The following is a 252,091-nucleotide window of genomic DNA, read 5'->3' as shown; positions in this document are numbered from 1 at the left end:
CATACTGGGGCTGCCTCACTGTAGTCCAAACCTAACTGTATAAGCACTTCTGCTCTTCAAAGCAAATACGTAAGTTTTGATTCCCTGGGAGATGTTACTGTGGTTTAACTCTGAGCAAATGACCAACTTGGCAATCCATAGCTTAGTCAGTTAATGACAAAGTATTGTTGGAAGTAGGAAATGTGGGTTAAGCCGCCACCATGGAACAGAGGTGAAAACCCTCTATGTTGTATATCTTATTTCTAAGTGTGTTGTGAAGAAATTACTATGGATCTCTGGAAGGACCTCATGTTTTAAAGCAAGGCTGGTCCAAAATGACTGCATGTTGCTTCTTCCATATGGAAATAAGAAAGCCTATTGTCTGGTAGTGAGAATCCATTAGCTACAGCAGATGCTGTCGGCTGCCAGCCTGACACCCACCCCATTACCTTCCACACTCTTCTTGTTCCCAAATACATACCTCCTAATGTTCTTACATCTTGGGTTTGAGACGATGTTAACTCACTCTGTCCCCAGGGTTTGATTGATAGACCGAGAAATCTCTTCTCTTGCAGGTAACTGGATTAGGCAAGGGCAGGGTGACACACTGAATGTGAGAAACAATGAGCTTTCTTGAAAGGTAGGCTCATCCTTTAGTTGTAAGAAAGAGACAGAAGCTCTTCCACCTCTGTCTCTTGCCTGCTGGTGATGCCTGGAATGGTGACAGCAGCTGCAGGATGAGAACTGGAGTTAGATGGAAGGAGTTGGAGTGACTGGAAAGGAAATCTATGATCCCTCATTTTTGAGCCTATCCAGGAGCTGCCCTGATCATTTTGGATTCTTTTATGTGAAGTAATTTCCTTGTAGTTAAAGGCAGTTGAGATGATTTTCTGTTACTTACAGCTTTAGGGGTTCTACTTGGGGGTGTGGATGAACGTGAATCCCTGGTCTTTTGGAGAGGCTTTGGACTAAAGCTTTAAAATGCCCAGTCCAATTGAGAAGCAGTCTTGGAAAAGACTAGTGCATTCCCATGGCAGCTGGCTCCTCCTTTATTCCACAGCTGATTTCTAAGAGGCCTTGGGACCACTCAGGTCTGTTCAGTGGTGCTGAATTGACCGTCCTAGAAGTGCTTTGAATTCTGAGATAATATTGTCTTCCAACCACTCTCCATTTATTGATGGTTTGTGGTTTTGTTCTGTTTTAAAAAAATTTCATTGGGGTATAGTTGACTTACAATATTGTATTAGTTTCAGGTGTACAGCAAAGTGAACTGGCCATCTATCTATCTATGTCTATGTCTATTTCCATTTTTTCCTCAGGTATGTTGTTACAAACTATTGAGTAGATTTCCCTGAGCTATGCAACAGGTTCCTGTTAATCATCTATTCTATGCAGTAGTGTGTATATATTACTCTCATCCTCCCAATTCCTCCTTCCCTCCCCCTCCCCCAGTTCGGTACAACCCCTGTGGAGGACAGTATGGATGTTCCTTAAAAAAACTAAATATAGAACTACCATATGATCCAGCAATCCCACTCCTGGATATATATCCAGGGAGAACCATAATTTGAAAAGATACATGCCCCATTATGTTCACTGCAGCACTATTTACAATAGCCAAGATACGGAAGCCACCTAGATGTCCCTTGACAGAGGAATGGATAAAGAAGATGGGGTACATATATGCAATGGACTATTACTCAGCTGTAAAAAGAATGAAATATTGCCATTTGCAGCAACATGGATGGACCTGGAGATTATCATACTGAATGAAATAAGTCAGAGAAATGTGGTTTGTATTTTCTGATTGCATGTATTTTGCATGTTAATGGTAGAGAACAACAAAAAGGATGCCAAAAGAATTACTTGTAATCTTAGCATTTAACTATTTTGGCCTATAGCTGGGTTTGTGTAAATGTGTTTCCAATTCATTTTTTTTCCCTTTCAAAAATATGCTCATTATATTGTATATGTAGTTTTATATTCCATTATTTGGGACATAAAACTGTAACATGAGGTTTTTTCCCCATATTTCATTAAATATATTTTAAAACGTGCTTAATTATTGCACATTAATTTATTGCATGAATATGTAATAAATTATAAACTGGTTATATTTTACATGAAGGATGCATTCATGACAATCTTGCATAATTTAATCTCTGCATAATTCAGGACTCGTGATTTCTCTCTGTATTAATAATGAACACCACTGACATTCAGCTCACTGGCTTTGGACCATTATTCTTGAAGAATTTAAACTTTGGAGGCAATTTATATTATTTCAAAATTTGTCAACAAATTTTGGAATACTTACTCTGTGCTGGCCACCTGTCTAGGCTTTTGGGACTCTCTGAATAGAAGTTAACCTTATAGTTGGAGACAAACAAGACAAACATTATTTTAAAGTCATCCTTAATTCCAGCTGCCACCTTAACTACTCTTTGCCACATAGCATAACACAATCACAGGCCCTGTGGAATAGGACATGGACATATGGGGAGACCATTATCCTCCCTATCACACCACTGGACTCCAACTTCCATAAGAAAAATGACTTCCCTGTTCATAGTTGGATCTCCAGGCTCTGGTATCTGGTATCAGTAAATAAGTTGTTGAAACACATTTAACTAAAATAACCCATGGGAAGTATCAGTGTCTGGCATGTAGCAGACAGTCTTAGCTTTACCTACTAATGGCCCTTCTTTCCAGCCTAGCTTCACCCAGACGAGCTGGTATGTTCTTCAAGGCTTTTACACGAAGCCACTTTATTATTATTACTATTAAAAAAATTTATTGAAGAATAGTTGATTTACAATGTGTTAAATTCTGTGTTTACAACAAAGTGATTCAGGTATATATATTTATATGTTATTTTTAATTTTCTTTTCCATTATGGTTTATCATAGAATATTGACTATAATTCCCTGTGCTATACAGTAGGGCCTTGTTTTTACCCAGCCTCTTTGTAATAGTTTGCTTCTATTAATGCCCAGACTCCCATCCTATCCCTCCCCAACTCTTGCTCTTGGCAACTGCCAAGTCTGTTCTCCATTTCTGTGAGTTTATTTCTGTTTTGTATATATGTTCATTTGTGTCATATTTTAGATTCCACATATAAGTGATATCATATGGTATTTGTCTCTCTCTTTCTAACTTTGCTTCATATAATAATCTCTAGGTCCATTCATTTTGCTGCAAGTAGCATTATTTCATTCTTTTCATGGCTGAGTAGTATTCCATAGGTGCGTGTGCATGTTTGTGTATGTGTCTGTGTGTCCATTTACATACATGTGTACCTTTACATACATACGTACATATATACAAAATACACATATATATATGCATATATAAAATCACCTCTTCTTTATCCATTCATCTGTTGATGGACTCTTAGGTTGTTGCCGTTTCTTAGCTATTGTGAATAGTGGTGCTATGAACATAGGAGTGCATGTATCTTTTTTTTTTTTTTTTGTCTTTTTGCTGTTTCTTTGGGCCGCTTCTGCGGCATATGGAGGTTCCCAGGCTAGGGGTCTAATTGGAGCTGTAGCTGCCAGCCTACACCAGAGCCACAGCAACACGGGATCCGAGTCGTGTCTGCAACCTACACCACAGCTCACCGCAACGCCGGATCGTTAACCCACTGAGCAAGGGCAGGGACCGAACCCGCAACCTCATGGTTCCTAGTCGGATTCGTTAACCACTGCGCCACGATGGGAACTCCTGCATGTATCTTTTTGAATTAGAGTTTTATGTGGATATATGCCCAGGAGTGGGACTGCTGGATCATATGGCTATTCTATTTTTAGTTTTTTGAAGAGCCTCCATACTGTTTCCCATAGTGCACAAAGCCGCATCTTATCATGCAGCAAAGTCTTCCTCCTCATTTTTAAGGACACAATTATGGGTTCCTTTTGACCCATGTTTTATTAACCTGTTTCCTTTACTAGCTTCTGGAATGCTTGGATGGTCTCATTCATTTCTGAGCTCTTTACAGTTCCTAGCATGTGGGGAGCATTTAACTAGTTAAGAGAAAGGGGAGCAACCCAGGGGAAAGATCAGAGCAAGACAGCAGTTGGGGAGTGTAAGAGCTGAGGAGAAACTCTCTCAGGGTCTTCCATTTCTTCTCACTAAAGAAGAATCTCCATCCCAAGGTAGCTACAGTGCTGATGTGGGTGAACACATTTGCAGTAAGATGTTAGAATCAGATTCTTCTTCCCTCATTCCCTTGTGGGAGCGTTTAGTTCCCATGAACGTCATCCGTTCCAGAACCTGCACCCATTGGACATCTATTTCTTTGCTGACAGTGAAAGCAGACCTTTCAGGTTTGTTCCCATGATGATGGTTCTGCTTCCAGATCTGGTCATTTACTTTGTGATCTCTCCAGTGCTTAGGCTATCTGATTCTCCCTTGTTTCCCTGTTGCCTCTACCATCTACTTGGTATATGGTGTGCTGCCCCTTGCCTGTTTTGAAGGTCATGCCTGTCAGCCTACACCTTGGCTGAATAGCTTTAGCTTTTCCTTTCCAGAAAGTGCAGAAGGTGACTTCCATGCAGTTTAAAAAAGTGGGTGTGCTTTTATTTTTCTTTTTTCTTCAAAGACACTTTAAACTCTTTGGTCAACATTTTTCATCATTTTCCTTTCAGATATCCAGGGTCAAGTACTATTTTTAGCCATTGTTCTCCGCAATGGGGTTCTCCTCAGAGCATCCTGGCTACTGGGGCTGTACTTTTATAAGCTTCTTCAAGGGATAATACATAGGTAACCACATTTCATTTCTTCCCCTGTTAAGTAGGTTAAATCTTCCACAGATCATTTGCTTCTTGCATGTCTAGTTATTTTTAAATAAGAATAGCTGGAATAGGAATAACTGATTGGAAGGATAAGAGAAACATGTAACTACCTTTGCTTTGAAAGAGTCCATTATTTGCAAGATATTCTTCTGGGAAGAGCACTGGATGTGTTTGAAAGAATTGCTTTTAAAAATCATTGGAAAGCAGGTGAGACCCCGAGGGGCCTGGGTGAGAGTAGAATAGTCTGTGAAAGAAGAGAAAGGATGTGTGAGTTGATTTGGGTTTGGAGAAGTGGAGATGGATCTGAGAAGAAAGAAAGAGGCAATAGCCAGAAAGGTGGCTGAAGGCCATATATTCCAAGACATGACCCTTTCATGTGGACTCAAACCCTTGGTAAAACGCAGCGAAATCATTAGATACTAGACATAAGTAGATTTTTTTTGTGTGTGTGAACTGCTAAAGCCAGATTGATGTGATGCAAACCTGGAACAGTTCATGCTGCCAGGTTGAAAACTTTGAGAAATATGAGGATGAAAACCACAGGAACTTAGAGATATTGTGGAGAGGGTAAAATTAAAATCAGAAATAGAACTTCTGTAGTTGGCTCCATGAGAGGGAAATATTATCCAAGGATGGTTTGGGAGTTCTTGCTGTGGCTCAGCAGAAATGAATCTGACTAGTATCCATGAGGACGCAGGTTCGATCTCTGTCCTTGCTCAGTGGGTTAAGGATCCAGCGTTGCTGTGAGCTGTGGTTTAAGGTCAAGATGCAGCTTGAATCTGGCATTGCTATGACTGTGGCATAGCCTGGCAGCTCCAGCTCCGATTTGACCTCTAGCCTGGGAAGCTCCATATATATATGGAGGTGGTTTGTGCCTCCATTGGGCAGCAAGAGTTGACTTGTACCATCCTCCTCCTGAGATCACATGTGAAGACCCAGCTCTGCCCCTACCTTCAATAAAATGCCTTTTCTCCTAAAACTCGTGTTCTCAGTGGTGTGTCTCTTTAAAATTTTACTGCCTCTATCACCCTTAGTATATTGTTTAGTGCTTGAAGTTAATGTCTTGTGGTAGTAAAAAGAAATTCAAAACTACAAGCCTTCAGTAGGAAGGCTTGTAGTTTATAGGGCAGAGATATTATGAATGGGTCAGAGGAATGCAAACAAGTGAAGATAGCAGAGAACTACCTTGGTAATAGTGCCAGAGGCAGAAAGATGAATTGTCTAGGTATAACAATGGTAACAAAACGATTAGTGTTGGAGTTCCCGTCGTGGCGCAGTGGTTAATGAATCCGACTAGGAACCATGAGGTTGCGGGTTCGGTCCCTGCCCTTGCTCAGTGGGTTGACGATCCGGCGTTGCCGTGAGCTGTGGTGTAGGTCGCAGACGCGGCTCGGATCCCGCGTTGCTGTGGCTCTGGCGTAGGCCAGTGGCTACAGCTCCGATTCGACCCCTAGCCTGGGAACCTCCATATGCCGCGAGTGCGGCCCAAGAAATAGCTAAAAAGACCAAAAAAAAAAAAAAAAAAAAAAAAACGATTAGTGTTGATCAAGGCCAGTGTAACTCACAGGGACCAAAAGCATACATGACTACCTGGGAGGTAGTCACTAGTGACTTAAATTTGAACATTATTCCAGGTTTCATAACTTCTTAGGCTTGTTCTTACCCTCCTTAGTACTTTTTTTTTAAAAAAATTGAAGTATAGTTGATTGACAACATTGTGCTAATTTTTGCTGTACAGCAAATTGACTTAGTTATACACATATATATTCTTTTTTATATTCTGTTCCATGATGATTTATCCTAGGAGATTGGATATAGTTCCCTGTGCTATACAGTAGGACCTCATTTTTATCCATTCTAAATGTAATCTTACATCTATTAACCCCAAACTCCCAGTTGATCCATTTCCCTCTTCCCCTCAGCAACCACAAGTCTGTTCTCTATGTCTGCGAGGCTGTTTCTGTTTTATAGATAGGTTCATTGGTGCAATATTTTAGATTTCACATCTAAGTGGTATCATGTGGTATTTGTCTTTCTCTTTCTGACTTACTTCATTTAGTACGATAATCCATATTGCTGCTAATGGCATTATTACCTTTTTAATGGCTTAGTAGTATTCCATTGTGTATATGTATGATAGCTTCTTTATCCATTCATCTTTCAGTGACATTTCGTTGTTTCCAAGTCTTGAAGGTTATTAATAGTGCCACTATGAACATAGAGGTGCATGTATGCCTTTCAGTCATTGTTTGCTCCTGGTATATGCCCAGAAGTGGGATTGTGAGATCATAGGGTAATTTTGTTTTAGTTTTCTGAGGAAACTCCATACTGTTTTCCATAGTGGTTGCACTAACTTACATTTCCACCAACAGTGTAGGAGGGTTCCCTTTTCTCCACCTCTCTCCAACATTTACTCTTTGTAGACTTATTCTGACTGGTGTAAAGTGGTACCTCATTGTAGTTTTGATGTTGCATTTCTCTACTAATTAGTGATGTTGCACATATTTCATGTGCCTATTGGCCATCTGTATGCCTTCTTTGGAAAAACATCTACTTAGGTTTTCTGCCCATATTTCAGTTGGTTTTTGTTGTTGTTGCATTGTATGAGTTTTCAATACATTTTGGAGATTAAGCCCTTGTCAGTTGCATTTTTCATCATGAATGGATGTTGAATTTTGTCAAATGATTATGTGTGTTTTGATTTTTTTTGGTTAACATAGTGTATTACACTGATTTTGCATATGTTGAACCATCCTTGTAAACTTGGGATGAATTATACTTGGTTGTTGCATATGATCTTTTTTAATGTGTTGTTTTTGATGTGTTGCTAGAATTTTGTTAAGATTTTTTGCATCTATATTCATCAGAGATTGACCTGCAATTTTTTTTGGGTGATATCTCTGTCTGGTTTTGGTATCAGGGTGATGATGTCTTCATAGAATGTCTTGGGGAGTATTCCCCCCTCTTCAATCTTTTGGAAGAGTTTAAGAGGGATTGGCATGTCTTTTTTTGTATGTTTGGTAGAATTCACCTGCAAAACTATCAGGACTTTTTTTTTGTAGGGAGTTTTATTTTTTTTTAATTACATATTCTCTTTCATTCAAGTGATCAATCTGTTCAAATTATCTATTTCTTCTTGATTCACTTTTGGTTGGCTGTATGTTTCTAGAAAGTTGTTCATTTCTTCTAGGTAGTCCAATTTATTGACATGTAATTGTTCATAGTATTCTCTTATGGTTTTTTGTATTTCTGTGTTATCAGCTGAGATTTCTCCTTTTTCATTTTTTATTTTGTTTATTTGAGTTCTCTCTCTCTTTTTGATGAGGCTCTCCAGAGGTTTGCCAATTTTATTTACCCTTTCAAAGAACCAGCTTTTTGTTTTATTGATTTTTTTCCTATTGTTTATTTAATCTCTATTTTATTCACTCTCTGATCTGATTTCCTTCCTTCTGCTGATCTTAGGTTTTGCTTTTTTATTGTTTTTCTGCTTCTTTTAGGTGATAGGTTAGGTTGTTTATTTGAGATTTTCCTTGTTTTTTGAGGAAGGCCTGTATTGCTATGAACTTCCCTTATGAACTACTTTTGTAACATCCCAGAGATTTTGTATGGTTGTGTTTTCATTGTCATTTGTCTCAAGGTATTCCTTAATTTCCTTTTCGATCTCCTCACTGATCCATTTGTTTTTTAGTAGCATGTTGTTTAGTCTCCATGTAGTCATTTTTTTCTCATTTCTTTTCCTGTGGTTGATTCATAGTGTCATGCCACTGTGGTCTGAAAAGATGCTTGAAATAATTTCTATACTCAAATTTGTGGAGGTTAGTTTTGTGTCCCCAGTATGTGGTCAGTCCTAGAGAATGTTCCATGTGCAATGAAAAGGATGTGGATTCTGTGGGTCTTTTTTTTTTGGATGTAATGTCCTGAAAATATCCTTGAAGTCTAACTGTTCTGTTGTATAATTTAGGATCTCTGTTGCCTTGTTGATTTTTCTGTCTAGAGGATTGTCTATTGATGTGAGTTGGGTGTAAAAATCTCCTGCTGTTACTTTATTCTCTTTGATATTTCCTTTTATGTCTGTAATAATTTGTTTTATATATTTGGGTGCCCATCATATAAGCCTCTTTTTGTATTGATCCTTTTATCATTATACACAGTGTCCTTTTCTAATCTTTCTCTCTCTTTTTTGAAATTTTATTGGAGTATTGTTGACTTACAATGTTGTTTCAGTTCCAGGTGTACAGCAAAGTGAATCAGTTATGCAGATACATAAACCCATTTTTTCCCTTATAGGTTATTACAGAATATTGAGTAGATTTCCTTGTGCTATATAGTAGGTTCTTGTTAGTTATCTATGATTATGTACTAGTGTATATACATTAATTCCATCCTCTTAATTTATTCCTCCCCCTCATGGTTTCCCCTTTGGTAACCATAAGTTTGATTTCAAAATCTATGAGTTTATTTCTGTTTTGTGAAAAAATTCTTTTGCATCATTTTAAAAACCAGATTCCAAGTATTTGTGATCTCATATGATATTTGTTTTTCTTTGTATAATTTACTTCACTTAGGATGATAATCTTTAGGTCTATCCATTTTGCTGCAAATGTCATTATTTAATTCTTTTTTATGGCTGAGTAATATTCCATTATATATATATATATATATATATATAAAATCATATCCTCTTTTTCTATTCCTCTGGATATTTAGATTGTTTCCATGTCTTGGCTTTTGTAAATAGTGCTGCAATCAACATAGGAATATATGTATTTTTTTGAATTATGGTTTTCTATGGATCTAAGCCCAAGAGTAAGTTTGCTGGATCATATCTTAATTCCATAGTTTTTTAAAGAAAGCTTCATGTTGTTCTCCATAGTGGTTGCTCCAATTTACATTCCTACCAAGAGTGTGGGAGGGTTCCCTTTTTTCCACACCCTCTCCAGCTTTTGTTATTTGTAGACTTTTCAATGATGGCCATTCTGATCACTGTGAAGTGATACCTCATTGTAGTTTTGATTTGCATTTCACTAATAATAAGTGAAATGGTCATCATGTTGGCCATCTATATGTCTTCTTTGGAGAAATGTCTGTTTATAGTCTTCTGCCTATTTTTGGTTTTTTTCTTTTTAGGCCACTCCAGTGGCATATAGAAGTTCCTGGACCAGGGATTTAATCTAAGCTGGAGCTGCAATTTGTGCTACTGAACAATGCTGGGTCCTCAACCCACTGCACTGAGCTGGGGATTGAACCAGTGCCTCCACAGAGACAAATTAGATCGCCAACCTGCACCTTTTTTGGATGAGTTGTTTTTTTTTTTTTGATATAAAATTGCATGAGATGTTTGTATTTTTTGGAGATTAACCCCTTGTTGGTCACTTCATTTGCAAATATTTTCTCCCATTCTATGAGTTGTCTTCATTTTTTAAAAAATGGTTTCCTTTGCTCTGCAAAAGATTTTAAGTTTAGTTAGGTTCCATTTGCTTATTTTTGCTTTTATTTTCATTACTCTGGGAGGTATATCCCAAAATATATTGCTGTGATTTATGTCAAAGAGTGTTCTATGTTTTCCTCTAGGAGTTTTATAGTATCTGGCCTTACATTTAGGTCTTTAATCCATTTAGAGCTTATTTTTGTGTATGGTATTAGAGAATTTCATTCTTTTATGTGTAGCTGTACAGTTTGGCCAGCATCCCTTACTGAAGTGACTGTCTTTTCTCCATTTTATAGTCTTACCTCTTTTGTCCTAGATTAGTTGACCATAGGTGCATCTATTTATCTCTGAGCTCCCTATCCTGTTTCACTGACCTAGAGCCAGTACTTTGATTACTGTAGCTTTGTAGTATAATCTGAAGTCAGGGAGCTTGATTCTACCAGTTCCATTTTTCTTTTTTCAATATTGCTGTTACCATTTGGGGTCTCTTTTGTTTGAATACAAGTTAAAATTTTTTTTGTTCTAATTCTGTTAAAAATTCCGTTGGTAATTTGATAGGGATTGCATTGAATCTGTAGATTGCCTGGGGGACTACCATCATTTTGACAATATTGATTCTTCCAATCCAAGAGTATAGTATATATTTCCATCTATTTGTGTCATCTTTGATTTCCCTCATCAGCATCTTAGAGTTTTCAGAAAACTTCATCTTTCTTTATGGCCTATATTTTACAGTCTATTTTGTCTGATAGGAGTATTGTGACTTCCATGTTCTTGTCATTTCTGTTTGCATGAAATATTTTTTTTCTATCTCCCTCAATTTCAATCTATATGTATCCTTTGTCCTAAAGTGGGTCTCTTATAGGCAGCATATTGTAGCCTCTTTTTTTTTTTTAATCCAGTCTTCTACTCTCTCTCTCTCTCTAGAGCATTCAGTCCATTGACATTTAATGTAATTATTGATACATGTATATTTATTGCCATTTTAAACTTTGTTTTCCAGTTGATTATATGTTTCTTCTTTATCCTTTCTTTTTCTTTCTGCTTTTCTTTGTGTGGTTTAATGATTTCCTTTTATTTTATGCTTACATTCTCTTCTTTTTTTTTTTTTCATTAGTTTTTTTGTGAATCTATTATATGTTTTGATTTATGGTTGCCCTGTTTTTCAAATATCTTAACCCCTTCTTATATCTGCTAAATTTAGACTGATAGTCCTATAGGCTCAAAAAATTCTGAAAAATAATCTACATTTTCCTACTTTCCTTGTCCACACTTTATGATTTTGATGCCCTTTTTTTTATATCTTCATGTTTATCCTTTTGATCTTCCTTTTTTTTTATCATTGCTTTCACATTTAAAAAAAAATCTATGTACTGGCTAATGTAAGTGATTTGCTTTCCAATTGTGATTTCATCCTTCTTATATCTTCCTGCTTCTTTTCTCTTTATAGGAGATATTTCAATATTTCTTTTAGGATAGGTTTAGTATTGCTGTATTCTTTTGGTTTTTGCTTATCTGAGAAGTTCTTTCTCCTTCTCTTCCTATTCTAAATGATAAACTTGCTGGGTAGAGTATTCTAGCTTGCATATTTTTCTCTTTCAAGACTTTGAATATATTTCGCCATTCCCTTTTGGCTTGCAGCATTTCTGTTGAGAAATCAGCTGATAACCTTATGGTGGTTTCCTTGTAATTAACTTGTTTTTCTCCTGCTACATTTAGAAGCCTATCTTTATTTTTGCAATTTTTACTGTGCTATATCTTGGTGTAGGTATGTTTAGGTTCATCTTGTTTGAGAACCTCTGTGCTTCCTGTATCCAGATATCCGTTTCCTTTAGGTTTGGGAAGTTTTCAGCCATAACTTCCTTTCCTTTCCTTTCCTTTCCTTTCCTTTCCTTTCCTTTCCTTTCCTTTCCTTTCCTTTCCTTTCCTTTCCTTTCCTTTCCTTTCCTTTCCTTCCTTCCTTCCTTCCTTCCTTCCTTCCTTCCTTCCTTCCTTCCTTCCTTCTTTCTTCATTCTCTCTTTCTTTCTCTCTCTCTCTCCCTCCCTCCCTCTTTCTCTCTTTCTTTCTTTTAGGGCAACACCTGTAGCATATGGAAGTTCTCAGGCTAGGGGTTAAGTCAGAGCTGCAAGCTGCCGGCCTATCCACAGCCACAGCAACACCAGATCTGAGCTGCATCTGCAACCTACACTGCAGCTTGTGACAATGCCAGATCCTCAACCCACTGAGTGGGGCCAGGGATCAAATCCACATCCCCATGGATACTAGTTGGGTTAGTAACTTTCTGAGCTGCAAAGGGAACTCCCTTCAGCCTTAATCTCTTCAAATATATTTTCAATCCCCTTTTCTCTTTCTTCTCCTTCTTGGATCCCTATTATATACAGATTGGCACACTTTATATTATCCTATAGGTCTCTTACATTGCTTTCATTTTTTTTTCATTTAGTTTCCTGTCTGTTCTTTATATTGGGAAATTTCCATTATTCTACCTTCCAGATCACTTATTCTTTCTTCTGCATTACTCATTCTGCTATTCAATGTCTTTAATTTAGCTTTCATCTCAGCAAATGAATTTTCTAATTTTTCTTGACTCCTTCTTATAGTTTCTACTTCCTTTTTACAATAATCTGCATTTTTCTTCATTAGCTTTTCTTAGTGCCTTTAGTATTTTCAATACCTCCTTCTTAAACTTGGTAGCTACTAATGTCTGTTTCATTGTTTGTTCCTTCAGGGGAATTCTCTTGGTCTTTTAACTGGGAGTGGTCTCTCTGCTTCTTCATTTTGCTTGTATTTCTCTTACTCTCTGAGTTTAGGAGAAAATTATCTACTGTGATCTTAAAGGGTTATTTATATGTGGGAACATCTCTGTGTAGCTTGTGTGAGTTTAATTTTTTTTTTTGGCATGAGGGCTGCTTTTGGTTTGGATGTTTGCTGTCTCTTTGCTCAGTATGTGCTGGCCATTATCCCCTGAATAGGGTGTGTGTAGGTACATAACCCATGCATGTTTACAGAAAGGTGGGGGCAGTTGTGGTGCCCAGTTGTGGGACGCTCAGGGGCCATGGCAGGCTGGACATGCTCCCAGGGAGGCAGGGGCAGTGGTTGGCACCTAGTCATAGGACCTTTGGTGGTGGCAGTTGTGCATACTCCAGGCAAGGTGGGGGCAGAGGACACTGCCAATGCATGAGTCTCTCAGAGGAGGCATTGGTCTGTGTCTGCCTCTGGAGTCTGAGATGGCAGTGGTGGCTTTCACCTGTCCCCAGAGTTCATGTAAGAGGTGCCCTGCTGCCTGAGAATCCATGCACAGAGAAAGAAGCTCCTAAGGCAGTCCTACCCCTCCTCTCTCATGCTCCCCAACAAAGGCACTGGTGATCCTAGGTTTCTTCCCACACTGCCTTAGTTGTTGTACACCACAACCTAGCCCCCTCAGGTTGTCTCCATGCAGTCAACACCCTCCCCCCAGCCTTTTCCCCAGTCTGACCTCTGAGACATAAGCCTCAGTACCCAGCCCCTGCCCACCCCAGCAGACAAGTGTTCCAGGCTAGGGCATGCTGGGTGTTGGTTCTAAATGTCTGTGCAGGTCTTTCTCTGCTTTACCTTCCACAAACTGTCTATTGAACTCTCTTCCAGGGCTCTTGAAACTCCCACTCTGCCCAGGCTGGTCTCCCCACTCATGACGGAATTTTCAGTATGTATGTGGAAACCTTTTCTCCTTCACAGCTCCCTCCCAGGGGAGCTGGTCTCATCTCCATTCCTTTCTCTCTCTTTTTTCCCCTTTGTCCTACCCAGTTATATGACATCATCTATCAGCGTTCTGCCCTTTTGAAAGTCTGATATCTTCTGTGAGTGTTCAGTAGATCTTCTGTGAGAATCATTCCGCATGTAGATGTATTTTTTTTTTTTTTTGCTATTTCTTTGGGCCACTTTACTGTTCACAGGATATTTATTTATTTTGTCTTTTTGCTATTTCTTTGGGCCCCTTCCGCGGCATATGGAGGTTCCCAGACTAGGGGTCGAATCGGAGCTGCAGCCACCAGCCTACGCCAGAGCCACAGCAACGCTGGATCCGAGCCGCGTCTGCGACCTACACCACAGCTCACGGCAACGCCGGATCGTTAACCCACTGAGCAAGGGCAGGGACCGAACCCGCAACCTCATGGTTCCTAGTCGGATTCGTTAACCACTGTGCCACCACGGGAACTCCAAGATGTATTTTTGATGTATTTGTGGGAGAAGGTGTGCTCCATGCTCTACTCCTCTGACATCTTGATCCTGGAACTCTTCCCCCTGACCCCTCACCCAGTCCAGCATTCTTTAAGCCCCTCAAAATCTCTTTAAATATGTACTTTCTCCTTAAATCAGTCAGATTTAAGTTAAAACAGATTTTGTTGTTTGCAAAGAATAATAGAGTGTATGTAACTATCATAAGATTGTTGTGATGAAAATCTCTGAGTACACACTCTCAGCCCCTATCTTTGATTATTTCCCTAGGATAAATTCTTAAATCTTTCAGTTTCTGAGTAAAGATAGACTAAGCCTCTACCTATCACTCCCAGGGAATGTGACTATAAAACATGGATAGGGTTTCTGGGGTAGCTGCTTGAGAACTTTGAAAAGTAAATAATAGCAGGCAGATTGGGGAAGAACATTAGCAACTAAAGCACCATCAACCTGGCAGGGAGTTGAATTTTCTTTTCCCCTGCAGTATCTCCAAGTTGAATTCAATGTAGCCAGAAACTCAGAACTGAGCACCATAGCACAGAAGAGCTCCAGGAAAATTCCTCCATCCTTCTGGCTTGAGATATTGAGAAGGGAACCCCTGAGGGAGAGTGAGGATGGCAGCGGAGAGAGGGAGAAACACACTCCAGAGAGCACTTGAGCAGAAATCCTTCTGGATTGAATCTTCTCTTTTCTCTTACACTCCAGCCCCCAGGCAATTCTGTAGCGTGGAGGCAGTGGTTGACCTTTGATACCTAGAGGGTAGGACCAACCCCTTTTGAGTTTTTAATATCTGTCTTGCTACCACTTGGTCTAAACATAAGTTAACTATTGTCCCATATTTCTGGCCAAAAGACTAAAAAGTGATCTAAGAAATCAGAAAGTATCTGGGAGATCACAAGAAGGAGGAGCTCAGAAAAACAATGGTTTACAAACAGTTTTCATGGTTATCCTGGTTACTGTACCAAAGATTTTGAGAGCTAAAGTAATGGATAGATTATCTCCACAACCCTGGGTTTCAGTGGTACACATCCATGGCAGACATGAAGAGCATTGCAGGGGTTTTGACAACTGAACTGACATTGGAAACATAGCCTCCAGGTTGAAAGTTTTTCAGCCTGAACCCCACCAGGTCCATTGCCTGCTAAAACAAAACTATCAATATTCTTCATAGGATTTAAACAAGATCCAGAGTTTTATAACATAATACTTAAAATGTCATGATTCAATCCAAAATTATTCAGCCCGTGAAGAAACACAAACATTTCAACTTGCATAGGAAAGACAATCAGTAGATGCCAACACAGAGAGAACACAGATGTCAGAATTATCTGACATAGATTTTAAGTCAGCCGTTATAAAAATGCTCAAATAAGCAATCAGGAACACTCTTGAAACAAATGCTAAACATAGAAATTCTCAGCAAAGAAACATAGAGAAGATAGAGAAGAAATAAGCACAAGTTTTAGAACTGAAAATTACAACCAAAAAAAAAAAAAAACAAAAAACAAAAAACCTCACTGGTTGGACTCAATAGCAGACAGAGGAAAAGGTCAGTGACTTTGATTTAGATCAATAGAATTTATCCAATCTGAAAAACTAGGGGAAAAAAGTTGGAAAATAAGTGACCAAAATCTCAGGAACCTGTGAGATAATAACAAAACATCTAATAGAAATATCAGAAATTAGTGAAACTGAGAAATAGTAGATAAAATCTATGAAACAAATGGCTGGTATTTTGAAAAGATCAATAAAATTAAACCTCTAGAAGGACAGAGAGAGCAAAGAGGAAAGAAGGCACAGATTATCAATACTGGGAATGAATGAAAAAGAGGATGTCACTGCAGACTTACCAGGCTTTTGTAAAGCCTACATTACAAACTATAGATAAACTGGAGAACTAAGATGAAATGAATTCCTCCAAATCCACAAACTATCAAAACTCACCTAAGATACATTAGAGAATCTATAGAGTCCTATAACTATTAAAGAAACTGAAGTTTTAGTTAAAATACTTCCAAAAAAGAAATCTTCAGGCCCAAATAATTTCATGGACAGGTCTACCAAATATCAATTCTGAACACTTTCTTCCGGAGAATAAAGAGAAGGAAATATTCCCAACTCATTTGATGAGTCTAGCATTACCCTAATACCAAAATCAGACAAAGCACAAAAAAAGAAAGTTCATACCACTATTGTTCAAGAACGTCAATACAAAGATCCTCAAGAAAATATTAGCAAATTTTTTTTTCAGTTTAGATTTTTTAGGCTTATTCCCCATCTCCCAGCTTTATTGAGGTATAAGTGACAAGTAAAATTATTAGATCAGCAGATTATAAAAAAACAATACATGAAAAGGATATGCTGTGACCCAGCATGGTTTATTTAGCTTGGGAATGCAAACTGATTCAATTTTCAGAAATCAATCCATGTAACTCACCGTATTAACAGTCTAAAGGGAAAAAAAAAGCCATGATTATATCAATAGATGCAGAAAAAGCATTTGACAAATTCCAACATCCATTCCTGATAAAAATTCTCAGAAACTGGGAATAGAAGGTGTGAAAATATGATTTATAATAAGAAAGATATATGTATTTGGTCTTCATCCCCATTCCTGGCAAGAAGCTTCTAAAACCCTTGAAATTTCCTGTGATGAGAGCTATGAAGGTTTCTTCTATTATGTTAATGAGGTGACTTGTGGAAAGCACCTAGGGAAAGGAGCTGGTTGCCAGGAGAACCAACCACGTGTTAGAAGGTTGAGACTTTAGAGCCCACCCCCAGACTTCTGGGGAAGGGAAAGGGAGAGGCGGTTGTAGATCGAGGTCAGTTGCCAATGGCCAATGATTTTATCAAACATGCTTTTGCAATGAAGCCTCCATAAAACACCCAAAGGGTGGGACTCAGGGAGCTTCTGGGTTGCTGAACATGTGGATACTCAGGGAGAGTGGTACGACCCCTTTCTACATACTTTGCCCTATGCATCTCTTTCATTTGGCTGTTCCTGAGTTACAGCCTTTTATAAACAAACATGTAAGTAAAATGTTTCTTGAGTTCTAGGAGCCACTCTAACAAATTAACCAATCCCAGGAGGGAGCTGCTGGAACCTCCAACCTGTATTTGGTCAGTCAGAAACAAAGATAATAACCTGGACTTGCACCTGGCATTCGAAACGGGTGGGGCAGTCTTGTATGACTGAGCCATCAACCTGTGGGGTCTGACCTATCTTCAGGTAGATTGGAATTGTGTTGATTTGTAGGATGTCAAACTGGCATTGGAGAACTGCTTGGTAGTATAGAATTGGGTGCAGAATTGTAGAAGGGAATTCCCTCAACGTGATATAGGGCACCCACGTACAAAAGAACGTAGAGCTAATGTCATACATAGTAGTGAAAAAAACAATGATTTCCCTTTAATTACAAGAAGAAGGCAGAGATAGCCACTCTCACCACCACTATTTGATGTCATACTGGAAGTCTTAGCTAGTGCAAACAGGCAAAAGGAAATGGAAAATTAAAAACAAACCAAGAAACTATAGAGATTGCAATGAATGAAATGATCTCTTTGCATAGACAACATTTTTTTTTGTGGAAAATCCCATGGAATCACTAAAAAAATCTGTTGAACTAATAAAGATAAGCAAGTTAGCAGGATACAAGGCCAACACACAAAAGTTAGTCATATTTCTATACACATGGAATGTACAATTGGAAAGAAAAAATTAAAAGAATATCATTTTATGGAGTTCCCATAGTGGCTCAGTGGAAACAAATCTGACTAGTATCCATGAGGATGCAGGTTCGATCCCTGGCCTTGCTCAGTGGGTTAAGGATCCGGTGTTGCCGCAAGCTGTGGTATAGATTGCCGATGTGGCTTGGATCTGGTATTGGCATGGTTGTGGCATAGGCCGGAAGCTACAGCTCTGATTTTACCCCTTTCGATATGTTGTGGTATGACCCTAAAAAGAAAATAAATAAATAAATACCATTTTAATAGCACCCCTTTAAAATAAAATACTTACATGTAAATCTGAAAAAATGTGCTGTATTTGTGTGCTGAAAACTATAAAAAACTGATGAAAGAAATCAGAGAAGACCTGGTGAATAGCAATATATACTGTGTTCTTGGATTGGAAAACTCAAAAAAGTAAATATGTCACTTTTGCTCAAAATGATCTGGATGTTTAATATAATATTGGTCAAAATCCTAGCAATTTTTTTTCCAACCAGAGGCCTTCACATATTTATTAAACTTCTTTGAACTTTCCACCCTCCAAATTTCCTAAATATGGATTTTTTGAAGGGTCAAAGAATATGCATCTATTTAAGTCTTTTAAAACATATTCCCTTCAGGAGTTCCCTAGTCAGTGGAAACGAATCTAACCGGGAACCATGAGGTTGCAGGTTCTATCCCTGACCTTGCCTGGTGGGTTAAGGATCTGGCACTGCCCTGAGCTGTGGTGTAGGTTGCAGATGTGGCTCAGATCCCATGTTGCTGCGGGTGTGGTGTAGGCTGGCAGCCTGGGAACCTCCATATGCCGCAAATGTGGCCCTAAAAAACAAACAACAACAATAACAAAACCAAACAAACATATTCCCTTCAGAAGAGTTGTATTTTTTACATTCTAGTCAGCAGCACCTAAGACGGCCTGTGCTCCTGGTCACTGGGATTTGCTGTTCTTTATCACTTTTCCCAATTTGATAGGTATAAATATTAGGTGAGATTTTAAGAAGTATGTGTCTGTTAAGAAGCAGTCTTCAGCTCTAGTTTGTTTTGAGATGCATGTCCATCTTAGGCCATATGGTTAAGTGCCTTTTTTTTTTCTTTTTTTCTTTTTAGGGCTGTACCTGCTGCATATAGAGGTTCCCAGGCTAGGGGGTTAAATAGGAGCTGTAGTCGCCGGCCTACACCACAGCCACAGCAATGTGGATCTGGCCATGTCTGCTATCTACACCACAGCTCACGGCAATGCCAGATCCTTAACCCACTGAGCTGGGCCAGGGATCGAACCCGCATCCTCGTGGATGCTAATTGGGTTCTTTGACCACTGAGCCACAAGGGAATCTTCAGTTAAGTGCCTTTTAATATTACAAAATGCCTGTGATTGTTCCCAACTAAGTCCAGAATAAATCTGCCACAGTGTCTTTCCAGGATTAGGTTAGATGGTTTCTGCTGATGGGTGCTTTGAACTGTGGGTGGGGAATCAAGGCCCCTATCAAAGATTCCTATACATTGCTTACTCTTTCTCTTAGGACTTAACTAGACATCTGAAATATATAACCTTGTCTATCCTTGTGGCTGCCACAGGATGCCATTTTCACCCTTGAAACCTAAGATATAACCAGTAGAAATGTCCAGGTGAAGATGAGAGTTGTTTGCTATGCAAAGGATCATATGAGTATGTGTCACAAGGTATCACTTGGGAGCTCCTGGCAAAAATTTTTGAGAAGCAGACCTTGTCAGCACTCCACTCATGTCCCCTAAGATTCATGTACCATTTTTCTGCATGTGGCCTCACAGTGTGTGTTCACTCTCAATGACCAGCACCCGTGCCTGTAGGGTAGAGGGCTGCCCGCAGGCTGCTGGACTTGCTCTGTTTGTGCACTTGGGCAGCCAGAAGTGCCAGGGGACTCTCACTCTTCTGCGGCATCCCTAAGCTTGCAAGTGCAGGGTGTGTGAGTGCTCCAGCTGTCTTGCCTATAATGGGGAGCTATACTGTCCCCAGAACTCCCCATAAGGAATGAGCTGTGGTTACCCACGTGGGGTCTTCTCTGCTATCAGATCCTTGCTTTTGGGAACTCTTCTTTTTTTATCCCAACTCCATTACCTGTTTTTCCTGGAAATATTTTCTAATAACTTCTAATTCACTGTGACATGGATTCTCATAGTTCTTTTGTGAGAAAGAGACACTTTGCTCTTTATCCGTAAAAACAGTTTGAAATTTGTAATCCTATGGCTCTCTAAGGAATTGTGTCCTTTAGAATACTGGTTTGATTGCTCTCACAAGAGCCCAGAATGACTTGCCTTACATGCGTAGAGGTTTCTTTCCGTCCGTGAAGCAGTGCGGGCAACTCCCTGATATTGAGGATGGAGTCCTTTACTGGTTTCCGTGCATTACTCAGGTGTGGTCTTCATCGACATGGCTTCCCGCCACATCCACACAGGGCGATGGGAAGGGGAGGCATGCCTCACAAGTTGTGCTCATCATTTATGTTCACACCCCATTGGCAGAAACCTAGTGGAAAGGTCATTTTTTTTTTCTTTTTTGGCTGCTCCGTGGCCTATGGAGTTCTTGGGCCAGGGATCAAATCCGAGCCACAGTCATGACCTAAGCGGCAACACCAGATCCTTAACCTTCTGTGCCAGGCTGGAGATTGAACCTGCATCCCAGCTCTCCTGAGATACCTGTGATGCCATTGTGGCACAGCAGGAATCCTAAGACCTAGTTTAACTGGACTGGAGGCTGTCTGGGTAGATGTGTATTCAGTTTATAACTGAACATATTGTGCCCCATGGCTGTGAGTGAGAAGGGAGAACAAACCTTGGATAACTAGTAGCTTCTGCTTTGGGTATGCTTCTCTGTTGCCCATAGTTCTGGAGAAAGGAAAGATGGGCACCTAACTAGGTTGTGTTCTTTGTTCTGGCTCTAGCTTATTCTCTTTCGCTCCCATCCCCATGCAGGCCCAGGTAGAAAATGGTAATTTCACCTGTGGAATAGGTGATCTTCAAGTAAGTAGATCTTTTCCAGAAGTCTAGAGGATTTACTTGAGGTTCATTATTCACCCCGAAGTATACCATATACCATCTATACTGAGATCTCAAAGCTTTGGGTACAATGGTATTAGGTGTGATGATGCAGAAGCAGTATAGTTGATTTTTTTTTAATTGAAGTATAGTTGATTTACAATGTTGTATTAGTTTCAGGTGTATAGCAAAGTGATTCAGTTATATATATATATATTCTTTTTCATATTCTTTTCTCTCTCTCTCTCTCTCTTTTTTTTTTTTTTTGTCTTTTTGCCTTTTCTTGGGCCGCTCCCGCGGTACATATGGAGGTTCCCAGGCTAGGGGTTGAATCAGAGCTGTAGCCACTGGCCTATGCCAGAGCCATAGCAACGCAGGATCCGAGCTGCATCTGTGACTTACACCACAGATGGCAACGCCGGATCCTTAACCCACTGAACAAGGCCAGGGATCAAACCTGCAACCTCATTGTTCCTAGTCGAATTTGTTAACCACTGCGCCACTACGGGAACTCCACTCTTACACGTTATGACAAAATATTGAGCATAGTTCTCTGTGCTATAGGTAGGTCCTTATTAGTTACCTTTTTTGAATATGATAGTGTGTATATGTTAATCCCAAACTACTAATTTATCCCTCCCTTCCTTTCCCTTCAGTGACCCTAAGTTTATTTTCTATGTCTCTGGGTCTATTTCTGTTTTTTTGTTTTGTTTTGTTTTGCTTTTTAGGGCCACACTAGTGGCATATGGAGGTTTCCAGGCTAGGGGTCAAATCGGAGCTACAGATGCCAGCCTACACCACAGCTCATGGCAATGCCAGATCCTTAACCCACTGAGTGAGGCCAGGGATCAAACCTGTAACCGCATGGTTCCTAGTCAAATTCGTTTCTTCTGAGGCACAACGGGCTCTGTTTTGAAAATAATTTCATTTGTATGATTTTTTTTCCTTAGATTCTACATATAAGCAATATCATATGATATTTCTCTTTCTCTGATTTTGCTGAGTATGATAATCACCCACATTGCTGCAAAAAGCATTAGTTCATTATTTTTTATGGCTGAGTAGTACTCCATATACCATATCTTCTTTATCTATTCATCTGTCAATGTTGATTCCACATATTGGCTATTATGAATGGTGCTGCTATGAACAAGCTATGAACTGTGTCTTTTTTAATTATAGTTTTGTCTGGATCTGTGTCCAAGAATGGGATTGCAGGGTCATATGGTAGCTCTATTTTTTAGTTTTTTAAAGAACCTCCATATTGTTCTGAAGTAACATTTTAAAAGAGCGAGCTCCCAGGAAAAATCAGTAGGAGAGTGGGGGAAACAGCTGACAAAAGAAGGAGAAGCTGCTTAGAAATGGGAAAGTTTAGGCAAAGTCACAGCCTTGACCTGACCCCCCAGAGGACTGCTGGAGGTAAGGGAGCTGAGCCTCGATATTCTTGCATTAAACCTGTACTGACTGAGGGTTGCCTCAGTGAGTGAACTTCCAGTGCCAGTAGACAAAACTGCACCAGTGACTCCAGTACAGTCTTTCCAAGACAATTACAGGCCCAAGTATTGAGAAGCTCCAGGAGGGATGCAAAGAACCAGTAAAAGGGATCTAAGGGGATCTGGGAAGAGCTATAACAGTGTCTGCTGCAGATGAGGTTGACAAATGAGCCTAGAAACTGCTTTTATAGGACTTCCTTCTTGGAAGAAATGGCCTTCCAACTCCATAAGGATGTTTTAAGCTTTGTGACAGCTCCTAGACTGTCATTTTAGCTCCAGATCAGGGTTTTCCCTATGAACTCCTCCTGCTCACTCGGGAGGCAGGAGTAAATCAGCATGGATTCATGAAAGCCAGAGCCCTGCAGATTATAGGGAATGGCTGACTGCATTCTCTGCATGTAGGGATGAGGCAAATGTCATGACATTGGGGCTCCCAACCCAGGCATATCCCAGCAAACAAAGCGGGTGGTTGATGCAGCTTAAGTGATTCTCCCACGTGGCTGTTTCTAGGTACGTCTTTTAAAATTAGTTGTGCTTAAATTAGCAACGCTTTACTTTTAATATTCCTCTCTCGAAGCAGCTAGCACGGTTTCAATCAGGAGCCTGATTAATATGCAAAGAATGATTTGTTTTGATTTCGGTCTAGTGGATTTTTTTTTCTTTTCCTTTGCCAGGCAACTTCTTTATCAAATTCCTCTGCTTTTAAGGCATGGGAAGAAATGTTATCTCCTTAAAGTCAGAGTGCATAGTTTCCTTGAAATTGGAAATGGAAGGCTCTCTGGGAGCTGGTCTGCAATCTTAACAGCATAACTTTGCCAACGGCAAAACATCTCTTTATAATTTCAAGCCTACCTTCTGGTACCATTAGCTCCCTGATGATGCCATGCAAAATCTTGTTCATTGGAAGTTGCAATTGACATGGTTGTTCTATCAAAGTGTATAATATTTTGTTGCTTATTGTATGACCTTGGGCAAGCTACTTAACATCTGCTTTTTTATCCTTAAAGTGAAGATAACACCTACCCCTTGGGATTTTGTACAATGTAATTTCATAAGTCCTTATCCAAAAACTTGATGAATTTCCAATTCACAATTTTTTGGTTTTTTTGGAAGATAATTCAGTTTATATATCACATTACTTAACACTCCCAGTGGCGCCTTGGGAAGCACCCTGTAATCAAACACATTAATATTTCTCTAGCCAAATTGATGAATATTCATACTGAAGTAGCATAAAAACTAAAAATAGCCTCTCATTAGTCCAGGGCAAGGTTGATAATCAAGTGAGTTACAGACAAGTATTTGTCTTTGCAAAACTCCTAGGATTTAGGGATTGAGAATCAGAGGTTGCAGTCATGTGATGAGACAATCTCTGTGTTCATCTACGCATTTTCCAGCTGGTCCCAGAAAGGATGGAGGGCACTGTGGTGATGCACATGGAAAGGCTGGCTCCCAGGATGGTTCATTTCTTCTCGGCTTGTGATGTGGGTGGACTCTTGTGAGTTTTCCTTTCTTCTTTGCCATTTTTAATTCTGATTTGCTTCTCCCAAGGGTTTGATTTCAGGCAGAATGCTACTCTTTTGAATAAAGGAGGGAAGACTTGACAAAAATTTCTAGAGAGGGAAAAGCAACAATGCAGACACTTATTTGGTAGGCTCATTAAGAAATTGAATTGCCTAAAAATTGGTAGAAAGTTCTAAGAAATTCCTCAGGTGGCAAGTTTCAGGAAGTTCAGAAGTAAATACACAGCAAGAATTTATCAGCACACACAAAGGGCTGAAAACCCATGGAAGACCCTCAAAACTACTGTGGTACTCTCTCTGCTCCCCTACCCTCAGCAAACTCTGCTTATCTGTACCATGACTATGTTTAATTTTTACTTACTATGACAGAATATGTAATATATAAGATTTATGATAATAAACCTAAAAAGATAAATCTACAAAATTTATTTTCACCATATATGCTCCTGGAATTTTTTTGTGAAATTTTAAGTTGGGGTAAAATTTTGCTGAAAGGATATTAAATCAGTGGCCTTGACTACTTTTGGGTATTTTCTTCCTTCACTACCTTTGTATTTGTCTTAGTAGAAAATATTAATAGTTTGCATTTGTTGAGCAGTAACTATATGCTAGGGACTGTTATTAGTACAGACATTTAGAGTCCACAATATCTTGTCTAAGTCCTCTGGGCCAGATGCATTTTTCAGTTTTAGAAAGGCAATGTGTGGTTACATCCCTAGGAGGGGTTTGTGGCATGTCCTCCAAATCGCACACAGTGGTATTTAGATAGGAAGATGTATGAACATTCCCACTACCTGGGATGCAAGTTTTGCCTCTACATGATCTTTTTTATAAAAATTCCAGTTTTCAGAGCTTTTGGGATTTTGGAATTGCATCCGTGGGAAGATAGACTTTTATTATCTCATTCAGTCCTCATGATGACCCCATGACACAGGAAGTGTTATCCCCTGTGTAAGGAAGAATCAACCTTACCCACAGAACCAACCTTACCCAATCTTTGCCTTGGCTCACGGAATCTGATCTTTAGGGCCTGGAGTGTCCTATTTGCCAGAGTGTCTTTATTTGCCTGGGGGCTTTGTTCACTGGACAGTCTAATAATGTGATTTATGATAGAGACTTTGGGCCATGCATTATGAGTTCTGATTTCTAGAGAAACTGGAGACTAACACTATTAGCCTGACCTTTGGGAGGTGCTGGGAACTATACAGGTAGCCACCTGGGCAGTAGTGACCAAGATCCAGTAAATATTCTGAACACCAAAGGATTGGGTGACCTTCTCTGGATGGCAGTGCTCTGTGTGTATTGTTGCACGTTGTGGCTAAGAATAGGTAATGCCATCCAGGACTTCATGTGGAGAGGACACAGGGAAGATCCACATACAGACACCCTCCAAGACTCTGTCCCATGAGACTCTTCTGTGAGCTAATTTTAACCTCTATCTTTTCCCTGTAATAAGAGTATAATAGCTTTCAGTGAGTTCTATGGGTCCTCTCAATGAATTATCAAACCTGTGGGTGGTTTGATGAACTCCCACAACTTGCAATCAGAAGTGAGAGAGGTCTTGTGTGGAAGATTCTTCCCACAAACTGTGCATAGATATCAAGGAATTTGCTGGATGAGTAATACGCTGCATTGCTCAGCCTCTCTGGGCCTCAGCTCCCTTATCTATAAAATGGGGATATTGATGGTATGTCTCTTAGAGGGACGGATGTGAAATTAGGGATGCGTGCAAATCGCCTGGCATATCACAGGTATTCAGTAAGTGATGAGTTATTTTATGGATGAGGAGAGTGAGTCAGAGATGTTAGATAGCTTCCCAAGGTCATACATTTATATGAGATGGGACCTAGACTTTGATTCAAGTCCTACAGGCTTATGAAAGATAAGGGTATAAAAGGACCTTAAAGATCATCTGGGTATAAGGTTTTCAAACTTTTATTTTAAGACTCTATATGGGAATCATGGTCAGTCCCATTCAGGTGGACCTGGTCTCCTTTCCTCTCTCAAATTGCTCAGTAATCCCTGGTAGGGCTGTGGTACCTTAGCGTTCCCTGGAACACTGCTTGGAAATCTCTGGTCTAGTGCTACCTCCACTTTACAAATGAGGTTGCTTAGGCTCAGAGAGATCATGTTACTTGCTCAAGATCAGACAGCCTTTGGCAGGGGTGTGGCATAAGCCTTGTTGGCAGAATCCAAGCTTATGTTCTCCTCTGTGACCTCATGACCTCTGTGGGGCAAAGACACCTGGCCCTAGTGAGATAGTGCCATCTGATGACATTAATGTGTATGTTCCTTTCCAGTTCAGGACTTTCTGTGGTCCCCAGCCTCATTCATATTCTCCAGTGCTCTCCTTTGCAGTCTTCACTGTGAAGGATGAAAGAGTGGAGCTGCATTTCTAGTTAATCTTGCCAATTGGGTTCCTGTCAGTCTTTGCTGATGTAAGGCATTTGCAGGAAGATAGAAAGCAGGACGGGTAAGAGTGACTCTGTTGCTGGTTCTGGTGCTGTGAATGGCTGAGAGTGACTTGGCAAATTTCAGCAGTATTCACGTTTCTAGGAGCAGCACCCATGGAAACTACTTTTTTTGTTGTCTCGTGGCAATCTCCTCATTTACCCCCTATGACACTTAAATAAATCTTTTTTAAAGTACCATATACTTCCCCTGGATAAGGAGAACCAAGAGAATATGCTACACTCTTTAACGGTTACCCAGTCAAGGAGGGAAAACACAGATATATTTCGTGTCTGCAGCCCTTCTCTCTGGCCCACTTCTGATTTCAGCACCACAGTGGCGGACAGTTCCAAACTAACTGAGGTGTCTTGCATGCTTTCTGTCACTTGAGCTACTCCTAGAGGCAGATGCTAAAGCAGGGTTAGATGAACAGGAGGTTTACTAGGAGGAATGTCTGTAAAGGCTAAAGGGGCTTGGGTGGTGGGTAGGGCAAAGTAAATGTAGGCAGGGAGAACCTCACCACAGTGTAGTTCTGAAATAGTCTTGGCCAGGCCAGTGGGGAGTCCCTAAGTAAAGTGCCCTTTAGAGGAGTCCTTCACTGGGCAGGAATGGCCTGGCTCTAGTGCCCCTGTTGTGCTCTTGTTGGTTGAGGACAACCAGGGGAAGTTAGCGCTGAGGCAGATCCAAGGGTTCAGCAGCAGAAGTTGCCTTATAGCAGGTTCTGCTGAAGGCATCCTCAGTGGCAAACATCTGTGGCTGCCATCAGTGGTCTCCATAGTTTCTCTCTGATTTTCTGCTTCAGAGCGTTCTCCAAAGCTGATAAAGACCCCTGGACTTTCATACACTCAGACCAGAAGTGCAAGCGGAGAGGGGGAACTATGGAGAATGTGGAGCTTCTCTCCTGGGCAGATTCTATATGGTTCCTACAAAGGTTGTCAGCAGGATTGAGACTAGTTACCCACAGCACTGACCTGCTCATCAATGCCCTCTTTACTGTTATTTCTTCTATTTCCCAGCGTATCTCTCTTGCTTCATGAGACCACTCTACAAATAAACTACCCTCATCTAAGCCCTCTCTCAGAATCTGCTTGGGAAGGGTGGGTGCCAGAGTAACACATTGGAGAAGCTGAGTACTCCTGGACATCAATGACAGTGCTCAGAGTGGGAGCATCCAGGGAGAGGATGACATTCCAGGGTACAGGCTGAAGTTCTGTCCAGGGTGAAAGTTAGGTGGTGCTGGATTTGTTTTTATTAGGGAGACTAGGTTGCCCAACCCACGCTAGTTTGAAGTGTCTCATCTTTTTATAATGAGGTAGCTCTCATCCACTTCCCCAGGTCCTGGTCACATAGTGTTGAGCCTCTTGGCCTTGCTCATGCCTACGTTGTTTCCCAACTTTTTAAAACCCATGCTTTTCCTTGGTAAAGACCAAACCTCCCAGAATCTGCCAGCTCTCCCAAGAGAATATTATGTAAGCTCACCAGCTTGGGAATCACGGCTGTTTTCTGGGTGTCAGGCAGTGAGAATTCCCTGTGCTTTCCTTTGTTTACTTATATTCTTAAAAAGCAGTACACTCCAGCCTCATGTGAAATTACATTACAATGTTTTCATACCAGTTGTGTTCCCCTGGAGATTACTCTTCCCTTCCTTCATCTTGAGAATTGCTGCATTAGTAATATGGTGATGAGCATGGATTTTCTCCCATCCCTCCCTTCCTTCCCTTAGTCTCACTATGGATAGGAAGCAGTCTTTGATAAGAGAATAAAGAGAAAGAGAATGCACTTAGTCTAAGGATCCCTAGGTCCCTTTACTGGTACATATACCCTCTTGCCCTTAACACCCTGCCTTCAGACTTCCGGCTGCCTGCACCTGCATTTTGTTGCCTGAGGACTCGTGGCAGCAGAGGACATTTTTTTCTAACCACAGGCATGCCAGAAGCTCCAGGGAATTAGCCCCAGGAGTGGGCTTCAACTAACGAATACCCTAGTTGTTTGAGTTGTTTGTTCTCTGCTAGCTCCCAGAGTGTCCCTGTGGGGGGCATCAAACTCCAGTGGTCTTCAGCAGTAGCTAGCTTGATAAGGACCCCTTCCTTGTTCCATTTTTCCATTCTCCAAACGATGTTTTCTAGGGTTACTTCTCAAGTAAAGTTTCTTGCCCTCAAATTCTTATCTCAGGATTTGCTTCAAACAGAACCCCAAATAAGATGTAACTCACTCAAGCTCTTCTCTGAAGGGAGTTGGTTGAGTAATGCAAAGGGAAAGGTTCTTTGATGCACAGAACCAGAACTCCAGCCATGCCAGGTTGCCTCTCTAGGTATGGCCAGGACCCAGGGGAGGAAGGAAGAGAAAACACTCTGGGGTTTGGGAATCGAGGGAGGAGGGGAGCTGGTGGAGACAGGGATGTTGAGGTGCTTCTGGACAGGCATCTGACAGGAACTGATGGAGTTGCATTAGAAAAGTAAAAAGAAAGACCCCTTCCTGCAAATGGGCTGAAACTACCCCTTCTTTGCCTAATGCGAGGTTATCTGCCATGTCTGAGTGTGGATCTCCCTCCTCATCTGTGACAGATTTGGTGGGAGGTGGGAACATACTTGGTATCGGTCTTGGAACTTCACAACTTCTAGACTCCAGGCTCTTCCCTTTCTATTGGCTTAATCTGCAATTTAGTCTAATACAAGCATCTAGGCCAGGAGGCTTCTCTTCCCTGAAGCCTCCCCCACAATCCCAAGGTGAAGGAGCAAAGCTTTGGCTTAGGTGCCTTTTGGGACAGAGCAGCCTCTCTGAGTGGTTTTGCTGGACTCTGTTATGCTGAAAGGTGATCGCTGCATCACTATGTGTCTGTCTGTCTAGTAAATATTTTCAAAAGATTTCTTTTATCATTAGCTATTTTGATGTTGATATTTTTAAATTTTTGAATCTTGATCCAAATGGAGATGACTGTATGTCAAACGAAAAGCCTGGGGAGCATGAGGTGGAATATTTCTGAGCAGAATTAACCAAGGATATGGAATGGTGGTGATGATGTTCCTCTTTTGATGTCAGGAAACTCCCAAGGACTTCTATCTACGGAACGTATACCTGCATGTCCATGCCAAATACTTCTGAGGGGTCAACCTGTATGTTTCTTCTGCTACATGTTGATGTAATAAATTTCATCTTTGGGGTATTGCATTATAGCTAGCTTGTAGACCTGGAATACCTATAAATAATCATGGATTTCAAAATACCATGTTCATGCCATAGAATAGAAATGAACAAACTGGTTCATTTGTGGGCTTTGAATCCTTGAGGTGCCCAATTCTTTGTGAAGCATTAGATTTTGCCTTTGACAGGCAAGCAGCAGCCTTCTCTGATCTACTCGATGTCTCTGGAAGCGTAGGGCAGAGGTGGGCATAGGGGTGTCCTAGGGACGCTTCTCTTTGAGAAACACTGGTTTAAAGTAACAAAAGGAGAATCCAAAGATGACCTTTATTGGAGTGACCTGTGTCCCAGCTTCAGAAAAAATCTCAAAGCCTAAAATCAGCCTCCTGGAGTGGAACTGAGGAGGCTGCCTTTCAAAAAGTGCCCCTGTTTCCTCACAATTTTCGTCTACCCTAAAAGTTGAGGCCCTCTGTTCTGCATGGGAGAGGGTGCTGTGGGTGGCAGAGGCAAACCTCTCTTTAATTTTCTGATTCAAATATTCTATCACATGTGTTCTGATTTCTTTTTTTCTGAAAACACACAAAGCAGCCTGTGGAATTAGAGGACATAAAAGCCAACAGCTTAAAGTTGAGGTGTTTCATATTAGAGGTCAGGGAATGGAACTCAGATTCCACTTGTTGGCAGGTGTGTGGTCCTATTTCTCTTTTTCTAAGATAGGGATGCCTGACGGAGCAGAGCTCAGAAGGCATGTGAATGTTTCAGCTGAAACAGATATTCAAAAGAAATGTTAAGCCTGGTGGAGGTGTGAGGGGAAGGAACAGACTTGTTCTCAGTTTACCCCTTGGGCAGCCAAGGCACATGCTTGCTCTGCTCCTAATTTCAGGTTCCAACTGCGATGGACAACATCAGTCACAGCTTAGTGAATCTGATAGTATAGTTTTATTCTTGTAGCTGAGGTAAGTTAGATTTAGGGAGCAGAAGTGTCCCTCCTGTGCAGGTGGGTCTCTCTTGAGCAGCAGAAAGTACCAAGAGCCTGGAGGGTGAGGGGAAGAAGACATCAATTGCTTAATTTTATCTGATGCCTTACCTTCTCCATGCAAGCTCTCTTTGCAGCTAGAAGGGAAATTTATTAGAGAAACTGATTTGTAAGGTAGAGTCTTTGTCACTGGTCCATGTGAAGTTCAAGAATTGGGTAGAAGATCAGCCACAGTCAGAGTTAATCCCAGATTAGAGGTCTTCTAGCTCAGGGAATATAGAGCCCCCAAATGTACAAAGTCAACCCACAGCCAGACCCCACTCTACCTCCAAATGCGCATCAGATATAACAAGGGGCAGGGGGTTGGAGGCTATGAAGGTGTTCACTGTGTTGACAGCTTTACATGCATCCTCATTCGATCTTTCCTGAACCATGAGGCGGTGTCTTAGGTTGGGTTCTCTTCAAAGCAGACCCTTAGACAAGGAACCCGGTGGTTTATTTGGGAGGTGATCCCAGGAAGTTTGGCAATGGCGGGGACATGAGGAAGAGAGGGGAGGAAATGATACAGGTACGTGAACCTGCAGGTTACATCCGGGGCACCCAGGGCTCCACCCTGATGGGAACCCCCAAGAACTTGCTGCAAACCCCTGTCCTCATTGGTTAACATCTCTGGAATGTTAACTCTCAGACACATGTGGGCTGCCCCACACCTTCAGTTGAGCTCACTGCTGTGGGCAGAGAACACTCTCAAGCAGGAAGCCGTGGACTTCCTGAAACTGTCCCTTGGCAACCTCCTGAGGGGGCCAAGTGTCTATGAGTGGAACCCCAACAGTAACTGCTCTAGGGACACATCACTTTCGCATGAAAGTTGAGAAAACAGAGACTGTGAAGGCCACTCCTAAAGGCCACTTGGATTGGCTTGGATCTGCTGGTCTAAGACACTGCTTGATGTCCTTTTTGTTAGAACATGCTCCAAGATGAAGCAGTAATTGGACCCTAGGCCCATTAAAATTTCACCTCCACCTTCATGGTGCTGTCAATGGCAATAGCAAGAAAGAGCTGACTGCAGCTGTCATGGAAACTCACTCTCACCTCTATGGCACTCCTGGTGGCAGCACGCCCAGGCAGGAACTGTCCCATAGGAGCCTCTGTCTGTCCCACAGGTTCTGGCACCTAGATGGGCACTCATTTCAGGAGGACCCCTGCTTTTGAGCTTGGACAGCAGCAACGCCTTCTCAACTCTACCTCCTGGGCCATTCCTCCCTCCTTGAGATCTTGCAACAGAATGGTAGACACTGATGATCTCCAGGGCTTGTGGTGGTTGCCAGACCAGGCCTGGTGGCAGTCAGGGGCGGGGGGATGAAGAGGCAGTAACAAGAACAGACAAAGATGTGAGACTAATAGACAAGCAGCCAGTCCTTAACACCTTCTAGCCCTACCATCACTCAAGTCAGAGCCGGCCCCTCCATGCCCCACAACACACCTCCATCTGCTCTTTTGCCTCTGTCTGCTTGGACAAGGCAGTCTCAGGTGATCATATTCCTAGCATGTTGTCTAAAAGCACATAGTCAACAGTCAGACAGATCTGGGTTCAAGTCCTAGTGACTCAGCATTGCCAGCTGCTTGTGCAGGTTACCTGACCTCAGGGACGGGGAAACTGGAGCCTCTCAACTGTAGACGGTAGATGTCAATGACCCCTTGCAGTCACTGCCAGGATCACATGAGTCAGGCACTTGTACATATTAAGTGTTCAATCAGTGTGAGCTTCTATTATTGTAACAATTATTATTGGATTACCTGGGGAAGGGGAGACGCACCATGTGATTTGCTCAGTTGGTGTTCCTCCAGGACGGTCTATACCCACCCCTCTAGTATAATGTTAACCATGACTCATTGCTAACAATGCTAATTACTAATTACACTGAACCACCATAGCTGCTGGACCTCTAACTCCCTGAAGGTCTCATGGGCACATTCAGGGTTCCTCTGAGGGCCTCAGATGTTAACATTACCAGCGCTGGGCTCTATGCTAATGGGGAAGTAAAGAAACCATTGAAGTTGTGTGGAAACTTAACCTGGCTCAGGGTCAGGGAGGCATGTGAGGTGGAAGCCGCTGGGGATGTGTCCCCTCTGATCCTTAGACGCCAACTCCTTTTGATGTTTTCCTTTGCTTCTTGGGGGTGCTCTACTGGTGGCTTGGTCCTCCCAGGCTTTCCCAAACCCTGGTTCCTCTGTGGCAGAGCTGTGAGGATGGGACCTGTGTCAGGCCTCCATAAACTTGCCCGGGGCCAATTTCTTAGCACCCTGTCTTGGAGTGGGTCACTCCAAGGGAAGCTTCTGGCATCCTAAGAGCAGCTACAGCTCACAAGTCCACCTGGGCAGATCATAGCCCTCCCCACACTCCCCTTTCAACCTTTGCAATGACTACAAATCCAACCCCCTGGAAGACTCAGGCAGGCGTTGGAGGAGAGCCCAGTCCCCTGGGCTGGTGTGGCTTTCTCTTTTCCAGGGAACTGCTGCTTGCTGTCTGATTCTTAGGGCTGTAAGGGCCTTCTCTTCTCTCTCTCTCCCTTCCCAAGGGTATTTTCTCTGTGACTTAGAATAAGTATTCGGTCATGTGGATGTTACTATGGTAACCGATGTTTTAAATAAAAATAGTCCTACACCCCCGGTAGCCTGTCAGTGTGAAATGAGCCGATAGGCAGTGAAAGGCTGTTGGCATCTGCATGCCTTCAATTCCCAGCAGCAGCCCCCTGGCACCCCCAGGCCTAGAGGGCAGAGCCTGCAGCTGTGGACATGGGGAGGGGCTCCTGGGTCATTTGGGGAGAAGGCAGGTAACTTGCACAGGCAGTTTCCTTGCCTGGCCAGGGTTGGGGGGGTGGGGGAAGGGGGTTTTGTTGGGGGGCTCTACCTAGCAATTTGTTCCCGGACCTGTGCCAGCAGCGAATGGATGCTGCTGTTCTCAAAGTCTTTCTGGCGAGAAACTTTAACTGATTCAAAATGGGCTTTGTCTGTGGTCTACTTCTGGGGGGACCAAAAAGTGAGACAAGGATTTGTGTGCAAGTAATTTCACTGGGAGAGGATCCAAGGAAACTCCAGCAGAGCAAGGAAGAGAGGCATGGGAGGGAAGCAGCCAGTAAAGGTGCATTTCCAGGAGGGACTGGTGCGGATGAGGGGAGCTTACCCGTAGAGGAACTTTGGGAGACTCGTTATCCCCCTAAGGGGCAAGGGAGCTGGTGAGTTTATCTAGCAAATCCCCTTGGTCTTTGAATGATGGCTCCTCCCAGAGGCAGGAACTCTCTACATCCCTAGCCTGACCTGTGAGAAAGAGGAGCAAAACCAAACAAAAGCCCACCAAAGTCTTGGGGCAGAGGTGCAGGTATCGGCAGGCGGCAGCCTTCAGCATGTGAAGGGGAAGGGCAGGGACAGACCATAATGCAGGGCACTGCATCACCTGCTGTGGACCTCTTGGCTGAGCTGTCACCTTTGACAGGTCAGTGAATTTCCCTCACCTCTCCAAGGTGCTTTAGGGTTCGAGTAAGGACCTTAATCTGAAAAGGTAAAGGAATATAATAGAAAGATATTATAAACAGAGCTTTGAAAGGTTGCCAAAAATTCCGAAGAACCCGGTGATGAAATTGGTATTATTAAGGCCAAGGTTGATTATCTTCCATCACAGTGGAGAGTGGGGGAGAGGTGTTACCTTGTGGGGGAGGGGGTGTTATCTTCTGGGGGAGGCAGCTTACTATATCCCAAATAAGCACCTTTGAAAAAGTTTGAGTATGTTCCTCTTGATTCCACATCTGATCTTTGGGGGGGGGGGTTCAAAAACGTCAGGATTAGGTACAATGATACTGAACCCAAGAAACTCACACACTGGGATGGAAAGGATGGTGGGATGGTGGTTTAGGCAAGGGTGAACAGGTGGAAATGCATGAGAGCATTGCTTTGTGCTCTTGGCATGAAATGGGGCAGAGCAGGCCTTTTTCCCTTTTCTTGTTAGGTTCCACTGAACCTACCAGCCATGTGGCAGATCCATTCACCTTTGAATGACAGGCACTTTGATCGTGCTTTGGATGCAGAGTCAGTGGGTCCATCAGTGGGAGAAAGGTTATTTCCCAAAGTGCCTCACTACCTCTGGGCCAATTAGGTAAATTCTCCCCGGAATATGACCCCTGAGTGGAATATTGCAAGGACTGAAATTGTCCTTGAGTTTATCAATATCAACAGTAGTGCCCTGAAGGAATAGTTTACTAGTTCCAGGAGATTGTGAGCTATTGGGGCCCTATCCTATTGGAGCCAGGATCCCAGGCTTTTCCTTAAATTCTCTGAGTTTCCCATAGCATTCCAATAAATCCTTGGACATCAACAAGGGTCTTTTTCTGTGCTTGCTATAGGAGAGCCCTGACAGATCCTGATTCCTTTGGAGGAATCCCAGTGGGATTAGTAGCCAGAAGCTCTCAGATGAAATCCTATGAAAGCCTCTCTGTTGCTGTTGCTCCATGCAAGAGGTTTATTCAGAAATAAGAAAGGAAGGGGAAAATGTTTCAGTCTCATCTTCCTGGAGGACTCAACTGAGAGGGAAATAGGAGTGAAAGAGGATTGGGAAGGAAGGACTTCTGGCTGTAAAGTAGGTCTGATGATTTCCCAGCCCGCTGAGTAGGGAGTTCCTGAGCAAAGATTTCCACTTGGAGAAGTTCTGTTTTGGTAGGAAGTGGCTGAAACTCAGTCCTGGGCTGAGCTATCACCAGCTGGGGGCTGCCAGGAAAGAGTGTTATTTCCACCTCCACAGCTAATGAAATGGAGACCAATCAAGTTATGAACTTTGAGGTTGCCCTGCTGATGGATGGCAGAACCTGGGATTTGAACCTGCTTCAAAGTTGTGTGGCAGTGGCCACTGGTATCAGCTGCCATGGTCCCTGCAAGGGACTTGGGCTCTTTATCTGCTGTGGCTGCTTATTGTCCCCCAAGCATATTTTCTATCTGGGGCGGTGTATGTGTACAGTCAGCCTTCTGTATCTTCGGGTTCTGCATCCTATCAAAAACATTCAGGCAAGGGAATTCCAGAAAGTTCCAAAAAGCAAGATATGAATTTGTCATGCACCCTGGCAACTATTTACATAGCATTTACATTGTATTTACAACTCTTTACATAGCATTTACATTGATTAGGTATATAAGTAATCTGATTTAAAATATATGGGAGGGCATGTGTAGGTTATATGTCAACACTTTTATATAAGGGACTTGAGCATGCTTGGATTTTGGTATCTGGTCGTGGGGGTGGGGGTGTGTCCTGGAACCAATCCTCTGTGGATGTTGGATGCTGAGGGATGACTATATGGGCATCTGGGACTGTCTTGGGTTCAAAACACAGTTCTCTTCCCTACATGCCTTAGTTTGAGTTCCTTCAAAGGCAGATGCTGAGAACAGTAGTTTAATAGAAGACCCCAGGAAGCAGGCTTTGAGGGGAGGAGTATGAGCCAGTAAAGGGGCCTCAGAGGATGGGTCTACAAGAGAGAGTGGGGCTTGCATCTGCTGGGGACCTCTGAGGAGCCCTGTGGAATGTTGGGGCAATCTTGACCTCCATTCCTCATTGGTGGAAGGCAGCCCAGGACACTGGCTTCCTGGCACTTCCTAGAAGGTGTGGTCTGCACAGGGGCCTGGGGGCTCCAGTGGTACTAGGAAGAGTCTCAGGGGTGGAGTTTGAGAGGGATGTGGTCAGCATGTATGAATTGTCCATTGCAGCCACAGGAAACCAGAGGCTGCCCAGATGGTGGGTGGGTGTCTGCAGCATCTACTACACCGAATACTCAAGGCTTGTGGAAACAATCTGCCTCCAGTTTTGGGGTATCTGAGTCTTGCTGCTCAGGATGCAGGCAAAGCAGCACTGATCCCCACACTTGTTGGGGGCATCTTATTAGTCAGTTCAAGCTGCCATAACAAAATTCCACAGACTGGGTGCCTTGAACAGAAAAGACTGTTTTTCTTATGTTCTGGAGGCTGGGAGTCCAGGATCAAAGTGCTGACAGGGTAGGTGTCTTCTGAGGCCTCATGCCTTGGCTTGAAGATAGCTGCCTTCTTGCTGTGTCCTCACCTGGTTTTTTCTCTGTGTGCCTGCCTTCCTGCTGTCTTTTCCACTTCTTATAAAGACCCAGTCCTATTTGATTAGGGCCCCATCCTTATTTCCTCATTTAACCTTAATTACCCCCCCAAAGGTCCTACTTTCAAACATAGTCATATTCCAAGGCACTGGGAGTTAGGGCTTTAATATCTGATTTAAGGGGAACACAATTCAGTTCATAACTTGCATGGCTGGCAAGAGGACCCGGGTCTGAGCCATACTGCATCATTTTACTGGTCCTACAGACACAGAAGTGAGAAGCTTAGGGCCCTGCAGCTTGAGGGGACCCCATGCAATGCTGAGTCAGAAGCAAACCTGTCTACCCAGGCTGACACTGCACTGCTCACACCCACAGCCTACTGAGCATCATGCCCCTGAGGTCTCTGGGCCTTTGTCCTCTCTCCTGGAGAATGCTGGCACCTGTTCCTGCCTCCCCAGGCTCTCCTGCATCCTGGTGCTTCTCCACCTGACAGGTACTCCAGGAGGTGCCATGATATGTGCCAAAGGGCCTGGCCTGAAGTTTTAAGCCTGTGTTCCAGGCTGGCCGGGCTGTGAGTCTTGTGTAAGTGCTTCCCTCTGCTCCCTGTCTGGGAACTGTGGGGGCTGGGCTCGGCTACCATTCCCATTTCCCTAATTTACCTTTTTCTCTTTAAGTGCTGGTGAAAATTTGGGGGAGAAATGTGTACATGTATTTGCCGGAGGGACTCTACATTGGAATAAGCCATCTGGGAAGGCAATTTGGTAGGATATTTCAAAAGCGCTAAAGAGGGTGCACATCCAAAGATTATTCCCTTTGATATATTCTTAGAAGGGGAACTGCTGGGCCGAATTTCAGCTACCAGGGGAGTCATTAGTGTCGGTTTCTCATTTTGCTCTCATAAATATCAAAAGACCCCCCCCAAACCAAGGGGCCAAATAAATAAATCAGGGCACCTTATTCACTGGAACACATGGACATAAAATATGACTCTGCAAAGAACATTTAATGATTTTGATTTTTTTCATCATAGCAAATGAAAAGGCTAATTACAGCACAACCCCATAGTGTGATTTCATCCATGTTAAAAAAGTATACAGATCTGGAAGGATAATAAGCCAGGAATACACAGTGATTAGTCCTGCATGATGGGACTTCAGAGATTTTGTAAATCTTTATTTTCTAAAGTAACAATGTATATTCATTGCTTTTATAATAAGAAAACCCACAAAAACAGTTATGTTAAAATAATTTACATAGTTTTGGCAGATAGCACTTGCAGGCTAACTCTATAGCTATTACTGTCTCCTCCCTTGCTGCTTCAGATTTCTATTGTTGAATTCTCATCTTGCTAGTGTCCCTGACCACTAGGGTGGTCAAGAGATGGAGTTCAGCCCTTGAGATTTAAGTAGAAGTCTGTTGGGTGGAAGTGGAGATGTCTGGGAAGGCTCTGTCTTCTGATGAAAGGAGGAGATATTACTGGTTCCTCTGCTTCACCTTTCTTCTTCCTGGAAGGTAGAGGTGATGCTTTGAACAGCAGCAGCCCTTTTGTGCCCATGAGGTCAAAAGGGTGGTGGAGCAGAAACGTAAAGGCTGGGTTTTGATGGCATCCTTGAATCAGTTCATCAGCCTCCAGGCTTCTTGTTATGGGTGATAACTTTGATACAACAGTTCTGGTTAGACTGGTTATGAGTGCTTTTGGCTGCAGGTAACAAAGTTTAGGCCTCTTCTCTAGGTTCTAAATCACTCCTATGCTACACACTGGAAAGAAATGGGGGCGTTTTGGAATTCCCGTCATGGCTTAGTGGAAAGGAATTTAACTAGTGTCCATGAAGATGGATGTTCGATCCCTGGCCTCACTCAGTGGGTTAAGGATCTGGCGTTGCTGTGAGCTGTGGTGTAGGTGGCGATGCAGCTCAGATCTGATGTTGCTGTGGCTGTGGCATAGGCTGGTGGCTACCGCTCTGATTCGATTTGACCCCCTAGCCTGGAACCTCCATATGCTGCGGATATGGCTCCCAAAAAAGAAAGAAAAAAAGAAAAAGAAAGAAGGGCATTTTCACCCAGATGTGTTCTTCCTAAGCTGGTGGTGCCATCTATTTGGCATTTGTCTCTGGGTTCATTTGGTGGCTCTGGGGAGAGAGAGGCACGGAATGTCCTCTGCAGGGTAGGGAATGCAGTAAGCACACCCATCTGCCAGAAGAGAGCAGGGCACCATATGAGCAAGAGGATCTGCTGACCCTCAAAACACCTACTATGTGCCATGCACCAGGGAGGCCAAAGAACAAAAGAGACCTTGGCCTTGTGCTTCTGAAGCTTACGGCTTGATGGAGAAACAGGATATTGCAAAGTCGCTGTTCATTCTTTGCCTAACAGGGTTTTGAAGGACAGGGAGCCGTGTGAGTAAAGACGGAGGCTGATTTGGTCTGGATCTCAGGGAAGGTAGCCTAGTAGCTGCTTGCTGTATCCTTAAGCGCACTGAGATGCCTCCAACATTCCTGGGCTTGTTTCTAATGGCCTTAGGTCCTAAGTGCCCACGGAAGGCTTCTTTGGCAAGAGCCCTCACCTGTGGGCTTTCCTGTCCACAGTTGAACTTTCGGCTTCCCAGGGCTTGAGTGACATGTGAACACAGGTTCAAGGAAGCCACTCACCAGATGGTGCAGACGCAGGGTGGGTGGCGAAGCTGGGGTTGGGAGAGGGCTGTTCACATCCCAGCCTTGCACAGGCGCAGCCTACAGTCTTTTTAAGCACATGTATGTTGAATACCTACTGCATGCTGGGCACTATGATCAAAGCAGGCAGTAATGCCTGCCCTTGGGGCGGCCTCATTGTCTAGAAGGAGGAGAAGAGATCACAAGTAAATCAAATAGGAGTCTAAGGTGATGCGTGCTGTGGAAACAAGGCAGGCAGGGCAGGGTCTGGACATGGGAGGGAGTGGGGTGCTGTGGACGCAGCTCACAGTTAACAGGAAGGTCAGGGCGGCTCTCACTGGGCCCCGGGGATGGGGGGATGGGGGTGGCGTCAAGCTGACATCTAAGGGAAGAGAAGCCCCAGAGCATGTGCGATGGCCTTGCGGGGAGACAGTGGAGAAGAGCAGAAGTGGGCCGTGACGGTCAATTGCCTTGGGATCTGATATGTATTTCAAAAGGACAGCAAGTCAGTCCTTGATTTATTCTGAGCCCCAAATCTAGAGGGTCAATGGCAGGGGGCCCTGGGCTGTAACCCAGGAGGCAAGCTGCACAGATGCTTGTGGTCTCAGAACCTGTGCCTGCCAAGAAAGCCTGAGCAATGAAGCATTCATTTACTTTCGTTGTGACGTCTCTTTAAAAGTGGACAGCTGTTGTGATCATAAAAAATGATTCAAATTGTTAAAAACGCAGTTATCTGTGGGAATGGAATGATAAGGGACCTTCACAGTCTATCATGTACATCTGTAATCCTTTGGATTTTTTGAGCAGTTTGGGCCTTGAACAGTGTTTTCTTTTTTTCCTGTTATTTGTTTTGTGGTTCGAAACATGGTGGGGCCTTCCTCCAGGCAACGTAAAAAAACCAAGTACAGAGAAGAGCCTGGACTGTGTTGCACAGTCATAAATTACATGCACACAGACCGTCGGGCACATGAGTCGGGCCCCTAGGGAACCACTTGGGAGGTTCACTCCAGGAGGGCAGAGCTCCCCCTGGCCCAGCCCAGTGCTTTCTCTCGCCAGCTCCAGATGAACAGAAAATTTTGAAGGCAGGCTCTGGCAGGTGAGGGGGCGCTGCCCAGGAAAGACGGTGGGGATGCAGCCCCTCAGCTGGGTTGGAAGCAGACATCTGGGACCCGATGGCACATCCACCAGCTGTGAGGCTTTAAGTAAGCTTCTTGGCCTGAGCCTCGTCCTCACTTGGAAAATGGGAATGGCAGCGTTCCCATCGTGGCTCAGTGGGTTAAGAAACCAACTAGTATCCATGAGGATGCGAATCTGATCCCTGGCCTTGCTCTGTGGGTTAAGGATTGGGCGTGGCTGTGAGCTGCGGTGTAGGTCAGATTCCACACTGCTGTGGCTGTGGTGTAGGCTGGCAGCTGCAGCTCTGATTTGACCTCAACTCTGGGAACTTTCATATGCCTCGGGAGTGGCCCTAAAAAGACAAAAAAAAAAAAGGAAAAAAAGAAAAATGGGAATGGCAACACTGCTTCCCTTTCCCTTCCCAGGGCTGCTATGGCCTGTGAGATGACACAGAGCGGTAAATACCAGCAGGGGAGTGGGGTCGCTGTCTGGGTTTCGGAGCACAGAGACCCAGGGCTTTAGACCTTGAGGGCCAGGCTGTGTGCCTATGGCAGGTCACTTGACATTTCTGGGCCTCTGCTCCCTTGGCTGCAAAATGGAGTTGCAATGGGACAAGGCCAAGGGAGGTATTTCTATAGTTGCAGGTGCACCTTGCAGCCAGGACAGCAGGCCCTCGGCTCCCTCAGTGCCCCCAACCCCATTCCATTCACCGGAGCCATGACTGCTGGGCTGCTGGCAGGCGCTTACTTGCTCTGCTAAGATGGCTGAGCTTCCCAGACCCAGGGCTGCTCCCAACTCTCCCCTTCCACTGGCCTCAGCCTTAGGTCTCCTGGCTTCTGGCCCTCATATCACCCCTTTGGAAATGAGGAATAGGCGCCCAAGGCCCCCACACTGCCCAGCATGTAGGAAGCTGGAGGGAATGTCAGAATTAGGTTTTACTGCTTATTTGGATTCATTTTTCTATCAAAACTCTTTCTTCTGTTATGCCTTTTTTTTTTTTGGATTTGCTTTATTTTCTTCAACAATGCGTTATATACATTACTTCCAATGACAACTTTGAAAAAAATAATTTGATGTTTTACATTTTTGAAAACTAACACGTGCATCCCCCCCATGCCTTTTAAAATAGCAATTTCAAACTTGCTCTTTGGTCTGTGTGAGGTTGAGGTTTTTTTTTTTTTTTGGAACAGAGGGAATGGTGGAATGGATTTTTATCACCCCTCCTCTCTCTAAAAATCCATCAACAATCAGGGAGTTCCCACTGTGGCTCAGTGGTAATGAACCACCACCTACTAGTATCCATGAGGACATAGGTTTGATCCCTGCTTGGCCTCAATCAGTGGGTTAAGGATCTGGTGTTACCATGAGCTGTGGCACAGATCCCATGTTGTTGTGGCATAGGACAGCAGCTGCAGCTCCAATTCTACCCCAAGCTTGAGAACTTCCATATGCCCTGCATGCAACCCTAAAAAGCAAAAAAAAAAAAAAAAAAAAAAAAAATCCGTCAACAATCAACATTAGGTTGAACACCTTCCAGCTCTGTGAAGCCAATGAACTCTTCCTAACATTTCAGCAGTGTATGTGCACCACTTTCTCAGGTAAGATATAACACATGGGAACTCTTGCTTTGTAGCAGCACAAGGGGCAGAAACCCGCAAGCAACTTTTTTTTTTTAAGAGAAGCCACATTCCTGGGGTCTCCACCAAGAAGCAGGTGTAGAGGGCTGAAAATGACCTTGGCTGTGGCTTGCACAAGGAAAGCATATAAGACCACCCATAGGGCCTAAGGTAAACATTTAGTGATGACTATAAGTGAAACAAGAAAATCTACCCTCCCTCAAAAAAGAAATGTAGCTCAAGGTAAAAATGACAAAAACATTCAAGTGAGATGACTGTCCAGTATTTAGTCACTATGGCATTGTTTTCGAGCCAATCCTAATTGGCTTTTAATTGCTCACAGACACAGGGTGAGCTGGCATGGCTGACCTTCCTGGTCCCCAGGTGTTCATTACAGAGGTAGCCAATCAAAGGCAGGTCCGAGTGTGGAACTGGGGACACCTGCATGCAGATGCCTGTCCCTCCTGAGGTCAGGTTCCTTAACTTCTCTTGGGCTCCAGTTCCTATTCTCAAAATGGGGTTGTCAACTCTGATTAAAGAAAGAAAAAGCCCCGAAAATGTGCCTGGTACTATGCTGGTAATTAAATCAATCAGGAATAAGAATCTAAGCCTTTAAACTGGTGGAAAATAATTTTTACCTTCCAGGGTCCCTGCGGTGAAGTGATAAAAGGACATTCTAGGGTTTTTGTTTTTGTTTTTTTGTTTTTTTTCCGGGGAGTGGGGTCAGGTTTCCACAGCCTAGAACACTACAGATTTTAAGAATTCAGAAGAGTAGATAAAAAAAATTATTATTCGACCTAACATTAAATGCCCCAAACTTGCCAAACTGCTTGAAATAGCCTGCAAGGGCACTCCACGACCTTGACCTTTTAACATTTGGTAATGAAGGTGGGCTTTTTCCCTTTTACTCTATTTTAGTGGTTCTCAAACTTGAGGCACTTCAGAATCCCCTGCAGGGCTTGTTAAAACACAGACTGCAGGACCGCCCCCCTGGGATTCGGATTCACCTGGAGGATGGTGGTGTCTAGCAAGTTCCCAGGTGCAGCTGGTCCAGGGACCCCACTTGGAGAACTGTTGCTGTCTTTGATGTTAAATATTAACTCCTTTCCAAACCCAGCTCTTCCCAGAAGCATTGACCTCTGAAGGTAACTGTGCAAACCTCGAATGAATTCACCAGCTTAACACCAAAATTAAGGAGGGTGGCATCTGGTTCTCAGTTTTCTCTCTCTGGACTTGACCCTATTTTATCTTTCATTAAGTTTTTAATCAGGTTCCATGATGGACTGCTTTAAACAAGATTAGACTCCATCCTTTTTTAAATTATTTTTTTTTCTTTTTAGTGCCGTACCTGCGGCATATGGAGGTTCCCCGGCTCGAGGTCTAATTGGAGCTGTAGTTGCCGGCTGACGTCTCAGCCACAGCAACGCTGGATCCAAGCCGAGTCTAAGACCTACGCCACAGCTCATGCTGCCTCCTTAACCCACTGAGCGAGGCCAGGGAAAGAACCTGCATTCTCATGGATACTACATGGATTTCATTTCTGCTGAGCCACGATGAGAACGCTGACTCTATCCTTTTAGATTAAACAGGAAGAATACTGGCTCGTCTAACAGGTTTCAGAGACCAGAAGGAGGCCCTGAGAGTGCAGAGGGCGTTGCTGGGTCCCTGGGTGCAGGCCCTGGGAACTGCCCTGCCCAATTTTTCCCCTTCAGCTCCTCAGTGCCATGGAACAGTGGCTTAGGGGCCAGACTGCCTGGGTTAGGAAGCACTAGGTACCAATAGTATGGATGGCGTGGTTCTGGGACCTGCCTGACAGGTGGTCACACAACCTGCCATTAGGAGGAAATTGAGGTCCTAGGTCAATAACTATGCAAAAGGCTTGGAGCAGTGCCTGCCCTGCTGCTTCTATTTTGTAAGTGCTTGGTGCTGTTATCAGGATGCCACTGAAAGGCAACAAAGCCGTGTCGCTCCAATGGGTGAGAGAGAGCATTTGACCTTGAAGGACACTCATAGCTCAGGCTGTGAACAAATGTATTAATGAGTCATTACTCAAGGCCAGCCACTGAGCTGGGCTGGCGGTACAGTGGTGATGCTGAAAGTCCCTGCCCTCAGGAAGTAGCTGGCTGGAGGGTAAGACATGCATTCAGCAAAAATGCCCATCAGTGAAGGCATATGACAAACAGAAATGAATGCTCTGAACATTAGCTACCTTACCTGACCTGGCCTTCCGGATTGGGGAGTCAGCATTGGCTGAAGTCTGGAGGACGGATACCAATTCTGGGGAGGACCAGGGCGGGGCGGGGGTGGTGGTGGTGGTGCTGGGAGCATTCCAGACAGGGCTGAGCCACACAAAGGCCCTGGGGCAAGAGGGAGCTTAGAAGGTGTGAGGGCCCGGAGAGGGGTGTTGGGGCAGGTGTGCCCAGGGAAGAAGGGCATGGACTGAGAGATAGGTGGTTAGAGGGTCCATGCCACGCAGGGTCTCAGTGCAATTAGGGTGAGCCCAACTGTTTAAGCAGTTTTAAGGCAGGAGGGCGTCACACGATGCAGGCATGTGTTTTGAAAAGACCATTCATTCTGGCTATAACATGCACAAGAGACAGAAGCTGGAGAGGATGTGAGGAGAACAAAAAGAGGGTGGTCATGATTCTGAAGAATCTCCTAGAAGGTCTAACACCGGGTCCCTGAGCCTAGGCTGTGCCCTGCCCGCTGCAGTGAAGCAGCAGGTATACAGTGGGGCCAGGCATGCTGCCTTCCCAACACGCTCATGCTGCTGCCACCGTGGGCCACACCAGGAATGGCACTCACCTGCACTCTGGTGGTGGTAGGGGAGCTGGTTAATGGATGGATTCTGAGAGACATTTAGGTGTTTTAAGGAGAAGGTGTGATGATCTTTGTGAAAAAATCTGGGACTCTTTTAACTTTAAAGATACTTGTCCCCAAGCAAAACTTAGTACATAGTTTAGAGATGCCTTAGCTTTTTCGGGTGAGGGGCAGGACTTCACAGAAGCAGCTGACTTACCTCCCAGAACTTCAAGGTGGCAGAGACCCACGGCTGCTTTGATTAACCCAGGCTCTGTGTAACCTTGTTACATAGTATTTGCACCAGGCTTATTTTTGTCCATCCTTCTGACTTCCTAGGAGACAGCATCACAGCACTGAAATTACACAGACAGAGCCTGGGTGAATCGCATCAGCCCTGGGTCTCTGTCCCACAGAAGCCAGAGAGATGGGTAACCTCCTTTTTCTCAGTGCCTCAGAAAGGATGCTGGCCAGCCCAGCCACTCTGTCTTTAAACTCCTTCTTGGCTCTAAAATACAGCAGCATCTCACCTAAGATTTAATTTAGGTACTTAAACAGAAAAACACTCCGACTCTGGAGACCCTGTTTTCCAACCCTGCCAGGTCCTTGGCGGTGGGGTCCCAGGGAAAGGAAGCCCACCTGTCAGCGCAGATGACAGATCACGTTACCCAGAACAGGAGTGTCTGCCAGATCGATGCCCTAGGAAGTGTCCTCTGTGTGTGGCTCTCATCCAGCATGGGGACATGTGTTGATGGAGGACGGTGGGACTCTCACACTCAAAGGCACCCAGACCATCTAGGAGATAGATGTGTCCCATCTATGTGGCCACAAAAAGTCTTCCTCGCTGGAGTGTCCCCAAAGTTGCCAGTCTTGTCACGAGGGCCCCCCTCCCCTCCCCTTTGCCCTATGCAAAGCTTCACCACCACATATCAAAATCGTGGCCCCAGATCACCGCTGTGCGTTCCTAGAAGGAAATGTTCAGTTTAGTGGCACTTAACCCTTCTGAGGGCCCATAAAGCCATTCTCACCATAGAAAGCCTGCAGCTTCATTTTCTCTGCAGGAAGCTAATGCTGCCAGGAGTGGCTGTTCCTTTAAAAGTGGAGCTGTTTGTGTTGAGGGATAAACAGCCTCCTGGTGCCTGTGTCTGTGGTGGTGTCTGTCCACACAGCATGCAGAATGAACCAGAAAGCCGCCTGCTGGGTTCTGGGGGGCCTGGCAGTGCCCCAGCGATGACCGATGGCTGAGGTGGAAGCACGATGGGGGCTGGTGCCCGGAGTGCTGCCTGTGGTGGGGTGTGACCCTGGTGTTGTGAAGTAGCCGTTCTCTGATTGGCAACGGCCTGATTCACAACACCAGCTGCCCCACCGCACCTTCTTGGGGGGCCTCTGGGGCAGCCGACAGTCGAGGTGTCCCTTCCTCAGTGCTGCCTGTGAAGCATGGAGAGGGGGGAGAGAGCAGCCGCGGGTTAGAAGTGGAATGCAAGCTGATTCGATATTTCATCTTCCCATCTATCTGCATCTCACTGACTTTTCTTTTTTTGTTGTTGTTGTGTCCTTTGCCAGCTTTCCTATTGCCCTGGCGTCAGGGGTGGGTATCAGTGGCTCCCAGGAGCCCTGCACTCATCTGTGCAATGATGCTTGTCTGGGAAAGGGGTCTATGCCTTCAACAACCCTCTGAGGGAAATACAACCCCTCATGGCTTGCGTTTTCCCCACCCTAGGAGGTTGAACAGTAACCTAATATATAAGTTTTAAAAAAAATTTTTAAACAATTTTTTACTTAATTTTTCTTTTCCTTTTTATAAGTATAGGTTTTTATTTTGTTTTCTTTTTTGGCCACCCCATGTATGGAGTTCCCAGGCCAGGGATTGAATTTGTGCCACAGTTGCGGTAGTGCTGGATCCTTAACCCACTGTGCTGGGCTGGGGATCAAACCTGTGTCCTGGTGCTCCGGGACACCACCGATCCCATTGCACCACAGTGGGAACTCCGAGAGGTATAGTTGATATAAAACATTTATAAGTTACAGGTGTGCAATATAGTGATTTGCAATTTTGAAATATATATAAAATATGTGCCATATTCCCCATATTGTACAATATATCCTTCTAGCTTATTTTTGTCTTTTTAGGGCCACATCCACGGCATATGGAAGTTCCCAGGCTAGGGGTAGAATCAGAGCTAGAGCTGCCAGCTGACACCACAGCCACAGCAGCACGGGATTGGAGCTGCATCTGTGATCTACACCTAAGCCAGATCCTTAACCCACTGAGCGAGGCCAGGGATCGAACCCGCATCCTCATGGATCCTAGTCATGTTCGTTAACTGCTGAGCCACGAAGGGAACGCCTCTTGTAGCTCATTTTATACCCAACAGTTTGTACCTCTTAATCCCCTACCTCTACCTCCCCCTCCCCCCTCCCCACTGGCAACCAAGTTCTGAGTACAGATTTTTCCTCAAGTCCTGATACTCACATGCGAGGAATGCAGGGGTTCCCATGCCTCTACTGCCAAACACAAAAACCAGAGATGGACGGTTCTTACCTTGAGTTCTGAGTGATTACTCTGCCAAGACCCCCTCCCTCAATTTGCCCAGGGTCCCAGACCTCAAAGGCCACGTGGAGTAGCTCCCGCATCTACTAAGGTGACTGGGCTCAGAATGGAATCCTCCGAGGAGGGAGAACATCTCCCTGACTCAGTCCTACAAAGAGGGGGAGCGCATCCCAAACACATCATGAGAGTTAACGCGGACGAGTCGAGCAGTCGTGCACACCAAGAAGAGCCGAGAAGAGATCAGGTGGTCATGGCGAAAACAGCGCCCCGCCCTGCCCTTCGGCTGGCAGCTGCCCTCCAGGGCTCTTCCTAAGATTCACCTGGGAGGTATAGAATGTCTCTGCTGGAGAAACGCAGCAGTAAAATTATGACTTTGGAATTTTCATTTTGGTAGCTGCCCTGGACTGTACCACCATTATGAAATTATGTAACACAAACAAACATAAAAGTAGCATTTGCAGTTTAACCTCTATCTCCAGGTGTCAGTAAACACCTTTAAATGAACATTCTCTGGCCTCAAATGGTTCCTGCCTGCTGCATGGTTCTTAGTTACCCAATCAAGAAATATTGCATTTTCCACTTTCTGCCACCTATCTTGGAACCTGTTTTATTTTGAGGATGCAAAATTGGCAAGTTCCTTAGTACTGCCTGTGGCACAGAAGTTCTGCCAAAGTTCTTGCTGGAGTTGGGGGAGATAGATAGAACTTTGAATATTTTATCATCGTGGCCATACCACATAAATCACCATGGTTTTCGAATTCAGAAGTGTCTGGACTCTTACATCTACGGTGAAAGAATCTCTACTGGGACATGGCTATAACATGGACACTGGGGCTGCTGTGGTCTGCAGTTCTGCCAAGCTGAGGGTTTCTACCACATGCAGGTTGCTTGCGTCAGGCAGGATCCCCAGGTGAACAGTTTGGTGGCAGGGGCTGCAGGATGTGGACGTCCAGGCCTCGTGCTGTCCTATGTACTTTGTATGCTCTAACTCTTTGAATCCTCATCATACCTGTGAGGTTCACGATCTATCAGAGCCAAGGTGGAGAGGGCACCCAGGTTCTGCTCTGGCTCTGCCACCAACTTCCCCGGGTGGACGTGGCTGAGCCTATGTGCTTCTCCCTTATTCAGATTCCTCACCTGTTGAGGGACAGCCCTGAGCAGGTGGCCTCGAGGGCCCCAACTCTGCAGTCCCAAGGCCTGTTCCCTGGAATACAGTATGGACTGGTAGGTGGCTGGATAGCACCATAATTGGGCCCCAGGACTTTGGAAACAGGTGGGACTGAGTGTGCATTTGGACCCTGTCCCTTCTTACCTGTGTCCCTAGGCAAGTTACTGGACCTTCAGGGCCTTCCTCGGATTCGGTATCTGCAAAAAGGGTAATAATAAGATTGGAAAACTTTGTAAACAAGGTCTTACTATTAGCACAGGGAATGATAGTTGATTGTCCTGTAATAAATCATAATGGAAAAGAATATGAAAAAGAATATACACATACATATATATATATCCACACACACACACATACATATATCCAGACAAAACTGTAATTTAAAGAGATACAAGCATTCCTATATTCATAGCAGCACTATTTACAATATCCAAGACATGGAAGCAACCTAAACGTCCACTGGCAGAGGAATGGATTACGAAAATGTGGTACAGGAGTTCCCGTCATGGTGCAGTGGTTAATGAATCCGACTAGGAACCATGAGGTTGCAGGTTCGATCCCTGCCCTTGCTCAGTGGGTTAACGATCCGGCATTGCCGTGAGCTGTGGTGTAGGTTGCAGACGTGGCTTGGATCTAGCATTGCTGTGGCTCTGGCATAGGCTGGTAGCTACAGCTCTGACTGGACCCCTAGCCTGGGAACCTCCATATGCCGTGGGAGTGGCCCAAGAAATGGCAAAAAGACAAAAAAAAAAAAAAAAAAAAAGAAAATGTGGTACAGTATACAATGGAATACTACTCAGCCATAAAAAAGAACAAAATATGCCATTAGCAGCAACATGGATGGACATAGAGATGATCATACTAAGTGAAGTCAGAAAGACAAATACCATATGATACCACGTATATGTGGAATCTAAAATAAGACACAAAATGAACCTATCTATGAAACAGAAACAGACTCACAGACATAGAGAACAGACATGTGTTTGCCAAGGGGTAGGAGTTGGGGAGGGATGGAGTGGGAGGTTGGGGTCCGCAGATGTAAGCTATTCTACATAGTGGGGATAAATAAGATCCTATTGTATAGCACAGGGAAATATATTTAATGTCATGTGATAAACCATAAGGGAAAAGAATATAAAAAAGTGTATATATGTATAATTGAATCACTTTTCTATATAGCAGAAATTAAGACAATTGTAAATCAACTATACTTCAATTAAAAGATTTTTTTAAAAAAATCAGAAAACTTTGCATACAGCAAGTGCTTGGTGTGTGTGTATCCGATGAGTGCTGGTGCTGAGTTACATGGCTGGCTTTCTGAGCATAAAGTAGAGGAAGACCTTGAAAATTTTCTTTCCCATGAGGCCGAAATTTTAATCTTGAGGGCCAATACTCACTCCCTCTGAGACGGAGCCAGTTCCAGAAAGGGGGCTTAGCTCCTTGCAAAATAAAGCAGGGGGACTGTGATTTGCTATTGCTGAGTGGCCAGAGCCTTCAGCAAAGTTACTGTGCTTTTGGGGCCAAGTTTGTGCACATGGTAAGCTTAGTACCCAGTATCAGTACCCAGTATCAGTACCCAGTAACACCTGCACAAACTCCTATAAAGTCAAAACACCATGACTCCAGGGACTGGCACTCTCCCATCCCTGCATCTGAGAGATAAAAGGTGACTCAATAAGAGGTGAGAAGCTGGGGCCACAAACATGGGTATCTGTAGCCAACTTTTCTTGCCTAAAACCCACCAGTGTCCACAGAGTCAAAGATCAAGAAATGATTGTCTCAAAAGAACAAGTGATGGTCATGTTTTATCTTCACATGTTTGCAAGGGGCTGATAACTTGCAAGGTCTAGGCCTGGCTGCTCTCTGTCCCCTCATCGCTCCCTGCTTTCCTTCTTGCTCTTTCTGCTTTTCTAACTTCTCAAATATGCCCTACTCCTTTCTACCATAGGGCCTTTGCACAAGCTGCTTCTGCCACCTAGAAAGCCGCACTCCCCATTTCACATAGTTTAATACCAACTTTTTCAGATTTCAACTCCAAAATGACTTCCTGGACACCCATCCCCCAGACCAGACCTGACTCTTCTGTAATGTGCCCTCGAGGCATCCAGTCCTCTGCATTTTCCATACAGTGTATGTGAAGCTGCTTCCAGTGAACTCTAATGTCACCACTGGGCAGCCAGCTTTGGCCACCTGGGGGATGCTTGACGACTACTGCTTGGGTGAACAAATGATTTAAACCATGACGTGCGTGGGGCAACTACTCTTCTTTTGGAATAAAAAAAATCAAAATGGCACCAAGTATCTAAGGCCATACACATACTGTTTTCAATTAGCTTTTTTTTTTGGCTGCCCCGTGACATATGGATTTCCCAGACCAGGGATCAGATCTGAGCCGTGGTTGTAACCTATGCCACAGCTGTGGCAATGCCAGACCTTTAACCTACTGTGCTGGGCTGGGGACGACACCTGCATTCCAGTGTTCCCGAGATGCTGCTGAGCCAATCTTGTTGCACCACAGTGGGAACTCCACATATGCTGCTTTGTAATGAATGATTTTACATCAACAGTGGACTGCCAGACCTCCTAACTCACCTCCCTGCCTCTAGGCAATGAGTACCTCCATGCACAGTGAAATCAGAGGGATTCTTTCAGAGGGTCCGTCTGATCTGGCTTAACCTCTCCAAGGCTCCCCAATGTGCCCACAAGAGAATCCCAGACCCTCTGGCTCCTCACTTCCTCACCTGTCCCACTCCCCTGATGGAGCAGAGCCCCCCAGTATACCACGTCCACCTGCTTCTGTGGATCTGAATGCCCCGCCCCTTTCTATCCTGTGCACTCCTGCTCATGCTGGTGAACACCAGGGTTGGTGCCAAGAAAGTCCTCCTGACCCTGCTCAGCCTGGGCTCTTGGCCAGTGTCTATGACTCTTGTACCTTTTGTGTCCTTCTGTTACTGTCCCACTCTTCTATGTGTCTTAGGAGATGGTGATGCTAAGGACAAAGGCCATCACGGAGTGCCCTGGCAGCCCAGGGCTGCACAGCAGCTGGAACAGCAGGCCCTGCAGCTTGGCTCTGCTCTCCATCCTCAAAGGAAATCCTGCAAAGTTGGGGGAGGGGGGAAAACAAAATAAATTCGTCCCGAGTGTCCCCCAGGAGTCATCAGAATGGCCAATATTTTGCCCCTGAAGTACACTGCTTCACCTCCACGGTCACCTTACACCGCCAGCCCAGCCCCACCTCTCACTGAGATGATGGCCTACGTGTCTAACGTGTTCCTCTGAGATTCATTCTTCACCCTGCCACTGGAGTGGTCCCTCTAGAACATGACTCAGAGCATGGCACTCTCCTGCTGCAACCCTTGTTCTCTTCCCATTGCACCCAGAGTAAAATCCAAAATCCCCGCAGAAGCACACAGGTCCTGGCGGTGCAGCCCTGCCTCCCTGTCCCCCCATCGCCTCCCCCTCCTCGTGCACTTAGCCACACTGTTTTTCTTTTAGATCTTGAAACACAGAGCTAGACCATATGGCACCTTCCACACTGTGAAAAATCAGGCCTTTCCTGTGCATGGAGCCTTTTGTGAGCTCAGGATGGTGCCCTTTTCACTTGGGCAGATGCAGCCCTATCACAGCGCATGTGACCTAGTGGGTGGCCCTGAGCTGGACCCTGGACCCATATGTCCCAGGGCAGGAGGCTCTTGTGTCACTGCGTCACGCAGAGTGGCCCTTTTGGAGTGACTTGGTTTCCTCCTGCCTCAGGGGCCCTTTCACCAGCCGTTGCCCCTCTAAGGACTTCAGTTACCCCAGGGGCGTTTTAAGAGAATGTCCAGATTTCTGGTGTTTCAAAATCCTGCACCAATTTTAACCAAAGCCTTTTATCTCTTTATTTCCCACTTTGGCTTGTTTATGTTAGTCCTTATTCTTCACTATTTGCTTGATAAGGTCAGGCCAGCTACTTCTGTGGTTTTTTTTTTTTTTTTTTAACGTCACATAATGATTATTTGGTGAAGGTAATCAGAAGGATGTGACATTTACCTAAGCTGTACAGCATCAGAGGTCTCAAATCAACAAACCACTTTCCTGCCTGTTACTTCTGGAAAAAGATGACAACAACAAAACAGGGTGTGTTTCCTCATCAACCAGGTCTCAGGCTGACCGTGGGTCAATGCAGATTCCCTACAGCAGCTGACAGCCCCATCTGGCTGGTTGGCTCAGGATGGGGAGAGGGGATTCAGGGCTCTGCTCCCCACTCTAAGATCTCGATTGAGTAGGTTGGGGGGCAAAGCCTGGAAATCCACTTCCCAGCCCAGGAATTCTGATAAACCAGATCTGGGGACTACTGCTGTAAATCCAGGGCCCTGTTAAAAAGGGACATTTCTTATGAACCTGGGTGCAGCGGGAGTCTGACATGGCTTTGGCATCTTCAGAAGAAAAATCTCACTCACAGGGCAGATGCTATTGGTACTCAGCATCCAGCTGCTGGTCCCATTCAGAGAGGACAGGGTGCTCTGCATGGGGGCTTCCTTGGGTCAGGAACAGGAGCAGGAGTGTGGTCAGCCTGTTGGACGAAAGGAAGTTCACATCCCTCATGAGTGATGCACAGGAGTTGGTAGACAAATACCTGCTCTCTTGTCCCCCAAGGGTTGGCAGAGGTCCCCACCACCTATCGCCCCATCGTTATTGGTTCCCTCCCCTCTCATCTGCCCAGCCTCTCACAGCACTTCCCAGCCCCATCTCCCAACACTCACCTGTGCATTCGTGACTGTGTTCGTGTATTTAAGTGCACCCCAATTTTGAATGGATAGATCGTACAATGTTCCCATGATCACTTTCAGCAGGACTGGGGAAGGGAGTGAGCACTCACTGTCAGATGCTGGTCCCATGAGGACCTCTGAAATGTTATCCTGGGTGGTACTGCTTGCTCACCCTGGTCTCACTCTGACTTTCAGGGAATCAGAAAACACAAATCAGGCAGAACCACCCCTTCCGGGTAGATATTTTCCAGAGTGTGTTGTGCTTAGCTTTCTTCATTGTTTTTCATAGACAATCACCCTGTAAATAGAGGATCCTTTGGCACCAAAACTCCGAGGTATTAGAATCATTCTGCACAGTCAGTAGGCACACATGCTGCTACAGGTATTTAAGATAGCCTGTCTATTCTAGAACGATGGCAGACAAGCCTAAAGGCAACCTGTAAAGCCTGCTTGCCTTAGCCCATCTGGACTGGTGTCTTCCAGGTGGGCTTTAACATAAAAACTCCTGGTTCAGAAAAGACTGCCAGGCCTGCCAAGCCCGGCCCAGAGTTTATTAGCACAGTTAATATCGCATGCAAATAGATTTCCCCGCTTTGGTCATGCCAGTCCATTAATTCAGCCCCTTGTCTGCTACATCTTTATCCCTGGCAGGTTAATCCTGCCAAATGCCTTTGCTGTAGCACATGTCACGCTGTGCCTATGTCCAACAATGCAATTTTGCTAATCCTGTTGTATCAGCTTTGTGGCCCTGTCTGGTCAATCCAATGGTGGAAAAAAACAGTGCATAGAAGATTTTTTCTTTTTTGTTTTCTGCTAAGATCTTTCTCCTGCTCTGGCACCCACCCCCTTTCTTTTCTTTTCTTTTTTTTTTAAATATGGTTTTAATTAAATGGTTTGAAAGTCAACCATGGGTGTCTGGACAGCTGCCAATGCCAATGCCTTTCAGACAAGGATGTCAAGGCTCTCAGCGGGCCTCCAAACTCTTTCCGGCAGCCTCACCCAGCCATCAGCTGAGCATGCTAAGTGGGAAGGGTTAAAACAAACATCCACTAAAGACTTTTTTTTCCCCCTGGGTTTGAAGATGACTGAATGGAGGGCATCTGTATCACCCCGTTATCTCTGGTACCAAAGGAATCATTCACATGAAGTTTGAGAAGAGGTACATCAAATCCTGCAGGTATCCACCTGCCCCCAGGAAAAGAAGCGGCTCTAGGCCTCACAGTGTACTGCTCTTCTTATCTGTGGCCCTGTAGCTGGATTCACCAGGTTCAAACCTCAGCTGGACCACTGCTACCTCTGCAACCTCAGGCAAGTCTTTTCCTCATCTGTAAAATGGGCATCGCCACAGCACCCATTGCCCAGGATCGCTGTAAGGGTTCAGCGACTTAATCCATGCTAGTCATTTAGAACAGTGCTGCACACCCAGGGTGGGTGCTGGGTAAATGTAATATTAGCACAGACTGTGAAACTCGCTAAAACTCTTATCATATGCAGCTTACTGCAGTACAGAAACGAAGTGCATGGTCAAATTCCATATGGGCCTGTCTTTTAGAGTCTTTAGACATAAACTCCACTCTTGTGCCTGCTAGTTAGACAAATCTGGCTCTGAGGAGCCCTTCCTCATCCATCCCACCACTGGTCTCTGTGTTACCCCTGGCAGCTTTGGTGGGTGGAAGGAGGTGTTCTAGGGGGGTAAGCATAGGGTCTGTGATTAGATTCCCAGGGATTGAGTCCTGCCCTGTTACTATGTGACTCTGAGCAAGGTACTCTTATGGTCCTGATACTAGAAATGGGGGCTACTTGGTTCTATGATGCGGGTTATGGTGAAGATTAAGAGAATACACAAGTGGTGGGGGTGTTCTTGGCACACTGCTAAGATCTCAGTAATGGCCCCATAAGTCATGGCCATTATGGTTATGGAGTCTCCTGCAAGGTTCCAGGGCTTCCCCCTTCATCCTCTATCCATCTGCCTCCTAACCTCCCTTCAGCCTTCATGGAGATGCGAGAATTACGTGGGATCATGTAGGAAAAGTAGCACAGGGTCTGGCTTCCAACACAAGCTCAGGAGATGAAGCCATAGTTCACCCTGGTTCATTTCTTAACCCACAGGCCCTCGGCTCCTCATAGCCCCTTTTGTATTAGTCTGTGCATTAGCCTTTAGCCTGAGCCCTGCTAAGAGGTGTGAGTGGTTTGTAAATGAGGGTGCATGCATGGGTAGGTTTGAAACTGCCCTGGTGTTTGGATAGAGCTGAATATGCATTCTTTTTTTAATTATTTTTAAAAAAGAATGCCTGTTTATTTATTGGCCACACCCACTGCATACAGAAGTTCCCAGGCCAGGGAATGAACCCGAGCCACAGCAGTGACCCAAGCCACTGCAGTGACTGCTGGATCCTTAACCTGCTGAGTCACATAGGAACTCCATCTCCTTTTCCTTTTTGATAGATCTTATACCTAGGTTTGGTTTTTTTTTGTTTTTTTTTGGTGGGGTGGGAGGGGGGTAGATAGAGAATATGAGCAAAAACAAACAAACAAAAAACCCCCAAATCAAGACTCCTTTTCTGCAAAAATGAGGAAACTCTTGCATTTCTCCAGTGATTAGGAAAATCCAATATATCCCAAGTTTATTTCATAGATCTTAATCCAGTTTCATTTGCCAACCTCTTGAATAGAATGGGTTTGCACTACTTCATGCTAATTAAAACATGATGGAATCAGATTATTTGCAAAAAATGAGCAGCTCTGATCCTCTGGCTCCGTGGCTCAGCAGAGTCCACTGAGGCACACCTGTGCATTGCCTTGGTGAGAATTCCTGCTGAGAAGATAGCCCACCTAGCTTGGGTCTTAAGAGAGCCCGGCTTACCTAGCAGAATGCAAACAGCTCTGAACTTTGCTTACTGGATAAAAGGCAGCCTTAGCTTCCTATTGCTTTTTGGGTGGCAGGATCAATCACACCTCCTGCTCGTGATTCATCTCTTGGAGGTGAAGCTTCCTCTTGGGATGGATTGCTGGGTCTGAGCTCGGTCTTCTGAGGGGAGGGGAATAAAGGCTGGGAACAGAATAAGCACCCAGCATCCATCTTAGAAGGCTGCTCTATGCCCTGTGCAGCCAGGAGCTTTTTTTAGTGGTAGATTCACTGTCAGAAAATTTGCTTTTGCCGTGAATGCTACTTCGGATCATGGAGGAGTTTATGATTCCTTCTTTCCCACTGTGTAAATCTGGTGCCTTCATGAGGTGTCTGTATAAGTTTGTGTTTCCTGTTCTTTTTTAGCCCACATCAAAGTTGGCTGATTCCTGACTCTGGGGGTTCTAGGGCTTGCCCTCAATATCCACATTCTATCAGAGGGATAGAAAGGGACGGAGGTTCTTTCCACTCAAAAGGATTTCATGGTGACAATTTCACACCATTGATGGAGACCTGCTTCTGACTCTGCCCTCAGGACCCTGCTTTTCTAAATTCTTCACCGAATTCGAAAACGCTTGAGGGCTATTGATTTTTTTTTTTTTTCATTGTGGTTATCTCAGTGCCTAGGTTTGTCAAGGAGTTGTGTGGGAGGGGGAGTGACAACAGTGAGGTGACCATCCCACAGGCATTCACTGCACGCACCATCACCACGGTGGGGCTAAGACTTGAGGCACTCGGGGCTTCCAAAAGGGGTTGTCAGCTCCTTGCGCTTCCTGAATAATGCTGTTTGTTACTATTTTAGGAACCAAGCAAAATACTGGGGGGAAAGAAAACCCTTGCTCTATAGAAAGCCAGCACACAGAAGCCTCTATTGACACAAAAACCACCCAAGGAGTGACTTCTTCCAAAGCTCTAGGACTCCATTAAAAAGCAAGCTTCCTTGATAACTTGAATATCACGCGTGAGACACACGCACTTCCTTCTACGGACGTGTGCCCATTGTATTAAGAGAGGCGCATCTGCCATTTATCTCTGAAAAGGGATTTCTTTTGAGACGAGCACCTCCCCTCCCTGCGAGGCCCGGAAGCCATACTGACAACTGGCAGGATTAAGGCACATTGACAATGGGAGGATTATTTCCTAACCTGGTGTGTGACAAATGCCTATTAATAAATGAACAAGACAGTCCTGTCTCCATTTTCCCCCAAAGGCCCCTCACCCACTGACCGGAGCTGAGGCATCCAGGAGGTTACTGACCTCTCCTGTCCAGCCGCCTGCCTAGAGGCCTTCTGGGCACACTGAGACCCCTCGGTGCAGACGGAGGTGGCTAAGGAGGGGCCCAGGCTTCAGCACCTGGGTCAGGAGAGCTGCTCTCCTGCTCCTGGCAATGCCCCTCTTGCTTTGTTCTTGGCGTTTCCATTGACTGAGGACAAAATGCTTCCTTGTTAGACAAAATGTACACGGGGGAAGCTTGCCCAAGCAGTTTTTCTCAGGGAAGAAAGGAAGTTGTTTGAAAACCTTGATTGGCACCGAGACCTCAGAAGCCTGACTGGGCGGCTCTGGTTCCCAGCAGACCTACTTTCTCTGTTTTGCCAAGTCTGTTTCCTCCCGCACTTCCTGGCGTGGGGCTCCGGGGATATTCCCCTGCAAGGTCACAACAGGTCTGCATTCTCCTCTCTCCAGGATTTCTCCTAAGAAATGATCTTTTTAAAAAAGGCAACCACTAATGTAGTTCTGGAGGAAAGAAACCTTTGAATGAAAGATGGCTTAACACAGTGGCAAAGGGAGGTTCAGCTGCTGAACAGAATGAGTTACTCTACGACACCAGAAAATACTCGGGAAAAGAATGAGGAATGGGCTTCTGCGAATGAATGAGTCACCCGCTTCCCCATCTCCCGCACAGCCCTGAGTTGGGGAGATGCTGGCACACACACACACGCATGCCTGGGCTTGCACACCTGCCATGACACACTGCAGTCTCTTGTTCATAGTCTGTGAGGGAGATCGCCCAGCCATCATTCAGGGAGATCAAAATTGAGGGACAAATCACAAGTCCCCAAATTTTCTGTGGCAATTAAACAGTTTCTAGGGGCTGGGAGTAGTCGCCTCTTGGAGGGTCCACTGTCCAAACTGTAGACCCAGGCTCATCACTGACAAGACTCTTGCAGGACGTCATGACTAGAGCAGCTCAAGGATCTACCTCTTTTAGCCCCTACAGGAGACTCAGGTCAGCTAGAGGTAGTGAATTCCTGGAGAACTCTGGCCCCACAAACCAAACCTCAAAGATGCCTCCGAGTCCTGGTGGTGGGGACAGCTTTCCTGCAAATGGAGGGATTTGGATGCCTGGGGCAGGGGGTTATTCAGAGGAGCAGGGGGCTGGTGTGGACCATGGCAGAGAGCAGAATTCAGGGGAGTCCATGAAGCTTCCTTGGAAACACTATTTAAAAAACTTCTTTGTATAATTATTGATAACGCTGAACAAGGACTGCTTAGAGACTCTGCTCAAAGTAAAGTACTTTGGAAACCCCAAGTATTTTAACTGAAGCATTTAAAGACAGTATGGTGAGAAGGGGCCTACGACACAGAAAAGATCAAAGACCCCTCCTCCCACAAGGATGTGGATGCCTTGGGAGTGGGGAGAGCAGTGTGGGTGTAAAGACGCTACCCTGCCCTCAGAGCTTTCACTCCATCTAACCCTGCTGCCTTGTAATGCTGTCCACATGCTTGGCTCCCCCTGTGCCTCAGCTTCCTTATTGCTAAATCGGTAATAACAACACCCTTGAACTTCAAAATCAGACATCACATGCCTTGCCCATGGCCATGGCTATAGCCAACTCAGAACCCCTGCCATAAGGCACAGAAAAAACTATTGATCTGTCAGCACTGCTGAACTGCTCCGTCCTTGTTCTGGACACAAAACAGGATGTCCCACCTCCTTCATTCTGCAAGAAATTTCCAGGAAATGGTCAACCCCATCGTCACTCTAACTGCAGACTCAGCACAGGCAGCCTGGGGCTCAGCTGAATTTCATGGGGACTATTCTGGCCCAAAGGAGGTCCACCTTATCACCGATTTGCTGTGTTACCTGGGGAACCCTGCCAGTCTGGGACTGCACTGCCCAGTTCTCTTCTGCATGTGTGTATTTTCTAAGACAAGGTGACAGAGCACAGCTAACATTATCACAGCACCCTTAAGTGCCTCTTAGCTCTTGTTTGATGCAGTGCTTCTAGTGACATGCTCTTAGGGGTCTTTTAAGCATAGGTGGCCAAGAGGACAAAATTTTCCGTTTTAGGGTTGGGGGCCTCCCATCGGCCCCACCTCCCCTCTGCCCTACTCCTCATCATTAGGGAAAAACATCCAGGCAGACCGAAGATGCAAGACTCTTAAGACAAAGGGGAAGGAGTGGGATGGATGGGCATTTGGGAGGTTTTTGGATGCAAACTGTTATATGTGGAATGGATGGGCAATGGGATCCTACTGTACACCATAGGGAAATATGTGTGATTGCGTCACTGTGTTGTACAACAGAATTTGATGAAGCACTGTAAATCTATACTTTAATAACAATAATAATAATAATAATAATAATAATAATAATACTCTGAAGACAAAATACTGAGCCTGCAACTTAGCTGATGCCATTCCTCTGTCCCCTCGTGCCCAGAGCCAACAGGTGCAGACCTGGTGGCTCTGGAGAAGGGTGGTGGTGGTTTCAAGGGTTGCTGAAGAGAAGTGGGGGAAATGAGAAGACCCTTTTCAAAGCTTGTCATCTCAAATGAAGACACACTTGACCTCTGATCCCCTTGTCCTCAACAGGTACTAAAATTGGAGATGGGAATGGGCCAAGGTTTTGTGCCCATTCTGCAGATGGGGGAAGCTGAGGCAAAGGGGCCTAAAGCAAACTTTTCTGGGGGCAGCCTACTAACCTTTATGAAAATCACAGGTTGGTGGGGGCCATATGCGTTGTGTAAATGTCTTTAACTTTCCTTTGAAGCAAATTTCATTTCATGATTAATGCTTTTTATTTTCTTTACTCCTGTAATGGGTTCAGACTAGCAAAGTTAGGAGGAGATAAAGAATGAGGCAGCTCGTCTGGCCCACGGCATTTTTTCATCATTTTTTCCATTTGCATCAGTGGGAAATTCAGGGGGCAGGCTGCCCGTCAGAAGGACTTGGAAGTAAGGCTCATCACAGTGGTACCCAGAGCGCTGACAGACGTTTCCCAACACTGCCTTTTTTAGCGTGAATTCCCTGTTAGTGGAACCCTGGGCAGCTCATGGAAGGCTGTGAGATCATGACTTGGCTTCTTCGGGGGAGCCCTGGAGTCAGAAGGCGAGAAATGCCATCACTTACCCACAGATGACCCTGGCCACTTACTCATCTCCCCCAAGTTTCATCTGCATCACGTAGAACAGGAAACTGGGATGTTATAATTGAACAAGACAATATGTCCAAGTAAGGCTTTGCTATTTTCAAAATGCTGCCCCCACCCTCTGCCAAGCACACTTAACTATAAAACATGCCCACCTTTTGTGGCTGGTTATGGGTGTCTGATCACCTTGTACTCATCAAGTAGAAGGCAATGTGGCTGGAGGTCTGGAGGGGTTGGGGATTCCCACAGAGATACCCTGGGTAACTGGGGTGAAAGGTTAAAGGCCAATGAGACAGATCAGCTGACAATTTCTTCATCTATAAAAGGGGACAATAACAACACTTTTCTTCTTTCTTTTTTTTTTTTTTTTGCTTTTTAGGGTCACACCCATGGCATACGGAGATTCTCAGGCTAGGGGTTGAATCAGAGCTGCAGCTGCCAGCCTACACCCAGCCACAGCAACGCAGGATCCAATCCATGTCTGCAACCTACACCACAGCTCATGGCAATGCCAGATCCCTAACCCACTGAGCGAGGCCAGTGATCGAACCTAAGTCCTCATGGATGCTAGTCAGATTCATTAACCACTGAGCCACGACAGGAACTTCAATAACACTTTTCTTTGAACACTGGAGGGAATAGAAGAGATAGGATTATACAAAGGATAATACCTTGGGCTTGGGCTTATTAAATATGCACAGCCATCATCGTGAACACCATTGGGAACTCCCCACTTGGTGCCCCTACCACCACAGAAATAAGCCCAAATACTGCACTGGGGAGTTCCTATAGTCAGCTCTGCTTTCACTATGCCAAAGATAACATGTTGGTAGAATCCACTGTTTTTGGAAGTGGTTTTCTCCAATATCAAAGGTTAGGAAGACAGATTAAAAAAGGATCAAGAGGCATCCAGTTGATTTATAGCCAAGACAGGCTACACAGTATTTAAGGTATTTATAGTAAAAGCAAAGAAAAACAATGCAGAACGGAAACATTATACAAGCAATGTTGGTAGGAGAGCTGGAGAGCAGTATTAAGAAAACATTTTGATTCCCATTAGATAGTGGTACCACCTTGTCCATACAACTGAGCAGGACACTATGGGGCCTTCCTGGGATAGACCCTCCCTATAGCTTCTGCTTTAACTCCTCTTTGAAGTACCCAGATAACAGTATCTGATACACATTTCCTTAGTTGTTCTGCAGATACTGAAACCCCCACCAAATGACAGAAATGAACACATCCCCTCTGGAGTCTGGCTGGGACCAGGAAATATTTGTAACAACTTACTGCCTTTACTTTACTTTTTTTTTTTTTTTTTTTTTTTTTTTTTTTTTTTTTTTTGCTTTTTAGGACCACACCGGAAGCATGTGGAGAGTCCCAGGCTAGGGGCTGAATCAGAGCTACAGCTGCCGGCCTACACCATAGCCATAGCAATTTGGGATCTGAGCCACATCTGTGACCTACACCACAGCTCACGGCAATACCAGGTCCTTAATCCACTGAGAAAGGGCACAGATGGAACCCACATCCTCATGGATCCTAGTCAGGTTTGTTAACTGCTGAGCCACGAAGGAAACTCCCTTACCTTTACTTTAACTTACTATCAATCAGTAAATTGTGTATAAGCGATTGCCTTCGCTTGCCCTGCCTTTAAAAATGCTTTGCTGACAAGACATGGAAGCAACCCAAATGTCCATCGACATAGCAATGGATAAAGAAGATGTGGTACACATATACAATGGAATACTACTCAGCCATGAAAAGAATGAAATAATGCCATTTGCGTCAACATGGATGGACCTAGAAATTATCATACCATGTGAAGTTAGTCAGATGGTGAAAGACATCTTATGATATCACTTGCATGTGGAATCTAAAAAAAAGGGACACAAATGAACCTATTTGCAGAAGAGAAACAGACTCATAGACTGAAAAACTTATGGTACCAAAGGGGACAGGTGGGGGCGGGGAGGAAGGGACGGACTGGGGGTTTGAGACTGGCATATGCACACTGAGGTATATGGAATGACTGGCCAACAGGAACCTGGTCCACAGCATAGGGACCACCACCCAGTATTCTGTGATAATATGTATGGGAAAAGAATCTGAAAGAGAATGGATGTGTACATGTATAACTGAATCTCTTTGTTGTACAGAAGAAATCATCACAACCTTGTCAATCGACTATACTTCACTTTAAAAAAAGGAAAAAAAAATTCTTTGCTGAAGCCCCTTGGAGAGTTTGGGCTTTCTGAACATTAACTGTCCCAGACTCCTTGCATGGTACCCTGTCCTAAACGCTGCACACTCCTTTACCAAAGCAGGTGTCAGGAGACAGGCTTTACCACACACAGGTGAGGGGAGCCAAGTTTTGGTTTGATAACATCGCTGTTCCTGTCTTCTCTGTGCAGTGAGCCCATCATCCCTGCCCAAACGGGAGAGCCCATTCAACAGCTGTAGCCCCCGGCGTGCCCACGCTACAGAGCTCAGCCACCATGGAGCTCTTCAGAGGGGCTGGTGCCCCTCACTAACACCTTTCTCAGAGTGCTTAGCAGAGGGGGTGTCCTCCGAGTCTGCTCTGGGGACAAGGTGAGCAAGTGGGTGTGCAGGGCACCCATGATAAATGCCCCCAACAGCAACCTTCATGCCAGGGTAGAACCTCACTGAATGTAGAACCACTGAGTCCAACTTTCAGCCAACCGACGAAGCCACCTCTTGGAGCCACGTCTGGCTGCTTGAGTGAACATTACATTCAGAATCCGTACCATCCTCCTTATTGAATTTCCTAGAATCCACTCCTACCTTCATTCCTAAAGTTTTTCCCAATATAAATGAGCGAAATCTTGTAGTTCTTCTGGAAGAATGCCCCTTATGGCCTCTCCCCCAACTTGTGCTCGGAAGGCTATGCCCTGGGGACCAGACACCACTCTATGCACCTCTGGGGATGGTCTAGGCTGAGGCAGGACTCCTGTGCCCCACATCTGTCTGCTCTTTACGGACCACCTGTGTTTCTGCCTGTGGAGATAGTTCTTGGGGAAGCAAAATTTGCTGACAGAGATGCTCAGCTCTATTCTGGTGTTTTGCCAGAGATTTTATTTTACTTTGATTTTGAAATTGAAGAATCCTTCTGGTCGGGAAAAAGGCCAAGGAGAAGAGTCTCAGGAAATGCCTGGGAGCTCTCCAACCCAATGGTCCTGCTCTTTGGAAATGCCTCTAAACCATCTTCGCAGGTCAGGGTGTGGGAGGCTCAATATTCACCTCCCCTGCCCTGTGACTCCCATCATGGTACTTCCTTCAGGTGCTGGAAGACCTGGTGGAATGGTTATCAAAGACAGATGGTGAGCTCAGGTCTACTGTGGATGATAGAGATGGCTGGACCAGCTGGGAGCTTCTGGAATGCCTCTGCTGCAGTAACACCTAAGCCCAGTGGCCCAGGTGCCCCACACATTTTCTGTCTAAGCCTCACAGTAACTCAGGGAGGGAGGTATCACCCCCTTTTATGGATGAGGAAATGGAGCCTCAGCCTTCCCCACGTGCTTCTGCGACATCCATACGTGCTCCTGATGGTCATGATGACAAGACAGGGAGGTGGGCTCGGCCTGCCTCAGGTGATGAGACAGCAAAGATGGCTGATGGAAGAGAGGAGTGAGGTGAGGTGAGAAGGCAGGGTGGGCTTCTGGGTCAGCTGAGGGGGATATGACTTATACTCTGGTTACAATCCTCCAGCCCCCTTCCTCTTCTCACAGATTGGCAGGCTGCCTACTCTCCCACTTTTTTTTTTTTTCTTTTTCTTTCTACGGCTACACCTGTGACATATGGAAGTTCCTGGGCCAGGGGTCAAATCAGAGCTGCAGCTGCCACCTAAACCACAGCTTGCTGCAATGCTGGACCCTTAACCCACTGAGTGAGGCCAGGGATCAAACCCATACTCTCGTGGTGACTATGTCAGGTCCTTAAACTGCTGAGCTACAATGAGAACTCTATACTGCCTATTCTCTTGCTTTTCCAAATTCCCTGGATGCAGAAGGGAGACCAACTCAAACCATTCCATTTTATTCCTGTTTTAGAAGCACCTCCTTAAATGTTAGTTTTGAAAAGCCTAGAACTGGCAGCAAAATGGACTTTTCAGATGATCTAAGAATTGAAAAACTCAGGCTGCTTCTGAAATGTACATGAGAAAGTGCCTGCCTTCTACACGCAAAGCAACCCTCTGTGGAAGAGATTCAGACTCAGAGCTCAGCCACCGAGTTTGATGCTTTGAGACTAATTATTGACAAAAGGATATAAAGTTGAAAATTTTAAAACAATTGGCCATCAGTGTACAAGTGTAATGAGAACTGCTTCTTTCACCAACAAGTAAGCTTAATTCTGAATTACTTGGAAATAGTTGGAAACTTTCTCAAGATAAAGTTTTGGTGGGAGAGTTGGGACTTCGGGTCAGACAGACCTGCAGACTTTATCCTTCATTCTGTGAGGTCCTGGGAAACCCACGAGAGCTCAGTTTCTTGTAAAATGGGGACGGTAACACCTTTAAAGGGCTGGGGTGGGGATCAAACCAGAAAATCACACGGTGCAAATGCTTTTAACTAACAGTGAGAACGGGTGAGCCCAAGACACCTCAGTTCTGCTTCTCCTTACCCTTCCTGGTCTCAGGAAGAGAATTTCTGCACATGTCTTAAGCATTCCTGCAAGAGTTCCTTTCTGATTCAACATCTAAAAAAAACTGAGTTGGGGCTAAAATTTTTGGTAACTGGTGATCCAAGAAACAAGTCAAAGACATGGAAGCACCGAAGTCAAGTTAACAGCCTGGTCTTTGGTACCTTGAAGAGAAAACCAATTTAACTGACTAGACTTTGAATACAGAGGCTTCTTTCCCAATGATTGCTGGACAGAAGTGTTAATTGTTACCTACACAACCGTAAAATTAGTCAGCAACTTCCAGCTAAAGCTCCCATTCCAAACAATCAGAGAATAAGTGGAAACCAAATCCTCCCAATCAAGCTTAAGAACAGGATGAGAAATAAGAACACGGCACCCGCCAGTCATGAGGAAGGTGAGGATTTAAATCCTTGGGGGACAGAATTCTGGTGCTTCTGCCTTTATCCTGCTCCTCGGATATACCCCATGCTGGGAGTTTACAATGCAAAGCTGCCAAGGCAGGGACGTGCAGGAAATGAGAAATCACAGCTGGGCCTGTGGGCTGGCGGTGTCTGATTTCTGTCAGGAGGGAACCCAGCAGGAAGAGGACAGACTCAAAAAGTACAACTATTTTTTTTTTCTGCCACGCCCGCAGTGTGCAGACAGTTCCGAGCCACAGCAGTGTTAATGCTGCATCCTTAACTGCTAGACCACCAGGGAACCCTAAAAAAGCACAACTCGTGAGACTGCTGCCAATATTCCAGCTGAACCGCAGCCTTAGACGCAGCAATGCAGCTGCCCACTTTCCTTCCACGGAAATTGCATCTGCCCTGCAATGCGACCTCAATGCACAAGTCCTCCTTGGGGTGGAGGGAGCTCTTGGCAATTGTGTTTTCTGCCTTGAGCCTCGTTCACAACGATGGGTCATCTCATTGGCATCCTGGTTTTGTTTGGGGTTCATTTGCAATTTGGGTTGTTGAGAACCGAATCAATCAGTCCGAAGGGGATTAGAGAACAATCTTCCCCATCCCTCCTCTCCACACTTGGAGGAGCCTCCCACCCCTCCCCCACGCCTCAGTCCTTGCTGCTGGGACTAAATCTACAAGCGTGCCAGTGCCATTAACTGACATTCATCAAAACACTCTCCATTGTTCGCAGACATGAGCGGCCGAGAGGTGGAAATTACTTGGCATTTCATTTTAATCTGTATTGAAGACTTGCCTGACAAAACATATTAAGTGTAAGAATTGCCGGCTGGGAATGAAGCTCTGTTTATGGAATGCCCCATATTTTCCCTTTGCTAAAGGAAAGGCACTGACATGCTCCCCCTCCTTCCCCACCTTCTACAGCTCGCCAGCCCCACCCCACCATCATCATCATGAAACCTTAACATTTCATTTCCTTTGTGAGTGCCGCTTTGGTTAGCAGTGTTGATAAAATTGTAATAGACATTCGGTGCCTCTGCACCAGCATCTAAGATTAAAAACAAGAACACCCCCCCAACAAACTCTGCCTTTCATATGGTGTTACTGGTGGCATCTCTCCCTTAGGGGGGGTACTTTGTGGCCATGTAGAGACAGACCACAAGGCTGTGTGCTTCTCCGGAGAGAGACTGTCACCAAAGGCCTCCAACAAAGAATGGCTGTCATGCTAATGGATGCGCATAATTACCAAGGGACCTGATCCTCCCTGCTGAATTCTGAGGGCTGCTGGTCGCCAGAACCAGCGACCAGTGCAATAGCACGTGCCCCACGCTGGCCATTCTAGTTCCTCTTCCGTGGATCCTCAAGTTTACCCTTTTATCTTCCAGGGTAATTTCCCATTGTATTGAAAAATAAAAGTACTTAAAGGCTCTCAGAGATGGAAGATTCTATTTTTCCTTCTTTTTCTCGTCTCTTTCTAGATGAGGAGGCTGTTTTGGGCGGGGGAGGCGCAAGGCGAGTGTTGCACACTTTCTATGCTGGCTGGTCAAGTCAGGCACAGGGACCTAGAACAAAGAGAAATGATGGCAGACCTTGGGACAGTGGTGGGGGGCTATTACAGGTCAGCAGAGACACTGGGGCTTTGCCCATTTCATGCTTTCCTTGCCTAGAAGCCTTCTGATGCTGCAAACTGGTACTGTCCTGGGGTGGATAGGGAGAGAAATCCTAGTCAGCTGTGTGCTTGTGATAAGATCTGTGCCCAGGGCCATTCCAGGGTTCTCCTTCTTGATGCACTTTCTACTTCCAAGCTCTGAAGTGCCTCAAGCCTCTGAAGGCAGGGAGTCTGACCTTCTGGCCTTGCTTTGCTGACCTTGGGGAGGGTTATGTAGACCAGGGTCTCTCCAGGGAGCCTCTGTGGTCCCTTACTGTGGCTGGAAATACCTAAAAGGTGTTCTTCTTAGCCCTTCCATTGCGCCTTTGCTGATTTCAGGGTTGGGGGAATCAGGTGATCAGAGCAGAGGGAAGGACAGGAGAGAGGCGATTTCTGTTGTCCCCCAGGTAAGGTGCAGCTATCAAAGGCCTCAGCCAGGGCTCTCCCAGAGGGGGCTTTCCCAAACCATCTAACTACAAGCCCTGGGGGGGTTCTGGCCAGGGCTGTTCGTGCATTTCTTGTGACAGGGTGAAGACCACAGGAATCCCCAGGTTTGTGGAGGGGCAGGAATTGGGGGGGGACGACACTTCAGAGTGATGGAGAGGCTGCCCACCTGGGTGAAAGCTTGTGGGCTAGATGCAGAGGTTCTGTGCCCCACCACAAGCATTAGACCTGTCTTGCCTCCTTATCCCCAAGGGAATACCTTGGGTCAGGTTTTGGTGAAAGCATTTATGGTTTTTGGAGGGTATGCGAGTGCTTTCCCGTAATAGAGGGTATAAAGCCACTCACTGATAAATTCAAAAGGCAACTATTGCAGGCTGGCACCCAAAGAGAAGAATCCATTTGTACCAGTCACGCCCTGAACAGATCCAGCCCTTCCTTCCTCTCGTGTCCCATCTAGGATACTGTGATGCACCCGAAAAATTCATACCTTTGCAGCCCAAAGACATGACCTTTTGCAATGATCTGCAAAATTAACACATACCCTGTTTGAAATCATCATTTCAGTCTGTTACCTTTTGATTTGTAAGAGAGACTTGCATATGGCCCGGTTTTAAGGGCAGATGTGTGTGAATGGTAATTACTTGCTAAGAATCACTGGAATTAATCATACAGTAAAGTTATGTCGTATCTAGAAAGCACTGGCAAGACGATTCAAATCTGTGGTCCACAGTTCTGACTCTGTCATTTAAAAATTACGTTAGAAGATAATACATGCTCTGTTAGCTTCCCCTGGAACAAATGGAAAGTCTTTGTCTTCAGGAAGTAGGTAATTTCTCAGATTATCAAATGGAGTCTCCCCCAGTTCCTTGACCCCAAGTTCTACCTGTAAGATGAGGGCATCCAGCTGAGACAGAGACTGGAGTGGGGGTGGGGGGGTGCCCTAACCATTCCCCTACTGCCCTGTCTCATCCCTACCCTTCACGTTTGTTTGACTTTCATCACAGTGCATATCGCCGCCTGGACGGATGTCTTCCTGCTTTACTTACTAGGACTTCACAGGACTCTCCACTCAAGCATAAGGTCCATGTGGGTGGGAATGTGGTCTGACCTGTTGTCTCTGTATCTCCAGCTCTGAGAGTGGTGCCTGGCAGACAGCAGATGCTCAAGGTGTGCTTGTCGGATGAATGACTGAGGAGCAGCAGCATCACCCCACAGAGCTGCCCAGCCTCCCCTTGATCTTTGCAACCCCCTGGCTTTGCACTGAGCAGAACTGAGTAAGCAGTTCAGGAGAGGCTTGTAGAAGCTGTAAGAGAGCAGGGGGAAACTAAGCACAGAATTAAGGAAGCTAAGAGCTATACATCGGGGGAAGCACTGAATATTATGATTAGAAGCTTCGAGATCCTGGTATCTCAGCCTGGGAAAATCATTGTGAGGTCTGCATTTTTAAGACTGGAAATAACTGCAGAAAAACAGGAAGGGAGGAGGAGAAGGAAAGAACTGTAGAAAGCAGTGAAGGTGAGTACAATCAAAGAGTCACACAGCAAAGTCGAGAAGAACTGTGTGGTACTGTCCAGTACTTTGAATGTGCATGTGCCTGTGGGCATGGGTGAACCTGGCTCACATCAGTGAAAACACCGAAGGCCCTGGAGGACTTAGACAGGAACCTTTTCAGCTCCAGGGACAAGAAACAGTTCTTTGACGATTTCTTCTTCCAGACCCAACCACAGGTAAACATAAATTCCCATATGCATGTCACATAGTTCCCACAGAAACGTCTCTTAGAACCTAGCCCATCATTCAAAACCTGGGCGGTAGGGGGTTGCGGGGGGAGTCTCAACTTCCAGACAAGCAGTCTATAGATTTCATTCCCTGGCCTCAATGTGAATGTCCCTTGTAGGTTCTGTTCACTAGTTTCTTTGCTGGGCCAGTGACATTGACTCATAATTCCCAGGCCTTCCATTTGTCAGGCAACCTTTTCTTGAAACAGTAAAAGGTAGTATTAGTTGAAAAACTTAACTTGCTAATAACTGATAGTAATAGAATTACATTACATAGCCTAAATATTTTTGGTAATATATCTGGCCTGTTCTTTCATGAGCTTTTACATCCCTAAAACATTAATAAAGAGGAGGGTAAAAACAGGTTTCAGGCTGAAATGGTTGCTTTTGTATTCTGGAATGAACCCCTGGATACTTTGTTGGGAAACGTCTCCTGTGTGACCTAGAGGACAGACTTGTGGTTGCCATGGGCGTGGGGGAGGGATGGATGGGGAGTTTGGGATAAGCAGGTGCAAACTATAATATATAGAATGGATAAGCAAAGTTCTACCGTGTTGCATAGGGAACTATATCCAATCTCCTGTGATACACCATAATGGAAAAGAATATGGAAAAGAATGTATATATGTATAACTGAATTACTTTGCTGTATGGCAGAAATTAATGCAACATTGTAAATCAACTATACTTCAGTGACAACAAAAGAAGAAAATGCCTACTGTGTGCGGAGTGAGGACACACTGGAGGGCTGAGGTCAAAGCCCTTGACACATGGCAGGGCTGCCAGCCATGCTCAACCATGAGCCATAACTGACCCAGTCACATTTGAGGTGACAGGGCTCTGAGGTGTGCTACCCATCTTCCACTGGGTGACCCTCTTACGAATTTAGATTATTCAAAAAGATACTGCAATGAATGATGGGAAAATATGTCCTCATCTAATCATGAGGAGACAGCGGAAAAATCCCAAATGAGGGACATTCTCTGTTCTCTTAAAATGAGTCAATGTCATAAAAGACAAGAAGACTGAAGAGCTGTTTCAGATTATGGAAGATCAAAGAGACACGGCACCCCAAAGCCACGAGCACTACTGGGCTGGATCCCGGACGCAGAGGGAAAAGAAACGGCTTTACAGGATATTATTGCCACAATGGCTAAGTCCGAATACGGACTGTGACGGTGCAGCAACGCAATCAGCCCGAGATGAATTCAGCTGTACCAGTACTCTCATATCAATGTGAAGGCTCCTGAATTGGATAACTGTATTTGATTATGTTTTCAGGAAATACAAGCTGAAAGATTTAAAGATAAACTCACTGAAATGGCTTAGGAAAAAATGTATGCGTATATAAGTATGTGTAGATATGTGTGCATGTATAAGTGTGCGTGTGTGTGCATGAGAGAGAGGGAAGGAGAAGTGATAAAGCGATTACTAATCTGGGTCCACAATATATAGAATTCCTTGTACCATTCTTACAACTCATAAGTTCTAAATTATTTTAATTTGGAGGGACTAATTTTTTTTTTTTTTTTTTTTTTTTTTTTTTACTATTTTGAAATACGTTATCAGTAAATACAGGCAACTGTGGGGCATTTTTTTTTCTTCATTTTTTTAAGGAAGCAGAAAAAAGTAATACTTAAGTAACTGACACCACACTGAATATCAATTTATTGCAGTATTTCTTTAAACTCCAACATTACATGATCGCAGTAATTACTAATTCATGCACTACACAATCTTAAACTACTTCTTAATTTTCTGTCTCACTGAAAAGCTGCTTTGGGAGGAAATATGCTACTTTACTTTTACATGGAAGTAGATAAAACAGATAGTTTACACTTTTCTTCCACTAGCATCATGTGGCTTAAATCACGCAATGCCCTTTGGCTTTTTAACTAAAGCAGAAAAATAAATTCCTAGTGTTCACTCAAAGCTTCTTCCTGCTCCTGCTCCTACTTGGCATCTCTGGGGGTGAGTGCGGCTGGAGGTCGTTGGGAAGCCTGCCTACTTCTCATGTCTGTCCAGTTATTAAGAGGTATTCACTCTTTGCAGGCAAGGTCAACACAAATGCTGCCTCTCTGACACTAAAACATCCTTTCTTCCATTCAAATGGCAGATGATCAAAAGGATCCAAGCAAGACTATTTTGCTTGGCACGTGGCCTAAAAGTTCTAAATTTATGTACTCTATTTTTTGCTTCTTTCTCAGATTGGATTAGTTACTAGGCAACTGAAGTATTTAATTTCATTTGCTAATAGTTACATTTTAATCGAGGCAGCTAGTGTACATGAAGATGCTGCCAGTACAAACACAGCCCGACTCCAGTCTCCATTCTGTGCACCTCCGGCAGTGCACACCCTTCCATTCTGATGGCAGACAAACTACTCATATACATATATTTTGCTTTTTAGGGCCACACCCATGGCATCTGGAGGTCCCCAGGCTAGGGGTCAAATTGGAGCTACAGTCGCTGGCCTACACCACAGCCAAAGCAATGCGGGATCTGAGCTGCATCTGGGACCTAAACCATAGCTCACTGCAACACCAGATCCTTAACCCACTGAGCGAGGCCAGGGATCGAACCTGCAACCTCATGGTTACTAGTGGGATTCGTTTCTGCTGCGCTACAACAGGAACTCCAAACTACTCATATTCTTGCCTTTTATCTGGGGATTGTTTGACTTTCACGTACAGGAAACGGGATGACTCTTTGAAACTATAGAAAATAATATTTTAAGTAATTTATTTGCCTCATTCAAAAAGCTACCTGGTTGTGGCATCCTAAGCCCACCTGTGGATTTCTGGATCAAGATGGCAGACCAAGCATATATGCGTTCTTCCCCTCACCAAGGAGAAAAATAAATCCTCAGGAGCATGGAAAGGACACCATCAGTGCTCCAGAAATGTTGATAGGTGGCTGAAGGTTGAAGGAAAAATAGAATGGTGAAAACTGCTAACTCCCAACAAGCCCAGCATAGCAGTAGGCTCAGCAGTCTTCTTAATGGTGTGCTGAACACCCCCACATTTGGAGAAAGGGCATACGACGGGGGCACCTACGAGGGAAATGAGTCACAAGATAAGTGGACCAACCTCTCCTGCTCCTTCCGCCAGCATGTAAGAAGGCTGGATGCAGTGTGTAGGGGTGTTAAAGAAGGCTGGGGGTAGTTCCTGTTGTGGTGAAGCGAAAATGAATCCAACTAGTATCATTGAGCATCCAGGTTTGATCCCTGGCCTCGCTCAGTGGGTTGGAGATCTGGCAATTGCTGTGAGCTGTGGTGTAGGTTACAGATGTGGCTTGGATTCTGTGCTGCTGTGGCGTAGCTCCGATTTGACCTCTAGCCTGAGAACTTCTATATGCTGTGAGTGCGGCCCTAAAATACAAAAATGGAAGGGAGGGGAGGGGAAGGGAGGAAGAAAGCTGGGAATTGGACAGGATAGGTGGTGTCCACTTGGAAGCGGAGTCTAGAACATCAGGTGAGAGGACACGGTTCCCTCAGCAGAGCTGAGGGTAAGGGAGGAAAGAAAACAAAACACTGCACATGAGTCAGCTCTGGGAAACGGCCTCACCTCAGGGCAGAGCTTCCCTGTGGGGCCCCATGAGGGTCCCGGCTGGCCTGGCTCTCCTCCCAGGTGTCCTGCAGGGAAACCTGCTGTCCTGCCCCCCACAAAGTGACATGTGGTTCTTAGCCGTCCTGCCCATTTGGGAGGAGGATCTGCAGGGAAAACGAAGCATGAAATTGCTGAGGAAACACGTGACAGTGACCAACACTTATCCACACCTTTCTGTATTTTAATACGTGAATGGACAAGCAGGAATTAGGAGACACTGGAGGAAATACTTTTCATAATAGAGAAAGATGTAAACAATCTGAACTGGGCTCCAATGAAACACACACACACACACACACACACACACACTACTGCTATCTTCAGAGGAATACTGCATTGTGAAAACCAGAATAGGATGCTATAAAAACAGAGCCATCAAAGAGCAAGAAAGAGTCCTTGGAAGTTAAAAATATGTAAAAATTTGGTAATATTTTGTCTTGTGGGAAGAGTAAGCTACAATGTCTGATTAAAATTACATTTTCCAATTAGTGGTGAGAATTAGGTGCTCTGTTTTAAACAACTAAAGAAGAATAGAATGTAGACATTAAAGTACCAAAGGAAAAATGAAGAAAAAGAAAACCCTAGGAGTACAGCAATAAAGAAAAGGGAGGCATGTCAAGTAGAAAATGAAATAAATGACAAGAATAAGTCCAAACATATCAATATTCACAATAAATAGAGTGTAATTTTTCTACTAAAAGACAGACTTTCTGATGCGAAATATTTAGAATGGAACTGTATGTTATTTACCAAAGACAAATGGCACAAAATAAAACAACTGGAAAGAAACCTTATATATATTATCAAAAAGAAAGCCAAAAAATGCAGTATTAACATTAGACAAAAATAGAATTCACGGTCAGAAGCAAGGGACTGTTTTACATGTATTATATATATATAATATACATATATATACAATATATGTATTACATTGTAAAGATACAATCCAGAAGATAATAGTTACAAAGGTTTATCACCAAACACCATGGCATGGAATTACATAACAAGTGTTAGAAATGCAAGCAACAACTATTAAATCCATGATCATGGTGGGAAAATTTAGCACATCTTTCTCAGAAATTGACAGATCATGGTAGTTCCTTGGTAGCGCAGTGTGTTAAGGATCTGGCATCATCACTGCTGTGGCTCAGGTCACTGCTCTGGAACTGGTTCAACCCCTGGCCCTAGAACTTCCACATGCCACAGGCATTGGCTAAAAAAATAGGAAGAAAGAAAAGAAATTGATAGATCAAATAGACACACACACACACACACAAAAGGTAAGGATACAGATGATTTGAATACAAAATCATCAAGCTAGATGAGTTTCATTTAAACTCAGTTCCCAACTAAAGACAACATAGGTTTAAATTTCCATTGACTGCTTAAAAAAATCTGACCAAGTATTTGGCCACAAATAAAATCTCAATAAAACCCTCTAAAGTGAAATACTACAGCCTTTTGGGTTAGTTAATTTAGAAAAGAAAATCAAAAGAAATTGGAGACCACATAGCAATGAATGATAATGAGAGCACTCAGCTCAAAATTTACAGGATGTATCAAAGAGGGATTCCACATTTCAAGTGCATTTGGAAAATAAGATAGATGAAAAATGCACTGAACAATCAACTCAAGAAGAATTTTTTAAAAAGAGCTAAACCAAGTAGAAGAAAGGAAATCAATAGACATAAAAACAGGAGCTGATGAAATAGAAAACAAACAAGCTGGTTTCATCATTAAAATCAAAAGATGTTTGAAGACCAATAAAAGAGACCAGTCTGTGAAAAAAATAAAATAAACAAAACACAGTTAGGACCAATAAAGAGGACATAACTACAGACATGGATTTCATTTCAAAATAACTGGAGATATATATGCAAATTCCAACAGATTTGAAAAAAATAAATTTAAAAGTAGAAATGAAGCGATTTTCCAGGAACATAAAAATGACTAAAATGAATCAACAAGAGGCAGGAAAACAGAAGAGACCTGTTAACTACAGGAAAAGAAAATTGAAAAGATAGTCAAAGATTCCCCTCTCTCCCACCTCCAGCCCCCACCAACCAGGTCCCAGGACCAGATGGTTTTACTACTCCCTCCTCCTTTTTTCTCACTTTTAACACCTTTAAAGTTTAAAGTACATATTAGTTCCTGTGCTAGACTGTCGTGGAACATGGAAAGTATGTATGATTCTCAATTTATTCTACAAAGCTCATATAACTCAGATACCAAAAATGGATAGGGTGACACTAATATAGCAAAGTACATACCAACAACTCAAAATGCCTATGAAAGTCAGGTGGGACATTTAATAAAAAGAAATTCAATATTCAATAGGACATTTATTATTTTTCTTCTTTTCTTCTTTTTTGGCCACCGTGTGGCATATGTCCTCAGGCCAGGGATCAGACTCAAGCCGTAGGTGCAACCTACCCAGATCCTTTAACCCACGGTGCCGGGACAGGGAGTGAACCTGTGTCCTAGTGCTACAGAGACGCCGCCAATCCCATTATGCTACAATGGATACTCCTAATAGGACATTTAGCATCAATTTAATAGAGTGACCATAAGGAGTGGTCCAGGGCAGCATGGAGAACATAGGCCCCCAACTGAAAGAGGTCATCGTTTGGTGTAAGGCAGGGATCAGAAGGACAATCTTAATAATGCATACATATGCAAAAATCCTAAATACAGTACCAAATCAAAATTAGTGGTGTCTTAAAAGAGAAATACCATGACTGCGGAGCGTTTTTCCTCCAAATGCAAAGAACACTCAACATCAAACAAATCTATCACTATAATTCTATTATTAATAGATGAGAGGAGGAAAAAAGAGCACACGATCACCTTGGTAAATTCAGCAAAGGCATTTAATAACACTGCAAATCCATGTGTAATAAAAAATCTTAATAAGCTAAGTTCAGAGGAAACACTGATAAAGGACAGAAACAAAAACCTACAAAATAATCTACTTAACATGGAAAGATGAGGAGCAAGAGAGGGACAGATACCTGCCACTGTCACTGCTGTTCCATAGGACACCAGTGGTCTTGGGAGAGGCAGTGACAGAAAGAGTGAGGTATAAATATTGGGAATTAAGAGAAGAAAACATAGTTTTTTTTTTTTTTTTTTCCCTGTCTTTTTAGGACTGCATCTATGGCATATGGAAGTTCCCAGTCTAGGGGTTGAATTGAAGCTGTAGCTGCTGGCCTACGCCACAGCCACAGCAACACCAGATCTGAGCCATGTCTGTGACCTACACCACAGCTCACTGCAATGCGGGATCCTTAACCCACTGAGTGAGGCCAGGGATCGAACCTGCGTTCTCATGGACGCTAGTCAGTTCTGCTGAGCTACAAAGGGAATTCCAAAACATAGTTCTTTTCAAAGTATGTGATTATTATCCTCCAAAATTCAAGACCATTATTTTGGAAATGATTAGAACCACTAAAATTGTTCAGTAAGGTGGCTAGATACAGGATCTATTTCTCTGTATCTATATCTTTGTATCATGGATACAATGGAGAGATAGAGAGATGAAAAGTGGAAAGAAGAAAAAAGACCTGCTAAGGAACTTGGACCCCAAAGAATGCCATGGCAGCGAGTTTCCTGGGTTGTCCTTTTGCTTCAGACACCCCAGACTTGCAGGTACAGGCTCAGACAAAAAGACCTAAGAAAAGTCTGCTCTTTGTAGCCAAAGGACCAGGAAGGAAGTTTTCTAAATACACAGGAGATGAAAAGGAAGGAACTTGGAACATCAGGATGAACAAAAATGCAAAGAGTGAAAATATGGGTAAATGCAATATATTATGCCTCTCCTCTTGAATGTTCTAAATTACATTTGATGGTTGAAACAAAATTATAACACTGTCTGATGGATTCTAAATGTAGGTAAAGGAAATATTTAAGACAATTATAAAGAGGGGAGGGTTAAAGGAGTTTTCCACTTCACTCAAACTGGTAAATGTTGACAGCACCAGACTGATAAATTACATATATACAAGTACACATATATACATACATACTTGTAATACCCAGAGGGGTAGGGAGGGAGAGAGAAGGGGGGTAGGGAGGGAGGACAATAAGAAAGGAAAAATAAAATGGCCGATATGCTCTAATGTATCAATAATTACATTAAATGTAAATTATCTAAATGTGCCAATTGAAAGTCAGAGATTGGCTGAGTGGATAAAAAACATGACCCAACTGTATGCTGTCTATAAGAAACTCACTTCAAATATAATGCTAGAGATAATTTAAAAGGATGGAAAAAGCTGTATCATGCAATCATTAATCAAAAGCTAGCAGGAATGGCTATATTGATATCAGGTAAAGTAGGCTTTGGAGCAAAGAAAATTACTAGAGATAGAGACAAATATTACATAACGTGAGAAGGTCAATCCATCAAGAAAACATAGCAAATCCTAAATGGTATGCACCAAACGACAGGGCTGCAAATATGAGAACCAAAACCAGATAGAATTGAAAGGAGAAACAGAGAAATGCACAATCAGAGTTGGAGACTTCAACATCCCCACCTCAAAAGCTGATAGAAAAACTGGATGGAAATAACCAAGGATATAGAGGAGCTCAAGAACATCATCTACCAACAGCAACTAATCACTTTTATAGAATATGCTACCTGACAAGAGAAGAATATGCATTCTTTTCAAACGCCCAGGGATGTATTCAGAGAAAAACAATATTTAGAGCCAAAGTTCAAAAAAACCGAAAGAAAGAAAAAAACTGAAACCATACAGAGTATGTTTCAGGGCACAATAGAATTAAACTACAAATAAATAACAAAAAGATAACTGAAAATTCTCCAAACATTTTAGATACTGAACAAAAGACTTTGAAGCGATCCATGGTTGAAAGAGGAAGCCTCAAGAGAAATAAAATCAAACACATAGAACTTAATTAAAATGGAAATACAACATATTAAAATCTGTGAGACACAGCTAAAGCAGTGCCAAAAGGGAAATTTTTAGCACTAAATGCTTATTTTAGAAAAGAGAAAAAGCCTCAAGTAAATCCAAGCTTCTACCTCAAGAACCTAGAAAAAGAGCAAAATAAACCCAAACTAAGCAGAAGAAAGGACATCATAAAGAGCAGAAACCAGTGAAACTGAAAATAGATTAAAAAAAAAAAATGAGAAACAAAAATCTGGTTCTTTGAAAAAGCTTAAAAAAACTGACAAATCTCTAGCAAGGTGGATGAAACAAAAAAGAACAAAACACAAACTATAGGTATCATGAAGTTACAACAGAGGCCATTACTACATACCTTGAAGATATCAAAAGAGTAAAGGTTATTATGAAGAAATCTACACACATAAATTTGACAACTTAGATAAAATAAACAGTTCCTCAAAAAAAAAAAAAAAACTACCACAAACCAAGAACCCACCATAAAACAGACAATTTTAATGGTTCTATAAGTATTAAAGAAATTAAATTTGTAATTTAAAATCTCCCCCAAAAGAAATCTGGCCAATATGGTTTCCTAGGAGAAGTCTACCAAGGAAGAATTAACAATTATATACATTCTCTTCCAGTAAAGAGAAGAGGAGCAAACATTTCTCAGCTTACAAAGTAATATTATCCTAATATCAAAACCAGGCAGGAACAGTATGAAAAAGAAAACTAGCGATCAACAGCCTTCATATAAATAGATGCAAAAACTCCTTAAAATATTAGCAAATAGCTGTGGTGCAGTGGGTTAAGAATCTGACTACAGTGGCTTGGGTTGCTGTGGAAGCACAGGTTCAGTCCCTAACCTGGTGCAGTGGGTTAAAGGATCCAGTGTTGCTATAGCTGTGGCTTAGCACATAGAATTCAGCAATATATAAGAGAAATTATACACCATGACCAAGTGGGCCTTATTCTAGAGATGCAAGCTAGTTCAATGTTCAAATATCAATCAATGCAATCCACCGTATTAACAGGATAAGAAGAAAATTACAAGATCATAACAATTCATACATTAAAAAGTACCTGACAAAATTCAACATCCATTCATGATAGAAACACTTAGAAAAATAAGAATACAGGGTAATTTCCTCAACTTGAAAAAAAGCATTTACGAATCATTGTATAGTTAACATACTTCATGATGAATGACTGAAGGCTTTTCTCATAAAATGGAACAAGGCAAGGAGGTCTACTTACAACACTCCTGTTCAACACGATACTAGAAGTTCTAGCCAGTGCAATAAGGCAAGAAAAAAGAGATTTATAAAGAATAAGAGGTAAAATATAGAATTCTCTATTTCTAGATAACATGAGATTACATAGAAAATCCCAGTGAATCTGAAAACAAAACAAAACAAAAATGAATAACTACTAGAACTCATGAGGAAGTTTAGCGAGGTCATAGAATACTAGACAAATACAATAATATACAAAAATCAATTTTATGTATGTTAGCAATGAATGTATGAACACCAAATTTAAAATATAACACCATTTATAATTGCTAAAAAAAAGAGAGAGAAATACATGTAAATCTAACAAATTTGTACAAAACTTGGATACTGAAAACCACAAAATGCTAATGAAAGAAATCAAAGATCTAAAAAAATGGAGAGACATACTGTGTTTATGGATTTGAAAATTCAACATAGTAAAGATGACAATTCTGCCCAAGTTGATTTAGGTTTAATGCAATTCTTTACAAAATCCCTCTATTTTGTAGATACAGACCACTATTGTACAATTTTTATGTAAAGGCAAAAGTACTAGAATAGCTAAAACAATTTTGAAAAAGAATAAAGAATCACTCTGCCTGATTTTAAGACTTACTATAGAGCTATCACATGGTATTGACAGAAGGAGAGATATATAGATGAGTGGAAAGAATAGAGAACCCAGAAATAATTCCATATTTCTGCCCACCTGATTTTTGACAAAAAAGCAAATTTCAGTGGAGAAAGGATGACTTTTTCAGTAAGTGATGTAGAACAACCTGACAACCATATATGAGAAAAAAACCTGGAGTTCCCGTTGTGGCTCAGTGGTTAACAAATCTGACTGGGAACTGTGAGGTTGCGGGTTCGATCCCTGGCCTTACTCAGTGGGTTAAGGATCCGGCGTTGCTGTGAGCTATGATGTGGGTCACAGATGCGGCTCAGATCCCTCGTTGCTGTGGCTCTGGCGTAGGACGGTGGCTACAGCTCCGATTAGAACCCTAGCCTGGGAACCTCCATAAGCTGCGGGTGCAGCCCTGGAAAAAGACAAAAAGACAAACAAACAAACAAACATCACCCCGATCTTCTTAACTTAAATTCACATCTTCTACAAAAATTAACTCAAGAGGGATGACAGACTTACATATAAAATGTAAAACTAAACCACTTAGAAAAAAACATAGCAGAAAATCTTTGGGATCTAGGGCTAGGCAAAGAATCCTTAGATGTGACATGACACAGTAAAAGAAAAAAAAAGTTGACCACTGGACTTTTAACAAAATAAAACACACTAGGCTAGGAGGAAATATTTGGAAGCCACATATTCCACCAAAGACTATTATCTAGAATATATACACACGGAACTCTGAACTCAATATTAAAATATCAAACAATCCAATTAGTAGGTGGGTAAAAGACATCAACAGACATTTCACTGAAAAGGCCACATGGAAGGCAAATGAGCACAGGAAGAAATGTTCAACACAACTTTCCATTAGGGAAATGCAAATGATGAACTATCAGCACACACCTATTAGTACAGATGAAATTAAAAATTGTGACAGCACAAAAAGGCTGGAGAGGACTTGGAGACGTCGCTCAGACATTGCCTATGGGAATGAAAAACGGTACAGCCGCTCCGGAAAACAGTTTGGCGGGTGCTTCAAAAAACAAACACATACTTGCTGTATGACCCAGTAATTGTACTTCTGGGCATTTGTCCCAGAAAAATGAAAACTTATGTTCACATGAAAACCTGTACGCACAATTGTTCCTAAAAGCTTTACTTATAATCATCCCAAACTGGAAACGAAAATGCTGCTACAGTGGTAAATGACTGCACAAACTGTGGCCCATCCACCCATACCAAGGAACCCTACCTGACAGTAAAAAGGAGTGAGCTACTTAAACATTTTTTATTTTTATTTAAAAAACATTTATTGGAGTAGTTGATTTATGATGTTAATTTCTGCTGTACTGCAAAGTGATTCAGTTATACACACACACATTCTTTCCCATTGAATGCAGTTCCCTGTGCTATACGGCAGGATCTTGCTATTTATCCATCCTGCACATAACGTTCTGCCTCTGCTAATTCCAAACTCCCAACCCTTACCTCTCCCACCCCACCCGTCCCTGCCCCAAAAGGAACATGCTACTGAAAACGACTTGTATAGATGTCAAGGGCTTATGTTGAGTGGGAAAAAAAAAAAGCTAACTGGAAAAGGTCACATACTGTATGATTCCATTTATACACTGTCCTCAAAATGACACAATTACAGAAGTAGAGAACAGGTTAGTGGTTTTGACATTGAGGGTAAAAGTGTGTGAGACTATATAGGGGGAAGCATGAAGAAATCTTTGTGGTGATGAACAGCTTTTCACTTTTTTCTTTGTGGCTGCACCTGCAGCAAATCCAAGTTCCCAGGCCAGGGACTGAACCCGAGCCACAGCAGTGACAACACCAGATCCTGAACCCACTGTGCCATCAGGGAACTCCAGCAGTTTTTCATCTTGATTGTGGTGACAGTTACACACATCTACAAATGTGATTTCCTGTCTTGGTTTAGATAATATGTTACAGTACTGGGGAAACTGGATAAAGAATGCATAAGACCTCTCTATACTATCTTTGCAACTTCCTATGTATCTATAGTTATTCTAGGGAAAAAAGGGGTTAAACCAGGGTCCCCGACCCTTCTTGGGTGTTGTACTTTTAGCACCTAACCAGTGCCTCGTCTATAGTAGGTGCTCAATTAATATTTGGGAACTGGGTGATACTCACGTGTTAGAGTTCCACTTTGGGGTTTTTGTTTTTAAAGGCACATGATATAAATGGTGAACGATGGTCATTTCCAAGGAGGGGACAGAGATGGGGAGAGATAAAACTGGGAGGAGGTGAGGAGAGGGGGATCTTAAAAACAAAGAGAAATACACTGAGTAGAAGGGTATGTTTTCCATTCATTTCTACCTCCATCATTCTAAAAGATCTTCCTCATCCTAATGATTTTTTTTTAAAAAAACTGCCATGTGCTTATCCTAAAAAAAGCAAATAAATACATATATATAAGGAAATGCCCACCTCGCCCCCGTGTCTTCTTTCTACTGTCCTAAAAGATGGCAAGTGGGGGAATCTTGTGTCATAAACACAGGACAGTGAGTTAGGGCAGCAACGAGGCCTTGGGGCACTAGAGTGTTTTCCAGCGACGACGGTATCTCCCTGCTTCCCAGGCTGTCTCTGAATGCACACTGGTCAACCTCAGGCTGGAAAATGCATGCTGCCTATGAAGCAAGTCCAGGTGATTTAAGAAATGCATACATTCATAAAAGAGAAAAATTATATTATGTAAATAACATCTACCTATTTGAAAATCCTCTCTTCCCAGCACCACTTGCCTTTCTGTTTTGAAGCACCCTGCAAGGCATTTTTAAAGCACCGACTTGAATGATAGTGGTCTTTCAACCAATTAATTGCCCTCTGCAGGTGGTGATGTAAATTCCCTTTGCCATCAGGGAAGAAGCACTAAAAAGTTCCCCGTTATAGTATTAATTTCCCTTTTAACTTCAGTTCTCCTGCTAGATCATGGCTTCGATGTGCCTGTTTTAGGGCAGCCTTGTACCCAAGTACAAAAAGGACACTGAATCCTTAAATTAATAATATTTTAATTCTACATTATATCATATAGGGTTTCAGGCTTTAGGGCATGTATTCACATACATCTCTTTGAAACCACATAATAGCCTTGTGAGTTAGGCAGTGTGAAACAATTTTAAGAAATGAAATATTATACCTAACATTTCACGTTCAGACAGCAGATGAGTCAGAACCAGAACCAGAGATTTCTGTCTCCCATTATCCCATGCTTTCATGTGTTGTAGAAGGCGTACTGGTGGGTAAATAAACACATTATTTGTTATAGTCTTATCAAAAAGGAACGTCTAATTGCAATGACGGCTGTTTCACTTTGTTCCTCCTGCTTTACATAATACCTCGACTTTCCACCTGCTCTTCTCTCCGAAGATGTAAGTTTTAAAAATTGGAAGATATTTGCTAAAGTCCTAGTGCAATAATTTAGAGATCCATCAGCCTAATGGTGGAAGGTCTTAACTTACTTTCTGAGGAAATACTGCTTGGAGAATTCCAGAATAAAGAAATCTTCTCCCTCTGCCCCTAAAGCATCCTTAATTAATTTTTCTTTTTCTTTTTTTGTCTTTTTAGGGCCACACTTGAAGCATACAGAAGTTCCCAGGCTAGGGGTCCAATCAAAGCTGTAGCCACTGGCCTATGCCACAGCCACAGCAACACGGGATCCGTGTTGTGCCTGTAACCTATACCATAGCTCATGGCAAGGCCGGATCCTTAACCCAGTGAGCGAGGCCAGAGACCAAACCCACATCCTGATGGCTACCAGTACTGCTGAGCCACAACGGGGACTACAATTTTAAAAACTTAGAGTCTTTTAAAAAACAAAGCCAGGAATTCTTTGGTGACACAGAGGGTAATGAACAAGTGTTGTCACTGCTGCAGCTTGGGTTGCTGCTGTGGCTTAGGTCAGTCCCTGGCCTGGGAACTTTCACATGCTGCAGGTAGGGCAAAAAAGAAAAAAAAGAAAAAGAGCAAAGCCAAAACCCATCTTTGCTTTTACAAAAAAAAAATCTGGTAAAGTACAACAAAATAACTACAATGGAATTGTGAAGTCCAAGTGACTACTGCTAAAAGCCAGCAGATTTACTAAGTTGGCAAAGGGTATAAGGTCACCTAGTGCTTAAAACTTTAAGCCATCTTCTTGGTGAGAAACATGACTATTAGGGATTGTATGGGCCGTGAAGGGGAAATGGAGCTGCAAAATGAAATGTGTCAAAAAAAAAAAAAAAAAAAAGTCAGTAGAAAAGTATAGAGACCCTGGAGATTCTACTAAATAAGTGGGACTAGGATGCAGGCAGGGTTATTCTGAATGAAACCTCCCCCCAAGCTGTCTCGGGAGATGTCCGGAGATCAGTGGCTCTCAGATTGGGCTGCATAGTGGATTGCAGTGGGCTGTGTGAAAAAGCACAGATGCCCGTGTCCCTTCCCCAGAGACTCAGTTTAATTGGTGTGGAGCTAATCTGGGAAGTAGGTTTCTAAAAGCCCCCACCTCTAAATACTACAGATTGGGGGTCTTTTCCATACCCCTCCACCCTGTGCCTGGCCCTGTGGTTACTACAAACCTGGGGCCCCCGAGAGCTAACAACATGGGAGCTGGAGAGCCATCCTTCCCAGGATGGGCAAAGTGCATCATGTAGCATCCTGGGGAGCCCTGCACATTCCCTGGGGCTCAGCCTGCCTCTTATAGCTCTGGGTTATAACTCAGCAATCCAGAAGCAAAGCGGAAAACAGGAAGGGTCCACTATGTCTTGTGGGGAGCACCTGCAGGATAAGAAATGTGCTAAAAGTAGGATCCTATAGTCTCTTTTCAATTTTGAGAGACTCCCTTTCATTTTCTTTAAAAAAATTTTTGGCTGTGGCATGCAGAAGTTCCCCGGGCAGAGATCCAACCCACGCTACCCAGTGACCCCAGCCACTGCAGTGAGAATGCTGGATCCTTAACCTGCTGAGCCACCAGGGAACTCCCCTTTTTATTTTCTTTCAAGGGTGGGGGGAAAGAACATGACAGTTGACAAAGGTTAGCCATTCCTCACTACCCAGTCTGGATTTGGGAAAATCGGCCTTATATTTAATTGGCCAAGAATCACATTTTCCCACATTGACCCGTGAGAACATTTCCAACATCATGGCTTAAATATTTTTCTCTCTTTTCTTCCTTCCTTTCTTCCTTCTTTTAAAGTAAGTAGGTCAGGATTAAGGAAGAAATCACTCCTTTCTCCTCCTACCACTGTGAGTGAATTCTGACACTTGGGGACAAAAAAGACAAACACTGCACACCCCCCAAAGTAAATGAGGTACAGTTTGCTGAATAGAAAGACGTGGGGGAAGGCAGTAAAACCATCACAAAAGGCTGTTGGAAAAAGCTGCCTCAGAAGTGGGGGAAACCTCAAACTTTTTAGGTCTGGCCCCAGGGGAGCAGAAGATGAAGCCCACGGACCAAGTGAAGCGAGAGCACAGCGAGTCCCCTGAGATGAGCATCTTCTTGCTTTAATTATGGAAGAAAGAAAAATTAAGGTTTTGATTAGGACTTTCAAATACAAAGGCAGGAATCACCAAAGCTTTTCTCTCTCCCATGTTTTCCCCCCTCCTCTCTATTTGAGCAGTTATTAAGAGACAGACAAACAGAGATCGGGCGGTGGCAGTCCACGATCACACCATTCTGGCCCGCGACTCCAGTCGGGAGCTGCCCTGGTGTCTGTCTGATTGGTGGGAGACCCAGGGAGCCCTCTAGAACTTGCTCTGCATCCAGAAAGTGATGGGAGTGCTTCACCACAGTTGATTTTACCTCTTCCAATTAAGTATTACTGTTGTAGTTCTTTCCCCGATGCATTATTCATTGAGCATTAATCCCCTTAAAATTGGTCTTTGCAGGGAAACTTGGCTTTTTAAAAATCAGTATGTGTTTAATCAAGGGAGTGGGTCCCAGCTTTGCTGATGGGCAAGCAGCTCCATAAAGGCGAGCCGTGGGCTTCCCTGCTTTTCTCCGCTTGCGCTGCCAGCCCCCCCACCCCATCCCTGCCACTCGGTGAAATACGTTTCCTGCCTCCCTCAGCTAATAGACTCTCCTCAGAAATGGAAGTTAATCCTTGGGCGAAGCAATGTTAAACCGCCCGAGGAAGAATTAAATATTTCAGAAGAGAACATGGTAAAAAATGGCAACTGCTATTTTAGATTCTTTGAAAATTTAAGTAGGAGAGCAAAAAATAGAAAGCAGCTTGTCTGTGGCACAATGGATCTAAGTTCACTTTCGTGAGATTCTTAATAATGCAGTGGGGAGACCAGAAAAACAGCAACGTGCTTAGACACAAAGAGGGGACCCAGCCACTCCAGTCAGAGCCCTGGCCCCCCCATCACATTATTAAGAATCTCACAAAAGTGAACTTAGATCCACTCTATCAAGTGGATAGACTGTTCCAGTCCCTCAGGTGGGAAGGAACATGCAATATGAAAAATGGAAATTGACCCACTTCCCGACCTCTGCAGTAATGTAATGAAAAGCAAAACTTGCACCTTTGCAGGGGGAGTGGGCTCTGAGGTTTGATATCTTGGGTTGGGGTCCTGGCTCCACGATTACCAGCCCTTTGGCCTGGAACCCTGCTTGGCCTCTCAGAGCCTCAGCTAACTCCTCCGAAAAGCAGAAGCGCAGGGGAGGGCCTGCGGGTGGGGTAGGTGTGAGGATGACATGTAATGGTGCAGAGTGTCTTGGTGAGTGGTGAGTAATCGATACTGGCTGGATTGTGATGATATAATAATGAAACAGACTTAACCTGGATACAGGTTTTTTTTTTTTTTTTTTTATCACACAGTACAAAGAAAAAAGCACTCTTGCTTCTGCAGACTGAGGAAAACCAGGTAATTGTTAAAATGCTGCAATCATTTTTCTATCCTGCACTTTTACAATCCAATTTATTGCTCTGCTCTTCACAGCTGCTTTCCAGAGCCCACAGACTGCGGTTAAAACATATTAGCTGGAGTCAGAATAGCAGGCTCGAGTATTTATGTATTTATGGGTGGCTCTAAGAGGCACAAGTGATGTGACTTCAATTGTTTTAATTTGCTGGGCCTTCTCTCCCTCTGCCTCAGGGTGGGAGGAGGTGGATCTGAAGGACCAGGAGCTCCCTGGCGCCTGGGGCCCTGCACACATGTGCAGCACTTGGCAGGGAAAGAGTGGGCTGGCTGAGTGTGCCACTGGCCACGCTGTGGCTGTCCTGCCCCAGAGGCTCACGCCACCCAGGAGGGGCCTGTGCAGGTCCTGAAAGCACCTCTGCCGCCAATACCACTCAGGTGTGGGTTCAGCACCTGATCAGGCCTGAAGATGCCTCGGTTCTCATATGGTGAGGGTCCCTCTGAGTGCTTCCAGCCTCCCAGTTTTGTGACTGGTTTTGGGTCCCTGGGAGAGGGATCAAAGCTCAGGTAGGGGCTCTCAAGGTGCCTGCGGGACTTTTCACTCTTTACTTGGCCTTGAGCCATTCCTTAGCTTCTCTGGGCCTGTTTCTGAATCCAGGAAATGGAGATAATAAAACCTACCTCTGAGGGTGAGGAGAGGAACTGAGCGAGGACACCTCCAAAGCACTTGGTGGTTTAAGACTCTAGATGATGGCTCTGACATTAGAGGATTTAGATGTCTGGTCTGCTCCCAGGTCATGCGGCCACACAGCTGCAGGCCCTTGGAGGCCCCTGCTTGACTAGACCTCTTCAAAATCCTGCAGGGGGACTCCTGCTTCTGCCTACAACTCCATCCCTTGGGGTCTTTGCCTGAGTGCTACTGCCTTATTCCAGTCTCATCTCAAATGACACCTCCTCCCTGATGCCTCCCCAGCTGACTGCCAGCCAGCTCTCTCACCCCCTTCTTTCCCTGGCCTCCCAGCACACGTTACAAAGCTGCGTGGTGTGTATTATGGATGTACACATGTCATCACAGGCCCTGGAGTAGTGTCTTATTAATCTCTCTGTCTGGTCTTTCCCCTTCACCCCACCCATGGCTTTCATTTAACAGGTATTCCCCCTACGCTTTGGCTGAACTGTTAGGTTTGCTCACCGGCTTCCCAACCTCCTTGGAAAGGGTCTGGCAGTTTATTAGATGCCCAGCTCATGCAGACATGAATAAATGCTCCAGATCCGGCCCCTCCCAGAATCTGACATGAGCCTGATGCTGAGGGTACCAGGAAGGATGCGTGACTGAGGATCCCTCAGGGTCTCTGCAAAGGTGTGCAGTGGCCTGGGGCAGGGATGGGACCTTTCACCGGAAGCTATCCAACAGAGAAGGACAACCCAGACTCCATACTGAATCTATTCCTTTAGCTCTCACCTTTGTGCTCTGCTGCCTATGCTTAGTCATGCTGGCTCTGCATCTTTTGTTAAAGAATGTTGCCTATAGCCTGAAATAAACAGGAGAGCCCTTTCTCAAGGCTCTGACCTTTAAAGGAAAACACTTTCCATTCATACAGACAGAAAACATTGCAGAAAAGAACATTTATAGCAAGGCCCTTCTGTACAGCATGCAAAATCTACACAATATTCATTAATAACCTATATGGGAACCGGATCTGAAAAAGAATGGATATACGTATATGTACATATACAACTGATTCACTTTGCTGCATACCTGAAACTAACACAACATTGTAAGTCAACTATATCCCAATAAAATTAAAAAAAAGAGAAAATAACATTTATCTTATTGGAGGTTTATAGGAATATTATGATCTACGTGGACAGCTGTTAGAACAAAGGATTCTAACGCCAAGAAGTTTACAACAACCAACCACACCCCCTCCCCTTTTAGTATAAAAGAAGCCTGAATTCTAACCTGGGCAAGATGCTTCTTTGGGACATGAGTCCACCATCTTCTCAACCTACCAGCTTTCTGAGTAAAGTCGCTATTCCTTGCCCCAACAACTGGTCTCTTGATTTACTGACCTTCCGTATGGTGAGCAGTAGAAGCTTGATGGGACTCAGTAATAGCTAGACAAAAGCCCTGAATGTAGATGTTTGTGAAACACTCAGGGGAGGGCACATAATACCTAGTTCCACATCAGCACATTGCAGACATTGTTAGCGTGCAGTGTTCTGATTAAGGGGAAGTTCAAATGTGGGTCCCCTGAACTTTCAAGAGTACCTCCTAACTTCCCTAAGCATATCTAGGAGGGTGAAAGCTGCTCAAGCTGCCTCTGACACTAGACAACAGGTTAGGTTCTGGCGCCTGGGCAGGCCTAATACTGCTGCTCCTAACTGAGTGCCCTGATGAGAGGTCCTGATCCATGTACGTCCTGGGCGCTTTCTCTGTGAGGAGGGAAAGTGATGTACCCCATCTCCCGGAGGTGTTAGGCACAGCAATGAGCTACTGCATGGAAAGCCTTGGTACAGTCCCTGGCATACAGTAAGTGCTCAATAACAGTCACTACTATTGGAATCCTGCTGCAGTGAGGGGTGATTCTACTTGGAGTAAATTAAGTCTCTATCATCCAGTGGGAACCAGAGATTATGGGTGAACCTGTTTAGCTTGGTAAGTCTGAGCAAGTACGATGAAATCAGGAACGAGAAAAGAAAATGATGACTAGACCCAGGTATATCTGGACCATGACTGTTGACAAATGCTACAATCTGCTTTTAAAAAAAGAAAGTTCAGGAAGATGCTGTGGAATGGGGTGGGGGTGGGGAAGAGGGCTGGAGGGAGGAATGTGAATGGTTTTTCTACCTCACAGACCTTAATTTTCAAAATACACAGGCTCATGACAAGAAACACACCTCACTCTCAGCTCATCACCCCATATTTAGAACTAAATAACAGACAACAAGTGAAAGGTGGGTCCCAGCTTGTAATTCTTGGGAGCTGAGAAGCCAGAAGGATACTGGTTGAACCTGGATGGGCTTACTCTCAGCCAGGGAGGGTCTTAAGTGAGGGTCTGAGAAATCTCCATCCTCAAATGCCCTGGGCTTTTCAACTCCAGCAGAACTAAAACAGCCCTCTTCAGTTAATGAGTGAAATGGACTCTGGGAAACTGCCTTTTCTGAGGTTTACTGGTACAGTCAGAGGGGCAGGAGGCAGCCTTGCAGAGCGCAGTGTTAAGCAGGCGTTTAAAGGAGTCGGTGAACTCTATGCCTCCCACCATTGATTCAAATCAGCTAAAGAAGCAGAAGAAAACCACTGTTAGTGTGTGCAGGGGACCAGCGAGAGAGGAGTGATGGTGAAAAATCATCTAGCATAGAGACTAGAGAACCACTTCAAGAAGAAGGAAATGAGCAAACCACTCTGGCCAATTTATTTAAGGTGTCACTGCAATTAACAGGAATTTACAACATGTACTAGTGGTTCTGCCTCCAGAAGCATCTACTTTTAGGCAGCACACAGTGTGTACCAGCAGAGGAGAGGCAGGGCTTTGTGGGTTCAGAAAGACAGCAGAGGGTGATGTGCTGGGGTATAGGTGAGCTCGCTACTTTGAAATGCTTTTTCTTTCTTTCTTTTTTTTTTTTTTTGGTGTGGATGTTTATCATCTGGTTCTCAGAGCTGCTGCTGCTTCCCGCCCCACCTCAATCAGGACCTCAGTGCTCACAGCAGCTCCAGAGGCGCCTCACTGAGGAGACGGTACACATGCAGATGCTTGGGCCCACCCCTGACTTGCTGGATTGAAACTTGCACTTAACAAGATCCCTGAGTGAGCACAGGAAAGCACAGCAGCCCTGCTTGAGGGCAGACTCTGATGAAGTGGGAACAGGCTGCTTCCTTAATAGTTTGCTCCAGAATATTATTCTTAAGCCAACAGTTGGGTCAGACTTTCGGGGAAAGGAAATTAAGGGCAGGGAGAAGTTGGAAATTCTGCTTTCTGCTAATTTCATAAAAGCAACTCAAAGGCTAGAAAGGTTCATCAGTTGCTGGGAGCTCACTGCATATCCTTCATCACCACTACTCAGACTTCATGGGTTACAAATCCATTTCTTCTTTTCCTTTTAATTATACTTTTTCTGAAAGAAGGACCAACTGGGACGTATTCCTGTGCCTGGTTACTGGACTCCAACCCGCCCTTTTCTCAATTTGGTCATTTTCCACTCCTCCCCTGCTCACAGGGGCGCACAGCTCAGCTCCTGACCAACAACCAGCACCAGCTCAGGCTCCCCAGGGCCGGCTCCCTTTGGCTCTCATCACCTCTGCTAACCTGCTTGTGTCACCTCCTGGTCGTCTTCTTCCCGCCACTTGGCTGTGGGCATGCCATGTCCTTGGCTTGTCCCTCTGGATCCCCTCTCCTCCCTCTGTCACTCAGCTCTGGGATCTGGGAGGCTGACACATAGCCAGCCTGTGTGGCTCCCTTCCCTCCTGGCAGGGAGGTGAGGGAAGTCGAGATACTGCTGCCCTGGGCTCACCCTCGGCCGGCCCCTCTCCACACTGCCCTTTGTCTCACCGTCTGACAGCAGCTCCCCACTCTAGTCCCTGCAGACTGGCTGCCACTGCTACTAGTCCTGGGTTTGTGCCATCTCTGAGGCTCCCTTCCTCCCCTCCCACACCTTTGCACACCATCTCTGGATAAAACTCCTCTCAAATTAACCAGCTTGAGCGGCCATCTACCTCCTCCTGGGCCCCTGACCACTGATACACAGCTCTGCTGCCCTTCTCACCTTGCACCCTTGAAGGTCCTTGTGTCCTTCTGAAAGATGAAGGCAAGGGCAGTTTCTTTTATCTTCATCTTCTTTGTGCTGCATCTGATAGACAGTTCCCCCTGGACCACCCCCCACCCGACACCCATACATTACATTCAGAATATCTCAAGTAACTCATTTTGCTCCCCCAACGGCTTCCCTCCACCCCCTTCCAGGCACATCATCACCTGCCCCACTCAGGTTTCCACCCTGCCATTACTTCCACCACCCCTCCCTACCCAGTGCTGTCAGAGAGTTTCAGCCTCAGCAAGCCAGGGGATGCCTGAGACTTCCTGGTCCAACCCATGGGGATGCCGAAGCTCCGTGAGCAGGCTGCCCAAGGGTTTGACCTGGGTGTTTAAGGATGTGGATCCTCAGAGGAAAAGTTCAGGCTCTGTCCATGTCCCTACCTTCCCTTTCCTGACCTGGGTGCTTCATTCAGAGGGGTGGGCACGGCTGCCCCGTCCCATGTTCTTCATTCTCCTGAAACATCTTCCATCAGCTCCTTGACAGTTTCTCCATCCCAGTCTCTCTCATGCTATTTCATTCCACCCACTAGCACAATTAAGTCATCTGAAAAACACCCACCAGCTCCAAACTGCTCTTGGCTTCCCAGTTTGTATAAGCCCCTTGCCCGGGCACACAATATGGGGTCCCAGCACCTTTCCTGTGCTAGGACGACACACAGCCGTCTCCCACCTGGCAAATACGGCCTCCACCAAGGTCCAGGGCATGCACGCTGCTGCCCAGCCCACCACCCCATCTGATCCCGTTTCTGATCACGCTGTTGCCCATGTTGAAGAAACATCCCAAGCTGGCATCCTTCTGGAGTTCAGATCGGGCTCAGGAAACCCTGGGGCCGGGGGTGCAGGTTGGGGTGGGGGACTCTCCCTTACTCTCATTTCCTACAGTCCCTCATTTTCTGTCCCATTTATCATTAAACAATTAGTCATGTCCTACTTCTGGCTGCCTTGATCGGCTCTGAAAGATAGGTTAACTCTTTAGCTGCCGCTGTCTAACTATTCCACCTAGATCCAGGCTGCTCTGGAGATGCGACTACTTACTGTAGGTACCTCTACATCCCTCTCAGCATCTAGCAGAGTGGGATACAAACAGAAGGTGCCAGAAAGACAGCATATATGAATGAAAGATAAGACAGGCCTTTGGGAGCCCCTGGGTGCTCGGGGAACCAGAGGAGGTGGAGTGACAGTCATTCAACCTCTGCTGCCCTCCAAACTGCCTAAAATGAGGTCTCCACTTGCTGCTTTCTGTGTTTTTTATATAAATCTGGCCTCATTACAGCTGATGAAATATATTGCGAATTCTATTTAAATAGAGGTTAATGACATCCAAATGTTTTTCTCCAAAGATGCTCAAAGGTTTCTATATTCTGACCCTCACGTGAGACCCTCCTGTGAGACCGGTAATGCCACCCCTGCTCAGGTGCAAGCTCCCCCCACCCCCATCACATGCTGCCTCTCCTCATTGTCACCCAGTCTCACTGGAGATTTTATAAAAGCAACTGCGTCATTCTCTGTAACCTTGACCCTTCAGCTCTTCAAGGCCACTGCCCCCCAACCCCGTCCCTTGTCTCTCCTCCCCCAACCCCCACTCAGCCCCCCTCCACCTAGCAGCCTCATTCACGCACCCTTTTTGGCTTTTGCTTAAATGTCACTTGGTACCTGTCTACACGCTGTCCTGTTCACAAGACCTAAACTAAGGGGCTGAGATTTTGGTGTATTTTTCTCAGCCTCTGGTAGTTCCTGCACACAATAGGTCCTCAACCTGTTGGTTTTACCTTCCTCAAGATAAAACGGTAACATGGCAGAATCCAGAGTGAGGTAAGTCACTTGACGTGCAGGAAAGTTCATTCTTATCTCAAATTTATCTGAGTTATAACACAGGAAAACCTGCTCTGTCCCTGCTGTGGAAACCTCAGCTGGCGAGGAGGTGACAGGCTGAGGGAAGGCACCTGGCACCTGCACTGGCAGCAGACACCTCTCCTAGGGCTCTTTATTGACCTCACTGGGGGATGGAAAACCACTGAGCAGCCTTGGAGAAGTTACCCAGACATTGGCCTTGGATTTCCTCCTTTTAAAAAAATTGTCAAATTGTAGTAAAATACACATAACATGAAATTTACCATTTGAATCATGTCTTTCTTTTCTTTGATTTTTTTTTTTTTTTTTTTGGTCTTTTCTAGGGCCGTTCCTGCGGCATATGGAGGTTCCCAGGCCAGGGGTCAAATCAGAGCTGTAGCCGCCAGCCTACGCCAGAGCCACAGCAATGCAGGATCCGAGCCTTGTCTGCAACCCACACCACAGCTCACGGCAACGCCGGATCCTTAACCTACTGAGCAAGGCCAGGGGTTGAACCCGCAACCTTATGGTTCCTAGTCGTATTCGTTAACCACTGCGCCACGACGGGAACTCCTTGAATCATTTCTAAATGCACAGTTCTGTGGCTCCACATCATTGTGAAACCACCACCAACATGCACCTTCAGAGTTTTTTCATCTCCCCACACTGAAACTCTGTACCATTACACCCCAATTCCCTCTTGTCCCCCCAGTTCCTGGCAAGCACCAGGAACTTTCTATGATTTTGTCTGTTCTAGCACCTCATACGAGAGGAATCATACACTATTTTTCCTTCAGTGACAGGCTTATTTCACTTAGCAGAACACCTTCAAGGGTCATCCATGTGTTAGCATATTCCTTCTTTTTTAGGGCTGAATAGTACTCCATGGTACAGACATCCCCCTTTTGCCTATTCATTCATCTGTCCATGGACACTTGGGTTGCTTAAACCTTTCTCCCAGGAAAATGTATCAGGTACTGCTGCTATTCTGCCCATATATCCCTGGTGCTTGCCAGTGCCATCCAAGGCTTTTTGCTCTGGATTTTCTGCCTGAGGCTGTAGAGGGAGGCTGGATGTGCTGGTACCTTAACACCCCCAGGAGCAGCCCTGAATGGCCCTGGGAGTTGGTGGGTGCGTGTCCTGGTTCCAACTCGAATGAATACCCGCTGTCCTGGTTCCCTCCCCTCCCCAAATCCTTTCTCCCTCCTAAGCAGCCATGCCTGGGCTCACCTCCCAGATAATCCAATTGCTCTTGAACCTTCCCTCAGTATTTGGCTCTGGGGGAATCCAAACTAAAGTATACACTAGGCTCATTCACGCAAGGTGGCCACGGTGGAGGAGAAGTTGAGACACAATGTGTACCCTGCAGATGGAGAGCCCCATTTTCACCCACAGGGACAATGATCCCTGCCCAGCTTCCCAGCAGCATCTCAGTACAGGGGTCCTGACCGAGATGACCCTGGAAAGCCTCTTGGGAAACGAGTGAGAGGGACCATTTCTACCTGCTTCAGGCTCAGGATGAGACCAGCCACCCAACATGCCAAGTAGTGTCCCTCCACCCCCGCCCCACATGCGCACGGGGGGTGTGGGGAGTAGGGGGGTGGTGGGGGTAGAGACAGACTCAGGGGCAGTCAGGTACAAAGCACATCTCACACTGTAGTCGGGAGCCCACCTTACTTGTTGGGGGGGGCGGTGGCGCTCATCACACCCTCTGTGCCAAGGTCAGATGTGTTGAGTCTCACCTTGTCTAGCAGCCAGGGGAGGCCAGAGGTGTGGGTCCACACCAAACACAAGGCCTCCTCCACCGCAGGGGTGGAGGACCAGGTTTGACTCTGGGTCATTTAAGCCCTCAGCTGTCTTTCTTTCTCTTCCTCGGAGCCAGGCTCCTTCTGCCAGGCTAACCCTTTCCTGCAAGATGCACAGAATTCAGTGACAAGGCCGCCGGGCTCTGGTGACACCAGAAAGGCAAGAGCCAGGGCAAGGGACTTTTAAAGCAGTGGCTGTCTCTCCCACACCCATCCGCAGTTGCTGTTATAATTGTATGTGGGCGTCCTGTCATTACTGAGGTTACGGATCACGTTCCCCTCCATCCTGACTCATTGTCTGGCATTGGGAGCAGCACCGCTTTTCATGGGTTCAGCCAGGGTGGACACGAGTGGTTGTGGGACTGTTTCATTTAAGAAACCACCACTGACAATAAAATGGAAATGACTCAATTCCCCAAGCCAATGTGTTTCTCTCCTTTATCCTCTGACAACTTATTCCAACCTGCCCCCAACGCCGGGAGTCATCCCCATTTACTCAACAGGTATTTATAAAAACCCTTCCCCTAACACACGGTGCTGGGTCTGGGAGCATCCAGGGAAGCCCCGAGGGGGGTGGGGGGGAGGGGCTTGCCTCCAGAGCCTCCACTCCAGTGAAGGGCAGCCCAGCCCTGACCTACAGCAATGAGTGCAGACAATGTGTCATGGCTATTCCAGATGCTTCTATCTGTAAGCTTGTTCCACTCTCCATCAGCCCTCTGAGGAAGGATTTAACTGTTCTTTGCACATCACAGAGTGAGGAAGCGATGGGGCCCTGCTGCCTTGGTTCACCCAGGGTCACCTGGATATCAAGGGTCAAGCTAGGGTCCCACCACCACATTCTTAATCCCTGGGCTACACACCTCCCCAGAAGCCCAGCCGAGGGGTGATCTTTGTATTTCACATAATTACTGTCTCTCTTTGGAACAGAGCTAGATGTCTGCTCACCTTTTTGAACATGCCAGGCTCTTCTGACCCATGTTTAGAGCAGCTTTGCATGAACAACGGCTGAGGTCAGGGTTTTGATGGAGAAACAAACCACTGACGTCTATGAAACGTAAATCAGGATATCAGGGCTCTGAGTTTTGATGGAGGCCTTCCTGGCTGCTAAGGGCAGTTCTTGGACAAGGCCCTGCCCTCTTGCTTTCATGAGTCACTGCAGCAGCCTTAGCCCCATCTCCTTTGCCAAGTGACAAATGTTTTAGAGTGCAATGATCATGACAGAATATGGCACAACAGAATATGTGTAGAGAAATACCCATGCAGGCATGCAAGCCCTGCACACATGCCTTGCACTTGGATTGTTTCAGCACAAAGAATCCATACATCTTCATCAATAGCAAAAAAAACTGGGACCATTCGTACTAGGTGCAAGGAAGAATGCAATGGTCTCCGACTTAAGGTTCTTAGAATCTAATGAGAAAGACCACCAGAGAATTCCCTGTGAGGTGCTATGATAAGAGCATTGGTTACATAAGCAAAGAGGCCACTGATCCTGCCAGGAGTGGGGTGGGGGTGGGGGGGAACTTGGGAGTCAGGGAAGGGGCCAGAAGAGAGGCCTGATGGCAGGGTCCTGAACACCAAATAGCAAAAATTGATTGTTAATAAAAAAAAAATATGTGAGGCAGTGGGTTAAAGAGGAAGGGGCATTTCCTAGTCAGGGGCGTATAGGCAGGAACACAGGGTGTGAGCTAAGGGGCTCAGAAGCCTAGATTTGGAGCCTTATGCCCACTTGCTGGGTATGGGACCTTGAGCATTCTCTCCATGGGTCTCCTCGACTGTACAAGTGTAACTGCACACACCATCTCATTCAGTCCTCACAACAAAGAGCTCAGCCCGCCCAGTACCTATTCAATCACCTGTTTATTAAAATGGTCCTTAAACAGAGAAGTCACTGTTTATTTTCTACCATGACGATGTCACCTTGGTCTGGCGAAGATTGGGAAGTACCCCTCGTCCTATGTCTGCAAGCTCAGCAGCATCCTTGGCTCCTGAACTAGGCCTTGAGACATGAATAAAAGATGACCCTTTGGTGTTTATGTACCGTGCATCCTGGCAGAATAATAAATGAGAAGTCATAATAGCTGACATGCTACCACGAAGAGGAAGGACAATTCAGCAGGCTCCGACTTTAAATGGTCATATCCTTTGCGGGAGGCACTGTGCAGTGGACTGGGATGGTGAGCTTGGCTTGAGAGAAAAGGAAATTTCCACCAACCCGACAGTTACTTGTAGCGAACTGCAGAAAACCAGGCAGAGAAGCCCCCGTTTCAGAAACAATCCACAAATAAATTGCCAATCAACAGAGATCCAAGTCTGCAGCAAACCTCTCTTCAAAACAGCACAGGAAAGGAGCAAGGGAAATTTATAATCTCTTTTCTTGGGCATATATCAGCCTATATTTCTGACAAGCAGTAATGGAAAATAGGCTTCCTGCATGTTTCTATTCTCCTGGCTGTTGGTTCTCTAACTTGCTTTCTGCCTCTCCCTGCTCTGCTAACATTCAATCTATTTTGTGATGCTGACATGTCTGGTGACCCAGACTTGTGTGAGGCTTGCTTAGAATTTTAACTACAGTTCTCTCCTTGACTTTTCATGGCTTATCCATTTCTCCTGTGTTCCTGGCCTCTGATCCTTGGCACAAAAGAACCCAGAAGTGGTAACTGTGAATGAGTAGTGGCCTTGACTTTGGCAGGACCAGGGACTAGACCTGTCTTCAAGACAGGCTTTCACAAAAGGAAATGGAGGGAGAATGACAGAAAAAATGCAGAAAGATAGTAGTGGTTTCAAAGGAAGCAAATTCGAGGCTTCTGGAAGATACTATTAATAAAACCTACAGAAAAATGCTGATGGAAGAGAGCATAGCCCCTCTATTCCCCGAGACAAGATCAACAATTAGATAGGCTGTCATGAACAAAAATCAGCTCTGGGGTAGCCCAGAGTCCACCTAAAAATTTTAGCAACACGGTGCACCAAAAACCCTGAGCATTATAACCACACAAGAGAAGAAGGAAGATAGCTTCATTTTGGCTGTGTCATACCATTCCCCATACCACATCATTCAGCCTCAGGAAGGCATATCCCAGCCAGAAAGAGCTCCTTCGCTCACCAGGAAAGAAAGAGCAGAGTGAGCAGCTAGCTTCTCCAGCTTTGGGGAAGGGGGTACCATGCAAAGGTCCTGCTTTGGTTTCACCTTAGTAGATACCTTCTAGAACCATGCTTCTCAAAATTAACTGTGCACATGGATTACCTGCAGATTCTGACTCAGCAGGTCTGGAGTGGAGTCTCAAGTTCTGTGTTTCTAACATGCCCCCATGGAGCCCACTTTGCAAGGCTAGATAACCTAGTTCAACATTCTCATATTCAGATGAAGACACTGAGGTCCAGAGTGGGGCAATGACTTGGAGAAAGACGGTTAGACTAAGAAATGTGCGGAGTCTAGAATCTGGGCCCATGATTCCTGCCCCTGCGCCCTTGCAAAGGAATCCCTTAAGCAGGCACAGGAACAACTGGGGTGAGGAGCTTGCCCTCCCCTCACATTCAGTCTTAGGGAGCATTCTGCTTGGACATGTTGCTTGGTTTTTGAATTCTAGTAAGTGAAAGTCTAAAGTGGGAAATGTCAAGGAACCAAAGAGGACTGATTTTTTTGTCAAGTACAGCACTCTTAGGGGAAGAGAGCTGTCTCCTGTGCCCTGAGGGCATGCAGTGACAAGAAGTTCTCAGATTCTGCAGAAGTGCCAGCCTCCTTCCTGCCTTAATGAGAAGAAGACATTTGATAACACTCTACACACCCCTTAATGCCACCTTCCTGACCTGGTCACAGATCATCAGAGGGTCCACAAGCATCAGCACCTGGAATGGTTGGAGTGTCAGGATGGGAGGTGAAGTGACTGAGACCACTGGTTCCCAAATGAGCCGCCTCCAGCTCCGCCCCCGGCCACCTTGGTCTGGAGAAAGTGGGGGCAACTCCCTCGATAAGTCCAATGCCTGACCAGTTTGGGGGACCAGATTAACTGATCTCTCGCACTGCCTTTCAGCCTGGACGGTGCAACTACCTCAGACAAGAGCCGAGACCAGGTGGCTCATGCGTCACCTGGTGATGAGGAGGGGATGAGGGCTCATTGTGGGAGGGGGAAGCCAAGGCTCCTTCCCATTATTAACAAGGGGGTGGCAGGGGTGGCTGGGGCCCCGCCCTCTGCCTCTGTTTGAAAAGGACCAAAGCCGCCCAAGGTGAGGAAGGGCCGCTGATGAGCTGTCATCATTGTGAGAAGGGCCATTTGGATAGTTCTGAATTTATCGGAAAAGAAAGGGAACAACACCGAGGATGTGATCTCAAATTGTGCAGGACGGCATTTCTAGAGAAAAAAAAAAAGTTCCTTGGAAAAGCTTTTGAGAATAGAATGAAAAACATTTGACATGAAGACAGATTTTTCTGTGAAACTGGGAGCAGCTTGCTGAGCGAATTCTGTGCTGTGTGAGTGCACGGTCCTGGGGAAGGCATGTTGGGGGAGGGGTGGTCCTCCAGCCTCCCCTGCTGCCTGCGAGGAGGAGGAGAGGGCAGGGGAAGAAGGTTCTACCAGATGAGCATCCAGGGAAGGGTAGGGGACATCATGGGCCTGGGTCTGAGCCTCCCTTCCTGCCCTTTGTCAAGTGAATTTGCAATTCCTCCCCATGAAGTGGGGAGAGGAGCATGGCCCTGTAACTTGCTTTGGCCAGTTGACCCAGGAGGAGTGATGGAGCAGTCTGGAGCCTTGATCACAAGGGGTCTGCTATGTTCCTGCTTGCTCTCTTGTGCCTCTGCCCCTGCCATGAGCAGAGCCTGCCTGGCTACCCCAAAGGTCCACGGAGAACAAGAGACATGTAGAGAACAGCCACTCAACTGCCCCATCCTGAAGCATGGGGTGGGTAGAGGGATAGGCACTGAGTCAATCTTGCCTCAGCTAAAGCCCAGCAGCCCTGCAGATGTGGGATAACATGAGTGTTGCCAAGCGACAGGGTTCTAGGGTGGTTCCTCGTGCAGCCCAGACAACCACGGAGACCTGTCAATGGCATCAGAAATCATCTTGTCAAGTCACTGTTCTGCTCAACTCCTTACTCCGGAGGACAAAACACCAAGTTGCTAATTGAGGGTTCAGGACAACGCACTAACAGTCATCATCGCTCACTCCAATTTCATGATCCCTTCTGAATTTCAGCCCTGCTCACACCCCTAACACATACTCAAAAGAGAAATGGGACTTTTAATCACGGTGATGGGCTGGAAAGTGTGACATTTTTGCTAATAATAAACACGCAATCATTACTGCTTTGCTGTGTCTCATGCCTCCCGCCCAGGTGGCCTGATGCTCAGGAATATTTACTCATTCAGCATTTGGAGGCCTGAGGCTTCTGCTCACTCCTGCATCAAGGAGAGGCAGCTCACTCCTGGCCTGAGGGGAACGTTTCCAGGCTCCTGAGTTAATAGGTTTTTCAGACGGAAGAAGGTCCAGGAATTACTCAAGGCCTTGTCAGAGAAACAAGGCATTGACTGTACATAATTTCCTCTCCATTCAACTGCTTGCAACATCAGAGCCTGACCTGGGTCTTAATCCGGCTTACCTTTTTTCTGACTGTGGTAACTTAGGAAAATCAAATTTTCTGAGCTTCAGTTTCCTCAGCATCAAACCTTAAGAGCTGCTGTCAGGGTTCTAGATAATAACTATGTAAGAAAAAATGCCTGGCCCTATGATTACACAAGTAGGTACCCAAGAGTAGCTATTTTCTTTGTCAGAGCACGGAGTAAGTATGGTTGACATGTGCGAATGTGTAGGTTGTTAACTGCACAAATATTCCAGGCCAAGGAGGGACATGGGGCTGAAATGATCCTGGGCTCTGCAGGCCAAGCCTTGTCTCCTGTGTGGCCTGTAGCTGTCAGGAGCAAAGGGTCTCTGCTTGTAATCTGCACAGCCTTGAGAGCAAGCCCCAGTGTACTTGAATTTAAAGATATGTTCAAGCTGAAACTTCTCTGAAAGAAAGAAAAAAAGTGATCACTTAACTGGGTAGCAAAACAGGTGGCTTTGCCCTCACCCCGGAGATGCTGATTCAGTGGGTCTGGGGAGAGGCCTTGGAATCTGCGTTTTTCGTCAAGGTCCCAGGTGTTTGCCCTCAACCAAGATTCGAGAACCACCGTGAGGTTTCTGGTCTCCAGGAGCCAAGAGCAGTTCAAACAAACAAACAAACAAACAAACAGGAAATAACCCCCAGCAGTTAAATCCAAGAGTTAAAAATCCAGAAATAACCGCTGTGTCTTGCTAACGAGAGTCTGAGTCAGCCAGAACTCCCAGAGGTGGATGCAGAGAGGCTGGGACATGGAAGGGGATGTACGGTGAAGGGGGAAGCTTGGGAGGTGGCCAGGTCTGTGACAAGTTGCTTCTGATGCACATTAATGATAGGAAGGAGCCTGGCCACCAAAGGCAATTACAGAGGATGCGACATCTCACAAGCCCACGAGTCAGGGGAGTGTGGGGGGTGGGGTGGGGGTATCTTATTATCTCGCTGTCTTAGTAGGACTTAATAGTTGGAAGGGAATAAAAGAATAGTGTGCAAAGTTTAGTGCCAATACAGTCTAATATGCATGCTATGTTTTTATTTCAAAGAGGATAAAGGCCCAAATTTTATACTGAAAACAAATGTTAAAAATTAATTATAAAGAAGACACCAGAGGGCCTCGAGCATGTTCCCTGGGTGACTGATTAAATGCCTGCCTCATTTAGACTGGTATAAACCCAATCTCTTGGAAGAAGGCCAAAACTATTTGCCAACGTCCACAGAGACTCTCCAAGAAAATGATCCCGGTGCCAGGAAAGAGAAAAACATACTCACCACTGCTGCCCGGAGCCAGCCACCGCCACGGGGTGGCATCCAGTCACAGGCAGGAGGGCTGAATGATTCTGCAAGGTCAATGTGGGTCAAGGGCATCCTTCATCACCTGACACTGACCATCAGTGAACCAAACCGATGCTGCTGCTGGGGCCTGTGACAAAGTGGCCTGAAGACTTCCCTCTCTGTGCAGGCTTGGAGGGGATGGGGCTTTTTTTAACCCCTAGATTTTGTTTGGTTTCAGGAGCTATCTTCCTGAATTCTTCCTGATTCTCAGAAATACACAAGCTCTAACTGAAAATTTCAGAGCTCAGAAGTAAGCCAATGACTCCATTATCTTTTGAATTTAAAAATTACATTTTAATGGCAAGAGAACTGTTTCCCCATGAGAATAAAACTGAAAGATTACCCCAAATGCTTATATCCCCCTTCAACACTCCCCCACCTCCAAACCCCAGTTCTTTCTTTTCGCCCTAAAGGTGAGCGCTGTCAGCCATGTGGGGTGGGTCCTCAGACCCACAGAGAAGACCAGTACCCAGAGTTGTTTTGTGCAGTATTTTTCCACTGGTGATAGCACACTAGGCATATTTTTCTGCAGCTTGCATTTTTTCATTAAACAACAGGTCTTGGAAATCAACTCATGTTGGTACATATGCTAACTGCAGCATAATACCCCAAAATATGGATACAATTATTCCATGTTCAACAGAAAAAATAGCTATGTTTCGTAGGCTGATCTGTAGTGCTGTACTTAAGGTCCCAAACTACATTTTCTACTTTATTTCCCACAAGTCCCTCTGCCACTTCCTGGGAAACTGTACTCAAACCAGAGGAACCATGTGCAGTTTCCTACAAGGGAGGGGCGGCCTCTCAATGAAGTATTATCTGCACCATCAGCGCCCAGAGGGCAGTCATCCCACCTCCTTTAGGTGCCTCTTGCCCAGGCTCTTACCACTTCTGCTGGGCATCTGAGTAAATAACGGGTTATTTTCACTGTCCTTTTTCAGTAGCAAGCTCGGCAGAAGTATGGGCCAGGGATGTAGCAGGTGCTCAAAAAACTTTTCTTTTTTTAAAAAAGGAAAAAAGTCTTACGGATTCTCTATAATGCTATGAGGGGAGGAACAAAAGCTCAAATAGAAGTTGGACTGTGGATACATTTTCCTTCCTTCCATCTATCCATCCACAGTCCATCCATCTATCCATCTGCCCATCTGCTCATTATCCACCCATCACCCATTCATCCATCATTCATCCATCCTTCTTTGCTTCCATCTTTCCTTTTATGCCTCGTACCCCCCATTTTTCCTCTTTGATGACAGCTATAAAATATGTGCCTTTCTGATCTCTGGGTGTAGTGAGCATGTTGATTAGCTTGCATTCATTGTGAAACTGGGGTGGGTTGATTCATGAGAAGCATGAGACAGTGCCTGCTATGTAGGTGTTTGGCACCCCCTTGTCCCTTAGGAGGGGAGACAGAGCGGTAACAATGGCTAATGTCTGCTGGGGCTCCACTCAGGGCCATGTCCCAAGGATGCAGCGTTCCTGGAGTTCCCGCACAATGGTAGAGGGCCTTCCATGTTTTATCCTACTGTGACTGAAGATATGGCCATTCCCACTTCACAGTTAAAGGAAGCAAGTCCATGCAGAGACCCACAATTTGCCTGAGGGGCCGCAGTTGGTATCCATGTGACCCCAGATGCTCAGACCTCCATGAGCTCCTCCAGCCTGAGGCAGGAGAGGCCAAATGACAGCTGAAGAGTTGACAGAACAAAACTGGTTTCCTGATTCCCCGCAACTCCATCTGGCTGCCTCTTGTCTAGGAACAGAGAGCAAGCCGGGTATATACTGAAAATAAGTTGATTTTTTTTTTTTAAACCCGACTAGGCCATTCAGCAAAGATGGGCTCCTACTCTCCTTAGAATCTTTTAGATTCTGAGATTCCAAAACCTCCTTGATGACACACTTTCAGTTCTAGACAAGCGTTTATGGCCTCAAGTTCTATCTCCCAGTCTAAAAGCTCTCACTGCAGCTCCTGCTCCCCCTTTCAAAGTATCAGCTTGAACAGCAGTTTCCCATCTTGAAGGCTGGGTCCAAGCCTCTGCCTCCCTTACTGCGGAAGCACTCATCACTCACATACTGAGGCAGCCATGGCTGTCCTGATTCCCTGGAGGAAAGTGAGTGCCGGGGGAGGGGGTGACGGCAAGGTCACAGTGGGGGCTCGAGACGGTGTGCAGGGTAACCTTTCAGAGGCCAAGATGCAGGCATTCTGTTCATCAGCCAAAAAAAAGCATATCCATTGTACACATATATACAATGGACTACTACTCAGACACAAAAAAGAACAAAACAATGCCATTTGCAGCAACATGGATGAGAGTAGAGATTACCATACCAAGTGAAATAAGTCAAATAGAGCAACAATTTTTTTTTTTTGTCTTTTCAGGGCCGTACCCACAGCATATGGAGGTTCCCAGGCTAGGGGTCGAATGGAACTATAGCCACTGGCCTACACCACAGGCACAGCAATGCCAGATCCGAGCCACATCTGCAACCTACACCACAGCTCACAGCAACCTCGGATCTTTAACCCACTGAGCGAGGCCAGGGATCAAACCTGCGTCCTCACAGATGTTACTCAGATTTTGTTTCAGCTGAGCTATGATGGGAACTCCCGAGAGAGACAAATATTATATGTGGAATCTAAAATATGATACATATAAACTTATTTACAAAACAGAAACAGACTCACAGACATACAAACAAACTTATAGTTACCAGAGGGGGAAGGAGAGGGAGGGATAAATTGGGATGAACAGACACACGCTATTATATATAAAAGAGATAAACAACAAGGACCTATATTCAGTATCTCATAATAACCTATGATGGAAAAAAATCTTAAAAAAATATGTATGTGTATATATACTCAGGTGTACAGCAAAGTGATATATGTGTGTGTATATATATATATATCTGAAACTAACACAACACTGAAACTAACACAACACGGTAAACCAACCATACTTCAATAAAGCTAAAAAAAAGTTTTAACAAATGGAATCCAACAATACAAGATAATGTATCATTAAAAAGGCACATTCATGTAAAGGAATGACCAGCCCTCTCTGGGCTGTCACCCCCTAGTCTGTTCTGTTCACCTCATCCCTCTTAGTTTCCCAAGCCTTCCAGGACTGACCCTCCCTCTCAGACAACAGCAGCTGCCTCCTGTGTCTGTCGATGTTTCCAGGCTGCTGCAGGGAAATGTCTGGTGTTCCCATTTCTCGGTTTCCCCCACATTCACTTTTCGGAAACAAGCTTTTAAAAACACTCCTGCTTATCAGATTCTACCAGCCATTTTTCTGGCCAGTTTCTGGTTTTCTATATTTCTACTTGTGTTCTGGATGTCAGGGACCACCACTGCTCACACGCTCTGCCCTCCTGGGTTCTCCACTTCTGCTCCTTCTAGTTCTCTCTCTGCCTCCTCTGCACACTTGCCCTGTCTCAGAATTCCGTTCCCATCTCCAGAGACTCCTGTGTCCAGGCGGCAGCCCCGCCGTGATCCCGTCTGTGACAACCTGGCCCCAGATCCAGCTGAGCCTCTAGGCAGTTCTTAATGGCATCAATTTTCAGGGATGCAGTCAGCATATTTTGGCAAACAAGTGCCGGAGAGCCAGCCTGGCAGTTATTGGGCAGGAACCAGCAGTTTGAAAGGATTGAAACAGACACAAACAAGACCTACCCGAAGTGCTTCAGCTGATGGAACTGGAGAAGAAGGAGGGTAGGTCTAGATATGGAGAGCAAAACTAATTCTCATCAATTTTGTTTTTTACACCCCAATAAATGAGCCATGGGTGCTGGCAATGGTAATAATAATACAAAAAGAATGAAGGTTAAACCAGTACCTTTCATTTTTAAAAGTCATATGAATATTAACTATATTCCTGGTTTTTTCTTTTTTTTTTTTTTTTCCTTTTTTTTTTTAAATGTCTGCACTTGCAATTAGAGGTGAATCGGAGCTGCAGCTGCCAGCCTACACCACAGACACAGCAATATCGGATCCGAGTCACAGTTTCATCCTACAGTGCAGCTTGCAGCAACACAGGATCCTCCTTAACCCTCTGAGCAAGGCCACGGATCAAACCCACATCCTCACAGGGACAGCACTGGGTTCTTAGCCCACTGAACCACAGTCGGAACTCCTATATTCCTACCTTAATGGTTGGAAGATAAATTAGAATCAAGGAGATAAAGTAAATAGTCATTTGTGGTACTTTCCAAAGGCAATGGTCCACAAAGTACATTTAAAAAAATTAAAACTCCCCAATAGGGTTGATTTATTAACTATTTCATTTTTTATCTCAAGTGTACCAAAATACAAAAAAGTTACTCTGATCTTGATGCGGAAAAAAATTATTTCCAGGTGATGTTGCCTTTCAGATGGTTGCAAAAGCCCCTAGACGATCTGTAGGGTGGCATCTCCCCCCTCAAGTCTAACACCCAGGAAAAGTCCTGCCCCCGCCTTTGGACTGGCTTCATCTTTGAGGAGACTAAGACATCACACATTTCCCAGAGGACGAGGTGACAGCTCCGTTTTGCCCTCGCCCCACTATCATTATTGTTCCAAAATGACTGCGCTTTAAACATGGCTTTCTCTTCCAGTTGAATGAGAATGGCCACTCTCTCCACCGAGAGATGAGGCAACCCAAAGCATCACCAAAATGTGTTCCAGAAGCATCTGCTAGCATCACGAATTAGCAGCCCGTGGTCCCGCACTGGAGTGGGAGGCCACAGGAACCAGCCCTTTCCCTTCACAGAAAAAACCAAACTAGCCATCCTTTAAAAATGTCAAGAAGCATCATCTTAGACTCGGGCGCTTGCCTCTTGGTGGCACTGATTTTTGCTATTCTTCTCTTTTCTTTCCAATAACTTCTCACAGTGACCCTCTGTCAAAGGGCTGGCATTGTACTAGTGTGTTTCTTGAAGAAAGTATATCCCCCACCCACTTCTAAAACAGCATCCTGTGAAACTGCAGGCAAAGGCTTTCTAGGACTGTGTGTTCCCACCAGGGAAGGTTGACTGGTGCGGACTCACATCCTTCAACCTGTACACGTTTTTTTTTTTTAATGGCTGAAAGGCAAACCATCACTGTAGTCACAAAGGGGCATCGATGCTATCCCTGTTGTCCTATTAACCATATTTAATGCAATGCGTCTAATAGTGTTATCTTTGCTCCCAGTTCCAGGAGCCTCTAATTCAACCTGAGCACTTTCCCCCAAAGTGTGAATCAGGTTCATATACTATCTCTCTCCACTTCCTTTGTGCTTTTAAATTAGAAAACCCAGATGTCACTTTCCTCAGATAGGAAAAACTCTCAAGGTCAACGTAAAAGAATAAGGCAATTAACTTCCTGGGTAAATTGCAGTATGGTGGGAAAAACACCATACCTGAAAAAGTGGTGAGAAAAGAAAACCTCTTTACAAACGACATCCCTTGTTTAAGACCCAAATGATGAATGCAGGTCGCCGAGGCTCCTGTCAAATGAACAAGGTAGAGAAAGCCTGCACCTCCCTCTGTTGCCAGCTGCGGCCACAGCAAATGTGCTGTTTTTATGCTGCTGGGCACACTGATGGGCTGTTTGATGAGGCAGATCTGTGGCTAGTTTCTTTGCTTGCCTTTCTTTGCCTCTCTTTTTGGATACCTTCTTGGCAACTTCCTAATAAAACAAGTTCCATTTCTGAATTTCCAGTGGGGCCATTGTGGGCTCACAAATAATGGGCACTCTGCGCACTGACTAAATCCACTGCCTTCTGTTAGTGAGTCTAGTAATTATGAAGAAACAGACCTACACAGAAACAAAAAGACAGGGGCAAGATTCCAACTAGTTGCTCAAATTGAGGAGTTCTCTTCCAGGTTTGATTGCAATTGGGGTTTACAATTTGCCGTCTCCTGCTTCTGCATAAATGAAAATGAAAACAGTTTTATTTGCACATTTCTTTACAACAGTCTCATTGTGCTTCTGGGGAGGGGGGTGGTCAAAGGACCTGCTTACGGTATTTGACTGCATTTCCAAACCACAGTCTGGCCCAGAGTCCTGGGGTTCCATAACCACAGAGGTCAACAGTCTGTCCGTGACTGAACTTCTAACACCTGGCCCAAGGCACCAGTAGTTCTCCAAAAGAGCTTGACCTCAGAATACAGAACAGCATTCGGAGCACAGCTGTACCTGGCACACCCAGGTGTCCCAAACCCAGGCAGGAGGCACCCCCAGAGCAGTTTCACATTAAGGCGTGGCCTGGTCCTATCACCTTAACTCTGCAGAGCTCCCTTCAGTCACAGGAGAGGGGCACCCTAAACCCAAGGTCTATGCCAGCATCATCTCTTCTCAGGTGCCTGGATAGGCATAGGTGTGTCATTAGACTCTGGGGAAGGGCAAGCCTGTGGCTCAGAGTCCCCCTGCAAGTGAAGGCTCTGGAAGAACTGACCATGGGTTCTAAAGAGATGCAGAACACACAATCAATAGGCTTGGGCAGCAGCTCTCTCAGGCACATTTGGCCGTTTCCAGAACTCTCCCCAGTTGTTCCAACCCCCAGTTCCCCACGAAGTCGCTTATTTTCACTATTCCCAAAATCCATCTTCCATCAAATGTCTAAGTACTCTCCCCGCCCATCAATGATGGTCTCCATCTCCTTCCAATCTCCCTGGTGAATCCCCCAGTTCCAAAACCACTTTGAGTATGACTTGAACAGACCTCAGCAAGCAGCAGGCTCTGCAAAAGTCGCCAGCTTCTGTCACAGGGCTCCCTTAGTCTCCAACTCCACAAAAGACTGTGCTCAAGCCTCCTCTCCGCTCCTCCAGGGAGCAATGCTCCCAGAAGACAAGCGATGCTGAAAGCAAGGAGAGTGCAGCTGGAGGAGGCGGCCTCGGTGCCAAGGACCGGAAGGGCTGCATGGGGACAACAAAGAGGACAGGTGCTGCCTGCTGGGCAGCACTTTGAGCCCGCTTTCCCCTGTGATCCTCAGTTGCAAATTTTCTCAGCTGTCGGGCAGGCACTTTCCTAATCTCTCCAGCCTCAGCGGGGCCACGCCCTCCGGCTGCTTCCCAGTGCTATGATGAAAGATGCAGAGGGACAAACAGACTCTCAGCTCAAAGGCAGTTCAGGGCAAAGGCAGCCCATAACTGGTTCCTGCAGCCCTAGCCAGCAAATGAAACCTTTAGGACTTCGATGAGCCCAGCAGGGTGTGCAGTGGGCCACGGTGCCCAGTGTGTACTGGTGGCAGCGGGGGTTGGGGGGGGTCGCTGAGGGAGGGAGATGATCACACCTACCCATGGGCCCCTGCTTTATAGGAGCAAACAAATGGGAGCGGAGCTTTGCAACCCGCTGCTCTACAAGGCTCTGGCAGGCTCGCCTTCCTCATGACTCATCCTGCTTCACTCTTAGGACTTCATGCCTTTTACCTGCCATGAATGTTCTTGTCAGGGAGCTAGTAGGTGTTAGATGTTCAAGCCAGACTCAGGGGTGCGAGTGTGCACGCACGCACGCACACGTACACACACACACACACACACACACACACACGCCATCTTTTGAAAAGCACATTTGCCTCACTTAAAAACAAACAAAAACACTCCTGCCTGCCATAAAGTATTTCTCTGGGAACGGAGAGCTTGCCTCTGACTTCTGAGTCCCCATTTCACTGCCTCTAAATGGACCAGACCTTTCTCCTCAGAAGGAAAGGGAGATCTTAGGCCTGGACCCACATCCCACTGGAGCAGGCACACCAGCAGCAGAGAAGGCAAGGCGGGGAGGGAAGAGATGAGAACAGGACGGCAGCCGTCCTATCTAAAGCTCAGACATCCCAGTGGGCCTGACGCAGGGCTGCTGGAGTGGTCGTGGGAGGGAGGGACAAGTGGAACCTTCTTCAGAAATGGGGACAGGAGACGGAGAATGTTAGTGCAAGTGAAATGTGATCAATAAGCAACATTATTCTCGCCCTTGCCTTTACGAACATTACGACTGTTGCCCAAGTGTTCAAGGCCCATTAAAGATACTCAGAGAAGCCACTCTCATCTAAAATGCCCAAAGAAATGCTGTAAAATTGGGTAGTGATGATCGTTGTGCAACTAAAAATATAATAAAATGTATTGAGTTTAAATAAATTTGTCAATGAAAAAAAAAAAAAAAAAAAAATCGGATTTGTGGCAGTGGTTAAGAATAAAATATTGTTTCTTGTCAGTTAACGACCGGGAGTGGGTAGGAGATCGGTCGGATAGCGTGGTGGCGGAGGGGTGCAGTCGACAATAGTGGAATTCATAGCGGAGCCCAAAAATAGCAAAAAAAAAAAAAAAAACAAAACAAAAACCAAGTCCGAAGTTATTCACCTTCTAGGCACAGAGGTGGGACTCCAACCTGACCCAAAGGATTCAACTCCACTCAACAAACCGTCTGAGAGGAATAAGGAACAGCCCTTGGGAAGCTGACGGTTTAGGGAGAGATGGAGGAAGGCAGTCAGGCAGGTGAGCACAGATCTCCCTCAGCTGGGACTGTAGGGTTACATCCCTACAAACCCACTGTAAGCTGAAAACGTTGTAAGGTGAAAATGCACCAAATACACCTAACCCACCAAACATCACAGCTTAGCTGGGCCTCCCTTACCTGCGCTCAGAACACTTTCATCAGCCTACAGTTAGGCAAAATCATCCAACACAAAGCCTGTTTTATAAGAAAGGGTTGACTATCCCAAGCAATTGACTAACTGCTGTACTGAATGTGAAAGACAGAATGATTTAGTACAGAAGGGCTGTGAGTGCATCGGCTGTTGACTCTCACGACTGCTTGGCTGCCAGGGGCTCCATGTCCCTGCCGAGCATCAGGAGAGAAGATCATACCGCCTCTTGGTAGCCCGGCAAAGACTGAGATTTAAAATGTAAAGTTCAATTACTACCGAAGGCAGATTGCTCTCGAACCATGTAAAGCTGAAAACCCTTAAGTCTAATCATCCCCATCTAAGCTGGGGACCCCCTGGTATATGACACTGGAGAATATGATGACAGATGGAAGAATGGTGCCCGGAAACATGATGCACACGGAGCAGGAACTCTGTGTGACAGCAGAACCAGGGAGAGCCTGTGCTGGGGCCTCACGGAAGGGCGGGGCAGGGGGAGGCAGAGGGGAGCATCGGGGAGGGCATCCAGGGTCTCAGACCACTAGCGGCCGGAGACAGACAGGCACGGAGTGGTCACACAAGACTGGGAATGGAGCCCGTGTGCCTCCCCGAGACCCCCCTGGGAGCAAACGGTTGTCAGTTGCTCCCTAGACTGAGGGGATTGCTCTAGTGTGGGAGGTGATTGTGGGGTGGGGAGAGTGAGGACAGAGGGGGTGGAAGGGCAGAGTCGGAGCTGAGACACATTTTGGAGGCAGATTCACAGAATAGGGGCTTGAGGGGGGAAGGAGACAAAAAGATGCGTCTGCCTGTGAGAGGTGGGGGCAGGTGGCTGGGGTTCAGGGTACTACAGACTGTAGGGACATGGGAGGAGCCAGGCCAGGAAACAGAGAAAAGAGGACCATCTTGGTGCAGAATTGTGTCTTCCCACTTTTGGGTCCCCAGGGAGCTGACGGCTGCCTTCCTCTTTCCCCCACACCTCTGTGGGGAGAAGGTCAAGTATAGTGAGGGTTCAATGCCAGCCATCACAAACAGCACAGCATCGTACAATGCTGAGGGGCTAGAAATTACAGGCCAGAAGTGAGCTTGGAACAGGGACCTGCATGGCGAGGAAAATGACATGGGGGGACAAGGGACCACCATCGAAGCAAAAGAAAACCAGGAGCCCCACCAGCTTCCTGACTCGGATGGAAGGACAGTTCAGAGGTGTGGGAAAGCCCGTTTTCTCCTCTGCAGGCGGAAGAATGGCTGTGTTCCTCTGGTCCTAGAAAGACCAAGGAGGATCAAAGAAATGGGGCCTGTCTCCAGGAAGAATCAGGCATTTTACAAGCCTTATTTTTAGATTAATGTGCGGATGCTATTACTAGCGCCGATTCCCAGCAGGACGGGGCTGTAGAAGCAGGCATGCTCCCCGTCTGTTCTTTCTCTCACCCCTGCCACCTCCCACAGATGGTCCTCACGCCTCCATCTTAAAGCCACAGCTCCATGAGGCATCCCCGGGCCTCTAAGCCCAGTGCCCCCACTCTTCCCCCTCTTAGTCCACAGATCCCACACACTGGACCCCAAGGCATACAATCTTCTCAAAGGAACCCCACGGACATGATGTTAGGCGATTAACAAGAGAAAATGACCAAGCTTTGAACCTTGCATTACAAGTTGTACTTAAAAGGGAGAAAATGCAAGACACATTGCAAACGTGTTCTTTCTGGCACCGGCTGAGCTCCTGGCTAATTCACTCTGCCTGTCTTCTCTTCCACGGGGGTGGGGGTGGGCAAAGGGAGCAAAGACCACAACTGCACTGCACAAGGAGACATGGGTTTCTTACATAAACACGTACGTCTGAGTGGAACATTTAGCCCATCTCATCAATTCCACGACTGCAGGGTATTATTTTATCTTAGGTTACGGCAATTAGGTAAATCCCACTTGTTTTAAGAAATGAAATGGATAGCTGAAAGAGTGCAGACAGATATTCTGTCCCCAAGGTTATGGTACAGAGAATCCTGCTGTTTCAAAACAATCCTGAGGTGCAGAAAAAATAACCCATGTATCCTATGGGTCTATTTGAAAGCTCTGCTAAAAGTGTATATACTTGGCTTAATCTGGTGACCCAACTGGGACTTTTCTCTACCTTCTTCTATTACCCAAAACATGACTTTTTGCTTTTTTCTTGAGGGAAAAGATTTATCTGCTTACCAAACACAAAACAAAACAAATAATACTTACTAAAGTGCTCACCAGGCAAACAAGTATCTACAACACGGAGCAACTCAATGCCAGGCTTGTTTCATTTTGGGGTGTCTTATAGTACAATTAGTGGCTACCTGTACTGTAATCAACTATATTTCATGTTCTCTCTCTGGAATTGGATGTTAAGCGATTTGAAATTGCGAGTGAGTCTCTTTCAGCATTCTCCAACATACTGGCCTTGTGGACCATGGAATGACTTTTTGAATGAACAACACACCACTGAATGAATGGCTGAGTCAGTTTCCTGCAGCTTTGTTAGGACCAGCCATGCCCTCCCTGTTTTGCATTAATGAAAATCTTCTCAGGTTGGGCAGGGGGAACAGATAGGGGATCTGGAAATGACTGATCAAGAAAGATGGCCAACTCATGACACTTGAGCCAATCCTCCTCCTCGTGCCCTTGGCAGACACTAATAATCAATTACAGGACTCTCTGTTGAGCATTGATTAGATCTCAGATTTCATCTCAGATGCCAAACCCAATCAATGGCAGTAACCACCCCAAGTGTTATGGAGAGAAGGATCCATTTGCCTTCTCTTTGTTAGATCCAGATTTTTAAAAGCATCACTTTACTGGAGAAAAAAAAAAAAAAAAAAAAAAAGCAGGGTTACTTCTCTGGTTTGAACGTTACCTTTTTTATTTTTAAACCCCTTCTTCCTTCCTGTGCTATTCTTTTTTCTTCGATAGTCTACCTCATGCTGTTTAAACAACTGTGTGTGCCCACCCAGTTGACTTTGCTTGCGATACTCTTTGCTACTGATCTCCTAGATCAAATGGCCAAATGGCCTGGATGTGGGGGATACACTGGCCACCTAAGAGCTAAGCCATCCTTACAAGGGGAAGACTAGAAAGTGACAGTCAGTGAGGTTGATGGGAGACTCTTGGGCTAAAAGGGTCCTCCTACAATAATGTGCTATGTGCTGGTGGGACTGTCCCACCGAGGGAGAGAGGACGAGGTCAGCCTGGTACAGGTAACTTTGGAGTTTTTTGGAGGGGTCTGTGATTTCCTGCCTCCAGAGCCAGGTGCAGGGTGAGGACAAGAAGGGCTGGCAGGCCCTTGGGCCGGGGGAAGCTTGTGGCTCCAGAGACTGGTTTCTGCAGATGGGGAAGAAAGGAATATAGACATCCTCCGCCTTTTGGGAGCAGGTGCCTGTAGGTGCCCAGTGGGTGGTGCCTGTGCCTATTTGGTGTTCGCTGTTCCTTTTCTCGGTTATGAGTCTCTGAACTCATGACCTGGCTTTTGCTGTGGCCGGCTGACTGCAGCTGTGGCCGGCTGACTGCAGCTGTGGTCAGGGAAAGGGATCTTAATGAGAGGAGGAGCAGGGCCACCCAGTGGCAACAACAGTGCCAGGGAGGCCGGTGGTCCTGGCCTTGCAAGGAGCTGGGGACAGACAAGGACCCTCGGGGCAGCAGGAGTCAGTGCAGAGATCAGCACCAGGCTCAGGCAGAATGGGTCTGCAAAATCCTGCCTGGTGTGGTCCCATGCTCGCCACCAGGGAAGCTGGTCAAGTGGCCTGGGGTGGGTGGTACTAGAAAGGCTGAGGTCGCAGTTTTCCCCCCAGATTCGCAGTTGCTCCACACACTGTGTATCTGCCTCCAGAACCCGTGGGCGAGGAGAACGCTTCCTTGCTGGGCAAATGCTGCCCTGGTCATGGGAACTATGGACAAGGGGTAGAGAGAGGAAGGGCTGCTGCTTGGAGCCCACCCTAAACCAGGGGCTCTCCCTGGGCCCCAAGCACCCTGGACCACAATGCAAATGTTTCTAGCCTGGGAGCATTTAATCGCAGACTAAACTCATTTGGATAAACAGAGGTCTCCAGTTTCTCCCTCTGTGGGTGTCCTGTGGTCACCATTTCCTCTGCTCTCCTTGGGGGATTAGGAACCCACGGATAAATTAACCCCAAGGGTTCCCATCAGTGGAACTGAGAACTAAGTGGTGGGGGAAGGGAGCCCTTACCATTTTTCCCTGTGTGAGCTTCTCTCCAACCCCTGCTCCTCCAGTCCTGTCTTCACCCCACGAGGCTTCTCCTGGGACCTGTGCTGGGGGCCCGAGACCCTCAGCTTCCCTGCCCCCAACATGGCCTGACATCTCCCTAGACCTGAAGGCTCCCCTGCCCTCTCTTATTCCCCAAAGCAAGGAAGAGCCCAATAAACGGCTTTAGAATGTGTTATCTAGGAAGCCAGGTTGCATTTGCTTGATTTCTTTGAAACTCAGAAAACACAGTCTTTACCCTTTAAAGAAAAATCCAATTTCATTTTGGATCACACTTCTGTCTGCCTCTCTGTAAAGTAAGATCCAGGCAAGTCTATGAGATACCCTATAGTCCTAAAATTGATTTCATACCCCAAACGCTGCAGAAGCTTATGAAAGAAAAAAAATAAAACTGACCCAAAGCTCGAGACTAAACAGGCTTCCGCAGCCGCAGATGCACAGGCCTCTTTGCATCAGCAGCACAGCGCAGCAGACACTGGGGGTTTGTTGAGGAAAGTTATATCAGATTCCAACCGGGTCCCATCTCCCTCCCCCTGGCCCCCAACCCAGCTCTGTCCTTTGTGCCAGCGACCCTGCAGATGTGCTGACTGGTGAGGGGTGGGGAGAGCAGCCATGTCAGTGCCTGAGACCGTCTGAGGGTGCGCTGAGGACTGATTCAGAGCCGTCAATGGCTCGATGGAAAGCCCTTTGTGATGGGCCCCTCCCCAGGGGTAGGGATATAAGGACCAGGCATGAAGGACCCATTTCAATTCAACAAGAATGTATTGAGGTCCCACCAGGTGCAAGGCACTGCGCTCAGTCTGGGCGGAGGCCGGGCGGCCGAGAGGGACAGAAGACAGACAGTGGTATCAGGGCTGCAGTCAGCCGAGCCCCTGGCATCGCGCTGCACCGATTCAACAGTGGGGATCTTTGCTCCCATTGTCCCCCCACGTCAAGCCACTCACCCGAGCCGGAGGAGCCATGGATGCTGAAAGCCGAAGAGGAATAAACAGGCACACTTTTGCTTTCTGCTGAGCCCTGTCCATTCCACAGCATCTCGAGGTGTCCAGCTGGCCCTCTGCAGGTGTCCCCCAAAGGGTGCCAACACCTCCGCCCAACGCTCCCCTCCCGCCACTCCCGTAATCCCCCTCAGCTGGTCCACAGAGCGCCACGGAATACTCTCATCACTTGCCCTTGTATTTCACACGTGAATCTCAGTGGCTTAACGATATGCTGATTTCTGAGTGGAACTGAAGTTGATTTTTGAAATTGGATTAAGCCTTTCAACCCTTGAGAGTTAAATCGTCCTTGAAATGTGAAGACTAAAAAATAATACCTAATGGATTTGGAGATCAAATTCCCTTAAAAGTAGGAAGAATCTTTCCATCATGAGCCAAAAGAGCCTTTGCACAAGGATGTTTGAAGATCAAATTCCCTTAAAAGTAGGAAAAATCTTCCTGTCATGAGCTAAAAACGGCCTTTACACAGGATGTATAAAAACATCTGTGGCCAAAGAAGTCAATAAAAATATCTACCCTGTTACTCGAGTTTTTCAGCATTTTATGCAAAGGCATGAGTGGGCCAAAATCATAAATAAAATTGTATCCCCAAATCAAATCCTCTTACAAAAACTATTACAAGATCTCTGTTGAACACTGCTAAGCCCCAGTCGATATTTTGATATGTTCTAGCATAAGCAACAAACCTAGACAATCTCCAGGAGTTTGGAGCTGTGGGGTTTAATCGGTATTAAAAGTTCTTATCTCTGATAGAGAGATTTGTGGGGGAAGTCCTGATCAAACTAGACAGGTCTGCCTACAGAATAGCAATCAACTCAGATGCCAGTATCTGAAGATCCTTCACAGAACCAGAGTCTGCTCCTGCAAAACTTTAAAAATGCAGCATGAACAGACCATCTGGTAGAAAAGCTACCCTTCCTTTGCGAGAGGAGAGATCCCACTGTCAGATGTGGCTGAGTTCAGAGGCTGACTCCTGGCGTTCTCAGGGGAGTCCCTTAGGAACAGGACCGCTCACCTAGGTGTTGTGAAACCCCCCGTGGCTGGCTTCAGGTGTTGTTGGAGTAGGACCTGATTCTGTTGCTGCCTCTGGGGTGACAGACTGACAGCAGGTTATCACCCATGCAAGACATTACTAGTCGATCTCATACAACCTCATACCTGAACACCAACTCAGGCAGCAAGCAACTTACTTCCGTAGGGCCCCCTACTGTGACAAGGAAAATACCCTAGTCCAAACCAGGAAAGCAATTTCCTTGTCTATAGCTTTCGGACCACAAGCTCAGGGTAGAGCCGTTAAGGAAAGAGATTACAAAAGCTTTATGCTTAAAGAGAGCGTTCAGATGGCTACCAGCAGTCATGTTTAGAATTCCAAGAATAGACTGGTATAAAGAAGGCTGGCTCAACGAACTTGGTAAAAATACCAACTAAACCCAATACACTGGGCCCTTTGTTTATCTGGGCTGTTCATAGAGAAATGTCCTAATTCAGAAGTATTTACAAAGAGCTGAAATGACCATTCACCAAAGACCTCTTGGGTTGCTCAGAACTGATTAGCAATGGAGGCTGGGCCACTAGACAGGACTGATAAAAAGTGAACTACTTGGAAGCCAGAACCTGTCAAACTACATTCCAAAGATAACGAAGGAAGTCACACAGGCTGTAAAACTGCTTCTGTGTTGGCTGGGTCTCCTGCTCAACCCTCATCACAAACCTCTCTTGGTTCATAAAGATGGAACCCACAGATCACTTTAGAGATGGAAGAAAATCCTCCTGCCTTTTTAATCCTGGGAAGTGGATGCTTAACAGAGGGATAGGAATCCATGGCTTTTCTACAAACGTGTCTACACTATTAACTCAACAGTGAACAAGAAATGTGAATGGACCCTGACTGAGTTTCAAAAATCCAATGGCAGTTCCTAAGCCCTCCCTTTTGGAGGTGGAGGAGGTTCGCTGGCTAGAGATAATGAGCAGTGAAGACTAGTGATCAGAAGGGGATAATCCAGAGCCAAACTTCCAGGGCGGGGTACTGTATCAGGCAATGCCTTGAAACTAGTAAGAATTAATAAAAGTACTAAAATTTCAAGATTAAGACTTGCTTTTATTTTATTTTATTTTTTTATTTTTTTTTTTGGTTGTTGTTGTTGCTATTTCTTGGGCCGCTCCCGCGGCATATGGAGATTCCCAGGCTAGGGGTTGAATCGGAGCTGTAGCCACCAGCCTACGCCAGAGCCACAGCAACTCAGGATCCGAGCCGCGTCTGCAACCTACACCACAGCTCACGGCAACGCCGGATGGTTAACCCACTGAGCAAGGGCAGGGACCGAACCCGCAACCTCATGGTTCCTAGTCGGATTCGTTAACCACTGCGCCACGACAGGAACTCCAAGACTTGCTTTTAAAGATAGCATTATCAAGCAATGGGGACCTGTTGTATAGCACAGGGAACTATATCCAGTCACTGGTGACAGAACATGATGGAAGATAATATGAGAAAAGAGGGTGTGTGGGTGTGTACACACATGTACATGGCTGGGTCACTCTGCTGTACAGCAGAAATTGACAGAACACTGTAAATCAACTGTAATAATAAAAAAATAAAACTTAAAAAAAAGGATAGCGTTATCAGGAGTTCCCTGGTGGCCTACTGGGTTAAGGATCTGGCACTGTCATTGCTGTGGCTCGGGTCACCGCTGTGGTATGGGGTTTGATCTCGGGCCCAGGAACTTCTGCAAGCCTCAGGCACAGGCAAAAAAAAAAAAAAAAAAAAAAAAAAAAGAAAAAAAAAATTAGCATTGTCTGGATCTATCCGCATAATCACATTCCTTGCATTCCAATGAGGTGCTGGAGTGGGAGAGAGGGGGTGACTTTTGGTGACTGCCAGTGAACTGCTCAGAGCTGGCAGCCTGCTCTGTCCATGCCACTGCCCTCAGTGAGCACCCATGAATCTTGTCCTGTTACTAGTGATGGCAATTATGAAGTGCCTTTGTGCTTGACTCCCCTGTTGGAGATGTTACGTCTTAGTGTTGCTGGAATCTAAGAGTACCCTTGGAAGCATACCTCACTTGTCAACATTACTGTGCCCTTGATGAGGGTGGGGTGGGGAATAAGAATTTCCTCTGAAGCAGTCAGAAATATTTCGATGGAGAACTTGGAACTGGACAGAAGAGGCTGATGCTTGGAGCAGCTGGTTAAAGCTCAGCCTGGGAGGCTAATGTCCCACCCAGCTGGGAGGGATTCCAGCTTCAGTCAAGTCTATGCATCTTCCAAAGGCTTCTCATCTCAATATGGCTTTCTAAGGTGTTTTTAGTGCTGGAAAGAAAAGGCATTCCCTGGTCTATCATGGTGTGTGGAGGCTGTTATTTCTCACTGCAAAGGACTAGATGAGCTTTTGGATTTACAAGGAAATGTGAGCAACAAGGGTATAGTTTCCAGGGTCTGATTCTCAGAACCAAGAAGCCAAACCACCAGCAATGGTCTTCGTGATCATTCCCCTGTCCCCATTATCTTATCATCACCTTTCTGAGGAGGGAAAACACAAAAGAAGTGGAAAAATTAGGGTTAGCGTACGTTGTTCAATATACCATTAGCTTAGTAAACTTCAAATGATGCATATACTTAAAGAAAAAAATACTGAAACATGCAGTCAGGTATTAGTGGTGGTCCCTCTTACCACCCACCTCTGAAGTTTTATATCATATAGAATGACAGCACTGTGTTGTACACCCTCTAGGAAGTTCTTCATTCTACTATGCACTTTATTCTATAGAGGCTAACAATAGAGTATATAAAATATGACAACTTGCACTTTTAGATTTTTGCAGAAAATAACCCAAGTGCTGTTAAGGGCACACCGGCATGCCACACGATGCTGTGAGAGAAGTCACCATACTTGATTTATATATTTAATGCTTAGTTTGAAGTCTCATTATTTTCATCTGCTCATATGAAAACTGGCCCTCTGTGCTAGGTTAACAGCAATCAGCTAACACAGCAGCCTCCCAACTTTTCTGAGTGCACAACCCCATTAGTAAAAGAAAACCTGTGATAATGCCACTGACGTATGCGTATGTATCTATAACATAGGTGCATGCACTGCTGTACTGACATACTGGGTCCATGATCAAGTGTATGAGGATAGAGCAGTTCTGGTCTATTGATCTGCATTTTTCCTGCACCAGAATAGGTTATGGAGATCTCAAGTTTAGACAATGAGAAGAAAGTCGTCAGCAGGACATGGCTGATGTTCAATCCCCACCACTCAGCGCTCTCAAATGCAGTGCCAGCCACACACTGGAAACTCCCAGACAGATGAGCAAAGTGGCCTTGACCACCTGCACCTGGAGGGTCACCAGCAGGAACTCATTTTTCCCGGGGCTGAAAGTCCCTTCCCACAGCGCTGCTCACAGTAGCTCTGCCCAGGGACCTCAAAGCAGCTGGCTAAGGTCCAAGGGGCTTCTGAGAATGAAGCACTTCCCTATTTCTTCAGATGGCTTGTCTAGAAAATGACAAAGTAAAAAAGCTTCAGTGATTCTTTTTCTGCTCAGAAATCTATAAATCTAAATAGACAGCTGTCAGAGTGGTCGTTATCAGAGGTTTCTGAACTTTTTTTTTTTTTTTTACAAAAATCTGATGTTAATTAGCACATTAAAGAAAGTCAAAGCACCTTGGTGCAATGCTGCACCCAGATCTGTCTTTAAAATAGTTACTAAGAAATGCTGAGAATGTGCATGGTTCTCTATTTCCTCCAAACAAGGTCTGAGTGACGTGGGAGAGCTCTTTCAAGTTGGAATCTTGGGGGGTGCGGTGGGAGGTGGGGGTGGAGATTAGAAGTTAAAACAAAATCAACCCCAAAGTCTCATAAAATGTTTGCTAACCTCAATTCCATCTTTGCTAGGTGGAGGCTCTGAAAAGTATCTAGGATTCGAACAACTGGCCTAACATCCAAGAATTAGCAGAAAGCAGGAATGCAATATCTCTGCTGAAAAATATATGAATGAATAAACCATGAATAGATGACCAATCTCCCTGCCTCATTCTGAAGTCCATCACTGAGGTGTAGGTATCAGCCTGCATGCTCCAGTGATTTGTTTTACAGATACTATGGCCTTCCCAATACCAGATTTTTTTTTTTTTTTTTTTTTTTTTTACGACATACTGGGGACAAAGGTGAAGTGAAAGACTGCTGGGCGCCTCCAAGAGCTCACAGACCAGTAAAGAAGAAAGACCATCAGCACAGAAGCTCAATTTACGGTGCTCTCATGAGAGTGTGAATATACTGCAAGAGGTTGTGGGTGAGCAGAAAGGCTTGGGCATGAAGCTGGCCCTTGGGTGGGTGATGCTAGGTGAGTGCGAGCTGGTCATCCTGGAAGGAGGTGGGGAAGGGGCATTCCCAGCACAGGAAGCAGCTTTTGAGGATGCACAGAGCGAGGCTGGGCAGAGGGGGTATGAGACCAGGGAATGGTGCCAAGTTCAAGATGCTCAGGCCTGGAGGAGGCGGACTGCCTGGAAAACACCTGGCAGGTGAAGGCATTTTCATTTTATACTGCAGGCAATGAGGAAACAAGTTGATTTTAAGTAGGACACAGGCTTCTCCTTCAGTATTTTTTGAAAACATGACTGAATTTGGAAAAAAAAAAAAGGGGAGGGTGAGCTCTAACAATGTGAAAATAGGAAATATCCAAAAATAATTCATGAGCTCAGATATGTGAAAATACCACTTTTCTTCTTCCACATTATGATCCCCAAGTCCAAATGATTAATAATGGGGCAGAGTACCTTTTGATTGATCAGAAGGGGGCCTGCTTCATGGAGCAGAGCTGAGCAGAGCAATCTGCGTGTGTTCTTATGTTGAACAATATGAGCAAGCAATGAGGTCCTGTCATACAACACAGGGAACTATATCCATTCTCTTGGGAGAGAACATGATGGAAGAGAGTATGAGAAATAGAATGTGTATCTGTGACTGGGTCACTGTGCTGTACAGCAGAAATTGACACAACATTGTAAATCAACTATATTTTAATTAAAAAACCCCATACTTCACCCCCCCAAAATTCAATAGAACCAAGTTAAAGGGGGCCCACTTTTTGTTATTATAACTGAGCCCTTCCTCAAGAAGCAGACTATGCCTGCTAGCAATGTGTGCTGGACAATGTCCCAGTGGAAACAACCGTATGAAATAATGACTTAGATTTCCCCAGAAGGACACAGACTTACAGTGACCAGTCTGGCTAATGCTAAAAGCCAGAAAAATACAAAGAACCCCATGCATGTCCACAACATACCACAAAACGACATCTTGGGCTGCCTTTGCTCTTTACAATCACCCAGAAAAGGCAGGAAGATCCTTAGGAGAGACCAGAGTACAGAAATGCTGATGCCTATTCCCTAACCCTAACCCTGAGCAGCAGATCTCAGGACACTAAGAAAGGAGGTTGGTGTGTCGGTTTCGGGGCAGGTGAAGCTTGCAGGTCAGAAGTGAGGGGAATTCAGCACACACTCCAGTCTGCAGAAGGTAGGAAGGTAACAGGAGGTGTTCTCCAAGCTCAGCTCTGTGATGTCACTGCACTGTGAGGGGCGAGGCACCTAGGGCTTGTGGGGAGGCCAGGAGGTAGGAGCTGCCCTTGGGGGGTCACCCCCAACATCTAACATGCTGTGTGCACACAGCCACAGGGTGCAAAGCAGCCAGGAGGCTCGGCTCTCCACTGCCCCTTCTGGGAAGCCAGGAGCATAGAAATTGGCTTCCAACTGGGAAGTTCCCCTCCTCACGCCTGCCCCTAACACTCCCTCTGCATGTGCCAGCTGTACCAATATTAATCAGGAAGATGCCAAGTGGATTTAAAACTTTTTTTTTTCCTTTTTACTGCCATATCTGCAGCCTATTTCAGAAGTTCTTGGGCCAGAGGTCAAATTGGGGCTGCAGCTGAGACCTACGCCAAAGCCATGGCAACAATGAATATGAGCTGCATCTGCAACCTCTGCTGCAGCTTGCAGCAACGCTGGATCCTTAACCCATTTTTACAGGCCAGGGATCGAACCCACATCCTCAGAGACTACATGGGGTCCTTAACCTGCTGAGCCACAGTGAGAACTTCCCAAGTAGATTTTTACAGTCCTCACACACTGACAGGCTTCTTCCAAAATTTGGAAGTAAACATTCCAGGTAAACTGATGAAAGTCTGTTGCTAAAAGAAAACCAGGGCAGGCAAATTAAGTGTCATGGACCCTTGAGGAAACCAGCAACATTCAGGTGCTCACTGACCCTCTCGGCCATGAAAACAGAATTTCCCACTGATACCACTGAGAAAAAGATGCATGGTGGCACGTGTGGAGCCGAACAAGTCTCTTCTCCATACAGCTGAGAAGCCAATGCAGTCAAGCTAGATGATCACCGCACCCCTGCCCACCCCACCACCCCCGGAGGCACAGCAGCCTTTCTCACGAGAGGAATACCCCAGCACCATTAGGGGTGGGTGCAAAGGACCGCACAGCCCCTCTTTCCCCACGCGTCTTGGGACCTGCCCTCCCCTACACCAAAGGTCTGAGGCAGACCTGCCACCATAGAGGACCCTGCTTTCTCTGCGAGGCTTGGATCATGAACACCATCACTGTGACTGTGAGACTGTTTCATTAGGAACAAGGGCTCTTTAGAGGAGCAATTTGATCTGAATGAGCAGAGACACACGTGACTGGGAACAACCTGCTTAATTCCCTTCTTGGCTGACCTCTCCTGGCCCTCCTCGACCTCTCCCGCCTGTGATCTGTGTAACTGCTGCCTTGCTGCTTTGCCATCAAACACTGGCCCGGAGGTCAGGCTTTGCTTTTACAACACTGCTTTGTAAAGAAATAAAGGTCTGATCTACCTCCAAAACTGAAGCTCCCACCTGTGCCCTGTAAGAAGCACCTCAGAGCAGGGAGGGAGGGTTGAAATGGGCAAGGGCTTGCCTTCTAGCTGAGGAATGCAACATGGGGCAAAGACCCTGCAGAGTGCTAGAGGCTCCACTGAGGATCCTGATCTGCCCAGAAAGGTGGACTCTAGTTTCAGAGATCACCTTAGCCAGTGAAGGATCACCACAAGGTAGGAGGTAAGTGGAGGAGACATTCATTTCTGGTGAGTCAAGGGCAGACAAAGGCTCTCCAATCTATCCAAAGCAGCAAAAAACCACCACTGGGGAGCCCCTTACAAATAAATAGCAGCTCTTTCACTTTATGTGTAGGTAAGTTGCCTTCCTCTCTGGGCTTCCTTTTTCCTAATGTGACACCACAAATGAGCTATCAGGGCAGAGTAGTAGGGACAAGAATTTTGGGTGTCCTGCTTACTGAGTGATTCTTGTTACCAACCCACTAAGCGGTTTCCAGAAATGGATAATCACCTTTCACCTCCCAGCTCAGAGAATGCCTTAAAACATACTCAAAGTGTATGCAGTCTGAAAGCCTGATGACAAGAACTCTGATTTGGGCAAGCGCTGTGAACAGACAGTTCATAGAAGAGCTCATTCAAATAGCCCATCAACACAGGAAAAGATGCTCAACCTTAGGAGTTGCCAGGGAAATGCATCTCACAGCAACAATCAGCTGTCACTGACAACTCTTTAATTTTTACCAATCTGATAGGTGAGAAATCCTAGTGCTGAAGGGTCAGGCAGGGGGAGGTTCTAAAATCACTAGTGAACACATAAAGCAATTCAATCTTTTTTAGAAAGCAATTCAACAACATAAACTCTAACTTGAAGAACACATTCCCTTACACTTAAGACTCAAATCTCACTCCTGGCAATCTTTTCTTTGGTACACATTGTGGGGTGGGTTTCCTACTCGGCATTCACCCCTCCCTTCTTCTTTTTAACAGAATGCCAGGTTTCCTCAGTATCCACTGCTGCCCCCATGTGACTCATTCAAGCCTCACCTATAGCTCCTTTGAGGTCCTGAATTACTCATCAGGTCTAAGAGTAATTCCACCTCCCTTGCCCATGACTGGCTCTGGAACACATGCCTAAGCCAATCAACTCCTGGCATTCTCCTGGCCCCATGACTTGGTCCAGGATTGGACATGTAACATCCTCTGGACCAATGGGACTGAAGCCCATGTTTTCTAGGGGCTTCTGGGAAAAGATGATTCATCAATCATAGGAGACACACCAGAAAGAAGCCTCTCTCTTCCTCTGGCTATTGTTGCATACCGTGCTGGAGCTGGAAATGACTGCACCCATGTGGCTTTCAGTCTAAGACTAAATCACAAATATGGAGGAGGACGGGGGCCGCCTGAACCACATCTGCCACTGACCTTTCTTGCCAGTGAATCTCTTTTGTTGCTTTTCTTTGCAATTTATCAAGTATTTTAAACATAGAGAAAGGTACAGAGGATAAGGAAGAATATATCCAAATGTTCACATTTTGCCATATGCTCCAGTTCTGCGTGTTAAATCAAACTTTAGACATATCTGAAACTCCCTTTGTAGATTTTCCTGACTCGGTTCCTCTTCTCCCTTCTCCAAAAGTATCACTACCCTGAAGCTGGCAGCTATCCTTCCCTTTACCTTTTAATCTCTCTCTCTCTCTCTCTCTCTCTCTCTCTCTCTCTATATATATATATATATATATACATATAGAAACATACACACACTAGGTTAAACTGTATGAACTGGTCACTATCAACCATTTTCACCTATATATTTTATCTATATATGCCTATGTTAGGTAGTTCAACCTAATACATTTTCTAAATAAACGTCATCACTGTATATATATGTAATTTAGCAGCTCTAGTTACCAATATACTTTTGAAGCTTATCCATGTTGATCCTGTCATTTTAACCACCACTCTGAACTGCAATGATTGGGTGTGTCATAAAGTACTTTTCATCTTTTTTAAAAAATATTAATTTATTAATTTCCAGCATGCGGAAGTGACCTGGTCAGGGATCAAACCTGCGCCATAACAGTAACCTGAGCCACAGTAGTGACAACACTGGATCCTTAACCACCAGGCCACCAGGAAACTCCTTTTAGCTCTTTTATACATGGGTATTTAATATGTTTTCCATTTTTTCTATCATAGGTGCTACATCTGGTGCTCAAGGGGGATCTTTCTAGGGTAGAACAGTGCAGTGGCATTGCTGGGGAGAGAGTGGATCTTGAGATTTACCAGGTGCTATTCGCAATTAAAATCCTGCTATCCAGTATGAAAGGTCCTACTTCAATGCTTCCTGCCCAAAGCTTGCTCCTTTTTGCTAACCTTCAACATTTGAGCTAATCCACTGGCTAGCTCAATGGAATGGCTGCCTTTTGAGGTTTTAATGTGCATTTCTCTAATTATTAATTGAGCATCTTTCCTTATGTTTATGGACTATCAGTTTTCCCCTTCTGCAAAGAGCTTCTCCCTACAACACTGACCATTTCTCTACTGGCCTATTAGTGGTTTTCTTATTGAATATGAGGAATTCTTTGGGTAGTCTGAATTAGTTCTTTGTTATGGATTGTAAATATCTCCCAAATGAGGGGTGTATTTTTCTACCTTCTAAAAATGGTTTCAGCTATCCTTCATCTGAATTCTTGTGTTGTAAGATGTATCAATTAGTTCCTTTTATTTGGGCTTTTCTGTGTCTTGTTTAAGAAATCCTTCCCTTATCTCAACATAATAAAGTCCATGTATGACAAGGCCACAGCTAACATCATACTCAATGGCAAAAAGCTGAAATCTTTCCTCTAAGATCAGGAATAAGACAAGGATGCCCACCCATTCTGACCATTTTCACTCAACACATTAAGACCCAATCAGAGCAATTGGGCAGGAAAAACAAATAAAAGGCATCCAAATTGGAAAGGAAGAAATAAAACTGTCACTATTTGCAGGTGACACATTATATATAGAAAACCCTAAAGGCTACACCAAAAAAACTGTTAGAATTATTAAAATGAATTCACTAAAGTTGTAGGATACAAAATCAGTATACAAAAATCCACTGCATTACTATATGCTAATAATGAACTATCAGAAAGAGAAATTAAGAAAACAATCCCATTTACAATTGCAGAAAGTAATAAATACCTATGAATAGATTTAACAAAGGAGATGAAGGACCTGTATACTGAAAACTATAGACATATATGAAAGAAATTAAAGAAGACACAAAGAGATATTCTATGCTCATAGACTGGAAGAATTAATATTGTTAACATGTCCATACTACCCAATGCAATCTACAGATGCAATGCAATTCCTATCAACTTCAAATGGCATTTTCACAAAAACAGAACAATGATAAAATTTGCATGGAATAGCTGAAGCAGTCTTGAGAAAGAAGAACAAAGCTGGAGGCATCATGTTTCCTAATTTTAAACCATGTCACAAAACTACAGTAATCAAAATAATGTGGAACAAGCACAAAGACAGACACTAGATCAACAGAACAGAATAGAGAGCCCAGAAATAAACCCACACATATATCATCAATTAACTTATAGCACAGGAGCCAGGAATATACAATTTGAAAAGGACAGTGTTTATGTTAAATGGTATTGGAAAAGCTGAATAGCCACATGCAAAAGAATAAATCTGGACCACTCTATTAGATCATACACAAAAATTAAGTCAAAGTAGATTAAAGATTTGCATGTAAGACCTGAAACCACAGAACTCCTAAAAGAAAAGGTAGGCGGTAAGCTCTTTGACATCTGTCTTGGTGATATTTTTAATCTGACACCAAAAGCAAAGGCAATAAAACCAAAAATAAATAAATGGGATACATCCAACTGAAAAGCTTCTGTATAGCAAAAGGAAACCATCAACAAAATGAAGAGGCAATCTACTGACTGGGAGAAAATATTTGCAAATCTTTAATTTGATAAGGGGCTATTATTGCTCATACAACAGTTTAAAAACAACAAACATGCAATCCTATTAAAACAAGGGCAGAGGATCTGAATGGACATTTTCTCAAAAAAGGGCATACAGACAGCTAATGGATATATGAAAAGTTGCTTAACATCACTAATCACTAAAGAGAGCACCGCCTCGACCCTATTAGAATGGTTGTTAGGTTAAAAAATAAAAAAAAAAAGACAAGAAATAAGCGTTGGTGAGAATATGGAGAAAAGGGAACCCTCCCACACTGTTGGTGGGAATGTAAACTGGTACAACCACTATGAAAAACAGTATGGAAGTTCCTCAAACAATTAAAAATCAGAACTACCATATAACCTAGCAATTCCACTTCTGGGTATTAATTGAAGAAATAAGAACACTAACTTGAAAAGATACATGCATCTGCATGTTCACTGCAGCATTATTTGTAATGGCCAGGACGTGGAAACAACCTAAATATTCACTGACAGATGAATGGGTAAAGAAATTACGGTATGTGTATATACATACACATGCTGGAATACTATTCATCCATAAAAAGAAGGAAAATCTGCCGCTTATGACAACATGGATGGACCTTAAGAGCATTATGTTGAGTGAAGTAAGTCAGACAGTGAAAGACAAATACCCTATGATCCCTCTTATACATGTGGAATCTAAAAAAATAAAATACCCAAACCCCGTACTGAGCTCACAGATGCAGAGAACAGGCTGATAGTTGCCAGAGGTGGGGGATGTCTGAAATGAGTTGAAGGGAGTCAAAAGGTACAGCCTTCCAGTTAAAAAAACAAGTGGGAATGTACTGTACAGCATAGTGCATTAGTTAGTAGCACCATATCACGTATTTGAAAGTTGCTAAGATGATAGATCTTAAAAAGTCCTCATCATAAGAAGAAAAGAAGTTGTAGCTATCTATGGTGAAAGATGCTAACTAGACGTATTATGGTGGCCATTTCACAGTATATACAAATATGGAATCATTACACTATGCATGAAACTAATATAACGCTGTACCTCAATGATATCCAAATAATAATAAAAAAAGAATGTGAAATGAGCTCGTCTCTAGTGTCCCTCCAGCTTTCAAAGTCCAACGGGTCATCCTTTAAGGTGACATACTACCTTGTTACACTGTTACTAGGGCTGGTTCTCAGTGGTTTTAGTTATTGCAGAAATTTTTTAAAAACACAGAAAAAGAAAGCCTTCTCTCCCTGCGGTCATAAAGATAATTTGCCTGGTTTTCTTCTAAACATGAAAAACGCTGTCTTCCAGAGTTAGGGCTGAGCTCCATCTGGAATTTATTTTTGTGTGAGATGTGAGAAGGCAATCTTAGTTTACATTTCCCTCTATGAGAAATCAATCACCCGAGCGCAGTGTATTGACTTGGCGTCCTTTCCCGCTGATTATTAATGCCGCTTCTGAACTGTAACTCTGATCTACACTTAGACCAAAGGGACAGACTGGAGAACGCAAATATAATATCTCTGCATGAAAATACTCTACTGTCTTAATAACCGTATCTTTCTGAAACAAACCAACCATCTCCCCTCGGGCAAGGCTACCTTCTTTATTCTTTGTTTGGGTTCTCTTGGCCCTTTATTCTTCCACACGAATTTTAGGATTAGCTTATTACATTCTGCGCAAAAAATGTATTGACGCTTTACTGAAATTGTACTGAATTAATATATTAATGTGAGGAAACGGACAGACTAATTAGTTTATGTCTCTATTTAGCTATTCTTTCTTGTCCTTTAATAAGGTTTTAAAATTATTTGCATACACATTTCATACTTTTGTGATTAGATTTATTTCTGAGTGTCTCAGTTTCGTAGTTAATGGCATCTTAAAAATTTCACTTCCTACTTAGAGGTTGCAAATGCTTAGGCATGGTACTGAATTTGTATTCAGAAAACTTTCTGAATTCACGGAATAGTTCTAATTGCACAGATTATCTTGGATTTTTGAAAGTGACCACCATAAGGATTTCCAAAAAACAATAAATTTCTGCTCATCTCAATCCTTAATGGGATTTATTTCTCTTTAGTTGCTTCTTAGAAGCTAGGACTGCCGGTACAGATGTTAAAGTGGTTTAATTGGGCCTCTTCGCTGTATTCCTTCCTGTAACATTTCACCATGAAGCAGGGTGTTTACTGTGGGTTTTTGGTAGATGCCTTTTACCAGGTCCTGTATTCACTGGGTCAAGAAATTTTCAAACACTGGGAATGAGGGTAGAATTTTTGCTTTTGATCAACTTATTGAGATAACAGAACTCTTTTTCTCTTTGGATTTGAGATCGTGGTCACTTCTCATAGATTTTCAAATGTAAAGCCATCCTTGCATTTTCCTTGTGTTGATGTATTCTTTACTAATAAGTCGTTGGGTCCATTTTACTTACACAAGGGATTTGTGCAGCACTCTTACTGTCTTTATTAAGATCTTACTTTTTAAGCCAGTTTGAGTCAGTTCTCCTTTTGCTTGTGGCACAAACCTGCTGAAATAAAAGCAGGTGGGCACTGCTGTAGGCACATGCATGCCTACCATGGCAGAGGCTGCCTGCAGAAACCTGCTGCCTGAACTATGGTCCACTCATCCAGTGGAATCTGCTGCCACCCACAAGGATGGGAGGGAGGGTTAGCTACTGTAGTTCACTGTCAGGAGCAGCCCACTTTATGAAGTGACAAAGGTAAAATGCAGAGAAGTACACGTAGTATGACTTCACTCGCATCAAATGATGACCATATCATGTTTTATCTATGTTATACATACATGACTATATGTCCATAGAGAAAAGAATGGAAAGAAACTACCAGGCTATTAATACTGGTTTGTCTGGGAAGTGGTGGAGACAGGGAAGGGGAGAAGGATGGTTTAAAAGAAAAATGTCCAGCCAACACTATAAATCAATTACCCTTCAATAAAATTTTTTAAAAACACCTGAAACACGACATTGTAAATCAACTACATTCAATAAAAATTTTTTTAAAATGTCCACAAGGAAAAATTACACAGCAATATAATATGGCACCCATGGTGTAACATTTTTTTAATACTTTTCTGTAGAGTCAGAGATTTTTACAGTAAATTTTATTTATATAATGAGAAAAAGTTTATGCATTATTTTCATGGTAGATTATTATTAAAGATGCCCTGGAAAGACACATTTATTTGCTTTTGTCTCAAAATGTTATTTGTCTGTCAGAAATTACCCTCACTGAACTTTGAAGCCAAACAGCTCAGCTACCCCAATAGTATCTGCCCACGGGATAGCCCACACCTACAAGGCGAGGGGAGGGGTGTGGGGTGGGGGCATGGGGGGTGCAGGCAGCAGCTGTAAGGGCTTTAGTTGGGCATGCTCTACCACAATCCCACAATACCCTGGGTCCGGTATTCCAGTAGCCAGTTCAACAAATAAGAAATGTTGACACTGGATCCACTTCTCAGAGACGCCATAAACCAAGAAGGAAAAACCCCGAGTTGGTTTCTTACCCCCATCAAGTCCCAGGCAAGAAACGGAGAACAGATGTCCTCAGTGCACCCGTTTGCTCCTGGCATCTTCTCCCCCTTCTCGCTTTTACAGCAGAAGGACAGAGAAGATGGAAGAACTTCATTTTTTTTTCTCATCTGCTCCAAAGGGAAGTCACTTTCCAGAGAGAAAAAAACTTCAGAAAGACAGTGAGGCAGGGGTGGCTGCTGGGAGCGAGAATAGGACACTATCAACAAGTGTCTCTGTGGATGGGGGATGTCCAGCGGCCACCAGTGACCTTCTCTCCCTACAGCTTCTTTGTAAGGAAAATGACTTGACTCAATACATTCGCTAGCACTTGCTCTGGACTGGAATCTTGGCTAAGCACTGGGGATCGGTGGTCCCCGTCTTCCAGGAGCATAGAGTCTACTAAGAGATTCCACCATTTAAACCAAGGTTTTATGTCCTAGAACAGAAAAACACAGAGTAGTGTGAAAAACCACACACACACAAAAGGGAAGAGGACTTCATATGGATTCATTCTCAATAAAATGAATCCGTACCAATCTCACAGAGCAGCATGGTTGAAGTCTTCTGTCAAGAATGCTGGCAAAGAAGTCTAATACAGTGTAAGGTGTCAGGGAGAGAGAAAGAAGGGAAAAATGCAATGAAACAGAAACAAGAAGAGGAAAATAAAAAAACCCAGCAATTATCCTCAGTGGGCCGAGCACCCCCATAAATGCTTTGCATCCATTCACTCATCTATTTCTCAGTCTCCCTGAGGAGATATTACCAGGATCCCTGTCAACCCCTCCAAAGAGATGAGAACTGGCTGAGAGGCACAAGGGGTCCAGCAACCCCCTTCAGCTTGGTGGCCTCTTAGCTATTTCTTGTCTGAAAAGAACCCTAAGAAAGCAGCATCTTCCTGGAGACACACAGGTCCTTGGTTGGAGTGAGGGGGCTGGTCTAGAAGGGGCGTCTGCCCATCCAGCTGCAGACTGAGGCCAGTCAGTGCCCTGGGCGAGTTGATGGTTGGCCACCTTTTTATTTATGTTTTTATTTACATTTTGTAAAATTAAAGTAGAATTGATTTACAATGTTATGGCCACCTTTTTAAATCGAGGTTATAAATATCGTTCAGCATTTCTGAGAGGCAAAGTTCTCCGCAGAGGATGGTGGTGGCAAAGGTCACCTCACGAGTCCCCAGGACAGCAGGTCGCCATCATCCTCATCAGATCAGCAGCGACCCTCAGACAGATGGAGTGCCCTCCCTGGGCCAGGCACTGCTCTAAGCACCTCATGTTCGTGCTCATCAACCTTGGAGGTGTGTGTGTACTGTTTTCGGGCCCATTCTGCTGATGAGGCCCTGGGAGGTGAGGTAACTCACCCGAGTGAACACACCTGGGGCTCAGACCCAGCCACAGTCTGAATTACAAGGCGTAGGAGGCCTCACTGCCATGCAGCTCAGGCCCCCAACTTGCACACAGCAAACCAGAGCCCTGGAAGGAACTCACCTCACCCATTCTGGACATCAGTTCATTGGTTATCTGCTGTTAACCCAGCCTGCTCTTTGAGGGACCTGGGGGTCCTCACCCCAGCCTACCCCCGATGGCTTGTCCCAGAATTCCTTCTCTCTACATGCACAGAGGAGTTCTGGGAAAGGCAGTTTTTTCCATCTTGTCAAATTTCCCTACAGTGGGAATGCCCTTGGGAGGCCCTTGAACCTGACTGCCCTTGTCTGCTGTGTCCTCAGGAAGAGGCAATGACTCTGGCCTCACCTCCAACCTAAGACGTACACCCCATGCCTGTGTCCACAGACCTGATGCGACGTAGCCTGGTCTGCGGGCAGACATCCTTGGTTCTAGCCTCAGGCCTGCCCTTAATGGGCTGTCTCCCCAGGGAGATGATGTAGGGCTTTGTTCCAGCTTCATAAGCTGGCAGGTTGGACACGATGGTCCAGAAGCATTTCTCACATCCCCAAGCTAAATCGTGCACCTTAACCGAGGCCTTCTCTCTCCACGCTTTGGCAACCGAGTAACTGAAACAACCTGTTAACTGGTTTTCACAAGCCTGTCTTCATAATTGCGTCTTGTTGGGAACAGAACTGCGAAAAGCTGGAGTGGGGGGAGGGGGCGCGAGAGGGCGGGATATGGCTGACAAGCGGATGACAGCCCAGAGCAAGCACTCTCCAGCCCTGAGCAAAATGTAGGCGCAAAACACAATCCCAACTAGAAAGGAGCGATGCCAGTTCTGTGCCGACCTGCAACATCCGCTAGAACCAGGGGAGCCGGTGTGGTCAGTTACTGACCCCTAACCTTTGTATGAAAGGGAGAAACAAAGCCAAATCTGATGGTTTTGTGCTCTTTCAAAGGACATTGGCGACTTTTACTTGTAATTATCTACGAGAAAATATCACGAAGAGTCAAAGCTCTGAGGGTAGGTAAGACTGGGGTCCCGTCCTGATTCTACCCTCATTCACTGGGCAACCGACTCAGGTGCTTGGAGTCTGAATTTTCCTTTTTTTTTTTTTTTTTTTTTTTCAGGGCTGCATGCTCAGCATATGGAAACTCCCAGGCTAGGGGTGGAATCACAGCTGCAGCTGCCGGCCTACACCACAGCTCACAGCAATGTCAGATCCTTAACCCACTGAGCGAGCCAGGGATCAAATCCGCATCCTCATAGACACTAGTTGGATTCATTTCCACTGCGCCATAACAGGAACTCCTGGAGTCTCAATTTTCTCAGCCAGAAAAATCACAACAGCAGTATCTCCATTGCAGGATGCTTACGAGCATTATATGAAATCAGATACAAAAAGTCCCTGGTAAATGCTTGTTTGTATTCGAATACTCACAAATGAACAACCTAAGGCAAAATTAACTTTGAAAGAACTCCAAAAAGAGCCTTTCCACATGACATGATGCACAAGTATGTCCACATGTAAAAATGTACATTAAAGGTCTGCTTGTTCTATTGTATATATGAAATACACCTCAATCTTAAAAGTTACAGGAGAAGTAGTACCTGGCTAGAGACACCCATGAAGGTTTATTAACAACGATGTTGACAGAACCAGTCTGTATTCTAGCAAAAAACAGAAACAAACAGCCTGCAGGAGGTGAACAATGAAATAAATTCAGGTACTTCCATGTGGGAGAATACTGTTTGTCTATTGAAATTATGTTTTCGGAGAGGTTTTAATGCCATGAGAACATGCTCAAAATGAAATGGAAAGTGGGAAGAAAACAGGATATGAAAACTGTGTGTAGAAGAGAATTCCAGTTGATAGCTCATATCCGCACAGACCACGACTAGACAAATCTGATGAAGGTGTCACCAGCTGTCATCCCTGGGGGACAACTGTGGGTGGTATTTATTTTTCCTTTATACTTTTCTGTATTTTCTAGACTATCTAAAATGAATATATAGTACTCTAAGAGTCAGAGAAAAAAAACACATAAAAGATAAATGCCTACCGTAGAGCACTTAGAAGAAGTGGTGATATTATGGAAATGAGGTTTCCACCGAGGTACCGCACTCCAGAAAGTGTCATGTGTGGGGGTTGCTGGAGAAGAGAAAAACTTTGCGCATCTCATCACCAAAGAAAATAGAGCCTTTGACTCCAACCCCAGGCAGAAAAGCCAGAAACTGGGTTACAGGATGATCAAAAAATGATTGGCTGAAAGCCCAAGGCATCACGTAATTAAGCATTCTGACTGGGAAATTAGGGATAACAGGGAAGAGAAAAACCTTCAGGATTATTGTGGTATTTCAATCCTTAAGACACTAGAGAAGTTTCCCAGTGAGAAAAACCTTGTTTCTAAACAGTCTTTTTTACATGATCCAGAGACTCATTCAGGGATCGCCTTATTGTTTTATTATCATTATTACCATTATCATACAATTCTGTAAAAGGGCAAATTGTCTAAAATGTGAGGATGGTTTTCCAGTTTTTAATTTAAAAGACGAGAAACTGTGAGTTTATCTCCAAAGAAAAAGAATATTAAGTCTCCGCAGCCAGGAGTACTTTCACTGTGTGGGATTTTTTATGCTCACATCCTTCCTCTTGAAAAAAATCTAAACTGGAAGATCATCTTTGATTTTTGGTCTTTATCTCTACATGTCTAATGATCCTGAAAGGATAACATGAAAGGAGGCCACAAAGTGAATTACCTTTTATCCCAGCAAGCCCGCCATGTGACACTGGGGGGAGGGGCTATTTAATGATTGAGGTGGAGTGGTTGTGGGGAGAGGGTGGATTAGGAGACCCACAGCCACTGCCATGGAAGGGACATCCTGGTCTGTGACCCATGGGACAAAGCTTGGCACAGAGCCCTAGGCCACCCCTGCCCACCAGCTCTCCCCCAGGTTGCAGCTGGTGCTCTGCCCACCCTGCCACCACCCAGACATCAGGCAGACTGACACCTGGCCAGGGGCCACCGTGGGCGTGAGAGTACATTGCATACAGCCTTAGGAAAAGGACAGGGGTCTCCAGGTGAGGGTGGGAACATGAGCACAGCAGGGCAAAAAGGCAAGGGGAGCACCTCAAAACTCCAAGGACAGGGCAGGAAAGGGACCCTGGTAAAAAGGGCCAGCTGAGTTTCTAGAGGGTACCTGACAGGTGACAACAGAGTATGGGTTTTAGCCAAAGACTTTTGATCGTTTCACAATTAACAAGTTAGACTGGGGTATTTATTCCCTTGTCAGTAATATCTCAATAAAGCTGGAAAAAATAGGGAGACCCCCCCCAAAGAAAATAAGCATCTTTAAAATCAGGATCTGAAGACTGTGTGTAGAGAAGAAGGAAGAGGATTTCTAGGTAAGATCTTTAAGTTAGGAGGAAGGCTGGCTCATTCAAAGAAATGGGAGAAGGTGGGCAGGGGCCCAACTGTGCAAGGTTCTGGGAGTGGTGGAAAGGATTTTAGTCTTCCTTTCAAAGGTAAAGGAAAGCTTTGAAGAGACTGTTGGCTCAATTCTCCCAAGAACATTTTGTAACTCGTAGCATCCTAGATGAACTGAAGAACAGTTAATTCATCATCACATCATAGATGCCTTCGGGGCTAACACTTTCAAGGAAGTGACTGAGAAAGATTAGTTCAGAGTGTATTTCAGTAAACTCCTTTTGTTATTTTAGGAACTGTATCCCTCATTCAGGGGGTAGAAGGCTGAATCTGCCTTAATGCAAAGCTCTACTGTTCTTCCGGGGTGGGGGCGGGGGAGGCAGAATAGCCTAGTGGTCACAGAGACTTGGGTTGAAAACCCAACTTTGTCTTTATCTTGACCTTGGCAAGCCACTTAACCTTTATATACGTCTCAGCTACTGCAACACTTACATCACTACTTCTTCCAACAAACGCCAAGAGATAACTCATAAGGAGTTTGGCATGTGTTTATCTTTTGACAGAACATGTACTACTATATTACTAGTATCAAAAAGCATCTGAGGAAGGACTTCCTATGTCCTGTGAGCCAGAACTACACTTCTACCTTCCACAGTGGTTGAGAAGCTACTTCATTAAAACATATCTTTAGTTCTTAGCCTTTACTCTAGACTGAGTTACCGTCTCCAGTAAGCGAAAATAGTTTGGGATATTTTTTCCCAGGGACTGGTGTTGGTCAGTTTTCCGGGCATGCTGGATGAGGGAGGTATGATGAAATCTCCAAGTTGGGGCTCAACTGTGGGCAACACAAGGCAGGAGTCTCTCTTGGGGTTTTCTGGGAGGCAGTCTTACAGGCAGGTGCTATACAGCGTGACCAGGGAAAGCCCCTCCTTGCTGGGTTTGATGGGCTCTGAACCACCAGTTACCTCTTAGAAAGTGTTTTCAGGACATTTCTGACCAATACTCCTTTTTTAAAAAGTTGAAATAATTGATTAACAGTGTCGTGTAAATTTCTGCTGTACAGCAAAGTGATTCAGTTATACATATATATATACATATATATATATATACACACATTCTTTTTAAAAATTCTTTTCCATTATGATTTATCACGGGGGACTGAATATAGTTCCAAGTGCTATACATAGGATTTTGTTATTTATCCATTCTATATATAGTAGTTTGCATCTGCTAACCCCAGAACTCCCAGTCCATTCTACTCCCACCCACTCCACTTTGGCAACCACAAGCCTGTTTTCTATGTCTGTGAGTCTGTTTCTGTTTCATAGATAAGTTCATTTGTGTCATATTTCAGATCCCACATATAAGTGAGATCATATGATATTTGTCTTCTCTTTTTGACTTACTTCACTTAGTATGATAATCTTTAGTTCTACCCATGTTGCTGCCAATGGCATTATTTTTGTTCTTTTTTGTGGCTGAGTAATATTCTATTGTATATATGCACATGCTCTTCACCCATTCATCTGTCCATGGACATTTAGGTTATTTCCATGACTTGGCTATTGTAAACAGTGCTGCTATGAATATAAGGGTCCATGTATCTTTTTGAATTATAGTTTTGTCTGGATATATGCCCAGGAGAGGGATTTCTGGATCATATGGAAGCACTGTTTTTAGTTTTTTGAGAAATATCCATATTGTTTTCCATAGTGGATGCATCAATTCACATTCCCACCAACAGTGTAGGAGGGTTCCTTTTTTTCCACACCCACTCCAGCATTTGCTATTTATAGACTTCTTAATCATGGCCATTCTGACCTGACCAATACTATTTTAAGGGTAACCTGAAAAGTGGCAGAAATCAGACAGACATTATTCTCTCCATGGACCAAGCCACAATACATCTCTACCCATTTTAGTCAAGAAAGACAGGAAAACCAGTCTCAGATATGTCCCAAGCATCTAGAACAATGGGTGCTCCACATATAATTGTTAAAAGAAGGAAGGAAGCAGGGGGTTGGAAAGCCTTTCCTGGCATTTTGATGTGGATGATAAAGACTGAGATTGGAACAGAATAATTTTTAGCATCCTGGGACATGTGGGCAGGACCCACCTCAATCTCTAGTCTTTCAGGACACTGAGAGTTAAACCCACTAATTCAATATCTTAGTCTGTCTCACTTCATGGTTCCCAGGGCCCTTTCCCACATGTTCTTTCAGTTCCTGCCAACAATTCTGTGAAATAGACGTTATTACCCTTTTTTTAGGGATGTGGAAACTGAAGCTGAGAGAAGTAGTCAAACCAGGCTGCTAGTCACAGCCATTAGAGGAGCTGTTAAAATGCAGACTCCCAAGCCCTAGCCTCAGGTCTACGGCATCAGAACGTCAGGTTTGGGGAGAGGGGCAGGACTGGGGCTCTGAATTTATAATAATCACCGCCCCCCTGCATATTCTCAACACACCTCCACTCAGGAACCATTAGGTCCCTGGGTGATCACAGTGCTGGGAGCCCCACCTGACATCCTCCTCTTGTGTCTCCCATTTACTTCCCAGTGTCCTGTCCCTCAACCCACCATCAACTGTTCTCATCTGGCAACTTTATCTGGGCCAGATTTTAAACCACCATTCTGGGAACCAAGCCAGCAGATAGATTCCAGGAGCCTCTATGGGGCAACCTAAGCCAGCCTACTTTGCCTCTCCCCGCATAGTGCAATGTGCAAGGTATTTCATTCAACTATACTGATGTCAAACTTAATTTTAAAATGGTGACCAAGAGGACCTGATGGATTTTAGAATGGTATCATACATGGCCAGGAAATCAAACGGAGGTGGGTGAAGGAAGTCAACCATTTCACAGAGGGCCTCTGGACAGTGCCCAGGGCCAATCCACCTCCTCCTGTTAAAAGTTGGCATGACACTGTAAATTGGCTATAATTTATAAATATAAAATTACACAACTGGAGACTAAAAAAAAAGTGAACGGGAATAACGGAGAATGCATCTGAACAAATTACTCAGTGTGATGGTCGTTCTCTATATTTACACTGATGTGTTATGTTATTGGTAACTTCGCACTTCTGGTTTGAGGGCCAGTTAACAGTTCCACCTTTCCACATGCGTGCTTCTCCTTCTCACTTCTAGGTTTTAGAAACATGCATATATGGTTAAGAAGACAGATAAAGCAAAAGATGAAAACACAGAGACATTTCCTCAAATAACATGGAGGATGAAAACACAAACAAACCGGGGCTATAAAATCTAGAAAACATGAAGAGGGGGCCTGATCTATAAACGATATTTGGCCTGCTCGCAGATTTTTACTCAAAAGATGCCGATCATTAGTTGTCGGCAGAAACACACAAAGCATTGTGAGTGATGTACCTGCTGTGGCAGAAGAAAGGGGAAGATCAAAGACCTGCTTTTGCAAAACCTGACTTGATATGTTAATCAGCAAGAGAATAACAGAAGTACGAGCAAGATTTAAAGATAATATTAAATGAAAACCCCTCAGAATATAGTCAATAGAGTCCAATTCCTCTACAATACCGAGTAATGGGTGATTTAGATCTACAGGATTAAAGGGGGCCTAGTGGAAAACCAGAACATTAGAGTACTTTTTGTCTGGGTATGGTGGTATACTCAGGCGAAAAATGGCTGTTCTGGTCACTCATGCTCCATAAAGACCCTGGTACCTTCCATCAGCGTTGAGGACAAAGATGGGGAGATTTGCTTCTCAAAGCATGATTTTGTTCTGCATTAGAAATCCAAAGTAAGAAGAGATACAGGGGTGACTTGCCTCTTGGTGAGTCAAAGGTTCTACCTTTCCCAAAGGCAGAGCCTAGAAAGAAGAGATACCCTATTTTCAATTTCAGTTATTTGGCCTGATGTTTTATTCCTTGGTTTGGTAATAAACACCATCAACAGCATATAATTTAAAGCTACCTTTGAAGGGTTCCATGCATCTGGGCCCTGCACGAGGACAGGAAAAGCATTATGGAGCAAGGTTGGGAGTTCTACGCATTGAAGAACACTGGCATCCACACCAGTGCATGCTGAAACAGGAAGGCTGAGGGGTGCCAGTCTGTCATAAACACTGGCGTCTCTATCGCTCACCGGCTACCCGGAGCAACCAGGGCAGAAGGTACTTCTGCATTTCTCAAAGCTAATATCACCCTCCAGTTTCAACCACTCTGCAGCTATGCAAGGAAGAGGGCTTTAGGAAGAGATGGGCTGGGGCCTTGGGTTCTAGATGCCCAGAACAGAAGGAAACCCCATAGCAGGCCTAGGCAGGGCAGTGGGGAGTTTAGGGAGTGCAGGAAAGGAAAGACAGTGGTGCCCCCAGCTTCTCTGACTTAACAGAGGCAGGGAGAAAATGGCAATTTGCTGCTCAAAGGTGCAGTACAGAGAACAGTTCTTCCCCTGGATCTGCTCCTCCCCAGGTCCTGCCCTCATCTCCTAACAACTGCTATGAAAAGAATCATCACACTGGGTGTCCGCCCAACACTGACTGGGAGCCGGGAGTTCACAGTACTTGAAAACGCCATCCTGGTTAGTCCTAGAATACCCCTGGGAGGTGGCACAGTGGTCACAGAGGGCAAATGGGGCCCAAGAGTGGCAGGAACACTTGCCTAGCTCACAGGGCCAGACAGGGTAATGCAGAAGCTCCATTCACAAGCCCTCACTGTGGTCCTGGACCAGGAACTGGTCTAGATGGTGGGGCCAACTTTACAGCCAATCTAGAGTCAACAGGGCAAAATGAACTAGTAATACCTGATCATGGATGGCCTCCTGGCATACCTGGGTACCCAGGCCACTGTGGGAGAGGTAAGAATTCTGGGAAAGAAAACAAAGCAGGGATGGAGAGACCCAGAAGGAGACACTGAGCCTGTTGGCAAAGGCCTGAGTCAAGAGCCAGGAGACTGCGGTCACAAGGGAAGGCTAAGAGAGCTGGTCCTGGATGTGGTCTGCCTGCACTCACTGCTGTGACCTTGAGTCAGTTACTCAAGGTCACTGTGCCTAAGTTTCCTCCTCTGTCCCATGGGTCTGATACCCCGTAAGATTACTGTGAGGTTTAAATGTTCAGACTTAAAGTCCTCACTTACTGTTTGCTATTACCAAATTGACCAGGTAGTCAGGTGACTTACTGAACAAGATTTTAGTTAAGAAAAAGGTCAAAAACCTAGTGTACCTTCATTAGCCTGAGTTTCCCACAAGAGTGTTGCCTGAGACAGGAGTTCAGAGGAAGACAGTTCGGCAGGAGTGGGGACGGGACGGTGGGAGGAGGGAGGAGGTCAAGGAAGCACCAATGCCTCACTGGGTTGGCTGCATCTTACAAGGACAGTCCAGCGAAACTTAAGAAATACCAGCAGAGGATGAAGCAGCAAATGCATCTCCACCAGCCCTCACCCTACCTGGGACGAGGCACTACCAGGGGTACGGGCGGCACAGGGTGGAAGCAGTCTCCTCTGGGGAGGGCATCTCTGGCTGCTCCCACAGGAAGTTGCCCACAGCTACCAGGGACCAGGCTCTGCAGTGGCTGCAGGTGAGAGGATTCAGAGTAGGGCACAGGCGTCCAATGTGTTCACTCAACAAATCTATACTAAGCCCCTGCTGTGAACCCAGCAGGAGGACACAGCAAAGAACAAGACAGGCAAGGTGAGTGTCTGAGCCTCCACTGTCGTAAAGGAGATGACAAGAAGCAAGCACAAAAAAGTAATTTTAGGTTGGGATAGAGTACTTGGAAGAGGATAAAATGGGCTAACGGGGTTAGGAGGAAGGTTTCCTGTAGACATCAGGACTAAGAATGGCCTCTCTGAGCAGGGGGCATTTGAGCTGAGTTGCGAATTAAAAGGATCCAGATGCAGAATGCAAGGGGCAAATGCAAAGATCCTGAGGCGAGTTCCAGGAACCTCCCGGAGGCCAGCCTCAGGAACAGAGTGAGCTGGGGAACAGTGTGGAGGTGGGGGAAGGGCAAGCAGGGGCCAGGTCCTGAAGGACCTCTGAGGAGGCCAAGATAAAGAGCCTGGATTTTATTCTGAGTCCACTGAGAAGCCAGTGGGACATTTTGTAGGCAGGGGAATTACGTGATCTGATTGCAGTGTGAAGAAGTAGAGCAAGAGGAGAAATGGGAAGGTGCGTACCTGCTGTTTTTGTAGGTCAGAAATGGCTGAACGCTGGTGGTTTCATATGGTTCAACCCCATTCTTGTCCTGTTAGACTGTCATTGAGAACAAGAGCAAGGTCTTAATGAGGCTGTGGTGCCTGCCTGGAGTCTTCCATGGGAGGGCCATGGACAACGGCTCTGAGCCAGGAGGAATAACTGAACCTCTCAGGCGGCTGGAGGTGGAAGCACAAGGGAGGGGTCTCCCCGTGGCCCTGCAACCTCACGCACACAAGAAATGACTCCTCAGCCGGTGATCCCCTCAGATCAACTTCCTGGGCATTGAGTCAGGCACGCTCTGCCAACACACAGCCCACTGGCCACCCATGCCCCACCCCTGTGTTTATCTGCTCAGTCACAGATTCAGACAGTGAAGGGAGGGCCTCAACCATGGCCTTCCTCCCTGGCTCTTGTTTCTCCAGCCTCTCTCAGGCTTCTTTGGAAGAAGGGAACTTCTTCAGAGCTGGAGAGAGATAGTGCGGGTAAGCAGACCACAACCTTTGATCAGCGTTTGTGTCCCACAGCATGACAAGCCTCCATCTGCATCTTGACAGGTTCCTGTCTTAAGGATTCTGTGGTTAAGCAAAATGCAGGCTGGTGAACTGCCAAGCCTGCTTAAGTACTTGGAACAGATCACCTATTTTTCTACCTATCCACATTTTACTTCGGTGTACACGGACTCAGTCCCACAGTAATGTGAAGGGGATGCTTTAAAATATATGTGAGGATATGGCACTGAATTTTATCTTTGGGCTGCATAATCCATATACCTAGTAACCAGTGTTTGCCATGCATTTGAAAAAAAATTTCATGAGGCTGCTATTACCATTCATTTCAAAAAGTATCGGCTGTTTAGTAATTAAACAATACCTTGATGCTACTGTACACTTTGATTTTCCTGTTGTTCTTCTCGAAGCACAGAGGGAAAGTGCTTATTTAACCCCTCAGCCACTCTGAGACTGTTCTGGAGAATTCCCATGGGGCAGAGACAATGAAACTCCATTGTAAATCCAATCCCACGTGAATCATTATTGATTATCAGCCAGTAGGGCACTGTGTTTGGGATAAAGTTTGAAGAGAGGGCAAGAGCTTTCTCTTTGAATCTATTAGAAACTGGTTCCCGAGGGCCTTTGGGGCTGCCCTGTCATTCTTCATTTATTCTTTCTAAGATCCGTTGGGTTTGTTAACATTGGTCAATCATCTGGAGTAGCAAAATAGGCCACTGACCTGAAATAAAGAGCTTAAAATACGTAAATTACATAAAGAGGAAGCCACTAAGGTATTTTATTATCTCCCTGGAACTGAGTCCTGTAAAACTACACTAAAATCAGGTCTTTTTCAAGTATACAGAAGATGTAGTATTTTTTGGGGGGGTGGGGGGAAATCATCCCGATCCCAAAATGATAATGTTAAAGTGAGCCTAGAGACGTCTTTGACTCAAAGGTGACTAGAAGTCAAATACCGGCTACCAAAGGAAGCCAACTCTACCAATACAAGTGGGTTTTTTCATTCCACCTAATTTGTCAGGGCAAGTCGACACATCCTGGTGAGGTAACTGGGGTGGCCCCGTCCCCAGTGCACGGGAGATCGACACCAACAGCCACTCAAAGGACTCCATCCTATTTGAGCTACATTTAAAAAAGCAAAGAATAGATTTGGGTGGCAGTAAATATCTACACACACAATCTCTAACATTCCCCAGGAATTTCGTTCCCAATATCACCCTTGAAAGAGATGATCAGTGGTATCTGCATAGTGGAAACGACTTTTTTCCCCTGCTTTTGACTCAGCCATGACAGACGGATCCAATATCATTTTCTCCAGGTACAGGCTTTTATATTTAACAGTTCCCTTTCACCGAACTGAGGGGAAAAAATACGTATGTGAATCTGTGAGTCAATCAAATATGATGTTTGCCCCAAATGTTTCTGATTCCGAAGAATATTTCATTTGCTGTTCTTTTTTAGGACAGAAGCCTGAACAACCAACCCAAAATAACCCCCAAACAAAGAAACAAACAAAACCTACCACTTTCCTTGATCTCCTTTTAATGATAGGGAAAAGATCACTTTCTAGGTTAAAAAAAAAAAAAAAAATCGCAAGTAGTGAACTGATGGTAATGGTCTCTTAATGGAGTTTGAAAAAATTCCCTGTAGTCTTTCCAGTGAATTTAAAGAAGTCTGCCAAACACATGTTCACATAGGTTACTCTTGAATAAATACGTGTTTGTATGCGATCCCAAATCTTGTAGAAACACAAGAGGATTCAGACCAGCAGTAAAAGATTATATACACCATAATCTTCCCCAGGGATTTAGTGCCAACTCTACATACAGTTAAAAAAAAAAAAAAAGGACACGCAGGCAGTGCCACTAAAGGCAGGGGACTGGTGGTGGTGATTTCTGTCTCTGCATTCAAAAATCCATATTTCAAGGCAGAATATCTCTTTGCTCAGGGAAAGTCAACCCAACTCACTTTAATTCCTTCCTTCCTTCCTTTCTCTGTGGTGAGTTTCCACTATCCCCAGGACCTCAGAAAGATCTATGTACTGCTTCGGATGCTAAATGTATTATTGCTGTGTTAAGTCGTTACATATTCATTCTCAGAGCCAGGGCTCACAATGATAATGTGCCTCCTATAAAGCAAGCACAAAGACATACCAAACACGTTCCGTGCCTACATGCCACAGTATCTCCCATAAGCTTAACCATCACATCCCGACTCATCTCTTGAATTACTTTTAAAAAATCTTTCCTCACACCATCTTCAGCATATCAAGTCTACGATTACTTTTCAGCAATCAAGGCATGCTAAAAATTCTGTAGTAAATATATAACACGGAAACAATATATTGCCTAGTAAACGTGCTGTCTTCTCATTTTTACTTAACCCCTCTAACATGACAATGATGCCACCAGGGAAAGCTTGTTTAAGAACTGAAGCAGAAGAAAAGCGTTTGGGCTCCTTTTCATGCTGGTTACTTATAAGTTATTGATCTGGGGTGGTTTCTCGCTTGCTCTTTCTTATAGAAGCAGACGCTTCATTAGTCTCACCCTAATGGCTGTCGTTTCTATTCATGGATTAAATCATATGTGTATATATGCATAGTACGTTCATCTATTTTATAAGTAATATGATTTGGCAATAGATTGAAAATTCAGATCATTTTTAAAAAGTAAAAGAGGCATATCAAATAGAATATACAATAAATCCGCAGAAGCTATAAACCCCAAACACATGTTCCTATACTTTATTCATTCTTACAAGACTGCTTCCCCCCAAAATACAAGAAATGCATTTTTTTTCCTAGAGTTTAAAAGTCAGAATAATATATCATGTGGTGAGATTTTTATTGTTAGATGAGTTATTTCTATAAGGGAAATTATAATGATTTCATCATTAACAATAGAAACATCTTTTGTCAGAAGCACATTTTACATTGATTAGACTGGTTGGGTTAAGCAGGCTTTTAAAGTACTGATTCTAAAAATAGGTCTATCAGGATCTGTACAGACATTTTTGCTAAGTGTTCACTGGCCTAAAAATATCTTTTAAAAACAATTTGGCTAATTTGACTGAGGGGTTCACATGGACATATTAACCCATAGGCTGTGATTTCCTGTAGGAGTGAATAACCTACCAAATTAGTAACACAATCCAGGTCAAGTTTATAGGCATAATAGAGTTCCTGAAAAATATCAGCGAGTCTATAGAAGAAAAATTTTTTAAAACGATGGGGTTGTGAATGGATGAGTAGAGGGATGGGAGCATGGAAGGATGAAAACCAAAGTTGAAGAATAAAATATGAACATAGAAAAGAGAGTTGAAGTGATATCTCCCTTTGCACTGCAGTATCCTTTGTAATGCAAGGCAAGTTATTTTCTTGTATCTTGATGAGAACATGCCAGTGACCCTTCCGCAGAAGTAACATCAATCCTTGAATCATCTCCAGACTGAAACCACACACCACCCTGTCCAACCTTTACCACACACCCTAGAAGAAGTTACTTCTCAAATGCTGGGCTTTTTAAAATAACTGTATGCTTTATTTTAAAACACCAGTATTTAATTCAGTGATTCCTTTAGGGGGAAAAATAGGCCACTCCTAACTAGCATTCCCTAAAACAACAAAAGTCTGTGGTCACTAGGTAGAAAATGAAGGGGTGGGGGGAGGTGGCCCGACCACCTTTGTCTTTCATACCCAACAAGGACCACGGCGTGCAGACGTCTCCAGGAATTCAGGAGCGCCTCATTACTAACATAAGATACACTTTACACATAAATCAATAAATCAACCTGCAATTGCAAGACGGGCAGCCGGTTACTAGACGAAATGAATATGCATAAGCACCACCTCCTAGGAGAGCTTCAGTGCCTGGCGGATCACAAAATCTAAAAGGAAGGTTCCGGGAAGGCGTCACGGATGCCCCGTGAGAAATGCCACGTAATTTACCCGCCAGAGAAAAATGCCCTGCAGAGAAGTCCGGGGAGGGGGCGAGCTCAGCTAGCAGGAGCCCTGGTAAGGACCCCTTACCTTGGGCAGGGGAGGAGCGAACGGGCAGCAGGCTGGGTCCCCGTCGGCCCGGAGCGCACCCGCCCGAGCTCAGGGGCGGCCGGATGCCCGAGCCCGGCCGTGGACCGCGCACCCCACTGCCGCCCGAGCGCCACTCTGCTACCTACCCCGTCGGCGTCGGCGCTCTTAGTAGATGTTAATGGCTCCGTGAGATCCAAGAGAAACCTCTTTTTGTCATCTGTAAATTCCAAGTTAAAAAAAAAAAAAATAATCCCGAAGCAGCAGTGGGCTCCCTGGCGCCACGGATGCCAGTCCGCACTCCGCCCCAGCCGCCTCCACCCTGCGAGCCAGCCCCCAACTTGCTGCAGTGGGGGCCAAAAATCAATCCGAAGCCAGAGCGATCGGGCGCGCAGGCAGACAAAGACATCACCTCGGGCAGGGCCGGAGTCTGGCTTTGCTTTGAAAGCAGTAACCTGCAAGTAGCATTACAGAGAGGGGTCCTACATGTTGTTTCTCTCCAGAGGATTCTTTTACAGCAGCCGAAAATACTCAAGTCCTGACAGTGGCCCGGCCGCTCTCCCATAACTGTGGGACAATCACGTCCCATGATTTTCCAAGGGAAAAAAAAAAAAAAAAAAAAAAACCCATCCCAATCCCCTTTGTGTGAGACCAAAGAGGGCTGCCAGTCTCCCATCCCGATACTCCTGACACCCCAGTGTTCCTTCCTGACACACCCACCCTCCTGGCATCCAGTCCCCACGGACCTTCCTGAGTCCTGCCACAGAAGAGCCCTTTGGGTTTGGGGAGGGAGGGAGGGAGGAAATAAAGGGGGGTGGGGTGGGAAAAAAGGAGGAACGGAGGAAGGAATTAGTTTTAATCCATTCAGAGGTGCCATGGTTCATCTCAACCAACAATTGCTGCTTTCAGTTCCAAGACAAGCTGTTGTACTAAATAGGTGAAAAATTTAAACAGAAAAAAGTCTCTGGAGAGATTTAGTCCAAAGGCAGACACACAAACTGCTGCTGTGCCTGCCCCTTGGCTGGGCTACTTAACCCCCAGATGGGCCAGACCATCTAGGTGTGTGACACGGCCACACACCCAGCAAGGCCTGCCATGTTGGGGATGAAGCAATCCATGCTACCAATGCAGCTCGTACCTGCCAGAAAAGTATGTAGCTAAACTCAGTAAGAACGCACTAATTTTGAAAGCTGTGATAAATCAATCTGTGGAGGTGGGCCGTGGGTGGGGGAGTAGCTGACTTCCAACTTTTCTGATACTCAGGCTCTTCCATGCTTGGAGAAGGAGGCCACCTCAACTAACAGCCTTTGTTTCCTCAGTGTGTCTCTGGTTCTCGGTCCAGAAATTGTTTGTTAAAGGACCTTCATAGTTAACATAGAACCACATTAAAACACACCTGTTGTGAATTGTAATTTATTTTAATTAAGGTGCCTTTTTTCTATTTCTTGGTATTCATACCCATCTAACTTTCTCCAAAGTAACAAAACTCCAATAGTACAATGACTGTAAGTCAGATTGCCCTTCTCACCATGATGATTCTCCATCAGTGAGAATTAACCATATAACTGTAAATATTGCAACTGAAGACACAAATGAGAGAAAAATTGGGAATTTCACTAGAACCTTAGACCAGTTTTTATCAATTTCTTGCTCTCCTGCCCTCTCCATTCATGGGCCCTACCCAGAAGGACAGGATGAAAAGTGATCAAGTTGAAGAATAATGGATACCTTTAGAGACCTTATACCTTATAAGAGCCAATGTTTCTTTTTCTTTTTAACTGGCTTTTCATGAGCAGCTGCAAAGTTCAACAACAACCTATTAACCACTTCAGCATCTGCTTTATGAGAAATGTGATCCGCCTGCACGACCCAGAGCCCTGCAAATTCCAGTAAACAAGGGGCAATACAGTTTTAAAAATAAATCAATATGCTAAAGTAATTGTACTGGGTGTACATGGCCTGGGAGGTGAATGGGGAGGGGGTAGGTATACTGAGATTCACCTTCTTATGTGCAGATAAAGAGCTGCAGCTATTTTCTTGGTTTTACCCAAAGAATGAAAAATGTCATTAATTCTTTCAAGACAAATGCAAGCAACTGGCTTTGTTGCTGTTTCTCCCTCCCTCCCCTCCTCTCCCCTTCCTCCCTCCCCTCTCTCTGCAGCTTTAGAGAAAGGCAGCGGTAAGACTGTAGCAGCCACAGAATCACAGGGTCTGGCTATATTAGCAGAATCACAGACAGCACCAGGGCGATGTCTTCGCTCTCCAGCTCTCTAATTATTTACCCAGATCAAGCCTGACTGTTGGAAAAATCAGCTCTCTCCAGGAGGTAACCGAGCTGAAAGGTTCTTTTCACTAAGAAATGATGGGCTGGTGGCTGGCATCCAGCCTACAGGCCAGTGCGCCCTTGTGGGCAGTGTCACGAAATAAATACCCAGGACCGCAGCTTTTTCCTCTTTCGTCCCCAGGAAAGCATCGGTCAGTTTCAGAAAATCGGGGAAGAAGAAGGCATCCGTGGTACAGAAATCACACAACAATTGGGCCCCTAGAAGACCCTGATTTTCAGGATTAATTTGGTGAAATGAGGAACAGAGAGGCATGCTGAGGTTTTTGGTGTTTTATAGCTGGAGCGTCCGTTCAAAGTCCCTATATGCAGACAAAGCAGATTGCTTCATTGTTCCCACTTACGGGGTGCTGTTTTCTCGTGCAGGTCTCCAGAAAACAGATATGTGCAGGGAACATTTATATTCTAATTTGTTCGGGCTCTTAGAAAACAGGAAGCCACTAGCCCTGTCAGCTCCCATGCTCCTCCAAAGCTTTGGGTTACTCTCTTGACTCCACAAAATAAAGGTTTTTTTTTTTTTTTTTTTTTTTTTTTAAAGCAATTTAAATCAATCTCATTTATATTTGTCTATTTCTAAAAGCTTTGTTAGGAGCGACCCTTAACTTAAATGCTTTGCACTTTCTTATTTGCTCTCCTTGAACTGCAAAACTACTGTCACATACATGCAAATTTTTAATTTATCAGACCCACGATGGGACGGATCACCTTCAGATTCCTTTATATTTCACCACGCACAGACGAACATGGCTGCCAGCGAGGCTCTGTCTGAACGTGAACATGGGGGCCTGGCACACACATCCCCCTGCTCATTTACCTACACACTTCAAAAGGCACAATGACAGGGTTCACCCACCAAATCTATAAAAGGTTTGGGGAAACAATGTATGTATTGTTGATTGGCATTTCAAATTTATGCTGTGTTTATTCTAACATTATAATCAATTTGTATTCTCCGCATATACAGCCACCTTTTAATAGTACATTTGAGGATTCTTTTTCCTGCTTCCTGGTCAGGACAAGAATTCCAAATCTGCTGTGGCTGGTGAGCCTGCCAATTTTTAAAAACTGATTTCCCCTTTTAAAAACCCCTCTTTTCGGCAACTGACGTTCTAACTCGAGCTTGAGAAGTGGTGGAATTTTATTCCTGCATTCAACATCTAACCAAACTACTGCCTTTGAGTTCAGTTGGGATCTGTAATATATTCATCAAATTTCTACCATGAAATATTTTCATCCATATTATAGCTTCTATGTGCAAGAGAAGGGGCTCAAAAAATTCACTATTTAGAAAATAACTAGCATGGGTTTGCTAAAATCTCTATCAAGCTTTATTAGACCCCCGCAGAAGCACATAAAGTATTCCACAGAACCAAATATGGATAGAAGAATAGAATTTTGAAGAGGGTATAAATTTAACCAGGTGGGATGATGGGGGTCATGCCTATTTCCAATATAGAAATGACTGCCCAATTGTCCTGTGATGTCATTTAAAACAGAGAAAAATTCATCTTGGTAGGGAGAAAAAAAACCCCATCCATTTAATGTTAACAAATTACTTTATAGGAAAAAAGAATACTTTATATTAAATTATTATTCACTGAGAGAATATAAATTAATTATAGACAATTTCTTCTTTGGCACTGAAAAAATTAAGTGGAATGTGGAGGAATTTCCCCCTAGTTCTAAGAGAAAAAAAAATCTCGGTATTCTCACAGCCATCACCCAGACTATAGACTACAGAGTCTAAAAGTTAGAAATTTTTATCTTCTATAGAAAAATGTTTACTGTAGTGACTAGAGTTAAAAAAAAAAAAAAAAAGCCTCAGGATATTGTGGACATTTCCACTGCTCATAGGGTTTACAGTTGTTTAAACATTTTGAGCTTTTTGTCTCAACTGCATCTGATTCTATTCAGACCAAAATCACTGTTTTGTTCACCTGATTGCAGGGCAAGCTCCATTTTCCTTCCTGGGACTAACTAATGGTCCCCCTCTATTTTTACCCAACCGTACCAGAAATAAAATTATTGGAGCACTGGTCCATACCACTAAAACAAAGGGACAAAGGAGGACCCCACCCCCCCACCCCCCAGCCCAGAGAAGGGCCATTTGATTCGCTTGATGGCCAAATTACTTCAGGATGGGGAGCAGCATGGTCAGGGGCAAGCCTGTGACTGACAACGAGGCCATCCCTGAAGGAGTGAGTGTGGGCCACTCGCAACATCTCAGCCCCAGCTCTGAGCTTTCCTCCTAGTCCCGATTCCCTTCGATGCGCCTTTCCTTGGCCTTGACGCGAATTGTTACTGCCTGTGTGTGATCCTCATAATTTCATGGAGGTGGTCCAGTTGGACCATGAGTGCTTTGTTAGTGGCTCATGAGGAATCACAAGATAGTCATTAAAAAAAAAAAAAAAAAAAAAAAAAAAAAAAAAGCAACACTACCTTATTGAGTTACAGGGCCAGAGTGACTTCAGCCATTAAAGTATCGGTGTTTGGAAGGAAAATACAATAGACCCAAACGTGGTTTGTGTTTGTATAAACTTGACAGGGCAGCACTGCAGCATGTGAAGGTAGGTGGTGGTTCTATTTTGCCAGAGAGGCAAAGTGACAGGAATGAGGTGACCCAGAAGCCAATGTCCTAGGCCAGGATCATGTCTATTGAATCAGGAGACTGAAGCTTTGAATGTCCAGCTTATACTAGGATGGGATTGTCCTGTGGTTCCTTTTGGAAAGCAAGGGCCTCTTAGTACTCTTCACAGTCTGAAACCCTAATCCCATGCACTTTCACCCTAAAGGCCACTCCCCTTCTCTGCCTGGGCTGGCATCAGCCTGCTTCAGTCTGAGACTGAATTTGAGACTCCTTGATTTCCCTAAGTGCAGGTCAAGGGGACCCCCGTGTGATGCCACCCTCTGGCTGGAATTCCATCTGTGTGGAGAACACAGCTTCAGTCTGTCTGACCAACATCAGCATCTAGAGCTGGGGCCTGTTCATGGGCAAGAGTTGAAATGTGAGGATATGACTGGTCTCAGGCTGAGGACAAGGTCAGAAACCATCTCTACTTCTTGTTGCCTGAGTTTTTCCATCTTTCTCCTTTGTGTCTCACCTTCTACTACTATCTTAACAGTCTTTCTATCACGACTTGGCTATTACAAGTGCTCCAGCCTCCATTGGTAAAACTTCCATTTTATCTCATTTGTCATCATCTGTGAAGATGCTGTACTAGAAGAGAACAAAGCTGACTCCATATTGGATCAGTTTACTTTAACCTCTCCTGCTTTTGCTACAAGTTAATCACTAAAGGGATGTTGCCTATGGTTTCAAGTATACATAATGGCCCATCTTGGGGAACCCTGCCTCCCATGCCTGAGTGTTAACCTAAAACACCTTTGCTTAGCTCACAGGAAACATTCTCATCAGGCCTACCTGTGACTGGTTGTGGGAAGGAAGAATTAACACATCCCCTCCAGGGGCTGATGGGAACCAAGAAGTGTCTGCAACAACTTATCACCTTTTCAAATCTACCTCCTCACCTCTCCCTCTTTGTTCTATAAAAGAAAATAGCCTGCAAATCCTGGTGGGCAAGATGGGTTCTTTGGGACACTAGTCCACTACCTTCTCAGTCAGCTAGCTTTCTGAATAAAGTCGCTATTCCTTGCCCCAACTTCTACTTATTGGTCTATGGTGTGGCAAGCAGAATGAGGTTGGCCCTGGTAATGATCTCACCTCAAAACCCTTAGCTGTGGATACAGACATGCACAGGGCAAGTCCTATAGACGGAGGGTTTTGACCCCTCTTTTCTTCCCACCTTCCCGCTCTTTGTCTTCCTGACATTGTCAGTGCTCTGTCTGCAGACTGACTGCACCCGAGCGCTGTGAGACCTCAAGGGCATCACAGACGAGCCGAGGGGACATCCCACTTAACACACCGATGAAACGGAGCAACTCTTTCCTGGATAGACCCAGACAGCTCCCAGACTCTCCGGGGCGGGGGGGGGGGGCTGTCCACCTGGCTTCCCAGACCATCACTGTATCTGAGCCTTCCTCACTGAGGGATCACATCTTGATCCTGACCTGGAGATAAAGAGATTGATCCCATTATGGCAGATAAGGTCAGGGCACTTGCTTTTTTCTAGCCGCTTTGGTTGGGCTTGGCAGACAGACAAGGAGTAGAGTAGAGAGTAGCAAGTATACAACCAACCTCACGTTTGGATAGAGACGAGCCAAGATGATGGGTGAGAAATCTGGCACCAAAGGCAACTTGTTCATCCTCTCTAACCTACCCGGTACTGCCCCCACCAGGACCTAGTCCATGGTCACCATCTTTTTCCTGCTGAGAAGAGACCTGTCCTCCAAGCTCCCTAGAAGCATGGGCACCAGCTGGCTTGGGGAGCCCCTGGCCAGCTGTCAGAGGGAGAAATAGCAGGTGAGTGGGGGGCAGGGAGCTTCTTTCTCCACCTGCCTGCACCAGCCCCCCTACACTAGGTCCTCCTGGCTTCTTACCAGATGGATTCCCAGACATTCCTGTCTTTAAGCTAAGGCTTAATTCTCTGTCCACCCAAGCCATGACAGTAAAGCCACTCTAAAAGTGAGCAACGCTAACAGCCCTGCTCCCCCATGGCCCTTACCAGCTAGTGGGGGGTAAGAGGAACAAGGTAGAGCATCAAAACTTCAGTGTTATTAGAAACACAGTGTTATTAATAATAGGAGGTATAATGGGAGCAGATTTATGTTTCTTGAGTCCACCCTGGATGCTGTGTGGCTGGGGACTGGGAGCAGAGACTGGAGACAGGTAGGCCCGATGCAGATGGAGGCCAGGGTGGGGGCCTGAGAAGGGAGGTGGTGGCCTCTGCTTGGGTGGCAACTCTAGAGATGGGGTGGATGTGGGCATGAAGGAGACAAAGGTGCCAGGGTGACAGCATGCTTGGGGCTTATGCAGTTGGCTTGCTAGGGGCTCCTGGCACCTGGAAACTACAGGGCAGATTTTTGGTATCCTCCAATGCACCCATATCTTGGCCACAAGACTAAGAATGTCCCATAAGGGAATATCTGAGGCAGGAAGCAGGGGTGGGGTCCCTGAACAACACCCCTTATTGTACATAATGGCTGAACCCTTGGGCCAACATCTGATGTCTGCTTCATGTGTGGGACTTGGATGTGGCAGAAGTGCCTGTGTTGTCCCCCAGCTCCCCGGCTGGTCTATAGGGGAACATGCCGCTGGGTGAAGCCTTAGGCTGGGATCACAGGAGGCACTTTTTCAAATGGAATGACAGTCATGTAAGCAGGTGTCTTTCAAAAATACAGAGATGGGAGAGTTCCTGTTAGGGCTCCGCAGGTTATAAACCCAACTAATATCCATGAGGGTGAGGGTTCTATCTTTGGCCTCACTCAGTGGGTTAAGGGATCTGGCTTTGCTGTGAGCTGTGGTATAGGTTGCAGAGTCAGCTCAGATCCCATGTTGCTGTGGCTATGGTGTAGGCCAGCAGCTGCAGCTCTGATTTGACCCCTAGGCTGGGAACTTCCATATGCTGCAGGTGCGGCCCTAAACAAACCAATAAATAAATACAGGGATCCACACAATGGCAGGTGATGCTCCCCCTCGCCTTGCCCCTGGCCTAAGGAGACGAAGGCAAAAGCAATGAATCAGTGCAGGCACACACATAAAGAATGGTGTCATGCTGACAGGACAGCCCAGCTTCCAGAATTGGGGCCAATTCCTGACCTAATCTCATTCACCAAGAAGCAACTGCATATCCAGAGAGAGCCAACGGAAGACAGCCCAGACCCAATGTGAAACTTGGCGGGGTATAAATACATTAAACAAACAACAAATCACCTCATCTCCCTGAATGCCGTGACAGGAATCTTCTGACTTTAGGTGGGCGCCTTACTAGAGCTGTCAATGGTCTCTGCCTAAATGAAATAGGAATTACTACTGCTTTTCATTGGATGGAAAATAGTCCCAGCTGTTCTGAAGAGCCCTTTTTCCAGAAGCCGGTCTGTTCTCACTGCACAACAATGATGCGCCCCTAATACGTGCCAGGCATGGTTCTTGGGGTGCTGCATACACGTGCTAATTTGATCCCTGTATCCTCCCCGGGAGGCAGGACCATTATTTTACAGCTTCACAAAGGGATGCATAGAGAAGTTAAGGAACTTGCACAAGGGCACACGGCAGTGACCAGTGACACAGCCAGGATGTGAATCCAGGGCTATGCTCCATCATTTTCATCAACAAGCTCAGTAGCTTAGTCCTGTGTGAGGGTTTCAGCCACTCACCCCGCCTCTCTTCTCCCCCAGTTCTAAAGCCTGTGTTCATCTGCCCTGGTCTCTGGTCTTGCTAGTATGGGTACGTGGGGACATCAGGGGCAGCTGGTACTGTGTGCCTCTGAACATGAACCCATTCCCCATGCTTTCAACATTTCTCCAGTTAAGGCTTAGGTTGCTCTAAAACAGATGTCTGATTATTACCTGGGATAAAAAAAATTCCAGGTGGAAACTCTACAGAAGCCAATATCCAGCGTTGAGAGCATAGGGTTTTAAATTTTGCAGAGATAGAAATCTAACATTCAAACAGAAAGAAATTCTGCAAGTCTCTGAAACACTTCAAAAACTGATCTGCAGAGGCAGACATAAATCACTGTGAAGGAAACTTTTCCTCCTAATAGGAAAAAAAAAAAAAAAAAAACCCTAAAGGAAAAAAAGTTGCGGAAATGACTCATGGATGTGTATGGAGGCGAGGGAAAGTGGGCCCTGGGGAGCCACATGGATGGTTTACAGAGGCCTCAAGGCCCAGCTGGGAGGAGGAGGCTGGGAAATGAGGCCCCTGGAGCACATCTGAGCTTCTAACTTGTTCCTTCTTTTTCTTCCTCCACAGCTCATGACTCAGAAACACCTGGGGTAGGTGCTAAGCGGGGCCTAGGAGCCTGGGCTCAGGCTGCTCAGAGCCCAGACCTTGAAGGGGCAGGACAGCAACGTTGTAGGCCTCCGCCTCTTCCCAGCTGTGTGACCTCCAGCCATTAGCCTGCCTTCTCTGAGCCAATTTCTGCATGTGCAATATGGTGATAGCAGTACCTACTATATGGGCGAGGGGCGGCGGTGGCGGTGTGGATTATGAAGATAGAAAACACCCACACCAAGTGCTGAAGAAACACTACAAAGTGATAGTAACAGTGGCAGTAATAATAAGTGGGGGTTGGGGTGGGGAGGCTGACAAATCCCTTTATGTTCTGGATCATGGTGCTCAGGGACCAGGTGGCCAGTTCAGATCCAGCCCCGAGGGACAGAGACCACACACCTTGGACACTCCCAATTCAGATGATGTCCCTGGAGCCTGAGCCAACTGTGGGGAATGATCCTGGACTGAATGGTACCCCAACCCCTGCCCTGCCTCTTCCTGCTCACTGGCCCCGCCCCTCTGGGCAGAGCAGGTACTGCAGGCAGGGAGGCTGGGAAGAGGTGGCCTGCCTTGATTGTGGGGGCTGAGTGGAGGGGTGGATGCAGCCGGGTGAAGAGTTCCCAGTAACCTTGGATCTTCCCGCATGCTGGACTGGCTCCAAAACCACATCAGGTCACACTCAGGACAACTCCTGCAGGCCAGCATGGACCCCCTCACTGGCTGGTGGAGCATTCACGCCAACAACCAGGGTTATGAATAACCATCACCCTTCCGAGCAGGGTCTACGTTTCCAATCCTGTGACCTTAAATCATTAACCAGCCCGCTTTCTCTCTCATTTGTGGAGTCAGTGAGAACAGCTCCCCACTGCCCACACGGGCCACCGTATCATCCTACAGAGGGACCCCGGGCTGCCTGGGCCTATCACAGGCCTGCATCCAGGAGGCAGCTCCCCCCTCCCCCAACCCATGGGCTCCATGACAAAGGCTCTGCCAGCACCACCCACCCACTCGGCAAACTCTGATCAAACCCCGGCTGTTGGCCCAGGCCACCGGGCTGCCTGGAGACAATGAGCCCTCTCAGCATGCTTTAAATCCAATGACCAAACACCCTTCTTTATAGCAATGCCGCTTGACCATTCTCAAGTACAGTAACTCCTATAAAGAAAGATACGAATGGTGCAAAAGTGAACGATGGGGCCATTCTTACGCATAAAAGGACTTCTCTGTGTAGGCTTGTTGTGAATTGTCCTTTTTCAGTGCCTTGATTGTCAGCGCAGAGATTGACGGCAGAGCTGAGCCAGCGCTGGCCACAGTCGGTTGCAGGGAGGTGCTCCTAGGGGGGCCACCCAGAGTCACTCACTTCTTTTCAGGCTGTGGGGTGGTTTGGGAAGGCGGGGTGCCCAAGGGCTCCTGGAACTGGAACAGGGTGGGGGTGGGGCTGCAGCAGAGGAAACCTGAGTGGGCCGGGGAGAGAGGTCACGTTCTTTCCCTGAAAAGTTGCCAGAGAGACTCCTGGCTAAGGAACAGGTCTGGAATGTGCAGCAGCTTCATCTGCAGGACACAGTTTCCTTGGGGCTTGGGGGTGAGCCTCGGCGGGCCCCTCGCCTGACAGTGGCATAGCCGGGAGCACAGTGTGGCCGCACCCACAGAGGGAAATTCCCCAGAGATTCCCCCAGTGGGCACTGGAGGATCAGCAGTGCTCAGGATCAGCTGCTCCTCTCAGCCCTAAGGATGGGCACTAGGACCTGGCGCTCTATCTCCGCCTGCCCCACCTAAAATACTTCCAATTTCTACCCCACATGAAAATACTTCACATATTTGTAGTTCTTCGAATATGCTCAGCCTTTGCACCCTCCCTCAGGCCTCTGTATGCATCTTCAGCCTCTGATGCAGTCTACCTCCTCCTCCTTCACCAAGATTGAGGTCTGGGAGCTTCCTCAGGGCTGGATGAGGCCCTCGGCACCCTGGATGAGCCCTCCCAGCATCTCTCCCCTTCCACCGGAAGAGAAGGCAGGACAGTGCCCTTCACTTCTATGTAATCATCCAGAGCAGGGGTTTGGCGGTTCTCACGGTCCCTGAGGGATCTCTCGAGGAGAAAGGGGGATGGCTTTGAGGCTCTGGCTCAGCCATTGGAGGTTACCCTTGGAGCAGCTGCCCAGGAGAAGGGCTCAGGATACAGCCAGGTGGGCTAAACCAGAGATGGAGGTGCAAGTGGGGGTGGGGGCTGATGACACAGAGAGGGGGCCACAGTGGGAGGGTTCCTGGCATCCTTTTTCCTGTACTACAAATACTTGCCAACTGTGTCTCAAAATTCTCATTCCTTCAAGGATGGGGTGGAGGAAAGTGTTTCTCAGAGGTACCACGAGGGTGCTGGAGGCTGCTCTGAGGACGAAGGGATGAGTGAGCAGCTCTGATGGGGGAGGCGGCAGCAGCAGAGAGGAAGAGTTCCCAGGGGAAGGAGGGTGTTGTGTGCATGTGTCTGGTCAGCAGACTAGGGGTCCAGCACATCCATGCTGGGGGAAAACCAAAGGCCTGGTCACTGCTAAGAACATCCAGTCAAAGGCACTTAAAAACAATGCCACAGTTACTTCTTTGTGAGTGTGTGATGCTGGTACAGTCTTTGCAAAGGCCCTGTCCTGGGAACTGAGGGGGAGGTAGGGAATGACCATGGAGTTAGGGGTGGGAGTGGGGGCCCTGTGACCATCTGCATATGAGCCCAGGCAGATGAAGAAAGAAAGCCACAGACCAGAGGTGCAGGCCAAGGTGTGGGGCCTTGGGAACAAGGGGTTTGGCCAAAGGCATGGGAAGAAAGCTGTAAGCCTGTAAGGTGACCTGTGAACTACACCTTGTGAGAGATACAGATCTGCAAATGTGGGGGTGGGGGCAGAAGACCAGGGGAGCTACACACCAGAGCCTGGCCTGCAGGGCATAGAGGGCGCAGTGGCCGTGGGCAGAGCTGGGCAGGTGAGGGAGGTGTGTACTGTCCTTGCTTCATCAAAAAGCCCTAAGGAGACTGCAGTGATGCGAGTTCTGTGTCCCGCAGCTGGGGAAAGATGATGGAGAGAAGAGTGATCTAAAGAGGCAGGGGCCAGCTTGGAGCCTTTTGAATCAGCTCGGGCACGAGACGGTGCGGGTCTGAACTAGGTCAGCCTCAGAGCCAAGAGAGAACAGGGCACTGTTTGTGGGACACCACATCAGGCTGGGGGAGGAAGAGCAGCTGAGGTCTGTACCCTGATCTTGGGGAGCAGAGTGGCACCAGACGGGGACTTGGCTCAGTTTCACCTAAGCTGAAGGACACACCCAGTGGGAGCTGGAAAGCGGGGCCTGGAAAGGTCATGGTGGCGACACTGGCGCAGGAGTCACATGCCCAGTGGGCACAGCAGAAGTGATGAGATTGCAGAGAAGGCAGGAAAAGGGGAGGAGCCTGGGAGGCTAAAACCCAGCATCACATTGAGGGGGTTGGATGCCATAGAAGATGCCCAACAAGTCAATACAAGCTAAGGGGGGAGCGGCATCCCAGCCCAAACTCCTACACGTCCTGAACTCTGTGATGGAGCTGGACGCAGGCTACATCAGCAGTGCTGGGCACTAGAAATTCATCAGTGCCAAGGCCCCACCCCAGAGATTCTCATTGAGTCTGGGTGGAAGCACAGCATCAGCACGTCTTGGGGACCCCCTCACCCTGAAGACAGGGCTGAGAGAACTCAAAGAAATGGTCTAATTCTACAAATGAGGGGTGAGGCCCAGGAATTTGCTTATTAACATTTTTTTTTCCCCTTAAGAATCCCCTAGGTGGTTCTGAAGAAGTGCTGGACTGGAAGATCCTGAGCCTGGGGAGGGTGGTGGGGTGCAGGCTGGGAGCGCCCTGAGGAAAGAGCGCCTTGCCCACCAGTGCCCACCCTACTCAGTCTGCCTCTCCCCACAGATGGAAACCTCCTGTGTGTGCCCAGCTGCATGGTGCTGCCCTGGGGGCACAAAGGGGACACTCATAGCTGCAAGGTACCCTTCACCCTCTTTGCCTCCCACCTACTTATCTTGGTGGGAGCCAAAGAAACCAAGCTCCACCAGGAGAAGTCCACTCACTCAAGTACCAGATCAGGCTCCGAAAACATCATGGTCAATTCCATCACGAGACCTTCTCCATTTATGAAGAAAGCTCTCACCACCTTTAGGAAGAGGGCTGTTCTGTGGGATGAGTGAGTTGTCTTAACTTCTTAACTGGCTTTGCCTTGACTCGGGGGTCCACACTCTTAAGCACCCTGGAGGCAAAATCCTTTGAGATATAAAGACTGAAATGTAAACAGATGTTGTGAAGTTCTAACCATGGGCAAGAGGGTTTAGTGACCAAAAGAAGTGGTGGAAGAATCTTCTAGAAAGGCAAATCCAGACTTTTGCCCCTAAATCTCTTATCCTCAAAACAGAATTCTGAGAGTAACTCAGACATACACTTGTAGCCCAACAAACTAGCCAGAACTCAGAGAAACTACCTATAGTTGGGAACAGGGTCTCAGAGCAGCAAAAACAGTCAAATTCATGGAAGCAAAGAATAGAGCGGTCTTTGCTGAGGGGAGTGGGGGTAGGGTGGAGAGTTGTAATCAATGGGTATAAAATATCAGTTATGGCAGATGAATACATTCTAGAGAACCACTATATAGCATGGTGCCTACAGGTAACAATACTGCATCGTACACTTAAAAACCTGTAAAGAGGGCAGATCTCACTTTAAGTGTTCTTACCACAATTTTAAAAAACGAGCAGTAGCAATATCATGCACTGGGCCCCAGACTGGGAGGACTGCAGTTGTATTTTAAAACGTGAAAATAAGACAGCAACAGCACAGCTCTGATTTGCACACAGCTGTGCAGGGCCCACCGCATTGAGAGGACTCTGTCATCAGCACTGACCTGTCCCCACTTTCTGGAGTGTGCATGCCCCTTCGCTCACATTGTCCACAGAGAGGACTTTAGATTTAGTGCAAAGCTGACTCACTTTCCTGAATGTCTGCGGCAACACTATCCAATACATACAGCCCCCAGCTCCATGTGGCTTTTTAAATAGCCATTTTAAATAAAATTGAATAAAACTTTCAAAATTCAGTGTTTGAGTCACACTAGCCACCTTCAAGTGCTCAGTAGTTACATGTGACATGTGGCTCTATAATGGACAGGGAAGGTGGAAAAATGTTTCTGTCACCACAGAAAATTCCATGGGGCCACGTCACTCAAAAAGTCGACTCTTAAAGGAATTCAGTCTCTGTATCTATCTCTGTAAGTGTTCACCCTGTGCTTTTTTTTTTTTTTTTACTTTAAATGTCAACTTAAATCCTCAATAGAGAGAGTATCTGATTTCTATTTATTTATTTATTTATTTATTTACTTATGTCTTTTTAGGGCTGCAGGTGCAGCATTTGGAGGTTCCCAGGCTAGGGGTCGAATCAGAGCTGTAGCTGCCTGCCTACATCACAGCAATGCTGGATCCTTAACCCACTCAGCGAGGCCAGGGATCGAACCCGTATCTTCATGGATACTAGTTGTGTTCTTAACCTGTTGAGCCACAACAGGAACTCCAGTCTGTCTGCTTTAATCCAGCATCCTAGCGCCACAAATCCCAGCTAAGATATATCGCCTGAGGGGCGTTCATAAAGGCCCAAATTAGAGCTTTGTTCAGGCTGGAAATTCATGCCCCCAGATTATTTCCAAAAATTATATGATTGTGAAGGAGCCTGAAAATGTGGGTCTATAGTAGGTTTTTTTTTTTTTTGTCTTTTTGCCATTTCTTGGGCCACTCCCGTGGCATATGGAGGGTCCCAGGCTAGTGGTCTAATCGGAGCTGCAGCTGCCAGCCTATACCACAGCCACAGCAACGCGGGATCCGAGCCGAGTCTGCAACCTACACCACAGTTCACGGCAACGCCGGACTGTTAACCCACTGAGCAAGGGCAGGGACCGAACCCGCAACCTCATGGTTCCTAGTCGGATTCGTTAACCACTGCGCCACGACGGGAACTCCTATAGTAGGTTTTGTACTCTTATCTTGAATGCTTATCAAGTGATTCTGAAGAACTTGTAGACATATAGATGTTTGCAGGAGTAGAGAAAGAGCACACCAGTGACAACAGTGATTCTGAAGAGGGAGTGGCCAGCTTGCTGGAGAATAACATCAATTTCAAATTCTTGGCTTGGGTATAGAATTCATAGGCCGGCCACTTCTTCCATTTGGCAGAGACAAAATCAAGTCCATCGGATGGTGGCTTTGCATGTCCATACTTGTCAGCGTGACCAAAGCACAGCCTTAAGGGAGCAAAGGCTACAGCAAGATGAAGAAGTTCAAACTCAAAAGTGAGATTCACTGGTTTCAAGGAATTTTTTTTTTTTTAAATGAGACTCTCATTCCTTAAAGACATACCCTCAACTGAAAATACACACGCCAAAACCAAAACAACCCAAAAAAACCCCACCATGAATTACTCTTTCACCAAATTCCTACAAAACCACGGTGGATCAGCCTATTCATAAGAAAATGACGTCTTCCACAGCATGTATCTCAAGCAAAAACTAAGCTGGGCAAATAGTCAAGCCTATTTTCTTTACTGTTCTAGGACATTTCATGGTGTCTATTTCTCAGTATTGGGTTTCTAATTAAACTGGATTTGCTTAGGTTTGTTTGAAATGGTATGTATATACATTTAGCTATTAATAAGTATAACAATATACTTGTAGTAAGTTCATTATATACTTATATGATATACATAGAATATGTTATTAACTCATCAGTAAGTATAAGAAATCATCGGCTGACTGTGGCCCCAAGTTGTCCCAGAGGGGATTTGAATTTTTGGGGGGTGTACACCACAGCAATTTATAATTTTTAAGGGTTATACTCCATTTATAGTTATATTGGCTGTATTTCCTATGATTTACAATACATCCTTGTAGTTTATTTAATTTTTGCTTTTTAGGGCCACACCTACGGCATATGGAAGTTCCCAGGCTAGGGGTTGAATGGGAGCTACAGCTGCCAGCCTACACCACAGCCACAGCAACTCGGGATTTGAGCTGCATCTGCAACCAACACCACAGCTCACAGTAACACTGGATCCCCGACCCACTGAGCGAGGTCAGGGATCAAACTCACATCCTCATGGATACTCATTGGATTTTTTTCCACTGTAGCACAACAGGGAACTCCTATTTTATACTTAGTGGTTTGTACCTCTTAATCCCCTACCCCTGTTGCCCTCCTTCCCTCTCCCTGGTAACCACTAGTTTATTCTTGGTATCTGTTTTGTTTTTTTTTTAAATATTCACTCATTTGTTGTATTTTTCAGATTCCACATATAAGTGATATCACATAGCATTTGTCTTTCTCTGACTTATATCACTTAGCATAATGCCCTCTAAGTCCATCCATGTTGTTACAAATGGCAACATTTCCTTCTTAGGAGGCACATGGGGGTTTAATAAACCTACTGAGGATAAAGCTCAGCAGCTGTTCCATGCCCTAAGCAAGTTGTCTGCTGATTTCTTAGCATGAACAATTAAACCTGAAAATAAACTTTTTATTAAATGCAAAGCTAGAGTTATTAAAAGTGGCATATACTGGGCTATGACTTCACTGATAATTGAATTAGTACACTGTCATTTTTCTTTACTTTGCCTCAATGTGTTCTTCATTAAAGTGAAAAAAATAACAATTTTTAAAAAAGCATATTATCCTTAATCCATTGCATTAGCCTAGTTATTAGTTAAATCATTGTTGGAAGGAAAAGTGGTCCCACTGCTGTTCTTCTATTAAATGACTATAACTTTAAATGAGCTGTAGCTAACGGAAGAGAGCTCAGACTGTCTTCTGAAACTGTAGCAGTTGCAAGAAAACAAAAATACAGAAGTTCCAATTACTTCCTAATGTTCACTTCACATATCATATATGAAATCAAATTCCAGAAATTATAATGTCCATTCCTGTGAAATGGCTGCAAATTCAACCTGGTTTTAAAATTTTGTGTTGAAGAAAGATTTTTTTTTTAAAAAAAAGAACTTAAAATCTTTACCAAGCACCTGGTAGGTCTACTGATGTTGTTTTTAGTTCTACTGACAAGCTCTATAAAACACAGGTGCTTAGGAGTTCCCGTTGCGGCTCAGCAGTTAACGAACACGACTAGGATTCATGAGGATGTGGATTCGATCCCTGGCCTCGTTCAGTGGGTTAAAGATCTGGCGTTGCTGTGAGCTGTGGTATAGGTTGCAGAAGCTGCTTGGATCTGGTGTGTCTGTGACTGTGGTGTAGGCCAGCAGCTGTAGTTCTGATTGGACCCCTTGCCTGGGAACCTCCATATGCCGCGGGTGTGGCCCTAGAAAAATTAAAAATAAAACATAGGTGCTTAAAGTTGTTTTGTTTTTAAACATTCTCACTCTAAGATGGCACAAACTGTTAAGAAAGTAATATACTAAAACTAGGTATTTGTATTGCCAACCCATAATCCTGAATATCTTTTATTCAGAACATAGCTTGTGTAGCTTCCACTTGGTTCCTTATTCATTTTCTCCTTTCACTTTATTAAAATAAATCAGTAAAACTATCCACAATTTAAGACAACAGCAAGGCCTATAAATGCAGGTTTCGGATTCAAATTTCTCTGGGAAATGTTTTCCTTCCAATTCTCTCTGCCCTGGGATTTCATGTTTTCCCTTTTATTGGTGGCATCCAATACCTCCAATTTTTAACATTTTCAGACATGTGTTTCTCTGTAGGTTAAAAGGAAGGAAGTTTATTCAAACAGCTAATTCCCAAGTTTAAAGTTCTCATATAATGTAGTTTTTGCTCACGTCTCAATGACATAATTCCCTAAGCTTAAACCATCAAACATGATTACCTCTCTTTGTGCAAAAAGCCACATACTACAAATAGTTTTTGTCACAAAACGGTATTCATGTATAAAAGAAAGAATAGATACAAGATTTTACTTATAAAAGATTGCTAAAATATGTAGCTCCCTTATAATCATATACTGTTGAACTGCTCCAACTGACTAGTTCTCAACACCATTTTCTCAGCAAACTTTGCTTTCTCTCTTCCTGCTAAGCAGAAACCTTAAAAAACAGATCAGAAGCATTTTAATGAAGTAGATGAAAACAGCCAAAAGTTCTTGAAGCCCTACAGAAAAACTGTAGATGTGATCAGGCCCTGACATGTCACGTCTTCTGTACCCTCATCGTCTCTCCTGCCCTATTTCACATACTCTGGTAAGTCGGTTCCTCTGGCTACTGGATACGACCTGAGATTTAAAAAGCAAAAACGCTGTCATAATACGCTTTGTAAAATCTTGAATGTCGTAAAGGAAGTGGAAGAGGCATTTACCTACAGTGTGATTTGGTTTTTGCCATAAAAAAGCAAATTTAAACCTGAGAAGTAAAGAGCCCATTGACTGCATTCACTTACAGGAGAACAAGACTTCCTGACAGAAGTTCAAATGCACCCTACCCCGTGGGCTGGGGAGTGTTATACACCCCACACTGTCTTGGGGTGAAGCAGGATTATGGCTACGACAATACTCCACAGTGGCCAGATGCCACAAGTACAGTCAGTAGCAACGGAGTCATTTCTAAGTCAGCTACAGAAAGTAACCCCAAATATCACTTCCCTAGAAATACTGGCCAGTGCTCTATCGGGAAAATAGATTTTGAAGAATGACCCATAAAACTTCAAAATTGAGACCCCATTCCTTATCATTCAATAGGAAATTTAAAAAAGAAAACCGAAAGGATTTCGCTTTCCTAACGCATGGCTACTCCTCTGCTTGGTTGTTCTTAAAAATAATTTATGTAAAGCAGGATTTTCTCTAAATATACCGTGCTCTCTCATACACATTGCAAATGATATTTGCATACACCGAGTGTATGCACTGATACACACATGGTAAAAAGTTAAAAAATATAGACTGCATAAATCAGAAGCTGATTTTAAACAGACACCAACTTCAACAGATTTGTTTGCAATTTCTGAACTCTTCAGGTAGAAAAGATCTTTCTTGCTGGCTACGATTGTAGAAGATGTTTATGTTCTATAGAGTGTGCAAAAATGCTTCTCCATATAAACAAAGAAAGAAAGGTTCCAGGATCTTGGTATTCTAACCTTGCCTTTGCTATTAAATATCCATCCAATGACTGTGAGGAGACTGGTGAAATCAGCCGGTCATGCTACAGTAAACATGGTATTTTGTGCACTGCCCAAGACATTTTTTCTCATGAATATAAGTCACCTGCCATTTATTATGAGATTTTTTTTTCCCCGACTGACACCCCATTATGTATATTCAGTCAAGCTCAAACAAGATTTCAAGTGATCAATACACTATTGGTGCTGAAAGTCTATTAGCCACTCTAGCAATAAACTCTGCAGCGAAACGAAGAATGGAGAAATATTTAGTGAACTGAATTACACAGAAGTCCATGTTTAGGGGCAAGGGAACAGAAAGAGGGAGGCAGAAAAGCAAGGGGAAGACAAGGGAAGGAAGACATTTTTCCTAATAAAAATCAGCTTTCTGGAGCCTGACCAATGATCAAATGCATTAAATGCCTAAGAATTGTTTCAAAAATATCTTAAATTACATGGTGAGGTCTCTAAAGAAACAGGGAGGGGTCTTCCTCTGGGTCCCTTTCTGAGAACAGAGAGTTGCTTCCATAAAGAACCATACGTGGAAGTATTTGATATCCCAAAGTGGAGAAGGCAGGCCGATGGTAAAATCCTGCACCATCCAGTGTCTATGTGTCCAAGAGCAATGCCGTGTTTGAACACTTTTCACTTTATATCTGAAGCGTAGCAGATCTCAACAGGGAGCTGAGCTCAAGAAGTATTCTGGTTCATCTATGCATTAGGAAAGCTAACTCAATAGCCGCCAAAGGATTTCACCTGGCACAAAAGAATGCTGCTCCTGTATGTCTACCTACTGGGATCTGTCCCCCACATGAGGAGAGATGTCATTTCAGCATTGCCCAGATACCAAAGGTTCATTTTCTATTACTAGAAAAGTAATGAAAACTAATGGGGTGGGGAGGGGTAGAGAAAAATGGCAACGGATGGCTGTCATGGTGCCTTGATACAGTGCCACTGTTGAACACTGAACAAACGTTGGTCTCAGTTGGGCATCCCTCTGCCTACCCAAGGAGATGGTATCACCTCCTTCTAGACTCTTTATTTATCAGGCTAGAGTCCTGGGCAAAAGGAATGAAAATGGGAAGAAATGTTCTGCATAGAGCCCTAGAATTATGGACATTTAATTATTTGTTAGTTTGCTGAACTTACATTTTGAACCACTCCCAGGCAGAACAGCAGAGTCACCATCCACTGTATCAAAGGAACACCTGGAAGACCAACATATTTAGATCATTAGCTGGCTGGACAGTTTCCAAATTCCATGAGTAGCAAAGACGACTTACCGTAATTTGACTAAAGGATATGCATTCTGAGCTACATCTGGAAAAAGGATATTTTCCATGATATTTTTAGTTCTATAACCTAGAACATGACTACTTTTAAACTGACCACCTATAGGAAGACTTACGGTAAAAAATATACTTTACTCTTACTCTGAGTATTGTCTGTATTCACTGCCTCTTCTTGAGGCTTCTAAACACTAAGATACCCAAGCACAGCAGCATCAGACCCCAACATCCAACAGAAAAAAAAACAAAAAATTCTCCCACTACCCCAAGTCTCCTCAATATAAATAACTGAATCATTCTAAACAGCACTTCTAGGATGTGTGTGTATGGGCCAAACTGTGGGCACCAAAGTGCATTCTTTAATTTTGCTGTGACAGATGTGTAAAAATCTAGTGTCACATAATTTTAAAAGAGCAGTGATCTCCAAATGTTTTTTTACAGTCAACTCCCCACTCATACATAACCCAAGTCAGAATACTCATACATTCCTAATATGTAAAAATTAAATTTTTAATTATGTAAAGATAATATTATTATTAATTCTAATTTTACAACTCCCTACAATAAGTGGATTAGTAAAGTGTGTTTCCTTGATTTTCTTGAAAAGTGCACATAATCTGACATTCTCATATGGAAAAAGGTAGATGCTTGGAGAACAGCTCTTAAAGAAATCAGACTTCAGATGCCTCTCTCCATCCTATGAGGCTCTCCAGTGTCCTGAAAAAAGCTCAGTGTACATTAAATTAATAGTCTCCTGGGGTCAAAAATGAGATTTGCTGGCGGGGCCAAACTAGCCCAGGTGTTTATTCAGCCAGCATATTCACTTCACTGGGAGGTGGGTTTTCTGGAATGCACCTCATACAATGCTGTGTACATAGTTAATGTCGGAACTCAAGGAGGTACTGTTCTGGAACCTTCTCGCACTGCAATTAACTGTGCAAGTGGGCAGAGCTAACTTCCACAAAATAATCACTGCAAATCTTAGGACAAGTCCCTCTTTGAAACCAGGCTACCGGGGCGCCGACATCTGAGCAAAGCACCAGAGACATCCTACAAATTTGATTCCCGAAGCTAAAGCTGAAATCTATTTTGATCTTAGAATGACCCGCAATCACAGGCAATTTACCTGATTGTGTGTTCCGGGTGACACTGCAAAGCCTTCTAGGGTGCTAGGATTTGTGGGTGTGGTTTGTGGATTTAAAGGAGGGGAAAAATCGAATTAGAAGGAAAAGAAGCAGAAGATGGTTTCAGCAGCTTTGGACTTATATTAGTTCCGAACAGAACACACAATTTTCACCTGGAGCCTCACTGCAGACTGGAATAACTGTTGAGATACAGTTATTCTGTTATATAAATGGTCACCACATCCAGATTTAGAAAGGCATTAATTCACTCTAGCCATCAGGGGAAAAAGTAGATTTTTCTCTTCTTTAAATGATTTATTTGCCTTAAAGAATGGTAACGTCAAGTGGGCGTCCTTTTGACATTTTTAATTTTTTTTTAAAAAAAGAAAAGGAAAGAACAAAGTCTTGGCATCTCTCTTCCTCACAGTCGGCCCCGCTGTCTGCAGTAGACGATGCGGGTTAGCATGGCTATGACAATAATGAATTGTGAATTTATAATGAATGCCTCTTTCTTCCGAGCGCTCAAAACATTTTCTTTCCCATAGATTTTAAATAAGGTTTGAAATCTCCTAGCCTTGTTGCTGAAATGGCCTTCCTCTAATATGACATGACATGACTGGGTTCTCACTGAAGGACCAAACTCAGTCATCTGTTTCCTGCTCCTGTTGTGTATTTCTGTTCTAAGTGAGATGCCAGGTCCTTATCTATTTCACAAGCAGGTTTACTGCCTGAAAAATAAATAAATAAATAAATCCCTCTTTCTGAAACACTTACTTTGATAACGAAACTCTATTAAAAATACCAGAGCAAAAACAACTCTTTTTGGCTTCACTAGATGCTTTGCTATCTGCCCTTCCAAGCATGTCTTTTAATCCCAGGATCTTAAAATTGGGAAGAAGCACCCACTTCAGATCCCTTTTCTATCAAAATCAACCTCTCAAAGTTAAATGGATATTTGAATGAGCTGGCAGGTGAAACCAAATAATGCTGTGTTTTTTCAAGACTTTTCTATGGATTAAAGCCTACCTTCCAACATTGTAGTAATTATTTAAATAAAATGTTAACATCCAAGTGTAGAAGCTGCCTCTCTCCGCACCACTGCAATTGTTGAATTCCTTTCCTGGCCTTTCATGCAGATGCTCAGAAACAGGGTGGGGCTCCCTGGTCTTGCATGCCACGTTAAGGGAGTCTATGCTGCAAAGGAAACTCAATCGTTCATATTCCAGTTTTTTGGAGTCTTTCCCAAATACCTTTGAAATAATCATACTGGTAGGAACACCACTATTTCTAACATCAAGATTTAGATGAAAATCTCTGTCTTAAACCAAATGTTCTGTGCACAAGCATGATGACAGGTACCGAAATGAAGGTGACAAGTCAAGGAATCAGGAAAAACCTCCCTAAAGAAGAGATGTGAGGAGGAGACAAGCTTTTCTGTTGATGGATGCCTCTGTTAAAGCTTTTTATTTTCCATAAACAAATTGTTTTTTTCAAACAAGTATGGGTTTTTTAGAGTTTGTAAGTAAATTCAACCTTCCCAAAGCCATGCTGGGTCCCTTATGAGTCAGCAGGCCATGAGCAGTTCAGACAGTGCAGCCCAGAGTAAATGGACAAGAGCTATCTTTGGACACACCCATTTCACTAATCCTGACTCCGATTTTTTTTTTAAATCATTTTTATGCTACTTGGTGTCTGAGGGCAGAACTTGCATCAAAAAACAGCACCTCTCCACCTCCACCTAAGAGAACTCAGGCTTCCATGTGGAATCACTTCCCTTCAGCTCTTTTACTGAACACAATTGGATTAGGGCTCATTTCTTCCTCAATGGGCAACTCCTGCTTTTTTCTCTCTCCAGTCTGCATATTATCAGCTTGACATTCCCTTCAGTGGCATATGACAAATCAAATTGGCCATTACTGCACTCATCAAAGAAGGAGTTTTCTATTTCCAAGGACTGTTTCCTCCACTCCTTTTACACACCAAAACAAAACAAAACAAATGTCTTTTTTTTTTTTTTTTTTTTTTGATGGGGAGGGTGGCAAGAGATAATGAATGGATACAACTCACTCTGTGGACAGAAAAGCAATCAGCAACCAGAAAGCCAAGGGCAGTCCCAAAATACGATTTCAAACACCCGGTGCCTACACCTTAAACATAAGGTATTTATTCAAAAATTATTATTAGCTTCAAAAAACTTCATTTAAAAATGCAGTAAATTATTTTCTATGTCTTTTTGCATGATTCAGCACTTTTAATACAAATTCCTACCAAGAAGTTAAAATGAAAATGGAATATTTTCTGGATTCCTTAAAGCCTCACACACTCTTTACCTCGCCACCTGCTCTCCCGCTACTACAGGAGTGTATCAGAAATATGGGGGTCACTGGTTTGCTGCTATAACATCCAGTGACCACCTCAGAGCAGCACAATTTCCCTCTCCGACATCTAAGTGGCTTTGGGGGACGGAATGACCCGCCGAAGAGGCTTCGCCCCATCTCGGGCTCATCCTCCTCGCCCGGAAGCCACACACACACGCAGGCAAACTAAAATGCACCTGTCTAACCACCATCAGCTGCAGCTACACGCTCCACCTGATGTGTCTTTTCAACCTTTGTCAAGTATCTCAAGACAAGAATTTCCCTAAGCCCTTCCCCCCAAATTGAAGCTTTCTCTGGAGCCCCCAACCCACTGGAGCAGCAAGAGGAGGCCGGGATGGAGAGAAATCTCGGACTCGCTCTGCAAACTTAACCTGCGCATCGCACGCACCCGCGTCGGCATCTGAAGACCCGCAGGTCTCCCCGCACTGTCCCCGCAGCATCCCACGCCCACACCGCACACTCACCTGCGGGTAGGCGAGCCGCGGGCCACCGCGGGCCAGCCTCCCGTCGCGACCTCCCCGGGCGAGCCTCTGTGCTGGATGCCGGGAGTGCCCTCAGGGGTAGAGGGGACCGCGGCCGGCTCCGGGCAGGGCGGCGGGACGCCGGGACGCCGAGAGCCACTGGGAGGAGTGCGCCCGGGCGGGTCCGCGCCGAGCCCGAGCGAGCGGGCGAGCGGGGCGGGAGGGGCCATTTGTAACCGAGCAGACGCTACCACCGCCCCTTACTCGCGGGGGGCGGGGGCGGGCGGTCAGGTGACGGCGGCCCACCCTCCGCCGCCGAGCCGGGTGGTTCCTGCCCAGGAGGAGCCCCCTGGCGCGCTCTGATTGGAACTCCCGTCGCAGTGGCGGGGGAGGGGGGCACGTGACAGCCCGGCCCCGCAGCCTGGCGCTCCCCACCCCCGCTGGGCACCCCATCTTCCTCCTGGAAAAGCCGGGGGACACAGGGAAGGCAAGGGGAGCACGTGGGGTGCAGGAGAGCCTACTAGCCTTTTATTTTTTGCCGCAGCTCGGGGTGCTCCCGCCACTGAACCCAGAGAGGAAGGGTTCCCCTGCGGCCAGCCGGCCTTCATGGTCCTCCCACTCTGCCCTTGGCCGCAGTACCCTCCCTTGGCCGCAGTACCCTCCCCCACTCCTCCAGGCACCGGCACTCTGTATAGACCATCGCCACTCCATAGATGCCAGTGGCACTTAAGAGTGTGTTTTGTGTTCTCTGTGCGCACTGGCACAATGTGCCAGACAGAACCTACGACGATGCAATGCAGACACCGCCCAACTCGGAGGCCCGGGAGACCCCCAGGGTTGTCTGATAGCCCCCGGGTTAGGTCGTAAAGGGTCTTGGGCCTGCTTTCTCGGGAGGAGGAGGGGGCGCCGCGGGAGCTGAGGTCTCTGATCCTTCCCAGGAAGCAGGCGGGTGGAGGGGGAGAGAGGACGTCCACGGGGTGCGAATCCAGCCTCTGGAGCAAGTTGCTAATAATAAAGGTCAAATTAAAACAGCTAAGGTAGTGGTGCTGGCAAGGACGCGCCGCACGGTCGTGGGAAGCCCGGCTATTAATCACCCATAACCAACACTGCTTTTCTCAAGTGGGAGAGGGGGTACCGGGGAAAGCCTCTGGAGTTGGCGCGCTGTTCTAAAGCCCCAGTGCTTCTGTACAACGAATGGATTCTGAAACCTCTTCGCCATCTCCCCTAAGCTCTCTCACCCGGCTGCACCACCCTAGAAGGCAGGAATTCGAGAAAATGCGGTGTCACGTTCCCTACTGTGCCTGCGGACGAGTCTGCGCCAACCCCAGCAACACGTGGAGACCGCGAATCTGGGCGCCTGCTCCCTCCTTGGGTGGTTATGTGGACTTGTATGATTAGTTGTTATAACGAGATTAGAAGAAGTCCGTCTCTACACTGGATTCTTCCAAACTTTTGTGCAAGGGAATTTCGTGCTCAGTTAGGGCCGGGAATCTTTTTCTAGCCGAGGTCGCTGCGGCGCTCAGCTGAGTCCAGGAAACCGCAGGGAGGAAGACCGAGGCCCCGGTCCCTGGATGCTGCAGCCTCTGTTCCTCACTTGGATCAGTCCGGCAACTCGCCTTTCGCCCTGAGGGGCTTTCCGACAGGAATATGACAGTATTGAAGCCAGGAAACGTTGACCCATTGGTAACCGAGTTTCGCTGGCATGGGACAAGTGGTGAGCAGGTTTAACCCCAAAGGAGTTCACCCTTAAAGCTTTTGGCACAAACGCTGGATAGGGAATCTTTGAGGAAGGTGAGAATCAAACCATTTTAAGTTGGGTGGGGGGAGGGGGAAAATATTCTGGAAAGAAACGGCAGTCTCCCACCACTCTCGTTCTCCAAACCACAAAATGTTGGGGAAATCTCACCAATAAAGTATAAGTTCACCGGGAGGAAAAATGCTGTTAAAAACCAAGACCTCTTTAATAGGAAGATAGGTAAGTTTTCTATTTCCGGGTGTTAATAATGGCACCATCACATTAAAATTGGAGATTGATTGTGACAAGAGAATCCAAGTGCACAGGATTTAAAATTTCCACAGTTGAAAATAAACAAGTCCTCCTCCACGCTTCCACCCTCATCCTGCCGACCCTAGTCACCGACTCCAGGACTGGGGACTGGGAGGCTGTAGCCTCTGGTGGGCGGCGGAGCCACTTGTTGCGACACCGCTAGAGGAGGTAATTTCCAAACGGATCTGGCGGAGATGCGGAGTTAAAGTCCCTTCTCCGGGATACAGACGCTCCAGAAGCCGAGGCGGGCGGTGAGCATTGACTCAGATGTGGTTTTGTTTTTTACTTGAACGCTGGACCATCTTTGCTTGAAATGCTTTGTCTTGCACATCTGGGAATTTACTCTGTGCGGTTAAATGCCTACTGTGTGTGTGTGGACACACACACACACGCAAGAGGTCACCCGCAAGCCGGGCGGTGAGCGGCATAGGTGCTTCGGACTTTATGGGCTCTGCCCTTGGGAAGCAGAGCGAGGGGGACAGCCTCGATGTGAGTCGTGTAACTCGGAAAGGCCCTTATCCCGCTGCTCTGGGAGTGGGGAGCTGGGGACCGAGGTACCGGGGAGGTCCACAGCACCTGCCAGGTTAAAGGACAGAGGTGTCGGGAGGCAGATCTGACAAGGGCAGGCGAGTTCTCGGGAGTCCTAGTTCCTTGTCTACTCGGTCAAGCTCTGTAGAGAAAATGCGCGATACCCGAAAGGGAGGGGTTGGGGGAGAGAGGCAGAGACAGACAGACCAAGGCTAGGTGCAGGGCGACCCTTTCGCCTGGGCTAGGAAGCCAGGCTCCTCCCCACTCGGCAGTCTCACCGGCGCCCTATGGCCACTGCTTCCCCAATCCTGGCGGCCGCTGAGATAACGCTTTCATTCACTCTCCCGGGTTTGCAGAGCAAAAGCCAAGCACGTGAGCCTCTTGTTATGGGTCTGGCGTGACCACGTCTTAGAGCGATGGAAAGGTGCCGAAGGTGGGGTGGACTTGGGGACAAATTGGTTAATAGAGTGAAGAATTTGTCCTGAGTTCTCACATAAAACGAGGCTGGTAAGACTGAGCGCTTAAAAGGCTGCTAGGAATTTGGAGGCGTGGGGAGTGAAGGTGGGAAGGGGTTAATGATAGGTTTAGGACCACTAAGAGAAATGCCGAATTTAAAGATCTCCCCATCATGGGTCGCGCTATCGGAAGTTGAACCCAGGTGGAGGCGCCGCTGCGCTAGCGGTCACCTCCCCGCATTATGACACCTAGAAGTACCCTGAACTCCCACGTCCCCGCGGTCAACGTCTCCGCGCCGGTTGCAACCAGCGAAAGTCTTTGCTTCGCCCACGCCCCTTTAGAAGATCTCTTTTCCTTTTCTTCCGAGGATAGGTTAACGCCGACAGGCACCGCAGTGCAGCCAGCGGGCACCTCACTGCCTGCTGCTGCTGCTGCCGCTGCCGCCGCGCCGCCGCCGCCGCCGCCGCCGCCTCTGCACTGGGCGCGGACTGCGGGGTTGCTGCTGTAACCTAGCCAAAGCCTTCTGGTGACTCCCGCCCCCTCCCCCACAGCCACACCTCAGTCGCGGACAGCCCCTTCCCCCCACGGCCTCCCTCCCCCGCGCGCTCCCGGAGTCTGCCCTTCCACTGGCGGGTGGCAGCGAGAGGCGTGTGCCCTCCTTCGTGTACTGGGGCAAGGGAGCGCACAGGACGGCGACCTGAGACCCCACCACTGCCCCTAGCTCGGGGTTCACCCACGTGGAACTCGCTGGCCTTCGCCGGTCCCCGGCACCAGTCTGCGGAGCTCGGCTGCAGGTGCAGTTCTGGGAGCCCTTCGGCGCTCCCACCGGCCCCTGTCCATCCCAGTCTTTCCCCCACCCCAGGGTTTGGCAGGTAATGAAACCCCTTCGTCTCCCGCCCACGTCCCCAGATCATCCCTGGACAAAGCCACCCGGCTTCCCGCACTGGCGCGGAAAGGAGGCGCGGCGCCGGGGAAAAGACGCGCGCAGAGAGCGCCTCCAGGCGCCGGGCCTCGGTGCAGGTGCCGGGCCTCAGTGCGGTCCCCGTCCCTGGCCTGCCGTCTGGATGCTGGGCTGGGGCTGTGGGGTCTGCTTGCGCAGGGCAGTCACCCCACCTGCGGTTCCTTCAGCGCCGGCAGCCGGCGCTGGCGGCGCTGCAGGAAGGAGGCCCAGAGGCGCCGGTCTCTCCACACCCACGTGCCCCGCGTGTGCGCGCCCCCGGCCTGCAGATGCTATCCGGCCGGCGCCTCCGGGATTTCCGGGCGGCCCCACCCTCCCCGGCCGCCACGCTCTGCTCCCTGCATTTGGAGTCTCTTTGGTGTCTCGGCTGCAGCATCCAATACCAGGCAGTCAGCAAGCCTGCGGGCCGCAGCTCAGAGGCTGCACCTCCCTCCCGAGTCCCGCACTCACCTTTTCCTGTCGACGGTGGGGTTCAGTCACTGCACCGGGGCTGTTCAGCCACCGCCCACGGCCTCCTGGACAACGTAGCAGGAGGGCGTTCCTGAGGCGCCAGCACCCTCCTTAAACCCTTTCCTGGCTTTCAGCACAGCACCTTCATCAGCTGTCCACCCTTCCTGACAGTCGGAAAGGCATAGCTCTCTCTGATTTCTCTTTTTCACCCTCACACCACTGCCCACCTATGGACACACACACCTGAACACCGTGAGCCCACGCCAGTTGCGCTCTCCAACTCCTACTTGCTACACTATGCAGCACACAACACGTCGCTGACAGCAAGGTGAGGGAGTGGCACTTAGGAGCTAGGTGGTTTCATAAAATTTATGAAATAGCCTTTTGCCCCTGGCCATTGAGTTTTTAAGAGGGTTGTACTTTTTTTTTAATTAAATAAATAGCCCAGAAGTACTTACACATTTAAAACAATATTAAAGTATTTTGAGAATATGGTATATTCACATGCAGTTTGTTTAAAAAAAAAAAAAAAAAAATACAGCGATCTTCTGCACCCTTTGCCCAGTTTTCCGCAATGGTAACAATTCCGGAAACTATGGTACAAGGTCATAACCAGAATACTGGCATTGATCAACTCCACCAATCTTACTTAGATTTCCCCAGTTTTACTTGTACTCAGTGTATGTATGTATTTTTTCTATCCAATTTTATCATATGTTTAGATACAAATCCACCACCACAGTCAAGGTACAGAACTGTTCCATCACACACCTTTTCATAACCTCACTTGGGGGAGGGGGCTGATAGCCACTAATATGTTTTTCTATAATTTTGTCATTTCAAGAATGTCCTATAAACGATAGTATACAGAAATGTAATCTTTTTGGACTGGGTTTATTCACTCAGCATAACGCCCTTAAAATTCATCCAAGTCACTGTATTAATAGGTCCTTCTTTTTATTGCTGGGTGATATTTCATGATGTGAAGCTACCACAAAGGTGAAGGGTTTAACTATTCATCCATTGAAGGACATCTGGGCTGTTTCCAGATTTGGGCTATTTTAATAAAGCTCCTATGAACATTTGCTTACAGGATTTTGTGTGAAAATAACTTCATTTATCTGGAATAAAAACCCAAGAGGGCAATTGCTGGGTCATATGATAACACCATTTCTTACCACCATTTTGAAACTGCCACACTTCTTTCCAGAGTACTTGTGCCAAAAGCAATGCATGAATGATTCAATTTTTCCTCATTTTCCACAGCATTTGGTATTGTCACTATTTTTTATTTTAGTGATTTTGATATCTCATTGTGGTTTTAATTTACATTTCCTCGATGGCTAATGATATCGACTATCTTTTTTTACACTGATTTGTGTCTCTATCTCCTTTTTTGGTGATGTTTGTTCATATTTTTTGCCCATTTTCTAATTAGAGGGTTTTTGCTTTTAGTGTTAAAGAGTTGTTTTTTAAAAGCACTTTATTGAGGTACGGTTGACATACGAAAAGTTGTACATATTTAATGTATACAGCTTGGTGAATTTGGAGATAAGTATACATTTGTGAAACTCTCAACCACAGTCTATGTTGTGAACATATCCATCACATCCAAAGGTTTCCTCCCACCTTCTGTATTATTATTAGTTTGTGATAAGAACACTTCACATAAGATCTGCCCTCTTAGAAAAGTTTTAAGTATACAACACAGTATTATTAACTATAGGCACTACGTTGTAGAGTAGATCTCCAGGACTTATTCATCTGCCAAAACTGAAACTTTATACCCACTAATACCTCCCCATTTCCCTCTCCTCCCAGGCCTTGGCAACCATTATACTCTATTTCTATGAGTTTGACTAGTCTAGATTCCCCATATAAGTTGTGTAATTACACAGTCTTTGTTCTTCTGTGTCTGGCTTCTTTTACTTAGGATAATGCCCTTTGGGTTCATCCATGGTTGTCTTAAGTACCAGAATTTCCTTCTTTTTTAAGGCTGAATAATATTCCATTGTATGTATGTTCCACATCTTCTTTATCCATTCATAAATCAGGGGACATTTAGCTTGCTTCCACATGTTGGCTATTGTGAAAAGTAGTCCAATGAAAATGGGAGTGCTGAATATTTCAATTCCTGAATATATACCCAGAAGTGGGAGTGTTAGATCATATGGTAGTTATATTTTTGTTTTTTTTAAGGAAGCACCATGCTGTTTTCCACAGTACAAGCACAATTTACATTCCTAACAATGAGTTCCTTTTCTCTTCATCCTGATCAATACCTTTTTTTTTTTATTTTAATAACAGCCATTGTAACATCCGTGAGGGGATAGCTCATTGTGGCTTTGATTTGCATTTCCCTGATGATTGGTGATGTTGAGCACCTTTTCATGTACTCATGTACCTGTTCCTTGTGTAGATGTCTTCATTTTTAAATTTTTCTATTTTTGGGCTGCACTGTGGCATATGGAGGTTCCCAGGCTATGGGTTGAATTGGAGCTGCAGCTGCTGGCCTACACCACAGTAATGTGGGATGTGAGCTGTATCTGTGACCTACACCACAGCTCAAGGCATCGCCGGATCCTTAACCCACTGAGTGAGGCCAGGGATCAAACCCATGTCCTCATGGATACTAGTCGGGTTCATAACCCACTGAGCCACAACAGGAACTCCTTTTTGAGTTAAATTTTGCATATGGTATAAGGGTCCAGTTTCATTCTTTGTGTGTGGATATCCAGGTTTTCCAACACCATTTATTCTTGGCAACTTTTTGGAAAGTCAGTTGACCATGTATGTGTGAGCTTATTTTGTATTTCTGTCTATGTGTCTGTTTTTTATTCAAGTAGCAATACTATTTTGACTACTGTAGCTTTGTAATACATTTTGAGATAAGTAAGTGTGATGTCCCTGGCTTGCTCAAAATTGCTTTGGCCATCTAGTCAGGATTTTTTGTCGTTTCTTATAAATTTTAGAATTGCTTTTGTTCTATTTTTGTAAAGCGTGCCATTAGGATTTTAATAGGAATTGCACTGAACATAGATTGGTTTGGATAGTATGACCATTTTAACACTGTTAATTCTTCCATGAATATGTGATGTTTTTCCATTTAGTTTGTGTCTTCTTTCATTTCTTTCATTGGTGTTTTATACTTTTCAGTGAAAAAATTTTAGTTCTTTGGTTAAGTTTATTCCTAAGTATTTTATTCTTTTTGGTGCTATTGTAAATATGATTATTTTCTTAATTTCCTTTTTGGATAGAGCTGATTTTTCTATGTCAATTTTTTATCCTAAAACTTTACTAAATATGTTTATTAGTTCTTACTTTTTTTGGTGGAGAATTTAGTGGGTTTTTTTACATGTAAGATCATGTCATCTGCAAAAAGACATAATTTCACTTTTTCCTTTTTGATGTGGATGCCTTCTTCTTCTTCTTTTTTTTTTTTTTTTTTTTTTTTTTTTTTTTCTTCCTTACCTAATTGCTCTGGCTAGGACTTCTAGTACTATGGTGAATAGAAATGGTGAGAATGGGCATCCTCTTGTTGTTCCAGAGGAAAAGTTTTCAGTTTTTTACCACTAAATATAGTGTTATGTGTGGGATTTTCATATATAACCTTTATTGTGTTGAGGTAAGTGCCTTCTATATCTACTTTGTCAAGAGTCTTTTAATCATGAGAGGGTGTTGAATTTTGTAAAATGCTTTTTTATGCATTTATCAAGATGACTAGGTTATTTTTATCCTTCATGCTTTTAATGTGGTGTATCAAAATGATTGGTTTACATATGTTGAACCATTTTTGCATCCCTGGGTTAAATCCCACTTGATCATGTATCATCTTTTCAATGTGCTCTTTATTTTGGTTTGGTAATATTTTCTGAAGATTGTTGCATCTGTGTTCATCAAGGATATTGTTTTCTCATCTTGTAGTGTCTTTGGCTTGCAAGTTCAATTGCATAAAAACTATGCTTTTACTCTCCTTTGTGTTTATGCCAGAATTTCCTTCCTTCTACATTGTATATCCATTAGCAAATTTTTGTGGTAACAGTTATTTCTAATGCATTTGTTTTTTAACATTTATTCTAAGATTAAAAGTGATTTACACACCATTACTGTATCACATTATTTGTATTTGTATATATATTTATCTTTACCCATGAGAGAGCAACATGCTTTCATGTTGCTGTTTAGCATTCTTTTGTTTAAACTTGAAGAATTCCCTTTAGCCCTTCTTGTAAGTTATATCTATTGGTGATAAATTCTTTCAGCTTTGTTAATCTGGAAAAGTCTTTATCTCTTCCTTATTTTTTAAGAACAGTTCTGCTGGGTATAGCATTCTTGATTGGCAGTTTTTTTTATTTCAGCATTTTGAATATATTGTCCCATTCTTTCCTGGTCTGCAAGTTTCTGCTGAGAAACCCACTGATACTCTTATGAGTGTTGCCTTGTGTGTGACAACTCACTTTTCTCTTGCCGATTTCAAAATTATCTTTGGTTTTTTTACTTTTGACAATTTAATTTTAACGTGTATTCATGTAGATCTCTTTAGATTCAAACCTTTGGTCTTATCTGGGCTTCATGATTCTGGCTGTCCATTTTCCGCCACAGATTTGGTAAGTTTTTAGTCATTATTTCCTTATATAAGCTTTCTTCTCTCCCTTTTTTTCCCTTTCTCCTTCTGGGACTCTAATAATGTGTATATCATTTTGCTCATGATTCACACAAGTCTTGCAGGCTTTATTCATTCTTTTGATTTTTTTTTTCTTTTGGTTCTCCTGACTGGATAATTTCAAATTGCTTGACCTTTAGCTTACTGATTCTTCTGCTGTTGAAACTCTTTATGGAATTTTTCAGTTCAGTCATTGTCTTCTTCAACTCCAGAATTTGTTTATTTTTTATGGCTTATATCTTGAACCTCTCATTTTGTTTTGTATTTCTTTATTTTTTTTTTTTTTTTGTCTTTTTGCTATTTCTTTGGGCTGCTCCAGCGGCATATGGAGGTTCCCAGGCTAGGGGTTGAATCGGAGCTGTAGCCACTAGCCCACGCCAGAGCCACAGCAACGTGGGATCTGAGCCACGTCTGCAACCTACACCACAGCTCACGGCAACGCCAGATTGTTAACCCACTGAGCAAGGGCAGGGACCGAACCCGCAACCTCATGGTTCCTAGTCAGATTCGTTAACCACTGCACCACAACGGGAACTCCCCGTATTTCTTTCTTGACTTCATTTAGTTATCTTGTAGTTCACTGAGCTTCTTTAAGATGATTGTTTGAATTCTTTGTCAGGCAGTTCATAGATCTCCATTTCTTTAGGATCATGTACTGGAGCTTTATTTTGTTCCTTTGGTTGTATCGTGTTTCCCTAATTCTTCATGACTCTTGTAGCTTTGTATTGATTTCTGAGCATGTTAAGAAACAATCTCCTCTTCCAGTCTTTACAGACTGCATTTGGCAAGGAAATCACTTCATCATTCAGCCCAGCCAGATAGCTGGGCAGGCCAGTTGGTAGGGACCATGATTGGACCTAGCACCAGGGTGTATGAGTGGACTTGCTCTTTTTTCCTCCACAGGAGATCTTACTGGCTGAGGGAGTCTCTCTCACCACTACAGTGTGCTGGCTTGGAGGAAGGGTGATGCAGGTAAACTTGAAATATTCTCTTTACCCCTTTCAATGCATCTTTTCTCATTTCTGTGCTGCGCTGGTATCCTATAACCCCTGACCTGTATTTTGAAGCTCGCATAAACTTTTTTTTTATCCATGGGCTGTTGTTAAATTGGTATTTCTATGGGGGAATGAGGAACTGGACATCCTGTTATGCTACTTACTGTCATTCTTCTTCTGAGATATCTTTATATATTTTGTAAAAAATTCTTTTCCAGACATGTGGCTTGCAAATACTTTGCCCCAGTCTCCAGCTCATCTCATCCTCTTCATATGAGCTTTTGCAAAAGTTTCCAGTTTTGATAAGATACAATTTATCATTATTTCATTTTGCAGATCTCATTTTTGGTATCAAGTCTAAGGACTTTTGCCTACCCTAAATTCAGAAGATTTTTCTCCAACTTTTAAATATATTTTATAGTTTTATATTTTAAAATTATCTTTGATTTATTTCAATTAACATTTGCATAAGGTGTGAAGTTTAGGTTTAGGTGCATTTTTGCCTATGGTACCAAGTTGTTCTAGCATCATTTGTTGAAAAAACTATTTTCCTTCATTGAATTACTGTTGCACATTTATGAAATATTGGTTGACATATTTGTGTGGGTCTATTTCTATGTTCTCTATTCAGTTCCATTAATCTATGTGACTAATAATTCACTAATACCACACTGTTTTGATTTTTGTAGCTAGGTAGTAAGATTTAACATCAAGTAGAATGATTCCTTTCACTTTATTCTTTTTTCAAAGACTGTTTTACTATTCTAGATCTTGCTCCATTTCAGATAAATTTTTATGATGGCCTTTCTATATCTACAAAAAACAAAAAAAAAAACAAAAAAAACCTTTATGTGGAGTTCCGACTGTGGCACAACCAGGTCAGTTGGGTCTCTGCAGTCCTGAGATGAAGGTTTCATCTCTGGCCTGACACAGTAGGTTAAGGATTTGGTGTTGCTGCAGCTGCAGCTGCAGCTCAGATCTGATTCTTTGTCCCAGGAACTCCATATGCCATGGGGCAACCAAAAACAAAACAAAACAAAACAAACAACTAAACCAAAAATCCTTTGTGTGATTTTGGTAGGAATTGATTAAGTCTATAAATCCTTGTGGGGAGGAAGCTGACATCTTTTCTACATTGAGTCTTCTAATCCGTGAACATGGTATATCTATTCCTTTATTTAGGACTTCATTGATTTCATCAGCATTTCGCGGTTTTCAGTATATAGATTCTGTTCATGTTTTATTAGGTTTCATTGCTTTTTTTTGGTGTCTGTCTTTTTAGGGCTGCACCCATGGCTTATGGAAGATCCAGGCTAGGGTCTAATCAGAGCTGCAGCTGCTGGCATACATCACAGCCGAAGCAATGCAGGATCTCAGCCATGTCTGTGACCTATGCCACAGCTCACAGCAATGCCAGATCCTTAACCCACTGAGTGGGCCAGGATCAAACCCACATCCTCATGTATTCTAGTTGGGTTCATTACCACTGAGCCACAGCAGGAACTACACTGATTCATTGTCTATGAATCAACTGTATGTGATATTGTACTTCTAATTTTTGTTTCTACATGAGCACTCTTAATGTAGAAACACAATTAATATTTGTGTTTTGATCTTGCAACCTTGCTGAACTTACTTATCAGTGTTAAGAGTTTTCTATGTGACAATTATGTTATCTACAAAGAGGGCCAGGTTTTTTTCTCCTTTCTTTCCAGTCTGAGTATCTTTTCTTTATTGCCTTATTTCAGTGTATAGAACTTCCAGTACCTATGTTGGATAAAAGTAGCGAGAATAAACCGCCTTGTCTTGTTATTTTATTTTATTTATTTATTTTTTTGTCTTTTCAGGACTGTTCCTGCAGCACATGGAAATTCCCAGGCTAGGGGTCAAATCAGAGCTACAGCTTCAGGCCTATACCACAGCCACAGCAATGTGGGATCTGAGATGCATCTGTGACCTACACCACAGCTCATGGCAATGCTGGATACTTAACCCACTGAGCAAGGCCAGAGATTGAACCTGCATCCTCATGGATACTAGTCAGATTCATTTCCACTGAGCCACAACAGGACTTCCCTCCCCTTGTCTTGTTCTTAATTTTAGGAGGAAAGCAGTCTTTCACCTCCAAGTGTGTTGTTAGCTATAGGGTTTTTGTAGATGCTTTTTATCAAGCTGAGGTAATTCTCCTCTATTCCTAACTTGGTTAGAGTTTTTATAATGAATGGGTACTAGAGTTTTTTCAAATGCTTCAATATGATCATATGCTGTAGTTAAATGATATTCCTGACTTGTTTTTGAATGCTGTACTAGCCTTGAACACCTGGATTAAATCCAGCTTGGTCATGGTGAATGATTTTTCTTGTACATACTTTGATTCAATTTGATGGTATTTTTTTTATTTTTACAACCATGCCTACAGCATATGGAATTTCTGATCCAGGCTGCAGCTGCAAACCACACCACAGCTGCAGCAATGCTGGATCCTTAACCTACTGTGCCAGGCCAGGGATCAAACTTGCATCTCAGCACTCCAGAGATGCATTAATCTCATGCCACAGTAGGAACTCCATGCTAATATTTTGTTGAATGTTTTTTGCATCTAAGTTTGTGAAATATATTGAGGTGAACTTTTTTTTTATACCACATTTGTTTGGTTTTGGTATAACAGCCTGATAAGATGAGTTGAGAAGTGGTCTCTTCTATTTTCTGGAAGAGACTGAATAAAGTTGGTATTAGTTCTTCATTAAAAGTATGGTTGAATTCTTTAGTGAAACCGTTTGGGCCTAGAAATATTTAAATGAATTTTACTTATGATTTTAATTTCTTTAATGGTTATAGGACATTTCAGATGATCTATCTCATCTTCGTTGAGTTTTGGTAGCTTATGGTTTTCAAGAATTTGATTAATTTCTTCTGTGTTTTTGCATTCTCCTATTAAGTTGATTGTGAAATTGTTCATGGTACCCATTTTCCTTTTAATGACTACAATATCTATAGTGATATCCCTAGTTTCATTTTTGTGTGTCTTTTTTTTTTTTTTTTTTTTTAGGGCCACACCCACAGCTTATGGAGGTTCCCAGGCTAGGAGTCTAATCGGAGCTACAGCTGCCAGTCTATACCACAGCCACAGCAATGCCAGATGTGAGCTGTGTCTGTGAACTACACCGCAGCTCATGGCTCCGCCAGACCCTTAACCCACTGAGCGAGGCCAGGGATTGGACCTGCAACCTCATGGTTACTAGAAGGATTCGTTTCTGCTGTACTAGGACTGGAACTCCCCTAGTTTCATTTCCAATGTAGGTGATTTGTTTCCTCACTGTTTTTTCACTTTTGTAAATCTTGTTGGGGGTTATCAATTTTACTGATTTTGTTGAAGAACCAGGTTTTTGTTTTATTGATCTTTGTCAGTTGTGTTCTTATTTTCAATTTCATTTATTTTTGTTTTTCTCTTTATTTTCCTCTTTCTTCTTCTTGCTTTGGGTTTATTTGCTTTACTTTTCTACCTTTTTGAGATAGTTACATTACTCATTTGAGATCTCCTATATTTTCTAATGTAAGCATTTAGTGTTATTAATTTCTCTTTTTGAACTGCTTTAATTGTAAAGTTTGACATGTATTTTCATTTTCACTCGGTTCTTTCTATTTATTTATTTATTTTTGGCCATACCCACAGCATATAAAAATTACTGGGCCAGGGATTGAATTTTAGTCACAGCTACAACCTGAGGCAACACTGGATCCTTAATCCACTGCACCAGGCCAGGGCTTGAACCCACACCTCAGCAGTGACCCAAGCTGTTGAAAAAACAGCACCAGATCCTTAACCCAGTGCACCATAGCAGTAACTTGTGGTAACTCCCCATTTCTATTATATTTAAATTTTCTTTTGGGAATTCCTCTTTGATCCATGATTTTTTTGAAAGAAGCGTGTTACTTAATTTGCAAGTGCTTGGAGATTTTTCTGTTATCTGCTGTTATTAATTTTTAGTTTGATTCTATTATGGTCAGAGAATACACTCTGTATGATTCAATTCCTTTAAGTTTGTGGAGGTTTATATTATGGGCCAAGCTATGGTCTCTATATCATGGGCTCTTGAAAAAAGTGTGTATTCTGCTGTTATTGGGTGGAGTTTTTCATTAATATCAATTAGATCCTATAGGTTGATGATGTAATTGAGTTTTTCTGCATCCTTTATGATTTTCTGGTTTGGTGCATATACATTTAGGATTGTTATGTCTTCCTGATAGAATTGATCCTTTTATCGTTACATAATGTCCCTTTTTGCCTCTAGTAATTTTCTTTACTTTGAAGATTACTTTTTCTGGTATTGGTATTAATATAGCTACTCCTGCTTTTTTAAAAAATAGTATTTGAATGATATGTATTTTTAATCCTTTTAAATTTCAACTTCTTATATAATTTTAACATTCATGCATTTCTTAAAGTTTTTTTGACTGGTAATTGGTGAAATTCTAAAAGTCGTTTTGTCCAATAAAAAGCTTATGGTTTTGTGGCATTGGATTTGGCAATGATTTTTTGGTTTTAACACCAAAATCTCATGGAACAAAAGAAAAAATAGATAAATTCATCAAAGTTTAAAACTTTTGGCCATCATTAATAAGTCCACAAATAACAAATGCTGAAGGAGGGGTGGAGAAAAGGGAACCCTGCACTGTTGGTGGGATGTAAGCTGGTACAACCACTATGGAAAACAGTATGGAGGTACCTTAGAAAACTATACATAGAACTACCATATGACCCAGCAATCCTACTCTCAGGCACATATCCAAATAAAACTTTCCTTGAAAAAGACACATGCACCCGCATGTTCATTGCAGCACAATTCACAATAGCCAGGACATAGAAACAATCTAAATGTCCACCGACAGTTGATTGGATTAGGAAGATGTGATATATATACATATACACACACACACACACAATGGAATACTACTCAGCCATAAAAAAGAATGAAATAATGCTATTTGCAGCAACATGGATGGAAGGAGAGACTCTCATACTGAGTGAAGTAAGTCAGAAAGAGAAAGACAAATACCATGTGATATCACTTATATCTGGAATCTAATATAGGGCACAAATGAACCTTTCCACAGAAAAGAAAATCATGGATGAACTTGGAGAATAGACTTGTGGTTGCCAAGGGGGAGGGGGAGAGAGTTGGATGGACTGGGAATTTGGGGTTAATAGATGCAAACTATTGCCTTTGGAATGGATAGGCAATGAGATCCTGCTGTATAGCACTGGGAACCATGCTAATCACTTATGATGGAGCATGATAATGTGAGAAAAAAGATTGTATACTTGTATACATGTATAACTGGGTCACCATGCTGTACAGTAGAAAATAGACGGAACACTGTAAACCAGCCATAATGAAAAAAAAATTTTAAACTTTTATGCATCATAGGACACTATCAAGAGAATGTAAAGACAACCCACAAAATGGCAGAATATATTTGCAAATCATATATGTGATAAGGGACAATGTAAACAACAAAAACCCAAATAACCCCCGTTCAAAAATGCATAAAGGACTTAAATAAACATTTATTTAAAGAGGACAAACAAATGGCCAATAAGCACATGAAAAGATGTTCGACATCCCAAGTTATTAGGGAAATGCAAACCAAAATCATGATGAGTTACCACTTCACACCCATTAGGATGACTATTATTTAAAAAAACCCAGAAAATAACGTGTGTCTAAGGAGATGGAGAAATTGGACCCTGTACCTTGCTAGTGGGAATACACAGTGGTGCAGCTGCTGTGTAAAACACTTTGGTGATTCCTAAAAAGTTAAATTTACAATTACTATATAGTGTACCAATTCCATTTCTAGGTGTGTACCCAAAGGAATTGAAAACAGGGACTCAGATACTATACATCAGTATTCATAGAAGCATTATTCACCGTAGTCAAAAGATGGAAGTAACTCAAAGGTCTATCAACAGATTAACTGATAAACAAAATGTTGTATATACATAAATGGACTATTACTCAGCCTTGAAAAGGAATGAAGTCTTGACACATGCTACAACATCCAGGAAACTTGAAAATATTATGCTAAGTGAAAGATGCCAGATAAAGAAAGACAAATACTATGTGATTTCACTTATATGGGATACCTAGAATAGGCAAATTTATAGAGAGAAAGTAAAGTAGAAATTATCATGGGCAAGGGAGAGAAGAGTAGGGGGTAATTGTTTAATAGTAAAGAGGTTCTGTTTGTGATGGTGAAAATGCTCTGGGAATGGATAGTGGTGATGGTTGCCACATCCACCATTGGACATTGTGAATATACTTAACGCCACTGAACTATACACTTAAATGTGGCTAAAATGGTAAGCTTTATAGTATGTATATTTTATCACAGTAGAAATTATGCAAAAAAAAAGAGCTCAATTTGTCAGAAATATTTACCCCACACTACAAAGTTGTTTCTATACAACTTGTAATGGCTCACTGACAAACAAGAGTTCCCCACTCTCATCCCATCTCCAAATTTGTTGTTGTTTACTCTTGGTGACCTGGATCTGTTTCACTCAAATTTCATGCTGTGTCAGTTAGAGGGCATTTTCTTCCACCCTACAATGACAGGAATGAAAATAGCCAAGGCATATTGATGCTTCTGGTTCAGGAAGTATCTTCTCCTCATCTCCTCACTTATGTGGTCATTGAAGACAGCACTGACCTTGGCAGTCACCTTGCCAGTCTGAATGACTTGCCTCTTTAAAGGCAAATACGAGCACTAAGTGAAAACTGCCTGACCTCTTGTTTTTTCTCCAAGTTTTTTTCTCTCAGCCTTTTAAGCTTTCACTATTATCATGGCTACATCATTGCAAATATAAAATGCAACTATTAAATTTTTTTTTGTTTGTTTTTGTTGTTGTTGTTGCTATTTCTTGGGCCGCTCCCACGGCATATGGAGGTTCCCAGGCTAGGGGTCTTGGGAGCTGTTGCCACCGGCCTACGCCAGAGCCACAGCAACGGGATCCGAGCCGCGTCTGCAACCTACACCACAGCTCACGGCAACGCCGGATCGTCAACCCACTGAGCAAGGGCAGGGACCGAACCCGCAACCTCATGGTTCCTAGTCGGATTCGTTAACCACTGCGCCACGACGGGAACTCCCAACTATTAAATTTTTTAATGTCCATGCCTAAACCATCAAAAAGACAGACACCATATTCTTTGACCTACTACTTTTTGATACTGAGACCATGATGCAGTGGGAGCAACATGAGGACCTGGAAGCCCTGGGATCTTCCCCTAATCACCTGGGTGGCATGGGCTTATTGAACCACTTCTCAAGGTCAACTCTCTATTCTTTGCAAGTTGGGCTAGAGGACTCCAGATCTTCTTTCACATTTAAAAGGAGAAGATTAAAAATCCTGGAATGTTGTGTTGCCTGTGACAAATATTTACTCTCCCCTCTTGCCACAGACAAATGTATCGTATTTTGTAACAGAGATAGTCTTTATATGACATTGGAAAATCTCACCCATTAAAGTATAGGCATACCCTCAGAGACACTGCAGATTCAGTTCCAGACCACTGCAATAAAGCAAGTATCACAATAAAGTGAGTGGCACAAGTTTCTTGGTTTCCTAGTGCATATAAAAGTTACGTTTATACCATACCGTAGTCTTTTATGTGTGCAGTACCATTATGTTTTAAAAAACAATATACATACCTTAATTAAAAGTACTTTATTGCTAAAAATGCTAACCATCATCTGAGCCTTTAGCAAATAATCTTTTTGCTCTTTTAGAGTCTTGCCTTGATATTAATGGCTGCTGACTGATCAAGGTGGTGGTTGTTAAATGTTCAGGTGGTTGTGGTAATTTCTTAAGACGAGACAGTAAAGTTTGCTGTATCAATGGACTCTTCCAAATGACTTCTCTGTGGCTTGCAATCCTATTTGATAGCGTTTTATCGACAAAACTTTTTTTTTAATTTTTAAATTTGTATTTTTTATTTTTATTTATTAATTTATTTATTTTTGTCTTTTTTTTTTTTTTTTTTTTTGCCTTTTCTAGGGTCGCTCCTGTGGCATATGGAGGTTCCCAGGCTAGGGGTCGAATCGGGGCTGCAGCTGCCGGCCTACGCCAGAGCCACAGCAACGCGGGATCCGAGCCGCGTCTGCAACTTATACCACAGCTCATGGCAATGCCAGATCCTTAACCCACTGAGCAAGGGCAGGGATCGAACCTGCAACCTCGTGGTTCCTAGTCAGATTAGTTAACCACTGCACCATGACGGGAACTCCAAAACTCTTTTTTTTAAATTGGAGTCAATCCTTTCAAATCCTGCAGCTGCTTTATCAGCTAAGTATATGTGGTATTTGGAAGCCTTTGTTTTCATTTCAACAGTCTTCATAGCATCTTCGCTGGGAGTAGTTTTCATGTCAAGAAACAACTTGCTTTGCTCATCCATAAGAAGCAACTCTTTGTGCATTCAATATTTATCATGAAATTGAAGCAATTCAGTACATCTTTAGGCTCCTCTTCTAGTTGTCTTTCTATTTCCCCAAACATGCAGTTACTTCTCCCACTGAAGTCTTGAACCCTTAAAGTCATCCATGAGGTTGGAATCAACTTCTAAACTCCTGTTCATGTTGATATTTTCACCTCTCCTAAGAGGTGAATCACCAGTATTCTTTTTTCTTTCTTTTCAGGACTGTTCCTGCAGCATATGGAAATTTCCAGGCTAGGGGTCGAATCGGAGCTGCAGCTGCTGGCCTACACCATAGCCACAACAATGTGGGATTTGAGATGCATCTGCCACCTACACTACAGCTCACAGCAATGCTGGATCCTTAACCCACTGAGTGAGGCCAGGATCAAACCTACATCCTCATGGATACTAGTTGGGTTGTAATCTGCTGAGCCACAAGGCAAACTTCCCACCAGTATTCTCAGTAGTATCTAGAATGGTGAATTCTTTCCAGAGGTTTTCTTTTTTTTCCTTTTGCTTTTTTTGTCTTTTTGCCATTTCTTGGGCCACTCTCACGGCATATGGAGGTTCCCAGGCTAGGGGTCTAATCGGAGCTGTAGCCGCTGGCCTACGCCAGAGCCACAGCAACGCAGGATCTGAGCTGCATCTGTGACCTACACCACAGCTCACGGCAACGCCGGATCGTTAACCCACTGAGCTAGGCCAGGGATCGAACCCACAGCCTCATGGTTCTTAGTCGGATTTGTTTCCGCTGTGCCATGATGGGAACTCCCTTTTTTTTTTTTTTTTTTTTTTTTTGTCATTTTGCCATTTCTTCTTTCCAGAGGTTTTCAATTGACTTTGCCCTGATCCATCAGTGGAATCATTCTCTATGGCATCTATAACTTTACAGAATATATTTCTTAAATAATAAGACTTGAAAGTTGAAATGACTCTTTGATCCATAGGCTGCCAAATAGACCTTGTGAGAGAAGGCATGAAAACAACAGTAATCTCATTGTACCTCTCCATCAGATCTCTGGGGTGACCATGTATTTTCAATGACCAATAATATTTTGAAGGGAATCTTTTTTTTTTTTTTGAGCTCAATTGTGGGCTTAAAATAGTCAGTAAACCATATAACCATATTGTAAACAGATTGTTGTCATCTGGCCTTTGTTTTTCTAAATAGAACAACAAATGAATATTGAACATGGGCAGAGTAGATTTAGCATCATTTTTTTTTTAACTGCACCCACAGCATATGGAAATTCCCAGGCCAGAGATTGAATCTGAGCTGCAGCTGCAACCTATCCTGGGCAATGCTGAATCCTTAACCCACTGCACCGGGCTGGGGATTGAACCCACACCTCAGCTGCGACCCAATCTGCCACAGAGCCAATGCCAGATCCTTAACCTGCTGTGCCACAGTGGGAATTCCAATTTAGCATCATTCTTAAGGGCTCTAGGATTTTCAGAATGGTAAATGACACTGATGTCAACTTAAAATTAACCCGGAGTTCCCGTTGTGGCTCAGTGGTTAACGAATCTGACTAGGAACCATGAGGTTGCAGGTTCAATCCCTGCCCTTGCTCAGTTGGTTAAGGATCCCAAGTTGCTGTGTCTGTGGCGTAGGCCGGCAGCTACAGCTCCTATTTGACCCCTAGCCTGGGAACCTCCATATGCCACGGGAGTGGCCCATGAAATGGCAAAAAGACAAAATAAATAAATAAATAAATAAAATTAATCCATAATTAATGATGGGCTGAATTAGCCCATAATTGGCTTGTCCTCTGAAGCTTTGACTTCTCCTCTCTAGCTATGAAAGTCCTAAATGTCATCTTATTTCCATAGAAAGCTATTTAACATTCATTGAAAAATCCACTGTTTAGTGTAGCCACCTTAATGAATTATCTTAGCTAGATCTTGATAACTTGCTGTAGCAGCTACATCAGCTCTTGTTGCTTTGCCTTGCACTTTTATGTTATGGAGACAGCTTCTTAAACCCTATGAGCCAACTTCTACTAGTTTTAAACTTTTCTTCTGCAGCTTCCTCACCTCTTAACATTTATAGTATTTAAGAGAGTTAGGGTCTGGCTCTAGATTAGACTTTGTTTTAAGGCAAAGTTGTACTTGATTTGATCTTCTATCCAGACTACTAAACTTTCTTTATATTAGCAATAGTGCTGTTTTACTTTCTTATTTGTGTGCTTACTGGAGTAGGACTTTTAATTTCCTTGAAGAATTTTTCCTTTGCATTCAAAATTTAGCTAACCATTTGGTGCAAGAGGCCTTGTTTTCAGTCTTCTACTATGCCTTTTTAACTAAGCTTGATCATTTTGATTTAAAGTAAAAGGCATGTGACCCTTTCTTTCACTTGAACACTTAGAGGCCCCTGGAAGTTATTAATTGGCCTAATTTGAATATTGTTGTGTCCCAGGGAATAGGGAGACCTGAGGAAAGGAGAGAGATGGTGGAAAGGCTGGTTGGTAGAGCAATCAGAACACATCAACATTTTCTTTTTTTCTTTTTTTTTGTCTTTTTGCTATTTCTTGGGCCGCTCCCGTGGCATATGGAGGTTCCCAGGCTAGGGGTCGAATCGGAGCTGTAGCCACTGGCCTACGCCAGAGCCACAGCAACATGGGATCCGAGCCGCGTCTGCAACCTACACCACAGCTCACGGCAACGCCGGATCGTTAACACACTGAGCAGGGGCAGGGACCGAACCCGCAACCTCATGGTTCCTAGTCAGATTCGTTAACCACTGCGCCACGACGGGAACTCCACATCAACATTTTCTAATTAAGTTTACTATCTTATACAGGTGAGGATGATGGCACCCCAAAATACAATAGTAACATCAAAGATTACTGATCACAGATCTCCATAACAAATACAGCAATAATGAAAAAGTCTGAATTGTTGTGAGAATTATAATGTGTTATAGAGACATGAAGTGAGCAAATGCTATTGGAAAAATGGCACCAGTGATGGAAGACTGCCACAAACCTTCAACTTGTAAAAAACACAGTATCTCCAAAGAGCAACAAAGCGAGTTGCAATAAAATGAGGTTATGCCTGTATCACCCCATCAAAAGGCTTAATATTTTAGAGATTTTTAAAAAATGATTGTTCTCTGCACCCCCAGAATTGACTCCATATTTGTAGGGCCCAGTGAAAAATGAAGATGAAGGCTCTTTGGTCAAAAAATAAGAATTTCCAACAGGAGAAAGCACAGCATTAAAAGAACAAGCCCCTTCTGAGCACAGGTCTCATGCTGCCTGTCCATATGTCAAAAGTCAACCCCACCCCACACGACTCCTGGGAAAACATTGAAGTTGACTGAGCACCCTGAGCATGTTGAGAAGTTATGTGTGGGTTGCATTTTTCTTTGTTTGTTTGTTTGTTTTGCCATTTCTTGGGTCACTCTCACGGCATATGGAGGTTCCCAGGCTAGGGGTCTAATTGGAGCTGTAGCCACCGGCCTACACTAGAGCCACAGCAATGAGGGATCTGAGCTGCGTCCTGCGACCCACACCACAGCTCGCGCCAACACCAGATCCTTAACCCACTGAGCAAGGGCAGGGATCGAACCCACAGCCTCATGGTTCCTAGTCGGATTCGTTAACCACCGCACCACGACGGGAACTCCTGGGTTGCATTTTTATATATAAGTAACACAAAGAGGAGGCAAAGCTTCCAACCTGCCATGCTGTTAGTCCCTCACAAGTAGGATGTATTAGTAGTAGTCCCATGAGCTGAGAGGTAGAACAATGAAGTGAATAGTCCACAAAACCGGCTAAAAGACTCAGTTCTTCATTTAACAAATATTTATTGAGCACTAACTCAACAACGAACTTGGCCCTGGGCTAAGTGTTCCATAATGGGAAGATAGATCTGTCACCCCGGGCATTTCAGTCAATCTTTGATACGTTGGTTCTCTGGATTGTTCACTGGAAACAAAAGTATTGTTTACCTGAAAACTTTTAGGAAGTAAGATGACTCCAGAGGTTCAAGTTGAAATACCAGTTTATGCTACAAAATTTTAATGATAATATCTGCTAAAAATGACATTATAAAAAAATAGAGAATGATGCTAGATTATAGGGTCTTAGAGTAGCCTGTGATTTTTCTTTCTTTTCTTTCTTTCATCTGAAAAACTCTGTGGGAGATGCCATTTCTAGAAACTATAACCAAGTCCTCAACATCGTCTATGAATTTATAGAATTTCATCCTTTAACTTCAAAGACATAATGAATAATGAGAAACTTTCTCACAGACCTGGTTTCACACAATTGATGCATTCCTAAAAGTGAGTCAACTGAATTGTTGGAAACAGAATTATATTTGAAATACACTACAGAACTTGGATTTTAAAAGAAAATCTGCATTGAATCCTTTTGTACAACAAAGAATAACTTTAATAAAGTAAAAAATTACCACTAATTTGCTTGATGTGAAAACTCAGGCATAAGCACAGATTTGTGACTATACAAATGGGAGCCCATTTAGACTGTACAATGGTTCCTCTTCTTCCTTTTCAGCTCCAAGGATGTGCAAGTGTAAGGGAGAGGTAGAAAGGGTGAGAGGATGTCAGCATCCTTTACCAATGTTCATAATCCATTTCCTACCTGAATGAATAGTGTTTTCCTAAGCAAAGGAAGACAATAGGACCCAGGGCCTTTGATGGGATCAATACTGATGTGACAATGGGAGCATTTTTCAGGAAACACTGTGAAGAATTATAATAAATATCAGTTAGACTTGGAATTTCAGTCAGTTGCGGGGAGGTGATGTTGTGGAGGTTCACAAGTCATCAAGCCGTTGGCGTTCAAACTGGAGCAGCCGGGTAGCTATCAAGACATATACAGATTCTGGAGTTCCCACTGTGGCACAACAGAAATGAACCCTGCTAGTATTCATGAGGATGTGGGTTCAATCCTGGCCTCGCTAAGTGGTCAACGATCCGGTGTTGCTGGTGTAGGTTGTAGACATGACTAAGATTGTTGCTGTGGCTGTGGCATAGACTGGCAGCTACAGCTCTGATTCGACCCCTAGCCCGGGAACTTCCATATGTCATGAGTGTGGCCCTAAAAAGCAAAACCAAAACAAACAAACAAACAAAAACCTAAAACCAAAGAAACAAAAACATATACAGATTCTGAGACCCCACTCTCAATGGTAACTGATTCAACATTCTGTTTCCCTTCCAAAGTGGTTCTTATTGCAATGCACAATCAGATTTTAGAACCACTGATTTAAAAACCTAAACATAAGCAGGGAGTTGGGACACTGGGAGTGGGCTAGAGGTCCCTTATGTCCTTGGGGCTACCTTCCCTTACCCATTTCTAAAGCCTGGCTAGTACATGTGCCTGTGTGTGGGTTATGGGTACCTGTTTGTCTCCTGCTTTACTCTAAGCCTCTTCCCCTTCTAATGATCTCCTGGAACCTGAGAGGGGTAGGCTTTTCCTGTTCTTTTTCTGTTTGGACATTGTATCCTTCCTTATGACTTCATCTAAGCCTTAATGACTGATAGAAGTAGTTTGTCTATACTAGTAGAGAACTTTATGAGTATTGACTCTCACGACTCAGAGTGATAACATAAATGAGTACGAAAAGAATTTGGAAAATTTACTCTCTCAGGGCATAGCCAGGTCAGGGCATTGACTTGGAACAAAACTTAATTCTTTACCTTTTTGTGTTCTTTTTGTAACATTTTGTCCTTGTGTGTTTCCCCCAGAAGCAGACCCTAAATAAGGATTCAAATGCACTTGGTTTATTTGGGGCATGATCCCAGGAAACACCAGCATAGGAATGAAGAATGGATGTGTGTTGGGGGAAGGAAGGAAAGAGTATGTAATCAGAAGTTACAATTGTGAGTAATTGGAGCTTAGCCCCTCTGGAAACTCTGAAAGCCAGGGTAGAATACTGTGCATTGAAGAATTAACCTCACCCAAATAGAGATATGACCTTTGCTATTGGCTACTAGGGTATCATTTTTGCCTCTGAGGGCACTGGAGAATGAAGGTCAGGCACACAGGCACTGTTTGATCAAGCCCCAGGAAAAGCTCTAGACACAGAGGCTCCGATGAACTTCCCTGATTGGCAAAAACTCACATGTATTGTTGCATATGGTGGTGGGAAGAGTTAACGCTGTCCACAACTGAGAGAGGGCCACTGGAAACGTCACGAGTGGGCCCTTCCTGGACCATACCCTAGGCACCTCTTCACTTGTCAGGTTCAGATCTGCCTCCTTTATCTGGAGCAAACTATAACAACAAGTATAACAGTGGTCTGTGAAGCCTCCCAGTGAATTATTGAAACTGAAGGTGGTTTGGGAAATCCCCAGTCTTGAAATTAGTGGCAGACATGAGGGTTGTCTTGTGCAATGTGCTCCCTCAAAATTTGCAGTTGGTTCTAACTCTCAAAAACACACAACTGAGAGTTGTCCCATTCAAGAGGTGGGTGACTTGGGGATATTTACACATTGGCTAAAAGCCGCTTCTAAAGGGCATTATTTCCCTGGCATTACTGCTTTGGTGCATGGATGAGAAAGTGAGTTCCAGATCAGAGAAAACCCCCAGTCACAGAAATGCCCATGACGGCAGTTAGAAATTAGTAGCAAGTATGGGAAAAAATGGTTAAGAGGATGTAAGTGAGGTACTGAAAACAACTGCTATTTTTTTTTTTAATGGCTACACCTGTGGCATATAGGGGTTCCCAGGCCAGGGATCAAATTGGAGCAGCAATTGGGACCTATACTACAGCCACAGCAACATGGGATCCAAGTTGCATATGTGACCTATGCCACAGCTTGTGGTAATGCCAGATCCTTAACCCGCTGAGCCAGGCCAGAGATCAAACCCACATCCTCACAGAGACAACGTCATGTCTTTAACCTGCTGAGTCATGATGGAAACTCATACTAATCATTTCTAATATATTTCCTATGATGTGGCTATCTCTGCCTCCCTAGCACAGGGGCCAGCAGACTATGACTCATGAAACAAATCTAATCTACTGCGTGTTTTGTAAAGTTGTATTGGAACATACATGTTTCTTCTAAATAAACATTTATTGGAATAAATGGGAATACCCATTTACTTATGTACTATCTGTGGCTGCTTTTGTGCTATAAAGTTAAAGCAGAGATGCAGCAAAGTCTAAAATATTTACTATTTTATTTTTTACAGTAACAGTTTTCCAATCCTTGCCCCCAAACAAAGAAAGGGTTAGTAAGGAAAAAGAAAAGCACATAAATAAAATTTTAACTGGACCCTGCAACACAATGAAGTAAGTGCCCTGACAAAGGTATAAACTAAGGAAAGTACAGGACTCACTACCCTGATAGGGAAGTCCATGAATATATCACTGAGGAGGTAGTGTTGGTGCTAGGCTTTAAAAGATGAATGAGTAGGATATCGGAACATGGAAGGAACAATATTTTAACACAGAAGGTTTAGAGGTCCAAAGGCATGAGGGCTTGCAGACATAGGGGACAAATGGGGAAAACTAGTGCTTTGGCATGATTCTGGCAGAGAGATTGAGTGACAAGGTAGAAGAGGAGATGGGAAACTTTACTTGGTCCAAATTTCCTGCAGCATAAAATCCAAATTCACAACTAATGGATAAAAGAGGAAATCTAAAGAGAAATGAAAAAAAATCTCAAGATAAGTTGAAATGGAAATATACTATAATTTATGGAAGGCAGAAAAAGCAGTTCTAAGAGGGATTTATAGCAATACATGCCTACATCAAGGAACAAGAAAAACTAAACACACAACCTAACTTCACAACTCCAGGAATTAGAAAAACAAATGAAGCCCAAAGTTAGTAAAAGAAAGGAAATGACAAATATCAGAGTGGAAATAATGAAATAGAGACTAGAAAGGCAATGCAAAAGATCAATAAAACTAAGAGCAAGAAATAGAAAACCTGAACAGACCAATTACTAGTAAGGAGATTGATCCTCTAAGATCAGGACAAGACAAGACAAGGATGCCCACTCTTAGCACTTTTACTTGAAATAGTATTAGAAGTCCTAGCCAGAACAATTAGACAAGAAAAAGAAATAAAAGCATCTAAACTGAAAAGGAAGCAGTAAAATGGTCACTATTTTCAGGTGACATGACATTATACATAGAAAGCCTAAACACTGCCAAAAAACTGTTAGAACTAGTAAATGAATTCAGTAAAGTTGCAGGATAAAATCAAATATTAAAAAATCAGTTGAGTTCAGTAAAGTTGCAGGATAAAATCAAATATTAAAAAATCAGTTGAGTTTTTATACACAAAAAATGAACTATCAGAAGAAAAATTAAGAAAACAATCCTATTTATAGCTGCATTAAAAAAAAAAAAACACCTAGGAGGAATTCACACTGTGGAGCAGTGGGTTAAGAATCCAACTGTAGTGGCTTGGGTCGCTGCAGAGGTGTGGGTTCAATCCCTGGCACAGCACAGTGGATTAAAGTATCTGGCATTGGAGTTCCCATCGTGGCTCAGTGGTTAGCAAATCCAACCAGGAACCATGAGGTTACAGTTCGATCCCTGGCCTTGCTCAGTGGGTTAAGGATCCAGTGTTGCTGTGAGCTCTGGTGTAGGTCACAGACACAGCTCGGATCCCGAGTTGCTGTGGCTGTGGTGTAGGTTGGCAGCTATAGCTCTGATTGGACCTCTAGCCTGGGAACCTCCATATGTCATGGTGTGGTGCAGCCCTAGCAAAGACAAAAAGACACACACACACACAAAAGTATCTGGCATTGCCTCAGCTGTAGCATAGGTCACAGCTGCAACTCAGATTCAATCCCTTGCCTGGGAATTTCCATATGCCACAGGTGTGGCCATAAAACAAAAACAAAACCCTAGGAGTAAATTTAACAAAGGAGGTGAAAGATTTGTACATCAAAAACTATAAGACACTGATGGAAAAAACTGAAGAAGACACAAATAAATGGAAAGATAACCTATGCCCATGGAATGGAAAAAAAAAAATGACACTGTTAAAATGGCCATAATATCCAAAGCAATCCACAGATTCAGTGCAATTTCTATCAAAATTCCAGTGGCATTTTTCATAGAAATAGAAAGAACAACCTAAAATTTGCATAGAACCAAAAAAGACCTTGAAGAGCTGAAGCAATCTTGAGAGAGAAGAACAAAACTGGAGGAGTCATGCTCCTTGATTTCAAACTATATTTCAAAGCTGTAGTAATCAAAAGAGTATGTAGACTAAAAAGAGACATATTGATCAGTGGAATACAATAGAGAGCCTAGAAATGAATATATATGGTCAATTATTTTATGGCAAAGGGGCCAAGAAATGACACGGGGAAAGGAGAGCTTCTTTAAATAAGTGGTGTTGGTAAAACTGGACAGACATATATAAGAATGAAACTGAATCACTATCTGATACCATACAAAAAAATTAATTCAAAATGGATTAAAGACTTGAAAGTAAGACCTAAAATTGCAAAATTTCTAGAAGAAAACACATGTATTAAGCCCCTTGAGATTGATCTTGGCAGTGATTTTTTGGATTTGATACAAAGCAAGGACAACAAAAGCAGAAATAAACAAGGGGGACTACAGCAAACTAAAAAGCTTCTGTACAGCAAAGAAAAACCATCAACAAAATATTTGCAAATTGTATATCTGATAAAGTGTTATTATCCAAAATACACAAAGAATCACACAACTCAGTAGCAAAAAACAATCTGGTTTAAAAAAGGGGGCAGAGGATCTGAACAGACATTTTTCTAAATAAGACATACAGATGGCCAAAAGGTACATAAAAAGGGGATCAACATCACTAGTGATCAGGGAACTGCAAATCAAAACTACAAAGAGATATCATCTTACACCTGTTAGAATGGCTTGTCAAAAAGACAAGAAATAACAAGTGTTGGCATGGATGTGGAGAAAAGAGAACACTGTGCAGTGTTGGTAGGAATGTAAATTGGTGTGGCCATGATGAAAAACAGTTTGAAAGTTCTTCAAAAATTTTAAGATAGAATTATAAAGTGATACAGCACCAGGTTTTTATACAAAGGAATTGAAAACATTAACTGGAAAAGATACGTGTGCCCACATGTTCATTGCAGCATTATTTATAGTAGCCAACATATGGACAAAACCTAAGTGTCCACTGATGGATGAATGGGTAAAGAAAAGGTGTATGTGTATATATATATATATATATATGATATGTGTGTGTGTGTGTGTGTATATATACACATGTGAATTATCATATATATATGAATTATATAAGTATCCACTGATGGATGAATGGGTAAAGAAAAGGTGTATGTGTATATATATATATGGTATGTGTGTGTGTATATATACATACACACACATACATACACATACCATATGTATATATACATGTGAATTATCATATATATATGAGTTATTCTGCAGCCACAAAAAGAATGAAATCTTGCCATTTGCAACAACATGGATGGAACTTGAGGGTGAACAAAAAAGACAAACAAGAACAATTTTGTATGAGTTCTCATATGTGGAATTTAAAAAAAACAAAAAACAAAACAGAGCTCATAGTTACAAAAAACAAATTGGTGGTTGCCTGAGGTGGGGGGTGGAGTGGGAAAAGTGGGTAAAGAGGGTCAAGTTTAAAAAATAAATAAGTCATGGGGGTGTAATGTACAGCATGGTGACTGTAATTAATAATACTGTATTGCATACTTGAAAGTTCCTAAGAAAATAGATCTTAATTTTCATTATAAAGAAAAAATTATAATTATATATGGTGATGCATAACTAGGTATATTGTGGTGATCACCTTTAATATGCTATACAAATGTGAATCATTATGGTGTACATCTGAAACTAATATAATGTTATATGTTATACCTCAATAAAAAAAATGCAAACTCCTTAGCATTTCTTGTATACTGAGCTCCCATTATAACCACTTCTTCATGTCCCCAAATAATGAAAGAAAATTAAGGGGAAAACCAATAAATCCATAACTATACTGGATAATAACAACAAAAATTCTTGGTGAATCAGAAACCACAAGGAATCTCCAAAACATAAAAAGCAAGTAAGAGCAAAGAAGAATGGTACCCTAAAAGTTCAATGAATTAAAAGTGTCATACCTAAGAAGATGGAGTTAACAGAGCAAACAAAGTAAATTTTTAAAGTTCATTTACATCCATAAAACAGAAAATAGTATATATAATCTTGGAAATAAAATATACCAATTGTTAAAATTTTTTAAAAGCGAGAAAGAAACAGTCAGTAGCTAGCCTGAACAACAGAATGGACATAGTCAATGAATCGAGTTGAAAGAAGGAATCAGGAATTGTCCCTGAACAAAACATAAAAGGACCAAGAAACTGAAAGTATGAAAGGAAAAAAAAAAGAGATAAGATATGGAGGATACATCCCAAATTTCAACATTCATCTAATAGGATGTCTAGAAAGGGAAAGTAAATAGAACACATAGAGCAGTAAAACAAAAACAATTCTAGAACTACAAAAATGATAATATTCCTATATAAAGAAAAATGCCCAACAAGTATAGAACAAAATTAATGAAACATATACACTCACACAAATCCAGACAAATTGCAGTAAGTTTTCTGAGCACAAAGGAGAAAGTAAACCCTAAAACTTTCAGAGGTACTACCTTCAAAGGGATAAAGATAATATTGACACCAGACTTCTTATGGGCCACCAGACAGTGGAATAACATCTTTGAAGTTCTAAGCATAGAATGCCAAACTCCAGCTAGTGTGTGATTAAAATGATGTTTTTAGAAGTGCAAGAACTCTGTTTATCAGCTTCAGATGCTCTGTGAAAGAAACACTGAGAGTTATATTCTTGCATGGAAAAAATGAGTTTAATGGAAAGAAGTAGAATCTAAAAAACAGTGGTGAGTAAGTACCTCTGCTAAAATTTATTATTAGGAATGTTTGATTTTAAAAAATCAATAGAGGAGATAAACTAAAGGATGAGAATGGAGATCAGGAAAAAACTATGCCATGATTTTTATCTTCTTAGGGCAAGGATGTAGAGAGTGAATCTTTCTAAATATTAATAGACAAATACAAGTGTAAGGGTGCATGTTACAAGTTAAGAATAATAATTAGAAAAATAGAATATGCTATATCTACCAGACTATTAGAAAAGATGGAACAAAGAAAATGAAATCAAGTCATTAAAACAATAGGGAAACAGAGACAAACAAAAGCATCCTATATAAAGTAGGATATATATATAGTAAATAACTCTACTAGGTGAAAACATAAGATGAAATGACTCCAAACATATCAATAATCAAGACAATTATGAATGGCTTAAATTCACTTGAAACTCAACTTTTAAAAGATTAATTAGCCTTTAAAAATCAAAATGAGATAGATACTTAAAATGACATGGGAAAGTTGTCAATTGAGACATAGAATAAAGATTAACAATCAAGAACTTACAGAAAAGAGGCAAAAAAAGAGTGAAATTTAAGGCCTTCCCTAAACTAAAAAAATCCCACACCATTCCAGAAGGAATAGGGACAAAAGCTATATTTCCCTAGTCAAAGTGATGCTAACTACTTATAATAAGGTCAAGTGACTTTGGCCAGAAGCTTTAGAAAGGATGTAAGAGGAAGCCAGACTGAGGGCACAAGAAAAGAGAATAGGCAGAGAAAACAATGATTCCCTTGGAATACACACCCTATGTAGTCCTCTCCTTTTGACTGGATTTATGGACATGATGGGATACCACTCCCATGATTAGGTACTGCTATACAGCAAAGATGTAATTAAAGTCTCTAATCAGTTGACTTTGAGTTAACCAAAAGAGAGAGTCTCTTGGAAAGACTGATCTAATCATATAAACCCCTTAACTCTGGGGCTAGAATCAGAGACAGAAATCAGAAAGGTGGAAGCTATAGCAGATAGCTAGCTTCCTGCTGGCCTCTAAGAAGATGGAATGGAAACACCATGAATTCTACCACTGCAAGGAACTGAATTCTTCCAAGTTCAGTGATCCTGGAAGATGACCCCAGGCTCCATATGGTATTTCAGCCCTGGCCAACTCCTTGATTGCACACCTAGAGCACAGGATCCAGTAGAATTTTATTTAACATAGGACATGTTAAATTTATATTGCTTAAGCCACTGTATTTGTGGTAATTTGTTATACAGCAAAGGAAAACTAATACACAAAGACAGTTCTATTTAGGATAAAGGAAATTTAGAAGAAAGAGAGACAGGGAGTTCCCGTTGTGGCTCAGTGGTAACTAATTTGACTAGTATCCATGAGGACATGGGTTCAATCCCTGGCCCCACTCAGTGAGTTCAAGATCTGGCATTGCCATGTCTGTCATTGCTCATGAGGCTCATGGCTTAGATCTGGCATTGCTCTGCCTGTGGTATAGGCTGGCAGCTGCATCTCCAATTCGACACCTAGCCTGGGAACTTCCATATGTTACAGATGGGATTTACTTGAATTACAGAGAGCACCAAGCTTATAGTTTTGTGAGCACTGATTTTTAGGTGACCAGCTACCCAAAACACATCAACCAATATCTCCCTTTAAGCAGAGAGTTTAGGCTTGCTTAAAACAAGAACAAATTATTCTACTTCTTTTGGAGCACATGGGTGTTACAGTCTAGTGCGTCAGAATTAAAGGCGAGTGATGTCCAAAGGCAAATTTACTCCTCCATCTTCAGGAATTTCACGAAGAATTATATTTATTTCAGCATCATTATTCAGTTAGTCAGAAGAGAGACATGCTTAGAACAAAAATGATTTGATTACTTGTTCTGATTACCTTCTATTTACCGTGTTGGCGAAGGAGAGATTTCCTGCCCTAAGTAGTACAAAATCACTAAATACAAACATCTAACACTAATGCGTGAAACAGGCAGTTGTATTTAACCACATAAACTCAGCCCAGAGGAGGAGAACACTCACTATGAAGGGCTACACAGGGGCTCCATGGGAGAGCAAGTGAACCAGGAGGAGAGGTAGAGGCAGGCTTCGCAGTAGCCAGAGGTTGGGGTTGCCACCTGGTTCCTGCAGACGGATTAATTCGTTTGTTTGAATAATTCTACATGCTGACAGGTAGGTGAAACCCATGAGCTTGAGGTGCAGCTGGTCTGGATGAGAGAGGAACTAGAACAGAGGGAAACCTTTCCTGCTGGGTGGGATTGCATTTCCAGAGAGAAGAGGGGAGCTCACAGAATTCTGTGCAGCTCAAAGATGTCAGACAGCACGTGAAGTTTTAGGTCTTATAATACTGAGAATTCCTAATCCTAAATTTAATTTAAAAAGAGATCAGGAAAAATTAACCCAACAGCTACGGATAAGTGTGCAAATTTTAGTACTTTAATCTAGTGAACACTGAGGTCATTTCCAAGGAAGTGAGACAAAATTGTTGATTATATTTCTATTTTTGCCACAAGCAATTACAATTACATATAGTTATTAGAAATTAGTTTTTCAGTTATCTTACAATGTCCACTTTCAAAATTTATTCAAATTAAGGGAGTTCTCATTGTGGTTCAGCAGGTTACGAACCTGACTAGTATCCATGATGATGTAGGTTCAATTCCTGACTTTGCTCAGTGGGTAAAGGATCCAGCATTGCCATGAGCTGTGGTGTAAATTGCAGAAGCAGCTTGGATCCTGAGTTGCTATGGCTATGGCATAGGCTGGCATCTGCAGCTCCAGTTCAACCCCCAGCTTGGGAACTTCCATTTGCCACAGGTGCAGCAATTAAAAAAAAAAAAAAAGCAAGACAAAATTTATTCAAATTAATATGAGGGTACAGCAAAATTTCCAGATAGGATAGGAACAAAAATTATCAGTACTTTTGCTTTACACCAACAAAAACAAATCAAAATTGAACAGAAAAAGAATCCCAGTTATCAACTGTGATATAAAAAAATAGAATGTTTTGAAATAAATCCAACAGATGTATAAAACCAATATGCAGAAGATCAAAAAGCTTCAATGAAATATTTAAAGGATGTGAATTAATGAAGAGACATACTATGTCCTTGGATATAATGAAGATGTTTGTTTCAATCAATCTATTTTACATAAACAAACAAAATCCTAATAGGATTTGTCCTTAAATTTGACAAACTGATTCTAAAACTAATCTAGAATGGAAAATGAATAAAATAGTCAAGACATATCTTTGAAAAAGAAAATAATCACAAATACCAAAACATATAGTAAAACTTTAGTAATTAAGAGTGTGGTATACCCAGAAATAAACTAATTAGTGGAACAGAAAAGAGTTGTGATACAAATTAATGTATAAGAATTTGGGGAGTTCCTGCTGTGGCTTAGCAGGTTAAGGACCTACTGTTGTCTCTGTGAGGATGTGGGTTTGATCCCTGGCCTTGATCAGTGAGTTAAGGATCTGGCATTGCTATAAGCTGTGGTGTAGGTCACAGATGTGGCTTAGATCCAGTGTTGCTGTGGCTGTGGAGTAGGCTATAGCTGCAGCTCTGATTTGACCCCTGGCCTGGGAACTTCCATATGTCATAGGTATGGCCATAAAAAGAAAACAAATTTATATTATAAAAATATATTTAAAATATATATAGGAGTTCCCATTGTGGCACAGTGGAAATGAATCCAACTAGGAACAATGAGGTTGTAGGTTTGATCCCTGGCCTTGCTCAGTGGGTTAAGGATCCAGTGCTGCGTGAGCTGTAGTGTAGGTCAAAGATGTAGCTTGGATCTGGCATGGCTATGACTGTGGCATAGGCCAGCAGCTGTAGCTCCAATTAGACCCCTAGCCTGGGAACTTCCATATGCCTCAGGTGTGGCCCTAAAAAGCAAAAAAAAAAAAAAAAATATATATATATATATATATATATATATATATATATATATATATATATGTGTGTGTGTGTGTGTGTGTGTGTGTGTGTGTAGAGAGAATTATATATATATATGAATTTTATATAAGAGAAATCCAACATGTTTAATTCAATGAGGAAAGTATTGAGTCCTCATGGTTAAGACGATTTCTGACCATTTGGAGAGAAATAAACTTAGATTTGATCTCTTGTCATGGCCAAAATATCTCAGATGAATTACAGAGCAATTCTTAGGTAAACACCGAGCTACAAATTAGAATGTTTACAGCTTTGGGAGTAAATTTAGCATTATTAAATAAGATAAAAAGTATAAAATATTGAAAATTTTTCCACATAAAAAACTACACTGTGATTAAAGATATTATAAAAAATTAAATTGCATGCCATTGATCTGAAAAAAATTGCAATATGTAAGAATGAATTAATTTAGAGGTATATAAAAATTAGCAATTCAAGAAAAAAAATCAACACAGACAACTAAAAATTGGAAAAACATAAATAGACTGCTCATAAAAAAGGAAAGACAAATGGCCAATGTGATAATACTCAAACTCAACAGTAACTGGGAAAACAAAAATTAAAACAATGAATTATTAGTTCTAACCCATTCAATTATTTAAGTGTTATATGTTGATAAATACCCTAAATTGAAGAGGATAAGGGGGATTGTATCTCTTGTACATTGTTGTTGGGGGTAAATATTGACAGCTTTTTTTGAAGTCTATTAGATATTATGTTTTAAAATTTAAAAGAGTAGAAATCAAGGAGAGAGAGATTGGCAAAAAACAGAATAAAGTAACACAACTAAAAGTGGGTTATTTGAAGGAATCAATCAAACAGCTAGACAGATCAAGAAAAAAATAAGAGAGAACACAAGTTATCAATATAGGGAATGAAAGAAAGGATATTGCCACAGGACCTAAAGGTATTAATAGGATAATTAAAAATTAAAAGCAATTTTATGCCAATATATTTGATAAGTTAAATAAAATGCTTAAATTCCTTGAAAAATACAAGTTACCAAAATGTACACAAGATGATAAAGAAAATCTAAATAGTCATGTAACTGTAAAGTAATTGAATTCATCATATAAAAACCTTCTAACACATAAAATTCACTGGTGAAACATGCAAGAAATAATACCAATTTATACAGTCTTTCAAAAAATGGAGGTGGTAATACTTTCCAACTTATTTTTTGACTCTAATAGAATGCTAATGCAGAAATCTCACATAGTTTTCACACAAAAAATTACAGAACATTATCCCTCATGAATATAGCTACAGGTATCTTTAATAAAATATTAGCAAATTGGTCCCAACATTATATTAAAAAAATAATGTATCACGATCAAGTAATGTTTATCTGAGGAATGCAAAGATGGTATAACATTAAAGAAAATCAATGTAATTCACCATATTAACAAAGGAGAAAGCCCATATGATGACCAGAACACATATGGATGAAGTATTTGACAATAATCAACATCCATCCATAATCACAAGTCACAGCAAACCAGGAACAGGAAGGTATCCCTCCATCTGATAACACAAATCTTTCAAAAACAGAGTTAACATCATGCTTCATAGTAGAATTTTGAACATTTTCCCCCTAAGACTGGGAATGAAACAAGGATGCCCACCTTCACCACTTCTATTTAACATTATACTGGAGATGCTAGCCATTGCAATAAGTAAAACGAAATAAAAGACACCAAGATTGGAAAGAAACAATTAAAATTGTCTCTTTTTGCAGATGACATGGTTTTTCAGCGAAAAATTCTATGGATTCTATAAAGTAACTATCAAACTCAGAAGTTAATGTAGTAAGGTCACAGAATAAAAGGTTAATATACTAACGTAAACTGTATTTTTATGTACCAGCAGCAAAAAATTAGAAATGAAATTTTGAGTATTATTTCCACTGTTTTAAAAAATATTAAAGTAAAATATTTAGGATGAATTTTAACAAAGCTATACAAGAACTTTGTTCTATAAACCATAAAACATGCTGAGATAAAGATCTAAATAAATGGAAAAACCATATTAATTGATTGGAAAATCCACAATTGTTAAAATGGTAATTATTCCTAAATTAAGCTACAAATTTCTTTCCACTTCAAGCTTAATCCCAGCAGATTTTTAATTTTTTTTTTTTTTTGTCTTTTTAGGACTGAACCCATGGCATACAGAGGTTCCCAGGCTAGGGGTCGAATTGGAGTTGTAGCCGCTGGCCTAAGCCATAGATAGCCACAGTAACACCAGATCTGAGCTGCATCTGTGACCTACAGCACAGTTCACAGCAATGCCAGATCCTTAACCCACTGAGCAAGGCTAGGGATCAAACTTGCATCCTCATGGATACTAGTCAGATTCATTTCTGCTGAGCCATGAGGGGAACTCCCCCAGCAGACTTAAAAAAAAAAAAAAGAAATTGACAACTAGATTTTGGAATTTATATGGTGATGAAAATGACATTGAGTATCTAAAATAACCCTGAAAAGGAATAACAAAGTCAGAGAAGTAAAACTTACTATCATGCAGACTGATACCTTTAGGTCAGCAAATAGATCAAAGGCACAGAATGTGAGCCCAGAAATACATTCTAGCTTATGCAATCATTTGATTTTTAACAGAGGTGTTAAATAATCTAATATAGAAAGGGAAAAAAATTTTCAATGAACAAAGCAAGAATATTGGGTATCCATATGGACAAAAATTAAATTCTATTTCTATCTTACTCTATACTCCAAATTAATTCAAGTTGACTCTTAGACCTAAATATAAAAGCTAAAACCATCATTGTTTAGAAGAAAGCACTGAAGAGTATTTTTGTGAACTGGGGTAGAAAAAAGTTTCTAAGGTCATGGAAAGCAATAACTTTATAAATTGACAAATTAGATTTCATCAAAATTGAAAACATCTGCTTATCAAAAGACATCTTTAAGGAACTAGATAGGCAAGCCACAGACTGGGAGAAAGTATTTGCAAAACATAAAACTGACAAAGCCTGGTATTCAGCACATATAAAGAATTTTGACAACAATGAAGAGACAAATACTTGAGAAAAATGGGCAAAAGTTTTGAACAATTACCTTACAAAAGGAAATACTGTATGACTCTCCAATAAGGAGTTAAAAATGATTGATGACAGTAGTTATCAGAGGTTTACAATTTAAAACCACAATATGATATACCACACAACTCTGGGTGGCTCAAAATGAAAAGTAGCAATACTAGATGTTGGTGAGGATGTAGAACAATGAAAATCCTTACAAAAAGAATATATACTATATGATTCCATTTGAATGAAGTTCTAGAACAGGCAAAGAATGGAAAACTATCAGTGAAGTAGTTGCTTCTGTGTGTAGGGGTAAGAATTGATCAAGAAACGGTATGATGAAACTCTTGGGTCATGTTCACGTTCTATATTTTGATGGAGTTCAGTGAGACACTGGTATACAGTCTGTCAAAACTATGAATGTTCATTTAAGATCTGAACATTTTCTTATACACAAACTACATCAAAAGAAATTGAAACACTCAAAAGTATTTGACACTAGTCAACTATATGCAAATTGAAGTATTCAGGGGGAAGCACACCAATTTCTCAAATTTACTTGTACATGCATCAGAAAATTAGATAGATTAATGGATCAGTAGAGGAAGGGATAGATATATGATAAAAGTAGTATACAAAAATGTTAACAGTAGATAATGACATACTGGTACTCAAATTTATTTAATCTTTGTTGTTTGCAAGTTTCATAATGAAGTGTTGGGGGAAAAATTGGCATATACATTCACCTAGTCCATTTATGTCTAGGTATTTATTCTAGAGGAATACACTTTGGATGTACTGAGAGGCATATATAAGGTTGGTCTTTGCAGTATTGCTTGTAACAGCAGAAATTACAAAAAAAAAAAAAATTGGGAGTAGGGTGGGGCATGAGAATGCCCATGGTTAAATATACTAAGGAAACAGAAAATTAATAAAAGTTTTTAAAGAGAATTAAGTAGAACATATTACTGATAAAGAAAGGTCCCCAAGATTTTTATTTTATTTATTTTATTTTTTGTCTTTTGTCTTTTTAGGGCCACACCCACGGCATATGGAGGTTCCCAGGCTAGGAGTCTAATCCAAGCTGTAGCTGCTGGCTTATGCATGGCCACAGAAATGTCAGATCTGAGCTGTGTCTGCACCTAAACCACCTCTCATAGCAACACCGGATCCTTAACCCAATGAGTGAGGCCAGGAATCAAACTTCCAACCTCATGGTTCCTAGTCGGATTTGATTCTGCTGCACCACTATGGGAACTCCTAAGATATATTTTAAAGTAGAAAAATAAACTATAGAATAATATGTATGATATATTCACTTTTATGTAAAAATTTTAAAACAGTTAACATGGCATGTGTGTATAAATGATTAGAAAATGATCTAGAACAAGAGTTGATATATTTTTCTGTAACGGGCCAGATAGTGAATATTTTAGGCTCTATCACTTTGTTGCAACTCTGCCATTGCAGTGTGAAGGTAGCCATCGACAGAACATAAATGAATGAGCATGGCTGTGTTCCAATAAAACTTGATTTACAAAATCAGGTGGTGGGTCGGACTTAGCCTGTGGACCACAACTTGCCAACTCCTGACCTAGTAGTATGACTGATTGCAAGGATGTTCCCAATTCTTCACCCCTTCCTGTACCTATACCCTTTCTGTGTATGTTTGTTTCACCCTCTCCTCTTAACTCTGAGCTCAGCCATGCGATTTGCTTTGAATCAATAGGATGTTGTGTGACACAAGCCAAAACTTGAGAGACACTGGTCTTATGGGGCATGCCGCTCTTGTGTTGCTTCTGTTACTTAGAGAAGGTGCCTAGGCTGTCCTGCCCGAGGAAGAGAGACACGTGGAGGAGAGTCCAGTCTCCATGGTTGTCTCAGTTGTGGCCACTCCAGATTGGCTGAGAGTCAGCTGACCCTCAGACTTATGGGCTAGCCCAGTCAAAGTGAATAGAGCTGCCAGCAAAGCACACCAGACACACAATCAATAAATGCCTATTATTGTGTGCCACCAAAATGTGGTCAAGTAGCATGAACAAACTGATATAGAAACACAACACACACAACTGATAACAATGACTGTCTGTGAGAAAGGGAAGAGAATGGGTGTGGGGTTTGCAATTGAAAAAAAATTAACAAAGGAAATTTGTGTTGTGATATTCTAGAATTCAGAAAATCTAAGTTCCAGTGAAGGTTCTTTGGAAGGTCAAGCCGAGGCACAGACACAAGTAAAGGACCAAGGTCTATTTGCCATTTCTTTTAATGTCTTTCTATCTTCCTTTATTCTCAGCCTAAAAGATGTCCAAGGTTTTGCGTGCTAAAAAAAAACCCTCTCTTGCCCCTGTAACCCTGGTTAGATTTAATCTAGTTTTCATCTTTCTTTTTAAAACTTAAGTTTATAAATAACAAAGGAATGAATGCATGCACATGCCACTAACAATTCAGGCAACAGAGAAAGCCCAACATAAAAATACAAGCCTTCTTTCCTGCCTACCACCTCTCCACTAGTACTGCTCCCTGGGACTAATAGCTTCCAAGTGATTCTGCTGCTTTTTTCTTTCTGGTAGTTATCCACATTTTTCTGAATAACACATTTGTACCTCTGTTTTTTTGACTTGTATGAAAGGTATGGCATTTAGCTCATGTATTCTACCCTTCTGCACTCACTCTGCCTTCATACAAATTGTGTCTTTTGAAATTTTTAGTTCTTCTGTTTTTATGGATGTCATAGGATTAAAGAATATTCTAAAACATCTATTTCCTTTATTCATAGTAGCTTTTACATTTTTATCAAAGTAATATGACCACCCAGTTGAAAGCAATAGTCCAATTCTTTCCACTTTTCCCAGTTTCAACTTTAATTCTTCCAAAAGGCAACTACTTCCAAGTGTCATATGTCTACACAAAGCACCTAGGGATCCGTTGAAATGCAAACCCTAATTATAGGTCCATAGGTGTGAACGAGACTGTATTTTTAACAAGTTCGCAGGTTGTGCTGATGCTGCGAGACCATGGACCACACTTTGAGTAAAGATGTGTAGAGGCTGGCAAAGGATCCTCTTAGTCATATGGGCTTGGGTTCTGAGGCAGAATTTTTTTTTTAAGGGCCCCACCTGTGGCATATGGACGTTCCCAGGCTAGGGGTTGAATCAGAGCTGTAGCTACCAGCCTATGCCACACCCAAGCAACGTGGGATCCAAGCTTCGTCTTCGACCTTTATCGCAGCTCATGGCAACGCCAGATCTTTAACCAACTGAACAAGGCCAGGGATCGAACCCGAGTCCTCATGGATGCTAGTTGGGTTTGTTAACTGCTGAGCCATGACGGGAATCCCTGAGGCAGAATTTTAGTTCCACTGGGGACTGAGTTTCAGAGGAGGAATGGGAGACCCAAATCCTGCTTTCAGGGCTGGGCCAGCAAGACAGAGAAGGTGAGGGCAGCCTATGTGCTTCCCAAACTTGGTTCTTTATCTGGACCAGCCATCCCAAAGCCTTCATTCTACTCAACTCCTGGCAAAAGTATCATGACACAAACACCTTCCTGGTGGCCTGGTTTGACCAACTAGAGTTCCCTCAGTGCAGAGCAAGTGACTAGTTACAAGGCAACCCATGTAACCCAAGGCAAACATAGAAATGCTGTTTAGAAGCAGGTACTGTTCTCCTACTCAGTCAGCTAAATCTCTTCCTCACCATCAATCTAATTCCTAGCCTCTACCATTAGCTCATGGTATATAATTATATCAAAAATTCAAATACATGGCATTCTCCCTTATGGCCTTCTTCTATAAAAAATAAGGAGTTCCCGCTGTGGTGCAATGGGATGGGCAGCATCTCTAGAGTGCTGGGATTCAGGTTTGATCCCTGGCCCTGCACAGTGGGTTAAAGTTCCAGCATTGCAGCAGCTGCAGTGTAGATTGCAACTGCGGCTTAGATCTGATCCCTGGCCCAGGGAACTCCATATGCTGCAGGGTGGCCAAAAAAAAGAAAAAACAAAAAAGGTAAAAAAGGACTCTGAATAGCTACACTAGAAGTCATACATTTGTCTTAGTTTGGTTTCCTCCAGGTAGACTCTAAGACAAGGACTCAAGCACAAGCAGTTTATTTGGGAAGGGATCCCAGGAACCTCCAGGAGGGGGTGGTGAAGTGAGACTGGGAAGGGAAGGCAGTCGTTAAAGGATGTGGAATAAGCAGGTTATCGCTGTGAGTACTTCAAACTGCATTCCTTTGAGAAACCCCAGGAATAATTGTCAAACGCACACCTGGATCTGTCACACCTGTGGGCAAGGGGCTGTGTTTATACAACAACTCCTTGGGTGATCCTTGCTCCTAGAGGGGAGTGGATTGCCTGGCAGTCAGGGCCAGCTGTGTAGGCAGTGAGAGAGCCTCCCAGGCAAAGCAATGTGGGTGCCAGTAGCTGGAAATCTGGACACAACCTCCAACCTTCTCAAACGGCTCCCTCAAGAGGGGGGACCCCTTAGACCAGCACCTGAAGCCTCTTTTCTCTTCCTTGACCCTCTCTGCACCTAAGATGATAACACATTAATGGGCTGTGCCGATCCCTGGACTGGGATCCCTGGGGGTTTTACACTGAGGAACAACCAAGTCTGTTCCTCCCTCTTTACAATCTGTCCTACACCCTGATCATCGGCTTTGTTTCCCCAGGAATATATGTCAAGGAGATAGATCTGTGGAGAAAAGCCATCTGGAGGGGCTATTTTCAAAGGAACTATTTTAAGGCTGTCCTTCCCGTCCACCACATCCTGACATTTGGTATATTTAGCATCATCCATAGACAGGGCTAATGGATTTTTAGTTGCAAATCATTATGATTCAAACCACTGCAGTCTTTATTCTTTTTTAATTGCAACTAAGTCACGCACACATACACACAACACACACATTAATAGCTACCTTATATTTATACACACAAACTGCTTCCAATAAAAGCAACTCTAGTTCAACTTTACAAGGCTTCACTCTTGAGCCCTTTATACTGGGTGGGGGAAGTGGGGGCGAGGGCTAACACTGCCAGTTGGCGGGTATTGCCTTCACACTGTGCATGAAATGCACATGTATTTGGTCAAAGAAAAGAATGCATAAAAGGTGTTTAAAATTGACAGCCCAAGACAGGAGTAATTGAACATGCCACTCTTTGCCTCCTGCTCCTGGAGGTACAGAGCACTGCTGATTTGCCTCACTGAATACAAATTTATATCATCTCTCCCATTAATATGGTTTCTTTTCATCCTATGAATTAATATCCTTTTGCCAGCATAATAAAGGCTGTGGAAGAACAAGTTCCAATGTCAGGACTCAAAACTGCAGTAGTCTCAGGCTTTCTGAGGCAGCCCCACGGGCTGTGTTAATTAACTGCGGATAAAATAGAAATCATACAGTCAAAAGCAGTGTCCACAGTTCCTCTCTGCCCTGGGGCTACCACGATAAGGCTTGACTTCTCTCTTCCTCTGATGACTGATTTGGTGAGTTTTAGAGATATTCATCTAGCCATCAAACTCTTCACGGTTTAAAATCAGCTGTCCTGCATCATGGTTTGTGCCTGTTTTGAATGTGCCTGTCTAGGCTAGACCCACATTCTCCAAGAGCAGACATTTGGTCTTAGAGGTTTCTATCCCTGCAGCCTCTTGCATGATGCCTGACAGGTGGATACTCAGAAAATAGAGGCTGGAGCGCTCCACAAGTATACATGAGTATTACACACTAAAGCAGGAGGACATGAGAACAAACCACAGAGCATAGTAGCCACACTGGATTCAGACCCCCCTGGAGCAGGCAACATGCAGAGGGACAGGCCTACCATTTTGATAAGATGGGTCCATTTGACAAACATCTTCAACAACATGATGATAGGAGCTCTAATTACTGAGCACTAACTAGACACTAGGGCAGAGGTTCTCATAGGTGGTGCTTGGACCAGCCATAGTTTTACAGGAAGGTGGCTAGAGATGCAAATTCTAGAGCCTTGTCCAGACCCTAGAAACTCAGGGGTGGGGGCTAAAAATCTGAGCGTAATCACCCTCCGGGTAATTCCAGTGAATGACTAATTTTGAGAACGCCTGTACTCAGATTAAGAGTTTAGGCACTGATGTGATCTAACAATTCCCCTCCTGGGCATATATCCAGACAAAACCATTATTTGAAAAGATACATGCACCCCAGTGTTCCTAGGAGCACTGTTTCCAATAACTAAGACATGGAAACAATCTAAATATCCAGCAACAGAGGAAGGGATAAAGAAGATGTAATGCATGCATACATCTTGTATTGTATGTACACAAGAGGGACTACTACCCAACCATAAGGAAGATTGGAATAATGCCATTTGCAGCAACATGGATGCAACTAGATATTATCATACTAAGCGAAGTCAGAAAGAGAAAGAAAATACCATATGATCTCCCTTATATGTGGAATCTATATGGCACAAAGGAACTTCATGAAACAGAAACAGACTCACAGACAGGGAGGACAGACTTGTGGTTGCCAAAGAGGAGGGGGATGGGGGAGGGAAGGAGTGGGAGTTTGGGGTTAGCAGATGCAAACTTTTGTATATAGGATGGATAAACAAAAAGGTCCTGCTGCATAACACAGGAACTATATTCAGTATCCTGTGATATACCATAATGGAAGAGAATATAAAAAGGAATGTACGTGTATGTGTAACTGAGTCGCTCTGCTGTACAGCAGAGATTAACACAACATTGTAAATCAACTCTACTTCAATTAAAAAAAAAAAAGAACTCACACTCTGGAGCCAGAATGCCTCGGCTACAATCACAGCTGTTCCAGCTCAATGCCTCTGTGCCTCGGTTTCCTCATCTGAAAAATGGAGAGCTGCTAGTTTGTATTTTTCCCTAAGCAGACCAAAAGACAAAGACTTGTTCAAAAGCAGTCTGCTTGGGAGGTGATCCCAGGAAGAGGGAGTAGGGAGAGTTAAAAAGGAAAAGAGGCCAAGACAGATCATGAGTGGCAACAGGGGTAAATTTCACTAGGGACTCAATGAAGGAGTAGGGGGATCAATAGCCTAGTATTTATCACTATAACTAGCCTATCAGTAAAGTGACTCTGAGTTGTGTTCTACAAACTCCCCCTCCTTCATTGGTTAAGGATCACTCCTGAGGTGTTATCACTCTGGCATCTATAGGATATAACAGGGAATTTCTGTCGTGGGGCAGTGGTTAACAAATCCGACTAGGAACCATGAGGTTGTGGGTTTGATCCCTGGCCTTGCTCAGGGGGTTAAGGATCCATCGTTGCCATGAGCTGAGTTGTAGGTCACAGACGCAGCTCAGATCCCATGTTGCTATGGCTCTGGCGTAGGCCAGCAGCTACAGCTCTGATTTGACCCCTAGCCTGGGAACCTCCATATGCCACGTGTACAGCCCTAGAAAAGATTTAAAAAAAAAAAAAAAAAAGGATGTAATAACAGAGTTAAACCCAAAATTCCCAGTGGCTCCTTCAAACCTTATACAGTGGCAACAAGACCTGGGGAAGATGGGGAGTCACATGGTCTAGAAGACTCCCCCCCCGCCCCCCGCGCCCCCCAGCTCCAGCCAAGTGATCTGCTTCTGCTTAGCCTGCTGTGCAACAAGCCACTTGGCAAAATGGCAAATGCATAGGTGTGGTTTTGAATTGGGTTCCCCCAGAGGCTGACTTTGAGACAAGAATTTAAAGGCAAGTGGTTAATTTGGGGAGGAGATCTCAGCAAGCCGCCTCGAGGGGGATGGGGAAGTGAGTCAGGAAAGGGAAGCTGGCCATGCAGATGCTTTTTCGAGCAGGTCTCCTTGAGGAGGGCAATGGGGGCCAGTCCCACTGGGGTCTCTGAGAGACTGTGCAGCACACACCTCAAAGCTGTCCCATCCTCTCTGACAAGGAAGTGGGGACAGTTTTCCATCAAGTACAGGGCTGCTTCCAGCCCCGTTGACTGTCCAGCTTTTCCAGCCTTCCCTGTATGTGCACAGAACAAGCTCCCATGACTGTAAAATGAGCTCAGAGTTGCCAGTGTTTACCCAGCAAGGTGCACGTGGGGGTGAGCCCCAGGCCATGTGGGTTGGCACCACTCATGTCTAGTACTACGGGACATTTGGAGCTGTGTGCAAACAGGAAAAGCTGCAGGTGTTGCCAGGATCCTGGTACCACTGTGTTTGGTTCTGTGAGAAGGAACTAGAAGGGAGAAGGCGCTCAGGCCAGAGGGATTGTTCTCTTTCCTCCTGTGCTCAGAATGGAGAAGGGGGGAAGCATATTCTGCCTTTTGTCTCTGTCTCGCTCCCATGGCATGGACCCCACCCCCACCCCCCACCAGTCCCTCAAGAAACTGGAAGCTTTTAAGCACAAAAGAAGAAAGGAAAAATGTACCTTTTGGGGCAGGAGGTCTGGAGAGGTGAGGATCCGGGATCTCCCTTCTGCAAAGAACAAGCCATTCAGCTGAGAGGACTTCAGGGAGCAGATGACCCCCAGCTGCTACTACCCTCATGGGCAGGGGTGGAGGGGTGGTCGGCTTTCATCTTAAAGGCCCCATGCCCGCCAGGCAGCCCCCAGCCAGGAACTGAATTCGGCGAGGCCCAACCATTTTTGCCCTACATAGATAGCATTTTCTAGTGGAAAAATTTGCTTTAGAACCCTCCTTTGGGTTGGCCCAAACTTTGGAACATTTGTCAGGCAAGTGCATGTTTTCCCAGCTCCATCCTGCCTCCCTGCTCGCTTATTCACAGGTGTTACCTCTCAATAAGCCTCCGGGCACACACACATATGGGGGAGGGGGAGGGACATGGAAAGTGACAAGATGTTCCAAGTATTCCAAATTGGTGGAGCGTTCCCTGATGGTCTAGTGGTTAAGGATCTGGCACTGTCACTGCTGTGGCTCAGGTTGATGCTGTGGTGTAGGTTTGATCCTCGGCCTGGGGATTTCTGCACATCATGGGTGCAGCCAAAAAAAAAAAAAAAAATTGGTGAATCTGAATAAAAAGTAGATGGGTGGTCCTTCTAAACTTGCAACTTTTCTCTATATTTGAAATTGTTTTAAAAAGAAAATGTGTAGGAAGGGAAACATACAAGAAATGGGAGACTTCTCTAGGAATGACTGTCTCTGTCCTAGGGCAGAAGCTTACGCTCTGGGACGCCTTGCTTTCCTGTAGTGGGCCTGAGCAGGGTGCCCCCATCTCCTGGGGAGCGGTGGATATAAGATGGCAAAGGATTTGCCTTCTGTGGAAGACGGGGTGCTTCACGCTGGAGCAACAACCCAGCTCAGATGGAGCTTAGTTTAGAAGATGCAAGGGGCACAGAAACATTCCAAAGGCAAGTGGCAGAGCCCAGGGCTTGAGAGCTGATGCATAGGCTGGGTGAGGGCCCACACAGACATGAGACTTCCCCATGGGCGGAAAGCCCTCTGTAGTGAGTGACTGGTACAGAATGCAGGAATTGACCTGGAAGAGGCCAGCCCAGAGCAGAACTTGAAAAAACAGGTATATTGAATAGCTTCTTAGGACCCCCTAGGTAATGTAAACATGTAAAAACAAATCTATTGGGAGGAGTGAGAATGCAGTCAGTGTAGGTGCCCCAAGAGTGACCAGGGTAGGTCCCCATTAATTCTTCATGTCCAGTCCCAGTCCTGTCCTGGTTTGGATGTTCAGTGATGTGGCCATCCTGCTTCTCTCCCTTCTGATCCTTGTCACTGATTGGCCAAATATTGGCTGTGGGTTTGCTGGGCTGAGGCTCTCAGCTGATTCATAACAGAGACTCAGCGAAAATATCACCCTGCCTTCCATCATCGGTGGTGGCAGAGCAGAAAGAGTGGGGGGTCTGCAGTCAGAGAGAATTCTGTCCCTGAACTCAGTTCCCTGGAACTAAGTTACAGAAGCCTTCCATGACTCAATTTCCCATCTATAAAATGGGGTCATTGCACAGTGCCTATCTTTTTTTTTTTTTTTTTTGGCCTTTTGTCTTTTTAGGCCTGCACTTGTGGCATATAGAGGTTTCCAGGCTAGGGGTCCAACTGGAGCTGTAGCCACAGGCCTACACCAGAGCCATAGCAACGGGGGATCTGAGCTGCGTCTGTGACCTACACCACAGCTCACAGCAATGCTGGATCCTTAACCCACTGAGCGAGGCCAGGGATTGAACCGGTGTCCTCATGGACATTAGTTGGGATTGTTAACCGCTGAGCCATGATGGGAACTCCCTGCACAGTGCCTCTCTTTCAGAATGCTATTAAGGATGAGCTGCAGTGAATGAAAGGTGCCTGGCACAAGAAATGTTTCCAATAAATGGTATTATTTATTATTAGTAGGGAAACTCAAGGGTTCTGAAGCTCAGAGCCCTTCCCTCCGTGGAGTGGGCCATGGGTATGTGACCTGGACATCCACATCTTCCCTGTCTCAGATCTTTTCAGCCCTGCCCACATGGTGCAGAGAACGAGTAGTGACAGGCTCCTGCTCTGTCCCCGCCCTGTGCCAACCCTGCACCTACTCACGATCACAACTAAACCCTGTAAGTATCCTCGACAATAATATTACCATTTTATAGATGAGGAGACTGAGGCTAGGAGAGATGGGTAGGGAGAGGGATCATTGTTATCCGCTAAGATTCCCCTTAGGGTACCGTGGGGTTTGAAGAAGTATAGCCAGGACTGGCTACATAATGGGGGAGATGCAAAGAAAATATGGGTCCCTTTCTTCAAAAATTATGAAGAATTTCAAAGAGTTCCCCCTGTGGAGCAATGGGATTGGCTGTGTTTCTGCAGTGTCAGGACGCAGGTTCTATCCCGGGCTGGGATGGTGTGTTAAAAATCTGGCATTACCACAGCTGCAGCATAGGTGACAAATGCAACTCAGATCTGATCCCTGGTCTGGGAACTCCATGTGCCCTGGGGCAGCCAAAAAAAAAAATTTCAAGATGGTAACCACAGAGCATTAAATCAAGCGCGTGACCCTTTTGCACACTGGGTCCTGCACCTGTCCAGTCGCAGTTCCATGAGGCCGGCCCTGAGTGTGGTCCTTGGAGAAGTAGCTGCAGGGAGCAGGTGAGGGCCCCAGGGCATAGAGGAGGACCCAAGTACCCAAAGGTGCCTGCCACATTGCTCTGCTCACCATATGGAGACGAATTTGCTTTTGCTCTGACAGCAGAGGAAGAGGGAGGACACCTGGGAAGCGGAGGAAGGTGTCAAACAGGCTTGTGTCTTCAGAGGAGTCCATTAAAACACTCAGCAACTGCTAGAGATGGAGCAGCTGGGAGGCAGCCCCAGGGGCATCGGGAAAGTGAAACTGGGGATCCATAGAAACCACGGGGGAGGGCTGCAGGCTTTCTGAGAGACTGGGGAGCGGAGGCAGTCTGCTAGCTCTTTGCATGATGGCTGAAGTTCTGGGGCACATGTCTGCAGGACAGTCAGAGGGGCCACTCAGGTGCCCGGCTCCTCTTCTCCTTTAACCCAAGCAGCTTGGCATGTATCTGTCTGATAGGAGGTTCCACTGTTCAGTCCTTGAGCAACCTCTGGGCAGAGGGTGGCTGTGGGTGGAGGACTGTCTTCCGTGCCCACGCCATAGGCTTGGAGCAGTTGCCTGAGTGAGAGAGTCAGCAGTGTCATGGCTCAGCCAAAGCAGGCTTCAGAGTCATCCCAGCCTGACGGTGAAATATGGCCTCTGGTGCTGGTCTTGCTTCCTTCAGTCCCGGTGAGACCCGCCTTATCCCTGGAGAAACCCAAGGGACAGGTGAAATATATACGATTCCCAGCATCTCTCTGCTCTGGTGTGGACCACTGCACCGAAGGTCTGCGAAATTCATGAACATCAGGACTTGGTGACGCTCTTGTTCACTTATGGGAATTGTCTCAAAGGCTTCAGGCAAAGTCCAACTCAAAACTGATGTGCTATTTTGCCTAATCAGTGTTTTTTTTTTTTTTTTTAATAAAATTTAGGAGTTCTCATCGTGGGTCAGCAGTAACGAACCTAAGTAGTATCCATGAGAGTGTGGGTTTTGTTCCCTGGCCTCGCTCAGGGGGTTAAGGATCCTGCTTTGCTGTGAGCTGTGGTGTAGGCTGAAGATGCAGCTGGAATCCTGTGTTGCTGTGGCTGTGGTGTAGGCCGGCAGCTGTAGCTCTGATTCGACCCTTAGCTTGGGAACTTTCATATGCCACAGGTGCAGCCCTCAAAAGCAAAAAAAAAAAAAAAAAAAAAAAAAAATTTAGACATGGTATTTAAAAATCAATGATTTCCTATAAAATGTGAAATTTCTGGCTCTTCTTGAAAAAAGTACTTTCGGCAGCCCTGGCTGTGTTTCCAGCTAAGCTTACCTGGAGCAGTGCAGCCAGTGGCTTCTTCATCTGACCCAGGTTCTCCACCCATCACAGTCCCCACCCAGCCCAGGTCACTCACTTTATCATGCACCTCGACCCTGTGAATGTTTGCAGTTACACTGGTGATGTGTCATGAACACACCTGGTGTCCCCAAATGTCTCTCATGGAGTGGTTGGACCTCCGAGGTCATTTAGGATCATACCTCAGCTCTGAGCCACAGGTCTCTGGCCAGGGCTTAGTACTCTCTGAATTTACATAATTGCAGAGTTGAATATTTAACTCTTTTTTTTTTTTTTTTTTTTGCCTCGGAGAGATTTTGGTCACATGTGTGCTGTGAGTGTAGGTGCTTAAGTCTGGAGTTGCTGGGTCAAGGGGCTCATACTTTGCTCACAATTTTCACCAACCTTCTGCAGGGTCTCTGAGCCCATTCCTGAGGCTCTAAATCCTCAGGCCCCATTCTCTCTCCTCCTGGCTCTCTCTCTCTTTGCAAAATGAATACAGCACGAGATCTACGTGGCAGATTATCTAATTAGCAGGGCCCTCGCAGGAGAAGAGTGTATGAAGGCTAAGCATGTCGATAATTACGTCCTTGGTTCGAGGCCAGAGCCCCCTCAGCCTCCTCGGCTGCTTGCCAGCTCCAGGAAGAGACCACAGGCTTCCGCAGCCCCACCCGGAGAGCCTGGAGCCTGCCACTCCGGAGAAGCGAAGCTATTTCTGTGTGTATATGTGGGAAGGGTGGGAAGACGGAAAGAAAAGTGAGAAAATGTATGTAAGCAAATATTTCAAAGGCAAGGGGGTGGGGGGCACAGCTCATCTTTAAACAGCCTTGTAAAAGAACTGACAGGCTCCAAATGAACAGCAGGCCCCACGTCCCTGTGTAGCCCTGGGGAGACTCTAATGAGGACCAGTTTGCAGCCTGAGTACAGCCCGGAAGTCCTCGGGAAAATGAAGCCAGTCCCGGGTGCCTTGTCACCTGCCTGGAAATGATCAGCGGGCCCTGAACCAAGTCGCAGAAGATGATTGTGCTCTCTATTACGCTACGGCCTTCCTGGACGATGTCTAGAATGACTTCACTGTGATCTACTGATGGGAACCACGGATGAGGAGAGGCAGGAAGGGAAACCGTAGAGCTGAGTAAATTTTGCTCTGTAACATGCAGGAAAAAGAACCAGGAAAGTTGGCAGCTACGTGAGAGTCATTTCTTCCTGCGGACTCCTGCTGCCTACACATTCGGCAGATTCTAAAACGAGCCCCCTCCTCGCCCTTCCTCCTCCACCTGTGAGGACATCAAGGCAGAACCAAATCAGCTGCTCAGGGGTGCCAAATGTCCACGAGTGACTCAAACCAAATGAAATTGCTCCAAAAGTCACTTTTGGTTTCGAGGTGAGGTTGACATTCAGGCTTTTCTTTGTTTTGAGAGTTTCAGAAAGTATATGTGTTTGCCTCTGGTTTCCAATTCATGTTCCAGGGAAAAGAATCTGGATTTGGTTCCATTTGGGTTTAGAAAAGTAACCGTTTTTTCCTGGGTTTGGTTCTCAGTGAGTTAAGTTTAAGACCCAGGCACACCTGTGCATGGGATCAGAAACATACATTTCAGCATGGAAAGTTCAATGGAGCCCAATAGTCTAGTTATTGATTATAATAATTAAAACATCAGATCTGCTGGGTAGGAAGTGTCTAGAAGAGCTTACATGTACCCACAGGGAACTGAGATAAGTCAGTAGAGAAATTCATCTTTCATGACAAGCTGGGAACCAGTAATGTTAATGCCAAGGACCACATAATAAATCCTAGTTCATGGTGATTTTATACATGTTTATTGGTGTCAGCTATTCACGTGGATGAAGACAGGCTGAGGTTTGGGCAGTGGATGCTTTGGTGCCCCATTTAGATGCCTTTATAGCACAAAGCACCTGTCCTCCAGCTGCTGTGAGTGTTGGCTGTGAATGGCACACAGCTGCCCGCCCCCCACCACCCCCACTTACACACTGGCCTCAGCTTGAGGAATAGGAGCCATTCCACACCTTCCATCTTCCCCCCAGGTTACAAGTCGCCCTGACCCCCACAAACCTGAGTAATGATTCAATGACAAAGGTGTCCCTTTGCCTCACGTTGGAACAGCTCTGGTCCAATTCATGCTCTGGAGCTCCTTGTGAGATCAGGCTGAGATGGACAAAACCACATCCTTACTTGGCTTTATCCCCCCAAGAGCAGACCTAAAAGAGGACCCCCATCCCAGGCTCTCTTTCTTTCAGGTACTTTTTAGTTCAGGCTGTCTATAGTACGGCTATCCAGTTCAGATGTGCTCTGCTGAGCTCCTGTCCAATGTTCCAGGAGTTCCTGTCGTGGCTCACCAGTAAAGAACCCGACTAGTATCTATTAGGATGTGAGTTCGATCCTTCCCCTTGCTCAGTGGGTTGAGGATCCAGTGTTGCCATGAGCTGTGGTGTAGGCCGCAGACATGGCTCAGATCCCACATTGCTGTGGCTGTGGTGTAGGCTGGCAGCTGTAGCTCTGATTCGACCCCAAGCCTGGGAACTTCCATATGCTGCAGGTTTGGCCCTAAAAAGACAAAAAAAGAAAAAAAAATTGTGTTCCAGTGACCTGAGGATTATTTGGGGTTTAGAAAATGGACCCTCCTCTCTGGGGCTGGTTCCTTTGAACCAACAGGCAGATCCTCCTTGTCTAGGGGACTCCAGGTAAATAGATGTTTCCAGTTACTAACAAGAACAATATAGTCAGAGCAACACTGGGTTTCTTTCTGACCTGAAAAGAATTCCTTTTCAAGAATCACTTCTAAACCCCTTCTCTTGTATCCTAAAATGCAAAGGAAAACCAAAACAACAGAAAATGCCTCAAGCCAGCATTTCTACCATCAACTCTCAGCTCTTTCTCTCTCCCTCTCCCCCACCCCCAGTTGCTCTTTATCTCCCCTTAGATATCTTCCATGCAGCTGGAAAAACCACTGAATCTAGGAAGACGATCAGCAAAACCATCCCATCCAGCTCTGTTGCAGCAAAATGGCACTTCCTTCCTGGACACCCACGTTTAAGCTCTTTCGCTGTTTGTGTGAGGGTGTCCCTGCTGGACACTCCACCCTGTTCTCAGAGGTTTTATGTGGGTGGGAAAGACCTTGAGACCATAGTGACCATACTTTCAATCTGCTCAGTAGAGCAGAATCCTATAATAATAATAATAATACAGAAGCATGGAGCTACACCAGGAAAATATCAATGACTTGGACCACCTGGGTCAGGGTGAGAGACACACAAGGATCCCTCACGGGGGAGGGGAGCATGGCTCCATACGCACCCACTCGAACCTCGCCTCTGGCAGAGGGCATCACTTCAGATAGCAAATACTCAAATAACTGTTGACCTCTCAATGAAAGCAGTTGCCTGAGTTGGAATGGCTCCATCTTTGTTTTCTGATGCATTTACATTTCCAGCAGATGCTTTGATGCCCTGCCTGAGGGCTTTTCCCCACAGCAAAGGAAGTTATTCAGCTGCAAGCAGAAGAAACCGGAAATGCAGGGCAGGGGGGCAGTTACACCAACCCACAGGGTTGGGAAGAGATAAATAAGGGCCTTTAGCCTGCTGTGAGACCCCTCTGAGACATGCTCAATTAAGTTCCTCCTCAGGGAGTTCCCAGTGGGTGGGATTAAGCCCTCAGGCTCCCCTCAAGGCAACTTGCTCATTTATGCATCCGTTATTGACTTTTCTCCCTTCTTTTGTCCCTCTTTTACTTTCCCAGCCTATCACTGCTTCCTGAGGTCATCTCTAGAGAAACTACCCACACCCAAGTCCTCACATTGGGTCTGCTTTGGGGAGAACCCAAATGAATGATGTATCCATTTACCCATCCATCCCCCACCCATCCCCCATCCATGCCCCATCCATGCCCCATCCATGCCCCACCCATCCCCCACCCATCCCCCATCCATGCCCCATCCATGCCCCATCCATGCCCCACCCATCCCCCATCCATGCCCCATCCATGCCCCACCCATCCCCCATCCATCCCCCATCCATCCCCCATCAATGCCCCCTACGTCCGCCATCTATATCCCCATCCATCCCCCATCTATATCCCCATCCTACTACAAGCCCCTCTTAGGTTCCAGCTACTGTATTGGCACGGGCTGGGGAGGGGATGTCAAGCAAGTACAAAGCTGAATAGGATATTCTTCCTCTTCCGCAGGATCCCTCAGTCCCTGAAATAGAAAATCATCATACGATGGGGCGGTGCTAGAACTGAGAGAGACACAGATTACTATAAGAACACAGGACAGAGCACAGGATACCTGGGGCATCCGGGGAGTCACGCTGGGGAGACAATGTGTCTGCTGGTCTTGAAAGACAATGAGCAGTGCACAGGGAAGATGGCTTACTGGAAGAAGGAGGTTCCCCAGGGTTGGCATAAAAGGTAAAAACTGACATACAGGGGAAAGTGCACTTGGATACTAGAATCTCTCTCAGCTTGGCATCCCTGACAAGGTCTAAAATTTTCTCTCTTTCTGCAAGACAATTTTTGTCAATTAGATTCTTACATGATATGAATCCCCTGGTATTTAACAAATGAACAAAGGGCCAGGACTTCCAGGTGGAGAGAGAAGGTGAAAGGCAAAGAGGCATAGACGTGTGGAACAATTAGATAGGTTTCTGGGTGTAGGGTAAATGGTGCTGATTAGGCAGGTGGAGGCCAGTTTGTGAGACCCAGTAAATGCCATTCTAGGGAGCTTGGATCTTGACCTTGGGCTTATGGCAGCTGCAGAGCTTGCTGAGCACAGGCATGATGACTCTAGAGCAATCTTTCAAAACACCTGAATTGGGTTTCTTGCAGACAATATATATAACAGGGTCTTAATTTTTTTCATCTATTCTGTCAGTGGATAAAACTCTTGTTTTCATTGATGTATTTAGACAACTCACATTTACAGTGATTATTGACATTAGTTGGATTAATGACAATCATATTTATAACTATTTTCTGTTATTCTTAATCTCTGGTACTTAAAACAAAAACAAAAACAAAAAAACCTTCCCCTCGTTTTCTGCCATCTCTGATTTTACTTTATTTTTTGGCTGTGCCTGCAGCATGAAGAAGCTCCCGGGCCAGGGATTAAACTCATGCCACACCAGTGACCTGAGCCACAACAGTAACGAAGCTAGATCCTGAACGACTAGGCCATTGGGTAACTCTTGCTTTCTGTGACTTTAATTCAGCATTTTGTATGATTCCATTTTATCTCTTCTCTTAGCATGTCAATTACATATCTTTAAAAAAATTGTGGGTGCCCTAGGGTTTACAACATGTGTTTACAACTAAATCAAGAAGGCCCATTTTCCCACAAGGCAACTCTTTCAAATAACACTACACCACTTCATGGGTAGGACAGGTACTTTATAATAAGAGTATTCCCAATTCCTCACTCCCACTCCTTGGAACATTGCTGCCATTCATTTCACTTAGACTGATCTTTCAAACTGTGAGACTGAACCCATGTGGATGATGAACTGGAGTGAGACAAAAATAATCTGGCAGGACATTAAATCTTGGAGGCAAGAGCTGGTATGCAGTAGGTGGTTTGGCTAAAATAATTCTACCCATCCTGGTACCTTGACCCTTTGCAATGTGATTTTGCCAATCCCCATCAAGAAAGAGGTAGCATTTATTTCTCCACTCTTTTGTGTTTTTAATGGCTGTACCTGTGGCATATGGATGTTCTCAGGTGAGCGGCTGAATCGGAGCTCCAGCTGCCAGCCTATGTCACAGCCATAGCAGCACGAGATTTGAGCCACATCTGTGACCTATGCTGCAGCTTGTGGCAACACCAGATCCTTAACCCTCTGAGTGAGGCCAGGGGTCAAACCCTCATCCTCATGGATACTAATTGGGTTCTTAACCCGCTGAGCCACAGGGGGGACTCCTACTTCTCCACTCTTGAATGTGGGCTCAGCCACATGACTCTTTCACCAATGGGACAATGGCCAATATGCCCCAAGCAGGGATTTGCAAATTGACCCTGCATTGAGGCTGGATCTCTTGTGATGGTCCTTAAAAGCTGAGTATCATTCCTGTTGAGGGCCAGGCCTAATTCTGTAACAAAGAAAGCTTCCCTTGTGCATGTTCTGGGTTATGGGCTGGGAAGATCAGACCTGCTGTTCTTTCACAAAATTGCTCTTCTGCCCACTGGCCCTGCGGGGGCTGCAGTCCAGCAGCCAGTGCACCAGCTCCTATCCATCACAGGCTCTTTAGCTACTGTGTCTGTTTTCTGAAGGCTGCCAGCAGACAGCCCTGCCCTCTGTTCCCTGGCCTTTTAACAGCATTAGGAAAACCCTGGCTCCAATCACTACTCTGGTTCTTGGTATTCAGGAACACTCACCAACCTATTCATTTTATTAAGAAACAGTCAAGATGCAGTGCACCTTGCCCCCCCCCCCGCCCCCAACACACATCTTAAATAGAAAGAAGCAGGCCCAGAAGATTTATGGCTGGTGATATGGAATGCAGGAGAGGGCCCAAAGGAGCATCGAGATGTCCTTGGAGTTCAGACCAGGCAGAAGTCGGCTCACCAGGTACCGCCTCCATACCCCCCCTCCCCTGGCGCCCCCTCCGTGGGACACGCCTCCCTTCCGGTTTCCCGTAAGCCGCTGGCACCAGTAGCACTCAATCACCGCATTGCCGCGTATAAAAATTTAAGGAGTCTGCTGTCTCAAATGAATCCCAGACCACTTTTGAATACTTCCGCCCCCGCTTTGGTTCTTTCTCCCTTCTCTCTCATCCAGCCTTATTTCACCTAGGAGACATTTCTGGAACATGTTCTGAAGAGAGCTTTAGGTGGGGCACGGGGAACGCTGAGAGCTCCAGAGCTGCGACAGTTGTAAACTGTCCAGATGCGAGGCCCACCCTGCCTGTTGGAGATGCTGGAGGCTGCCTGCATGAAGGGCATCGGGCCCTTCCCAGGCGCTTGGGATCCCGGACAGGGCTTCCCATCGGTTTTGCTCCAGGTACTTAGGGAGTGACAAGCACGATTCACTGGAAGGTTTGAAGGGTGAAAGAAGCCTGGTCCCCCAGCCCTCAGCCCACCTCTGTGCCCTGTCCTCAGCCAGGCCTGCCACTGCATCAGAACCTGTCCAGCTCCATCTCAGGTAGATGAGATGTTCTGAACCACATTTCAGAGGAGCTAATCTATAAACTGTCAGTCCTGACTCACTGTCCCCTTTCTCTCAGGGTCCTATCTAGTTCCCAGTCACCCCTGACCCTGACTTTCTGGCTTTGCTTGGGGACCACACGCTGAGCTCCAAGCTCACGTCCTGAAGCCGTGGGAAACACTCTCCACCCGGAGACTGTGGGGGTGTAATTATCAGTGGCTGTGGTTTGCCTGTGGCCTGGAGTTTGCCAAGCTCTTTACAATCATTTAGATGCAACCTGCCCAGCATCTCTGTGATGTGGCCGTAGGAAATTGCCTTTCTGTTTTCTTGGCTGCTTCCTCAGTGCCTTTGAAATGGGCCGCCCTGATGTGGCTTATAGTTTGCATGGCTCATCTGTCTGCGGTTACACAACCTTTTCTCCCATCCCTCACGAGAAAAACTAATCAAAACTAGAACTTCAGGGAGTTTCCATCATGGCTCAGTGGTAATGAACCCAACTAGTATCTGTGAGAACGAGGGTTCCATCCCTGGCCCCGTTCAGTGGGTTAAGGTTCCCATGTTGCTGTGGCTGTGGCGTCAGCCAGCAGCTATAGCTCCAATTTGACCCAGCCTGCGAACTTCCATATGCTGCGGGTGCAGCCCTGAAAACAAAACAAAAAACCCCTAGAACTTCACATTCCTGAGGAGGGGAATAAGTCGTATTTTTGGCAGGTCCTGTGAGGGTCACTAGTGCATCCAAATGGTATAAGATTAGGGACATGGTGATGTCATGCCTGGGGACACTGATTCACACACTATTTGGCTGTGGGTGGTCCCTCTAGGGACTCTCACTGCCATAGGACACTTTCTCTCCCTCACTGCATCCGTGTCCCTAATTGTACAGAAATCTGCTCCTGGGCCAGAGGAGGTGAGGGACAAGAAGGGACAGTGGCGACGATGGAGAGACCCAAAGGGCTGGGGGCAGAGATGACCTCGTCAAGCACAGCTTTTGTGGGCTTTGCTCTTCCAACCCATGTGAAGCTTTATAGGGAAGTTCTTTAAGCTTTTTCCATTTGTTAGCCGAGGTCCCACTGAAGAGGGTCCCCATCATTGACAATGACCATGTGGACCAGTTGGGGGCTCCCCAGAGGACAGGGCATTAAAACTGGCCCTTCCAAAGGCGAGGAGCCACAGGGAAACCAAGAGAAGACCCTGGATGCAAGGTCAAGGGCTACATGCTCTTTGAGAAATGAGATGCTTCCTAACTGGATACAAAATTCACCAGGTGGCTTAGCTGGCAGGAAACAGAGGGCACAACCAGAGGAATTTAGCTGGGATATGATTACTGGATCTACAATAATAATTAAAAAAATACTATGAAACCCAGCCAGAACACTTCAGTGTTTGGTTGAATGTGACTGTCTGACAAGAGAGTCTGTTAGAAAGTGGGTTCTGGGTGCCCATAAATTCATAGTCACTGAAAATTTAATGGATTTCTTGGTTTCTCTAAAGCTTTCTGAAACCTCAAATCCTATTTTCACTTAGAGGGCTATTTCTTGAATGACAGATATCCTGCATTCAAGGGAGAGGCAGCAGCCCCCTTGGCTCCTGTCCTCCTGACTAAACAGATTGTCCCTTATATTCTTGTTCAGTGGGTTACATTGGTGTTAATAATCTAGGCAGTTAAAAAAATTTTTCAGCATTGCTGGTAGGCATGTAAAATGGTGCAGCTACTATGGAAGACAGTATGGAGGTTGCTCGAAAAATTAAAGAAAGAAGTACCATATGACCCAGCCATTCCACTCCCAGATAGATATCCAAAAGAATCGAAAGCAGGGACTTATGCATATATTTGAGCACCTATGTTCACAGCAGTGGTATTCACAATAGTCAAAAGGTGGAAACAACCCAATTGTCCATTAATGGATAAATGGATAAATGGAAGGTGGTATACACATTCAATGGAATATTATTCAGCCATTAAAAAGAATGAAGTTCTAAAACACGGTTGAAACTTGAAAGTTTTTGGCTAAGTAATGTAAACCAAATACAAAAGGATTTCACTTATCCTATGATCCCAATTCTGTGAAGGACCTAGACTAGTCCAACTCATAGACATACAGTAGAATAGTGGTTACCAGGGCCTGGAGGGAGGAGGGATTGGGGAGTTACTGTTTAATGTGTACAAAATGTCAGTTTGGGATGATGCCAAATTTCTGGAGATGGATAGTGGTGATGGTTGCAGTGATGTGCATGTATTTAATGCACTGAATTAAATGCTTGAAAATGATTAAAATGGTAAGTTTTATGTTACGTATGTTTTATCACAAGAAAAAAAAGTCATTCTGTGAGAGTGTTTGTGATGTATACTTTCATCATGTACACATAACGTACACATTCCCCTTTTATGTACACATTCTAGTTTATCTACAGACATTACTACCAAGCACTCTGTTTTGGGTCCAGGAGGACTGTTTGCCAAGCAGACACATTCATGCACCACATGTTTTCCTGATTCTGAACTGATTATCAGCTTTTCTTGGGTAGTATTGAGGGGAGGGGGTGAGAGTGCTGTGGGTTCCTGAGGCTTATTCCTTTATTCTGTCAACGATCTGCCTTCATGGAAGAAAAAAAGGTTGAAAGATGCTGACAAAGACGACAAAGATTGCCTAAGCATCTTGGGTTGCAAATGGCTCCTAAAAAGCTGGGAGGAAAAAAAAAAGCATACTTTGATGATTAAGGTACACGTGAATCAGAAGCACTGAAAATAAATCCATCTGCAGTCTAGGTAGGTTTAAAAATTAAAGGGAAATGGTGCTGGGTAAAGTTATTTGTGGTTTTTCAAACTCAGATCAAGAACAATAGAAAATTGTTCCAGATGTTCAGTGAAACTTGGAACAGAGCCAGATCCTCCCAACCCGGTGCTGTCTGAGAAATCGAGAGGCAAGGGAAAGAAGTGAGAGAGAAAGAAGGAAATAAAAGAGGGTGGTGGGGCTGCTTCCGGTGTGTGTATTTAACTGTGAAACTAAGTACAGATGATAAAAGACTCCACATTCTCTGAGGCTGTGATGCAATGTATGCCAGGGCAACCTGAGCCTCTGAATTTAAGTGACAGGATAGACGTCTAAATTAGCTCCCACGTCGAGCACTTGGGGATCTTTTCCTCCACGGCTATTCAGGGTTAGAAAGATTCCTGCAGGGTGTATTGGATGCTTCCTCTTTAATTGCACTTGGCTTTCTTTATGCCATTCTTTATATTTTGGTATCATTTTCTGAGTTGAAAATCTTGTCATGTTAATTTATTTATAATCTAACAGAGGCTGAAGATGCACAGATTTTTACTGATGAGCCAATGTAATAATTTGCTGCTGAGTGCTGGGGCACACCGGAGAACACTGGGGGTGAGTTTCTGGTAGTTATCTGTAGTTACCATAAGATTCGGTTCAATCAGCTCTCTACTGTTCTATGGAACGTATCTGAGTGCAGAATTAACCTGTTTGTTAAGTGTTAGCCATCTGGGAGTTCCTTTTGTGGTGCAGCAGGAACAAATCCGACTAGGAACCGTGATGTTGCATGTTTGATCCCTGGCCTCAATCAGTAGGTTAAGGATCCAGCGTTGCTGTGAGCCGTGGTATAGGTCACAAACGCGGCTGGGATCTGGTGTTGCTGTGGCTGTGGTGTAGGCTGGCAGCTATAGCTCCGATTAGACCCCTAGCCTGGGAACCTCCATACACCACGGGTGCGGCCCTAAAAAGCAAAAAAAAAAAAAAAAAAAAAAAGGTGCAAGCCACCTGGATTAGTTTCAATGAAAAAAGAAACCCTACTACCCAAGAGTGCAAAGGACTCCAGCAGCTCTCTGATGCTAAGATGTTTGGTACATTGCCAAAGACAATGGATGGTTTGTTTGGCACTTGCTGCATGCCAGCCTTGTGCCAAGTGCTGGAAAAGAAGACACTGCCTTCAGAACACTCACAGTCTAGTGGGGGCTATAGACTATAATCAATCAACCGTCGTATAATTTCTTAAGTGTCATGACAGAAGCTTGTGCACAGTGCTGTGGGAACCCAGGGGAACTAGCAGTTTTCTGTTTGTGCATGTGTAATTGCATGCAGGTGTGTGTGTGTGTGTGTGCACGTGTGATCGGAGAAGGCTCCAGAGAGCTTCTTGTCCTTTGTGTTGAAGAATGACTAGGGGAGTTGTCATTGTGCTCAGCGGAAACAAATCTGTCTACTATCTATGAGGTTGCAGTTTCAACCCCTGTCTTGCTCAGTGGGTTAAGGATCTGGCATTGCTGTGAGCTGTGGTGTAAGTCACAGATGCAGCTCGGATCTGATGTTGCTGTGGCTGTGGCGTAGGCCGGTGGCTGTAGCTCTGATTCGACCCCTGCCTTGGAACCTCCATATGCCGCGGGAACAGCCCTAAAATGTCCATTAATGGATAATAGCCTACACCATAGCCACATCAATGCCAGATCCAAGCCTCATCTGTGACCTATACTACAGCTCACAGCAACGCAGGATCCTTAACCCACTGAGCAGCGCTGGGGACTGAACCTGAATCCTCATGGATATTAGTCTGGTTCATTACAGCTGAGCCACAGTGGGAACTCCGAGTAACTTTTTGTTTTTTTTTTTAATTGCCTATTTGTATATATCTTCTTTGTAGAAATGTCTATTAAAATCCTTTGCTCACTTTTAAAATGGGTTACTTATCTTTGTATTGTTGAGTTGTAAGAATTCTTTATGTATTCTGGATGTAAGCCCATTTTTGATACATAATTTGCAATAACATTGTCCCATTCCGGGACTCCCTTTTCAATTTCTTGATGGTATTCTCTGAAGCACCAAAGTTTTCCATTTTGATGAAGTCAAATTAGTCTATTTTACTTTGGTTGAATGTTTCCTTAAATGTTACGTCTAAGCTCCTTGCCTAATTCATGGTGATGAAGATATACACATATGTTTTCTTCTTAGAGCTTATAGTTTTAGCTCTTAGATTATTTTGGGTCAATTTTGTATACAGTATGAGCTAAGGGTCCAAATTCATTCTTTTGCTTGTGGATATCAAGTTGTCCCAGCACCATTCTTCCTGCCATTGAATTGTCTTGACCTCTTCGTTGAGAATCAATTGACTGAAAAATGAAAGAGTTTATTTCTGGATCTTCATTCTATCCCACTGAGCTATCTGTCCTTCGGCCACTGTCTTGATTACTGTAGCTTTGTAGGAGGTTTCAAAATCAGAAAGTATTTCCACCAGCAACATTAGCCACATTCTTGACCCCTCTCCTCCCAGGTGAAGCAAAGCAGAAGCACAGAGCTCCCTCCTGGAGGAGCACCCCCCTCCCCAAAGGCCCCCTTCCTGGAATAGAATAAAAACAACAGGCACTGATTTAGGCCATCCACTTACATTGTCTCATTTAATCCCAACGACAGCCTAAAGTGGACTTTACTAATGCGGAAATTGAATACACCAGATGTGTTCCAGCTGGCCCTCCAGACAGACTCTGTGCTCTGGGGACCTGCCGTGTGTCCTTGCCTCTGTGGGTTCTTCGCCCTCTGGCTTCTGCTTGGGTTTGTCAGTGAGCACCTACAGGAGGTCAGAGGGTGGAGTGCATGAGGCCAGGGCTTTTATCCTCCGACTCCGTCTGAGAGTGAGGGTGCCTCTGGCTAGCCTTGACCTTTGCTGAAGGTCACGGCACCCCTCAAAGCAGTTGCTCTAACCCCTCTCTCCTTCTGGGTCCTGGAGACCTCACTCTCACCAAAGCCTTCCAGGTAGAGGAATGGCAACAACTTCCAGGAACTGCAGCTTCCCCCCAATGGGCTGATGGGTCCTAGAGCTCTGGCTGAGTGAATCCCCTCTGAGCGATATTGGTTGAGCAGGCTCCGGAAGATGTACTCTTGAGGAAGGCCTGAGGGAAGAGCCACCTGCTGTGCCAATTTCTAGAAGCACTTACTCCGAGGTCCTCTTCCAAGACATGTAATATTAATGGTAGTGGTAGAAGGAGCAAATCCTAGGAATGAAGCTTGGGAAAACATAATGGAACTTTCTGAGGCAGAGTGCAGGGCCATGAACGCTATGCCGAAGACTCTGCCTTGAAAGGCCGATTGGCTTCTGCCAGGTTTGAAAAACCACTTAGTCTTTCAAGTAAACTGAGAAGGAGGGCAAGTCATAAGTCAAATGTCAAGGTAACTTCTAGTAGATGAGCCCATTAGCAATACTTCTGAGACATGCAGGTTTTGAGAAACTTGTGCCTGGTTTTGAAATAATCTGGGCAGGCTCCAAGGTTGTGCTTGGAGAGGTGCTTTGTGGAGAAGGAGAGGCAGCACCAGGCAGAGCTTGAAGAGTCTGGCGACCACTTCATCCTCCTACTGCCAGGATTCCAGTAGGCCTATTGCATTGAAACAGCACATTTATCCAACTCAGAGCCTTTAAAAAATTAACCTTTTTACTTAGGAAAAAAATCTCAGACCTACTGAGAAGTTGCACAAATATTGCCCTGGACTCCAGTGTCTCTTTTGCATAGAGTCACCTATGGTTCACATGGGGCCATTTTATCTCTTCTCTTCTTTCAATTTATAAGTTTGAGTGACAGGCAATATATACACTATTTATTCCTTTTTTATTATTGCTAACCATTTGAGAGTAAATCACAGAGACCAAAACCCTAAACCCCTTAGGACTTTACATGTACCTCCTAAAAAGGACATTCTCTGACATAGCCACACTTCAAAACTAAAATTTGAGAAATTAACATTGCTGCAATTACTAATTGCTCCTAAACCATTTTATAGCTGTGGTTACTCCCCGACAGTTCAGGATCCAGTCTAGCATCAGATGGCACTTAGATGACAAGTTTTGAGCCCTTTTTTTCAGTGCTTGAGTTATGCAGGTTTTAGCATGGATTTGGGTCTTGGCTTGGTTCTGGATGGCAGGGGAGCAGTTATTTCCCTCCAGAGAAAAACGCCTCCAAATGTGGCTGAGATGAAACACACACCCTACACTCTAGGACCCAGAGAAATCCGGTGCAAATTGTGGGGCCAACCCAGAAACATTGGGAAGGAACGTCTCATCTGAGTCTCCACTCAGAGGCCCCACAATTTGCAATGCACTGATTTGCATCCTGAAATCAGGTCCTGCACAAAGGATTGGGTTGCATAATGGCTCTGCATTTCCCAAGAGCATAGTGGAAGCAATACATTTAAAATATCAGGAAGAACAATTTTGAATCAAAAGATCTATATTTCTGAGCTATCAATCAAATTTGAAAGCAAATATTTTTAGATGAGTACCATCTCAAAAAATTTGCTTCTCAGGTGCAATATTGGGAAGCTACTGGAGGATATACTTAAGCAAAAGAAGAGAGAAAACAGAAAAAAGGAGAATTAGATCCACCAAACCAGAGAAACAACTCAGAAGGATGATGGGCAATGTGACATATAGTCCACACCTAGCCCAGAATAAAGGAGACAGACAGAGAGATGTGGAAGAGAAGTCTTTAGGAAATCATAAAGTATCTGATATGCTTAGTCATTTAGAATATGTTATTTGTAGACACTTGACAGATCCACTGAAAGATATGAGGAAGAAATAGAAATTGAAACATAGAAAGAGTAGTAAATGGAAAAAACTTAGGCAATGGTAAACTCCAGGAAATCCAAAACCTGTCAAGAGACGAAAAGATGAAAGTGCCTCCTTTCTTCATCAATGACTAATATTTACAAGGTTGTAGTAATGTAAACATTAGCTACTGGTTTAATTCTGCAAGTAGCATGTTAGGAGAATGGGTAAAATGGAAAGGGCAGGTGGTAATCCATAAGAGTGCTAAATCATGATTTAACCTAATAGGAAGTGAGTAGATCATTTCTAACACTGATAAATCAAGAAATTGAAGCATAAGCATATTAGTTAGAAATAGGAGAGTGAGCTCCAGGACAAACAACTGAACCAAGTGGTTGCCTCTGGGGAGTGGACTTGGTTCACTGGGGAAAAAAGGAACTCATGCTTTTTATTCTCAGTCTTGCAAAATAATTTCCCTTAAAAAATCTGAACATCAATTACAAAACCCTGAGGAGGCTCCTTTAGAAGTGTGTGCTGTGAAACCAAGAATTGAAAGTTTCTACTCCATTTCCCTGCGAGAACAATAACAACGACACTCCTAGCCCCACAGGATTTTATCAGTAGGTTCCCACCTCATCCCTTCCCCCAGTACATATACCTGCATTTGTGAAAACCTTTGTGCTTTTTAGAGGGGAAAAAAAAAAAGAGAAAACAAGTGTGTGGAACTCCAAGTAGTTTAACTGGAAAATTCACAGCCCAAAGCACATATTTATTTGTATCACAGAGAAATCCTCAGATTTGGTGGGAGAAACTTAAAATCATTAGTGTCTACATTAGTGTCAAATGTGTTATCCGCAGTGTTTTCCAGCGGGGTAGCACATGTTTCAGAAGTAAGTGGGAGACCAAAAGGAAGGAGCCAGAAAGCCTGGAAGTGTGACTCAGACATTTGCTTTTAACTTTAATTAGTAAGCCCTGCCAAGTTACTTCTCGGAAGGGGAAGCTCATCCCCTACCCTTTTGAAAGAGATTGCAAGTGAGTCTCACCCAAAATGTGAGCCACTTTGTTGCTGTTATATGGCTGATGAGACCTGCTCACTTGGTACCAGTTAGCATTGGAGCTGCACACCAGTCAACAAAAATGCATTGATCACTGTCTTTCTTTATCTTCGCGCCCTTTCGTAGGGACTCCCTAATGCTGGGATTTCTCAAAACGAATCCAAGTCCCAGAAGGTTTCTCAAAGAAATGATGGTGCATGTTTGGCTCAGAAACAGAATTGCAAAGTGCTTTCCAGTTGGTAGACTTGCAGAGGAGATGCAAAGAAGAGGGCATGCACAGAAGGGCAGCGCAAATTTGACTCAATAAATATTGATTGAGCACCGACTGCATGCTGTTCTTCTAAGGATCTAGAAGTGATTGAGACCTGGGACTGGCCCTCACTTACCACCATATTGGATCAGAACTTTTGTCCCCGCCCCCTCAGTTCTGTCCCATGGTTCTAGATGAGCCCCACACTGCTCTGTGGGCAGGAGGGGAAAATGAAGGGAATTGACCAGTCTCTCCAGCTTAGGGTTTCTTTTGTTAAGAGAAATGTGGGCAGAGTCCACCAGAAGTCAGTGGAGTGTGTGTGTTGGGGGCAGAGGTGGTTATCCCTTTAAAAATACCTCTTTTCTAGTTTTCTGTATCCTAAATGCATGAGGACCCTGGTGGTATTTTGAACCAGGAGGGGTTCTGGTCTAAGCCACCCAGGTCATAGAGACCCCAAGGATTTGTTCAGCTAACTTGCCTTGTTAGGGGTATAAACTTCCAGAGTGTCCCCTGAGAGGTGCGCCTTCATTTCCCAGTGTCACTGCACAAATCTCAACTTCCACATTTTCCTCTGTAAGCCTTGGCTCTCCCCTCCCCCAAGACCTGCCACCCCTCCCCCACTCCGAAAGTCCCAGTAGCAGCTCTCGGCTATCCCTCAGGCATGTTTCATTTGGATGCCAGTGGTGTTTCTTCCGTGCAGCCTTTTCCTGGGTCTTATGGAGGAGGAGGGGGCCCTTACTAAGGAGTCAGCCTGGATAGGCTCCTCAGACCCTGAAGGCCTGCGGGCTCCTATGTATCTGCAGTTGCCCTAGAAAGGTTTTCTTCTGTCTCAAAGGCAGAGAGCATTCCAAGTGTGGGGGAGGTCAGAGATTCTCCAGCTAGGGTTTCCAGCTTCTTGGAAGGGTGTTGAAGTGTCAGTTACCAGAATGTTAAAATATAAACACCCTGAATTTGGTCATCTGAACTGTTGCAGGAAGGGGGACCCCTTCTAGGGCCTGAGAATGAATGCCTAACACTCGGAAATGAATTGTCCGAGGAAACACACATGCTGACGGAGCAAAAGACTTTACTGGGAAGGGGCGCAGGGAAGAGCAGCAGGATAAGGGAACCCACGAGAACTGCTCTGCCATATGGCTCACAGTTTTGTGGGAATGTGGTTAGTTTTCGGGTTGCCTTTGGCCAGTCGTCTTGCTCAGCTCATATTTGATCTGGCCCAGGGTCTTTCTTGGTGGTGAAGGCCCCTCTTAGCCACGATGGGTTCCAGTGCCAAGGATTCTGGGAGCTTGGTCATCTCTTTCCTCCTGTTGGCCCCTCTCAAATTCTCCCAGTTAGTTTTCAGGACAACAGCATATTCCTTCTCAGGGCCTCCTGTTGTGAGACAACTCATGCAAGCAGCTATTATTGTCCTGGCCACAGTGGGTCATTTCAGTCAATGGTCCCCTAACAGAGCTATTATGGAATATCACTCATGGTGCAATCAAGACAATAGAAACCACCTGGGTATTTCAAAGAGTGAGCATGTGATGCAGAAGTTTGACTGCAAAGGCATTGGACAGGCTGGAAGAGTAAGGGGGAGAAGAAGGAGTGATACTCAGAGATCAGAAAGAACTAGCACAGTTAGGCTGGCACCCATCAGCCTGCTGCTACTTCTGTGCTGGGAAGATGCTAAGTATTCCTAGCCTGTGCTTGGGACTCACACTGGGGAAGCTGCTGTCCTTGCTGTCAAAGACTGAGGTGCAACAGTGTCACTCTGCAGAGCAGTGGGAATTTGGGGCCCTAAGCCCTGAGAGAACTCAACCATTCTACTGGAAAATGCAGATGAGTTTTCTAGGTATTTGTTAAGGTGGCTGCGAAGCCAATTTAGCATAGTTCCATGAAAAAGTCAAATAGGGAAACCTATTCTTAAAGAAAAATTCTGTAGAGGAACAGTATAAAAGTATGATCTTATGTACAAAACTGGCTCTTTGGATGCCCAAAAGAAAATATGCTTGCCCAGGTAAGACAGTTGACTTTGTTACCCCAAACCAGCTCCTAGCCTTGGGGGAATCTGTTTCAAAAACACCTCTTTTTTCTGGGAGCTCCTGTCATGGCTTAGCAGTAATGAAACCGACTAGGATCCATGCAGATATGAGTTCGATCCCTGGCCTCACTCAGTGGGTTTAGGATCCAGTGTTGAGGTGAGCTGTAGTGTAGGTCACAGACGTGGCTTGGATCCCAAGTTGCTGTGGCTGTGGCATAGGCCGGCAGCTGTAGCTCCAATTTGACCCCTAGCCTGGGAACTTCCATATGTTGCAGGTGCTGCCTAAAAAGACAAAAACAAACACCTGTTTTTTTCTGAGAATCAGATTAAATATAGGAACACGAAAACATCACCTACTTTTTTTTATATATATAACAATACATATTGGGTTCATTTTTCTGGTAATTTTAAGTTCTTTATGTTCACAATGAGAAAATATTAAAAAGTGTAAAGGAAAAAACAAACACACAGAAAAATTTTCTGGCATATAAAGGAAATATCTATAGGTCTTTTTTTGTTTTCTTTTTTTTTTTTTTTTTTTTCAGGGCTGTACCTGCAGCATATGTAGGTTCCCAGGCTAGGGGTCCAATCAGAGCTGTAGCCACCGGCCTACACCATAGCCACAGCAATGTGGGCTCCAAGCCACATCTGCAACCTACACCACACAGCTCATGGCAATGCTGGATCCTTAACCCACTGAGCGAGGCCAGGGATTGAACCTGCATACTCATGGATGCTAGTCAGGTTCGTTTCCGCTGAGCCATGACAAGAACTCCCTATAGGTCTCTTTTTAATAAACGTTTTATAAATTAAAAAATTATGTATGAATTACATTGTAAATCTTTTTTTGCTTAACGAGATGTTATTAAATTGACTTCCACCACCTAATTGTTGATTCTATCAAAATTCCTATTTTTCTTTCTTTGCATTCTATCAAAAGGTTTGTACCATAATTTACTTAGCTTATTTATAGGTTGACTGTTTATTTCCTGCTTTTTTCTAATGCTAGGATGAACACAGACAAATTTTTTTTTGCATGATTTTGATTATTTCCATAGGAGAGGTTTCCAGAGATAGAATTGCTGATTCAGAGGTATGAATTATTTTAAGGCTTTTGATGCACAGTGTCAGATATCTTTGAGCTATATTGAACCAAGTTCCAATCCTACAGACAGTGCACCAAAGTGGTTGTTTCCCTAAACTCTGGCCTGTTCTGGGTTCTACCACTTAAGAAAGAAAAAAACAATAACAACAGAATACTCAAAGGCCATGTAAGGCCTGTTTTTCACTCCTTCAAACAGAATCAGAAAAGCTAAATGCAATATTTCACTGATTGTAAGACGTATGTTCCTATTGTCACATCTCGGAAATCAGTGGGGTTGAGCACATGTTCTGGTTTCTGCTCATCGTTCTTGTGTATTTAGTACTAGCTTGGCCTCTCCTTCTTAAAGGTTCTGGTTTAGATGATCCCTGGTTATCCCCTAACCACGGAGAGGGGCTGATTCTGACTTTGGACAGAACTGGACCTTGTGGGGCCCTTTGGAAGGGATCGTGATCCTGTCCTGGAGAAGCAGGGACAGCTAAATGGGGCCTGGAAGGATGAGAAGGGGCAAATGTGAAGGTCATAAGAAGAAAGGTCAGGTCCAGCGGAGAGCCTCCCCCAGGCCAAGCCTGGAGGTGGCTGAGATGCTTGGACACTGAAGCCTGCAGGGAGCAGCTCAATCACTAGAACAGTGTTTTTGGCCTTGGGTCCACCTTCCTGTGCCAACCACCATGTGGATTTATGTTTGCATTTTGTGACTCTTCTGACCTGAACTAGCATAAAGCTATGAATATATGTAGTACAAGGTGGAGGGGAGACTGCAATGTACTGGTAGCGATGGCCAAAAAGATGCAGCATCCTTTTAACCTGCAGGTTGTACACAGCCCCTGAGGAAGGAACTAAGGGACACCCTGGCCCATTCTGCAGGGCACCCCGCCCCCACCCTCCGAATGGTCACGGACCCACATCCAACAGCCCCTGGAAGTTATTTTTATTCTGGAGTCAACCTCATTAAAGAAACACGATAGAGATGTTGTTTATCGACCCCAGAGGTGTTCCACTTCTTTGATTTCTCTAGAATTTCTTTCATGGAGCAGGGCTGTGTCTCCAACAGGGTGGAGTGTTCATCCCCCTTCAGCTCATCAGAAGTCTGGCACTGTTCCCGGTTCTACCACCAACTAAGCAAACAGTTGGATTAAGTCTTTTTTTTTCCCTCAGTAAAAGCACTGGTGAAGCACAAATTCTATCCACATCTCCGGCAAAAAGGAATGCATATGCATGTGTGCACGCACACACCACATACACACACCAGGAGTAAATAAATGAATACATAAACAAACAAATCAATCGCTCCTGCCATATGTGTTTCCATTGTTTGTATCATGGTGCAGGAGGAAGAGGGCTCAGCACCTCACACCAGCCCACACACAGATGGGTATTTTGGAGGCAGAATCTGGCTTCTTTACTGACCAAGTGCATGGCTTTGAGTAGGTCTTGAATCCTCTTGTCCATAACACTGGAAAAATAGTACGGAGGCAGACGCTGCTCCCAACTCTACTTCTACTCTCCCCTCTTCTTCACCAACAGAACCCCAACCTTGTCTGTGAAACAATGTCCCAGATAAAGTGCTCCCCTTCCCAGGCTCCCTTGCACCCAGTGGTGATCTTATAGCCAGTTCCTGCCAACGAGAGGTGACCAGAAGCCTGCTGGGGTGGCTTCGGGGAGATCCATTGCTTTCCTCATAAATACCGGCAGACTCAGCTGACACATGCCTTTCCCTCTCTGCCCTTTTTTTTTCCTTCTTGCCTGGGACACAAATTCTGTTGGGGGTGCAGCCATCTTGTGCTGATGACAATGGAAGCCACCCACTCAGGGGATGGTGGAGCAGGGTCCTGGGTTCCCAACGATGCGCGCAGCAGCTGTAACAGACTTGGGCTGCCACTTCTCTGGACTTTTCATCACATGAAGAAAAGAAAACCCTTGTTTTGGTTAAACCACTTTGGTCAAACCAAGTGTCTCTGAGCCGGACAGATACCTACCTCACTTAAGTGGCTGAGAGGATGAAATATGAGACAAGGATAGAAACGGCCCATTTCACGACCGAGGGGACTACCCTCAGGGAGATACTCTAATTCGCCTTTGAGAAATTGGCAGATGAGTGACACTGATTTTACTGGAACCCAAAGGGCAAAGCATTTCCAGCTCAGAGTGAAGTCTGCATCCAGAAATCGTGACTTTCATCCAGAAATCCTGATCGGCTAGTCTCTGGCCCTCTGAGCCTCCACTTTCCCCCTGCTCCTGGCTTTCCTACAGGTTGCACTGGCCCCATGTTGAGCCACCTTGAGTGTTCTGCACAAATAAGACTTAATTAGGAGGAGAATTTGAAAAGAGTGTTAATGAGGTAGAAGTTCGTCTGAGGGGTGGGTGTCATCTGCGGCTGCATTAATGGCTCGACCCCTAGGGTAACTGATTAGAAGGGCCATTAGGCAGGAGTGCGGAAACACACCTCAGAACATGTGCTGGCTGTTGACTCAGGTTTCCAAACACGGCATTGTGTGTGACTGGTAACATGTAAATTAGGATTCGTTCTGGGAAAAAATTAAATCAAAAAGACTGTCTTCAAATGGGAATAAAATACCCTAACTCCAATCAGTCTGTTGAGGTTCCTTACCAAGGACCAGACCAAAAGTCATTGGCTCCATTCCTGCCTCCTTCCTTAGGTGGACCCAGAACAGAAATAAATGGCCAAGACCAGCTGCATGCTGTGTGCTTCTGTCATCTACTTGTAGTGGTGACATGCCAGGGGTAGGATCACCAACAGTAAGTCTAGTCCACTGGCCAAAGCTGAGTGTAGCGACTACTGTTGTTGAAATTTTGAAACCGAGAAATGTGTAATGGGAGGAATGGTTTATGATCTAAGGACTTAAGCCATTGAAAATGCTGCCATGTTTTTCTGGTCTAGAAGATTGCCTGTAACAAATGTATGCAATTCCTTTTATTGCAGACAGAAGAAAAAATAGGTTTATTAACAGAAAGTTAGTTTCTCGGTGCTTCTCTGAATTAAATGTTGAACAGATATTTTTTAAATGCCAGAGTAATAGCCTAAATGACCCAGAAGAACTTACTGCAGAAAATCACAATACCAGTTGGCATGGACCACTCCTTACAGGTGCACTGCACTGTTCTTAGCCCTTCCCACAGGTTAACTCATTCACAACAATTCATGAGGTACAGTTATCATCCATACTTTACAGATGAGGTGCACAGCTGGTAATAAAAGTTTTGCTCTTTCTTTTTAACATACAGTCCTTAATGGGAAGTACACAACAACAAAGCTAAAAAATACCATCCTGTGGCTCAATTAGCAGACGTTTTCACTATCTTTATGTTATTTTAACTTATTTGCTTCTCTTTAACCTAAAGTATATTTCTTCCATTTTAATAGAGCTCACAAGTAGCCTTTGACAGAGCAAATCACAACTTGGTCACAGAGAAAATGAGGTAGGAAGCAGTAGCAACTTCCCTTGGCTCTGGGGGGGATTAATTGTCACGGATATTTAATTTAGGATTAATAATTGTTTTAACCAAGCCATTTAAAAATGTGCCAAACCAGCAAGGAAGAGGGAAAATGAATTCGTGATCTGAAATTTGGGGAATAAAGCTTTTCTAATTACCAAACAGCTTTCTCTTTGTAATGTGAATAAATCTAATGAGGGTCAATTATACGTTTTATTAAATTTCACAAAACCAGCGTTACTGATCCCCTCCTCTGCTCCACACTCCCCCTGCCTTGCTGCCTGAATTTTGATTCTAATTGCTTAGGTTTTCTTCTGTTGGAATATCAGTGCCTTTCGCTTCTGATCTCAACTTCCCATTAGCATTTTGTTTTGGAGATCTCTTGGATATGGTTATCTGGAAAATTCAGACCCAGGGGGAATTCCAACAGTACCTACTATGGTCTTGAGAAATAAGCCCCCTGAGTGGGGGTGGGAAGAAGGAAAGCTGAGTAAGAGGGGTTGTGAAGGAGCCTCCGCTTCCCTTTACCTGGTTCAGACATCAGATCCTGTACATGCACACAGCACAGTCACAAGAGAACTGAGCGCAGGACCAGAGTCTCTTGGTCCTCCAGAGACTCTGGCAGATTCATCTCTCTCAATGAACGAGCATCAGGTAGTGATGGTATTGTTTGCCTAACCCCATCCAAGCCTCTCCCAGCGAGGTAAACTGGAGAATAGGTTAAAGGTAATCAGCAGTGACGTGACAACCACATAATTGTGCCTTTTTCTTCTGAATGATCTGGAGATTTCTCAATGATGCTTTCTTTCCACCAGGCAGTGGGTACTTGACATTGTTAAATCCAATGCCTGCTTTGCCAGGAATTTCCACCACCACTATCTTTGCTGTAGGAAATTCTGAGTCTGACTTTTGCCAAGCCAGGCACTCAGGGATCTGCAAAAATCCCTTCTCCTGCATACTACTACTAGCTTAATTTCTGTTTGGAAAGGAAAAAAGATGTTGAAAAGTCCACTCTGCTTGGCTCTATGCCAAACTAATAGGACTGAAAATGCCACTAGATATTTTGCATGCCCCTCCTCAATTATTCACTTTTGTTGTCTTATTAAGTACTTTCTCTCCCCCCAGATGTAATTTGGAGCATCTCTGGATTTCCAGACCCTCAGCCCTCATAAATATTCATTAGGAAGGAGCCATTGGCCCACAGTCCAGCAACTAAGTATGCTGAATGCAGTTCAGTTATTCTGAAGGTCCTTCAGTATATTCTTGGTCCAGTCAGCATTTCCACTATCTTTACTAATTATTTTCTTCATTATTATGATCTTTCCTTATCTTTTGATCTTCGTCAGGTAAACAAAAGAAGATTCCCCTATCCCCTACTAGAATTTCAAGTCTGCTTTTTTCTTCTCTTGTGGCTTTTTGTCTCTTAGGAGAGTTCCTTTAAAGGAACTGATGTATAATCTGAAACAATGACTAAAGCAAAAGAAGACAAAGCATGGAGCACAATCGTGCACAGGCAAAGGCCCAGGTGAGCACATATGTGTTCAGTAATGCTCTTCTCAGCCCTTTTTCCATGCTTAAGTCTCAGTTCTGCATAACCTTTCTTCTGAAGCCACTTTGCATCCTCTGGTAGGATTTCCCTGGCAGTATGGAGAGAAGTATTTTTGTTTGCTTCTTCTGATTATGGGCCTCAGCTTTTCTGAGGGACTTAGGAGGAAAAGCACTGGAATCATGCCCTCCTTGGTGACAAGGCGTTTTCCATGCTGTACCTGGAAGATAGTGAGTGGAATGTTGATGTTTTCTGGCTCTTACCGCAACACTGCAGGGGGCAGACTTGCAGGACTGAGAGCACCAGATCAGAAGTCAACTGTTGGGCTTACAAAAGGCACAGGACTTTTCTTTTTGGGGCGTGTGTGTGTGTGTGTGTGTGTGTGTGTGTGTGTGAGAGAGAGAGAGAGAGAGAGAGAGAATCAGTGGCCTTAGCTAATGTCTGCTCTCATCGTAACTTTTCTTAAAATCATAATTTTCCACTTTTCCTTCCCATTAACATTATATTGCTGGGCATACTGTGGAGCTCCAAAATAATGGCAATGGATTATTATTATCATTAAGCTTCAGGAGGGCAAGACCTAGATTTATGTAATGATTTTGGAGTCAGCTCTAATTCATAAGCTATCAGATGCCTCTTGAGCCCTGCTTCACGCCCCTCCTGGGCTTGACTGGAGTCACAGCTATGGTGCGTAGTCCTGAGCAAGCTCCAGTTCCCCTTGCCACGCTCAGTTTCTAGCATGTCTCTGCAAGCTGTGTGTTCTCTACATCCTTCTCAGCAGCTTTCCTACCCTGGAAGGGAGGAAGGCAAACATGGCATCTACCCACTCTGTCGCAGCTCTGGGTCCTCAAAAGTGGACTAACATGTGGGATGCTTATTAGGGAGTGTCCTGGACATCAGCCCCGGAGGAAGGGAGGTTATGGAGGCACGTGTGGGCAGATGGAAGATGTCAGCCATGATCAACCCTTTGGGAAGCTCTGGAGCTGGGGCAGCCCTGCAGAGTTGTCTGGGTTAGGGAGATAGTCAGGGCTCTAGACCCCAGTGTTGACAGAGCATGTGCTTCCTTGGAAGGAAGTGTGTGGATGAGGCAGTTTTCTTCCCTCAAAGCATCTCCGGGGGGCTGACAGCTGAGGGCCATCTTTGGGCAGCACTCCCAGGGGCTGGGAGTAGAAGTCTTATCTCTGCAGGAGAATCTGAGATCATCACACAGCAGCCACCATGTGCAGTCCAAATGTGCAGGAGAGTTTCAGTCCATGGAGAGTGGGAGCTAATGGATAAATGTTTCTATCCATCAGGGAAAATTCTGAGAAGTATCCCCTAAACTCCCAAGAATGTCCCAGTGCGGTCTATAGTTACTCATGGTGATGACTTCAAGATGATAATTTTCTAGTAGTTTCTTCTTTCTTCCTGTTTCACCCTTTTCACTCCTGCTTCCTGGAATCACCACCCAGATAAACCACCTCCATCCAAGTCCTCATCTCAGGGCCTGCTTTTGGAGTAGGGAGGACCCAGGCCATAAGACATGTGCAGAGGGCTGTTGATAAAGACTTAGTAGTGATAGAGGTTCTAGTTCCCGACTTTGAGAAAATGCCAGGCTGAAAGTGATCATCAGAGAAAGGATTACTGAATGTGCAATTTCTTGAATCAAACTTGCCAAAAAGCTGAAAAGGGAGTGGTGTGAGAAGAGGGCAAGAATGAGGTTGTGAATGAGAATTAAGAGTTAAAGACAAAATGCTCTTCGTGAAAATGTAAAAATTTTGTGCATCAAAAGACATCAGAGTAAAAAGGCAACTACAAAATGAGAGACGTTGACAAGGGATTGATATTCAGGCTATATAGTGAATGCCTATAACTCAGCAGCAAAAACAAACTCACTTCAGCTCCCAGACCAGGGATTGAACATGGGCTGCAGCAGTGAAAACACCAAATCCTAACCACTAGACCACCAAGGAACTCTCAACCAACTCAATTTTTAAAAAAGACAATGAAATTAAATAGATATTTTTAAAAGAAGATGTATAAATGGCCACCAAGCATGTGAAAAGATGTTCATCATTGCTAATCAGTAGGGAAATGCAGATTAAAAGTACAATGAGATTTATAGAGCTATCCACAACCATTATGGTGGCTACTATATATATATATTTAAAAAAACCCAGAAAATAATAAGTGTTTGTGAAAATATGGAGAAATTGATCACTTACGCACTGATGCTGGGAATGTACTACAGCTGCTGTGGAAAGTAGTATGTTGATTCCTCAAAGAATTAAAAATAGAAATACCATATGATCCAGCAATTCCATAGGGTATATACCCAAAAGAATTTAAAGCAAGGTCTGGAAGAGCTATTTGTACGCTCATATTCATAGAAGCATTATTCTCAATAACTGAAACATGGAAGCAAACCCAGGGTCCATTGATAGGTAAATGGATAAGCAAAATGTGGTACATCCATATGGTGGAATAGTATCCAGCCTCAAAGGGGAGAAAATTCTGTGTTATGCTAATATAGGGATGAAACTTAAAACATGCTGAGTGAAATAAGCCAGTCACAAAAAGGCAAATGCTGGTTTAAAAGAATAAAAATTATAGAGGTGTCTTTATATTAGCTTGTAAATTTAACATGTTCACGACATTGGCTGGTACCCAGGGAGAACTATAGATAAGATACATAGATAAGATAAAAATGGATTTTTTATGGTGGGGGCAGAAAGAGACAAGGTTCTTAGTTGATATGAAAGAATAAACCAAGACAATTAAAAGTCTGATAATAGTGTAGACTGAGTAAAGAGAATGAAGAATTTAGACTCAAACGTCTATGGAAACTTAGTATACGGTAAATGGGGCATTTCAGATCAGTGAGGAAATTTTTTTTTTTTTTTTTTCCCACTGTACAGCAAGGGGGTCAGGTTTTTTTTTTTTTAAAGCCAAATACTGTGTGATTCCACTTATTTGACTTATTTGAGGTACTTAGAGGAGTGACAATCATAGAGACAGAGTAGGAGGGTAGTTGCGCAGAGAGTAATGGGGATGGATGGACAACTATGTTATTTAATACCAGTGAACTGGAGCCTTAAAAATAATTAATATGGTTAAATGTTGCTATGTGCACTTTACCACAAAATTTTAAAAATGGGGTAAGAAAGAGCTGGAAACTAAGGAGGGCTAGAGTTCCCATCGTGGCTCAGCAGACACGAATCTGACTAGTATCCATGAGGACAAATGTTCCATCCCTGGCCTCGCTTAGTAGGTTAAGGATCCGGCATTGCTGTGAGCTGTGGTGTAGGCCAGCAGCTATAGTTCTGATTCGACCCCTAGCCTGGGAACATCCATATGCTCCAGGTGTGGCCCTAAAACAGACAAAAAGAAAGAAAGAAAAAGAGAAACCAGAGAAGGGGGCAGATGAAGAATCAGCTGGAAATGAAAATCTAGAAGTATCTTGGTTTCAAATCTTATCCAGTGTATTAAATTCTGTATGGACAATTAATCTTGCAGCCTCGATGGCACCACATCTGTAAAATAGGACCAGTGAGCTCACCCCCCTGACAGGGCTGCTTGAGGGTCTGACTGGTGAAAAGCATTCCCTGCTCTTGGCAGGGTGGCAGTCATGCGGCCACCCTGTGTGGGAGTGTAATATGAACACTATGTCTTAGGCTATTAGCCCACATATTTTCTTTTTATATTTTGTCCTTTTAGGGCTGCACCTGCAGCATATGGAAGTTCCCAGGCCAAGGGTTGAATTGGAGCTAGAGCTGCTGGCCTATACCACAGCCACAGCAACAGTGGATCTGAGCTGCATCTGTAACCTACACCTCAACCTGCGGCAACGCCAGATCCTTTACCCACTGAGTGAGGCCAGGGATCGAACCTGTGTCCTCATGGATATTAGCTGGGTTCTTAACCCACAGAGCCACAGTGGGAACTCCTTATCCAACCTATTTTCATTTTCTCCTTTATCATTCCCTTTTTCAGCCTTCCACTTCTAAGACTGAAGTGAACCATGAGGGTTATTGCCCCCAAGGAAGGAGGATAACACGTTACTGACCAGTGTTGAAACTCAAAGCTAGTTTGTCCATGTTGAGACAATAGTCCTGAAACTCTATCTTTAGGAAGAAAAACATCTTTTAAATGCCTTTAAACCTCTAAGAGCAAGGCCTGGTAGACAAGTGCCCTGAGGGTTTACCATAAGCTCAGATGGACATGTTCAGAATATGACGGAGTGGGCTGCTGCCCCCCAGGACCCTGGGGATAATGGGAAGCAGGAAGCAGAGCAGGGAGCCCACAGTGAGGCACTCAGGTCCTGTCTTGCCTTCTCCAGGGGCCTCGAAGGGGCGTGCTGTGCTCTACAGGCAGAAGGAGAGGAGGAGAGGAGGGGCTTTGTTTCTCTCTGGGGAGGGGGTTGTGCTGGTCCTGGGTCCTTTGCCCTCCCATCTATGCCACCCTTGGCCCTGCCCTGCATGTCAGCGGGGTGGCCTCTGAGGCTCTGACTCCCACATCAACTGGTTTCAGCTAACAGGATGCTCTGGATGGAGGCTGGTGGCTGCAGAAAGGGAGAGGCCACCGTATTTCTCCCTTGCCTCTCTGCTTGGGGCTGGGTCTCCAGCAGCCCCTGTATGGTTTCTGTGACTCTGCAGTCGTTTGCGAGCTCTTTCAGGGGCCAGCAGGCTCTGGGCTCCGCTTACCTCATCTCTGGGTGCCTCACTCTGCCCTGTTGGGCTTTTTCACTTTTTCCATCATCAGTGTCAGCACTAGCCAGTATTAAAATCCCTCTTTTTTAAATAGCTAAGTAATTTCTGCTTTCTGGTTAAATGCTAACTGGATATTGGGAGAGAATGTTTCAACCCAGCGCCTCACGGGACATGCCACTGAATAGGTGGTGGTGCCACATGCTCTTTTCAGAGAAACCCTAAGATCCTTTGAGCCCCTGGGTTGTCACATACCCTAGCAGGCTGAGATTCCATCACAACCATGAAGGCTAGAAGGCTAGACACTGGGGCCAGGAACTGAGCTTCAGAGCTACAGCAGGACAGCAGGAGGGCTACCAGGCTCTTAGAATCAACTGAGAGGGCAGGTCCTGAGGACCAGCAGCCACAGCCTTGGCCAGGGCCTTGAGGACAGGCAGTGACCAGGTCTACAGATATGAGGAGGATCTAGGGTTCAGGGCCGGGAAACCAAAGACGGTCTCCATCCCTGTTCTCCTCTGCCATCCTGACACAGTAAACTTCCCATGCATCCCTCAGACTTCTCGGTGAGGAGCGAGGGCAGCAAAACTCAAAGGAGACTGGTTAGATCCAGAGACAATGATATATCACTTATTGACAAGTTTAGGTTTCCTGATTGCCTAGAGAAGAAAGGGTTCGCGAGGAAGCTTAGCTCGAGGTAGAATTACGAAGCTAACCTTTCAAAACCCACCACAACTGTTATTACTACAAGCCATTATTAATAATAGAGTGAGCACATAGCCAACACTTCCTGCCACCCTCACTCCATTCTTCTATGTCCCCTGGACCTCGTTGGGTATGACCTGTCACTTGTGCTTTCTGTATTTTGCCACTTTCAAGCCCTGAGACTTTGAGCAAGACATTCATCCTCCAGGAGCCTCAGGCTTATTACTGGGAGTAGCAGAGACCCTCTTTGTAACCTGAGTGTTCTTTTTTGAGTTCTCAGAGGAACAGGTTGGATACTGAGCAAAAGTGGACATAGGGATCAAATAATCACTTCTGAATGATTACTTATGAAATGAGTTCCCATTGAAATGTCCCTTTTATGCTTATAATGCAAATGCTGTGTAGATCCATTGCAAAAAGAAATCACGTTATCTACAAAGGTAACAGGATTTCACAAAGTTGATAAAAGTGACGTTGGAGAATTGCTAAACTCACACACAAAGTACCAAAAACGAAGAACCACGCAGAGTTAAAACAGTTAAAAATTGAGAAAAAAATGGGCAGAAGACTTAAATGGACATTTTCCCAAAGAAGACATGCAGATGCCAAAAGGCACATGGAAAGATGCTCAACATCTCTGATTATAAGAAAAAAAAAATCAAAACCACAATGAGTTATCAGTTCACACCAGTTAGAATGGCTACCATCAAAAAGTCAACAAACTACTGCCGGAGAGAAAGAGAACCCTCATACACTGTTGGTGGGACTGTAAATTGGTGCAACCACTATGGAAGGCAGGATAGAAGTGCCTTAAAAAACTAAAACTAGAGCTACCATATAATTTGGCTATCCCACTCGTGGACATATATCTGGAAAAGGCAAAAACTCTAATTCAAAAATATACATGAACCCCAATGTTCATAGCAGCCTTATTTACAATGGCCAAGACATGGAAACAACCCAAGTGCCCATAAACAGACAATTGGCTTAAGAAGATGTGGTACATATATACAATGGAAAATTACTCACTGTAAAAAAGAATGAAGTATTGATGGGCCTAGAGAATATTATACTTAGTGAAGTAAGCCAGAGAGAGAAAGATA

General features: G+C 44.2%; 1 protein-coding gene, 1 long non-coding RNA gene and 1 other non-coding gene across 6 annotated transcripts; all 3 read right to left on the bottom strand.

The window, feature by feature from the left end:
- On the bottom strand, nucleotides 46,306–46,390 carry MIR138 (microRNA 138). The gene has a single exon (NR_128418.1). It is a non-coding gene; the product is annotated as a microRNA 138 (primary transcript).
- LOC110256584 lies at nucleotides 47,245–55,853 on the bottom strand. 2 transcript variants are annotated; one of them, XR_002338255.1, is made up of 5 exons: nucleotides 53,486–55,853; nucleotides 53,183–53,295; nucleotides 51,676–51,838; nucleotides 48,885–48,937; nucleotides 47,245–47,892 (listed from the first exon to the last, which is right to left on the bottom strand). It is a non-coding gene; the product is annotated as an uncharacterized LOC110256584 (long non-coding RNA). The 2 variants fall into 2 exon arrangements; XR_002338254.1 differs by having other exon boundaries at nucleotides 53,183–55,853.
- Nucleotides 55,941–178,597, bottom strand: LOC110256583 (splicing factor 3B subunit 4-like). Of its 3 annotated transcripts, XM_021071722.1 has the most exons (3): nucleotides 171,695–171,929; nucleotides 167,589–167,647; nucleotides 55,941–61,032 (listed from the first exon to the last, which is right to left on the bottom strand). In XM_021071722.1, exons 1-3 carry the CDS (start codon nucleotides 171,919–171,921, stop codon nucleotides 60,965–60,967), a joined length of 354 nt encoding a protein of 117 aa, XP_020927381.1. In that variant the 5' UTR covers nucleotides 171,922–171,929; the 3' UTR covers nucleotides 55,941–60,964. The 3 variants fall into 3 exon arrangements, 1 of the variants encoding a protein (XP_020927381.1); XR_002338253.1 differs by lacking the exons at nucleotides 55,941–61,032; nucleotides 171,695–171,929 and adding an exon at nucleotides 176,131–178,597 and having other exon boundaries at nucleotides 162,001–167,647; XR_002338252.1 differs by lacking the exons at nucleotides 55,941–61,032; nucleotides 171,695–171,929 and adding an exon at nucleotides 169,879–171,627 and having other exon boundaries at nucleotides 162,001–167,647.

The sequence above is a fragment of the Sus scrofa genome, chromosome 13 (genome assembly GCF_000003025.6).
Source record: "Sus scrofa isolate TJ Tabasco breed Duroc chromosome 13, Sscrofa11.1, whole genome shotgun sequence".
NCBI classification, from domain to species: domain Eukaryota; kingdom Metazoa; phylum Chordata; class Mammalia; order Artiodactyla; family Suidae; genus Sus; species Sus scrofa.
Note: the sequence above shows the minus strand (reverse complement) of the source record. Positions and strands in the feature narration are given on the sequence as shown.

Bases quoted from the DNA above. Each gene is read 5' to 3' on its own strand.
- LOC110256583 (XM_021071722.1), bottom strand. From the start codon at position 171,921: ATGGCCCCTCCCGCCCCGCTCGCCCGCTCGCTCGGGCTCGGCGCGGAC. The intron at 167,648-171,694 runs GTGAGTGTGCGG...TTGGTCTTCCAG, and splicing joins CGCGGCTCGCCTACCCGCAG to GTGTTCCTTTGATACAGTGG. The intron at 61,033-167,588 runs GTAAGTTCAGCA...CTTTCACCCCAG, and splicing joins GCCTGGGAGTGGTTCAAAAT to TTACCCAGGGTATCTCTGTG.